At 34.5% G+C, this 276725-nt stretch overlaps 41 protein-coding genes, 5 long non-coding RNA genes and 2 pseudogenes across 91 annotated transcripts; 28 read left to right on the top strand and 20 right to left on the bottom strand.

The window, feature by feature from the left end:
* Nucleotides 1-6195: 6195 nt before the first annotated feature.
* On the bottom strand, nucleotides 6196-7086 carry LOC108851865 (RING-H2 finger protein ATL33). Its single transcript, XM_018625340.2, has one exon. The coding sequence runs from the start codon at nucleotides 7012-7014 to the stop codon at nucleotides 6304-6306; it is 711 nt and encodes a 236-aa protein (XP_018480842.2). The 5' UTR covers nucleotides 7015-7086; the 3' UTR covers nucleotides 6196-6303.
* A 2760-nt stretch (nucleotides 7087-9846) lies between these two features.
* LOC108849431 (histone H4) lies at nucleotides 9847-10377 on the top strand. The gene has a single exon (XM_018622984.2). It carries the CDS (start codon nucleotides 9904-9906, stop codon nucleotides 10213-10215), a length of 312 nt encoding a protein of 103 aa, XP_018478486.1. The 5' UTR covers nucleotides 9847-9903; the 3' UTR covers nucleotides 10216-10377.
* A 1683-nt stretch (nucleotides 10378-12060) lies between these two features.
* On the top strand, nucleotides 12061-15399 carry LOC108852015 (short-chain dehydrogenase TIC 32 B, chloroplastic). Its single transcript, XM_018625499.2, has 7 exons — nucleotides 12061-12291; nucleotides 13684-13915; nucleotides 14011-14090; nucleotides 14584-14737; nucleotides 14819-14897; nucleotides 14968-15052; nucleotides 15152-15399. Exons 1-7 carry the CDS (start codon nucleotides 12174-12176, stop codon nucleotides 15367-15369), a joined length of 966 nt encoding a protein of 321 aa, XP_018481001.1. The 5' UTR covers nucleotides 12061-12173; the 3' UTR covers nucleotides 15370-15399.
* A 1281-nt stretch (nucleotides 15400-16680) lies between these two features.
* On the top strand, nucleotides 16681-18992 carry LOC130511481 (uncharacterized). Of its 11 annotated transcripts, none has more exons than XR_008944954.1 (7): nucleotides 16681-17013; nucleotides 17129-17337; nucleotides 17409-17524; nucleotides 17607-17840; nucleotides 17933-18018; nucleotides 18086-18454; nucleotides 18551-18989. It is a non-coding gene; the product is annotated as an uncharacterized LOC130511481 (long non-coding RNA). The 11 variants fall into 11 exon arrangements; XR_008944953.1 differs by having other exon boundaries at nucleotides 17125-17337; XR_008944952.1 differs by having other exon boundaries at nucleotides 17082-17337.
* Nucleotides 18993-20618: 1626 nt separating this feature from the next.
* Nucleotides 20619-25988, top strand: LOC108854977 (uncharacterized). The gene is made up of 19 exons (XM_018628658.2): nucleotides 20619-21798; nucleotides 21875-21943; nucleotides 22012-22216; nucleotides 22334-22397; nucleotides 22579-22704; nucleotides 22828-22893; nucleotides 23003-23084; nucleotides 23169-23228; nucleotides 23329-23381; nucleotides 23457-23623; nucleotides 23843-24026; nucleotides 24151-24208; nucleotides 24305-24361; nucleotides 24437-24682; nucleotides 24846-24907; nucleotides 24994-25050; nucleotides 25144-25237; nucleotides 25323-25463; nucleotides 25624-25988. The coding sequence occupies exons 1-19, from the start codon at nucleotides 21142-21144 to the stop codon at nucleotides 25726-25728; spliced, it is 2553 nt and encodes an 850-aa protein (XP_018484160.1). The 5' UTR covers nucleotides 20619-21141; the 3' UTR covers nucleotides 25729-25988.
* A 506-nt stretch (nucleotides 25989-26494) lies between these two features.
* Nucleotides 26495-29110, top strand: LOC108855028 (arginine biosynthesis bifunctional protein ArgJ, chloroplastic). Its single transcript, XM_018628712.2, has 13 exons — nucleotides 26495-26654; nucleotides 26771-26878; nucleotides 26961-27158; nucleotides 27242-27286; nucleotides 27378-27428; nucleotides 27502-27570; nucleotides 27656-27714; nucleotides 27806-27956; nucleotides 28038-28124; nucleotides 28198-28383; nucleotides 28455-28532; nucleotides 28617-28762; nucleotides 28831-29110. Exons 1-13 carry the CDS (start codon nucleotides 26586-26588, stop codon nucleotides 28982-28984), a joined length of 1401 nt encoding a protein of 466 aa, XP_018484214.1. The 5' UTR covers nucleotides 26495-26585; the 3' UTR covers nucleotides 28985-29110.
* A 57-nt stretch (nucleotides 29111-29167) lies between these two features.
* On the top strand, nucleotides 29168-29623 carry LOC130511352 (eukaryotic translation initiation factor 3 subunit B-like). Its single transcript, XM_057008294.1, has one exon. The coding sequence runs from the start codon at nucleotides 29168-29170 to the stop codon at nucleotides 29621-29623; it is 456 nt and encodes a 151-aa protein (XP_056864274.1).
* Nucleotides 29624-30597: 974 nt separating this feature from the next.
* LOC108855029 (uncharacterized) lies at nucleotides 30598-32290 on the bottom strand. Its single transcript, XM_018628714.2, has 3 exons — nucleotides 31862-32290; nucleotides 31513-31786; nucleotides 30598-31140 (listed from the first exon to the last, which is right to left on the bottom strand). The coding sequence occupies exons 2-3, from the start codon at nucleotides 31765-31767 to the stop codon at nucleotides 30826-30828; spliced, it is 570 nt and encodes a 189-aa protein (XP_018484216.1). The 5' UTR covers nucleotides 31768-31786; nucleotides 31862-32290; the 3' UTR covers nucleotides 30598-30825.
* A 1367-nt stretch (nucleotides 32291-33657) lies between these two features.
* On the top strand, nucleotides 33658-35952 carry LOC108852031 (uncharacterized). Its single transcript, XM_018625518.2, has 6 exons — nucleotides 33658-33801; nucleotides 33890-34084; nucleotides 34739-35047; nucleotides 35179-35340; nucleotides 35439-35522; nucleotides 35628-35952. Exons 1-6 carry the CDS (start codon nucleotides 33763-33765, stop codon nucleotides 35733-35735), a joined length of 897 nt encoding a protein of 298 aa, XP_018481020.1. The 5' UTR covers nucleotides 33658-33762; the 3' UTR covers nucleotides 35736-35952.
* Nucleotides 35953-50368: 14416 nt separating this feature from the next.
* LOC108832749 (WAT1-related protein At2g37460) lies at nucleotides 50369-52874 on the top strand. 2 transcript variants are annotated; one of them, XM_018606200.2, is made up of 6 exons: nucleotides 50369-50702; nucleotides 51494-51556; nucleotides 51668-52019; nucleotides 52098-52259; nucleotides 52340-52491; nucleotides 52609-52781. In XM_018606200.2, the coding sequence occupies exons 1-6, from the start codon at nucleotides 50503-50505 to the stop codon at nucleotides 52631-52633; spliced, it is 954 nt and encodes a 317-aa protein (XP_018461702.1). In that variant the 5' UTR covers nucleotides 50369-50502; the 3' UTR covers nucleotides 52634-52781. The 2 variants fall into 2 exon arrangements, with proteins under 2 accessions (XP_018461702.1, XP_018461701.1); XM_018606199.2 differs by having other exon boundaries at nucleotides 50370-50702; nucleotides 52580-52874.
* Nucleotides 52875-63484: 10610 nt separating this feature from the next.
* LOC108853527 (WAT1-related protein At2g37460) lies at nucleotides 63485-66100 on the top strand. The gene is made up of 6 exons (XM_018626940.2): nucleotides 63485-63798; nucleotides 64524-64586; nucleotides 64684-65035; nucleotides 65105-65266; nucleotides 65363-65514; nucleotides 65640-66100. Exons 1-6 carry the CDS (start codon nucleotides 63599-63601, stop codon nucleotides 65851-65853), a joined length of 1143 nt encoding a protein of 380 aa, XP_018482442.1. The 5' UTR covers nucleotides 63485-63598; the 3' UTR covers nucleotides 65854-66100.
* An 829-nt stretch (nucleotides 66101-66929) lies between these two features.
* Nucleotides 66930-72070, bottom strand: LOC108850982 (type I inositol polyphosphate 5-phosphatase 8-like). 2 transcript variants are annotated; one of them, XM_057008593.1, is made up of 11 exons: nucleotides 71944-72070; nucleotides 71118-71210; nucleotides 70935-71019; nucleotides 70706-70786; nucleotides 70155-70242; nucleotides 69945-70049; nucleotides 68266-68656; nucleotides 67990-68177; nucleotides 67790-67895; nucleotides 67563-67711; nucleotides 66930-67486 (listed from the first exon to the last, which is right to left on the bottom strand). In XM_057008593.1, exons 2-11 carry the CDS (start codon nucleotides 71139-71141, stop codon nucleotides 67198-67200), a joined length of 1506 nt encoding a protein of 501 aa, XP_056864573.1. In that variant the 5' UTR covers nucleotides 71142-71210; nucleotides 71944-72070; the 3' UTR covers nucleotides 66930-67197. The 2 variants fall into 2 exon arrangements, with proteins under 2 accessions (XP_056864573.1, XP_056864574.1); XM_057008594.1 differs by lacking the exons at nucleotides 71118-71210; nucleotides 71944-72070 and adding an exon at nucleotides 70469-70643 and having other exon boundaries at nucleotides 70935-70975.
* Nucleotides 72071-82009: 9939 nt separating this feature from the next.
* On the bottom strand, nucleotides 82010-84662 carry LOC130510616 (uncharacterized). 2 transcript variants are annotated; one of them, XR_008944311.1, is made up of 5 exons: nucleotides 84341-84656; nucleotides 84178-84258; nucleotides 83896-83965; nucleotides 83679-83754; nucleotides 82010-82226 (listed from the first exon to the last, which is right to left on the bottom strand). It is a non-coding gene; the product is annotated as an uncharacterized LOC130510616 (long non-coding RNA). The 2 variants fall into 2 exon arrangements; XR_008944310.1 differs by lacking the exon at nucleotides 82010-82226 and having other exon boundaries at nucleotides 82258-83754; nucleotides 84341-84662.
* A 907-nt stretch (nucleotides 84663-85569) lies between these two features.
* LOC130511599 (uncharacterized) lies at nucleotides 85570-86466 on the bottom strand. Its single transcript, XR_008945093.1, has 3 exons — nucleotides 86380-86466; nucleotides 86195-86250; nucleotides 85570-85605 (listed from the first exon to the last, which is right to left on the bottom strand). It is a non-coding gene; the product is annotated as an uncharacterized LOC130511599 (long non-coding RNA).
* A 1269-nt stretch (nucleotides 86467-87735) lies between these two features.
* On the bottom strand, nucleotides 87736-88485 carry LOC108836462 (zinc finger protein ZAT11). Its single transcript, XM_018609618.2, has one exon. It carries the CDS (start codon nucleotides 88370-88372, stop codon nucleotides 87830-87832), a length of 543 nt encoding a protein of 180 aa, XP_018465120.1. The 5' UTR covers nucleotides 88373-88485; the 3' UTR covers nucleotides 87736-87829.
* Nucleotides 88486-92807: 4322 nt separating this feature from the next.
* Nucleotides 92808-95059, bottom strand: LOC108851389 (uncharacterized). Of its 12 annotated transcripts, none has more exons than XR_008945353.1 (7): nucleotides 94935-95059; nucleotides 94699-94803; nucleotides 94296-94385; nucleotides 93974-94129; nucleotides 93522-93817; nucleotides 93292-93421; nucleotides 92808-93184 (listed from the first exon to the last, which is right to left on the bottom strand). It is a non-coding gene; the product is annotated as an uncharacterized LOC108851389 (long non-coding RNA). The 12 variants fall into 12 exon arrangements; XR_008945354.1 differs by having other exon boundaries at nucleotides 94296-94342; nucleotides 94935-95057; XR_001949289.2 differs by having other exon boundaries at nucleotides 94296-94348; nucleotides 94935-95056.
* Nucleotides 95060-96778: 1719 nt separating this feature from the next.
* On the bottom strand, nucleotides 96779-101976 carry LOC108854395 (kinesin-like protein KIN-5B). Its single transcript, XM_018627941.2, has 21 exons — nucleotides 101822-101976; nucleotides 101433-101744; nucleotides 101001-101156; nucleotides 100318-100898; nucleotides 100071-100227; nucleotides 99933-100002; nucleotides 99775-99851; nucleotides 99647-99700; nucleotides 99475-99555; nucleotides 99290-99401; nucleotides 99137-99223; nucleotides 98887-99062; nucleotides 98643-98804; nucleotides 98455-98562; nucleotides 98210-98368; nucleotides 98043-98126; nucleotides 97763-97968; nucleotides 97582-97683; nucleotides 97395-97504; nucleotides 97174-97325; nucleotides 96779-97090 (listed from the first exon to the last, which is right to left on the bottom strand). The coding sequence occupies exons 2-21, from the start codon at nucleotides 101721-101723 to the stop codon at nucleotides 96896-96898; spliced, it is 3120 nt and encodes a 1039-aa protein (XP_018483443.2). The 5' UTR covers nucleotides 101724-101744; nucleotides 101822-101976; the 3' UTR covers nucleotides 96779-96895.
* A 214-nt stretch (nucleotides 101977-102190) lies between these two features.
* LOC108854398 (protein SLOW GREEN 1, chloroplastic) lies at nucleotides 102191-103470 on the top strand. The gene has a single exon (XM_018627944.2). The coding sequence runs from the start codon at nucleotides 102269-102271 to the stop codon at nucleotides 103271-103273; it is 1005 nt and encodes a 334-aa protein (XP_018483446.1). The 5' UTR covers nucleotides 102191-102268; the 3' UTR covers nucleotides 103274-103470.
* A 286-nt stretch (nucleotides 103471-103756) lies between these two features.
* LOC108852368 (protein SODIUM POTASSIUM ROOT DEFECTIVE 2) lies at nucleotides 103757-105350 on the bottom strand. The gene is made up of 3 exons (XM_018625864.2): nucleotides 104493-105350; nucleotides 104325-104400; nucleotides 103757-104150 (listed from the first exon to the last, which is right to left on the bottom strand). The coding sequence occupies exons 1-3, from the start codon at nucleotides 105042-105044 to the stop codon at nucleotides 103975-103977; spliced, it is 804 nt and encodes a 267-aa protein (XP_018481366.1). The 5' UTR covers nucleotides 105045-105350; the 3' UTR covers nucleotides 103757-103974.
* Nucleotides 105351-105593: 243 nt separating this feature from the next.
* On the bottom strand, nucleotides 105594-111601 carry LOC108851735 (uncharacterized). Of its 3 annotated transcripts, XR_008945110.1 has the most exons (20): nucleotides 111263-111601; nucleotides 110969-111160; nucleotides 110791-110886; nucleotides 110570-110622; nucleotides 110395-110491; nucleotides 110181-110254; nucleotides 109924-110044; nucleotides 109541-109651; nucleotides 109173-109249; nucleotides 108873-108939; nucleotides 108712-108777; nucleotides 108507-108614; nucleotides 108274-108404; nucleotides 108085-108151; nucleotides 107862-107926; nucleotides 107679-107772; nucleotides 107485-107555; nucleotides 106925-107298; nucleotides 106712-106808; nucleotides 105594-105785 (listed from the first exon to the last, which is right to left on the bottom strand). XR_008945110.1 is itself a non-coding variant. In XM_057008845.1 (19 exons), the coding sequence occupies exons 1-18, from the start codon at nucleotides 111416-111418 to the stop codon at nucleotides 106944-106946; spliced, it is 2001 nt and encodes a 666-aa protein (XP_056864825.1). In that variant the 5' UTR covers nucleotides 111419-111601; the 3' UTR covers nucleotides 105792-106808; nucleotides 106925-106943. The 3 variants fall into 3 exon arrangements, 2 of the variants coding, with proteins under 2 accessions (XP_056864825.1, XP_018480701.1); XM_057008845.1 differs by lacking the exon at nucleotides 105594-105785 and having other exon boundaries at nucleotides 105792-106808; XM_018625199.2 differs by lacking the exons at nucleotides 105594-105785; nucleotides 106712-106808 and having other exon boundaries at nucleotides 106845-107298.
* Nucleotides 111602-113030: 1429 nt separating this feature from the next.
* LOC108852356 (uncharacterized) lies at nucleotides 113031-114651 on the bottom strand. The gene is made up of 5 exons (XM_018625852.2): nucleotides 114315-114651; nucleotides 114057-114179; nucleotides 113666-113794; nucleotides 113389-113567; nucleotides 113031-113296 (listed from the first exon to the last, which is right to left on the bottom strand). Exons 1-4 carry the CDS (start codon nucleotides 114363-114365, stop codon nucleotides 113475-113477), a joined length of 396 nt encoding a protein of 131 aa, XP_018481354.1. The 5' UTR covers nucleotides 114366-114651; the 3' UTR covers nucleotides 113031-113296; nucleotides 113389-113474.
* A 2711-nt stretch (nucleotides 114652-117362) lies between these two features.
* LOC108849150 (ABC transporter G family member 2) lies at nucleotides 117363-119960 on the top strand. Its single transcript, XM_018622663.2, has one exon. It carries the CDS (start codon nucleotides 117568-117570, stop codon nucleotides 119800-119802), a length of 2235 nt encoding a protein of 744 aa, XP_018478165.1. The 5' UTR covers nucleotides 117363-117567; the 3' UTR covers nucleotides 119803-119960.
* Nucleotides 119961-120434: 474 nt separating this feature from the next.
* Nucleotides 120435-121722, bottom strand: LOC108849671 (protein ALUMINUM SENSITIVE 3). The gene is made up of 3 exons (XM_018623261.2): nucleotides 121346-121722; nucleotides 121018-121263; nucleotides 120435-120927 (listed from the first exon to the last, which is right to left on the bottom strand). The coding sequence occupies exons 1-3, from the start codon at nucleotides 121607-121609 to the stop codon at nucleotides 120616-120618; spliced, it is 822 nt and encodes a 273-aa protein (XP_018478763.1). The 5' UTR covers nucleotides 121610-121722; the 3' UTR covers nucleotides 120435-120615.
* A 659-nt stretch (nucleotides 121723-122381) lies between these two features.
* On the top strand, nucleotides 122382-124497 carry LOC108849157 (pentatricopeptide repeat-containing protein At2g37310). The gene has a single exon (XM_018622670.2). It carries the CDS (start codon nucleotides 122397-122399, stop codon nucleotides 124353-124355), a length of 1959 nt encoding a protein of 652 aa, XP_018478172.2. The 5' UTR covers nucleotides 122382-122396; the 3' UTR covers nucleotides 124356-124497.
* An 895-nt stretch (nucleotides 124498-125392) lies between these two features.
* On the top strand, nucleotides 125393-127041 carry LOC108855366 (uncharacterized). 2 transcript variants are annotated; one of them, XM_018629175.2, is made up of 4 exons: nucleotides 125393-125543; nucleotides 125652-125746; nucleotides 125849-125990; nucleotides 126226-127041. In XM_018629175.2, the coding sequence occupies exons 2-4, from the start codon at nucleotides 125709-125711 to the stop codon at nucleotides 126598-126600; spliced, it is 555 nt and encodes a 184-aa protein (XP_018484677.1). In that variant the 5' UTR covers nucleotides 125393-125543; nucleotides 125652-125708; the 3' UTR covers nucleotides 126601-127041. The 2 variants fall into 2 exon arrangements, with proteins under 2 accessions (XP_018484677.1, XP_018484678.1); XM_018629176.2 differs by having other exon boundaries at nucleotides 125444-125543; nucleotides 125668-125746.
* LOC108855406 (ABC transporter G family member 33-like) lies at nucleotides 126987-134111 on the bottom strand (annotated as a pseudogene).
* A 1549-nt stretch (nucleotides 134112-135660) lies between these two features.
* Nucleotides 135661-137078, top strand: LOC108849074 (40S ribosomal protein S5-1). Its single transcript, XM_018622577.2, has 4 exons — nucleotides 135661-135848; nucleotides 136163-136434; nucleotides 136527-136730; nucleotides 136818-137078. Exons 1-4 carry the CDS (start codon nucleotides 135756-135758, stop codon nucleotides 136870-136872), a joined length of 624 nt encoding a protein of 207 aa, XP_018478079.1. The 5' UTR covers nucleotides 135661-135755; the 3' UTR covers nucleotides 136873-137078.
* Nucleotides 137079-138383: 1305 nt separating this feature from the next.
* On the bottom strand, nucleotides 138384-140483 carry LOC108848675 (adenylate kinase 1, chloroplastic-like). Its single transcript, XM_018622097.2, has 4 exons — nucleotides 140107-140483; nucleotides 139706-139846; nucleotides 139359-139631; nucleotides 138384-139283 (listed from the first exon to the last, which is right to left on the bottom strand). Exons 1-4 carry the CDS (start codon nucleotides 140404-140406, stop codon nucleotides 139140-139142), a joined length of 858 nt encoding a protein of 285 aa, XP_018477599.2. The 5' UTR covers nucleotides 140407-140483; the 3' UTR covers nucleotides 138384-139139.
* A 1039-nt stretch (nucleotides 140484-141522) lies between these two features.
* On the top strand, nucleotides 141523-142999 carry LOC108848879 (RNA-binding protein CP29B, chloroplastic-like). The gene is made up of 5 exons (XM_018622331.2): nucleotides 141523-141911; nucleotides 141999-142100; nucleotides 142212-142532; nucleotides 142625-142732; nucleotides 142813-142999. Exons 1-4 carry the CDS (start codon nucleotides 141561-141563, stop codon nucleotides 142688-142690), a joined length of 840 nt encoding a protein of 279 aa, XP_018477833.2. The 5' UTR covers nucleotides 141523-141560; the 3' UTR covers nucleotides 142691-142732; nucleotides 142813-142999.
* Nucleotides 143000-155294: 12295 nt separating this feature from the next.
* Nucleotides 155295-159811, top strand: LOC108850979 (cytokinin riboside 5'-monophosphate phosphoribohydrolase LOG3). The gene is made up of 7 exons (XM_057008843.1): nucleotides 155295-155587; nucleotides 155803-155900; nucleotides 156067-156097; nucleotides 156548-156647; nucleotides 158926-158996; nucleotides 159079-159222; nucleotides 159492-159811. Exons 1-7 carry the CDS (start codon nucleotides 155465-155467, stop codon nucleotides 159558-159560), a joined length of 636 nt encoding a protein of 211 aa, XP_056864823.1. The 5' UTR covers nucleotides 155295-155464; the 3' UTR covers nucleotides 159561-159811.
* A 646-nt stretch (nucleotides 159812-160457) lies between these two features.
* On the top strand, nucleotides 160458-161251 carry LOC108853530 (CASP-like protein 5A1). The gene is made up of 3 exons (XM_018626942.2): nucleotides 160458-160702; nucleotides 160782-160914; nucleotides 161063-161251. The coding sequence occupies exons 1-3, from the start codon at nucleotides 160482-160484 to the stop codon at nucleotides 161249-161251; spliced, it is 543 nt and encodes a 180-aa protein (XP_018482444.2). The 5' UTR covers nucleotides 160458-160481.
* Nucleotides 161252-161587: 336 nt separating this feature from the next.
* LOC108848919 (60S ribosomal protein L12-2) lies at nucleotides 161588-162333 on the top strand. Its single transcript, XM_018622383.2, has one exon. It carries the CDS (start codon nucleotides 161674-161676, stop codon nucleotides 162172-162174), a length of 501 nt encoding a protein of 166 aa, XP_018477885.1. The 5' UTR covers nucleotides 161588-161673; the 3' UTR covers nucleotides 162175-162333.
* A 612-nt stretch (nucleotides 162334-162945) lies between these two features.
* Nucleotides 162946-167508, top strand: LOC108848372 (probable E3 ubiquitin-protein ligase RHG1A). 8 transcript variants are annotated; one of them, XM_057008841.1, is made up of 9 exons: nucleotides 162954-163064; nucleotides 163285-163368; nucleotides 163600-163671; nucleotides 165024-165159; nucleotides 165481-166188; nucleotides 166278-166678; nucleotides 166830-166928; nucleotides 167019-167147; nucleotides 167234-167508. In XM_057008841.1, exons 4-9 carry the CDS (start codon nucleotides 165060-165062, stop codon nucleotides 167366-167368), a joined length of 1572 nt encoding a protein of 523 aa, XP_056864821.1. In that variant the 5' UTR covers nucleotides 162954-163064; nucleotides 163285-163368; nucleotides 163600-163671; nucleotides 165024-165059; the 3' UTR covers nucleotides 167369-167508. The 8 variants fall into 8 exon arrangements, with proteins under 8 accessions (XP_018477226.1, XP_056864821.1, XP_018477223.1 ...); XM_018621721.2 differs by having other exon boundaries at nucleotides 163590-163671; XM_018621720.2 differs by having other exon boundaries at nucleotides 163509-163671.
* A 3431-nt stretch (nucleotides 167509-170939) lies between these two features.
* On the bottom strand, nucleotides 170940-172926 carry LOC130510971 (uncharacterized). Its single transcript, XR_008944752.1, has 5 exons — nucleotides 172541-172926; nucleotides 172183-172456; nucleotides 171816-171932; nucleotides 171558-171652; nucleotides 170940-171482 (listed from the first exon to the last, which is right to left on the bottom strand). It is a non-coding gene; the product is annotated as an uncharacterized LOC130510971 (long non-coding RNA).
* Nucleotides 172927-174258: 1332 nt separating this feature from the next.
* Nucleotides 174259-176209, top strand: LOC108849562 (peroxidase 21). Of its 3 annotated transcripts, none has more exons than XM_018623121.2 (5): nucleotides 174259-174390; nucleotides 174620-174768; nucleotides 174847-175035; nucleotides 175116-175284; nucleotides 175703-176209. In XM_018623121.2, the coding sequence occupies exons 1-5, from the start codon at nucleotides 174312-174314 to the stop codon at nucleotides 176101-176103; spliced, it is 987 nt and encodes a 328-aa protein (XP_018478623.2). In that variant the 5' UTR covers nucleotides 174259-174311; the 3' UTR covers nucleotides 176104-176209. The 3 variants fall into 3 exon arrangements, with proteins under 3 accessions (XP_018478623.2, XP_056863590.1, XP_056863591.1); XM_057007610.1 differs by lacking the exon at nucleotides 174259-174390 and adding an exon at nucleotides 174438-174518; XM_057007611.1 differs by lacking the exon at nucleotides 174259-174390 and adding an exon at nucleotides 174466-174487.
* Nucleotides 176210-178041: 1832 nt separating this feature from the next.
* On the bottom strand, nucleotides 178042-179656 carry LOC108848428 (cell number regulator 8). The gene is made up of 3 exons (XM_018621791.2): nucleotides 179305-179656; nucleotides 178583-178785; nucleotides 178042-178486 (listed from the first exon to the last, which is right to left on the bottom strand). Exons 1-3 carry the CDS (start codon nucleotides 179567-179569, stop codon nucleotides 178250-178252), a joined length of 705 nt encoding a protein of 234 aa, XP_018477293.1. The 5' UTR covers nucleotides 179570-179656; the 3' UTR covers nucleotides 178042-178249.
* A 914-nt stretch (nucleotides 179657-180570) lies between these two features.
* Nucleotides 180571-183036, bottom strand: LOC108829903 (uncharacterized). The gene is made up of 6 exons (XM_018603497.2): nucleotides 182825-183036; nucleotides 182552-182641; nucleotides 182212-182469; nucleotides 181998-182026; nucleotides 181850-181918; nucleotides 180571-181700 (listed from the first exon to the last, which is right to left on the bottom strand). Exons 1-6 carry the CDS (start codon nucleotides 182928-182930, stop codon nucleotides 180753-180755), a joined length of 1500 nt encoding a protein of 499 aa, XP_018458999.2. The 5' UTR covers nucleotides 182931-183036; the 3' UTR covers nucleotides 180571-180752.
* Nucleotides 183037-194853: 11817 nt separating this feature from the next.
* LOC108855076 (phenylalanine ammonia-lyase 1) lies at nucleotides 194854-198101 on the top strand. Its single transcript, XM_018628782.2, has 2 exons — nucleotides 194854-195746; nucleotides 196182-198101. The coding sequence occupies exons 1-2, from the start codon at nucleotides 195328-195330 to the stop codon at nucleotides 197929-197931; spliced, it is 2169 nt and encodes a 722-aa protein (XP_018484284.1). The 5' UTR covers nucleotides 194854-195327; the 3' UTR covers nucleotides 197932-198101.
* A 3398-nt stretch (nucleotides 198102-201499) lies between these two features.
* LOC108829905 (protein SMALL AUXIN UP-REGULATED RNA 12-like) lies at nucleotides 201500-202072 on the bottom strand. Its single transcript, XM_018603498.2, has one exon. The coding sequence runs from the start codon at nucleotides 202018-202020 to the stop codon at nucleotides 201658-201660; it is 363 nt and encodes a 120-aa protein (XP_018459000.2). The 5' UTR covers nucleotides 202021-202072; the 3' UTR covers nucleotides 201500-201657.
* Nucleotides 202073-206856: 4784 nt separating this feature from the next.
* LOC108850978 (dehydrodolichyl diphosphate synthase 5-like) lies at nucleotides 206857-208072 on the top strand (annotated as a pseudogene).
* A 483-nt stretch (nucleotides 208073-208555) lies between these two features.
* On the top strand, nucleotides 208556-211658 carry LOC108849017 (RNA polymerase sigma factor sigF, chloroplastic). Of its 2 annotated transcripts, none has more exons than XM_018622510.2 (9): nucleotides 208556-208801; nucleotides 209001-209176; nucleotides 209284-209381; nucleotides 209451-209582; nucleotides 209675-209936; nucleotides 210013-210243; nucleotides 210669-210809; nucleotides 210894-211094; nucleotides 211168-211658. In XM_018622510.2, the coding sequence occupies exons 1-9, from the start codon at nucleotides 208702-208704 to the stop codon at nucleotides 211453-211455; spliced, it is 1629 nt and encodes a 542-aa protein (XP_018478012.1). In that variant the 5' UTR covers nucleotides 208556-208701; the 3' UTR covers nucleotides 211456-211658. The 2 variants fall into 2 exon arrangements, with proteins under 2 accessions (XP_018478012.1, XP_018478011.1); XM_018622509.2 differs by having other exon boundaries at nucleotides 208568-208801; nucleotides 209445-209582.
* A 3499-nt stretch (nucleotides 211659-215157) lies between these two features.
* On the top strand, nucleotides 215158-215707 carry LOC108853261 (small polypeptide DEVIL 16-like). Its single transcript, XM_018626697.2, has one exon. The coding sequence runs from the start codon at nucleotides 215281-215283 to the stop codon at nucleotides 215455-215457; it is 177 nt and encodes a 58-aa protein (XP_018482199.1). The 5' UTR covers nucleotides 215158-215280; the 3' UTR covers nucleotides 215458-215707.
* Nucleotides 215708-223112: 7405 nt separating this feature from the next.
* LOC108849805 (uncharacterized) lies at nucleotides 223113-226674 on the top strand. Of its 7 annotated transcripts, none has more exons than XR_001949243.2 (11): nucleotides 223131-223290; nucleotides 223369-223599; nucleotides 223921-224062; nucleotides 224220-224402; nucleotides 224486-224568; nucleotides 224667-224791; nucleotides 224873-225487; nucleotides 225567-225630; nucleotides 225722-225796; nucleotides 225879-226055; nucleotides 226135-226309. XR_001949243.2 is itself a non-coding variant. In XM_057007567.1 (5 exons), the coding sequence occupies exons 1-5, from the start codon at nucleotides 225423-225425 to the stop codon at nucleotides 226261-226263; spliced, it is 510 nt and encodes a 169-aa protein (XP_056863547.1). In that variant the 5' UTR covers nucleotides 225290-225422; the 3' UTR covers nucleotides 226264-226674. The 7 variants fall into 7 exon arrangements, 1 of the variants encoding a protein (XP_056863547.1); XR_008944662.1 differs by having other exon boundaries at nucleotides 224272-224402; nucleotides 226135-226308; XR_001949240.2 differs by having other exon boundaries at nucleotides 223113-223263; nucleotides 223921-224402; nucleotides 226135-226325.
* Nucleotides 226675-233534: 6860 nt separating this feature from the next.
* LOC108849482 (heavy metal-associated isoprenylated plant protein 5) lies at nucleotides 233535-237532 on the bottom strand. 2 transcript variants are annotated; one of them, XM_057009759.1, is made up of 4 exons: nucleotides 236905-237532; nucleotides 236660-236738; nucleotides 235968-236537; nucleotides 233535-233811 (listed from the first exon to the last, which is right to left on the bottom strand). In XM_057009759.1, the coding sequence occupies exons 1-4, from the start codon at nucleotides 237358-237360 to the stop codon at nucleotides 233741-233743; spliced, it is 1176 nt and encodes a 391-aa protein (XP_056865739.1). In that variant the 5' UTR covers nucleotides 237361-237532; the 3' UTR covers nucleotides 233535-233740. The 2 variants fall into 2 exon arrangements, with proteins under 2 accessions (XP_056865739.1, XP_018478537.1); XM_018623035.2 differs by having other exon boundaries at nucleotides 233535-236537; nucleotides 236905-237530.
* A 6469-nt stretch (nucleotides 237533-244001) lies between these two features.
* On the bottom strand, nucleotides 244002-249717 carry LOC108854524 (ABC transporter B family member 1). The gene is made up of 10 exons (XM_018628114.2): nucleotides 249248-249717; nucleotides 249124-249178; nucleotides 248877-249052; nucleotides 248570-248770; nucleotides 248236-248495; nucleotides 247839-248155; nucleotides 247539-247762; nucleotides 246966-247339; nucleotides 245750-246467; nucleotides 244002-245473 (listed from the first exon to the last, which is right to left on the bottom strand). The coding sequence occupies exons 1-10, from the start codon at nucleotides 249647-249649 to the stop codon at nucleotides 244202-244204; spliced, it is 3999 nt and encodes a 1332-aa protein (XP_018483616.1). The 5' UTR covers nucleotides 249650-249717; the 3' UTR covers nucleotides 244002-244201.
* Nucleotides 249718-263604: 13887 nt separating this feature from the next.
* Nucleotides 263605-265060, top strand: LOC108849218 (uncharacterized). Of its 2 annotated transcripts, none has more exons than XM_018622750.2 (5): nucleotides 263605-263865; nucleotides 264029-264129; nucleotides 264327-264431; nucleotides 264514-264615; nucleotides 264695-265060. In XM_018622750.2, exons 1-5 carry the CDS (start codon nucleotides 263667-263669, stop codon nucleotides 264863-264865), a joined length of 678 nt encoding a protein of 225 aa, XP_018478252.1. In that variant the 5' UTR covers nucleotides 263605-263666; the 3' UTR covers nucleotides 264866-265060. The 2 variants fall into 2 exon arrangements, with proteins under 2 accessions (XP_018478252.1, XP_018478251.1); XM_018622749.2 differs by having other exon boundaries at nucleotides 263606-263865; nucleotides 264324-264431.
* A 783-nt stretch (nucleotides 265061-265843) lies between these two features.
* On the top strand, nucleotides 265844-268087 carry LOC108855363 (S-adenosylmethionine synthase 3). The gene is made up of 2 exons (XM_018629166.2): nucleotides 265844-266053; nucleotides 266626-268087. Exon 2 carries the CDS (start codon nucleotides 266628-266630, stop codon nucleotides 267798-267800), a length of 1173 nt encoding a protein of 390 aa, XP_018484668.1. The 5' UTR covers nucleotides 265844-266053; nucleotides 266626-266627; the 3' UTR covers nucleotides 267801-268087.
* Nucleotides 268088-272599: 4512 nt separating this feature from the next.
* Nucleotides 272600-274563, top strand: LOC108848669 (probable xyloglucan endotransglucosylase/hydrolase protein 32). Its single transcript, XM_018622091.2, has 4 exons — nucleotides 272600-272890; nucleotides 273004-273104; nucleotides 273191-273408; nucleotides 274075-274563. The coding sequence occupies exons 1-4, from the start codon at nucleotides 272677-272679 to the stop codon at nucleotides 274439-274441; spliced, it is 900 nt and encodes a 299-aa protein (XP_018477593.1). The 5' UTR covers nucleotides 272600-272676; the 3' UTR covers nucleotides 274442-274563.
* The last annotated feature ends 2162 nt before the right edge of the window (nucleotides 274564-276725 follow it).

Here is a 276725-nt window from a genome sequence, read left to right as displayed (position 1 = left end):
ATAATTTAATTGTATACATATAAATCATTCATATAAACTAACATGTTATTTTAATCAAATAAATGTGATGACATAAAATAATAATTAAATAAAATGTTGAAATTCTCAAAAGGAGATGAAATTATTGAATAGCATAAAAACAATTTGGATGGAATACTGACAAAAAAAAAGAAGCAAATGTAACCGCATAACATGCTAATATTATCGTGAATAGTGATAATTCATGTATATAATGTAACAGATTTCAATCATCTATACTATTAAAAGAGGATCATTGTGAAAAAATCTACTTATAAAAGGTTATTGCACCTTCATTAATGGCATAATAGTAATTTAGTTAATGGTCTTACATATAATTCTAATAAACCAATACTATATTAGTAATGCACTACCACTGAATTATATGAAACGTGCGGATCCACTAATCTCAATTTATTATACGTTAGTATTTGATCCATGTGCGGGCACTCTCAATTTCATACCCGGGTAATGTAATTAAGTAACACATAATGGTTTTATTATTATACATTAATTAATCCAATAAATTAATTTCTGCCTATATTATTTAATTCTGTGACTACTAATACCTCAAATCTAAGTTTGCGTCTATATTTACTCAACCCATCATAGTTAAAAAAAATATCAAATAATTTTTTTAACTTAATTTTTTTTTTTCACTTTATACTTTAAATCTATACTATTAAAAGAAAAATATTTTAAAAATTCTACTTATACAAGTTTTTTTTTTTTGAAACTTAGCTTACTTATACTTATACAAGTGTGTTACACTTCTATCTTATTAAAACAGAAGTACACATATAGAATACCCCTTAATTTTCAGTGTTATTTACAATTGCATGCCACTGAGAATTAAATTGAATTTTTTATTTTAATGATTGTCTTTTTCAGTTATATTAATGTGTTTCTTTTTCTTTCGTATTTTAATGCTTGTCTTTTTCAGTTAGATTAATGTGTTTTTTTTTTCTTTCCTATTTTAATGTTTGTCTTTTTAGTTAGATTAATGTATTTTGTTTTTATTCTTCAACAATTAATGATATTTTAAAGTTGTTTTTTTGTCAACTTAAAGTTGTCTAAACTATTTGAAAATATAAAAAATAGTCAAAGTAAACATATAAAGTAGATAAACAATAATCGCACGTCAAAAATATTTAAAATATATATTTATTCTCCATCCAAATATTGAAGTTCAACCTGTTTTTTAATTTTTAATTTAGGTATTTTGGCTTACATTACTCAAATTTATATGTTTTGAGAAATTTAAAGTATATATAAATTTTGAAAATTTTAAAATAATTCAAACGGGTTATCCGTATCCGAACCGAACCCGCAAATATCCGAATCAAACCGAAACCAAAATTTATAAATATTTGAATGTTGTTGAAATCTTTAAACTCGGGAATCTCAAACCCAAATATATTTAACCGAATCAGTGAGTATCCAAATACACATCTCTAACGTAGTCAATGTAAAATGATCAAATATTACAAATACATTATTTAGCATAAATAAAAAAAAACTAAAATAGAAAATTAATACCCGTGCGGTCTTACCTTTAATTGAGACTAACAATATATCCCCTATATATTTCTTTAAAAATAACTCAGTCAATATCTATCTTATTTAGTAACCAAATATTTCAGCTGATTTACCAAATAAGTGGATATTGGTTTATATACTGATTGGCGTAATTACTAATTGGGTTCCTGTACGATAATACCAAACATAATCCCATCCACGGTTAACCGTTAACCAGTGTAAATAACATTATTATTGATTGATTCCCTAAGGGGGAATTGTTCGGTAAACATTTTATACACAACAACTATATAATTAATATTTACTGATGCATGTACAATACTCCATATTTCAAACCAATAAACGGTTTATATATATTGAGACATGTACAGTACTCCTAATTTTTCTAGGTTTTTGCTGGGTCAATCGGTGTTATTTCAAAAGTTAATGACCAGTTTTTGAATTTTATTATATTTTGAATAAATAGGTTTTCACTAAATCCAATTTTTTTAGAAACACATCAGTTGGTAGAACCTCTGATAGAATATTATATGAAGAACATAAATCAATCTTAATTATATATGGTCATCGGCTCTACCGCTGCGACCAGGTCCGAATCGAATATAAAAATATTACTTATAACTTAATTCGTCTATAAACCACATATTTACTCGAATATAAAAATATTACTTATATCTTAATTCACCTATAAACCATATATTTACCCACTAAAGGAGTTAAATTAATAAGTCAAACTAGAAAGCTTTATTTGCACCATTTAAATGTAAATGCACTATTAGTTTTCAACATTCGATTTTGGTTTGAGTATTTTGGTTTTAGAAATTTAGGAACCGTTCATGTATTTACAAAATTTAATTTAGTTTCAGTTGGACTATTGCTTTTTATTCGGTTTAGTTAAAGTTGGGAATCAGCTAATTTTAAAAAAGACTTGGATCTAATTCAGTTATGGTGTGATTCTGATTTTGGGTAATTAATAGATTAAAATATTGAATAATTTGGATTTTTAGTTTAAATATCGGGTAATTTGGGTTCTTTGTATTAAAATATCGGATAATTCAAATAATTTTTGACATTTTAAATAAATTATATTCGGGTAATTCGGTTTTTAATGATTCGGTTTATAAATAGTATTTTAATAATATTTTATTATTTAGAAATTAAATGCAATTAAATAATTAAATATGATTAATATTTGTAGGTAGATAATTTGTATTTTAAAATTCAGATTCCCATTTGGTTCTCGATTCGGTTTCGACATTTTTGTTTCAGATATATATGATATTCTTGGTTGTTTAAGAAACTCAGTTTAATTTTTTAGCTTCGTTTTTTCAGCTTGGTATAATTCAGTTCGAGGTTCCAGATAAATGTGTTTAAAGCTATACACTATATTTATAAAAAAAATATTTAAAATCAATTTATTTAATTTCAAAAACAAACCCGCGTTTTTCAAGCGCGGATCAAAATCTAGTAATTTTAGTATAAAAGAATAAAATAGGTTAACAATTTGGATTTGATAAAACTCAAAAAAAGATTATTTATTATTATATATATAACTGTCGGTAATATTTGTATTAGAAAGAAAAGGTGGTGGTGGTACCAAGATTTTTGGGTTGGAAGTTACAAATGACCTGTTGATCAGTAAAAAGTAATTACAGTTATAGAATTAGATGTAAAAGTACGCTATTCAGTTCAGAAAATTTAGATGCAGTTTTATATCAAGTTGAAATAAATCTATATTAATTGGTCATGATGTTGTTTTAATAGAATAGAGATCCTTGGTGAATATGATTTGTCATATCAACCATGTAACACTCTTACTAGATACAGATCCATCTTCTAGCATCTGCATTTGTTTCAATCTCTTTTTTCATATAGCTAGGAAGAACATCAAGGAAACGGATGTTTTGGGAAAATCCACCCTCAGAAACTCAATATTGTAAAGGACCTATTCTGGGCTGGGCTTCTTCTAAGCCTTTTTCAATTTGAAGTTTTTATGTGACAAAAACAAAAGCCTAGAAGGAAACTAAGGGGGGTTATTGGAACATGAATTTTTGTGGACTTTGATGATTCTAATAGTTGAGAGGATTTTACAAGTTAACTAGATTTAATAAATTTTACACATAGATTTTCATAACTTGTGTATAGAATTCTATTGATTGTTAAACTTTTAAGGTAAGAAATTAATGGTGGTAGGATAAAGTGAAAAAAAATTATTTCAATCACTAAAGAGGCAAAATTGTTATTATATCCCCTTAATATATAAATAATAAAAAAATAAAAATAAATAAAATGTTTGCTTTTTATAATTTTGAAATATATTTTTTAAATTTTTATATAAAAGGTTTCAATTTTTTTTTCAAATTGTTTTTTTCAATTCTTTTTGAAATTAAAAACACGTTTAGTAAAACTATTTTAATTTTTTTTTACTTTTGTTAATTTTAAATATTTATTTTCTATTTTTTTAAGTTGTGATTTGTATTATGTTAAAATTGTAATTTGTATTATTTCATTCTTCAATTGTGTATATGTGAGTGTATTTTATTACATTGATTTCAAAAATCTTATAGGTATAGATGATATTCTCAAAGTTGAGTCTTATGAGTTAAAACAAAGAAAATTTACATCCAATAACAATAGATTTTAATAGAATTTCAAAATCAATGAAAACTAAACTTTTCCAATAACAAAGGATTTTGAGTGGAATTTAAAAGTCATTATCCCCATAACAATGAATTCTACTCAGATTTTAAAAATTCATAAACCAATAACAATGAAATCTCAAAATTTAATAACTTCTCTAGAATTCTTTTACCAATAACTCCCCATAAAGCTTTAGAAAAGATTACATTAGGTTTGATAACAATTATGTTTTACAAAAATAAATCTATAAGAGCAATTGTGTTTTACAAAAATAAATCTATAAGAGCAATTGTGTTTTTTTTCTTGAAAAGTATAAGAGCATTTATGTTTTTTCTTTATATGTATAAGAGCAGTTATGTCACTGTGAATTTTTGGGTTTTAAAGTTTATGAGAAATTTTTTTAGACATTCTTTTTTCTAAGTTTTTGTCATAAAATAGCATTTCAAGGAGAAAAATTACCAAATTTTTTTATTGAAAAGTAAATATGCATTTATAACCTTTGAATTAACTAATTTAATACTTAGGATTTAGAGTTAAGAGGTGAAGTTTTAGGAATGTGTTAAAATTTTTTAAATAAAAAATAATATTAAAATTTTCAAAACAAAAAGTGTTAGCTTGGTCATTTTATTTTTTGAGAGCTATTTTTGTGACAAAAACTTTAAAAAGACTATTTGAGAGAATTGCCCTATCTATAATCTTAATTATTTATCTTTTAACTTTTTAAGTTATTTAAAAACACATGTGTCGTAATTTGATTCTAATAATTAAATTATATATATGGTATCTTAATGTAATATATATTTGACTTATCTAAAAGTTAAAGAAAAATAAACTTTGGGCAATTCTCTCAAATAGCTCTTTTAAATTTTTTATCACAAAATAGCTTTCAAAAAATAAAATGACCAAACTAGCATTTTTTGTTTTGAAAATTTTAATATTTATTTTTTATTTTTAAAAATTTGAACACATTCCTAAAACTCAATTTCTTAACTCTAAACTATAAGTCTTAAATTAATTAATTCAATGGTTATAAATGCATATTTACTCTTCAATATAACTTCTTTTAGTCATTTTTCTCCTTGAAATGTTATTTTTATGACAAAAACTTAAAAAAACTATCTAAGCAAATTTCTCATATAGATAAAAGCTTTCTAATTAAAGAACACAGATAATAAGTTTCTTATCATTCCTTACAATTTACAAGATTATAGATAAAAGCTTTCTGAGAATTATATTTTCTTTACTACTGATGCTTAAGTAAAATATAAGACTGAGAAGAAATTTAATGCACTTTCTCTTATATAATAGAAGGATCTGCTAGATATCAATTAAGAAGGATACAAATTAGGTTGGAAATCAATATATGATTTTTAATTTAAAAAAAAAGTCACTTTATGATTTCGAAGAAGGTTTCTATAATTTAATAAATCCTCTTAAGTATGAGCACAAGGATCTGGAAGAAAGTTCCTATATTTCTCTTGTTTTAATAAGTCGAGATTATTTGGTAGGCCGAAACTCAACTTGCTAATCTCCAAAGAATTTGTTTATTAGTGTCAGAAAAATTTGATTGCTCTTAGTGGAATTAGAGACCAATGTCTCATGACCATACATGTTTAAGTCGTGAGTTGATTCTAACCAGAAGGTTCCTATAACTTTAAACAGAGATTTGTGCGAAACCTGAGGAAGCACCGGATGATGGTTTCCGGTTAGTTATTGTTAAAGTTAAACTCGGAAGAAACAAGAAGATAACGCCTAGCACTGAAATCGCCGCGAAGGTTTGATTATTTTATATTATTTTTTTAAAACGTGGTTAACGTTAGATGCTACCGTTTACAAGAAGACGTGTAGGAATGCGAACCGCACGATTATCATTGGATCTACATACGCCGTGGGATGATGAGCATGCTGTAGTGCGTTTCTGTGAGTTGTCGATAGTCAACGTCACATCTTACACACACTGTTGCTTAGGGAGTTGCGAAGCAACCAAAAATAATTAAATTAACGAACTCACATTTTTTTAGATTTAACGTAATTTGTTTACAGTAACAATAAATATCGCGAATATCATGAAAGTCGAAAAATAAATTACAAAATAAAATAAAAAAATCAAACTAAACTAGAAGCATCAGGTAGACCTTGACGCCAATCGTCATCTCTATTGGTCGCTGAAACTCGGCGGTTTCCGCCACCACTGCGATTCACGTTAACGTTAACGTTAGCGTCTGCTTCGGTCGGTTTAACGGGGACTTCTGCTCGGCAAGTCGGACAACTGGAATGAATTTTAAGCCACTCCTCAATACACGGCACGTGGAACTTGTGCTTACACGCGCTTAGTTGTCGGATCTCTTCGCCGTCGGCGAACACCGAAATACACACGGTGCATTCGTTCCCGATCTCATCTGAGTGAGTCTCCTTCTTGAATTTTACGCCGGAATCAGGCGCGGCGACGACGGTGGCGGCGTCTATCTCGGCCGGTGCGATATCCACGGTTGCATGAGGTGTGTCGTCGGAGGAAGAGCTGCTGCTGCGGCGGCGGGAGGATGAGGAGGAATTGCGTCGGCGGGAAGAACATGTTGTAGTGAAGAAAAGAGCGTAGACCAAGGCGGGGACGGCGACGATTGCTATGACGGCGAAGATAAGTTTGATAGGAGTGAAGTCGATGGTGCGAGGAGGTGCTGGGAACGGTGGAGGGGGGCCGATGATTATGAAGGTGGAGTTGGAAGTGATGGTTGTGCCGGGGAAGATGGTGGAGGGAACTGTGGCAGATGAGGTAGGCACGACGGCTCCTGCGGCGTCTGCGGTGTTATTATTGAACATTATTATTATTGTGAGGTAGGGGAAGAGAGATAATAATGGAAAGTGCTTCTCACCTACTTAAGTTTTGTTGTGTTTTCCAGTTTTTTTTTCTGACGCCATTTCCAATTTACATTTATACTTTCAAAATTAGAGAAATTTAAAATTGATGAAATGAAAAACATGTTTACATAGTATTCATATGTTAAGAAAAAATGTTATTTCATATAAATGCTATAGAAAATACCTTTTTCTTTTACGGCAAGAAAATACCTCTAAAATAGATGAATGTTATAGAAAAATGTTAGTTTTTCTCTAATTATATATGGAAGACATGTTTTAAAATCTCGATTGTAACAATCACTTTCGTAATTATTTTACTGAAAACGTACCTATCGTCATTACATAGCTCTTTTTTTTTTCCTGTGGAAAATATCTAAGTTTCTTTCATTAGCCACATGGTTTTATATAACTTTGATAGCATGACCATTTGATTCTTTTGACTCATTATAGCATCTCTATTTATCTTCTAATTGTTTTTTTTTCATACAATGAAAGAAAGAAGATCTTCTTTGGTGTTTTGTTATGATGGTTACATGGTAGTAGTGGTTGGACATTTGGTGGCTGTCGGTGCCACCAAGACTATTTATTCTTTCGGTAAATTATTCTATTTATATGACTTTTGGGTCTTCAGGTTTGGGTCGTCCGCTAATGGGCTAGTAATCTGAGCTTTGATTAGAGACTAAGCCCGACACATATGAATGTAAAACATTGTAGTATTGCAGCACAGGTTGCTTCGGCCATCACAAAACTTGCAACAAGTGTTAAAGTGAAATATTTGACACTGACACATAAAAAACAGAGCGAGAGAGAGAGCTAAAGAGTGTTCTGCAAAGAAAGATCGTTCAGCTTTCAAGAGCAATTTGTTTGAATCAAATTCAATGGCTGTGTGTGAGGTTCTACAAATGGGGTCGCCATCAAGGTGTTTAAAAATTATCATGTAAAACAAATTTTCAATTAGTCTCATGTGGTTTCTAAAATGGTTGGTTGTAGTTAGTAATAGAACGAATAAAAACATATAGACAAGCTTGACAAACAATAAATTTCAACGTCGCACAATTCAGAAATTATGGGCTTATATGAGGAACTTGTCAAGAATCTAGTATGCGTGACGCGTCGGTATAATTTACGAAAAATTATGAGAAGCTGTTATGAATGTTTTTTTAAGAATGTTTTAAAGTTCGATTTAAATCGATTTTCAGCAAATGTTAGGATAGAGAGTTTGATTATTTTGAGCATAGCTGCATAAGTGAGTAAGTTATTACTTACTAGGATAGCTCAAAGATGTGATAAGTTTTAGAATTGAACAGGGTCAAAACACCTTTGCCATCATATATATAAAAATTAAAGATACTATGCTTGAGAATGATGAACATAAAATGAATCACTAGATGGTTTTTGAAATTATATTTATCAGAACTGGTCTACGATGGGTTATCTTAATAACCAACCAATAGAAAATTTAACACGGATTTTTCTGTAGAGCTATTTCCAAGTAACATTTTACAAGAGATTCTCCAAAAATATAGTAGAGACATTAACGACATACATAGACATGAAGGGCATATTCTGAAGAGGTAGAACTATAATTTTTTAGAAAACATATCAAGTTCCCAAAAAGGATCGTGTGTAGTGCTGCTGCTCAGAGCCTCAGGTCATCAAAGTTCCACAAATGGAATGCAGAAGTAGGGTAGTACAAGTCAGTTGATTTTTGCCATTTGATGCAAAAAAAGGAAAAAGAAAGACTATCAAAATTTAGAAAAAGTATGAATTCTGAAAAGCCTGACAAAAGAACATTTTAAATTAATACACATGTATATATGGATTTTTTTTTTTTTGAACGACACATGTATATATGATAGATTTAGTATTTTATAAACAATCATTAATCGTCATCGTTAAGTAACGGCAAACACTTTCCACGGTTGCATCCAAGGCAGTCGTTTACTCCTGACCGTATCCCTCCCCCTCTCTCAGATTCATCAAGAGACATATGACAGAACGTTTAAGTTGACTGATCCAGCCTCTGAGCATTGTCCACCGGGAGAGTTTGTTAGAGAAGTCCCTTTACCAACTCGAATCCCCGAAGATGCAAACATTGAAACCGTACTACGATGGACCAGGCTCGGTTCTTGAGATACTTGTTCCGAAACTAAGAGTAGAAGAGTATGGGGGTGTGTGAAATTCCGGGCTTGTAATCGTTCAGAAGCACAAATATCTCTTTCTTGTTCTTTGTTTCAGTATTAACTAATGTTTCTCTAAGCTCCTGAAACACACATAATGTTTGTACATCAGCTTGTCAAAATGAAATAATATTCTCACAGCAATCCTTAATCACATGTTCATCAACGATATTAATATCAGCTTTTCTTCATCTTCTCGGTTAAAAACCCACGACGTCATTGTCCCGTCGCCCAATTCCACATAATATTTTCTAGCGAAAAAAAAATTCACATAATCTACGGTTCACAGGCTCTCCGGATAACAGAATATCCAACGGTGCAGATGTTAAGTCCAGAGACGCTAACCAATGACTTAAAACCACGCAGATCGAGCTTCACAATCTTCGATTAAATATAATCCACCGGTTCGTATGAAAGCCAAAGACGGTAAGCTAATAAATAAATAAAAAAGCGTATTACTAATTTAATCCAACGGTGTTCACGCCACGCCAAAAACGGCAGCCAATAGAATCAAAACCACGCGGATCGATATTACTTACCGTCCGATTAAAATACAATCCAACGGTTCACAAAGATGTGTGCTCCTATATAAACCTCCCACCATCAACTCTCAGATCTACACACATCGCAGTCCTTAAACACTTTCTCTAATTTCAAAAAAAGAAAAAAAATGTCAGGGCGCGGAAAGGGAGGGAAGGGATTGGGAAAGGGAGGAGCCAAGAGGCACAGGAAGGTCCTCCGAGACAACATCCAGGGGATCACCAAGCCGGCGATCCGTCGTCTAGCGAGGAGAGGCGGCGTGAAGCGTATCAGCGGTTTGATCTACGAGGAGACACGCGGCGTTCTCAAGATCTTCCTCGAGAATGTGATCCGTGACGCCGTTACTTACACCGAGCACGCTCGCAGGAAGACGGTGACGGCGATGGATGTTGTGTACGCGTTGAAGAGGCAGGGGAGGACTCTGTACGGTTTCGGCGGCTGAAGGGGAGGGGGGATGGAATCGGAGTTTGTAAATCGCGTTTGCGTTTTAGGGTTTGGTAGGTTAAGATGTCTCTTAAGCTGTCTTTTAGGATTGCGTTTGAATGTTTAAAAGAAAAATGCTAAGAATGTTTTTAATTGAATGAAAAAAGCTTTTATCTGTTTATCTCTGCTCGAAATTCATTGCCAATTTTGATTTCTGATAATTGTTTGAAGTCAAGTTGGTAGCTTTCATGTTTGGTATCTAATTGCCGCTGTGTTTTAATCTCCGACAATGTAGTGTAACACAAAAACTTGTCTTGTTTAGAAGCTTCTCAATCGTCTAGTTAGGTCAACTATAACTCTGATCACAGAGTATAGTTGAGATAAGAAGCCGTTGTTCACTGCAAGTGAAAGAAGGTGGCTTAGATAACACGGTGAGTAAGACTGTTAATGTTTGTTGCGAGTAAGACAACGGAGATAGGACAGAGGACGTGGGGGGGGGGTCATGAAAGGAGTAATCGCAATTGCCTCGCAAAAAGTTGGAAGAGTTCACTAAAGAAGAAGCATCAACCTGGAATCAACAGAACAAGAACGGTTTCTACCAGAACGAAGCAGCAACCAATTCATCATCAAGTTACCAAAAGCAATTACCGTAACTCTAAATCTTGGGATGACTGGGGAGAAGAGAAGAATAATACCAAGAAGGAAGCAGCACCAAAGGTGTCGAGTTCTAATGATGATGATGATGGTGGTTGGGCTGGTTGGGATAATGATAATGATAATGATGATAAAGATGATGATGGCTATTATCAGAGTGCTGCAGGGGATAAGAAATCTATAGGTCACAGTGGCAAACCAGCCACTGCTTGGACCGGTGGAGGTTTTCTCTAGCGGTAAGCACCAATCAAATATCAAACATTTTAGTATCTATACAATCAATGTAACAAAACTAATAATGATCGTCATTATTTCTTCTTATACAAAGTAGTTTTCTTTGTTGTCGTCATTGTACTTGTAGAAGCTCCTTTTTTTTTTTGAGATTCGAATATATTTCCTAAATTTTTTTCGGAAATGTTGGTACTCTCTTACTCTTTCTTTTGATTTACATGTCAATCTTTCATCAATCATAGCACCTACTCCTTTTCAGGTCATGATTTATGATACGTTAGATAACAGTATGTGTTTGCTTAGCCTATGCTAACATCATCAGTTCACCATATGATAGCATTTACGTTGCTAGAGACAATTGGTCAAGTTGATCATAAATCAGCATCTACACGACATTTTGATGAGCCAATGATGGAGCTGACAATGGATTGAAGGAATGCTCTTTTCTAAAATATAAGTAGTTTTATATAAAAGAATTAATATTAAAATGATATGGTAGACAAAATATCAGAATAAAATTAAATTGTTGATAATTAACTGTGAAATGAATTTAATTGGAACTTTTATAAAATTCTCATAAAACATTTTAAACTAGTTTTAATAGATTAATCATGTTTTTATTTATCTTAACAGGATACTTGTATATAATTACTTTCCAAAACGTAAAAACGAGGAAGTTAATGAATTATTATATATAACAAAGGTTCAAATTCAAGGTTTTTTTAGTGTATACCATCATTCCACGCATAACCTTAGTTTTAAATATTGGAAAGTAATGTGCCGAAAACTATATAAGGCATTTTGAGATTTATATCGATTTCGTACTATATTGGTTAATGTATATATGTACTTTGCTAATTATTCAACAAGATCTCAGCATTAACTCTGATTAGCTGTCGGCTAGAGACTTTGTGGACCTGTCAACAGCAACTCTTCTATCTACTCACGCGTGAAACTATTTATAGCCAAACAGGCATTCATTTGCTCCTTATCATCAACCTGTAAAACTCTCAATCTTCTTTGCTTCTCCATTTTATTGTTCCTCTTCTTCTTCACCCGCAATATTTTTAGGGTTTAACAGAGAGAAAAATCATGGGAATATATGGAATGGTGACCGGAAAAGCGGGAAAGAGTGGATTTGGATCAGCTTCAACAGCTGAAGATGTCACTCAGTCCATTGATGCCAATCATCTCACTGCCATCATTACAGGTTCTTTTTTCTTTCTAATCTCATCTTACGTTTTTTTTCTTTTGCAAATCGTGAAAGAGATGATGCTAAATAGAATGAATTATCTTGCGTTTTTTTGGTGTCGTGGAGAGTATGCCAAAAAGATAATAATACCAACAATAAAAGTTTGGTAACATTTACCACAAAATTCAAGGAACGTAATTAATATGAAATATTAATTTGGAAGAAAGTCAAACTTGATTTAGCTAAAATTAGAATTTCGAGAAAGTTGGGAATTGTGTTTTTGCTTGTTTCCACCATTCGAATTGTAACAGCTATATACAGATTAAATACCAAAGATGTGGTTTCCTTTTATCGTGAATATTCGTAATTTGAGGAGTACTAATTTATGAAATGATTTATATTAAAATGATAAAACATCTGTTACTTTAAGATGTTTTTCTAAGGCTTTAACTGGTGACCACTAAAAGAATAATGGGAACGATTAGGAATGTAATGCAGAGGAAAAAAATAATAGGAATATATATTCCCTATTGTTCCCCCTCGGATTTAATAAGGAATAGATTTGTTCTATAATTCCTTAAATTAAAGGGAATGCAAAGGAATATTGAAAAAAAAATATTCCTTATAAATGGTATCCAATTTAAGGAACAAAGAGGAACTAATTATTCATATTCCTTATGAATGGTGTCAAGTTTAAGGAATAAATAGGAATTAGCTATTCCCCTTTGTTCCTTTGGTCACCAGTTAGAGCCTAAGGGTCCGACTGGTGACCAAGGAACGATGAGGAATAATGTATTCCCTAACATTCCTAAGAAAAATTATCATTCATAAGGAATAGTTTTTCCTTCTCATTCCCCATCATTCCTTTTTTTGTAGAGAAAGAAAGAAGAAAGTTATTCCTTGTCAAATTTAAGATGGAACAACAATTCCTTTTTATTCCTGCGAATTTATTCCTCTACGTTCCTTTCCTATTTGTTCCTTTTGATTCCACAATGGTCACCAGTCGGACCCTAAAAGAAATTTTAGTATAAAATGCTATTGAATTTCTATATTTTAAAACATATTTTATTAAAATGCAATAGGGCCTACAAATAATTGAAGTGCACACAAAGTAACAATTAAAAGAGTTACTCTATTTTATTTATTTATTGTGAATTTAAATATGTAAAATTGTTTTGATAGAACTCGAATCTGTTAAGTTAAAATTGTAATAACTTATTTAATTCACAAACTCTATATTGGATCAAATCACTTTAAGTCTTTTTAAAAACTATACTCTTGAACTAGAAACCTAAATTAGATTAGTAAATACTAAATAGTAATCTAATTACGAGTGTCATTTGTAGAAATCCATTGTGTCTTCTTGTCTGCAATATCCCTAATTGGTACAAAAATATGAAAATGAAAAAGGTGGAACAAGTGGGATTGGATTGGAAGCAGCAAGAGTGTTAGGAATGAGAGGAGCTCATGTGATCATCGCCGCAAGAAACACAAAAGCTGCTAGTGAATCTAAAGAGATGATTCTTAAGATGAACCCTAATGCTCGTATTGATTATCTTCAACTCGATCTCTCTTCCACCAAATCTGTCAGATCCTTCGTCCAGCAGTTTCTCGCCCTTAATATCCCTCTCAACATACTCATGTATGGATATTAATTTAGTTTGTTTTTTTTTCTTTTACAGTAAATAAGATTTTGAGTTTGTTTTAATGTCTTTGTGTTTGTCTATGAAATGTTAGAAACAATGCAGGTGTTATGTTTTGTCCTTTCCAGCTCACTGAAGATGGGACTGAGTCACAATTTGCAACAAACCACATTGGTAAGATTTCATTTTCTATATTTATAATAGAAAAACTATGTTGAAATACAGAGTTTTTAAATCTGTTCCATAGAAGCAAACTATAATATGCTTCGAGGTAAATCATATGTATTTTTTTTTGTCGACTAGGTAAATCATATATATATAAACGCAATTTAGATAAATAGAATCTTAATCAAACAAACATATATAGAGTTACATGAATTTCTAAAAGGGTAATATATTTAGAAAAACATCATCATATGTTTACATGTACTTCAATTGTGTCACTATCTTAGTAAAATCATATATGTACTACCTTTGTCTCACCAATTGGTCCCCATGTGATCCATAGAAACAAGTTTCGAGAAACTATAAATGCGAAATATTAAAACAAACAATGCTATATGCTAGAACATCATGTTAGAACATGATGTTTAGTATAAAATAGGCTAGAGTACATCTAGGCGATAACCAAACCACTCTATATACTAAAAAAAAAATTGAATTCCAGGTCATTTTCTGTTGACGAATCTGTTGGTGGACAAGATGAAGAGTAGTGCCAAAGACAGTGGAATCGAAGGAAGGATTGTGAATCTGTCATCTGTTGCTCATACTTATACTTATCCCGAAGGCATCGCGTTCGACAGCATCAACGACCCTGATAAGTATGCTTTTACTTGAACTTTACTTTGAAATGAGATAATTAATTAATTTTTTTTTTTAATAAGCATGCTGTTGTTACTTAGATATTCAGAGAAAAAGGCTTATGGGCAGTCTAAACTGGCAAACTTATTGCACTCCAATGCACTCTCTCGTAAACTAGAGGTAACAATTTTTTCTCTACGATGTATTAACATCAAGTGATTAATCAAAAAATATGTTTTGGGGAGTGCAGGAAGAAGGTGTGAACATCACAGTGAACTCGGTACACCCTGGACTTGTCACCACTAATCTCTTTCGTCACTCCGGTTTAGGAATGTGTACGTACCTGACTAGTTTTCTATTCTTATATTCCAACATTTTTTGCTACTACATTTACATTTTGAAATTAACTCGAGAATATTTTTACGTTAATTCAGCGGTCTTCAAGGCTATGAGTTTCTTCTTGTGGAAGAACATACCTCAGGGAGCAGCAACAACATGTTACATAGCACTTCATCCTAATCTGAAAGGCGTCACGGGAAAGTACTTTGCCGACTGTAACATCACCACTCCGAGCAAATTCGCCACCGACAAATCTCTGGCCGATAAGCTTTGGGACTTCAGCATCAAGTTCATCGATTCTCTTCCTAATTAAATATCAAAGCTTATTTTGTTTAGACGAAAACATTTTTTTTTCTTGAAAACACAGACTAAAGCATAACAAAATCTATACTATTATTTTCGAAGTTATTTTTTGCAACGGAGCTCTCACGCTAAAAGTTAGACTAGTTAATATCGTTTATACCCTTAATGAATAAACATATAAATTATTCATAAAATAAAAACGAATTTTAATTTTATGATTAAGTAACTGATTAAAATTAATAATGATAAGAATTATCCAAAATTTAAAAATATATTTAAAAATAAAAAATAGAGTGATTAATATTGTTTATATCTTTAATGGATAAATATATTAATTACTTACAAAATAATAACGAATTTTTTATTACATAATTAAATAAAATTAATAATGATAAGAACTATACAAAATCTAAAACTATATTTTAAAATATAAAAATTAGAGTGGTCAATATCATTTATACCCTTAATGAATAAAACATAAATTAACAACAAAATAAAAAACCAATTTTTTTATTAGCTAAATTATTAAAACTAATATTAATAATAATTATCCAAAATCTAAAAATATAATAAAATAAAACGAACTTATATTAATCATATTATTTTTATTTCAATCTAACAATAAATGTATTGATCCAATTATTACTTTTTGTAAGTAAATTTTTTATTGTTTATGTTTAAATATTATAGATGAGCAAAATATATGTAATGAAAAATATAGATAATGGGAAAGAAATGGAAAATATGAGCAAACTATAAGTAAAAATAAGTGTACACAAAGTGGTAACAAAAGTATAAAATTTCAAAATAAAAATATTCTCAATATGTTAGTGTTTTAAAAAATTAATACAATAGTAAGCATATATATTTTAATAAATATGTAAATTAATAAATATTCATAAAAAATTGTGCCCGCATATGCGGGCAACAACACCTAGTAACAAAGATTCAATAATAATGTTTTGCTGCATATATCAGTTATTATACTCAGATGAAATTAAAGGCACTAAAGTTATTATAAAGATGGTTTTTGCTGGCAGTGTTTGTTAATAATAATCTATGGTGGGCCTAAATTAATGGGATTGTTCTTCCTCACAGAGGCCCATAAAACGACCGCGACAGATAATCTATATATATATATATATATATATATATATATATTAAAAGGGAAATACCCTCAAATTCTAAGCTGTCCACGTCAGATTATTAAATCGACCAATAGGAACTTTTATTGTTTCCACGTCACACAGGCTTCAATGGCTGGCTTTGTTCAAGTTAATCTGTTATCAGTAATGGGCTTACATTTGGACTTCCTTTGGCTTCGTCCAACCCAACTACGGAAGTAACGATGACTTCCTCTCTACCGCTCTGTCTTCTCTTCATCTTCTCCGCTTGAATAGCATTGAAACTGAGTTCTAATCGATCCACTTCTACATAATCAATACCTCACTTTGATCAATCAATATATTTTTTATGATTTCGTTTCATCTTCCTCTTTCCCTCCTTCTTTATATACTGATCTTATTTCCTGTGTACAAACCAAAACTTTAGGACCGTCCTATACCCAAGATTACTCAAGAGCCGACAGATTACTCAAATGTAAGCTTAATCATGTCTTCTTACTTGTGACTCTCATTCCTAACTAATCAAAAAGGTAATTACCCTGTTTGATGTGTGTTTTGCTTCTCTACTTTGGCTATGGTTTTGATGATGATGTTTTAGCTCACACATATATATCTCCTGGATTTCGCCTTTACCTCTCAAGTCAGTTTACCATTTCTTATTACCAACGGAGCAAGAGTCACAAGATCAAGACCCATGTGTAGCTGCTGAGAAGAAACGGCTTGGGTTGCTTGAAGCTGAGAAGAAGGCACGTGCTCGCGTCCAGAAAGTACGCCACGTTGATAACTCTGTTTCTAATCAGCGTGAGATGGAGAGAAGTAAAATGAGGGACAAACTTGAAGATAAATTGCACAGTGTAACAACTATATATATAGACAGAAGTTTTGATCTTTGGTTTCTCTTATTATGTTCTGTTTCTTGATCTAGGCAAAGAGACATAGATCAGAGTTTCTTCATCAGAGAAGAAGACAGCGTGATTCGATTAGTATCTACTGCGATATGATGCAGCAAGATGATGATCATCTATATAGAAAGCTGTCAAGGTAGTTGTTATAAATCACTACTCAGTTATCTGTTTCTTTAATTATCTCCTTAACAGCTTTTGTTCTTGTGTTGTTTATTAAGTGTTGGAGGTGCTTTGTGATTCAGAAGAAGACAACCTTGGACTTGGCTTAAGATTATGATGCCTTGAAGATTAACGAGTCACTTCCGTTTTGAGCAACTCGTGGTGCTAACAAAGTCGCCTGCTACTCTTAAAGCTGTTAACTCTTTGATTGACCGCCTTCAAGTTCGCTTATAAAATTATTGCCACTGCTCTCCTACTCTGCTCCCTTTGCAATATATCATCAATAATAAAAGGTATGTGTCATAAAAAAAGCTTTTCAGTATGTTTTGGTTGAAGTTTTGCAAAAAAAAAAAAACATAATCTCATGATGATGAAAATTCCATAGCCTCTGTCAACATGATGCACAACCTTCAGCAAGGAAATCTGGGCATCAATTTGCAAAGAACAGCACCGTGGCTAGGGGAATATCAGGTACTTTTTGTCCCAATAGATAAATAATTGGTCGAGAGATGTTGTTAAGATATTATAATTGGTGCAGCTGCTTGCATCAGCAACTCAACCCTCACTTACAGATGAGCTCTTTTGGAAGCTACGTTCTATGCGGCGTCAAAATCTCTACCCTTGATTCTTATCTCCATACCTCAAAAGTATTAGCAACATCAAAACTCAGCAAAGATGAGAGACCACATAAAGAGGGTATTCATGTAATACATTGTTATTATTCTCAAATTTACTTTACCTTACTTTGCCATTGTCTGTCCACAGCAAACATCTGAAATACACATTTTAGGGATATTTTGTGTTACATATGATCAAGTATTTTTATCAACGGAAGAAAGTATCACACACGAGTGATGGAGAGACTTGTGGTTTCACAAACATCCCATGCTAAGTTAGCACTCATGATGTATACATAGTTAATTTTGTCTCAGTCATTGGTATTTCTGCAGTTCATATGATCACCATTTTGATTTTCGACATAATTTAATTTTGGATGGTACAGGTTGCATCAGCCAATATAAAGGAACATTTTGAGAACGGACTAAAAACATGAATTTTGTGTGAAACTATAGAGGATATCTAAGTGGACCTCATATTAACTCGAGCTTTAGGACATTTTACATTTAGAAGTTCCCCAAGAATTTTTTTACCGTACTGTGAAAGAATCATGAGACTCTGGATCAGCCATCTTCAGCAATGGAAACGGAAACATGCAACGTATGCGATGATGTGTCAACATGTTCCCTGGTTTATTCAAGTAAGTGCGTTTAAGTAATAAAATATCTAAATGTTTTGTGACAACAAATAGGTTATATTTCATTACAAAACATTTGATTTGTTTCGGTAGGTTGTGTCCCTCTTTCTTTTGAATTTTTCAATTGTTTTATTTGTATTTCATTACAAAGTATTTGATGTATTTATTGGAAAATAATTAGATCTTCTTATCGTGATTATAAGGGTGAATGTGTTATAAAACTACCTTGATATATCCGGTATCCAACCTTATGTGTAACCAACCAATACCAACAAAAAACTGTATATTCATTACAAATGTGTACATTATAATAATAGTTAAAGATCATTTTATCAGTTCTGTATTTTAAATCCAAATTCCGTAATTAAATTTAGAACAACAGAACAAAAACCAAGTTTCATATACTTTCGTATAAAACTGTATTAAAATATTTGGAAATATTAAAATGGAACTCATCATGTAACTAAAAAGGTAAAGTAGGTTTTGAATAGGTTATCAAAGTAAATCAAATCTTCAAACATTCTTTAGTTGAATACACAATATGGTCATAATTAGAGAATTCTTTTAGTATAATCATAATTCATAATTCATGTTGAGGAAAGTATTCCAATTTTTTTTAAAGAAAAATATTTTCCTAATTCTTTTTTTTTGAAATTTTCGGTTTCACAATTAATTTTTCGCTTTTATTATTTTCCATTTTAATATTTATTGTTTTATATATTTTAAATATATAATTGTCATATTATTTTTTATTGAAACTCATTTTGGTAAATTTGACTTTTTGAGACTATTTAAAGAAAAAAAAACTAAAAATAAAAATATTTAACAGATTTTTGTAAAATTAAATAATTAGAAGACACAACTATATCTTAAAAGTGGTAAAACTCTAAAAAAATCACATCAGTATCACATATATATTTATTTATTATAAAGTTATAAGATACAAATTTATGATTAAAACATGATCAAAATATATTATCCGCGCGAAGCGCGGACAAAGAATCTAGTAAAAAATAAAAAAGTGCAGTGAAGTGAAAGTAGTTGTTCTCGTACCTTCCTCCAAGATGTCATCAGCAACTGCCACGATTTTCTTTCCTATTGCTGTCCCTTTTTCTTTTCATTTTGCATAAATTCACCTCAGAAGTTTCATTTTTTCTTAAAACAATCTCCATATTTCTAATTGCCCCGTAAGTTCCATCTGGATAACCACAATACAAATTACAAAAACAAAATCAATGTTATTCTAATTAATTCTGTATAACCGACATATTTTTTTGTCAACCATATAACCGACTTAAAACTAGTACTCCCTCCGTTCGGTTTTATTAGACGTTTTGGAACTATTGGTTTGTTCCACTATATATGACGTTTCTCTGAAAACTATGTAAAATATAATTGTAATGACTTAGATTACCCTTCGTATTATTCTTTTCAGCAAACAATTTCAATTCGTTTAGTCTTCATGTCAATTAATGAAAAGGGATAATAGAGGAATTGTGCAAGATGTCTTGTTTTGTGTGAGAATTGTAAAACGTCATATATAAAAAAACAGAGGGAGTATAAAACAGTATAAAAACAATTATTTTTTTTCAGAAAAAAGAAAAATTCAATACAAATGATTACTATTCGATATCAATTGGAGTAAGTAAGGTACAAGGGTGTAAATGTAATAACGAAAACTCTAAAGGACTGGTACGCTAGCTTTAACTATTTCTTTTATAAATTTCAATTTTGATTATTTTCTTCTTCTTTTGTCGTCTAACTAAAAAAGAAAAAAAAATAAGATTTACCTATCAAAAATATCCAGTAGTTTTTTTTTCTGTTCTCTCTCTCGCTCATCGCTTTGAAAAGTAATTTTTGTGGACCGCGAAGAAAGAAGGAAAGCTTTTTTAGTTTTTTTCTGGTTCGTTGCCGCCTTGCACGTTCCTTCTCCCTCCCAATCTTATCTCCTAGCCGTAACCCTAACCCTAGTTTTCTCCCCTTCTCCCTCTTCCCCTCCATCTATCGTCGACCGTCTTCTGCAGTTCTCCTAGATCCGCAAATCCTGTCCTTCGATTTCCAAAGTTAGCCTCCTCTCCCTCGTCTGATTCTCACGATTCATCGTTCCCTTTCCACAGTTCCATCGTTCGCGGAATGGATTAGATCATTTGATTTCATCTCGTCATGGTCGTATTCACCCGATAGCTTCCTTCCTTCTGAGATTTACGGATTTGAATACGTGCTCGGAGTCGAAACTGTTCATCATCGCTCATCGGAAGGTTCAGATCTAAGTTTTACTTAATCAATTCTCAGTGTTGCTGTTCTCTATTGGATGCAATCGAGCGGTGTTGAGTGAGAGCATGGGAGGAGAAGAAGAAGAAGGAGCCGTTTCTCTCGAGATCCCAACGGAAGAATCCGTGCCGGAGAGGCTCGAGCTTAAGAGGGAGCGTCTCCGTAACGAAGGAGAAGAGTCTCCCAGCAAGAAACAAGCCAAGGAGCCTTCCAACGACGACATCGTCTCCGAGATTTCGAACCCCGTCTCATCCTCCCCCGTGGAAAACACCTCCCGGTTCCGCGGCGTCGTCGTCGTCTCAACCCATCCGGTTAAATCCGGTTCGGGTGATTCTCCCGTCGTCGAGTGCAATGAGGAGTTCGGGTCGGAAGAGACTGTGAGCGACGAAGAAGAACGGAGCGGGAACGTGGTAGCCGGTAGTCCTCCTCCGACGACGACGACGAAGGCGGAGCAGTTTGTGTTGGAGATTCCGAAGCATCTTAGCTCCACGGGAGTCACGAGGATCACGTTTAAGCTGAGTAAACAGAAGGATGTGCCCGTGGTGGTTAAGGATCATCATGCATGGGATGATGATGATGAGAAGTTGTTGTTGTTGCCGAAGAAGAAGAAGAAGGTTGTTGCTTCTTCTTCTAGCGGCGGCGGCTTCCCATCTAATGTGAAGAAGCTTTTGGCGACGGGTATGCTCGACGGCGCTCCGGTGAAGTATATTTCACTCCCACGAGTGGTAAAGTCTCAAACTTTATTCTTACTTGTATATATTTTCGTAAGTGACTTATAACACTTTTGACTTGCTATATCAGAGAGAGCTTCAGGGGGTAATCCATTCCGGTGGGTATTTGTGTGGCTGTACCAATTGCAATTTCTCGAAAGTGAGTTTTTTTTCTTCTCTTACCGATTCTTGTTTCTATGATTAGTTTTAACATACTTTGTTATGCAGCAAAGGGTTCTAAGTGCGTACGAGTTTGAGCAGCACGCTGGTGCGAAAACTAAGCATCCTAATAATCATATATTTCTGGAGAATGGAAGGGCGGTGTATAGCATAGTTCAAGAACTGAAGACTGCTCCCCAAGGTGTTGTCGAGGAAGTGATAAGGAATGTAGCTGGTTCTGCTCTGTGTGAGGAGGGCTTTCAAGCTTGGAAAGGTGATGGCCAGGTGTCTAGATTGTTGGTGGATTTACCGTAGATTTTTCTTTTTGCAATCCTTTGAGTTTCTAAAAGTAGAGAAGTGCTGAGTCTGATCTGTTTTCTTTTTCTTGCAGCAAGTTTCCAACAGAGTAATAGTATTTCTGACAGGAACCGTATCATGGAACAGTCCCCTGTCAGGTATTATCACCTTTACTACGTGTTTGTGTTGGCCCATTGGGGAATTTTATTTAGAATTGATAGTCAGTGATACTTGGATCCTGTAGTTTTACTTGCGAATTCTGTTTTAATATATTTTGGTTAATGTAAACCTACCATTTTGTGTTTGATATCTAAACGTGATTCGTGTTAAAAACTGCAGTTATAATTGTCAATCTCATGATGAAAGTCAGAGCCTTACTCCTTGCTCTCTGGAAAGCCATTATTATCGAGAGAAAACATACGAAACAGACGCATTATACGAGCCGAAGCGGATAGCAAAGAAGAAGTATGTGTCTTAGCAAATTTTCATTTACAATTAGTTACTGTTAGTAATCTAGGTGCCAGTTATGGTCCTTATGAACAATTATCTAAGGTGGTGTAGTAATTGATTTGGTCGCTTATACTGTAGGCTTTCTTCTCATGTATCTGGTACGGGTTGCCATAAGAAAGTTACTGAAGGAAGCAATAAAAAAAGGTTTGTGTTGTTTTCTTATCATTCTCGTTTCTTGTGTTTTCTGTTAGCATTTTAAATCTACAAATACCATCCGACATTGATGAAAAAGATACAAATACTATGTTTCCAGGGACAATGATTTACATCGGTTGGTGTTTATGCCCAATGGGTTACCGGACGGAACTGAATTGGCCTACTATGTTAAAACGCAGGTTTGTTATTTCCGACAGATTAGTTGTTCTTCTTATTTTCACCGACTTTCAGTTCAGCTTAGTTAACAATTGCTTTCCCTACAGAAACTACTAGCGGGTTACAAGCAAGGAAATGGTATAGTATGTAGCTGCTGCAATAAAGAGGTAAGTGGTGGATCTAGTGGCTATGTTGGCTGTCCACCAGACTCAGTTTGAACTTCGGAGATAGTTTTTTACTAATTTGTTATGAATTTATGTACGACAGATTAGTCCTTCGCAATTCGAAGCACATGCTGGGATGGCTGGTAGACGACAACCGTGAGTTATCCAATAACTTTTTTATTTTCTCCTAATTGTTGGAATACGTATCTGAAGTGTTTGTATCATTTGCAGGTATCGTCATATCTTTATCTCTTCCGGATTGTCTTTGCATGACATAGCATTATCATTGGCAAATGGACAAGTCATCACAACCGGTGACAGTGATGACATGTGTTCTATATGTGGGGATGGTGGAGATTTGCTGCTTTGTGCTGGATGCCCTCAAGCATTCCATACAGGTAAGATATTGACGGATTATATTACTCTTTTATATTACTGAAAGTTGGTAAAGCACCGCTTTCAAAATGATTTCCTTAATCATGAAGCATATGGAAGTTTAAAGTAGCCCTCCTAAACCATTTTCTTTTGAGATTAGATTTTGGATCTTAGTTCAGTTCAGATATAGGTTCTCGTGTTATTCTCTGCTTCTGATCCTTCATTTCTCTTTTCCTGTGCAGCTTGTTTAAAATTCCAGTCTATGCCTGAAGGTACATGGTACTGTTCGAGCTGCAGTGATGGATCTGTATCTAGTAAGAAGGCTACTGCCACTGGTCCTTCTGGCAACTCTAAGTCTATCCTTATAAGACTGTCGAGAGTCGTTAAAGCTCCAGAAAGCGAAATTGGAGGCTGCGTGTTCTGCAGGTTTGTTGCATGTGGATTATTACCTTTTTTTTTTGTGAGGCAGAATAAGGTGTCGTTTTCTATTATATATATGCAGTGGTGCTTACTGCTTACCGAGTTTCACTCTCGTCTTATTTTTTGATAGATCCCATGATTTTAGCATCGGAGTATTTGATGAACGGACTGTTATTCTATGTGACCAGGTGCTCTCTTGATTCCTGATCTCTTTTATTCAAGCACTTCTCACTATCAGTTTAGCCTTTTCTGACAGCGCTCTTCGTCTATATTTTTTCTTGAAGTGTGAGAAAGAGTACCATGTTGGTTGTCTGAGAGAGAATGGGCTCTGTGATTTAAAAGTAAGTTGTGTAAGGCTGTTTCGTTGTTCACGAGGTGATGCAGCTTTTCTCAATTTCTTCCCTTAATTTCTGTAGGAAATCCCGCAAGAGAAATGGTTCTGCTGTAACGGCTGCAGCAGGATTCACACGGCAGTTCAGAGTTCTGTTTCATGCGGGCCACAATTGATTCCTGGACCTCTGTCAGACATGATACGCAGAAAAGACAGAGAAAAAGGAATAATTACGGAGGATGGGGATACAGTCGAATGGAGGATACTAAGTGGAAAAAGTCGATACCCAGAGCATCTGCCCTTGCTTTCACGAGCGGCTGTTATCTTCAGGGTATGTCTCGACTTCAGATGTGTTCCTACTATCTCTTGTGTTATTACTTGTTAGATATGTGCTTTCAAGCTTATATCTTTTGGCCAATTTCTTGCTTCCTTTTTGACCTTGATATACGTATAACAAACATGTTGCCCAATTCTTGTCTTTCTAATACTTGTAGGAATGTTTTGATCCCATTGTTGCAAAGTCTGGTCGTGATCTCATTCCTGTCATGGTGTATGGGTAAGTGATGATGTGATAAACTCTGATACAACAGCTATGTTTTACAGTAGCTAATTTGTCTTGTCATTCTTATGACCTACTTGCAGGAGAAATATATCAGGTCAGGAGTTCGGAGGAATGTACTGTTTGGTCCTGATTGTAAAGTATGTTTCCTTCAGTTTATTTCTTCTTTTTTTTCCTCTTACAACTTCTCTGTTTCCTGTGCTAATTGCTTTGTTTTCATGATGCGCATATAGTTCTCTTGTTGTTTCTGCTGCGCTGCTGAGAATATTTGGTCAGCAAGTTGCTGAACTTCCTATGGTAGCCACAAGCAGAGAGTACCAAGGAAGGGTAAAGCTTCTGCTCGTCCCATTTGTTTCCTTTATTTTGATATATGGATTTAAAAAAATCTTATTATTGTGAAAATGGTCTGTAGGGATACTTCCAAGGGCTGTTTGCTTGTGTGGAGAATCTTCTTTCTTCTCTAAATGTTGAGAACCTGGTCCTCCCAGCAGCTGAAGAAGCCGAGTCAATATGGACGAATAAGTTTGGGTTTACAAAGATGACTGAGCAGCAAGTAAGTGAAAATTTTCTTTTTTTCAGATCATTATTATTCGGTAAAGCTTTGCTATGGAGTGATGTGTTAACTAAGTTTATGAGAGTCATGCATATATATGTACATTTTGGTTTTGCAAGTAATAGCAAACAATCAAAATGGTGTTTTTTTTTAATTGCAGTTGCAGAATTACCAAAAGGAAGTACAGCTTACAGTCTTTAAAGGAACCTCAATGCTGGAGAAGAAAGTACCAAAGAGTTTATCAGAATCAACAACTCTGCAGTGATGGTTTTAAAAGATTCGTCTGGATTTTGTTGTTCGGATCTTTCCCTCTTCTTTTATTTTTTTGGATGCTCTGCTCTTCATGTGTGGGGGCTTTTGATTTCTTTCTGTAATGTTTTTGAAAATAGTTTGTAGGTTGACAAAAAGGAGTTCTCAGAACAGTTCCAGGATTGTAAAAAAAACCAAAGAAAACAAAAAAATAAATAGAACGGTGATAAGGATTTGTAAGACTTGTAGAAAATAAATCTTTTCAGTCTTATTAGAGTACCTTTTTTAAAATAAGTTGGGGAAATGTGATGCAAGATTTGGATGATGCTTTTAAGACCCATTTGGGAGTTTCCCGTTTCTGTGCTAAATGCTAATGAATTTGGAGAATTTTTATTGTTTACTATATAGAGACTTTAATCTTATTTTGCCTTTCAAGTTTCATTCCATATGATCTTTGTGCCTTGAATATCTTTAAGGCTCTCAACAAATGAAAAGTTTCAGGATGCATTTGGCCCCTTTTGGTGATGCTGCAGAGAGTGATCACAGACAGAGACACCAGAAGAATCAGATGAAAGGGTTTTCGGTTTTGCTGACATAGAACAACAGTTGAAGAAAATCAAAGAGAAAGCTGAGGAATGAATGAGAATGCAAAGTTCTTTGACGGTTGGGGTGATTTTTGTTTAAACCTATTACAACAGCAGATTTAAAAAAAAAAGAAAAAGAAAACATTAACAAAAACTAAACGAGGCAAACCGGCGTTTGGTCTCTCTAGGGTTTAAGGTTTAATTTTCAGACATACAAAGTACCAATTAAAAATCAAAAAATCTTGGAGCTTTCCTCCTTGGCGATAGTTCATTCTCAAGAAAGAAGAAGATGAATTCATGTTACCACACTCACTTCTCCTCCTCATCCCTCAAGCTTCCCCATTTCTTCTCCCCAAAGGTCTCTTCTTTCACTCTCCATCTCTCTCTTTCGACCAACCAACCCCCTTTTGATTAATCGCCGATTTAAGAACAAAAGTTTGACACTTTCGAGTTTTTTCCCTTTCAATGTGGCAGAGCTTTATGGCGTCTCCGCGGAGAGGAGAACTAAGAGTATTCGCAGTGGCAACCACCACTGACATATCAGCAGCTCCAATCTATTTACCCCAAGGCTCGTGGAAACAGGTACAGACACATCTTCTTCCAAAACTCTCTTTAAAAAATTTCGAAATGTTTAATCTTTTTTGGCTGTTTTGTTTGTTTATAGGTAGCTGGTGGAGTCACAGCTGCTAAAGGGTTCAAAGCTGCTGGTATGTACGCTGGGTTACGAGCTTCAGGGAAGAAGCCTGATCTCGCTCTTGTCACCTGTGATGTCGACGCTGTAGCTGCAGGAGTGTTCACAATGAATGTGGTCGCTGCTGCTCCTGTTGTTTACTGCAAGAAGGTTCTCGAGACTTCCAAAACGGTAAAACAATCATCTAGACCGTTAGTCCCAAATCATGTTTGTGCTTTTTGAAATCAGTAAGTTTTTCTGGAAAAATCATACAGGCGCGTGCAGTGTTGATTAATGCTGGTCAAGCCAATGCAGCTACGGTAAGATAGGTTTCAATAATAAGTAGAGGTCTCTATCTATGCATCACTTAATTGTTATATCATTCCGTTTCTTTCTTTTTTTTTTTTGCAGGGTGATGCTGGTTACCAAGATATGTTAGATTGTGTTGGTTCACTTGCCACGGTAATGTCTTTGTGTCTTTTTCATCCCGTGTGTGTCTACTTCAAACCTCTTATCTCTTTCAGCATTGTTGCAGCTACTTAAAGTGAATCCAGAGGAAGTACTTATTGAGTCAACTGGGGTTATTGGTCACAGGATTAAAAAGGTATCAACATATTGAGTGTTGTAGTTAACTTTGCATCACTTGTGTGTTTCTCCCCTCCCTAACTAACTAAATAATGTTTTTACAGAAAGAGCTTATCGAAGCACTTCCAACACTAGTCAACTCCATGTCAGACTCTGTTGAACAGTAATTATTTTTGTCTCTTTCAGCTCTTATTTAATATAAAGCCACTGGAACATTCTCTTAGACCAAATCAAAATTTGATATATATATACAGGGCAGATTCTGCTGCTATAGCAATCACGACAACAGATCTTGTAAGCAAGAGCGTCGCAGTTGAATCACAGGTTGGAGGAACCACAGTTCGAGTTGGAGGTATGGCTAAAGGCTCCGGGATGATCCATCCAAACATGGCAACTATGCTAGGTGTATGTTCTTTTAGCTTATTAGCCACAATCCCACATAGTCGTTGAGACGTACATACATACGTTGATGTTTGTCTTTCACAGGTCATCACAACGGACGCTCTTGTCGAGAGTGATATCTGGAGAAAAATGGTAAAGGTTGCAGTAAACCGAAGTTTCAACCAAATCACTGTAAGTTACACCTTTTATTTAGCTCTTCATTTCCAGGCTCTGGTTAATGACAAGTATGGTATTATTATTATAGGTAGATGGGGACACGAGTACTAACGACACGGTCATTGCTTTGGCGAGCGGACTATCTGGATCACCTTTTATATCTTCTTTGAACTGTAAGGAAGCTACACAGCTTCAAGCATGCCTTGATGCGGTGATGCAAGGACTTGCTAAATCAATAGCTTGGGATGGCGAAGGCGCAACATGTCTCATTGAGGTTAGTGAAAAAAGCGTTTTCTTCCAACTCTCTGATTCAAATTAACGTGTAAAAACAATATATCACACCAGGTAACGGTACGAGGAACAGAAACTGAAGCTGAAGCAGCGAAGATTGCACGCTCGGTGGCTTCCTCTTCACTTGTCAAAGTATGAGATTAGAAATAGACATTACATGAATGATAATAATGTTTCTAACTAATAGTAAATGTCTGCCGTTGATGGTTGTGACAGGCAGCTGTGTATGGGAGAGATCCGAACTGGGGACGCATAGCTGCAGCTGCTGGCTACGCCGGGGTTCCTTTCCAGATGGATAAGCTTAGGATCTCACTTGGAGAGTTCTCGCTCATGGAGAGTGGTCAACCTCTTCCTTTTGACAGGTTTGTTATCTTTACAACTGATTTTGTCTCTCAGTGGCAAAACGAAGTTTCTTACACAAATGTTACAGGGATGGAGCCAGTGACTACCTCAAGAAAGCTGGCGAGGTTCATGGAACTGTTACAATGGATTTAACAGTAGGTGAAGGTGCAGCCAACGGAAAGGCGTGGGGGTGTGATCTTAGCTATGACTATGTCAAGATCAATGCTGAGTATACCTCCTGAAGACCGACCGAGAGTCACGGTTTCATTTGTGTATTGATTTCAGTTTTACAAACTCATTTTTGCTTTATAAATAAAGACAATGTCACGTGAAGTCAATAACAAGGCTCTATTGAGTTATTATTCACATGCAACAAATTTCAACAAAATCTTTCACAATAGTGTTTTAGATCACAAGTTTACTCCATGGAGGCACATGGAAAGGTCACGGAGCTGTTTACTCTGCACAACAAGCAAGCCAATGCCCTCTTTTGGTCGCCGAGAGGCAAGCTCATAGTTCTCGCTGGACTGAAAGCTTGCTTCGGTGGAAAGCTTGAGTTTTTCGACGTAGAGCGCAAGCAAACTATTAGAGTGCAGCAACACTTGAAGGCTAACAATGTTGTTTGGGATCCGAGTGGAAGATACGTTGCAACGGCTTTTACCATACCACAGGAGGAGTTCGATGAAAGTTACGGTCAAGTGGGTGACCCTCTTGAGAGGTTTCATGTGTGGTCTTCCAGTGGTGATTTTCTTTATTATCACCAGTGTGACTATCCTTTAATACAGATGGATTGGCGCCCCTACAGAGGAGGAATCATAGATGATGACTTAGTGCAGAAAAGGAAGAAGTTCCTTGTGGAGACTGCGGAATCATGGTTCTGAAAACTCGTGATAACTAATATTTGCAAGTATTTAAACTTTGTGTTTTATTTGTCAACTTCTCTGCTATGTTGATTTTTGGCTCTGGATCACTTTTATCTGTTCCTTTAAAATGTATCGACAATGAATGGTTTGGTGGTAATGGTAAATTAGTTCCAAATGGAGTCTCTTTGAAGCTAATGAATTTATGTTTATTAGGGCTTCTTCTTTCTTTTCTGTACACTTGCTTAAAGCTTTTGTACTTCTGTTGTGTTTGTTGCATATGATAGTATCTTGTTATACAGATTTGTATGTTTCTTGCTTATTATACAGTGTCTCTTCATGTTTTTACAAGGTTCTTTTCCACAGGAGGGTATTATAAAGCTATGTTTATGAACCAGACAGCAAAAGCAAATCAAAGCTATACATGAAACAGCACTTGTAATGGTCTTAACCTAATAGATTATGATAATAATATAATAAAGTTGCAGGTGATTTGGCTTCCATCACTATGCTAGATTAACTTCCTCCGCATTGCCGCTGAGTTGTTCCTCTACACTGACCTTTGAATAAGTTTTGTTGGTAAGCCTTGAAGAAGACGCAGAAGCTGAGACAACCATCCTGGAACGGCTTTAAAGAAACTTAGGCTCAGACGGATCCCAGTTGAATAAGCTTACATTGATTATCATGTCATCCCAGTTTTCTTGGTAAGATGGATCAAGCTTCAGATCTTCCGTGTCAAAGACATACGCCTTCATGGGATGGAACCAGTGACTACCTCAAGAAAGCGGGCGAGGTTCATGGAACTGCTACAATGGATTTAACAGTAGGTGAAGGCGCAGCCACCGGAAAGGCGTGGGGGTGTGATCTTAGCTATGACTATGTCAAGATCAATGCTGAGTATACCTCCTGAGACCGAGACTCTTAGTTTAATGTTCCATTGTTGTGTTATGATCTCAAATTTATAAAACTCATATTGCTTCAAATAAAGATGTCAGTTCAATAACAAGGTTTCATTGAGTTATTCTTCACATGCAATAAATTTAAACAAAAGCTGCACAATAGTGTTTAGTAACAACCATTACCCATAAGAAAAGTTTTTTAAAAACTCAACAGGAAACAAACACACACATTAAGTTATTTTATTATTTATTAGACAAAGGAAAGAGGCAAGCTCATAGATGTGAGATGAAGATCTGCTTGACTATTAGAGAAGGCAGTGCCATTTAAGAAGATGCTGCAACTATAGGCATCTGAGTAACCCAATCAAATTTTTCGTAACTGAGTTTGCGAGAAGCTTGCTTCTTGTTCTTGCCACTACGAGAAGAAGAGCTGTCTTTGTTCTTCTGCCCTTTCTTCCCGGTCTTCTTGTGGCTGTCTTTGCTTTTGGATTTCTGCGGCTGCTTCTTGTGTCTTGTGTGCGAGGCTATGGAGGGAGGAGGATCATACACGTCGTCCGCCCATGAAACACTCGACTTCTTCAGTGACAAGCCATGCTTCTCCCGGCTGCCTTTTACGGCAGGGATGAGAACAACTGGTGTCTGCTGACAATTAAACAAACAGTTGAGAAAGAGTAGACAACCAGGGGAAGACTGGATATACAGCCTCTTGTAGATAATCTTTAATCAAATGTTTTTTTCCTTGTTTGAATAATATATGCACTCTTGTAGACATGATTTCATTTTTTTCAGGAACATACTACCAAACTGCTAAACTAGCAAACCACATAAGGGACATATCAATGTTCCACGAGCCTTAGGTAAAACAACTAAACTACTATAACCTTTCAAACCAAGAGATGATACACAACTTGTAACTTGGCAATAAGAACATTATAAATACCAGCTGATACAGATAAAAATAGAAACATGAATTCATGTTTAGTTATTGAGCTGACATAGGCTGTGACTTACAGTAGTAGTAAGGTTCTCATCCTTGTCTTCATCATCTGAAGACTTGAGAGGTAAAGACTCCAAGGCTGATTCATCACCCCCGGTTTGGTTTATATAACCAGTTTCATCTCCATCAGACTCCTGAGAATCATCAGATCCAGCATGATGCGAGGAATGCTTCGAGCCATCAGAGGAGCATCGCGTGGGAGGACTCGAAGCCGAGATCTCAAAGTCAGCATCTTTAAAATCCAACTCACCACCACAAACAGAGCTCATATCCAACTAACTATAGTAACTGCACACAAACCAAGTTCAAAAGTTATTATTACCACGAGTAACAGGAGATTCACAGAGACGAGAAAGCTCATACCTTTTGTGGGTTGTAAACTTGCAAATCGATCAACGCCGAAAAAAAAGGGAGGAACTTTTTTTTTGCTTGTTGAAGGTTTTAAAAAGGAGGTAGAATCGAGCAACGTTAACTAAGATTACCACGCCAACGATTGGAGGACAAACCAGAGTGATAAGGAGTCAAAGAAGGAATCAAAAGGAGGAGGAGGAGAAGCTTAGAGGGCACCGAAGGCATTCTTTATCTTATGCTCTTCGAAACCCAACGGAAAAAAGCCCTAATTCTCTAATTTCGATTCCAATTAAAAAAACGCAGAGATCTCAGAAGAAACTTCGATGCGGGATGAAAGAGAGGATATGACACGAAAAACCTAAGATCGGATCGTGGAAACCAGATTAAAAGTTCAAAGGAAGAAGATGAAGCTAATTTGAGAAGACGACAACGAAGAAGATGAAGAAGAAATGATTGATGATTGAGGTGGCGGGCTATGTTTGATGAAATCAGGACTGTACACGTGTCCCATGGGTAAGACTTTTCTTTATGGGCCTTGAGTCGAGACATGTTATACTCTAATGGTTATAAGACGTTTCTTTATGATGATGATTGAGGTGGCACCGAGCTATTTGTTCTCGGCCCATTAGAGCATTACGTGTCTCAAAGACCCCCCAAGATAAAATAATAACGAGGCCCATTAGAAAATATCCGTATAGTAAGGTTGATACCAGCTACATGAAGTAAACTGATTACAGATTCAAATCTTAAATTCTCAACCATAGCTGACTTAGCTGTCTCCGAATTAATAGCTCCATATCTGCTGCAAATTATATTCCAGAGTTTGTCTTTGCTGTCAAAGATGTCAAAAAGAGTAATATTCCAGGGTATATTCTTCTTTTAACATTACAAAATATTTATACACGTTTATAAAGTGATGACATAAAAAAAAGGGGGAGGGGGATTGCACAATCAAATGGATATCCATAATTAATGTGATTTTGATTTTCTGACAGCTAAATTGATTGATCACTTCATTGCTTTTACTCATTACCTGTACACTATTAAGATCTTGTCTGATCTGCTGACATGTTTGTTGTATGTTTTATTTTCCACGTGTATTTCGTGGCATGAGAAAGGCTCTTTTTTCTTTTTGCTAATAAAAAGAGAATATATTTTTTTTTTGTAAACCATAAAAAGAGAATATTAACTCCTAATTCCTAAATTGCTTTTTTTTTTTCCGAAGATTGGTGAAGAGCATGAAAATATTGACTATTACATAAAATTGTACACCAAATGGTCCACGCCATATCAGTTTTCAACTTTGCTAAATTTTATGTTTGAAATCCATATTCAAGAAAAATATTGTTTTCTATTTCCAAAAAAAAAAAGGTACGAAGCATGATTTGAAATAATGCGTGAATCTGTCTGTCCAGATATTCTAAATTAAAATTAAGAAAATGTTAATTCTTATACTATACTGTTTACATATATCAATTTTGGTTAGCTTTTTGCTTAACTTTTAATATAATTTCAGAGTTATATTTCATAAATTCTTATAATCAGTATAAAGAATATCTCAGTAACTAAAAGAGAACAATACTTGCATCCAACTGCAGTTTGAGGTAGTAAAACTAAGATTGGAAAAACTTAGATTTTGTTTCAAGATATGTAATGATTTTAAGTTCAAAAAAAAAAAAAAGATATGTAATGATTTTTAAATAAATTCAAGTGGTAGAAGAGTAGAATTTGAGTTCAAGTTGAATGAGTACTCTCGTATGGGTTTTAAACGAGTAATATTTTGCGGCTGGTTGTCTCCCAAGTTATCCTTTATTATTTTAATTAACAGATAATTATTCCACGGCTGCGTTTTTTTGCGTATATAAGTCAACACTGAGAGGTGTATAGAAAACCAAAAGAGTAAAAGAAAAGATATGGCTATGATCATGAATAAGCCTGTGAACTACTTTATGGTATCTTGTTTTTAATAATGTAGTTTTGTACCTTTATTTCCTTCTTCTTTTTAGTTTATTAAGATTGATAAAATGTTACTAAAAACAGGTTGATGCATTCACTGAGTCAGTTTTCAGAGGGAACCCAGCAGCAGTCTGCATTCTTGAAGAGGACCATGAGAGAGACGACGCATGGCTTCAGTCTCTTGCCGCAGAGTTTAACGTTTCTGAAACTTGTTTTGTGTCTCCCATTACTGGTCACGATGGTCGCTTCCGTCTCCGGTGGTTTACCCCTTCTCTCGAGGTTTGGCAAATTTTGACTTCATTTTTTTTGAGGTTGACTGAATTGGACCGTTGAATGTTTTGACAGAAAAATGATCTCGAATTCGCGAGTACGACTCTAGAGTTAGACTTACTCTTAAGAACCAACACTAAATGGCTTTTTCAAAAAAAGAAAATAAAATAACCAAAACTAATTAACAAAAATACAATATTTTAGAAGTGTTCATATTCATTGAAAATAAGCCATATATTTTCATAGGAGTCATGTTGATATGTATCATTTGTTTGTCCGTTTTTTTTTTTTTCTTGAAAAAGGGCTTTCAATTGTCCGTTTATTTTGGTTAGGTATAATAAGTGTAACCATTTCTAGACTTTATTCAAGAAAACTATTAACAATATATTTAAAAAGTAATGATATAAAATTTTAAATTAATAGTTTCAGCTATATATTTTCAGCTTTAAAAATGGTAGGCAAAAAATTTAGAAATATAATTAAAATATAAAGTTTAGGTCCTAAATTATTCATTTATTCAAAAACAATAATTTAAGTATTATGGTCTGATTCGAGTGCTCTAATTGCACATACTAAAAGACAGTTTGTCCTTAATTGTTGGATTAATTCGTAATTATTATAAACATACTAGGGATTAATTAAAACTCGTTCATTAATGTGTAGATGGATCTCTGTGGTCATGGAACTTTGGCATCTGCTTATAGCCTCTTCTCAAACGGTTTGGTCGATTCAGACAAGGTCGAGTTTGTAACACAATCAGGTATTCTTACAGCCAAGCGAGTTCCAGATACATCAGTAAAAGGAGGATCGTTCTTGGTCGAAATGAACTTCCCTGTGATTCCAACTTGTGAGTTATACAACGCAAGTGACATCAAGTCCATGTTTTCCAAAGCCTTGAACGGAGCTACCATTGTTGATGTCCGAGGAACCACGAAGTCCACAACTGATAAATTTATCTCCGAAAAGATCGTTGTATGCGTTATTAAGAAAAGACATTTTCCATATATTTTTGAGAAATGCCTTAAAATTAAATAGCACTAAAATAAGTGTATTTTTGCTCTAATATCCAAAACCAATGATTATCTTTATTCATCTGGTTACAGGTTGAGCTTCCATCTTGGGAAGCTGTCACTGAACTAAAGCCAAACATGGATGAAATTTCAAAATGTCCAGGAAAATTGATCATTGTTACAGCTGCTGCTCCTGAAGGATCTGTGTATGATTTTTGCAGTCGTTTCTTTTCCCCCAGATTAGGAGTGGATGAGGTTAAAATCCTCATCATCTTACTTCTGTACGCACAAACAAAACACAAAGTCTTTATAACTTAACATCTTTTTGTTTGGCTCTCTCTTTGTTCCATCAGGACCCTGTATGTGGAAGTGCACATTGTCCATTAGCACATTACTGGAGCCTCAAGATGAACAAGTGTGATTTCGTCGCTTACTCGGTGATTTATTTCTCTCTCACTCTCTTACTCTCTCAAACTTATTAATGTTTTGAAAGCTAAGAAGGAACAAAGAGTTTAACACAGTCAGATAAATTTTGTTCGCAGGCTTCACGTAGGAGTGGATCACTGAAGGTTCGTTACGATAAGGAGAAGCAGAGAGTTTTTCTCACTGGAAAAGCTGTGACCGTGATGAAAGGCTCTATTCAAGCGTAATCTTGATTTTGGAAGTCAAGATTTGGAGATATGGAATCACAAGTTAATCAAGTTGTCCTAATAAATGATGAAATAATATCCATGATCATCTTCTTTATCCATAATAAACAAATAGGTTCACATGAAATGTATTCATATGTTTTATGTGTTCATGTAGGATAAATGAACTTACATGTAATGTTCATTAGTCAATAATCAAAAATAAGTTTGTGTTTCATTCATAGTTTCTGGATACTTGTAAAGCTCGTGAATATTAAATATGGGCATAGCTGAAAGTCAGATATGGTAGAACTAAACTGCGCCATGTATACGATATTACAACGACCAGATCTAGCTTCCCTCTCCCCGTTCTCTCATTTCAGTGATTTTTTTTTCTTTTCCAAATGCCTTGTAGTTGCAGATAATGTATCAGTGATCTCCTTTGCTTTAGTCTTTACTTCCATAGTCTTGTCATGTTGTAGTGGGGATGTAGAGCAACCAACTTGTATTGGACGTTAAGTTTTATATTCAATCCCAGCTCATTTACCTAAATGCATTATGGCTTTCTACAACAATTTGGTGTGGCCTATGATAAATTATCACTCAGAATTTTCTGTCCTACTCTTGCAGTCACAAACAATCAAGATCAACCAAGCTGGCCAATATGCTGGAACACTACGCAAAAACCAGCGTGTTGCTGTTTTTAAAAGAGCTGAAGGTAACCAGGGCCGGCTCAAAGAATCTATGGGCTCTTGGGTAAAATATTTTTTGATATTACTTTTACATATATCTATAGGTAACTTAAAATTTTTGGGCCCTGATACATAATTTTTTTAAAAATATGGACCCCATTTTAACACTATTTTAGAAAAAAAACATTTGGGCCCCGGGGCCTACACCCCTTATCCCATGCTATAAGCCGGCCCTGAAGGTAACCTGCGCAGAAGTGAAGAAAATAAACAAAATCAAAACAAATGTTTAGGGTTTAGGTGTTAGTTTCTTATCTATGACAACATATTTTTTTTCCCTTCTGCATTTCTTTTAGTTTAGTTCTTATCTTACTCTTGTTGAATGTGTCTGACGCATATTTCCATTTTCTTTCTTTTTCTTTGTCAAAATGTAATTCAAATATAACAAAACGTCATGGTCATCATCGCCATCATCCAAATCAGGCCGTCTGGCGGTGTCACTGGATACGAATTACTTTTGAACTATCAAACAAAAACGTGCAATTGGAGTATTCGGTCATTATTTTAAGTAGCTGGGTGAGAGCCGGGTCCATTTTGTACTTTCTTTTTCTTTTGAATTTATTGATTTTTAATCTATTGGAAAAGGGAAAAAGGAGCCAAATGGGAGGGGCCGGGTCAAGTTTTGTAGCCAAATGGGAGAGCTCGGGTCAGCTATTGTAGCCATATGGGAGGGACCGGGTCAACTATTGTAGCTCAAGTGTCATTTGCTTACACACTGTATATTGTCTACTAAATTTTTAGTTTATAAATTAGTATAGATATAAATTGAAAAATGGAGAAGCTTTTGCCGACTCTGTTACTGTCGATTTGTAATAATAGTAAAAACCTACACGAAGTATTTTTTAAAACTCAAAAACTTTTCTGTTAAGAATAGGAAAAAAATTATGGATAAAATACATTTTGAAGATCCGAGGTCAAGCACCATCAAAGAAAGGAACTAGTTAACCTAACTTCAAATAGTTGGTTTGAGAAGATCATGGATCTATGTACATAATTTGTTGATTAAAAGAAAATATAAATTAAATCTATTTCAAAAAGAAAATCTTACATTATTAAAATAGAACTACAAATATAAAATAACTCTAAAATTTCCTACTTATTTACAAGTCTATACCACTAAAGTATCTAATAATCTACATTTAAGCAATTCATATCTTTTCCTAATTTATTAAATCATTTCCTAAATTAGATTTAGCTAAATTTTTGTATTAAATATATTTCCTAAAATAAATAAGCTATTTTTAGGGAATATTCAAATTTAAAATTGATTTTAATAATACTAAACTTGGATAATGTCACCATTAATTATTTTGAACAAAATTCAAGTTTAAATTCGATATTAAAAATATTATGAATATTCCTAAAGTATATGTTTAACTTAACATTAATTATTTTGATGAATAAGATATATATATGCTAAGATTTAAATACCTTTGAATTACTTATAGAGCAATAGGAAATATTTGTAACTGAATATTATTTTTTAATATAATTAAATATCGCCTAAGATTATATATTTTAAAATTTTCTAAAATATATATTTAACCATTTAGATCACTATTAATTATTTTCGATAAGAAAATTTAATATTGAATTTTAATATCATTGAATTATTTGTAAAACAACGTTTAATATTTATAACCAAATATTTTTTTACTAACATATCTACATCTCATCATATGGTCCATATATGATCAAAATATTTAAATTCTTATTACATTTGAAAAAAAAAATCATGTTAAAAAATATTATTCAAACATCAATAGGTCAATATTAATTTGTCAAAAATTTAATAGCATACACGGATCACTATTTTTTACAATACATAAATTATTTGACTGTTGTGTTTGAAAATTTAAAAATATGATAAAAATTTAAATAATATTCATTTATATAAAAAGTAAAATACGGGTAAATTAAAGCTGACACTGTATAATATGGGACCACTATAACACATACATTGTCGATTTAATCACATGGTCGATAGAACGTAACATAATATCTGCAGATTTTGATTCATTAATTCATTATTTGTTTGACTTGAACAAAATATTTAGATATTCATAGCTTTACAAAACAAACAACAATAATATCTAATATCTATAAGATTTGAAACAAATCACAAATATATTGTGTGATTTGCAGTTGTTGTACATGTTGTCCACATCTTCATTTATTTCTATAGCTCTAAACTCAAAACAATTAAGGGTTGGTTGGTAAGAACTATAGATGATGTATAAAGATAATTTTATTTCTAAAGCCATTTTTGTAATATAATCATGATTTAGATTATAGCAAAAAACTTTTAAAATGAAATATATTAGCTTTAGAAATCAATTTTTCTACAACTTTTATTTAGTGCTTTCAATTATTTTTGAAAATAAATCTACAACAGAAAAAAATAGCCGCAACCCAAAAAAACTTACAGATAAATTTTTAAAGCAAAAAACATAAAGTTATACCCCTTACCAATCGACCCCTTAAACTTTAATAATTTTCTTAAAATCACAGCTATTGAATAACCTACATTTGTACAAGTGTTTTATAGAGCCAAAACAAACAACAATAATATCCAATATCTATAAGATTTCAAACAAATCACAAATATATGGTATGATTTGTAGTTGTTGTAGGTGTTGTCCACATCTTTATTTATTTCTATAACTTTAAACTCAAAACAATTAAACTTTAATATTTTTTTTAAAATCCCAGCTATTGAATAACTTATATTTGTGCAAGTGTTTTGTAGAACCAAATATCCACAATAATTTTAGAGTTTTCTATAAAATTATAGAGTAATAAAATCTAAAACTATAACAAAAATCTACAAATTTTTTTTCTTTAACAAATTGTTTAAGACCACAGTCATCAACAACCGGGCCCATAAATTTTTTATAAAAATATTCCAATCTAGTCATTTATATGCATATAAATACATATATTTTATTATACATATAAAACATGCAATTATTAGATTTTATGTTTTTACTTATTAAACTTATAATATTAGTTACTATAAGTTTTAAAGATAAACAGATTTTTATTTTGTAATAAAATATTATTATTTTATATTATTTTAAATTTATTGAATTTTAATTTTATTTGTATAGATCAGACCAAATATCAAAATAAAAGAATTACAAAATATTCTGAATATCCAGGTAATTATGAACTAAATTGGATAACTAATTATTCGAACAAACATATTGGATCATGAATACTTTTAAAAATCTGAATATTTAATCCGTACCCATCCTGAAATAATTAGTTAGCCATCAAAATAGAACTTTGTTTTAAGACCATAAGTTCATCGACATTGTAGTAGTTGAAAACAAAATTGGGTAATATTCATTTTAATTAGGCACTCTTTAAAAACTTTTTACGACACAAAGTCATCATCAGCACACTATAAATTACTACTTTCAAACAATATAAATCTTTATCCTGTTTCAGCAAAATGTAATACTCCCTCTGTTTCGATTTATTGTGTTGTAGAAAAAAAATTTCATTTTTAAAAAAGTGTCGTTTTAGGATTTCAATGCAAATTTATTAAAAAAATTCTTCATTTTATTTTTTATTGGTTAAAATGTGGTTAGATATATAGGTAATTGTGCTTATATTTTGAAAATATACAAAATCATATGTTTTCTTAATCTGTGTGCATAAATCTAAAACTACAATTAAAATAAAACGGAATGAGTATATACTTAACACGAAGTTTTATGAAATCTGAATAAGCTCTTCTCATAATCTTTGACGAATCGTGCTATGACTGAATACTATTATTTATTAAAAAGACTATGGGTGGTGACTGGTGTTAATAGATAAGGCATATAAGTAAGAGGGTTATGACTGATGAAGAACGCACCTAAGAAATAAAGCAACATGGAGCAGCGATAAGACTGATGATGTCTGAGTCGTGTTATACCAATATTGTTTTTCTGGACTAAGATGTTATACCAATATTATTTAAAACCAGCCAACTACTTCTACCGTTCTACGTCATCTGGATCGGTTCTCCACATCGCACACCCGCACGCCCGCACGCCGTACATGAAATTAATTAATTCTCAATGAGCAATATTTTGGTCTCTCATGTATTTTCCAGTAAATAGATATCTAAGACAATCTTTCTGTTTGTCTGTGTATACTGTACGAAGATCATACATGACTCATGAGTTCGAGTACTAACAGCAGGAGAAAAAACAAATTCAAAAGGTCCTGATTTCTTTGGAAGAAAAGTATGTGTTAAGAGTCATAACTTTGTGGATGTTTCTTTGGAACAAAAGGTTGCATACCTTTTGTGCTTTCACATGGACTCTACTAGAATTGTGCTACCGCACTGGTGGATTTTTTTTGCGATTATCTTTGGTAAACGATAGCAAGGTATCATATAATTTGGTAAGGCTATAACACTGATTTAATTATAACTTTTTTTTTATTTAGTGAAAAATTTAAAAGTTCAACCATTAATTCTATTATTTAAACGATCATGCACAAAACTAAAAACTTATATCTTAAAGCCTCCAAAATTTTCTAGCAGTCCCAGGTAAGATCTCAGTCTCCTTAAATTATATATGCCCAAAATGTCCTTCAATTCATGCCGGTTGGATTTTTCAATCTTATGTCCAAATTGAATTGAAGATTTTTAAAAATTTATGAATTTACTCGATACAGCCTCATATTCCTTTAAAATCCTGAGAATAGTTCGACATTCTTCTTTTTGTGCCTTACAAAAAAAACTATCATGTGCAAAGAGCAGATGAGATATCGATGGACACGCTTTGGCTACCATCATTCCCGTTTATTGTTTTTCTCTCTCAGCTTTTTTGATGTTTGCAATTAAGGCCTCAGTACACATAATGAATAAATAAGGAGATAAATGATCCATTTGACGTAAATCCCTATGTGAAATTATGAGACCACACAGTTGACCATTTAGTAAAACCTGTTATTGAACCGACGATATACACTCCATCATTAGTTTAATCCAATGAAGATCAAACCCCATTTTATGCAGAAGAGCATGGATAAAGTCTCATTCCACCCTATCATAAGTTTTACTCATGTCCGTTTTGATTACCATATACTTTTCTTAGCATGCTTTATTGGTTTTCAAGCTATGAAACATTTTCTGGGCTATAAGAATATTATCAAATATCAACTTTTTTTCCAAGAATGCCGATTGAGTTTCCAATGTGAGGGAGGGGAGACAAGTTTTCAAACGCTGACACAAAACCTTCGAGATGATCTTGTGCCCCACATTACATAGGTTTATTGGCCTTAGTTCTGTCATCCTTGCAAGCCTCTCTGTCTTTGGAATCATACATATATTAGTAATGTTTAACCTTGAATCCATTTCTCTTGAAACCATAAAATTAGTTACCATCTCAACAAATTCTTTCTTAATTATATGTTAGAAATGTTGAAAAAAAGCTGTCATTTTATCTGGTCCTGGAGCTTTCTCTAGATGCATCATAAACAAAGCATGTCGGACGTCTTCCTCCATCGCTATCCTTAGTAGGCTTTGATTCATCTGAAAAGTAATATACGGTGTTATCTCCGCCAGGAAACAATCTAAATCTGATGAGAAAGTGGTACTAAATAAATTTTCGAAATAGTCTACTACCACTTTTTGACACCTTTATTCTTTGTGATCCAATTTCTAGTATCATCATGTAGCCCCCACAATCCTATTACGAACACGATGTTGCTTTGTTAAAGTGTGATAAAATTTGTATTAAGATCTCCTAATGAAGATCACATATTCCGATTTTTCTGATGTCACTGGTTCTCTTCATCTTTATATGCGTCATGTAATTTTTGGAATACCTCTAAAATTTCTTTCTGAGACCTGTTATTATCTGTTTGTACATATTCAAGAGTTTTTGAAGATTTTTTTAATATGATGGATTGTTTTTCCGTCATTTAGCAATTTCGTGACTGTAATTACTAAATTTTGCCGTAGTATCCACCATTTATCTTTCATTATACTCTGACCATCCATTACAGTTATTTCCATAAGACCATCCAATATCATTTGGAACAAGATTATATAACATGGTCTGGTTACAGAAACGTATGGATTTCGATCCAAAATATATTAGTAAAAAGCACATTTAATAAATTTTTAATTATGTATGAAGATACAAAATAAAATAGGGATTTTTGCAAGTGCATGAATTCCACACAAATTTTATCTGTCCTTATGCGAGTGTGAAAGACAGACACTATTGTTGACAACTGTCTATCGTCACCCTCGAAATGTGAAAGACATTATTCTTGACTTGTTTAGAAATTAGGAAGTCATCCACTGGACTCGATTGTTGACAATTTTTTCTTTTTCTTTTTCTTTTTCCTTTTCGATGCTGTTAACATCAAATGTGGCCATATATCTGAGAGCATGTAGCATGCCAAAAGGAAAAAAACATCATTAAACTAAAAATATAATGGGTTTTAAGAGCCTTTTACGACAACAATGCATTTTAAGCGAAATTAAATGAATTGTTAATTGATATTACTAGCATAGAAACACCTATCTTTTACTTTCTTAACTACGTTTGTTAATATCAAGAAAATGAATCAAAAGAGAGAATATTGATACAACATAACGTGCGTTGAATAAATATGTGAGTCCACAGCACCGGAACTATTTACAGATTTAGTTCTAAACTTCTACTTGATACATGGGGATCTGGCAACTTGCATGCTACACTAAGATATACTCCCTCTGTTTCAATATATTTGATGTTTTGGTTGTATGCACAATAATTAAGGTATACACTCTTTCCTAAAAAGTAACATTAAAAATATAAATCAACCAATCCTTTAAAATAAATACTAAACATTATTGGTTACACAGTTTTCTATAAACAAAGAATAATATAAAATTATCAAAACATCAAGTGGCGGCTCTGAGAGAAAGGGTGAAAAAATTGAGTAAGCTAAGGTTCATTATTTTAAAAATTTGTTATAATAAATAAACTAGATTAAGATCCTCGTATTGCGTGGAATTGAACTTTGTATGTACAAATTATTTTTATATATATTTATTTTGCATTTTGTATTTTTACAAATTATGAAAAACATATTGAATAATTGCTAAGTAAGTAACTATTACATATATTATATATATTTATTTTGCATTTTGTACTTTTTACATATTATGAAAAACATATTGAATAATTTCTAAGTAAGTAATTATTACATATATAATTCAGTTGGCACGTCTACATAAATTAAAACAAACATTCTTATTTATTTTACAATTAACTTATGATAAATAAATCCAAACATTTTTATTTATTTTATATGGTATGCAATTATGTTTAAATGATATTAACATAGATATCTAATATATATATTTTAATATGTATATCTATTAAATGAGATTTTCTATTCATATAATTTTGTACTTATTTGTATCTTTTTATAAATAATTTTTAATTATTTATGAAAATTAAAATGTTGGACGTTTAATAATTTTTAGTAGTAAATTAAACCGGTTTCAAAAATTCATTGCAAATTTTAAAAATTAAAATACTAAGTTCTAAATAATTGTTTATACAAATTTCAAAACTAAAATATTAATGTATTTTTATATGGTATGTAGTTTAATTTAAACAACATTAATATATATATGTATGTATGTATGTATTAATTTTAATAAGTATTAAATGAATTTTTCATAAACATATAGTTTTATAATAATTTTATATTTTGTTATACCAAAAATTTAAACTATTGATCACAAAATTTTCAGTGTGAAATTTTTTAACAGTTTTAAAAATTCAAAATATGACATATATGAAAAAATATAAATTTTATCATATGATTCATCTAATTATATAATTTATTTTAAAAATATAATGTTTTTAAAAATAACAGATGATACATAAACTGTTACTATATCTTTATTAATTTATATTAATAATTGTCATAATGTATATTTTAATTACATTGTGTAGTTATCTAATTTTTATTCAAGAAAAGAAGAAGAATATTAATAATTTATTTTATGGTTAGTTTAATAAGAAATATAATATATATTTATATGGACCAATCTTAAAAAAAAAAATTCTACATGAATATCTCAAATATTGCAATTCTTCTCAAATAATATATAAGAGATATGATATACATGTTTCTAACACTTAAACAACAATAAATAAAAGACACGTTGACAAAAAAAAAAAAAAAAGACATGAAAATTTTATTAATTTATTGGATACTAATGTATTGACAAGAAATCATATACAAATTGTTTCAATCGGTTATTATACAAGTCATTAAGTTTTTTTTTCTTTTGATAATTCAGAGGTATTTTGCGGATTTAAACCCACCTTATTAGTTTTTTGGGGGTCAGACTATCAGCAGCTGCCAGACACGATTGCTCGTAAGAAAAATATTTCTGTCATTTGACCACTTGGATGAGTAAATCTGAATTGATGTAGATTCGAATCCATGTCCCTTATAAACATATTTGGGATACCATGTGCCACCCGACCAAACACACGTGGTTAGTGATGCAGCGTGGATATCTTCCTACTTTACATTGTCTTTGGTTTTTATTTCCTTTTCTGTTATTGCTTAGTGTTGACGTTATTATTTTCTAGTTAGGAATATGACTTAAGATAAGGATGGACATTAGATTGGAAACCTCTTAGACTTAGGTCTTTTTCTTGTTATATATACGCAACCTCTTGATCTGTGAGAGGTACGTTTTGATTTGCATTTATAATATAGAAGAGCTTTGTGTTCTTTACCCTTGCATTCGGCTAGAACTTGGTGTTCTCAACGATTACAAGAAGATTTTGACCTAGGAATTCTAAGACTAAATAGGCTCATTGTGTTATCCGTAGCGCGAGCTACATCAGTTGGTATCAGAGACTACTGGTTTGGATTTCTTAATCTGAAACCGCGATCATGGCACCACGAAAACCCGACGAACAACTGGATGAAATACGCCAGATGCTCGAGACTTTTACCACAGGTTTACAAGCAGCGTTACAGACTTCGGTGGAAAACGCTATGACAACCATCCTTCAGGCGCAACACGACCGTCGTGCAGCCCCGCAAGATCAACAACAACATCGAGAGCAACCTCATAACATTCAACAAGATGATTCAGAAGACGACGAGTTAGCAGAAAATCTTTTTGCTGCTCGTAATTTCAACCAACGTAATCCACGACAGGATAACCGCCGCGATGCTCGTCATGATGAACTAGACCAGCGTCAAAACACTCCACGTTGGGAGTCTAGTTTTAAATCGGAAATTCCAGAGTTTTTGGGCACACTAAACCCAGAAGATTTTATTGATTGGCTTCATATGGTGGAAGAGATCCTAGAATTTCGGCAGGTACCTCCAGATAAGCGTGTCTCTTTGGTCGTAACCCGCTTCAAGGGTCGCGCTATGGCATGGTGGCAACAACTTAAGGAATCACGTCGTCTGGCCGGCAAACCCCGCATTGATTCTTGGGAACGACTTGTTAAACACATGCGCCGCAACTTTCTTCCGTTTAACTATGAACGAACTCTGTATAACAAATTGCAAAATCTACGACAGAGCAACCGTTCATTTGAAGATTATGCAAGTGATTTTTTTCACTTTGCATCTCGAGTGCCAACTCCGGAATTGGAATCTCAGTTGATCGCAAGGTTTATTGGGGGATTACGTCTTCAACTACAAAACGCATTACAACAGTTCAACCCGTTGTCCGTTTCAGAAGCTTATCAACGCGCCTTAGCGATGGAAGTCCAGCTTCGTCCTTCCTGGTCGTCTAGTTCCTCCCGACCTCGAGGTCAACAAGTTACTTCTTCTGACACACCTGCAGGTACAGATGGACAGATCACCAATACTACTGAGAACAAGGCAACAGATTCAATTGCAGCATCACGACCTGCTCGGACGAACGCCTTACGCTGTTATTCAAACTGCTTGCACAAAACAACAACGCCGCGGGCTGGTCATTCACGACACCGATGACACAGATCCTAAGTTTGACGAATATCCATCCGATCAAGAGGAGTTAGAGGACCTTATCACTGGTGATAAAGGGGTCAATTTGGTCTTACGACGTAGCTGCCTCCTACCACGAGCTTCTCAGGAATCTTGGCTTCGGTCTAACCTGTTTCGCTCTACTTGTACTATTCGGGGGAAGATATGCAAGTTAATTATTGATTCAGGAAGTTGCTCTAATGTCATCTCTCGTGATGCAGTTCAGAAACTTGGGCTCAAAACAGAATCACATCCTTCACCATACAAGTTGGCATGGTTAAACAATGACACCGATTTGTTTGTTTCTAAACAAGCGATGGTGGCATTTTCTATTGGCTCTTACAAAGACGAGGTTCTCTGTGATGCTGTTCCCATGGACGCGTGTCATCTCCTGCTGGGTCGTCCGTGGCAATTCGATCGCAACAGCACACACCATGGACGTACAAACACACATAGCTTCACCTTTGAAGACAGAACAGTCACACTTCTTCCATCCAAATCACAGTGCGAGTCAGACACGGCTACACAGACTCCCACATCGTCACCTCATACCCTCATTACTCTTCCTCGGACAGAATTTGAAGCTGAGCTTACTGCTGATACGACAATTTTTGCTCTGCTTTCGGTCCCAGTGTTGTCTTGCGAGAAGGCGACCGAACAAACCCCTTATACAGATTTACTTGCCAAGTTCGATGATGTTTTTCCAGAGGAGTTACCATTGGGGTTACCACCGTTGCGAGATATTCAACATCGCATTGATTTAGTACCTAATGCGGTTTTGCCGAATCGACCTCATTATCGAATGAGTCCTCAGGAACATGATGAGTTGAGACGACAAGTTGAAGAGCTACTAGCTAAGGGACACATTCGTGAAAGTTTGAGTCCTACTGCGGTACCGGCGCTTCTTATACCAAAAAAAGATGGGACTTGGAGAATGTGTGTTGATAGCCGCGCTATCAACAAGATCACGGTACGATACCGCTTTCCCATTCCTCGATTGGATGACTTGCTAGATCAAATTGGGAGGGCAGCTGTTTTCTCCAAACTGGATCTTAAGAGTGGCTACCATCAAATTCGTATACAACCAGGGGATGAGTGGAAAACGGCTTTTAAGACTCGAGAAGGTGTCTTTGAGTGGTTAGTCATGCCTTTTGGCCTTTCTAATGCTCCTAGTACATTCATGAGAGTCATGAATCAAGCCTTGCGTCCGTTTATTGGCAAATTCGTCGTGGTCTACTTTGATGATATTCTAGTATTTAGTTCCTCTCTGCATAGCCACCTCGAGCATTTAACGGATGTTCTGGCCGTTTTGAGACGGGAAAAATTGTTTGCCGCACGCCATAAGTGTGTCTTCGGAGCCAAGGAAGCTTTGTTCTTGGGTTATATTGTCTCTACACGTGGGTTGGAGGTTGATCCTGGCAAGGTCGAATCCATTAAAACTTGGCCAACTCCGACAACTATCACTGCCGTGCGCAGCTTTCATGGCCTCGCTTCTTTTTACAGACGCTTCGTTCATCACTTCAGTAGCATTACGGCCCCTCTGACGGACTGTATGCGGGGAACAAGCTTTGTCTGGACACCTGAGGCAGATAAGGCCTTTCGAACAATCAAGGACAAACTCACGACTGCCCCCATTCTGGTGTTGCCAGATTTTTCAACAGTCTTCGAGTTACATTGTGACGCCTGCAAATTGGGCATTGGAGCCGTGTTAAGTCAACAGGGCAAACCAGTCGCATTTTTCAGTGAAAAAATAGCAGGTTCACGAGCAAGATACATTACTTATGATGTTGAGTTCTACGCAATCGTTCAAGCAATCAAACATTGGAGGCATTATCTTTTTCATCAGGAATTTATTTTGTATACAGACCATGATGCTCTTAAACATCTGGGTAGTCAAGATAAAATTTCAGCTCGCCATGCCTCATGGATTGCATATATGCAGCAATTTACCTTCATCATTAAGCACCAGTCCGGGCGCACTAACAAGGTAGCTGATGCGCTTAGCAGACGCCATTCTCTCCTTGCTACACTTCAGCTCGATGTTCCTGGATTTGCTTCTTTTACAGATTTATATCCATCAGATGCTTTCTTCGGTTCTATTTGGCGTGACATCCAGGAACGACGCGATTCGGATTATGTGCTTCATGAGGGCTTTCTATTTCGCGACAATCGCCTGTGTGTTCCTTCGTGCAGCCTCCGTCTGCAACTGATCAAAGAACTCCATGAAGAAGGGCATGTTGGCCGCGACCGCACTCTTCAGTTAGTAGCTACATCCTACTTCTGGCCTACTCTCCGCAGGGATGTTTTGCGGTACGTAGAACGATGCGTTGTGTGTCAAAGATCAAAGGGTCATGCGTCCAACAGTGGGTTGTACATGCCTTTGCCTATTCCCACTCAGCCATGGACAGACATTAGTATGGACTTTGTTCTTGGCCTACCTCGTGCTCAACGCGGTAATGATTCTATATTTGTTGTTGTGGATCGTTTCTCTAAGATGTCTCACTTTGTGGCCTGCAAGAAGACGACCGACGCGGTGCAAGTTGCTCAGCTGTTCTTTCGAGAAATCTATAGACTACATGGTCTTCCTTTGTCTATTGTGTCTGATCGGGATTCACGTTTTCTGAGTCACTTTTGGCGTTCATTGTGGAAACTGCTCCGTACTAGCCTTGACATGAGCTCTGCGTATCATCCGCAATCCGATGGTCAGACAGAAGTGACTAATCGTACTTTGGGGGATATGTTACGCTGTCTGGTTGGTGATAATATAAAGTCTTGGGATACAATTCTCTGTAAGGCTGAATTTGCTCACAATCATGCTGTCAATCGTAGCACTGGGTTCTGTCCTTTTCGTGTGGTTTATGGTCTTGTACCAAGAGGACCTCTGGATCTAGGCGTTGCTCCAGACTTGTCTCGTGATAATGCTCATGCGGTGGAACTTGTTGGGTCGCTTGCTCAGCTTCATGGTCAGGTGCATGATAATTTACAGGTTTCTTCTGCTAAATATAAAGCTTCTGCAGATCGTCATAGGCGTGATGTCCAGTTCAAGGTGGGGGATCAGGTCTGGGCCGTTTTAACTAAGGAACGCTTTAAACCCGGCGCTTACAACAAGCTCAAAGCCAGGAAGATTGGGCCGCTTGAAGTTTTGGAGAAGATGAATGCAAATGCATACAAGGTTTCTCTTCCGTCCGATGTTCGGTGTTCTGATGTGTTTAACGTAAAACACTTATTTCCTTACATTGCGAGTGATGAGCCTGAAGATTCGGGTCGAATCTTTTCCAACCCCGGGTGACCTGATGCAGCGTGGATATCTTCCTACTTTACATTGTCTTTGGTTTTTATTTCCTTTTCTGTTATTGCTTAGTGTTGACGTTATTATTTTCTAGTTAGGAATATGACTTAAGATAAGGATGGACATTAGATTGGAAACCTCTTAGACTTAGGTCTTTTTCTTGTTATATATACGCAACCTCTTGATCTGTGAGAGGTACGTTTTGATTTGCATTTATAATATAGAAGAGCTTTGTGTTCTTTACCCTTGCATTCGGCTAGAACTTGGTGTTCTCAACGATTACAAGAAGACTTTGACCTAGGAATTCTAAGACTAAATAGGCTCATTGTGTTATCCGTAGCGCGAGCTACATCAGTTAGCAAGTCATTTAGTTAACAATTTAAAATGTTTGGATCATCAGTTACGTGTTTGAAAAGAAATTCTCGTGGTAAATAAAATATTATAGTCAAGAAATTTATGTTTTATGCATTATAAATTTTAAAAATACTAAAACAAAATAACTTTAGTTTATTTTATTTAGGGCTTCGTATATTTCAGAACCCGATATCCTCATACATGTATACGATTTTTCACATCACATCTTTTCCCGGCCTATATAAGAAAGATGATAACCAAGGAGATCATAAACCACTTGTTCAAAATATATCTATTGCTCCTACTTTTAGCTCCCCAAATCTTCCTCCTACTATTAAGATATAATTAGACCAAAGAGATTGCTGTTTTTCTTTTGTTAAGAAAGATTGTTATTAGGATGGAGGAAGTGAAGAAGATGAGTTGTATGAAGAAGGCAATGCCATTCATTTTAGTTGTATTATTACAAGTAGGGCTAGCAGGCATGGACATTCTCACAAAAGCTGTCCTAAACGAAGGCATGAGCAATTATGTCCTTGTGGTTTACCGTCATGGTGTTGCTGCCATCGTTATGGCCCCGTTCGCTTTCTACTTCGACAAGTACTTTCTATATCCCTTTCTTTCTCAAAACACAGTTCAATGTTTGGTTTAGTTTGAAGATCATGATCAATTGTTCATTCATATTTGCGTTTGTAATATGTAAACGCAGACGCAAAAGTAATCGTCATGTAAACCAACCTTGGCTGTAGTTTGATTCATATTCTAATCGAGTTTGCATTAATATATCTATTCTTCAGCAAAAAGATTTCTTTTCGAGGAAAATAAAATAAAAAATAATAAAAAAGTAAATCTTTTTGCTGAAGAATAGATATAGCGATGCAGGCTCGATTTATTAAATACATAAAATTCATAATATATATTGATATTTAGTTTTTTATTGGGTGGTGCTCGGAGGTCTAGTATCTTGAAAGGATGAAAGTATCAAAAAGATAGAGTAAGACTTTCCACTTAAATATCACAACAAGGGTTCTCGTATGTATAATAGTCCAAAATATTTGTAAGGGTTCGATAAATTGATTTTCCGTGGCGTCTGTCAGTCTCATGCATTGTACTTTACATACTTTTACACAGTGTTTTTCTTTACGAACTCAACATTTAGTACTTAGTCAAAAAGCGGTCAATGTTTTACCAATTTTGGATTTTTTTTGTTGAATATATTTTTCTATCAACTAATGGAATATATTTAATTAGATGACTCTCAAATGTTTTTCTTTACTTTGTTGACAACGGTTCTGATATGAGCAAAAGTTCATAATATAGACAAGAAATGGTAAAAGTGTAGTATATGGTGATGTATTTTATCTTAATGGTTAAATTGGTAAATACAACAGGATGGCGAGACCTAAGATGACACGGATGATATTTTTCAAGATAACACTCCTTGGCCTATTCGAGTAATAAATTATATTTTTCTCATTTTTTATAATCTCTCTCTCTCTCTATCAATTTTTCTTTAATTCTGATTTATTTTTCAATATGCTTTTGTAATTTTGTGAATATAATAGACCAGTAATAGACCAGAACTTATTTTGTCTGGGGATGAAATACACAACAGCTACTTTTGCAACCGCCTTGTACAACACGCTACCAGCAGTCACTTTCATCCTCGCCTTAATAGTTAGGCTGGAAAAAGTTAAGCTTCGAAGTATCAGGAGCGCCAGCAAGGTACTTGGGACAATGGTTTCAGTGGGAGGAACCATGATTATGACACTTGTCAAAGGTCCAGCTCTCGACCTCTTTTGGACCAAAGGACCCTCTAAACAGAACACAATCGGGACCGATATTCACAGTTCTATCAAAGGCGCAGTTTTGGTCACAATTGGTTGTTTCAGCTATGCATGTTTCTTTATTCTCTATGTAAGGTGTTTATTTATATACATAATTTAGAAAATATATTTGTTGATCGATTTTGGTTATGAATCAAATGATTTTCAGGCGATCACGTTGAAGACTTACCCCACCGAGCTCTCACTTACAGCATGGATATGCCTAATGGGGACAATAGAAGGAGCAGCTGTAGCATTAGTCATGGAGAGAGGAAATCCTGGTGCATGGGCCATTGGTTGGGATAACAAACTTCTTACCGTCACATATAGTGTAGGATTCAGCCATATACACTAGTAGGCTATTTCTCATAGTAATTTAAACTAACTAGTTGGGATGTAAAATGTATGCAGGGGATAGTGTGCTCAGCGCTTGGTTACTACATTGGAGGACTGGTGATGAAAACTAGAGGTCCTGTGTTTGTAACAGCTTTTAGTCCTCTTTGTATGATCGTAGTAGCGTTTATGTCGAGCATCATCTTTGCTGAACAGATGTATCTTGGAAGGTAAGTAAAAATACACCAAACTTAGCCATGAGTTAAATAAATAATCAAGATTGAAATGCGTGTAATGAAACAATCTTGTTTTTAATAGGGCTCTTGGTGCGGCGGTTATATGTGCAGGACTGTACCTTGTGATATGGGGTAAAGGAAGAGATTACAAATATGTTTCCACGAACCCATCACAAACAAAACTAGAACTAAACGGTAATGGGAAAAAGAATGTTGGTCATGAAATCATCACTATCAGCAAGGAAGGAGAACAAAGAACAGTTGTAGAAACAGTCTAAAATGTATGGAAAATTAAATGAATGAAGAAATCCTTGGATTTATGTAACTCAGAATGACGATTATCATTATAGTGTATTGATAACAACAACAAATTTTCATAAGTTAAGATTCTTTTGAAAATTAATAGTTTTAGTTTTCTTGTTTTTTGCTCAAAAAATATAAAATTTTCCTTTTTTATTTTTTTTTATTTACAAAACATGCTTGGTTATTCACGTATTCAAATATATAACATATTAATAATGATAAAACTGGATGAATTCCCGCGATATCATGAAATACTATAATTTAAGTATTACTTGTGGTAAATAAGTTTTATATATATTTAAAATTTATAATTTTTTAATAAATTAAATTTAATGATAAAATAGACAGGGAGATTTTAGTTTGTTAATAATGTAGAAATAACATTAATTTTTATTATGTTATATTAATTATATTAATACATGCATCTCATAATTATAAAAATGTAAAAAGAAAAAAGGAAAAACTACCATATATGAGTTGTCATATATCTCTAGTATTTGCTTACTTTTCATGTTTTTCTTAATTTTCGGTAAATTTTCTTATTTGTCATATATTTTCAAAAAAATTAGATATTATATTCTATAAATATCCTGACTAAACTAGTATTTTAAATTAATATTTTATGTAATTTTTGAACTTATATTTTAATATATATATATATATATTAGTTTATTTTAAATAAATAATTTAGATTTTGTTATGATAAAATAATATTATACTTCCTCTGTTGCAAAATAATTGATGTTTTGGGTGTGTGCACAAGAATTAAGGTATACATTCTTTCGTAAAAAGTAACATTAAAATATAAATTCAAATTAATTCAACCAATCCTTCAAAAAAGTATAAAACATCATTGGTCACACAATTTTTAATATAACTAGAATTAATATAAATAAAAAATCATCAATTTGATTACAGTTTATATGATTTTTTTTCATTTTATCAGAATATGTATATGTAGCTCTAATACAAATGAAGTTATCTATATCATGAAGTTTCTTTAAATTATGAATTTTATAGATATATTTTATTATTATTTTACATAATCTATATTGTCTTGAAATTAATCTTATATTGTTGATTATTTTTGTACACAACTAACTATACCTAATAATTAATATTTTAAAAATCCCAAAATAAATTTATATTATATATCCAAATAATGTAATCGAATCTTTTTAAACTTAGTCTTTTCTGAATTTGACATTAATTTTTACATTTTTATATTTGTTGAGATGCATGTGTTAAGATAATTAATATAACATAAAAATTGAAAGTACTTCTTTCATTATTAGTCAATTAAAAGTTATATATCAATTTTTATCAAACAAATTTAATTTATCAAAATATTATAAATTTCAACTATACATAATTAATGTTTGTTAAAATCCCAAATAAATTATATTATATATCCAAGAAAATATAATAGAATCATGTAAACTGGAATCAAATATAATATTATAGTATTATAAAAATATAAATTAGGTATTTAAAGAAAGCTAATACATATTAAAATATTAAGCCGCATATTTATAAATATTAATTTAAAAGACTACTCAAACAGTTGTTTAATATAGTATAATACGTAAATAATTTTGAATATATATATATATGAAAAATAAGTAAAATTATCTAAAATCATGAAAACATAATGCACTTCTCAATTAATAGATCACTAGATCTTGACCCGCCCGACCGGGCGGGTATTTATTTTATGTTTTTAGTTTTTCTTTTAATATTAAATGATGTATCTGTAATATTTAAATATAAATTTAGATTAAAAATTAATTTTTACAGTTATAATAAAAACTAAAATTAAGATTTTAATAAAATATTCTGATATAAATTTTAAATTTTTTAATTAAAATAAAATAGAGGTGGGTCATAATTGTTTTCAATTCAAAAATCTTATCATCCCTCAAAAACAAAGAAAATAAATTTACAAATACATAAAATATATAAACATATTTGGAATTATAATTTCTATTAAAATAATTTTTTTTAAATAATGTTGCGCTGTTTTTGTTTATTTCTAGAGCTTGATCTGTGATCGTATAAATATTTTTTTCACTTTAATTTTTTCTCTGTATTAATGGTATACTATAGATACACACATATATATATATATATATATATTTGTAAATTAAAATGTATTACATAAATGTTAATATAACATTTTAAAACATAACAATTTTGTTTATTTCTGTAAAATAATTATATTTTGTGATTTAATCCTCTATTATATCATAGTATATCATATAAACAAATTTTATATTTGTAACTAATTGGACTTATATTATGGAAGCATTATGCTAATAATATATGAATAAATTATTTTATATTTTATTTATATGTTAAATTGATTATGATGTGTGATTTTTTATTTTATTATTTATTACTAATAATATTTAAATTATTTAATATGTTAATACGAAATATATTAGGAAATGTATTTTGGTTAAGATTTTATTAAGGACATCTAGTATTTAAATTAGGAAAAATATTAAATGCTTAAATCTATTATTTAAATAAGGAAAAAACAATCATACTTAAATATAGCTTCATTTAATACTTCAGTGGTGTGACAATGTAAATATAGTGGAAAACTAAGGATTAATCTAGTTTTGTACTTCTGTTTTAAACTTTTAATAGATTAGATTAGGTGTCCATTATATCTATCTTATTAAAACAGAAACATTTTGTTGGACCTAACATTTATTTTGTAAGTTTTTAAATTAAATACACGTTTATACTTTATAGTTAAACCTACATTAAATCACTAATATTCATTTCTTTATACTACTATTCATGTTTCCAAACAATATACTTATTTTTTATACTACTATCAATGTTTCCAAACAATATATTTTTATACTACTATCAATGTTTCCAAACAATACAATAATTAATCTTAATATTTTATATCTATCATTTTCTCTTTAAAATTTTGTAGAAACATCATAATTTCATAAATTGCAAAAAATGAACTTTAAAATTTGGATTATAAGATTACAAATTATGAAACTATTACAATTTAAATTTAATTAGATTACATATTGGTCATCCATCAGTTCAATCGGTTAGTCTTGGATTTTAGTGATTTTTGTTAATATAAATATTTAAAAAACCTAAATTGAATTGTCAGATCTCCGGATTAACCGGTATAATCACAATCGGGTTGAATTTAGAAACACTGATTTAAATGAAAAAAAATTTTAAATACACTCTTTAAAAGTTACCAAAATATTTGTTAAGTTATTAGTGAAAATTTTTATCGTAAAATATTCCGCGCTTCCAAAGCGCGGATCATAATCTAGTTCATTATTAATAAACAAATCTTAAAAATTACTCAATATTCTCTTCTTAATTATATAAATTTAAAATTTTTACTTTATTAATATTAGTTATGTGTTTTTTGTTTTTGATTTTTTTTCTTATCAAAACATATATTTTTGGATAACAATAAAATATATAAGAATTATATTTTCATTTTAAAATCTATGTTTCTAGATTTGGATAATAATAATAATTATTGATTTTAATCATTTATCTTATCAAATAGATCTTAATTTCATTTATATTTTGACTATTTTATATAATTTATTCATTAAAAGTATAAATTTTATTAAACACTCTAGAGCTCGCTGCGAAAATCACTTCGGAGATAGCATAGATACTATTACAATGGGGCACAATTATATTGTTGCCACTATCTATGTCCAAGATTTTTCGTCAGAGCTCAAATATAAATTTAACATTAAACACGGCCTATTCACCTCCTAAATCAGGCCAAGGCCCATAGATATTAACGGTCCGTTTACACTACAACTTTTGTTTCGACGTGTTTCCATCAGTTTGTATTTTGTAGGATCTATTAAACTTTGTAATGATTTTTTTGATGCTTGTAGTTTTTATAATAATTTGAGTTGGAGGTCCAACATGATAAAATTTTCATGGTCTGGTAGTAGGCGCGGTTGATTACTGCGATGTAAAACATACATCTAATTCCTAAAAGAGTTTGAACCTATAGCACAATAGAATCAATAGTTTGCACTAACGACTAGGCCACCACACTTAATCGGCTGATCCGGTCGGCCCCGGTAGGAACGCACCGAAGTGCTACATTGTGGACTAACTCCCGGTTCAACGGACACTATGAGCTCCGAGCGGACTCGGGTCGAACGGGCCATGAGATCCATGAGATCCAAGTTGGGCCACCACACTGCCTGTCCCGTGTTTGGAATGTCTTTCGACTAATGCCAGGGGATAGACATGCCGCCTGCATTTCTGCCTACCAGATAAATCAATTGGGCCAAAGCCCAATTGACAGACTTCCTAACAAAGTGTTGTTAACAGCAAGGAAGGAAAATCGAACCCATGACGTGGGAGTTGCACCCTTAGCCAAGAGACGTCCTACCACTAGCCCACCACTTTGCGGGCGGCCACCACACTTTTAGCATGCTTGTAGTCTTGCAGTTGATATGTATTGATTTCCATCGAAGATTTGGTCTTGATGGATGTTTTATTGAATACTTGCGTCTCTGGTGGTTATTTTAGAGGATTTTGAGTTTTTGAGCCATTATGCAACAAAAGGAAACCTTCGCAACGAATTATGAATTTTTCTTAGTTCCATTATGATTCTTTCTTTTCTCTATGTTTTTGTTTTACCATGTTTTTCTTACTTCTATTTTGATTAGTTTGCAATTCTTATCAACTAACTAGGATTCCTTCCTTTTTTTTATATATATTTTCGTTTTACTATGAATGGACATCAGGAATTAGATCCGTAACATTGGCCAGGATGCGATCGAATAATCTCAATAAGATTCTAATGGGGGACAAAGGTTGATATGGAAGAAACGAAAGAGTATTTATACTTCCCCCTCCATGTTTGGTATCTTCCTACTTAATTTTCCACGTGATTTTTTCTAAAGATGCCACTGTCTTCCTTACTCCTAGGCTGTGCCAAATTCCAAGGGCCAAACTCTTGCAGATGAATATGGAAGCATTCTCTTGTCTTATCATGCGGTACTTGCAACCAACTTCTAGAAGACTTAAGTTTTACTTATGATAATTCTTGGAATATCAACTATTACTGTGTCTTAATTAAAAGTAAATTATTAAACTAACTTCTAGAGCTAAGTCTTACTCAGGATAAGTCTAGAAATAAAATATTAACTATATATTCTTACTGTCTTGAAAAATAAATTATTACGGTGATTAAAAAGATATATCTCTTGATATTATTTACGTGTAGTATTGTTCTACAACACTATACGGGTCCTTATAATCCTTGTTGTCTGTTGATGCCCAAAAGTATAAGAAGATATAGTTTATAGGAACAGAAACATGTTTTCTAAGATTTTTTTTTTGTCAATTTATTTAAGCTAGATGCCTTGTTGATGGTGATAACAACTAATGATTGACACTATTATTGTGGTCGTCCCTCTTGCAGCCACAAACAATCAAGAGCAGCCAACATGATCTCTCTGCTGGAACGTCCCAAGCTACGCCAAAAAATCAATAAATCAGTGTGTTGCTAATGTAACCTACGAAGGAGAAGAAAAATGGAACATTTTCTAGTCTCTAGTTTCGTCCATAACTCTTACTATCAAATGTGACTGACGCATATCTCCATATCTAAGTTTTTTGGAAGCATACTACAGGTTAGGATTGTCGATACTTCTTTTGGTATGTTATTGGAAATGAATTGCACATCTCCGGATATTTGTAATGGGTTCCCCCGTTACTTTTTGTCACAATGCATATATAAGCGATGCCTGCTCTCTGCTTTATCGTTCCCAGAACAAGACGTACTTGCATCTCCTAATCCTCCTTTATTTTTTCCTGATTCTATATATTTTAAATCACTAGCATAATTTACTTTCAAACAGTATTCATTTCCTTTTTATTCTGTTTTATGAAAAAGTATATAAATTCGATAATCAATGCGAATAAACCAATAAGAATCTATATATATTCTTTTAAAAAGGTTCGAGGAAAATATGAATGAGCTTTTCTTATGATTAGTGCTACAATATATGAAGATTGAAGAATATCTCGTGCCATGATTAGAACTCTTCATTATTGATAAAATTGCGATAATGCGTGGTGATTATAGATAGGGCAAAGAAGCACGGATGTTATTTAAATCTGATGAAAAACGCACTGAAGAAATAAAGCTGCAAGTGGTGATAGGACTGATGTCTGAGTCGACTTACACAGTTTTTATATCGAGAGACACACTCCAATGTAATGTTCCCACCAGTCACCACCAACTACTTCACTTAGATCTGTTCTCCATATCTCACACATCTTCGTCTTCGCTCATCTTTTTAATTAGTAAAATTTTGCATTTTTCTACATACATATTTAAATGACTAACCATATCTATACTACTCCCTCGTCTTTTGGATTATAATATTAAGTAACTTCATTTTAAATTTAGGAAATTAGTTTCTTTAGCGTTTTATCAGTCAAGAATCCTTTGAACATTATTTATTTGTGAAATGATTTTGACATATATCTTCTCTACAATCACTTTCACAAAATAATTGTGATGTCATACTATAAATGATGACATGGCATATGATTAAATGTAACATGTATAATGGGATGTATAATTACATTTAATACTTATTAATTTTTTTAGTAAACTTTTTAAAATATAGTAGTAAATTATATACCATCATTAAAATAAATATATTCAAATATGATATTAAATAATATAATAGTATTAATATAATAATATTTTATAAATTTTAAAATATTATTTATTTCTATTTTTATAATGATAGAATTTTATTACTAAAAATATTTTCAACTTTTTACATTTCAAAAAATATAATTTTAATCATAATATTATTAGCTTCTGTTATATATCTACAAATTTTAGAATATTGTTTAGTTGTACTTTTTTGATAATTGTACAACTTGTATTTCAATTTTTAGTTAATTTTATACAAGTTGATTAATATATTTTATACAAATAAAAATATAAAAAAATCTATTTAAAACTATAATTTTAAATATCTATATCTATCCTAAAATATATTTTGAATTAAACAATTGTTTTTATTTTATCTTAATTTCTGTTCAACTAAATTAATTTTAATACTAAAATACTGATAAGAAAATAATAAAACTTAAAATAATAATATTTTCTTTTAAATATAATTTAAATTTTAAAATTTTAGGAAAACATCTAGTATTATAATATATAAATAACAATGAAAATATAGCATATCAATATTCTCGAGGCTTCTCAAGATATTATAAAGAGTAGTTATGAGTAAACTCACACTCAATCTCATAAACTTTTCTGTTTTCAAACTGATGTTAAGATTTTTGTATTCCGATTAAAGAATCACAAATTTTTATTCGATTTATCTAGTTTCATAAAAATTAATAACTATAGATGATACAACTAATAAAAATTATAATGAAGACTACAAATGGTCAAATGCATAAAAACATTTATCTTTTTATAAAACTTGAGAACATCACTTAAACCATAAAAACACACACAAAATTAAAACATTCTGTTTTTGTGTTTTTTTTGAAAAAAAAATTGTGCTCTTTCAAGAAATAAATTTATGAACATCTATTTAGGGGAGCTGTATTATTTCTTTTCTTGAATATCATTAGAGATGAAATGGATTTGCTCATAGATCTCCAAATTTTTGTTAAGGTCCCAATATAGTCCCTATATGCGTGACTACGTTAAAAACAGTGTCTTTTTTTTTTTTTAACCAAACATTATGGATATCTACGTGGAAGGTCTTGTGGTGAAGTGAAGTAGTAGGATTTAATCTCTAGTGTTTTTAAAAGAAAAAAAAATCAAATGCACCACAAGGAATCTTACTTTTTGTTATCCCGAAAGGGAAAGAAATGTCAGTTTAACTCGCAGTCAAAAACTAATTCAAAAGTAGATAAAAAGATATTTATAATTTCGCTACTAAAAATCCCTTAAAAATATTTCCATTTTTCACTATCTTTGACTAATAAAAAAATATTTACGAGTGACTTTGGAATAAGCTTATTTTTATGTTGAGTTATTTACTTTATTTTTTGCTAAAATTGTATATTTAGAGATTTTATCATTTAGGATATTAGGGATATTTAATAATTTACAAAATTGTATATTTAGAGATTTTATCGTTTGGGATGATCTTTTTATAAGAGAGTTATCAGCTACATAGGGGCGCGTGGCGAATCGAACCGACATAGTGAACTCTAGGACGGGGAGAAGCTATTCGGAAGGGGAAGGCCACCACAATTTTTTTCACCCGAAGAATATTTCCCAACGTATACAGCTCACATGATCGATGCTTTGTCCTAGACACTTATAGTTCTACGTTGTTTTATATTATATGCAACTGCGAAAATACCTTTAAACTGCAATCATGTGTGAACTTGTTGAGCTTGCATCTCATTAATCAGGAGGTACGAACCTAACACTATCATATATTCATATTCATGTTCTGTGCCGGACTAACTTTTGATAGTGCCCCAATCAAAATTTAAAACTATGTTCTCGTACATATTTTATCAATATCACAAAATAGTGGAAAATAACGTAAATATCCATTAAAAATCAAAATCTACAATCTATTTATAAAAACAGTGATATTATATACAATTATCGTTAGAATTTATTTACATTTTTTTTCTACAAAATCATCTATTAGAATCATATAGTCAAATCTTTAAACCATAATTATTTCAACTGATAATATAACTAACCCATTTACTTTTTCTGGTTATATGGAAGACCGTAAATAAATCTTTATTAACATCAATTTCGAAAAACTTCTCTCAGCTGTGGTGACTACACCGAAATGATCAACAATATACGATAAACAATTTATATGAATTCAAATTTTTTCGGACATTAATTATCGAAAAATCTTTAATTTCTTAAATAAATCATCACCAATTATATATGAAATCATAACATTTCTTAAAAAAACTTCTAGATTCAAACATGATGCCTGAAAATATTTTCGCTTACATCTATTAACTTTTTAAAAATTAAATAAAAATCCAAAAATAAATTCATAGTTTTGGAATTGTTCAAATCTGAATTCAATAGAAATTAGAACTAGAGTTTTAACAAATTTTATTTTAACTAAAAATACATAGTAAACTATATTTTAATAAGAAAACTTACAAAAATTATTTACTTATAGATACAACTATTTTTTTTAAATATGCTCCACTAATTTGGATGCTCTAATCCATTGTTTGAATGATTTGCTCTCTGGACCGGCCCTGTTCATGCCCTCGACCAGAGTTTACAAATTGTAAAAAAAAACAGTCCATTGCGATCCTTAGATCATTCTATACGCAGATTCATCTGCCAAGTGTAGAATGATGAACTCAAAAACATTTTAGTGATAAATAACTGGTCTTTCGTCCCTTTTTTAATTTATATGCCCTTCCCTTTTAGAAAACAAAACTATATGCAAAGAAAATAATGAGAGTGATTCCACCAGAAACTAATTAAGTGACAAAGTGGGAACAGTGCAAAGGACCCAAAATATTGGCAATTATACGCACTTACGTAAATAAATATTCCATGAACTAAAATTAAATAAAATAACTTGATAGAAAGCAAAAATGTAAACCAGTAGTCATTCTACCTTACAGTGTCGGTATATCGTGACTCATTAATCATTCGACGCGTCAACCGCTCTCCTGGAGTTAGGCGACCTTACATAAACTATCCAAACTCCGCAAAAATCTATAATATGGAAAATAAATTTCAACCATAATTAGAAAAGTAAATATCATGTACTGTAACCAATTAAATTTCTATTTTTTTATTATTTCTGAATAAACAAAAATATTGATTAAAGCATTATTGCCTTTACATCAACAATCGCTTTATTTTTATTTTATTATTTTAAACACAACTTATTTTCATTATGAATTAAACATTGTCGGGTTACATCACAGAGAGGAGTTGAAATTAACTCTACAAACATTATGAGTTTATGACTAGGTTGTAAGACAGCATGCATAAGGATGGCTTAGCTGATAAAATTAGCTGTGCATTTTTATGAGGAAAACATGTATGGTAATTGACATGACTATGGGTATATAGTGAAGAACCAAATGTCTACTTCCAAACCAAGTGGTCTTAATCTAGTGGGTAAGAGGTTCCAACTAAAACTTCTATTCTTGGATTTCTCTTGGTCATCCGTAAACATCGTAAATGGAAAAAGTCCAAATTTCTATAAACCTCTTGATTAGTATTTGAGCCTATAATTTTATTGGAATCACACCATAGTTATAAAAAAAAGTCTACTTCCATATTATACATTTTAAGATTCAGGATAATGGATCGAATTAGAGAATATTGATATACCGTGCGTTCGAGTTCGATTAAATATGGGAATCCACAGCACACAGCAATTTTGTTTATTTAGTTACGCTATGTGAAAATCAAACACGTATTCCCCAAATGTGCAGATTAACTGTTTTGTGCATCCTTTTTGGTTCTAGTTGATAAGATCTATAGGCCCCATAAATTCAGGGTAGGGTATGCCAACTTTATGCACATACTTCTATAATAAGTATTTACACTAACATATACGTCTAAGTTTCGTAGGAAGAAGAATAATCACATCACATCACATCACATTATTTATCTTTGGCCCTTATATTAAGAGATAACCATGACAATCATAACAAGTCATTCAACTGAACAAACCTCACCATATCTTGCTACTACTCTCAAATATAATCAAATCAGAGAAAGAGGGAGATTGTTAATCTTAAGTTAGTAGCTAGGATGGAGGAAGTAAAGAAGAGGGATTGTATGGAGAAGGCAAGGCCATTCATTTCAATGGTATTGTTGCAAGTAGGGCTAGCAGGAATGGACATTCTCTCAAAAGCTGTCTTAAACAAGGGCATGAGCAATTACGTCCTTGTTGTTTACCGTCATGCCGTTGCTACCGTAGTTATGGCCCCGTTTGCCTTATATTTCGACAAGTACTCTCTACTCTCTCTTCTTTAGAATAGTTTATTAGACAAACATAGTTCAACGTTTGGTTTGAAGTTTCAAGACCATGATAGTAGAATATCATTTTTATCTATTCTGAAAATCGAATTTGCATTGCCAAAGTATTTATCGTTTTTGTTTCCATGTTTTAAAAAAAAACACTGTTTCATTCATGTTTCTTCTTCTCAAAGTACCTTTAATTTTGTTTACATATATGTTTCGATACCTATTAATCATTACGTGGAAAACGCACACATAAATGTGGAGAAGCAAACAATTGTGACCTTGATCAACAAAACGGATTCCATAGTAAATTATGAAACAATTGTTATCCGTTTTTAAAAATGAGTTTTTATTTGTGGGTTACGCATAGACGTTTAGTGTATTGAAAAGAAGAAAGTAGCAAAAAGTAAGATGGAGGTGTGACGTAGTTATACGATAAGAAGGGGTCAGTGATATGTTAAAGGACAAATCACTTCACTTGTAACGATTCTATCTTTGGTTTTCTGTGGCTTCTGTCACTGTCATTCATTGAAGAGTATTTCTTCACATTTTTAATGTGCAAATTTATGGTTGAATAATAAGTGTGCAACTTTCTAATATACCTTGTTGGCTTGTTGCTTATGATGTCTATGTTGAGAATATTGTCTTTTCGGTTGAAAAATTAACTGTCCTTTCTAATGTATTTTGGTTATGGTGTGAAAACAAAAAACAGGAAGGCTAGACCTAAGATGACGTTAATGATATTCTTCAAGATCACACTTCTTGGTTTACTTGAGTAATATTTCATTTATTTATCTTCATTCCTCCAGCACGTCTCTTCTATTACTTGGGACTGATTTTTTTTTCTATCATGTGTCTTCGAAATATAATAGGCCAGTGATCGATCAAAACTTATACTATTTGGGGATGAAATATACAACGGCTACATTTGCAACTGCCATGTACAATGTCCTACCTGCAATCACGTTCGTCCTTGCCTATATATTCGGGCTTGAGAGAGTGAAACTACGGTGCATCAGGAGCGCGGGTAAAGTGATTGGGACATTTGCTACAGTTGGAGGAGCCATGATCATGACTCTTGTAAAAGGTCCAGTTCTCGACCTCTTCTGGACCAAAGGAGCCTCCGCACAAAACACAGATGGGACTGATATTCACAGTGCTATCAAAGGCGCAGTTCTAGTCACAATTGGGTGTTTCAGCTATGCATGTTTCATGATTCTCCAGGTAAACGATTTTTTATTATAAAATAAGATATTTATTGATATATTTTGACGATAAATTATCTTTTTCCAGGCTGTTACGTTGAGGACTTATCCAGCTGAACTCTCACTCACAGCATGGATATGTTTGATGGGAACTATAGAAGGCACTGCCGTGGCACTAGTGATGGAGAAAGGTAACCCTGGCGCTTGGGCCATTGGTTGGGACACTAAACTTCTAACATCTACCTACAGTGTAAGATTTAGACATGTCTCAGCAAATTAGTGGTTAATGATTGTGTTGTAAGTAATTATGTTAACAAGTTACAGCTTCAATTTAAAATACATGCAGGGGATAGTGTGCTCGGCGATTGCTTACTATGTTGGAGGAATGGTGATGAAAACAAGAGGTCCTGTGTTTGTAACCGCTTTTAGTCCTCTTTGCATGATCATAGTAGCAATTATGTCGACTGTCATCTTTGCTGAACAGATGTACCTGGGAAGGTAACCAAGATTCCAAACAACAACATCGTGCATGATATTAATAATCAAAACTAAATTAAAGTTAGTTCAAAAAAAAAAAAAAAAAACTAAATTAAAGTTATTAAAAATATCTTTTTCTTTGGCAGGGTTCTTGGTGCAGTGGTTATATGTGCAGGACTATACCTTGTGATATGGGGTAAAGGAAAAGATTACGAATTTTCTTCAACGCCTCAAACAACTGATGAATCAACACAACCAAAGTTGGAACTAAGCAGAAACAGGAAGGATAATATTAATCATGAAGTCATTACTATCAATAATCAAGGAGAACAAAGAAGAACGCTCGTAGAAACGGTCTAATTGTACATGTGGGCACAATTCACAAATGTTTTGCATGGAGAACTCGGAACGTATACCAATCTTACAGGATGTTCACTGTTTCAGAGCTACTGTAGGATAGAATTGCTAACTATCATGGGAGGAAAATAATTGTGGGATAGAAACAGAAATACAAAAAAATAAAAATAAATGATGAAACGGTTGGATTCATGCAATAGATAACGAATATATAAACGATTATTCCAGTGTATTTGCTAAAAAAAAAGATTGTTTCCGTACCATACCACATAAAAATGTATCGATAATGAAGTTACTATCCTGTTAAAAAGAACTCAGTGCTTCACCAATAGTAATTCACTAAAGAGATTAGTAATGGCAAAACTCTACCACATCGTGGTACAATCATACTGTTTTTTTTTTAAATGAAATCATACTGTTTACCCGTAACTGGTAAAAAAAATGATTGCCTTGGAGCAGAGTGGATGGCCTACAATGCCACCTAATTCATATGCATTCACTACCTGGAGAAACATTTTCTGTCAGGGCAGGATCCATTTGTAATATGCTTAGTTAGATAATTTTAGCTCACCTTAAGAGGAATTACATGAGTAGCACCCACATTGATATCCAGAGCAATTGATAACACCAAGAAGCTCCTTCTGAAAGCCGCAAAGAAAAATATAAACACTGTTATAAACCAATGCCCTTGATTGCAGTCTTTGAAGCGCAAGTCAATAAACCACCTCACATGACAAGCAACATATTTAACTGGAACTCCATCGAGCATACTGGTAGACAGCCAACTCCTAACATTAGAAGTAAAACTATTGCTCTGTTCTTTTATATTTCTGTTTCTTCTTTCTTCGCAAGTTCGCATATACATCAATACTAGCAAGAAAATATAGCATCACTACCAAACACATTAGTTCTAGATCCAACAATTTTTTGCTGGTTGGAGAGACAGAAGTAAAGCTTATCTGATTTGGGCTTTCATATTTAGGCCCATTATAAACTTTTTTCGTTTTTGATCAAACAGCCTTTATAAACTTATCTACTTAACAACAGAAGTATAAAAAGTGAACAAAAGCGAATTTTTAAATTTACCTTTTATAAACAACAAGCTTTTTCTTTACATTATAAACAAAACCAACAACTCAAACTACACAATTGTAAAAACAAAAAAACTATTATTTCTTCCAAAATTTAGCTAATATAGGGAACCAAGAAAACAAAGTTAACCCAATATTAAAAATTATTAAACAATCCTGCTTTTGCCACAATATGAAAGCTCCATTGTCCAATCCTAGGAATCCATGTGTCATCTCTTCTTTGCCAACATGAAAACATCCAAAAGTACCTAATAAATCAGGAAGTCGACGATATAAGTCTAGGTTGTGTGTCTATACAACTTTGTGCTCGTGTGAGCAACAAGATCTCTTCAGCCTGGACTTTCCCGTGGCATGTGTAAGGCAACACCGGGTTGGGACGAAGGTTTTGGTTGATCGGTTTAGTTTTCCGGTTGGATTGATTCTTAATTGAATCAATATGAACCGAAAATAGAGATTGAACTGGTCTATGGTCAGAGAATCTCGACTCTCCCCTCGTATACCATATTTGTTTGATCCCGTCACCTTTCCACAATATTCGATCACACCTGAAATCAGAAAACCAATGTTAATATCACAAGCTTATCAATTTTCATGTATTTTATTTCAATGATAAAAGCTTACCAAGCTGGTGTTCTGCGCTTTTCTTTTGATTTTTCGGTTTGGGCGACATAATTATCTGAGTTTATATGATATTTATATGTTGGTGCGAAATAAATCTTTCCTTCTTCCCATCCCTGAAAAACTCTGCCAGCTCTTTGTTCTATCTTTAGCTGCAAAAGGAAAAAAAAAAACTTTAGTTAAATAACACTTAAACATGCAATTACATAATCAATAAAAAAAGTAGTAACCTGATCTTTCTCTAGAAGTGCCTCCCAATCACGATTCCTAAGGTGGTCATATACGTCGCTGCTGGCCCTTAACCGATAATTCAAATCTCCAAGCCATATTACTTTACTGTAACACAAAGACGCAATAAACTAATTAAAATTTAATATATGGAGCTTCATATTAAGGAATACGATGATAATTGATTTCTAACTTTACTTACTCATGGTCCATTATTGTTTCGGGTTGATGAGAATCTTTAGAAGAACGCGAAAATCTTGTCCTCTTTAATATCTCGGTCACATCTAAATTTCTTTTGACCTCGTCGCCTTCGCTTTCTCCAGACGTAAGATGCGTGCAAACAAAGCATAGACTCGTCTCATGCAACGACATGCTAATCGATATCGAGCCCTATACAAGGTTAAATCGCTAGAGGTTAGCCATCAAGCATACACAACACAGCGATTTTACTTTCCTACATGCATATTTTTAGACTGACCTTGTTTCCAAGATATCCCATGATGCCACGACCAACGCTTGACACCTTGAGGTTTGTAATACGTTTCTGGAGATCATCTCTTACCCACACACACAAAAAGATCCCCACCATCTGTTTACTGGCTGCAAGGGAGTAACCACGATCAAGGGTCGAATTACATGCAACTGGGTTTTCATCGGGGAAATTGGAGATGCTGCGACGGGAAGGTTGTGATGATTTTGTAAGTTCGAAGGAGGTTCTGTAATTCTTAGAAATTTCGAGATCATTTTGTGATAAGTCTTCGTTGTTGTTGTTCAAGGCTTCTCGAATCAGAGACAGCCACTTGGTCGCTGGGCCGTTATCCTCTGCTCCAAGTACGTTACCGGCATTTAGCGGCACGATTTCTTGAAACCTATACAAAACCAATCAATGATGAGGTAATTATAGACTATAGTACAAACAATATATTAAACACAGAGATGATTTAAGTAGTACTAGATTTTGATCCGCGCTTTTGAAGCGCTGGATATTTTACTATGAAAAATTTTACTAATAATTTAACAAATATTTTGGTAATTTTAAAGAATATGTATTTAAAATATTTTTGTATTTAAATCAGTATTTTTAAATTCAACCCGATTGTGATTATACCGGTTAATCCGGAGATCTTACAATTCAATTTATGTTTTTAAAATATTCATATTAAAAAATCACTAAAACCCGAGACTAACCGATTGAACTGATGGATGACCGATATGTGATCTAATTGGATTTAAATTGTAAAAGTTTCATAATTTGTAATCTTATAATCGAAATTTTAAAGTTCACTAATTTGCAATTTATGAAATTATGACGTTTCTACAAAATTTTAAAGAGAAAATGATAGATATAAAATAATTAAGATTAATTATTGTATTATTTGGAAACATTGATAGTAGTATAAAAAATATATTGTTTGGAAACATTGATAGTAGTATAAAGAAATAAGTATATTGTTTGGAAACATTGATAGTATTATAAAGAAATAACTATATTGTTTGGAAACATGGATAGTAGTATAAAGAAAGGAACATTAGTGATTTAATGTATGTTTAACTATAAAGTATAAAGGTGTATTTAATTTAAGAACTTACAAAATAAATGTTAGGTCCAACAGAATGTTTCTGTTTTAATAAGATAGACCCGATTGTGATTATACTGGTTAATCCGGAGATCTGACAATTCAATTTATGTTTTTAAAATATTCATATTAAAAAATCACTAAAACCCGAGACTAACCGATTGAACTGATGGATGACCGATATGTAATCTAATTGGATTTAAATTGTAAAAGTTTCATAATTTGTAATCTTATAATCGAAATTTTAATGTTCACTATTTTGCAATTTATGAAATTATGACCTTTCTACAAAATTTTAAAGAGAAAATGATAGATATAAAATATTAAGATTAATTATTGTATTGTTTGGAAACATTGATAGTGGTATAAAAATATATTGTTTGGAAACATTGATAGTAGTATAAAGAAATAAGTATATTGTTTGGAAACATGGATAGTAGTATAAAGAAATGAACATTAGTGATTTAATGTAGATTTAACTATAAAGTATAAAGGTGTATTTAATTTAAAAACTTACAAAATAAATGTTAGGTCCAACAGAATGTTTCTGTTTTAATAAGATAGATGATTATGTGCTTACCCTAGCACGTATATATCTGCATCGGTTGAACTTTTAAGCCAATCTTTCAACTCTAATCCATCATGTGGCGACTTCCCTCCCACGTTCCATGTCCCCACGAACATTCTAATGATCAACAATATAAAAATATATAACAAAAGTTAATAATCATAGCTAATTATAAAACATAAATTAAAATAGATAGACTAATCATGAATATCGTGTATTTACTTGAGGTCAAGTTTCTCATCAGCACGTGTCACATGTTCAATCAACCCTGGTTGTTGTTTTAAACCCTCATTTTCTTGGCCCAAACAACCTATTTCAACCATAAAACATAAGCAAAATCAATTAATTACGTTATATATTTAGTCTTAAGCAAATTATAATCAAACAAAGATAGGTATGTTATAAAGCAGAAACCGGTGGACTGAGATTAGCAAGTGCACCTAAACCTGTAGACTTTTTAACCTTGCAACCTTAACCTAACCTTTCACCTTACACGTGGAGAACGATGTTATAACTAATCTCATTTAATTACTTACTTTAAAATATGATTTTCATGGGAAAATCTCGGTTCCTTTTTTCAACTTTTATTTGCCGTCGTGTTAACATAGATGTCTAATCCTACAGCTAGCAGCAATGGACCCTTCGTACGGACGACTGTCCCAGGTCAAGTACGGTTTACGGACCCTACTACCCGTTTTCGATGCACCAAAACTATATAGTAAAAATAAGGTTACATTCATAAGCTGGTTATTATTTTTAAGAATTATTTTTACCTGGAAACTTTTCAGGCACGATCTTGTAGTAATCACCGTCGGAGCAGCTTTTCCTCCTCGGCTGAGACGGCTCCATCTTCCCTAGAAACAAAAAAAAAAATTGGAAAATATAAACCCCCCATTAAGTCAACGATAAATTAAGAAAACAGCACGAAGTCAAGAAATATATATCCAAAACGGCATGGAGTTCAGAAAGAAATATCGAAACGGCACGAGCCAAATCTCTCACCTTTGACTGGGTAATCGGAGTGAAATTCGTAAGCGTTGCTACGTAAGTTTAGCCACTTCCTAACGACGGTTCCCGGCCAAGAAGCCTGTAAAACGCAGACGTTTTAGCAAAAGAGATAACAACAAACGAGATGCAAAAAGAAAAACAAAGGAGACGAGAACGACGGGTAGTTTAGGAGCGTACCCTAGATTTCAAGATCTTCCCCATAATTCTGTATTTTACTCGCCACCGTTTTTGTACAAAGTCAAGACCACAATCTGAATATAGGATGAGGATCTGGTGATTAAAAAGGCAAGCAAGGTATTAGTACGCGTAAGATAATTAAATCTAAAAATAATAACAATAATATTTATGAGCAATTTGGGTCCAATCAAAGAGCAAGAAAGACAGAAACTAAAACGTAAAATAAGAAAACGCATACCAAATTTGAACTAAAAAATACTAGCACAGAAATTCAACGGGATATAGAAAAGAACTAGTTGCAGGAGAATCTGAGACAGATAGTTTAAATACTACTACTAGAAAAAAATAATCAATTATGAAGGCTTAATTAAGGATAATTTTATTAAAGCATGTTGTAATTATAATTAGCACATGCATGTAGTGGAAGTAGCCATGTTCTCCGTTAAAAAAGAGAGAGAGAACAGAGTGTACGGTACCTATGTATAGTTTGAAGAGCCCATCTTTGCAATAACCAGATGGATTTGATAGTTTTGAATGAACTTAATGAAAAATACTTGTTAAAAACTAAATATTTAGTTTACAAAAAAAAAACTAAATAATTTATGTGGTATGGTGTTGAAGGAGAAAATAAGGAAACAGAGGTTTCATGGAGAAGGAAAAACAAAGTAAACAAGACGAAAGCTCGCTGAAAATACAAGGGACGACATTGGTGAGTTCAGACAATAAACAGTTTTGTCTTCGTCAACGAACAAGATCTCAAACTACATGAGTTGCAACTTGCAAGCACTAGTAATAATTGTAAGCTCGAAGAAAAAGGTATACTTACATGATAACTAATAAGCTATATGGACAAGGGCCACTTTAGAGACTTGAGTGTTTTTATCTTTGTCAGAGATTTGAGGGAGCTAAAATGTTGTGAAGGGTGAAAGAGAGACGTCTTTGCACTTAAGACGACGTTGTATAACGAATGCTCATGGCCGTCCTGTAAATGGAATTTATAAAAGTTGTGTTATGTGTGAGATTGAGATGGACTGATTGGACCAATATAGTCAATATTTAATGTGTGATATTTTATTATTTAATGATACTTTACATTACCTAAGCAAGGTTATAAAATTACGAGGATGGAAGATTAGAAAGAAAGTTATGGTAATCGTGTTAATTAGCAGGTTCGTAGAAAAGGAAATTATGCATTTTTATTTTATTTCTAATATTGAAATTCTCTTGTATGATTTAGAAAGCTAATACCATTGAACTGATTTTTCAAATGTGGATTATATTAGATGAGCTAGCTAGGCAATTTTGTGTCAAAAAGCAACTTTTTTTTGGGTACCTCCCACGATGGCACGATCTAAGGTTTAGAAAGAAACGATTAAAAGAAGAAACAATAAAGTTTTCGTGAAAATGGAAAGAAAAAAATTTAGTATTCGTGCTTCTTATATAAAAGGGATAAACTAAAAGAGTGTATTGAACAGAGAGTTTAAGGTAATTTATATTAAAATAACAAATTTACTATTTTCAAGTATAGGTTTTAAATAATTATTTAAAATGTATATGCTATTGAACTTTTTTTTTATAATCTTTTTTGAAGTTTACTGTTTGAAGATATTTAAATTGTAAGTTTTAGATTTTTAGTGATTTTAAAGTGTTTGAGTAAAGTTTTCTGGTTTAGAAAACATTTGTGAAAGAAAATAAACATAAAATCTAAAATAAGATATATAAATGAAATTCTGTAGCGGTATGATAACAACTCATCAGAATTGGATGATTTCAAATTCTAAATCAAATATACCACTTTATGTCAATACAAAATTATTATTATATTTTCTCTCAAAAAGTAGTAATTTTATTACAGTAATTCACAATTAATTTTGAGAAATAATTATCATATATTTAGGTGACATTAGTGGTTTGATAAAAACTCAGTAGAGTTTTAATGATTTCAAATTCCAGATATACGACTTTATAAAAGTATTATTTTATATTGTCTCTCAAAATAGGAATTTTATTATTTTCACATTTACTTTTGAAGAATAATAAAACGTGTGCTATAGATGGTTTAAATTATATTTTACTATATTATTATTTTATACAAAACTATTAGTAATCTTGACATAATATTAGAGAAATTGCTTGAAATATGTTTTATGGAACACGATTTTAAAAAGTTGAGTGAAACGTCAATAGTAAGTTCCAAGCCTACAGTAATCTAAATGAATAATCTGTGATTAGGATTCATTAATTAAAATTGCTTAAACTAGGAGTTATATATGGAGTATACATAAATGTTACATTTCTAACTATTTATAAATTTTGGTCAACTCCTACTTATCTATTACCAAAAAGAAAACTCCTTTGCGTCTCTTTGCATGAATATCCTTGTCTAAACACTGAAATGAAAGAATATACTTCCTCCGTTTCAAAAAATACATATTCTTGAGGAAAATTTTGTTTCAAAAAAAATATTTTTATATTTTTAATGCAGTTTTTGTCAACTAATAATGAAAAATTATGAAGTTCAAAAACATTAATTATATTTTGTAAAGTTTTATTGGTTTAAAAATATAGAAAAATTAAAATTACAGAAAACTACGTATTTATTCGTAAGTTTTAATAATCTCTATGTTTCATACTAAATATCATTCTAACCATTTCTTTTTGTTACACAAAAAATGTCAGTTTACCATTTTAATGCAAATTATACTTACTTTCAGTTGAAAATTAATTACAAACTGCATTATTTTTATAAATAATTTTATTTATCTCATATATTATTGGCCAGAGAGGTGTAACTAATAACAACTTACATATATTTCCGTCACTTTTTTAATCTGTGTGAAAAATGTCAAAGTGACACATATTCAGAAATAGAAAGAGTATGTTTATTTAAAAATATGAAAATTCTAAAACATATATCATTTTGAAACGGATGAAATAATAAAAAAAAGGGCATTTATTTACAATAATAAAAATAACTAATCTTACAACAAATCATGAGCTCAGCTATTCAGTCGACATATTATTCCTTCCAAAAATGGAGAGCAGTGAAATGAAAATAGAGATCAAAATTGATTTTTCAGCAAATCTTTATTTAGGAAACTGAATTTTTTAATTTGTGAAAATATATCTTACACCACTTTTTGGGCTTTTCCTCAAAAACAAACTAAAAGTTTAGTTCTCAAAGAAAAAGAACAAACAAAAAGCTTTTCTTTACGTGGTAGAAATTAGTTCAAATTAAACAGCAATTGGCAGAGTTGAGTGTTGACCCACACAGTACAAATGTCTTGGTCAAATCAGTAAGTTATTCTGAAAACGTGTACCATTCTGCTTTCAGCTTAACACATGCTGTTGCACCCCCAAAAAATGCTTCAAAGTACTTGCCATTTTCCCAAAAAAATAAAGCAAAAATAAATATAGAACCACTTTTGCTTTACAACTTTTCTTTTACCTTACCAGTCATAGATTTTCACATATTTACAGACATAAATTACTAAATGTTAAGAGGTACTGTAGTAAAGTATTCATTTAGAACTTTAATATGTATATGTAAATGAGAATAATTAAGATATCAGAGGAAATGGTTTCAGTGTTTATAACAAAAAAAGTCATCACAGATATCAATACTTCAAACATGTAAGAGCAGCGACTGTTTATCTCTGCACCCCTGCTAAGTCCTAACATACATCGCAATTTGACTGTCTTTCATGATATTAAAGTTAATATGTATACTTGTGCACTATTAAGAACAAAAGAATCATATAAATTGCTTGAACGTTTAAAACATTTGATTGTTAGTTTTTTATTAGAGCGACCATATGTGATATATATATATATATATATATATATATATATATATATATGTGTGGGTGTGTATGTGGTAATAAAAAAACTTCATAAATTTTTAAAACTTTTTGATTGCCTCTTTTTGACTAACCCACAATAAAACCTACGAATCGTCATCGTGCTTCATACTCGGACATGTGTTCCAATTCCTTGATTATTAAAGTCTCGAGTACAAATCAGAATCCCACAAACCATCATTTAAATATAACTATGATCAACTAATCACATAATCTCAGACGACACGTCCTGATTTATCTACGGTCCGAATATTAACGCAAGATTTATAGATCAGGTAGGTTAAATTCTCTCATCTATTGATCTCATGTCCCTTTCACCATCGATACGATTTTATCGATCCATTTAAAAGGAGAGATGAAGATTCATGTCTCCCAATGTATTAACAACTATTAACCTCTCTCCTCTAATGCTAATTAACTTATTAATAATTTTGTTCTTTCGGAGCTTTAGATGTTTGACTAACTGCAGAAGCTTCCAATGTGTATAATTTTATGCTTATATATTTCTCCCTTTTCTTAAATTACCTTTAAGATTTAACCTTTTGCAACTCTGGCTTATTTCTATGGGTCTACGTAATTTGGTGAAAAAATGCGGGCGACCTAACATGCACGTCGGATTTTAGACTCACAAACGACACGTAAGGTTTAATCATCTTAGCCTCTTGAAATTCTATACGTCACATAATCCAAATTTCGATTCTTAGAATATGGTTTTTGTTATATCTGTCTCTACTTAGGATCTACATTTCATTTTCATACGAGGGCTGATCAATATCCAATGCCCCCATGCGTAAGACTAAAATAAGGAAAATATATATGACAAGGAGACCCGTTACCTTAAAAAGTGTATTAGTTTACTTATCACTATACATCTTCGAGGTAAAGATTAAGACATATATGTATATATTGATAAAAAGTTTCTTTCTTAAAATGCAAATGTATGTATGCTATATGTTGGCTTAAAAGTGGGTTGCTGAATTTAAAGTAAATGACATCACAAGTTATAGCAGGTAACTAAGATCTGATTTTAAAATTTTTTCAGCAAATGTTAGGCTAAGGGATTATCGTAAACTTACTAATGACGTTTCAATTAGATTACATTGATAGTCTATTAACTACCCTAACATTGACCTATGATTTATTAGAAAAAATATATTTGTAAATCAGTAAATGTTAAGCGAAGGATTATCTCTGTTAACTGATTAAATACGTTATTTATGTGTATATGTATATAATCAACTTTATATTAATTTAGAAATTAAATTGTTTAGAACAAAAGAAGTTAGCTTTTCGTACCAACAGTGTATTGAACTAATAGTTTAGCGTTTGAAGTTGGTTTATTGTGCTCATAGTCCAGCTTAGGAGATTAGTTGGGTCAAAGATCCAGATTATCTTCAGGTTAGTAAAAAAAGTTAACTTTATTAAAAAATATATTAATGAATTTTTCACTTACAACTTTAGAATTGCAACAAATTGATTCACATTTTCTGATAATCCAAAAGCTTCGGTCTTGATCTTCTGTACATATAATCGTAGATTTCTGTCATTAATTGATAAAAAAATGTCTCGAATACTAGTAAGAAAATGTTAAATTCGCTGTTACATGTGTGACGTGTCAATATTTGACTAACTATGGGGTGCGGAGAAATAGAAAAGTGATTAAAACAAGTAAAGTTCATAAAAAGACAAATATTACATGCTTAGTTGGCGATTACTTAAGTTTACAACTTAAGGAAGATAATGAGTCGTCGTGATCACAAACTTTTACTAGGTGTAATGTATTCCTCAATTTTAAACATAGAGTAATGTATAAATCAAACACAAACACAAACACAGTGTAAATAAACATCGATTGTGCGCTTCTGCTTAACTCCATGCTTATAATGTAATCACACATACTCCAATCGCATTGATGTATTTTTCCTACAAAAAATTTAGAAGCGGTAAATAAATAAGAGCTATATGATTAATCATCTTAGAATAATATTCGCTATGAAAGAGGACTATATGAAATGTTAACAGATACGCTCGGTGTTATTTCCCTTTTCAGTGTGTACCCTACTGTGTAGGCTATAAAAGCATTTCCAAAAAAAATTATAATTTCAAATATAGATTTTTTTGCTTTTTAAAACTTTAAATTTGAAATTTTAAAATTAATATTTTTATTTGCATTTTGATCTTTACAATACATATTCTATTCAAGATTTTTAAATATTTTCTCATTTCTCATTCTAATCTTTATAAAATTTATCTCATAAATCATATATTAATTTCTATAAATTTAAGTTTTACACATAAAATTAAAAAAAAAAATTAAACAAGCTTTATATTATTTTATAAGTAAACTTAGACAATAAGAATATTACAAAACAAATTTAATAAAAAAACTTTTAAAAAGGTATAGGAAGACACTAATAATTATTAGACAACAAGAACACTACAAAAAAGTTTGATATAATGATGGCATGTATTATAATTGAGGATGAACGTAATATCGATGTGTCGATAAAAGATACAAGATCAGTGGCAAAAATAACGGTTGAAATTTTGGAAAATGAAGATATTTGTTTTCAACAATTTTTATCTTTTAATCTACAAATTAAAATAAAGAGAGTCATTTTTTACTTCGAAATGTCCTAACTGATCACATAGGAGCTTTACGGAAATAATTTTGTGGAATAGTGTGGTATTTTGCTTATAGTTTAATAATTAATTATGTTTTTATTTCTAGTTTTATATTTTAATGTAAGCTTTTACTAATAATATTTCTGTAATATTTTTATATATATGTTAGTTATTCATAAAAGTTTTATGAATTTATATTAGTTGTGACAAATATAAGGACCATAATATAAAATACAAATAATTTTGAAGTTAGTTTTGAAATTTTATTTGTGGAGAAGAACATTTTAAAACTTCAAATATGGAATTTTAGAAATTTCAAAATAAAAAGTACTTTTGGAGATGTTTTAAGAGGACTGGAACCCCGAAAATCAAAGCTTATATTGTTTTGACATCGATTAATACTTCATTAGAAGTGGAATCAATTTAAAATGATACATACATTCGTATTTATAAATATAATTCTGCAATTAAGGTCACTCACTTCTGAAAGGATTCCTAGACTTGAAGCAATTCTTAGTCTAAAATTTCTGTTTAGTACGTTTTCATTGAACTAGTGTTATTAGTTATGAAAAAAATACTATTATATCAATTATTAAGAAAAACAATTCGGTGAGACTCAATTGGTTACTAAGACGATTCCTGCTCTCAACTTCTAAATTATGAGCATTCTCAAGATTTCTTAAGACATTACCAGATCTATATTTTCATTTTTATATCAACCAAATCTCGAGACTATGAAAATATGATTGCAATAACATGTTACATTAATTTAACATCGAAAAGCCAATAAGCGTTTGAGATGGAGTGGAAGAATGAAAAGTGGGGTAGGTTAGTTAATCTACAAACGGCGAATACAAAACAGAAAAGCCTAAACAACTCAAGTGTTATCCAATTATTTGAGTTGTAATGATATGATTAGTGATTAGTGCGTACAATGTTCTAACTAAGCTCACTTTCTAAAAGCTAAGTTCCCAAAAAGATGCACATGCTCGATCTATATTTTACAAAATAGAGAATGTATCAATAGTAATGATGATCTTGGAAAAAAAAGAAAAAAAATGATGATCTTGGAAGAATGTAAAAATGTCATGAATGAGTATTTGCGATTTGCTTCTTATTTAACGGATATTAAATTTTAGTATTTGTTTCGATTAGTTGGATTACGAATATCCTGATTTTTCAGATTGAATTGAAACGAATGACGGATCGAATCAAATGTTTCAGATAGTTTGCCCACTCCTAATGATACTATACTGCAGAAGCAAATTAGATTTCTAATGGTATCATGCCAATATATACAAAAGAACTTGAAGTAAAATAATGATAATCGAATATTTAAATATAAATACTTGTGTCTATATTTAGTTTTATGCCCAATTTATCTAATGAATCAATTTCAACCAAAATAGTAGAACTATATATATATCTACATACGCACGCTTGATTGAGGGATTTAATACTACGACATTTGATTAGGGTTTCGCGGATCCTGTCTTATTGTGTATATATATATATATATATATATATATATATATATATATATATATATATATATATAAATGAAGAAATATTGTCTTAGAACATCTCTATCTTCACTCTATTTTTATTTTATTTATAAAATAAATGAAATAGAAAATGAAATAGTGAAAAAATAAAAGCATTATTCTATAACTGGAATAGTGCTTTTTTTTGTTTACTAATCCATTTTCACTTTTTTATTTTATAAATGAAGTAAAATATGAAATAAAAATGAATATATTCTTATCGTTCACAAATATGATTAGTACTCCAACCTATGATTCCTTCATTTAACATTTCAAAGAATGATTTATCATTTCTAAAACAAAATATGACAAAGCATCAAAATCTCGTCGACACATGCGATCAATTTTGGAGTAAAAAACTTGGGTTCATTGTGGTATCCAGGAACTCACCTCTACTCGAAACTTTTCAAAATTAAATGGTTCCGATCTTGAGGACACTGATGTTTTTATAACTTTCTACAAGTTTTCTTATTATGATCAGTTTAAGAAAAATTTAATTGTTAATAATTCTTTTTGTTGATCAATAAATTTCTAGATTATTCTTACGTAATTAAATGAATAGTAGTTCTTGTTAGAAAATCAATTAGCAAATGGTTGCCAAACTGATTAATCATTCCAAAGACATGCATACTCGAAATACTCTCTCTTTTAGTACTATTTTCCAACGCTTTTAAATTTTCTTAAGAAAAATGTATTCTTCTATTTAGTTTGCTTTTTTGCTGTTTTTGAAAACTCATTCAAAATCTCAAATTCTTAGTCTTTCTAAAGAAAATTAATTTATGAATGTTTATTTTGATGATAGAGTTGAGAGATCAATGATTTGGATCGTATTATTGTATTAAGATTCCTTTTTTAAAAATAAAAAACAAAATATTGTACGAAGATGGGAAGTTGGTACCTCTAATTACTCTCCTAGAAAGTGCTCTCATATATGGCCAGCTTTAGCAGGCATTTAGTGACACAATCTAATTGTTTATACCCTTTTTAGTCTGTGTACATTGTCCTCTCCGACGATATTTTCTGATTATTACGATATTGTCTATTTTAAATCTATGAATATACAATATAACATCTATAAGTTAATAATCTATAAATTAATATCTCTATAAATTAATATAATTTCATAATCCTAAATTAATTTTTGGTTCAATTAGTATCTTGATAAATTAATATTTTTTACAAATTAATAAAAAATTATAGTTTCGCTGTAATCCCAACATTATTAATTTATAGAGGTTTCACTGTAGTCCACATAGATTTATTTTTGATTTCTTTTTCAAAATATTTCGAACTGATTAGAGTTTGACATCTAACACTCTAGTTATAATTAATTATGATATAATTCTTAATCCAACTTATTCTCAGAAGCTTCTACCTGAAAACCATTTGGCCGTGTTTTTCGTTTTTGTAATTAATTAAGAGATCTTTGGTTGACCACAAATAATTTAAGAGTCTAGCTAGCTAGTTCACTTTGTTCTCGGAAATTTCTAGCATAGAAAAGCATTTAGCCTTACACACCACACAGACTATTTAATATATACACACTAGACATATCACAAGCATAAATGTAGAAGTAGATAATTATTTATGCGGTAACTTTATACAACGAAAAAATCTGAATTTCTACTCACGGATATATAGAATACTTTTAGTCACTCAAACAAATGAAAACACTATTTTTGTGAAAGCCTATAAGGTATTTGCTATATAGTGTAACTTGATACATTCACCCTTTTTAATTTCATTTTTAGTGAATGCATTTAATTATTTTAGATTATTTTGTAAAACTTGCATGACACGAAATTAAAAAAAATAGACAAACTTAATAAACAGATGATGCTATTATAAAAGTGGATTAACTGAAGTTTCCATTAAAGTAATATGTATTTCGTAAAACCTTCTCAGACGGTACGTCAACAGCCTTTTCATTTATATATTTTTAATATGTAAGTGATACTAATGAATTAGTGTGAATGAAGTAGGACCTCGATCTCGATGGTTATGAGTGTGGTTATGGTTGAAAGCAGTTTCTATTCTCTAATAGAGCGGTTGAGATTTGGGTTAATTGGCCAGCTGGAGCTAGTTTCATAAATCTATTTCAGTTCAGATAATATTATGTGTTATGAGACATTCCAAGTATATATATACACCAGGAATTGAAGATCATATAACATTTAATATTTGCTTAACTATAATTAGCTAAGCAATGACGTGAATAGTATACTGTTAGGTTTCTCATTCACGAGAATCACATGCAATGCTGCACTTCACGCCGTAGCAGATTGTGTTTAAAAACTCTTATTATTAACATAGTTAAGCACCATATATTGATACTAATCATATTATATATTGGTAATATAAGAACATGACATTGATCTCACTAGTTTACTCTTTTGATGACTCAACATCGCACTTATACCAATAAATTTAACAATAATTTTCACGATTGTTCATGAAGAGAATCGAACTTGGACCATCGGATTCGTTGGGACTAATTTCCGTCTACGCTTTTTTTTTTTTTGAACAACTGAATTTATAATAGAAAAGGAAAATAGAGGTTCAAACCCAAACAACATGCTAGCCCACTAAAAACAGTGAAGAAACAGAAACAGAAGATAGATGGACCTTAAGGACCCTTTTTGCTAGAAGATCAGTCTCCCTGTTCTGAGAACGAGGGACAAACTGGAAATCAACGGAGACAAAGAGAGATGAGAGCTTGAAGATATCATGAAGGATTCCAAAGATTTCTTTGATCTGCCGTTTGTTGATGATAGTTCTAATGAACGTTTTGCAATCGGAGAAGAGCGTGATCGAGGGGAGGCCGAGATCGATTGCTCTTCGAACCCCGTGCAGAGAGCTAGGGCTTCTCCCACAAGGGGTGAATCGACGTTTTCGATGACTTGAGCTCCGGATGTGGGCTGGAAGGATCCTTCCCAGGCGAGGCTCCATGCGACTCCAGCTTGCTTTGTAGCGGCATTCCAAGCAGCATCAACGAAGCACGACGGTTTTGCCGGATCTCTGGTGGCTCTTCGTTGTCCTCTACAGCAAAACCTCTATAAATTTCCGTCTACACTAGTGTCCTAAAATGTTGGAAAGCACCACCACCGACCCAAATTACAAAGAAATACAATAAAAACATATCAATTGTTTTTTTGTGAACCAATTAATTAAATAACTATCTAACCAACGAAAAAACTAACCAATAATTTGCTCAAACAAAAGAGGTATTGTACTAGTTTATACTAATACGTGTTGGTATACACAACGTTGAATGTGTTTTCCAATATACATATTCAATGTAAATGTAGTTATCATGCATCATATATTTCTTCTAACTAGTTTATGAATTGTTTTAAAAATTGCAATTTTAGTGGTCACACGCAAAACTGCCCCCATTAACATCCAATACAGATGAGCAATAACGAGCGCAAGATTAGATTAGCGTGGAGAATATGCTCTTCCCAATAATGCATGATGCTGGCGATACTTAGAAAAAAGTCTATTATCTCATAAATAATGCTGCATGGACGATGAATCCATGTTTGGCTATTTATACGTGGTTATATCTTATAAGATTGTAAATATTTCAAATAGCATTATGAATCTTATCCGCGATTAAATAGTTTTCGAACTATATGTTCCCAGTAACTTTTTAGATTAAAACCTAGAATTGAGTTATCTTAAGATGAATGATCAAACTTTAAATTAAAAGAAAAATTCTATATACATTTGAGGTCTTCTTAATTAACCACACCAACGCATGTTGTGATGAGTGACAATCGGCCGCTGACGCCGGTCTAATTTTGTTTGATATCATCTTTATGTTTGGTGATGTTACAATTAGTTGAAATCAACAGATTTTTGCTGATAATTAAATATTTAACGTGAGTATAGTTTAAAAAAAAATTAACGTGAGTCCAATCCTAATCATTTTCTTATGGGTAGCTAGCCTCCAGTTTATAGTTATAAATTCTGAATAAATATATTTAATTATATTGTTATAAACAAAGAACCTTTTTATCCCTGTTGTTTTAAATCTTATAGTTAAGATATAATTTATTAATTTATCTTAACTTGTCACAACGATTCCTAAGAGCATGATTAACCCTAAGAGTTAAAATGTGACTCTTAACAATTTTTTAGTAATTAATGATGATTAAGAGGTTGTAGTTAAGAGACACTTAATTTTCCAGCTCCAATGCAAGATTCTTAATTTATAGTTCTTAACATTAAAAAAAAAAATTAAATGATTTTTTCAAAAAGAAAATATTTATTAATTAGAACATATTAAAGAAAAATATTTTAAACATAGATAAACCACATTAAAACAAAGATTAGTAAATTAAAGGTGGGAAATTTGAAAGAAACATATGAGCTCAGTTGTTGGGATACTCATGTCCCCATTTATCCCATACATGTTCGACCAAATCAGCTTTTAGTTGTTCATGCATTTGACTATCACGAATGCTAGTTTCAGCATCCATTATATTTCCGATATCTGTTTCTCGTTCTGTAGAGAGAGTAACACCAACCTAATTTGTGCAGTGTGTTTAAGTTGATCCTCTGAACAATTGAACCTTTACTCGATCTTCAGCTTGATCCTCCACCCTGACAAGAGAATCAATTTATTAAACCTAGTTATTACACTTCAACCATTAAACCTAGTTATTACTAACACAACCATAACCTACAACTAAGCAAAACATTAACTACAACCTAGTTATCACTTCAAAAGAAGAAGACTTTTACCTGTTTTGCTCCACCAAATGTACTCCTCTTGCTTCTCGGCCTACCACCAAATGTACTCCTCTTCGTACTCCTCAAAGAACAGAAACAAAACAAGGTTAGAAACAAAGCAGATAAACATTGATCCATCAGTCTTAATTGAAACAAACTTACAAACATATCATATTTGATCTATCCATTTTATTAATTAACATCTTAATTAACAAACCAAATCAATCGAACATATCAACATCAAAACTGTTTTATTTTTAAACAGAGAATGAAACAAGAGAAGTTCCGGTTTACCTTTCGATTTGAGGTGAGCCACCGAGAGAAAGCTTCAACGAGAAGTCCCACCGAGATACCGGTTCGAAGAGTACCTACAAACTACATAGAAAACCACTGATCAGACCAAGAATATGCATGATTAAGACATGCATAATCAAGAAAAAAACAAACCACCGCTTACCTTTCAATTAAGACGTCACCGATTAGAGCCTCAGAAGGAGAGCTCCGTCGCCGATAAGAGACACCGAAGGAGACGTCTCCGATCTGAGCCACCGAAGGAGAGCTTCGTCGCCTCGAGGACACCCACCGAGAGAGAGAGAAGCCGAGAACCACCGAGAGAGAGAGATAGAGAGAGCGAGAACTACCGAGACAGAGAACCACCGAGAGAGAGCGAGACAGAGAAAGAGGCGTCGCCGATAAGGTACACCGACGGAGACGACAAGATCAAGGAGACGGCAAATCGCCTTTCGTCGAGAGAGATCTTTCGAGAAAGAGAGAGAGAGAGAGAGAATGAGAAACATAGTTGATCGCGTTTTACGCGTAACCGATCAACTGGCCACTGATATTTCGACGCGTGGCACTAAGAGACAAGCCTTCGCGGTCATTACGCAAGAGGCGTGTCTACGCTTTCCTTCCTTTTTTTTAATTTTTTTATTTGGTTTAATGTTAAGAGATGTCTTTAAAGACAGCGTTAATTGTGCTCTAAGCTCATTCAAATTTGTTTATTTTGGGAGTACCCAATCCCACGTTAATGCATGGATTCTCATAGATGTACATGAACATTTTGCTGAGCCGGTGGGTCCCATGCAACATATAGAGTAATAGAGTATATAGATATTCAGATACAGTTTTTTTTTTTTTGATAAGTAAGATACAGTTTCCTTCTCCAATTTTTCAGAATAAAAACTCGATACATCGAACTATATTCTTCATGTTGTAAAAATAATGTTCGTGGATAAAGACGCGCATGCATATATTACATGTTTGTCTTTTATATATTTGTACTCGTTCGCATGAATATATTTTGTGAACTGATGTGGACCATGTGATGATAGTGGTCGATAAGAAGTGGTGGCTGTCACATGTTATAATAACTTTTCATATATAATTGTTCACTATAATAGGCAATTAATTGTGTGCGCTAAAATAGAAGACCTTTTACTTCCTTTAACACGCAAACTTGCTTGGACTCAGAGTCGAATATATTACCGTGCTATTTATTGTTTTCTTTGTTATTAGAGTACTACTTATTGTAATGTTTTGCGTACTACTATAATACTTAGGAATGTCAAACAGGTCGTCCCGTCCCGGACCGCAACGGACTCGTCGATTTGCGGTTCGTTGCGGTCCAGTCCTGTGCGAGCTGCGGTACTCCAAAGCCCCGGCCCAATCCCGTCCCGCCTAAAGTCCAGTTACAAACGGGTCAGCCCGCGGGATAACTTCAATCTGCATCTTGTTTAGCGATGATCCAGCTTGGTGACGATCAAAGCTAAACATATCCTGTTAATTTGGAAAAAACATGTTATTAGTTCAGCTTGGCGATGATATAGTGATATGTATGTCGTGTCCACTTTAGAATCATTGGTTAATTTGTTATGTCCTGTTATACATGATCAAGAGTGAAGAGTTTAAGACACAATTATTTTTTCTGAATCAAAACATAACTCATAATTTCATAAAAAACTAAATGCTATTATTTTCTGAATTTATAAAATTAAACCCAAACACCAATTCAAAGTTGGTAGTACTAAAAACAATGTCATTAAAAAAATAGCAACTGAAAACACCAAATCAAAAGAAACAGCAACTCAAATAAACATCAACTCAAATCACACTTTTGCAGCTCAAGAAGCTTAAAGTTTCAGATTGGTAACACCTTACAATCTTTGCAGCTCGGTGTAACGGTGTTGATTTCTTCTTCACTAAACAAGGAGCCAGGTGGTGGCGACGGTTCAAGCTGGTGTACGACCAAAACTTACATCAACTGAACACCTTCTATATCGTTTTGAGCCTACATCAGCTTTACCGTCACCACCATTCGCCTACTTGTTCGCTTTGTAGTTTCAACTCTGTCTTGTCTATTCTTTTCACCTATAAAAACAAAACACTAATCATAAACTGAACACAAAACAAGCATAAGTTGAATCCTAAATCTAACCGAAATAGAGACTTAACGAATACACATTAGGACACTGGTTTTAAGTTAATATTTTAACTAACCTAACCGACACATAGACAAACAAGGTGTAGTCATTAGGTGGTGGATCTTACAACATATAAAGCTCAGGCGTTGGATCTATAAGAAGCAATGAAGCACCAGTGGTGGATCGAAGCTTCAGAGAACACACCTGAAAAGTTAAACCAAGTCAAACTGTTAGACTACAAAAAGAAAAAAAAATCAGTAACTACATAGATCAATAATAATTAAAAAAAAATATAAGTACATAGAGAGGAGAAATGGAGAAGAAAACGAACATGCATGCAGTGAAGGAGAAGCTCCGGTGTATGATCGAAGCAAGAGAGCCCAGGACCACCGTCTATGAAGAAACCATGGCCGGAAATGGATCTTCTTGCTATGGCTCCAAGAAACTTCACCGAAGGAGATAGAAGGCGAATGGTAGATCGGAGGCATCATGCATGAAGAAACCATGGCCGGAGCTCCGTTTCTTGTGGCACCGAGTGGCCTTCCTCTCGCTCTCTCTCTCTCTCTCTCTCTCTCTCTCTTTTGTTTTTCAGGTGGCGGAAGAAATGAGAAGCGAAGAAGATGCGGGACTTTTGGGTATCCCGCGGTCTATCTGGGCCCGTATTGCAAAAGGCCCATCCCACACAAGCCCTTTCCCGCGAAGCCCGCAACGTTGCGGGATAACAGTCTTTAGGCCCAAACCCACCCCGCCACAGGTTTAAACGGGCCTGTCCCGCGGTCCACAGGTCCATTTGACATTCCTAATAATACTTAGGGGCGAGTTGATATTTGTTATTCAACAACAGCCAATCAAATATAAGAAAAGAAGAAGTCAAAACCAAAATTCTTCATTTTAAAATTCTTCATTTTGATGGTAAGCCAAGTCAGGTCCAATCCAAAATACCTACTTCCTTTTCACTCGTATATCTAAATCAAACCAGTTTTTATGTACATTTCATTTACTTAAATATATATGTTGTATATTTTTATTTTAAATTTTGAGGATTTTAAAATATATTTAGATTTTTGAAAATTTTACGTAATTAAATGAATAATAAACTCGAACCGAATCCATAATGATTTTAACTTATAACTAAAATTTTATAAACATTCGATTTAATCTTAAAATTTTAACCTTAAAAAATTAAAACTTGAATAGAATCGAATCAAATCCGAATAAATATCCAAACGACCACCTAAAAATATTCATCCATAAAAACTTCATCGTAACTTTTAGCAAAAAAACTTCGTTGTAAGCAAATTTGTGTAACAAATCAATATTATATCATTGCGGTTTTGGTGGTCATAGTTGAGCCCAATTTTTGGCCCAGTAACACGTTATATTCGTTGCAGGAATGGAAATAATTCAGATAAGTTCTTCTCATAATGAACAAAACGTTTGAAATAATTAATTAAAAGAATGGGAGGATAACAGTACAAAAGAATTTCAATAACCTAAATGATTGATGAACAGAACAAAACAAAAAACTAAACAACAAACTTCATATCTATGTTGGGGAAAAACGTCTTCCCAAAAAGAATTTCAAGATCATTCTCTAAGGGAGTCAGATTCAAATCCAAAGACAAAACCCTCTTGCTACTACTGCATCGTTTCAGAACCGGCACGTTAGAAATCACAGGAGAGATGAGCTGCGATGGCTCCACCGTCATGCTTGACCTATGCCGTCTCATGTGACCGCCTAAAGCCTGTCCGGTCCCAAAACTCTGACCGCATATCGAACATTCGTGCGCATGAGTTCCTTTATAACTGTTGGTAAGATGTTTCACCTCTTTCTGGTCAACGGCTAGCTTTGGCTTCTTATGGCTGGCCCGGTGGCCACCAAGGGCTTGAAACGAAGAGAATCTCTTGTTACACGTTTTGCATTCGAACCGGTTACTTGAACTGCTCTCGGTATATTGATTCACACCAAGTTGTTTGACCATGGAGGAGGTTTGTGATAGTATCATTAGACACTTAGCAATGTCTAGATTCTTGATGGATTCTTCGAACTCAGATCGTTCTCTCTTCATATTATCTTTCCTTTTTTGGTAAGATTTTGAGAAACAAGAAAGCAAAGTAAATTAAGGATATAGTTTTCTTTGTTTACACAATGAATTGAGAGAGTTTGTAATGAAAGTTGAGAACATAGGAGTAATGCATATTTATAAGAGCAATTCCTAAAGGTTTGAATTTCTTGTAGTTTGAACAAAACAAGTCGTCTAAACTAATATTCTAACAACAAGTAGCACTGATTGTTTGACTTGGGACAAAAATTGACATTTTCAATCTCACCCTTCCACCACCGAACGCAATGGATACCACGTGGGTTGAATAAAATGAGTAGTTTCGTCATGTATTGCACCACACCACTAAGTTTCTTGCATCTTCGAAACTTCTATTGCTAAACAAAAAATGTTAATCAAACGAAAAAGAAGCATAGTCAACAAATGTATACAACACACAGTATAGATCCAGCAGCTTGGTTTCTCATTGGCTTGCTTGCCACCGTCATTTAATTTAATATTACCTAACCATCGATCGATATACACTATAAATTATAGCCTAATTTCTGTGATCGTTGGAAAGTAACAGCCGTCACGTATAAGTATAACTAGGAAAGAACACATACAACGGTTAAAGAAAAAGAACAGTCATCCAATGGGAAACAAGTTTGATCATATCCAAATACAGACGTCAAAAACAATAAATCTTAAAAGTTCTTTTTTATCCAGAATCAAAGTCAAATACAATCATCACTCTGTTTGAAGAGAAAATTCATTTTATTTAATTGACTTTGTTCAAATCAAACACATGCACTGGAGACCAATTTAAAGCCATAGAATACAAATACAAAAGGGCTTTTAGAGATAGTCAAGAACTTTGACCAAATAGAAAAAAAGAGATAGTCAAGAACCTCTTCCCTCAGTCTAAAAAAAACCCTCACTGTATTTTAAACTAGTGGTTTTCCGGCGCTACGCGCCGGGTCTGTATATTTTATTTTTATATAAATTTATAATTTATTATATGATCTTAGTAAAGAGAATATGTTAAAAGTATGAAAATGAAAATATGTTAAAAGAAAATGATATTTTTCTAATATTTTTGATAGTGATTAACGAACGTAGTATATTACTTTGTTTGAAATTGTTTAGTTCAAAGAGAAATAACATAAGTGGTTGTTACTAATTGATTTAATAAAAATAGAATAAAAAACTGATAGTCGTAACAAAGTTAATTTAGTTAGAAATAAAGCAAAGTTGATATTTTATTTAGAGAACATATTTATATTATTAATTATTAGAATACTTATGAACTATTAAACTTGTACTAATATATGTAGTTCAAAGAATAGAAAGATAGAATAAGTTTCATATTTTATAAATTTTATAAAAAAAATAAAGGTGAAATATCAATTTTTGGTAAACTAATTGATGAGTATTAATATATATTTTTCAGATTACCACGTTTATTTTTTAAATATGGAGGTGCGAGTTGTATGTGTTAGTTTAGTTTGAAGGCCTCTAAAAAATATGTAATTTAAAATAAGAAACATAAATTTTATTTCTATATTAGTTTTGTTATAATGGAAGATTATGTCCGTCTGTTAACGAAATTCTTGTTTGTCTACCCTTATTTGCAAATATCAACGAATCTTGATAAATTTAAATATATCTTTTTAGCTAAAAAATATAAATGTTTGGTAAATTCTTCTATTTAATGGACAAATTCTATTTTAACCGGAGTGGAATATTTCACCAAATCTTCCTACCTTCCCATCAATCAACAACATATCAACCCCAACAGTTTGCCTCTTTCTTAACATTTCAGGTTTGCCAAAATTGTTGTATCCTAGTCTTAACAACATCTCTATACCGGCTTGTCTTTAACTCTGAGCAATGAAACTGGGATTTCGACATGATCTGAAATGGGAAAAGTAAAGGGATTCCCACCCGTGCTCTCACACCGTATATACATACGCAATGAAGATGAGGACTCATGAATTAAATAAGTATTCAATATGAGAGAGTGGGATGAGTGGATTTCTGGATTCATGAACGGTTACGTCGATTGTGTTAAAGAAGGAGAATCGTAGAGGTCATATTCTCCATCGTCAACATCAAATTCTAAGAAATCCTGTGAAGCAATGTTTTGAAATTTGATTCGGATACTGAACCAGACGATTTACCGGGTCGTTGGGTCAAATGATCAACCGCTGATTAATATGAATTAAATTTATTATATAATAATATATTAGCAATGGAAATAAATATATAAAAACTAAAGTTAATATTTTAAAATGTTTTTAAACATCAAATAATAGTTTTATAAAATACTACAATTCCATCAAATATTTTTTTCTTTGGTTCTTAAATTTTGGTTTTTTTACAAAACATAAATCCGATTAATATGAATTAAATTTTGCTGTCAACAAAAGAATCCGATTTACATTGGGTCACCAAATCTACCGGTTCAACCGCGGATCCGGATCGGATTCAAAATACTGTTATAAACTCTTGGACATTTATGAAAGAAAGTTTAAAAATTCAATGCCTTTCACAATTAACACCAATTAAAACCCATTAAATATAAATTGAGAAAATATTTTAATGGTTAAAAAGAGAATGCCACATGGCATTTTTCTCCTCAAGGAGATAAAAACTCAACTTTATTAGTATAGACTAGTGGTTGGCCCGCCCTACGGGCGGGGTAGTTTACATTAAACTATTTTATATTATAATATATTTTAATTTTATTAAAAGTTTAGAAATTTACTTTAAATGAAATTATAGATATAATATGCTTTTATTTTAAAATTAAATTGTAAATTTTTTAAGATTTTTTTTGGTTTGAATTGAAAGGATCACTACCACTTTTTTTGTTAGAGAACACGAAACTATGAAATTGAAAAGTTAAGAAAAATGTAGTGACTTCTTTTTTATTTCTATTTCACTTTAAAATAGTAGAAGAAAATCTTAAAGTAAGAAAAACTTATCTAATGTAATGTGATAAAATTATAAAAATAATATTTTAAAGTAATATATAAATAGTTTCAATAATGTGACAAATAATAATTTCGGTGCTCGGCGTTTCCCATTAATGGAGCAGTACACGTGTTGATATTCGTAAACTTTGTTATTCAACTACATAAAGGCAGATTATGTGTAGAGGTTTTGAAGGAACTTTTATTTATAAACATACAGTAAAACCTCTATAAATTAATAATGTTGAGATTTTAAAATTTTATTAATTTATAGAGATATTAATTTATAAAAGTTTCCTTATTTAGATTTTTTCTATTTTTCTATTTCTATTTATATAAAAAATATATTTTATTTTACCGTATGTACATTATTTAAATTTTAGAAATTTGACTTCAATATTGTTTTATTATCTTATTTTATGTATAATTTTATGTTTCATAGAATTGTTAAGTGGTTTTCGGTATAATTTTACTAAATGTTATCAAAATATATTGAAATGTTAAGAAAAATAAAAAAATTTAATTGTAAATATAAAACCAATAATATAATATTTAACTTATATAAAAATTATATATAGATAAATTATTAATTTATGATTTTAAAGGAACTATATATTTACATAAAAATTTTAAAAATATTATTATCTTATTATTTTATCGATTTGTGTTATATTTAACACCGGCCCAACTTAGGACCGAAAAAATTTATTAATTTATAGATATTATTAATTTATAAATTATTAATTTATAGAGGTTCTACTGTATAACGAAACGAAGACCTTTCCTAGGCCTGGGCATTTTACCCGGACCCGAGGACCCGACCCGGAACCGACCCGAAAATACCCGACCCGGAATCGACCCGAAAAATTATAAGTACTCATATGGGTCTTTTTATTTTGGATCTGCGGGTCTCGGGTAAGACCCGGACCCGAACCGAGATCCGATCGGGTACTCGAAATACCCGAGATTTATTTTATATATTAGGTATATTTGGGTGATTGGGTATATTTTTGGTATTTCTAATCTTTTTTTAAGTTTTAGGTTCGTATTTTTGGGTATAATTTCAAATTTCGAGTGTAATTTTAGATTTTCAGAAAATATAATTTGGGTATTCAGATATTTTTTGAGTTTTCAGGTCTGATTTTAGGTAAATATTCAGGTACTTTTACGGTTTTTCGGGTACTTTTCGAGTTTTCGGGTCCAGTTTGGGTATTTCGAGTTTTTTGGGGTTTTATATACCCGAACCGACCCGGATCCGAACAATACCCGAATATTATAGGTGTTTTACGGGTACTGAAATTCTAGACCCGAACCGATCCGGAGCCGACAAGACCCGACCCGGAACCGACCCGAAAATTATAAATACCCATATGGGTCTAAATTTCGAGGACCCGAAAGACCCGGACCCGACAAAACCCGACCCGAACCCGACCCGAAGACCCGGATGCCCAGGCCTCTTATAACCACGACAACAAAAAAAGAAAGATTTAAAACACAACCAGCAGCTGGTTTAATTTCAGGAAACGGTAGACAAAATCAAAGTGGAAACATTTAGAAACAGAAAAGCGAAAGAGTAGAAGTTGTCCATTCTGAGCTTTGGCTCTCCTTAGCCTGTGAAGTTAAGCTTTAAGCCACGTGTGGGTTCTTCCCTTCACGCTTCTCCATAAGTGGTTCATTCTTATCTGTTGATTTATCGAGACATAACAGTTGGAAGAGCAGGGCCGACAGCACTTTCGTCAAGCATTCCAGCGTTGTCACTATCAGATATTTTCTCAGGCGATGCACTGTTAAACCTATCAGTAGGATTGGTTTTAACCGCTCCAGCTCCAAGCATGTGATCAGCAGGCTTGTTATCCCTTCCCTAAAGAAGGTTAGTTGAGATCAGTCTATGCCAATAGTTGCACTTACATGACCTCCAAAGTCTGCAAGTGGTGGTCGGTGGTGGCTAAGTTGTTTAAAAGTACATACGTTACAAAGGAGGATGCTGTGTGTAGAAAGCGAACTAACAATCGTTAATCATACCAGTAGCTTGCGATCTACTAAAGGAACCATATAAGTTGGCGAATCCATCCAAAACACTGACATCGACATTTGGCCTCTGTAATATGATGAAGGTGAGTTATTAGAAAGTTAAGAGAACTAACAGAAGAATTATTGATGAGAGACAAAGTCTTAAAGAGATCGAGGCTTTAACCTACCATTCAATCCGTATGTTGACCATAATCCTCTGAATTGTCTTGTATGTGCTTTTCATGACGAAAACTTCCCCAACAATATCTTGCATCAAAGAGCGATGAGTTAGGAATTATTAATTGTTTAGTAAATGTATTCAATTAAACCACTATTGAGTTTAAGTTTAGAGACAGGCCTGGTAAGTGGATGTTCGTGTTTAGCAATTAAAATCATTTGCTCATAGTTGCGGAACATGAAGACCTCTGATGGTATAGAGTTGACGGTCTATGTAACCTCGAGAAAGGTGGTTTGATCTGAAAACCTAATAGAGACGGGTAATGTGGTTAGTTTGAAGTACTGATTACTCCTCGTAATATCGAATGAATTTAGCTCATAAATCATAATCAAACATAAGCAACGAAACTTTCTCTAATTAACTAAAAAATAAGAGATTCAACTAAAAATGGTGAAGAAATACCTTCTCATCTACCAGAGCCACCCATAAAACTTTTCACCATTTTCACATTCCTTGCTTCCCAAAGACAGAGGATCCGTGTAAGAACAGTCTTCTTACACCAATCAAATCTTCAACTCATACAAAAGAAGTTGAGGATTCGCCATGGCTTTCGACCCTCTGAAATATAGAATGATATGGAAGAAGATGTTCAAAGTTTCATTCTCTCACTGTGCCTAACCTAAATACCTTTAGTGCCCATAGAAGAATAAAAGAGTTACAAAAGAAACAAAATGTGGTGGGTCTATCAAACATTGAAAGAAATACAACAGCTTTTATTGCTTACAACTATATTTGGAGGTGTGATTCTTGAGAAGCTTAACAATAGAGAAGCTGTACCTTTTGCACACATAAAGAAATGATAAATGACAGAGAACTGAATCGGTTAGAAAGTAATCACCATGAGGGTAGCAAAGAGGAAAAAAAACACAAATCAATAAAGATCATCGTCTGTTTTCATATTTGTTTTGGGGTCATCAAACTCATGCTCATGTAGGCATAGAATCAAATAAGGTCGCTACTGAAAGCCAAAATCACAGATCAAACTATCAGAAAACTTAAAAAAAACGGATATAGAAGAGAAATCATCTTATAGCTAACATATATATATTTTTCTATCAAGCTAGCCATAGAGTCGACAATCTAAAAACAGGAGTCTTTAGATACTCCATTAGCTTCTAGTCGTCTACCTTCAATCTCTTGAGTCTCATGATCACACAACGAAACAGAAACACTGGAAATGGTATTAGATTTAAGAAGGACACCCGATATAGTGCTCGATTGCTGGTTAGGGCCTGAAGAAAATCAATCTCCAGCGTGATACAGTGGAAACGAAGAGGTAAAACGAAATCTTCAAGTGGGAAGAGTGGATTATTCAATGAAAAATTGAAATAAAGAACGGACTAAAGAATTAGGGGGACGTTACGGAGATCAAAGGTCGCGTTAATTTTCTGTGGGATTTCGTCGGGGGAGATCGCAGCCACAAGAGGAAAAAGGAAGAAGAACCAAAGCGACGCGCGAAACAAAAAAAAGTGCGTGACATACACAGCCGACCCAGCGTGCCGACACGTGTCGCGAAATGCCCCTATTCTTTTGGGCGACGTGGACGCAGGAAAAGGCAGATATGCCTACTTTATTGTTATAGATATGTATTACTTTTTTTTGGCTAAAAATTTTAAATATATTTTAAAGGCTTCTGTATTTTAAATATTGAGTACGTCACTGATGATGGATTTTTTTTTTTTTTAACTTCATGACGGAATTGTTGATTAATTTATCATTTGGGTCTCATTTTTTTTCACACAATCTCGATCCTCAAAAGATAAAAGAATCAATGTCAGACTAGATATGCATAAGGCTCCCTAACTGCAAAGTGAATAGGGAAATCATAAACAAGTTTATGGACAGCGAATGTTGTGCGGCAACTCTGTTTTGTGCATCCTTTAACGGACAAGTGCACAACAACTAGCACGAAGAGTCGAAGATGATATATGGTCAGCATGTAATACATGCACAGATGATTCTTCAATAAACAGCTAACAACTTCTACAAAGTTCAGATGCTTTTTAATTATCTATGATGAATCCAAATATGTGGTGCAAAGACCTCTCCAGTTGTGGTCCTAACGTCTGAGTTTAGTAAAAAGAGAAAATAAGATTAATCCAATTTTTTTTTATTAATCCAAATTCCTTTCTCTACTACTCGAAACCAATTTTTTTTCTATAGAAACATTAATAAATCATTAGTCAAAAATCACTGAACCAAAGGTTCTCTGCATATGTTTTATTTCATGGCTGTTAATAATAAGAGAACTATTGTTACTACGCTAGGCTATCTAAGTTATATTGTTACTGATATTTTTATTTTTTTTTCGAATGAAAATTGTTACTGATATTTAGGGGTGGGCAAAATATTCGTAAATTTTGATTCGATTCGTTATTCGTTTCGATTCGATCCGAAAAATCCGAATATCCGTAACTTAACGAATCGAAGCAAATACTAAAATCCAATATCCGTCAAAGACGAAGCAAATCACAAATACTAATATTTTTAGAAACGAATATCCGATCCGATCCGTTATATACATATATATGTATACATATTTATAAAATTATATAATATATATACTTTTATATCTTTATATAAGTTTTATAATGTTTTTATTCACTAAATTAATTATTTAGTTATTAAAAATTTTGAAAGTATGTAATTTTAAAAAAATAATTAATGAAATATTATTATTTTATTTCAAATTTTCTTCTTTTTCTTTTATTTTCATTTATTTTTTTTAATTTTTTATTATTTTGTACGGATCGAATCGGATATCCGGCAAAAATTCGGATATTCGCGGATATCCGGTATTCCGGATATCTGAAGAGTTACGGATCGGATCGGATCAAAAAATCGAATATTCGTAAGGCACGGATCGGATCACGGATATCCTTAAAATTCCGGATATCCGGTCCCTGCCCACCCCAGTGATATTAGGTCAAGATATTATCAGTAAGACTGTTTCCGTGGAGTCAATGGCTAGGATGTAATGAATAACGATTATTGAAAAGTGAAGTATACTGTATACACCAAGTTGTTTATTGTTTAGTTATATTTAAGTTATCCCATTCCATACATTCGTTTCATTCCTGTATCTTTTTATCATGAATAGTTTTTAACGTGAGTCACATTTTTTTCCATTCATCCCACAGGAATGGGTGGAATCAATTTTTTTAATTTTTCCGGTTAACTGGTAACTTTTTTTTTGGAATGCTCGTGAATGACTAATTCCACATGATTCCATTCATAAAAATGCAATCCAGTTACAGCCTTACTCTACTCATCCAGTTGATGAACTCAACTGCCAAAACGGGCAACTCTTTTTGTCTAATCCGTTCATATGTTTACTTCCAAGAATGGAGTTCTGTTGTTAGCTTCGTCTTGTCCCGGCTTAGTTGATCGCTTCTCCATACTTGTGTCATCTTCACTGAGAATATTCTTCGAAAACGAAGTCCTCATCTCCTCAATGGACGCCAAGCTCGGCACAATTATAGGTAGTTTCTTTGGCGTCTCGTTCTTGCGCTGATCGACCTGGCCATTGTATGACAAAACTTAACTGTTATTTATTCTAGTCATAGATATCATGACACTATACGATTCTTAGTGTTCTGTACCTGATAGTCTTTTATGAGAGACTGTTCCGCTTTGTCTCTAATGTTTGATACAGCTTGTCCATGCTTCTCTTGCAATAACGTGACCTGCTTCATGGAAGTCTCCACTATAGCATCCGTTGCTTCTTTGTTCTCGCGGTCTTGCATCAACGAGTCTGTAAAACCAGGGATTAGTACGCTGTTTTCCTGAAGTGCGAAAGCAGTTTTTGAGTTACTGTGGTTACCATTAACAGCTGCGTGAAGTTCATTAGTCCTAGTGACAAAGTTAGCATCCAATGTGGAGAATGTAGATGCAAACTCATCGTGCATCTTGTCGTTTTCTTTCGCCATGTCCCTATATACATTAGGAAGTTTTCTTTTTCAGCGAAGTGATGTGGAAAGAAGTTGCAGACACAGAACAAAACATGTTACCCCATTGTGACTTTGAGTTCTTGTTGGTACTTCGTGTTAAGGTTCTTTACGCCTTTTTCAGTGGTTTCCCACAGTTTTCTAGACTCATTGGCCCTTCCCAAGCTGAGATTGAGACAATGTTAGTACGAGGGAACGAGATTGTGGATTTGAAAGAAGTAGAGTAGGGAGATGGAATATGTACCAATCTTCAAGGTAATGGTCCATGACTGTGATAGACTCTGCTGAAGCTACTGTGTTTTCCGTGAACTCGGTTTTAGCTTTCTTTAGATAGTCACACAGTTCCTTCTTTCCGCCAATGAAGACTTGCTGCATACAAGACATTTGTTCCTGCAACCTCTTCTCTTCATGTACGTCGTGTTCCCGGATATTGCGTGACGCATCAGAGACCTAGAAACATGTCAATGATCAGAGTTTAAATGTGATTCAACTGATATAGAATGGAGTAATTAATAAAGACTCACCATGACACTTTTCTTTGAAGTTAACTTCGACAATATCAGACTAATGTCATGTAATGCTTGTTTCTCCTCTCTTTCAGCCTCTTCCTGTTTTTAGTAACAACGAGTTTCGAGTTTAACCTCTCAAAACATGCTTATTAAAGTTTTTAAAGAGTTTTGTCCAAACTCACCTTAAACTTCATTTCAAAGGCAGCAAGCTGTCTTGATTTCTCTGCTTGGCTTTCTCTAACGGCTTCCATCATGCTGTGAGCTTGGTTGTAGATGCTACTGAAAATTGTTGAAGTCGTGTTGGAAATCTCTTGCGCAGATCTCATGCTTCTGACCAAGCCCTGAATTAAGAAGAAGCAGAAATTAAATTCCTCAGAAGAAGTAATTGAACTAACAAGACACCAGCATATATGACTTTACACAACACCTGCTCTTGTTGTCTTGCAGCAAGAGCTAAGAGCTCCTTCTGATCATTAAGTGAATCCCGGATGTCCTCAGCGACTTTAGCAGCCTCTGTTGCTGATGCAGTGAGCAACTGAGAAGAGAAAGACACTTAAATTATCATCTGCGAATTAGAAAAACACGTAAATTTCATCACGCTATCTTTGCTTATACTTGTTCAACAGCCTCTATTTGTGACCCTATGGAGGAGTTCATGTTCTCCAAATCAAAGGAAGCTTTCTTCTGAACCATTGTAGAGAGTTCCTTCAATGCTGCTACTCCTGAAGTATAAGTATCTGCTGTTTTGCCAATTCTTGATTCCAGATCACGTGTTGCCTATGTGAGTTTCAGACCACTTAGTGTCATAAAATGTATAAAACAAAAAAGGGAAGTGACATGGTATATAGTCTTTTCTTACATCATATTTGTGAGCGAGAAATGAATGACTATGTTCTTCCATAGTTCTTAATTGCTGCTGTTGCTGAGACACTGATCCAAGTACTGTTCTGTGCAATTCTTTAAGGTTTTGATCAAGCTGTGAGCCAAATTTCAGAAGCATGCTCTGGTTTTCGGATTCCAGCTTGTCCTTTTGATCTGCAGAAACAAGTGAAAGTCAGCACTTGACAGAGACCATGTTTTCAGCTCTAGACATAGGAAACAACAAGTACCTAATCTCGTGAACAGCGAACTTATATCATTTGACGCATGCTGCAAATCAGAACGTAGCCCCTTTGCACGGTCGATCAAAGTAGACTCTGTCCAAGAAAATATCAGTAACACAAATCAAACAACAAATGAAGCCTTTGGGCTAGAATTGTTACCCGAGGCTTTCATTTTGGAGATGATGGCTTCCCTTTCCTTTAGCTTTGAGATAACTTGGATATAATTCTCTTTAAGGTCATGCAACTCCTTGTTAGTATTATCTAGGTTTCTCTGGACCATAAACGTTTGAAAATTTAAGAAAAACTCTCACTGAAAGCATGAGTAAATCTAGAAAGTAAATCACCTTGCAGTCCTTAAGGTCACTTTCTACATCCAGTAACTTTTCTCTCTCAGTCACGTAGAGCTCACGGAACTTGGAAGCTTCCTGCATAAGAGAAGAAGCCACTTAAGTTCCATCAGAGAAATTTGTTTTTTTTCTCTAACATATGGAAGAGTAAAGGTGGGGGGATGCATACAGTTTCACTGAGATTTAAAGCATTCTCCAACTGTTCTATCCTCTCAGTTCTCGCCTGAAACATACATAATGATTATTCAGAGCATGAAGTGAATGTAGTTTTAGCTAAGGCTCTTCCTTTGAACGTACCTTCTTTTCAGCCTCTTCTTGTGCATATCTTTCCTGTGCGATGTAAATACCATTTCTATCCCTTGCAGCTCTTACATCTGCATTGGTTGTACAACAGTTATAAACAAATCTACTAGCTCATTTGATAATAAACATAAGATGATGTTATGTGTGGGAACCTTCTTTCATTCTCTCTAGCTCCAAGTAAAGGTCTTTGAGCAACACAGCTTTGGATAACTTCTGGTTTGCCTGCAGAGAAACAAGTTAAGTTAGAAGGATGGGTATAAAGGGTATACTAATAAAGCTAGCCAACAAACCTCGGGTTTGTTCTTAATGTTCTTAGCACGATAGGCATAATCCAAAGTGCTTAAAGTTTCTTCCAAAGAATGAGCAGATGGTGAGATTGTAGCAATGATACAAGTCTTTGTCTTCCCTCCTAGGGAGTCTCGTAATAGCCTTGTCAGCTTACTATCCCTGATCATATCAATACTCACAATTACACTCAAACACACATGAATATCATCACAAATAGATTCATATAGTTGTAAAGACAAGGGCAAATACCTGTATGGTATATGTGAAGAATGTTCCACAAGCGCATTAATCACACGCCCCAGTGTAAGCAAGCTCTTATTAATCTCCCCAGCTTCTCTCGCCCTACCATCCCTTGACCCTGACCTTAAAATATTCTCGGAACCCGCTAGATCCACAAGGTTAAGCTTCCCACATTTGATCAACTCCTCATCTCCCATAGACTCCTCCTTAATATGGACCGTGATACTAAAAACCGAATGAGAACGACTGCTTCGTTTATTCAGCAACGTATCCGCCGTGCGCCTCTTGGACGAGCCTCGTTCAAGAAGAGCGTATATATCGTTAGCACTGTACACAACTTCCTCCTCGAGCCCACGTAACACCACACAGCCCTTCCCGTCCTCCATCAGAGAAACAGGCTTCTTCTGCTTATCCTCTGAAGAAGAAGATCTCGAGGAGTCTTCTTGAGCTAACAAGTCTGTGACTTCTTCGTTGTACAGCTCCAAAAACGTTACTTTCATGCTGTAATCAGCCTTTTGAGCCTCGAGGGTTTCGAATATGTGCCGAACAGCTCTTGGAATCACCCCAGCCTCCGCAGGTAAATCTCCTCCCTTAGACAACAACAACAACAACATCAACCAACCAACTCACAGCCACAAAAAATGAAACTGAAAATGAGATTACAGAGAAGAAGATGAGTCTCGTTATTATACCTTTTTACGCATGCCGCCTTCCATAGTGTAAGTCTTGCCGGTTCCAGTCTGTCCATAGGCAAAAACAGTGCAGCTAAAACCTTCCAACACTTCATGAACAATAGGTGCAATGGCCTGGTCATATATAGATCTTTGTTGCGCCTTAGGCCCAAACACCTAGAAGCAAAAAAAAAAGCAAACAAACATTTAATCACACCATCAGACCAACAAAGAACAAGGTTTGAGTGCCTAAACCAATTTTTGGAAAATTAAATTTGGAAATAGAACTCAATTTGCCGCCTAGACAGCTGACTATACCGATTTTTAGAACACTGATTATCCCCTAAACGGTCCAAAACATATACATGTATTATGGATTTATAATCAGTAGTTTGTATTAAGAGCCAATCTTGACTACAAATCATAACCAAACCAAATGAGAGAAAAATGGACCTTGTCGAAAGTGAAAAGACGGTCAACTTGCTTACTAGCAACAGTGACTTCTTTTCTGAGCTCGTTACAGGAAATGACTCTAGGGACGTTTGATCTCTGCTCCTCTTCGCTTAGAGGTCTGCAACGTAGAAGGACTTGAACGTTGACCTCTTTATCTCTTTCGAGACGGGAAGAGAAGGAGGAAGAAGAGTCAGGTCGTTGTCTTCTCTCGGGACGAGGAGTGAAGAACGGAGCTGGTGATGGGATCACTCCCACTCCGCTTTTCCTTGTGACGTCCGGTGTGAAAGACATAATAACTCTGATGTTCGATGTCTGAGAAATCAAAAAATTGATCAGATCATTATTCGAATCAAATTGAGAAAAAAAGGTAGGTTCTCAGATTCACTTACAGAAAGCACAAGGCGGATCTTGAAGTGGAGCCGGATCTCGAACACGGAAAAGGTTTTAGGGTTCTTTGAGATTCGCAAAGAGGGAACTTTTAGCTTTTTTTCCTCTCGTTTGAAATTTGAAAAGTAACCGTTTGTGAAACTCGGAGTGGTAGTGTTATTTGCATACACTACCGAAGAAGAGAAGAAACGTGGGCCCCGCTGGTTCTAAAATTCAAAAGTAAAAGCTAAAAAGGCAAAACCAATATGGTTCTAAATCATGTAACCGAATAAAATTTCGTTTGGACTACTATCCGCTCTAGCTCTCCAGCCCACTAAGGGCCCAAATTCGCGACATCTTTCTCTCCGAAAACGTCGTCGTATCTCGCAAGCACACTCTTCTTCCTCGATCTCGCTGTAGGGGTTTCTAGGGTTTATCTCTCTCTCTCTCTCTCTGCACATTCCGTAACCATGGAGTCTCTAGGGAAGCTACACCTCAATCAACACCCAATCCACCTCTCCCTCACTCAATCCCCTTCATCATTTCCCCAAAAATCATCATCACTCTCCTTCAAATCCTCTCGCCGATCAACTCCCTCCGTCAGAGCATCGTCCTCATCGAAACCCCAACCCTTGCAATCACTACCTTCCCGTCTCCTCAAATCCACATGCATCACCTTCACCGCCGCCTCCGCCCTGTTCTTCGCGAATCTCCACCTCAAATCTCCACCAGCGATCGCAGCTCCCCTGACACCCTCAGTAGAATCCCTAAAACAGAGCAGCGTCGACGTTTCCTTGGAAGAAGAAGAGAGATCTCTAGAAGAGCATCTATCTTCTCACCCCGACGACGTAACCGCTCTCCGCTCCCTAATGGAGGTAAGAATCAAATCCCGCAAGCTCCCAGAAGCGATAGAGCTAATCGATCGTTTGATCGAGCTAGAACCGGAGGAGAAAGAATGGCCGATCTTGAGAGCCAACATCTTCAGCCACAGCGGAGACTCGGAATCCGCCAAAACCGCCTTCGAGGAGATCATATCCAAGGACCCGCTCCGCGTCGAGGCCTACCACGGCCTAGCCATGGCCTACTCCGACTCAGGCGACGGCCTAAAGGCCGTGGAGGAGAGGATCCAAGAGGCGATGGCTAAGTGCAAGAAGGAGAGGAAGAATGGGAAGGACCTCAGGGATTTCAAGCTGCTGGTGGCGCAGATTCGGGTGCTGGAAGGGAGGCACGAGGAAGCGCTGAAGCTGTATCAGGAGCTAGTGAAGGAGGAGCCGAGGGATTTCAGGCCGTATCTCTGTCAGGGGATTATATACACGCTTCTTAAGAAGGGAGGCGAGGCGGAGAAGCAGTTTGAGAAGTTCAGGAGGCTTGTTCCCAGGAATCATCCTTATAGAGAGTATTTTATGGATAATATGGTTGCGACGAAGCTCTTTGCGGAGAAGGCACAGAGAGAGATGGCTGGAACTAAGGGTTGAGAGTCATGAGTTGTGGGGGGTAATGATGGTTGTCTCACGAAGTGCTTGGTAGGGGTTTTCTTGATGGTGGTTGTAGTAGGTGTGTGAACTTGAATTTGATATGATGTGAGTGTGTTGAATCTTAATCCATGGGAGTTTAAAAATCTTTTTGCAGTGTATTTTTGAATGTGATAAAATGTTGAAATGATTTGGTACCCCTTTTTTGATCTTTAGGTCTAAGAAAGTGTTGAAATCATGGCGACCTGATCCATTGCTTGATTGTTGTCTGAATGTTGTTAGCAAGTTACCTCTTCTCTTCTTAGTTTTAGGGGCAAACATCAATCTTGTATCTTGGCTTTGTGGTATCTAAATTACACGCAGCGATTGCTTATACTATAACCTTTGATTTCTCAATTTTGCTCTTCTTCTTCTTCAATTTTTGGAAGATGAAGTCAGAGCAGAGCTTAGTGATAATAAGATAACCCCTGCTTTTGATCACTCTTGGAAGTTGCATAGTATCTATCAATTATATAAAAGAAAAAAACATTTGTGAAAAATGCAAACATGTAATGATATGTTTAAGCATCACTGCATAAAGAGGAGGTGTAGCCTCATGATGAAACCTGCGAAGCTGGTTCTAACGAAAAGTAGGTGCAGTAAAGTTTGAAACTTTACTGTTGACTTTACAACAAGTGAGAGAGATAAGACAGTGAAAAAGTAAACTAGGGATTTGGAGTTTCCAGATTTGGCACTGGGAGGTTTGGAGTTGGGAGTGTTGGGGCTGTCCAGAATTGAGCATTTTTAACCTTTGAGATGCTATCCAATATTCCCAAGGGAGTGATGTCTCCAGTCACAGTCACTTTCTTTGCAGCAAAATCTATGTTGAACGATGTCACACCTACAAGTAGTACTCAAATTCGTTAGTGACCGAAACCGGTTGAAAATGATAGACCAGACGGTTCAAATATTTTGTAAACCAGAACATTTTGAAAGTAAACCGATATCTAACCAAAAAAAAAAGAAAAAGAAACAAGGAGGTGCATTCCCGTGAATGAATGAAGGAATAATCTACCTTGCATTCTGGACAGTTGTTTCCTAACTTTTGCTTCACAGCCTCTACAGTGGAGAGACACTTTGAGAACAACGACCTGCTCCAAGAAAATGCAACTCTACTCATTTACCCTATTACCACCATTTATTTACATCTATGCCACTTATCATATCAAATAAACAAACTTACCTTGTCTGAACCACCACCTCCTCCACCACTAGTCTTCTCCTCCATTGACGGTTTTATCTCTTCAGCATCAGGAGATTTAGGAGCTACCGTCTTAATCGTATCCTGACCCAAAGACCCGGTAAGAGAATCCGGATCGGAGCCCAAAAGATACCTTGTAGAACCAGCAGGGGTTTTGGTGAACTCACTTGCGGGTCTCGCTACACAGCTGAAACTCTTCCTCGCCAAGCTGAGGTCATTTGTGATGAGCTTCAACAACGCCGCGGCTCCACCGCCACTGCCGGTGCTTTTTCGGGCAGTGACGCTCCTCCTGCTGCCCTTGTAGATCTCTATTGTTTTGTTACTGATCTCTCCGTCTGCTGGAGAAGCGGGTATTCTGATATAATCGTCGACGGAGGATCTCTTGCCATCTTCAATGATCGGATTGTGGCGGTCGATTTCTCTGCCGCTGAGTTTTTCATCGTCCATGACGGTGGTGGTTGGTTTGTGAATGTGGTCCATGCTTGAACATATGGCTGTTGATACTTGAGAAGCGCAAAACATACGTCCCTTCATTTTATTTTGCTTTCGACGGTTATGAATTATGAAAGAAACCAAAGAAATTAAAAGGTAACAAAATGTTGTCAGAACTTGAACGAAACGTTGATGAGGACGTTAGTATGTGAATGATATGATGATATAACTTTACTCTCATATAGAGAGAGAACTGGATTGGAATAGAGACAAAAGAGAGTTAATAGTGTATGCTTACATGATATGAGTTATTTGTCCATATATGTATAATCTATAGTTGTTGAGACGTTATAACGTCTACTTTTCATTAAACTCGAAGGCTTTCATTTCATGTAATGATGACATATGATCGTAGTTTGAACCTCGACTTGGGTTGGGATAATAAATTGCTTTTCGCGTGTGTTTTAGAGAGTGCACGTTTGTTTTCTGGTTGGCCTTCAGAGTTCAGACTATTTGCATTAATTAGGTGTTATTTCCAGGAAAGATAAATCGTCGCATAAATCTCTAGTAAGATTAAGATACCCATCAACTAAAACATATGTAAGACAAAAATATAAAATCAATATTAGTAGAATAGTACATCTAGAAACCTCATAGTATATATTTAACACCATCATAAAAAGCATTTTTATCAGAAAGCAAACAATTAAGTATTGTTTTTATTTGTTAATACCTTCCATGCTCACTGTCACTGGAATCATATGGCAGGCGTGGACCGTGGGACGTCCTTCACGAGGCTTTTTTCTAAATCCCACTTTGCTCTTATTATTTTCCTTTGTTTGTCTGTTTTTATTTATTTAACATGATAAATGAAACACTGAATCTGTGTCAGAGAGAGACGAGACATATGACAACGGTCTAAAACCAGATAAAATACAATAAATCTTGAGAAATGAGTATTAATGGAGCTTTCCTTATAAATGGACAGCGTGATACTTGAATGTTAGAGCCGGGACAGAGCTTTTGTAGGATTACCATAATCTATCTATCTTCTTCCCAGCTTTTCACTAATTAACTAATATGGATCTTTTATTGAGATCTGTAGCAATTAGGGACACTGGGAATATTCTACCTTCGGATGTACAAAACAGAGGAGAGTGTATCCGGTTTTAACTCCCTTTGACCCTTTGTTATAAAAATCGTTTCATTTTGCTCCTAGTCCTTACTCCTTAGCCGAAAATAAGGTCAAATTCTTCTATACCTAATTAAATAATATACTTTATTTACTGTTCTAATATTATCTTAAAATATAAATATAACCACATGTTAGTGGTCAGATAGTAGCATGACGTTTCAGCATTGTTAAGGAAACTGAGTTCAAATCCGACTACTCATATATCGTTAACACATGGCTACCGATAATTTAACATTCTCTCACCAGGGAACAGTTTTTGTTTTTTTAAAATATAAATATTAGGATAATACCGTTCTAATATTATCCTAATTCTCTACATTTATTTAGTTTGAGATTTGAGTTTTAAAGAAAAACTTTTGTCCCCATACCAGGAAAAAAAAATGAAATGAAGAACATAATATAAGGAAAATATATAGAAGGAGAAAATCTTATCTCCGACGAAGAGAAAACAAAAACATACCGGGAGAGGTAAGAGTCATTTTAAACTTATTGGGAGGCTAGTAAATAGTAATATATATATCTACATTTGATCATATTTCAAATTAGAATTTCACAAAACAAGGAAATAACTTACAGTTTCCTTTAAATGTTTTATATAGCTCTGGAAAGTCATAACCTTTGAGTTAGTTAAGTAGTGATAGATATACTCCCCCTCTTCCTCCATCATCTGGCTACAGAACACAACACCAAAACAAAATGGAATAACATTAGTTTGACATACACCCTCTAATTATACTTTCACTACTCTTGTAGCTAATTAAAGTATGAGTTCAAGTGGATTTTTAACTTTGCAAAATTTGAGTTAGCTATTGGTTTTTGATGGGAGTGTCATCAAGTGCGTCAAATTCCCAGTCATTGATTTCATCAGCCAAGGACTCTTCTCCATCGTCTAGTTCCAACTCCAGCTGCTTCTTCGCCGGGTCTTCCTTCTCTGAAGACCCTTTTTTACTACTGTCTGGAGTTTCCACACCATCAAATTCTTTCTGGACTGTGAAAGAAAGTGGAACCTCGGGTATCATTTTCAGTGACGGGGAGCGTGAAGAAGATGAAGAGGTTCTCGAAGGAGACTCAATATCTAGAAGCGGGCGTTCGATAGACTCAAACTCTTCTTTTGTTTTGTCCAATGCCTCAAATAGTTCTTTCACTCTTTTATCGTCTTTCCTGGATCAGATAACACCCAAAGCCATGAGAGAGTTATGTTTTTCTAACTCGAGTACTTTTGTATTCTCCAACGGTGGAAATGTACATACACAAAGTTGCGGTTTGATTCTCAATCAATAGCTGGATATCAATATTATAACGTCTAAAAACGAATGGTCATGTTACTCATGTAATTTGTAACTTTACCTGGAGATACCTTCAGTTTGTGAATAGAATGGCTTTTTCATAGCATCCACCACGCTTAATGTTGTTACAAACTGGTATAAGTTAATAAAGAAGAATCAGAAGATAGGTTAACAAACTTGTTACGACACTTTCTTATCTCTGCAGTTGGAAATTGAGATAAGTGGTCTACATGTCTATATCATAAACCAAAGTACCTTGGCTTCGAGGTCCAGATACTCCTTCTCAAGTTTTTTTCTTGAATCGACTGGCTTTATATCCTTATCGTCTGTCTTTTTATCTGCTTCTAACCTGAAATTTCCCCATAAACAGGTCAAATAAAGCTACCAGCCTATCTTTGGTAAAATAAAGTGTACAGGAATAGAGAAGTTGTATGTTACCATTTACTTGGTTCCAAAAGTTCGACGACTCCTCTGATCTTGGGTATAGAAGGATCCAACTGTTCCTGAGTTGATGTTAAAAATATGAATGTGAGCTTAACCTTTAGCTTACAGTCAGTAACCAAGTGAAATTCATTCGGCATAAGGTCCAACATGATACAACATGTTATCAACTATATCATGATGAAACTGGCACTAATTTTGAGGTAACATTAAGAGTTACCTTGTAGAAAGAGAGGAGTTGAACAATCAAGTCGATGAAATGGTCACCATATCTCTCTATCTCCCCACTAAAAGGAGTTGAACAATCAGGTCGATGAAATTGAAGGAATGACAAAATGTGGATCATATGCAAAGTAATTAAGGAAGCTGCATAATTGCTGAGTTCCTGCGTAGTGGAGATAAGACATACCTCACTTGTATTTCCTTTTGTTGAGCAAATTTAGACTGGATAATCCAGGTATCTTCCAAAAACTTGATCCACTTATTTACAACATCTGCCTCTACTCGGCATGAACATATCGAGCGAGTTAGCTCGTCTTCCTACACCGTAAGCCAGCCAAACATCACAAACTATTCTTATGAGATAAATTTATATAGTATGATACGGCTTATGTTTCATCTCATGTATTAGTAGTTAGCTACCTTTGACTTCAGGTGCATAAGTATTTCATTACTTGCATTATCAAACTGCTCTCTTTCTTCTCTAGCATTGTGAAGGCGAGCCCGGGCAGATGTTATTGAAGTGTTGACCTTCAAAACAAATGTGAACTCTGTAATATGAACCTACAAATATGAATCTCTACCAGTTCAGTACATTGGTCTGGAATAAGTTCTTATCGAATTTTACCCTTTTCAGCTCAGCTTCAAGATCTTCCTTCATAATCTCAAGGTTTTTTAATTCTGCAGCTACATCCTGAAAGTCACATTTGTGTATAATAAGAATATGTAATACAAAGCGACTGAGCCAATCTTTCATTGACGAGTTCAAAGAGATGAGGGGCTGCAAACCTTCTCCCGCTGGCTGACTTCATCGGTTTTGGAAAGTCGGTAGCTAAGAGCTTCTTCTTTCTGGCTTCTGCTTTTAGATACGGAAACAAAGATGCATGTGAACTACGATATGATCCACAATTTCTCTTACCTATTATCCACAATTCGTTTTTCAATTGTGGATCATTTCTCTTACCTATGATCCACAATTCGTTTTTCAACATTTTCTCTTATCTTTGTATTCCAACATTTTGCCAAATAAAACTTTAAGTTCATAAAGTAGATATATTTTAAAATGACCAGGTTTGCATTTTCTCTTACCTATGATCCACAATTCGTTTTTCTTCTTTAGAGGTAGAATTGAGTAAAGATTCTGACAGAACTTTAAGTTTATCAACCTGCAAAATACAGAATGAACTTGGTTAAATATTGACCCGAATATAACAATCGAAACCAACATTTAGATGAAGATTTAGGTATATGAGGTCCTACACTAGTGACATCAAGGCAATAACAGAGTTCAAATTTTGCCAAATAAATCTTTGTATTCCAACATTTTGGAAAACAAGCTTTTTTTTGTCACATGGAAAACAAGCTAATAATCAGTCTTTATGGTAAGAAAATTATGCATGAGACAGTAACAAACAAACCAATAAAAGCGGCAAAAGTTCTGAGTATGCAGTTTTTACCTTCTCACTGTGGTATTGAAGGGAATCACCATTTCTTAATGATTTCTTCTTCAGTAAGAGTGCTTCTAGCTTCGAAAAAGTACGAACTTGCTCAAGTATTTCCCGGAGAGCCTGCAGCAACCCAAGTTTTTGGTACAACTCACAGGGATTGATTGATAAATCAGAAATGTATACAAAAATCATGAAGATACTTGGGGAACAAAGCAATGCAATAAAGATTTCTTAGAAGCCTTAGTACTTTCTTTCACTTGGCTTATATGTGAAAAACAAAATCTAGATATTAAGACTTAAGCACGGTTCTATACAAATAAATAAAGTCAACAATAGCTGGAAACCCAGACCATATCTAACGAGACAGTGAAAAGTATAAGAGACAATCTCACCTCGGTTGATGCAGCATTGGTTCCTGTGGCTTTTGAACTATCTTCGTTTGAAGTCTTCTCGAGAACCTTGACCTTTGTCTTATCAAGTTTCTCCATCAGCGCTTGGGCTTCAGTATCTATTCTGAGACATGCACAAATGAGAATTGAAAGGAGAGAAAGTAAAACATTTAAGACATGGACATTGCTAAAACTCCACCCAAAGCTTCAGCCAGGAAAATTCAGAGAGTGTATAAAAGTGTTCTGATCTCCAGTAATACCTTGCAAGATCAGCACTGATTTTAAGCCCTCCGATTGCACCTTGGACATAATGCAAAAGTTCCTCGCGCTTTGCCTAGAAGAGAAAAAAAAAGAGATAAAAGAGGCATTACGAAGTGCCAAGATCTCTTAACGGTTTGTTAAAGGACATTTTAATCCAGTGGGCCTTATTCATCTTGTCAGCAGCAACACATGTACTATGAGACATAGTTTTACCAGAACTTCATCCTTGTATTTGGAAAACACCGCTGCCAAGTCCTGCACATTTCGAATCACTGCTTCGTGAACTTCCTTCTCTCCTGACAAAGAGAGCCTGTATGTATCAACCAATGACCATATAAATAGAATAACTAAAAATTAACAAATATAAATGAAAGAGAGAAATGATCACCCAAACAGTTCCAGAAGCAGCTGGACTTCCTCCTCATTTGGTGCTTCCAAAATCTGATTCACACCGGAAAAAAAACTTAAAAACTCAATCCATGAACAATAAAAAAGGCCAGCCTAAATAAATATTGCAAAGATGATGATCATGTGGAAAACACGTGATAAGTAGTAACTAATGAATGCTTCCAGGGTCAGAGATCAGATTCAAGGCATATCAAAACTCACCATGGACAATACCATCCCTTCAAGGGCCTCACTGTGAAGAAACACATCTCGGAAAGTCATCGGCTCACCTGGAAGACCAGGATCAACGTAATAAACCTGTTAACAAAACCAGATCATAAGCCACAAAAAAAAAAAAAAACTGCTGAGCCAGGACAATGTGCGATTTTGAATCACTCACGACGGTGCTGAGATTCTTGGCTTCTTCGGAACTAGGCTGATTCTGATCACAAGACATTGTTATCCTCTCGACCTCTCTAAGAGAGACGAGCCATCTCCTCAGCAACTGCACTCTCTCGCCGCCTCGCGACGAAACCGAGACTTCTTCTAATATCTTCACCGCGAGGCTGAAGCTCTTCACGTTCCTCGATCCCTGCATTCATCATCAAACACACACACGCTCACATCGGAGATTTTGAAGGAAGATTATTAATCAGATTTTTGCGAGATGAAAATTTTAAGAGGAATTACGTACGATGCGATCCTGGAAGAGTTTGGCGCCTTCGGAAACGGCATTGCCGGCGGTGAGGACGACGGAATCGGCGTAGTTTCGAACGGTGCGGGTGAGGTTGTTCTTCCCGGACCCGCCGACTTCGACGGCTCTGTGCACCGCCGATCTCAACCACGACATTACTGTAGATTCTCCTTCGCGAAATCGCAAATCTCGATTGTTCGATTTCTCTTTTGTGTGAATATTATTTGGAGGATTGTAGAAAGAATAAAACGGAGGGAGTGCGATGGGAGAGGGGAACAAGTCAGACGCAGGAAGGCTCTTTCTTCTCTCTTCAATATAGATTTTCCCGGGCGATTCGATTCGGTGCTTTCTTTTATTTTATTTTATTTTTGCTTGTTTTATTTTTGAGTGAATTGGGTCAAAATCCCTTAAAAAGTAACAAATTAGGCAAATGCCTATGACATAAAAATTGTGGGGCTTCCAAGTGATCCAAGCTAGATGAAATGTCAATACTGTCCTTATGCCAATAAAAAAGAAAGTGACGGTATAACCGGTGACAATGGGTCATCAGGTAAATGGAATTAAAAAATAAAAAAATAGAGAAAATATGTAATGATTAACCTAATATTTTATCCCCTGGTTATTTAGGTGAGGGCGGCTAAAACGAAGACCAATGCGATACTTTGTTGCACTGTTACAACGTATCCATGTTGAGGAAGATAAGAGTATTTAAATTTTATAATTTCTCAAAAAAAAAGTATTTAAATTTTATAAAAATGTTTAACTAAAGAAAGAATGAAAATGATGCAGGTTTTGTTTTTGGTGATCGTGGAACCCAAACTAAGAAGGTTATGAATGTAATATTTCCCGAGAAAAGAATGCTCCTTTTTCACCGAGTTCAATTAGAAATGGCATTCGCTGATAATTTTCTGGAAAATAAGAATCTTGGAACCCAACCAGTTAGGGAGATAATAGAGCTGGATGACGATGATGAGATGGCTGATGGAACTCAAACAAATGTGCCAACATGTAAGCTTTTTTCCTTGAGTGTATTAATTATATAAATATCAAAGTACATAATCGAAAATTGTTGGCATGTGCATTTTAAGCTAGTATGATATGTTAATTTGTTTTAACAAGCTAATAGTAAACTGTGGAGATCGTGGTTAAAAGTGAAAATTTCAAGTAATAATGTTTGTCGACATATATGATGATACGTTAGCGCGATAAATAAATGTTTAACAAGTAATTAAATTTAGTAACCAGTCCATAATTATTCGTTGCAGTCCAACATTTCACCCTAAATTAAATTTAGTCACCGCTCCATGATAAAAGTGTTATTAGTCAGGTAAATGAAACTTTGAACAGTGAAAGTGCTGAACTAAATAACTAATTATTTTTTTCTTCTGTCTAAATTTAGTAACTTATGTTAGCCTGCTAACCAGAAACAATGGAAGCTAAGATTTGTTTGAATTGGGTAACAATAGAAATAGGGAAACAGAACGACACCGTATGGACAAAAAGACACATCTTCCATAGTTTTAGCCCAAAAAAAACTGAAGCCCAATAAAAATTGAACCTTGCGATTTTTTTCTTTTATTTCTGAATGTTGCTAAAGTTGTAATGTTAGCAAGCTAATATGCATGATAGATATACATGCCTTGTGATAGGCGGTTAAAACTAGTCGTAGAAAATTACAAAATCAATGTTGGAAAGAATTACGAGAAAATCGATTTCAGTTAACATTTTGTTTTGTGCTACGTTTGTTGCCTTCTAAACATATGAAATGTATTTACAATGGCAGATTAAAAAGGACAAATGAGATCATGCTTTGCTATCAGAGAACAGAGTATCATTATGATACCAAACTGAACTTTTCTGAATGTCAACAGATAAAACCAACAAACATTCAATACATGATCTATAAGGTATTTGTAACCGGCTAAAACGTTTTACAGGGATAATTTATATCAAAGTAATCGGATAAAGCAGATTATAGCTCGCTAAATATCTGACTAGCAACGACCGAGTGTGATGGATAAGAACATCTACCACCTGCAATAAAATAGCAGAGTACAATAGATAATGAGTTGACATAAAACCGAGTAGTCTAAATTCACAGAGATGCTATGATACTATAATGATACCTTTGCAGTTGAGTGGGAAGATCTAGCAAGAAATGCAGACAAGTCACTGCTACCTCTTCAAAGGATTTATCAACATTGTCAACAATCTATGAATCTGTTTTGCTGAGCTGTCGTTCTTCTTGTGTTAGTCCAAGCAAAAATGTAGGCTTTGGGAAAGCTAGATTTGTCTGTACATCATCCTTTGAATATGACAAACACATGGGGAAAACGTTGAAAAATTGAATAACATAAGCTATATAACAAATTAATTTAGGAAACTTTAGGATGGTGTACAAACCAAATTGGAATTCGCTTCAGGGACAAGCACGGGTGGTGGTGAATTATTGTCGACACAAGGAGATGGGGTGCCTTGGACACCGTCAGCCGGACATGATCCCGTTTGTGCAGCGCTGTTGTTAACATTGCCCTACACAAGAAAGTAAAAATTAAGTAGACAACCTTCTGTGAATCAGACAAACTACTACAGTCAGATCAAAGTTCAAACAAATGCTAAAGTAATATAACAAATAATTTATTAGCAGTTAATTAGGGAAAAGTGTTTGCTAAACATATTATTACAAAATGTAGGATAATTATTGTTAGGGTAAAGACAACAATGTATTGCTAACGAGAAGAATCAATTAACAAAATCCCAAGGAAAATGACAGAGATAAATATGGATTATTAACCACGTCGTCCGCATGTGCACGTTGACTCAGAGGTGGACTGCTAACCATGTCGCCAGCACGTTCTAGTTCATTCACCGCGTCTGTATTGGCTTCTACATCAACGGGAGCATCAGAGAAGGGGAGCTACGGCGGTGATGCATGTTAGAAATAAAGTAAAAAACGAGCAAGATTGTGTTTAAAGGTAAGCAGACAATCTACAAAAAAGTATATATATATATATATATATATAAGCTCCACTATGCTACTTGGAATGCTAACCGGGTCATCTCCACCTCCAGGATCGCTGAACTTCATCTGGGTTGAGGGCATCTGTGATACGGTGTAACCCTAACGTCGATAGATTCTTCGCCTATAGCAAACATTCGAGGAGGACATGGCAGGGGAGGGGAAAATTCATCGCTATGATCCATCGGAAATTTATCAAAGCTACTAGGAGATTGAAATCTATTTTATAATTGGTTGAATTGAAGTTTGAAGTAGAAAATGGATCTACAGAAGTTAATATAATAAGGAGGATCTGAGAGAATTTTGATCTTCGATATTAACAAGCAAATAGGGAAGTTTCAAAAACTGAAAAGAAACAACTTGCCTGAAACATGAGATTACACGTGGGTTTGGATTATCAAAAAAAAAATAGAATTACAAGAGAACAGGTGACCGGTTGCGGAAAATACGAGGTGAGCAAGGTTATTTTTTTTTTGTCAACTAGGTGAATAAGGTTAAGAAGGTAAATCTCACACGTTCCCTTTGCCTCGAAAATGTAAATAGTGTATAAGCCTAAATATCCTATAAGTCTTGTGTGTACACTGCAAATTCTCTTTATTTTTTTGGTCAACATTTTATTTTTGCTTGGTTAATTACCAGATTATTCAAGTCCAATGTTTTTTTTCCCTTAAAACGTATTCAGATTTGATCTAATTTATGATATCATGAAAATCTCCCAATCAAAATATTTTTAGTCTTTAGTTAGTTATATACTAACTTTCTATTTGGGGCCTTTTCAATATAATTTTCTTAAGAATTGCTCTTTTTATTTTATTTTATTTAAAAAAAAAAAAAAAAACAGAATAGACAATTTTTATATGATTCTTTTAGCAAATGAGTTGGATCCCTGGACCTCAGCACTTGGCACTCTACTTAAGGCCGGGGCCTGTCACAGGGTCCATGTTGAACTTTACTCGACGAAGAAGACTAGTAGTTTCAGCCACCTGATAATGTCATTTGATTATATGATTTGTAAATGCGACTGTAAATTGTAAAATTCTGCCGAGAAAAGACCACTGGAAAAAAAAAATTCGTCTGCTTTTTAGTCGTTTTGATGTGAGAGTTGATAGTTCTATTATGTCTATTGTGTATGAAAATATGACGATATCTAATTCAGTTTGAAAGACTACTCAATGTGCGTAAGTTATAAAATGTTTGCTACATGTTTTGCTTTTTGCGGTAACTGTGATTTCATCTTCTGAGTATTTGACATTATATACATCCTATTCAAGCAATCTTTGCTCACAATATCGTCTGAACGTCAGAGAGCATAACATCTTTTGTTTTGTCAACGAGCATCTTATAAAACTCAAATTTTTCTTTTCTTTCTAATATTACATCAAGTTGAACTTTTCTAACATCAACAGTTTTGAACTTAGTTAGTTTGTGTTCGTATTCACCTAGTTATTAGTAAATTTTATTTACGAGCAAACATCCTAAACCAATATTAGTTAAAGTTACATAACTAATAACGGATAATCAAGACAATAACTACAAACATAATTTTGTATGTTCTTTGTTTTGTTGTATGCGAAAGTTTATATCATATTAACCATTGAACTGGAACATCCTTAGTCTTTGTAATTAAGAACATTCTTGTTCGGTCAAGTTAGCTACCAGAAACCTTTTGATTCTAGTTTGAAACATTTGACTATAAGAGCTTTAGTCAACCTTTTTTATTGGAAAAAAATGAAAGGAACAGGCGTCATAAACACAAATATAGGGTATTACAACTTTTTGTATGTGCGAGTCATGAGATTTCTTGTGAGAATGGGTAAATGGAATGAACTGATTTAGGTCAATATATGAAGCGTATAGTATAAAGTCTTGAAAAACAGATATAACAGCCATACCAAACGTTTATATGCCTACCTCTCCACGTTATGCTTATCTTATGCAATTTAATTTGGTATTATATGCCTACCTCTTCACGTTAAGCTTGTATTATCTAATTTGTAATGAGAATTTGGGGTTTTCGTGTAGCTTGCTCTTACTATTGAAGCCGTGTCCACATTTTATTCCAGTGACTTTTCTTATTCATTCCTTTAGTCATAACAACTTCTCAAAAATATCTACCGCTCACATGTGCCAAATGTGCTGCATTACCTATGTTATGTTAGACATATAAGCTTTTTTTTTTGACATATAAGCTTAATTATTGAGAAACTTCTTATAGTTCAAGTTTTTTTTTCTTGTTATATAGTTCAAGTTTCATGCACTTATTCTCATATAGTACGTACTTAATCATTTTATGAACTTTATAAAATCCATTGTAATTACTAATTAGAGGAGTGATCCATATTAAATTTATATAATCTTTAATCGTTATATTTATTTCTTGATTCATTTTGTTACAAACTAATAATTTTCTTAAAAGCTTTAAGGAAAATTCTAGTGTGTACTTTTTTTTGTGAAAAGAAAAAGAATCTTTTAAATTGGTGGAGTTGAAGTATGTATCTTTTTATTGATAAACATTTTGCCAATGGTTGATTCTGAACATGTAAGACAATGCTTAGGAACATAACAAATGTTCTTTTATTCCAACATAACAAATGTTTTTATTACAACTTAACTGAAGATATATTTCAGTAAAGAAATACAAGTATCAGCCGAAATTCAAATAAAATAATAAAATATCAACCATCCTTATTCTTCAAACTATACGATAGTTTTCTAAAAGTTATGATGATACATTAATAGAATAAAATAGGAATATCATTTTAAATCGTTATTATCGTAAGATAGGTACGAGTTTGCCCGTTTAGCACGATTTGGACAGCTACTCGCTAACTCAGTTAAATGTAATCCTCGATGGGACAATATTTCTCAACAGATTGCCATCAACAGTGTTTTTATGCCTAAAATCATTTGTATATACATTTGTCCAATCCATAAAACCCGTATAGCTAAACCCAAGTTATTAACCATACCTTTTTTTTTCTAAAACACTATTTAACCATACCTTAAGCCCCAAGAAATAGACATAAAACATAAGGGTTTTTTTTTGCACAACTCCTCTCACCTAACCATTTACTTTTAGGTTAACACACATTACATCAACATATACAAAACCAGAAAAAAGCCAGCGTTAGATACATAGAGATCACCCACCCAAATTGACCATTTCATATCTCTTTCTTTCCAATATAAAAAATCCTCCTTATATTAGCCTCTTCCCATCCCTATTCATATCTTCTTTGTGGATATGAGCTTAAACCCAACAACCTGTTAAAATTAGAAAAAAAACATGTCTGGCTTTCTTGGAAAACTATCTCCAGCCAAAAGGGTAGTAGCTGGCAACAATGATCTTCCTCTGTTTTATCCAAACCAGACTTCCATGGAGAGATGTCCAAGAGACACGCCTAGAGTTTCCGCCACACTCGCAGAGCTTCTCATGAACGTGGAGGACGCAAGGAACGATCACCGGGTTTTGGAAATGGCCTCACCTCTCACTTCTTCAGCATCTTCTTTCAATTCATGGACCTCAGCTCCAGCTTCTTCCATAGCATCTTCCCCGTTTGTTCTTTCCTTCACAGACCTGACCTATAGCGTGAAGATCAAGAAAAAGTTTCCTCCCTTTTGTGGAAACTCCTCATCAAATGATTCTGCCTTGAACACTAAGATACTACTGAACGGTATCTCAGGCGAAGCCCACGAAGGGGAGATGATGGCTGTTCTTGGAGCAAGCGGGTCAGGTAAATCAACCCTCATCGATGCGTTAGCCAACCGTATAGCCAAAGACAGCCTCAGAGGCTCCATCACCTTAAACGGAGAGGTTCTTGAATCCAGCCTCCAGAAAGTCATATCGGCATACGTGATGCAAGACGACCTTCTCTTCCCGATGCTCACCGTCGAGGAAACTCTAATGTTCTCAGCAGAGTTCAGGCTCCCTCGCTCCCTCTCCAAGAAGAAGAAGAAAGCGAGAGTACAATCTTTGATCGACCAACTAGGTCTAAGAAGCGCGGCGAGAACCATGATCGGCGATGAAGGACATAGAGGCGTGTCCGGAGGAGAAAGAAGACGTGTTTCGATTGGGATAGACATCATCCACGACCCGATTATACTCTTCCTCGACGAGCCGACCTCGGGGCTGGACTCTACAAGTGCCTACATGGTAATCAAAGTGCTTCAAAGAATCGCGCAGAGCGGGAGCATAGTCATCATGTCAATCCACCAACCTAGCTACAGAATCATGGGTTTGCTAGATCGACTAATCTTCCTTTCTAGAGGAAACACAGTCTTCAGCGGCTCCCCGACATATCTCCCGCAATTCTTCTCGGAATTCGACCACCCGATCCCCGAGAACGAGAACAAAACAGAGTTTGCTCTCGATCTCATCCGGGAGCTGGAGAATGCTCCCGGAGGGACCAAGCAACTGGTCGAGTACCACAAGGAGTGGCGAGCGAAGCAGCAACAAGCAGCGCGGTACTACAACAACGGCATCACTCTCAAAGAAGCGATCACCGCGAGCATCTCCAGAGGGAAACTCGTCTCCGGAGCAGCAACAACGAGCACAAACTCTCCGTCATCATTCCAAACTTACGCGAATCCGTTCTGGATCGAAATGATCGTTATTGGCAAACGCTCTATACTAAACTCCATGAGGCAGCCCGAGCTCATCGGGATGCGCATAGGAGCCGTGATGGTCACGGGGATCATCTTAGCCACCATGTTCACGAACCTAGACAACTCTCCCAAAGGAGTCCAAGAGCGTCTAGGGTTCTTCGCGTTCGCCATGTCAACCACGTTCTACACGTGCGCGGAAGCCATCCCAGTCTTCTTACAAGAGCGTTACATCTTCATGAGAGAAACCGCTTACAACGCGTACCGCAGATCCTCCTACGTCCTCTCTCAGTCCATAATCTCGATCCCTTCCCTCATCTTCCTCGCCGCATGCTTCGCAGCCACCACTTTCTTCGCGGTGGGACTCGCTGGAGGGGCTAGTGGCTTCCTCTTCTTCTTCTTCACGATCTTGGCCTCCTTCTGGGCCGGAAGCTCCTTCGTGACGTTCCTATCCGGCGTCGTATCGAACGTGATGCTCGGGTTCACCGTGGTGGTTGCGATCCTCGCTTACTTCCTCCTCTTCTCAGGATTCTTCATCTCGCGCGATCGGATCCCTCTCTACTGGATCTGGTTCCATTACCTCTCGCTGGTGAAGTACCCTTACGAAGGGGTGTTGCAGAACGAGTTCGAGGATACGACCAAGTGTTTCGTCCGAGGGGTTCAGATATTCGATAACTCGCCGTTGGGGCAGTTTCCGAGCGATGTGAAGATGAGTTTGTTGAAGAGCATGAGCGGTGTCTTGGGGATTAATGTGACGGCGGAGACGTGTGTGACGACGGGGATCGATATTCTGAAGCAGCAGGGGGTCACGGAGATTAGCAAATGGAATTGCTTGTGGATCACGGTTGCTTGGGGGTTCTTCTTTAGGATTTTGTTTTACTTCACGTTGATGATTGGAAGTAAGAACAAACGGAGGTGATGAAACGGTTTGTTTGTGTTTTTTTCTTGATTTGTCTTACTGTCTGAAAATCATAAAAACATTGTCGTGTTTTATTTTATTTTTTCAAAGCTAAATATATGTATTTCTTCGTTATATTTATAACTTATCAATTAATTAAAAGGTGTATTTAATATCCACTAAGCTATGTTTTTTTGGGTAATATTATATGGTTTACGAAATTAAATTATCGTTTATATGTTAATTATCAAATTTTCTGTAGTCGATAAAAATTTTGTTAATTTTCTAAGGTTTTCCGGTACGCTTGAAGACAAAATCATGTTCTATAATTGGTCCTGAAAATCAGTTTATTTATTATAAACTATTTTTTCATATCCAATCTATTGGGCTTGATACAATTTTAGGCCCACCAGTTATCTAAAATTGCATTATCTTATATGTGTGCCGTGTGCGCTTTGTGGATCTTTTTAAGTTCATGTTGTCAATGTCATGAGAACTTTTATGGCTAAACAATACTTTTTATGTTTCACAGAAGAGTTTTATTTTAAAATTTTCACATATATAAAGAAAATGATTGACATGCATTTATATTTTTACTAACTACACATATTTGATCAGTAATATTTTATCTATAAAGTTAATCCAGTTTACAATTAATATTAAAATACAAATAATATAAGTTTTAGGAATTATAAAGTGACATTGTACAATAATAAACAATGTTGAAAAACACTATTTATGAAACACAGATAATATGATCTAAAGACTTGATTGTTGGTTTTTCAATTTAAGAATTTTTCCAAAGGTTGGGAAAGTATATGGAAAATTAAAACTTCAACTTGAGAAGACCTGAGTTTGTAACTGGTAAGCTTTAGTGAAGAAAGATGGCCAACAAAGATATGTACACATGATGCTACTAACGGTTGCTGCTCCAACCAGCATGTTCATCACAACTATCTGTAGCTGAATAGCTTCAAGAGGCGACGCACCGCCCATTATCATACCGGTCATGGCTCCTGGCAAAGAAATCAATCCAACCGTTTTGCAGCTATCCAAAACCGGAGATAGAGATATCACCAGAGCTCTCTTCACTTGTTGCAACGTCGCTTGTCTTGGCGTCGCTCCTAGTGCCAATGCCGTCTCAACCTATGATTTTTTTTCACAAAAATCAATTAAACCGGAAACTTGGTTCGGTTAGGTTCGGTCAAATATCATTGTTGTATAAAGAAGTTTAACCAGGCTTAGTTGCATCTTGATGTCATCTCGTAGCTGTTTCATGGTGACTCCGGTGACCGTCATGGCGTTTCCGACCATCATCCCGGCCACGGGGATGATATACCTAGGAGTGAAAGGAAAGACGTTGAGGACGATGAGGAGGAACATTGTGATAGAAGTTCCGGAGAGGATAGATACTCCGGCCACGTACTTTCCACGCGGCACGTGCTTGGCACGTTGACCGGCGGTGTAACCGGCGACAGAGACCTGACCACCATCATTAAAAAAATAAAATAAAATAAGATAATAATTTTTTATCATTTGTTGGAGTTTTAAAAGTGTAACTGACCATGAAGAGGTAAGCGAGGATGATCCAGCCGGCGTTTTCTTGGTTAAAGATGAACTGAAGAATGAATCCGATAACAGAGAGCTGAAGAAACGATCTGAAAACAGAGTATATCATTTCACCTTCCAGAGAGAGGTTCTGAGAGTAGGAGAGCGCTACGGCTAGAAGCACCACCGCGAGGGCCGCCGCGGGCTTCAACATGCCTTTGAGATACACGATCAGCCATTCGTTGTTCTTGAAAAAAGCTGATACCCAATCAAGATCCATGTCTCTCTCGCTCGCTCTCTCTCTCTCCCTCTCTTTCGGTCTCGCTTTATTTTTTTTTCTTTTGCTTTTGTCGTGTTTGTAGGAAGGTGGTAGTGGTGGAGGAGGGAATAATATAGTGGACAACAAGTTAGATAGAGTAGACACTTTCCTATCACCTTTATTCCATCAGCTCATGTTTAGGATCCTTTATTTATTTATTTTTGATTTTTTTATTCGATTCGCTTATTTTAGATTTTAGTATTATTAAATAACTTTTGATTGCAGAGGAATATGACTTAAAAAAAAGATTAATATCAATCGTGCAAACCCGTGATTTATAAGAGATTAATTACTAACCAGGGAAATGTTTGCAAGAGTGTCTTCACTTGTCATTGTTTTTTGTTCACTTCAATTATTATAATTCGGAGGAAATCAAGAAAAAGACATCATGTAGAACAAAGCAAAAGAGTTGAGAAAACATCGATCAGCTCAAGATTGTCCTGACGACACGAAGGTTCGCTAGATTTTGAAGAGGTAATGTCTAGAACTCTCAGCGCACGAGCTCGTCTCTCGAGTTCAGTTACGTCTTTATCGCGATTCAGTGATCGACTGTTGTTGGATATATAACTGAAAGCTCGACAATAATACCTTCTCAGACAAGACATGGACACTAAATATGTCCCAAGATTAATAATACTCATAAATACTTTTAGAAAAAAATTCTATGGGCTTTCGGCCCAATAATGGCCCACTAATTTTCCTCAATGTTGTTATTTTCTCCGGTTTTAGCTTTTGGCTTTAGATATGAATGAAGGTGGGATTCCAAATTCAACGAGCCTTGCAAGGCTTGCTCAACAAGTCGGCGGTCGACGGCGGCGCGTACGGCCACCTCATCCACCACTTCACCCGTCACCGTCTCCCTCTCCACGCGCTACAGCTCCACGCGCGAATCGTCCTCTTCTCCGTCGCGCCAGACAACTTCCTCGCTTCCAAGCTCATCAACTTCTACACGAGGGAGAACCGTTTCCGCCAAGCCCTCCACGTGTTCGACGAAATCACCGTCAGAAATGCCTTCGCTTACAACGCGCTCCTCATCGCCTACGCCTCGCGCGAGATGTACTCCGACGCTTTTAACCTGTTCTCGTCGTGGATTAGATCCTCCTCCTCGGGTACTACCGCCAGGCCCGATTCTGTTACCATCTCTTGTGTCTTGAAGTCCCTGTCGGGTTATGATGACTTCTTGTTGGGTTCCATGGCTGAACAAGTTCACGGGCTTGTTTTACGAGGTGGGTTTGATTCGGATGTCTTCGTAAGCAATGGGCTGATCACTTACTATACAAAATGCGACGAGGTCGCGTCTGCGAGGAAAGTGTTCGATGAAATGTCTGAGAGAGATGTGGTATCGTGGAACTCTATGATCTCTGGGTATTCTCAAAGTGGGTCTTACGAGGAGTGTAAAGAGTTGTATAAAGCGATGCTAAGTTGTCCTGAGATGAAACCTAACGGAGTCACTGTGATAAGCGTGTTGCAGGCGTGTGGACAATCAGGCGATCTTGTTTTGGGGATGGAAGTTCACAAGAAGATGCTTGAGAATCATATCCAGATGGATTTGTCATTGTGTAATGCTGTGATTGGTGTTTATGCTAAATGCGGTAGCTTGGATTACGCGAGAGCGTTGTTTGATGAGATGAGTGAGAGAGATTCTGTGACCTACGGGGCGATAATATCAGGGTATATGACTCATGGTCTTGTCAAGGAAGCAATGGGTTTGTTCAGTGAGATGGAGAGTGTTGGTCTGAGTACGTGGAATGCTGTGGTTTCGGGTCTTATGCAGAATAACCATCACGAGGAGGTTATAGATTCGTTTAGGGAGATGATAAGATGTGGCAACAGGCCAAACACGGTGACTCTCTCGAGCCTTCTTCCTTCGTTGACTTATAGTTCAAATCTGAAAGGGGGTAAGGAAGTCCACGCTCTCGCCATCCGTAATGGTTCTGACAACAATATATATGTGGCTACCTCCATTATAGATAACTATGCCAAATTAGGATTTCTCCAAGGAGCTCAAAGGATTTTTGATAACTGTAGAGAGAGGAGCTTGATTGTCTGGACGGCGATTATAACAGCCTACTCTATTCACGGGGACTCTGAATCTGCGTGTAGTCTTTTTAACCAAATGCTATGTCTTGGGACTAAGCCAGACAACGTCACTCTAACAGCTCTTCTTTCAGCTTGTGCACACTCTGGTGAATCAGATAAGGCGCAGAGCATATTTGATTCTATGGTAACGAAGTATAGCATCGAGCCTGGAGTTGAGCACTATGCTTGTATGGTAAGTGTTCTTAGCCGAGCTGGCAAACTCTCAGATGCGATGGAGTTCATTTCCAAGATGCCAGATGAACCAATTGCTAAAGTTTGGGGTGCGTTGTTGAATGGGGCTTCTGTTCTTGGCGATGTGGAGATTGCAAAGTTCGCTTGTGATCACTTGTTTGAGATGGAACCGGAGAATACAGGGAATTACACTATCATGGCGAATTTATACACTCAAGCAGGGAGATATGAAGAAGCTGAAATGGTAAGGGATAAGATGAGAAGAATAGGACTGAAGAAAATCCCTGGAACTAGCTGGATCGATACTGGTAAAGGATTACGAAGTTTCATTGCGAAAGATTGTTCGTGTGAGAGAAGCAAAGAGATGTATGAGGTAATAGAGTGTTTAGTTGAATCAATGAGTGACAAAGAGTATTATCATGAAACAAAAGATTGATGAAACTTATTGATTTTCCTGACAAAGAGTTCAAAGTTTCTTTTGTGTGCTTCTCAAAGAGTTACTTTGCAATGATTTTGTTTTTCATGTAATGTACTCCTTCCGTTCCTGAAAGTAAGATTTTCTAGAGTTTTCACGTTTATTAAGACTACAATAAATATTTGTCAACTTTAGTTTACTATTTATGTTTTATACAATTTCCAATAACTATCAACCAATAAAATTTAATCAATTCAAATATTCATAATTAATAATCCTCAAAAGTATACAAAAGTACCTCAAAAGTATACTAAAGTACCTTAAAAATATAGAAAATCTTTCTTTGTGGAACAAAAATAAAATCCAGAAAATCATATTTTTAGGAACGGAGGAGTAGTCTTTGCTGTTGTGATTGAGCATAACGTTGAATGGTCGGTAAAATCATACCAAAGCTATAAACTTGAGAGTTATTAAGTGATTTTGATTGAAAGTAGTGGGGGTTCCTAAAGAGAAAAATAATACTAAGTTCATTAGGTTGCTTCACAAATTAAGCATTGTTTTGATTAAAAGTGTTATGGTAATTACTTTGATCTTTGAGTGAAGTACAAGTGAGCTATTAATCACTCGAATGTTTTCTTTGCGTGTTGCTAACTAATGTATCTAATTTGAAAAGAAAGTTAACACAAACTACAGTTCAAAAAAAAAATGTTAACACAAACTATGAAGTAAATTTATAGTGAGAGGTGGGGTCCCCGCCGTGGGGAGCATTAATGTTCTGCGTGACACTAATGGTATTGTGATAGTGTTGACAAAGAGGTTTGCGACACTTGGTAAAACTAAAATCGTATTAACACTATGGTTTAGTATTAACATGGATGTCATATAATATATAAATAACCTTGTAGTAAGAAGTATAATTTATTTACCTTGGAAAAAGGTCTTGAAGTGGGACATTTACCAACTCACGAGAATCCTGTCTCGTAACAAAGTTAACAAAAGTCCAATCCCACACTGTCGTTTTGCTAACAACATGTCCCTACGCCACAGATTCTGTTTTTCTTTTCAGATAGAAATTCAAAACTTTTGGGTTTTAAGTTCATTTCACTCTTCTCTCCCAAGTGAGGGGATTTGAATTTTAATCTGGATCTGTTTTTTTTCTATTTGAACTTGAGAATATTTTTGTTAAGGAAGAGTGTCGACTGTTTCTTGGTAAGTTGGTTTTTAAGATATGATGTTGATATATTCCTTACTGAATGAACAATAAATGTAAGTTATAATGACATGAATCTAACAACACATTGATCTTGTTATTGTTAGTTTACCTTTTCTGCAGTTAGGTGTGAAGTGGAGTTTTGTAAGCTTTATAAAAACAATATGACAATTGATCACTTCAATTACAACACAAAATGCAGGTGTAATTTCTCTTTCCCTATCTATTATATATATGTGTGATATAAAGTATTGTGAGTCTGTTGAGGAATTGATTTTATATATCTTTTTTTCTTTTGTTGCAGAACAAATTCTGAAAGTAAGAAGATGGAAAAAGAAGAAGAGAAGGAAGATCTGAGAACTGTGGAGTGTCTAAGAGGGAGACTACTTGCAGAGAGGCAAATTTCAAGGTCTGTAAAAGATGAAGCAGAGCTCATTGCCAGAAAGGTAACTTCATAAATATAACCCTAAGTATCATCATTCTTGTTTTTTTTAAATGCCTTTTTTTCTCTATTTTCAAGATTTGGTTTTGATCAAGAACCAAGAAAATAGTCATTTCTTGTTACTTCTGTACCAAGAGAGATAGAAGCATTTGCTATGTTATCTTTTTTTTTTTTTAAATCTTTGTTTGGTAATAAGCTGATTTTAGTTTCAAAGACAACTTTTAATCTCTTGGAAACAGATGGAGGAGCTGGAGAAAAATCTGAAAGAAGAGATCAGATTAAGGGAAAAAGCAGAGAAGAGACTGAAGTTTCTGATGAAAAAGCTTGAATTCATAAAAGAGTCACGCAGTTCTGAGGGATCAGAGCAACTGAGTTCATCAGAAGTTTCTTGTTTGTCATCGGTTTCCACTTCAGCATCCAAGCAAGAAGAACAAACTCATGAAAATGGATTTGTGGAGGAAGAAAAAGTTGATCAAGCAACTGAACATGTTGCCTCCATAGAAGAAGAAGAGTCAAGTTCAAAGCTCAAAGATGTTTCTTCTGGTGAAGAAAGTGTTGTTGCTTCAACCTCAAGTCATGAAGCAGAATCACAGGCTAGTAGTGACTTTTCGTAAGAGTTCAAGAATCAAGAATATCCATTACTCATCTCCTTAATAACCTTGACTTAGAACCGTTACTCTCAGGGTGAGCTACTAATACCATATTATAATACTTTTGTGGAAGTTATTGATGGGTACAAAAGAGAATAGAGGGAGATGGGAAGGAGAAGGGCATGTGATCATAAAGGGATTGATTCGGCTTTACGACACCTTTGAGTTTGACAGTATTAAATTCAAAGTGTTAGGGGAGGACGACAGGACACATACCTGTCTCTTTCTTCTTTTGTTATCAGTGAAAGAAAGTGACGTTTCTTGAAAATTATGAATGTGATTGAACAAAGGAAGCAGTATATACTTATTCTAACTGTATTATAAACTTAAATGACTTTAATGCATTAGTATATGTAACCTTCTTATGATTTTTGAATAAAGTTTGCATTTGTTTAGTGTTACAAATAGTGTGACAACGGATACGTGGATGTCCGTACATGTATTTTAATTTTGCAAACTACCCTTTGGTGTTTGTGGACCTCTTGGTTGGTGTATGATCAGTCGATCAACGTTTCTGAAAGTTGAGTTTGGCAACGAAGAAAGCAAACATAGAGGCCAATGCAACTGGAAACGCGATGAGAATAATGGCTGAGGTCATCAGACGATTATGATGGAATCCAAAGTAATCCTCTAAGAATTTTGAAATGGTCGTGGTTTCTCCAAATGCATTGATCTCTTGATGAATATCACCGTACTGAGACGAGAAAAACACATTGAGACTCCAAGAGGGAGGTGTTAGATAGTAAAGCCAGACCCACCACTTTGGTATTTGCTGCATTGTTTCAACATCAAGAAAACACTATTAACTACATGTAAAGATCAAATATGATAACGATGATGACTTGTTACAAAAGATCTCTTACTGGTAATGGAATCAAGAATCCAGCAAAAAGCTATGAAGCACGGGGACGTCATTTAGGTCGACGTTTCCGTACCGGAACCGTTTCCGGGACGGGGACTGCTTGGGAACGGCATGGGGACGGTGAGAGCAACCGAACATCTAATTATTAATATATTGAGTGTTTATGAACATATTTACGTCAACATTATCTTATATTAAGATAATTCATTACTTCTTTTCTTTAAAAAGTACTAAAAGGAAAAGAAGTTTTGTTTCTAATTCTTTCACTTTATGAACTTTAAACTAGATGAATGATATTTTAATAATCAATGACTAAACAAATCATTTTTTCCTATTATTATTATTTAAAATACTACATTACATTGTTTTCTTTAAGATTATAGTGTAATTTATTTTATTTTCAATTTATAAGTATATGTATATATGTTTTTATATTTAATATATATGCCGTACCCCCGTTTCTTTAAATTTTTAGTTTTGCCGTTTCCCGTCCCCGCTCCCGTACCCGTATCTGTTCCCGTATCCGTCCCGGTGCAACATAGGCAAAAAGGTTGAAAGCAACGAAGAAAAGGGACTGGAGAATAGCTGCGAGCATGAAGTTTGGAGTGACGGAGATGAGGAACAATGCCAAGTAGTTGAAGCATAGTAAGTTGCAGAACATTGAGTAGAGACTCCAAAAGACTTTATAGGGAGATCCGTATAAACCCATCATTGGATATATTATGATCACAAACTCTGCGCTTTGGATGAAAATGTAAGGAATCTCAGTCACAACCTGAGCCAATGCAAAGGCAAACGCAGAGTACATTCCAGCGAATCTTTCGCGGTACATAACATTACGCTCTGTCTCGAAATACTGTAAAGCTGAAATGCAGTTGTTTACCCCCAAGAAGATCACAAGGCCATAGATGGCTCCTAGAACTGTGAACAAGTTCTGTTGAGTATCTCTGCCAAAATAACATACCATAAGAAGTGAATACTAAAAACAGAAAATTCCTTGGATAGCACAAAAAAATTATGACAAAATAGCACATTAGAAGCAAAATTCTCAAATTATCATTAGTTAAAAATGACTAAATTTCCCTTCATCCTAAACTCTTATCCTAATCCTAACTTAACACTCTAAATACTAAAACCCTAATCACTAAAGCCACACAAATACTTTTAGTTAAAATTTTCTTGTGTGCTATTTTTGGAATAAAATAGTATTCTACTGCTATGTGAGACATATTTTTTTTTACTAAAAATGTTAATGATGATTTGAATGTATTTTATGCAACTAACTTACATCTTTTGGCCTTGCTTCCAGAAGAGTAAACCAAAGATCAAAGAAGAGATTAGTGTGTGAAAGATTCGCATCAAGTTGTAAGCAGGGCTTCTCCAGTAAGACAAGCTCATCTTCCACAGACAAGATTTGAACTGTTCCCACCAGCTCTGAGCAAAAGTTCTCTCGAAATGCAAATCGCTTGACTCGGTATCCGGCTTGCTCAGCTCTTTAGCAAGTTCAGAGTTGCTCCTGCAACAGAAAAAAAAAAACACATGAGCCCCACCAGCCACAGAAACAAACACATGTTCTGACATCTTTAGCTCACTTGTAAAGAGCAGATTCTTTGTAGATTTTTGCAAAATCCTTGTTGAGTTGAATCTCTACAGATTGTGAAGTGACCTCTAGCATCCATGTTGCTGGATTGTAGTTGTCTTTAATCTTTGCAACTCCAGGGATACTCTGTTATTTAGCCCCCAACAAGAACACAGTTGTTTATTTCGTTAAACACCTTAAAGTTATAGAACCTAAATGGACTGTTTGTTTCTTGTGAAACACGCTAACCTCAAAATACTGAATGACATTACAAGAATGTTGTCCAAGTGGTCCAGTGTAAATCATGCGACCTCCTCTCTTCAGAAGTACCAACTGTACAAGTACAATGATAAAAAAAATTTATATAATATGTTTCTTGTTAATTAGCCAAAAAAAATGAATTCACCTCGTCGAAGGCTTCAAAAATATCAATGCTAGGCTGATGAATAGTGCACACAATGGTTCGTCCAGTCTCCGCAACGTTCTTCACAGCTCTCATTACAATGGCAGCTGCTCTTGCGTCCAGCCCCGTAGTTGGCTCGTCCATGAATATGATGGAAGGATTCGCCACCAACTCCACCGCCACCGTCAACCGCTTCCTCTGCTCCGTCGATAGCCCGCTCTGGCCGGGAACTCCCACCATCGTGTCCTTGATCTCCTCCAGCTCTATCGTCTCAAGAACTTCCTTCACGAATCTCTGCAATCGAGTTTCTTCTCAGTCAAGTTACTATCTAGGTCATTGTTGATTGTTTTAGAATCGTTAGGGCTTACTATTTTTGTTTTCTGATCTATTTCTGGAACTAGACGGAGCCAAGCTGAGTAGATTAGAGACTCCTCGACGGTGATGTTTGGCAAGTGTATATCTGTTTGCTCACAGTAGCCTGAGACTCTTGCAAAGGTTTCTTGCACTTTACTGTATCCGTTGATTCTGATCTCTCCTTCTATGTATCCACTTGTTTTCCTTCCGGCGAGAACGTCGAGTAGAGTTGTTTTTCCAGCTCCACTGATCCCCATCAACGCCGTTAAAACGCCTGGTCTGAAAGCTCCGGTGATATCTGAGAGAAGCTGTAGTTTCTTCCCTTGAACTCTCATCTCCTGAGATTAAGTCAAAACATTCTTTAATGATCATTTGCATATGAAGATGGTTTAAGATCCAAGAACGGGGAGGAGAAGCTTTTACCGCAGGAACGTCGACGTAATAGTTCAAGTCTTGGAATGTTATGGTGAGAGGCTTAAAAGGTAAGACCATCTTCCCTGTTGAATGAATTAGGTTAATGAAGGAAAACAGAGAAGAAAAGAGTTTTACTTGCGCTAGAAGAAAGACAAAATATGTTTCACCTGAATCCTCCTCGTTTGTCTCTTCTGGCTTGTTCTTCTTGACTGATGAATCTTTTGTTCCTTGCAGCTCGGAGAGCTTGTGTTTGGAGATCATAGCGCGAGATGTAGTGGGAGCTGTTAAAAGGAAACTCTTCAGCTATAGTGAAAATGATGTTGAAGATATTTGTAAACTTACATTTCAAGAAACTCAAAGCTAGAGTGAAAATGGTGTTGAAGATAAGGGTTTGGCCAAGTAAGGCACATAATGAGACCCAATACATGTAATCGTCATAGTTCAGTCCTCTGCTTTCAAGTATGGTTCTCCCCAAGGTAACATTGGTGGGTTGCATCTACAAAACATAGCAAGAAAAAACAGATTTAGTCTTGGAACAATGATGAAGAGAAAGTGAGTAGGAGATGAGAGACTTACTTGCTGCCATCTTGGAGCTAGAAACTCGTTTACAGAGAGTCCAATCTCTGCATAACCTATAGGATTCACCCAGAAACCCCATTTCAACCACTCCGGCATGTCGGCTGCAACAAACAAAAGATGTTTTTGATGTGAAAGTTTGGAACAAGACTGAACTGAAAGAAAGGATAAAAAGTCTTACTGTAAGGGATGGCGAAACCAGCGAACACAAAAGTGATTAATATGGCGAAACTACCAGCTGCCATTGAAGCAACTCCTGTCTGAAATATTGCAGCTATACATCGGAACATGGATATGGATGTGAAGTGAACAGCAAAGAGCATCATAAACTGACGAATGAACCTAAAAAAAAAACACCAAGTAACCATTACTTTCCAAAACCTTTTGAGTAAGGAGCAAGCAAGAGATGGTCTCACTCACCTGGAGACTTCAGGGGTGTATCCGATGACGTAGTAAGTAAGGCAAGTCCAAACTAGAGATTCGAAGAAAGAGAGAGGGATCTTTAACACTGTTGCAGGGATTGCATAAGCCCAAGCTGGATAGAAACAAAGTTGCTTTTGCTTGTAAAACACGGAAAGTCGTTGAACAGTCATAGACAGCTCTGGAACACCGTCCACCAAAAGCACAACGGTTGCGAAAAAGAGACAACTCATGTAAGAGTTCCCATGGATGATATCTACACCCATCCGTGTTCTAATAAACACAGTCATAGTGAGGATCGCTGAAAGAACAAGCTGCAAAACATAAAAGGCAAGAACGGTTTTTTTAGACCTAACCCTAGAACCTTGAAAGAAGACACAAAGAAGCAAAGAATGTAACCTGAAACGTCTTGAAGAGGTAGACGAAAGAGTTTCTCTTCATTAGAAGAAACTCTCTTGAGATGCATGCTCTGAAGAGCTCCCACTTTGGAAGAGAGTAGGCACTGAAAGAGAGAGAGCATCCTTGTGGGTTTTTGATTTATCACATGGCTTAGAGAGAGCATCCTCAAGCTTCCTCCCAATCTCTAACTCCTTGGACCTCTTTGAGAAATTGTCTACTGAGACAAAGCTATGAGGTATGTCCTGGTGAATCCAGTACTGTCCTTGGTCTTTTCTAGATATAACCTACAAAACAAACAACTCAGGACTATTGGATCAAAACGTCAGTGTCAAGGAACATAATCTTGGCTTCTTACCTCTTGAAGAAAGTCTGCAACACCTTTCCGCTCTGGGCATCTAAACCCACACTCCTCAAAGAATCTCAAGACCTCGTCGCGCGGACCATGATACACGATTTTTCCTTCAGCCATGAGCACAATATCGTCAAAGAGATCATATGATTCTGGCGCAGGTTGGAGAAGGGAAACAAACACAGTTGCGTTGGTGATGTGAGCCAGCTGCTGAAGTGACTTGACAATCTGAAACGCTGTGGAGCTGTCTAAGCCGTTTGTGATCTCATCCATAAAAAGAGCTTTTTCTGGACCAACGATCATCTCTCCTGTGGTAAGACGCTTCTTTTGACCTCCAGATATGCCTCTTTTCATCGCATTCCCAACCAATGTTTCTGCACATATGTCAAGCCCTAGGATCTGAAAAAAAAAATGCAATAACAAGACATAATTAAGAAGCTAATCAACAAGTCTGAGTTGTGTAAGAGAAACTACCTTCAAGATGTAATCTGTTTGCAGACTTCTCTTAAGTCCTTTAACTGATATAGCCTGCACACAATGGGATTTAACAAAATGTTTTTATAATAAACCCTCTTAGTCAAAGATCAGGTTCAGCATTAGCTTCAGGAGTGTACCTTCATGTAAGCATCTACTTCAGGGTCAGGAATGATTCCACCATATCCTTTTCTCTTTTACTAACCTCCATCATAATATCTGTTTTAAAAAAAGTAGTTTAGAGAATGCTTCTTCAGTGAGATCATTGCTTTTATGATGACATCTTACCTGTTCGACTACCAACACCTTGACAACGAGCTGAGAAATCTATTGTCTCCCTAACTGTCATCTCTGCAATGTGCAGATCGTGTTGGCTTATGTACACTGATGTCTTCTGAGGAACAAACTCTTTCAGACCGTATCCATTGTAGGATATTTCACCAGAAAGCTGTGGAAAACAAAGTAGACATGGTTTTAACACATCTGCATCATAAGGAATCAGATTGAGACAAAGTCTGAAAACCGTTAGATTCTTGTCCAAGTTTCCGGACAAAGCCTTGAGCAGAGTGGTTTTTCCACATCCAGGAGGACCAAGCAGCAGTGTTAACCTTGAGCAACAAGAAGAGGCATTAGTTGCGTGCATTACACACAACTCAAAGCTTGGATCAAAAGCTACCTTCCCGGGTTAATGATGCCGCTAACATCGTTAAGTATGCTTATATTGGCTTCATGTGTTCTTACACCACTCAGCTTTACCAATTCCTAAAGATATAAATAGAGAATATAGTTCAATACTAGTTATGTTAACATGAGTCTAAGGAGTTGTAAGTTTAATTATTGACATAATCAATATACAAATTTTAAACGTGTATTTGTTTCTCTTATATTTTTTTTTGCTTTCTTCAGAGTTGTTTACTGATATAATTTGCATTACATTCTCGAGTATACTCACTAAGAAAAATGTGCTTCAAGGAGTTCCACAAAGTTGGAAGCGCCTTCCCTTCAACGACTTCACATTCTGCATCAACACTTAAATGCTCATACCTCACCTCTATGCTCGGAAGCTCCAGACCAACGCTGCAAGTATACAATTCAGTTTCAAACGATCAAGTTTCAAGTTTTGTTTCTTAATTAGTTCAATCATAATATTTACCTGTCTGTTCTTCTTCTGATTTTCTTGAGCAGCTTGAGATTATCATTCTCAATGTGTTTGATCAGCTTCTCTATCATCAGATGACGTTCTGTGGTTCCAAGCTTGGTGACATCAACGACTCTTTTCTCTTTCTCCACATCCTCGCCTTCTTCATCGACCAGAGATGATCTCAGACGTTTGAAAGAAGGTAATCTTTGGATCTCAGCCCATTGAAGAGCATGTTCTGCTTCATCCACAGGCTCATTTCTTGAAGAGCTGTTCCTGAAACTTGACCCCATGCTTCTTCCAAACTCTGCAAGTTCCATTCTCAATTCTTCTCCACTCATACCTCAATGAGTCTCTTGGTTCCCTATCTCATGAGATCCTCAGAAGTCAATGATGAGATATGCATTTGTCTTCTGTGTGTAATATATATTTAATATGCTTAGACCGTCTTTCCAATACTACAACTATTAGAGCATGATTAACGTGCAGTATGTGATTGAGGGTTTCTTCTCAATTTTATATTCTTTTTGGGTAATTTACCATCAAATGATTGGAACATGGTCGGAAACAAACAGTTCGAATTGACTAGAGGCAGTACATTCACCTTAAAATAACCAGACTTATTTTAATAAATTAAAAAGCGATAATAATTCAAAAGAAAAAAGGCTATATTCCTCTAATAATATCTACAAATTTAATAATAATAAAAAGTAGACTACAATGATACAATGGGGAGGTTTATTGGGTCACTAAAGTGGGGAAATTAAAGTATCATTACCTAACTACATTGAAAAAAAAACATAATTAATTGAATGATCCCTATAAAAAAAAACTAGTGCTTATAGTGTACCATTACGCATGCTTAAACTACATCAATGGTCCATATTCTATATATCCAGTGTTGCTACTTGCTAGGCAAAAAAATCCATCCCCCCTAAAAGAAAAAGTAAATGACAATGAAGATTCTATCGACAATGCTTTGTTAAAGCATTTATGTGGTATTATATTCCATCGACAATGCTTTGCTAGACCGTTGATGTGGTACATATTCTATCAGTGACATTAAAATAAACGCGCAAACAACATTAAATAAGGATGAGTCGTCACAGAAAAAAAAACATAAAAGATGTAAGTGGTTAATGTTCCTTCGCTGCCTTTCATTAGCGCAATATCCTAGCTTAGCTTTAGTCAAAAAAAAAAAAAAATCCTAGCTTAGCAGTTTTTTTGTCAACAAAAAATGTTTTTATCCTCATGTTCATTTCTTGAGGAGATGCTCCTGAAACTCGAACCCATACTTGTTCCAATCTCTGCAAGCTCCTCTGTCCACTCTTCTCTACCCATGCAGCAACGAGTCCAAATTAATGCTTTTGTTGTCGTTAGTGTTGAGAGTATCTTATCGTCATATCTCAAGCGATATTCACATTCATTGTCTATCACTTTCACATTAATTGTCGATTCTTCAAGATCAGCTTGTGTTATTTGTCTTTTGAAAAGTATATTAAGCTTGTTTATTATTTTATAAAGTTAGCAAAAAATTACACTATAAACTTTAAACAGACACTTACACTCACTTTTAACCTGAACGTTTTTATTAACATTTCTAACCTTCAAAATAACAATTGTAACATACTCCCTCTGTTTCTAAATATAAGATGTTTAGAATAATAAATTTGTTCCAATATATAAGATGTTTTCATATTTCTAGGTAACTTTAACTTTATCAAAAACTGTGTAACCAATCAAATTTAATAGTTCTATTTTGTAGTTGGTCAGATAGTTTTTAATTTATAATTTTAATAATACTTTTTAGATAAAAAATAATTTTTTTAATAAACGTGTTTTATCCAAAACATCTTATATTTAGGAACGGAGAGAGTATATTAAAGTTTTGAACGAGCAATGAAGTTCCAAATTTGATATGTTGAAATTATTCGTAAAGGTTATAATGACTTTGACTGGGCCAAGTGGACCTTTGACCCGTTCTCACTTTAGCCCAATGGGCCCAATAAAATCCATCTTAAAACCCAAATACTCCAGTAAAATAGGGTTTTTGTTTCTTCATTTGAGCTACTGCCACCACCTTTTCTCCGAGCAGCAAGCCGCGTTAACCTAGTTGTTCTCTTCTTCTCCAAACGACACTTACTACGAGCCATGGCCGCCGCCGCAGAGATTGACGCTGAGATTCAGCAACAGCTTACCAACGAGGTCAAGCTCTTCAACCGTTGGAGCTTTGACGACGTTTCGGTAAATCTCTGATCTATCTTTTGAACTCTTGGTTGTAGAGTATATGAGTCCGTAGAGTATGAGCTCATTTGCAGGATCTAAATCTACAGTGAAATGATTAGTCTACAATACGACAGTTGCATTGTCTGATTTTAGATTATAACTCACTGAGTTCTGTCCGAAAATATGTTATGTTTTTATAATTGTCAATTCATCTCTATTGTCTTAGTACTCTTGGTTGATCCTGATACTTCTTTTTCTTAAAGTCAAACACTTTATATGTTTGGGGATGTTGTTTTTATTTAACCTTTGTGTGTGTGTTTTTGTGAATGTAGGTCACAGACATTAGTCTTGTTGACTACATTGGTGTGCAGCCTGCTAAGCACGCAACCTTTGTCCCCCACACTGCTGGAAGATACTCTGTGAAGAGGTTCAGGAAGGCTCAATGCCCAATCGTCGAGAGGCTCACAAACTCTCTCATGATGCACGGGAGGAACAACGGTAAGAAGCTGATGGCTGTGAGGATCATCAAGCACGCCATGGAGATCATCCATCTCTTGACTGACTTGAACCCAATTCAGGTCATCATTGATGCCATTGTCAACAGGTAAGTCAACATGTGATAGTGCTTACTTTCTTGCGTGTCACTAGAAACGTTTTTTTCTTTTTCTGATGATGTGTGTTTTATTGGTGTGGCAGTGGTCCACGTGAAGATGCTACCAGGATTGGATCTGCTGGTGTGGTTAGGAGGCAGGCTGTTGATATCTCTCCTCTGAGACGTGTGAACCAAGCCATCTTCTTACTCACTACTGGCGCACGTGAAGCTGCCTTTAGAAACATCAAGACAATCGCTGAGTGCCTTGCTGATGAGCTCATCAATGCTGCCAAGGGATCTTCCAACAGGTAATACTCTCTCTACTTTGTCTTGTCTCTTAATGGCTTCACGTTTTTGTTGCTTAGTACTCGTTAATAAGCGTCTTGTCTTTGCAGCTATGCTATCAAGAAGAAGGATGAGATTGAGAGAGTTGCAAAGGCCAACCGTTAAGGAAGATCGTCCTATGCCTTGAGTTTGCACTACATCTCAAAGACCTTATTTTACTGTTTCTCATTAGAGCTTTGGACGTGTTTCAGAAGATGTCCGTATCTTTTAATGAAGTTTTTTGACACTTTGGCATCTTGATCAAAACCGTTTCATGTTTAAGAATATTTTCATCTTTATATTTCTAATTTAAAAGTTGTTATTTAATCAAACCTGTATACTAACAATACTAAGCTTCAAAATGATTATAATCATCAAATGCTGTTGAGGTTGTAACCACCAAAATGATTTTAATCATCGAATAGAATGTTGTGGGGGAGGTAAAGGGAAGAGTAGACGAAGTTGGAGGGTCACAAGAGCAAAAATAAGTGTGTTTGCCTTCGTAGGTTGTAGTAAAAGCTATGCTCAAGTGAAACTGTAGTAACTTCTTGGATACTCATTGCCTCCACTTGAATCCTTCAAGTTCAAGGCTATCTGATTCCACTGATACTCCTGCTTATCGTTCTTCCAGTTATTATCAGCTAACTTACATATGTAACTGTAGATTCAGAAAGTGTTTAAAAACAAGCCAAAGAAAGCCTAACAACGGTCTCACCTTCTCTTTGCATCTGCTTGGATCATCAGGCTCTCCTTCATCACACTGGCTCCTTCTACAGCCGGAGTCCGAAGTTCCATCAGTTGAATTTTCCGACCTTGGAACAGCGAGCTGGTTGGTTTATAACACAAGCCTCATGCATCTTCTCTATTTTGTTTTTAGGTGATGCATTGCTTTGACTGATCCAAAGAGGATGCTAATATATTAGGCACCTTGCAAGCTCTTGAAGATGACTTGACTATTATTGTCTTCAAAGAAAATTAAAAACATTCTCTCTCTTGAAACTGAAGATCATCTTTGGAAATTTAATATCACCCAACACATACTCGAGATAAACAGTAGGTAAATTATGCTATCAATTATCTCTAGCTGGATACTGTTAACTACTACCTTAATGTTGGACCACATGATTGGTGTTTCTTCCCCATCGACTGCATTTGCTGATTAAATTTGATGTAAATACATTTTTTTTTCTTTTTGAACAAAAGTTGATTTGACTGGCTGATTTTTTTCTCTAATTTCAAGCAAGGATGCAAGTTCAATAGAAGGTACAAATACTCTTCATAACTTCTCAGCTTGTCGTGAGACAGAAGCATATGGCTGACTTGATTAGATGTGGAAAGATGAATGGAGATGTGAGCTTTCTTGCTTACTATAGAAACTTAACGTTTAACAGAAGCATTTATCAAAGTTAACAATTGTTAGTTTGTAACTTCTAGCAACTAAGATTTGGGAATATGAACAGTTGAACAAACAGATTGTTAGGTCAGATAAGAGTTGTTGAGAAGTTGGTTAAGCTCAATTAATTGTACACACAGTTCTTAAACTTTAATCAAAAACTTTCCATCGATTTGGTCCGATTCTCTTTTAGCTTTGCATCTTGTACACACTTTCTTAACTCCGAATGATGTACATATAGAAGAAGAAAAAACCTTACTTTCCATCGATTTGAAATGTTTGATATACAAGCCGAGACAACACCATAAGTCACTACAAAGAGATACTAGTGACTGAGTTTCAGTATGTAAGTGAGATCTCTGTAAAGTACATGTTCGCTATTGTGATTTCACCATCCACAATAAGAATCTAAAGGTCAAGTCAGAAAAATCAAAGGGCTCCAACAGTATGTAAGGAACAGTTCTATCCCGAAACCGCCAATTCTAGGACAGAGAGGAGCTGGTTATACGTTCCACAGAATCTTTAATGTATGCGACTGTTTTACTTTACTGTCTGGTTGAGTTCTTTAACCAGCCAGCTCGGCCAGCCGCAATATTATCACACACAATCAGCAACCAACCAAACTAACAAATCACAAGATCATAACAATCAAAACCTGATGTGAGCCATAACAGTCTCGAAGTATTGATACATTCCTGTGACTAGCAAACTGATAAACAATCATGATCACATTCAAACAAAAAAATAATCAAAACCTGATGTGTACCAAAGCAGTGTAAAAGTGTTTATACATTCCTGTAACTAGGAAACTCATAAAACAATCATGATACATCATTATAGTTTGCAAAAGTGTATATGATGATGATTATTCTGAACTGAGGCAATAAAAAAAACAATCTAAGGTTTTTCTTTTATTTCCAACACACAAAACTGATTAGGCATATGTCTTCCACATGCAAAGAATTATATAAATAAATACCGGAGTAAAGTGAAGTGAGAACTATGCCGCGGCAGATTGTTTCTCCTCGTAATCATCAAGCCTCAAGGCTTCTAATAGCCTTGGCCATGACTCAGGGATGCCTCCAGGTAAGTCAAACTCCATCAGCTTTCCCTTGCTACGGTAGTACTCTTCAAGAGGCTGGCTCTGCACATAGAAAAGCATCAAGTATTGTTTCATAGGTAAAATAGGAAGGACAATAGAGAGAGAAGGGGATCTTACGGTTTCATTGTAAATACGAAGCCTAGCTTTAACAACCTCTTCGGTATCATCAGCACGAGTGATGAGCTTTGACATGCACTGAGGTGGAGGTAGAAGCGGATCCATGCTGATCCCTGGTTTCCCATTCTCACCTTTTAAGTTGATGTGAGCTATGTTGAAACCTTTACCGCACTGATCGCATGTTCTCCTGCCTAGACACTTGTCAACCAAAACCTCCTCAGGTAGCTTCAGATTCACCACCAGATCGATGTCAGTGACATCTCCTAGTATTTCCTGATTAACACAAAAAAAAAATTAAATAATTCAAATATATGGGTTATAAGATGAATGAATATTTATTTACTTACAGCTTGTCTCATGGTCCGAGGAAAGCCGTCGAGAATGAAACCTGATTCACCTTTGGCTTCACCAGCCTCAAGTCTCTTTGATAATAGGTTCACTATGATCTCATCCGAAACCAGTTTCCCCTGGTTTACAATCTCTTTTAGCTGTAACAAAGATAACAACAGTAACCATTACAAGAGATTCGAACCGTTGACTCTTAACTAAAAACGACTAGATCCGTTAGGAAACTGATCAAAATTTAGACAAAGAAAAAAACATTTCATGATTGGTTTGGTTTCATTAGATCTGTTGGTAAGAAACAAGAACTTGCAACAGATCCAATAGATGGTAATAAAATAAAAACTCGATTTTTAAGATTTCATTAGACAGAAAAATGAAAAAAAGAAGATGATGAAAGAACAACCTGTTGGGAGAGAGGACCGGAAGAAGCAAGCTCCTCGCGGACGAGATCTCCGGTGGCGATGTGAGGAACACCGAGAAGACTCGAGAGTCTGCTAGCGTAAGTGCCTTTTCCTACACCGGGACAGCCGAGAAACACCCACTGCACGTTTCTCTCCTTGGTAACGTCCCTGCGAGCTCCACCGCCGCGAAGAAACGTTGGAGGAGGAGAAGGAGAGGACGCGTGGCTAGCTTCGGCTGAGTAGGATCTGCTCCCGAAGCTAAAGAGGGAGGAGGATCTCGCCACACGCAACACTCTCGCCATTTCAGATATTAGAGAAATGTAGAGAGAGAGAGATGGAGAGAAGCGGCTTGGGCTTATTAAAGGTAAAGACTTTTAACCTAGCAAGAACGGAACATTCGCTTGTAAAAAGGATCGTCCTTTTCCTAACGTGGCGTTTGACTTTTCTGTTTCGGACAATGCTTACGTCATCTCTGCCAAACGTGTGTTAACTAACGGTCTGAGTTAAACTTTTTTTTTTTTTTTTGCTAAAAGAGTTAAACTTTTTTTTTTTTTTTTGGTACGGATCAACAACGAACAATGGCGGTTTATGTCTCCTCGTCTGTCGGCGATCGATCACTACCATAACGCTGCCGCGGAAGGTGAAAACGATTCATGGCTTAGGTGAAAACGAGCAGCTTATCTTGCGGAAAATCTTGATGATGGTTTTGGTCATTGAGTGATACATTGTTAAGACAGACAAGAAACAGAACACTGACGTGATTCTTTCTTTCTTGGCTTTGTTTTTGTTTTTACTTTCATTATTAGTTCATGAACTTTAATCTTCTCTTGTTATCCAAATAAGTCCTTTTTTCTTTTCTCAAAACTTGTTTTGAAAAAGTCAAACGTTTGTATGATTCAATGATTTGTAACTTGTATGGAGCAAGTTGAAGATCTGTGCTAGAACAAGAAGAGCTGGAACTCAATGGCTTTTAGTTTAAAATATCCCAATAATCCTATCCTATAGATTTTTTTTTTTTTTGCCTTAGCATGAGACGTGCCATCTCCATTGTCCATTCAAAAACTCCACGGCTTAGATCTCATCTCATCTGTCATCTCACTTCAGCTTATGACAAGTAGTAAGTAGAGACTGTTCCAATAAAACCATAACCAAACACCACTAATTCAAGTCAAAATTCTACCCAAAAAAATTCTGCAAATTTATATGCAAACATATAATTATTTAAATACATACATGTGTTTAGTTGATACTGTTAAGAGAAATTCATTAAAATCTGACAAAATTTAATTAGAAGCGGAATATTTAGCAATAAATAAAAAATTCGAGGCAAAATGTGTAAATAAAAATCAGGAAGAGATATTTTGTGCAAAGATATTTATTATCATTTTTGGCCCATAAATATCAGCATCTTATCTCCACACTCAAACCTTATCTCTTCTCTTCACTTCCCTTCACCATGGCTGCTTCAGCTACTTCTCTGACTCTCTCCACCTTCACCCCAAAGTCCCTTCCTTTCTCCATCTCCAGACCCGCCTCCGCTTCCCTCTCCTTCAAACTCCACTTCGAATCCCCCGCTTCCCTCTCCGCCGTCGCGTCTCGCTTCGTCCGCACCGTCGCGGTTACCGACGACTTCTCGGTCGAGGAAGACGGCATCTTCGCTGATGACGACGCTCCTCCTCCTCCCCCGCGGAGGGAGCAATCCTTCTCTTCTGACCTCAAGCTCTTCGTCGGCAACCTCCCCTTCAACGTCGACAGCGCTCAGCTCGCTCAGCTCTTCGAGAGCGCCGGGAACGTCGAGATGGTTGAGGTAATGACTCGAATTGTGAGTTAATGGGTTCTCGAGAAAATGAGATAAAGATTGGATCTTTTACTGATTGTGTTCGTCTTTGTTTAGGTAATCTACGACAAGGTGACAGGAAGAAGCAGAGGTTTTGGGTTTGTGACTATGTCTTCAGCTTCTGAAGTTGAGACAGCTGAACAGCAGTTCAATGGTTATGTAAGAAGACAAGATACTTGTGTTTATTTCATAACTTGTGGTTGCTAAAGACAAAAAAGTTGGAACCTTTGTGTTGTTGGTTTGTAGTTCTTATTGGTTGTTGTTTTGCAGGAGTTGGATGGTAGACAGTTGAGAGTTAATGCGGGTCCTCCTCCACCGAAGAGGGAAGACTCCTTCTCCAGAGGACCTAGAAGCAGCTTTGGAGGTGGAGGTGGAGGTTCTGGTGCTGGTTCGGGAAACCGTGTTTATGTGGGTAATCTCTCGTGGGGTGTCGATGACATGGCTCTCGAGAGTTTGTTTGGGGAGCAGGGGAAGGTTGTTGAGGCTAGAGTCATCTACGACAGGGACAGTGGTCGTTCCAAGGGGTTTGGGTTTGTGACGTACAACTCTGCTCAAGAGGTTCAGAATGCTATCAGAACCTTGGATGGTGCTGTAAGTATCTTGTTTCCTGACACACTTGTACAATGCGATCAATTAAAACAGCTCTTTGATATGCTTTTGGCTGTGTTGACTGACCTGTGTAGGATTTGGATGGGAGACAGATTAGAGTCTCTGAAGCTGAGGCTAGGCCTCCAAGGCGCCAGTTTTGAGCACCTCTTCGTTATTCTCAAAAACGCATGTTGTGGTGGAGGGTATGACTTAACAACACTGCGCTTATTATTGCATTAGTGACTTCATAGACTGATTTATCTGAGTAATTGAAATGTGTCAGGCGCTTTGAAGCAGTTTTGTGTGAGAGGATGGTGGCAGTTTCGGACCTTACTTATGTGTTGTTGTGCCTTGGATACACGGATGGTCTTATGTTTGAGAAATCTTATATATTAAAATAGTAATCATGATTTATTTCATGTGTTGACATTTTATTTTGGATCATCTATTAAAAAATCTATCACTTCTAATTATTGTATCATTTAATTTTACAATAAATATAATCAAAAATATATCTTATTAATATCTTAACAAAATCAACAATATACTATTTAAGGAGAATCTCAAAAGTAAACACTCAAATTTGTTTACTGTTAATATAAAATATGTATTCAAGACCAATAAATTAAATATACCAACTGATTCATAAAAAAATTTAACTTATTAATCTAATAAGGGAAAATTCTATAAAAATATTCGAACTAAATTTTGTTAAGCTTTTTAATACTCAAATTTTTTCACTACCCAGTTTAATACCCAACTAATTATTTTGCTCATTTTAATACCTAAACTTTTAACATTGTACCCACTTTAATACCCAAACTTTATTTATTTAAATAAAAATACTAAAAAGTTTCAAACAAAACTTAATAAATCTCAAAAAATCTAAGAAAAATATTAAAAATTCTAATTTTATTTTAAGATTTAGAAAAGAAGGTAGATAAACCATGGAAAATTTATTTTTTTCAAAAAATAAATGAATCTGAATGATAAAAATAAATTTCGTTTTTTATTTTAGAAAACAAACTAAATTAAATATTTAAAACTTAGAAATTTTATTACAAAATTTAATATTTTACACTATTTAGTTATTTTTATTTCTCAAACACCAAAAAAAATTAGAATTTTCTGAGTTTATTTGTAAATTTTAGAGATTTTTTAAACTTTTATTTGAAATTTATTAGTATTTTATTAAAATAAATAAAGTTTGGGTATTAAAGTGGGCACAGTTTTAAAAGTTTAGATATTAAATTGAGTAAAATAATTAGTTGGGGTATTAAACTGGGTAGTGAAAAAGTTTGGGTATTAAAAAGCTTAACAAAATTTAGTTCGGGTATTTTATGGAATTTTCCCATCTAATAACTATTAACAACATATATAAATATTTTGTAAGCCATTCACTTTTTTGTAGGTCACTTCATTACCCAAAAAAATTCATATGTTATGCAGTCATAATATATGATTATATTATATATATATATATATATATATACTATCATGTATTTTTTTTTAATATTATATCATGCAACCATTACACATGATTGATGTCAAAAAGTATCACAAAATGTGATTATTCTTTAATATATATTTAACAATTTTATTAAATTAATACCATTCTAAAACATTTAATAGAATTCATTTATAATCATATATCCAAATTGTTAAAGCATAAACTCGTACCCATTGAAACTGGTTCTTTTTTTATCCAGAGTAGCAGCTTGAAAAGAACTCAGCTTAAACGGAAAGAGAAGAACAACCTGCCATCGAAATGTCGCAAGAGACTGAGCAACCGACAAAAACCGTAGCTCCACAAGGATCCAAAAATTAAGCTCCACCAGGAGCCAACAACTCTCAGGACAAAAGAGAGTAGAACACAAACCATGTAACATCAATAGACGAAAATAGAAACCTGAAGAGACTTAGAAATCTTGCCTCCCATGAGCATTCCCGAACAATCCGAAAACAATCACCACTTCATCCACGATGAATAAACAACCTTGAGACACCGAACCCCGACGCAGATGAGCCTGGAACCGCGAGGTTGGAACCACAAGATTAGAGATGACGCTGGAAAGAGAAACCAACATCATCCACCTCAACAACCAGATCTAAAACCCAAACAAAAACCTCGATCTTTGGAACTCAGACAAACATACACGAAATAGCAGAAGAGAAAGGTATATAGAGTCGCTCAACGCCAACCGCCAGCGTAGCCAAAAAAAATTATAAGATCATTTCAGATGGTTTACTCTAGTTTTCACTTTAAATTGAGTAACAATTATAATAGAGTTGATTATTTTTCTAATAATACTCTATTTTATAGTAAAAAATAGAGTGATAACAAAAAAATATAAATTACTCTATATATAGTTTAAACATATTTTTACTCTATTGTACAGTAAAAAATAGAATATCCCTGAAATATTTTTATTCTAAATTCCATTTTAAAATAGAAAATATAGTGAGATTGCAGATGTTCTAAGAGTAGTTTTGTTGTGGATGATCTCAAATTGACTTTCTCAGCCGCAACATATTATTATTTTAATATGTTTGATTAATTAGTTAAAAATATATATTTTAAAAAATCATTCCTAGCTTACATATTAATGGAGGTTTTGCAGTTATTTCAAATGAGAACTTGTATGAAAACTAAGTGAAAACTCTCTGTTAGAGTTGCTTTAACAACTTGTTATATATACAGTGGAAGAAAACATCTTGATTTATTAACATGTAGACATATACCTCATATTTGTCTCATACGATCTCTCTTGTCATTCATTTGATAGAAAAATATTGAGGACTAAACAAATGAACGGAACTACTATTTCAAGCAAGAGTTTTCTTCTACAAAAAAAATCTAAGTCATTAGTATTGTATAAGCAAACCCCCATGAGTTATTGTCGTAGTTTTGTATGTGGTCAGCGCAAGAAAGCCGGAAAAAAAAAAGAAAGCCGGATCTAAATTTATTGAGCATAAACATTATTAGGTTAATCTTAACAAAAAGGGTATGGGTAATCTATGGACTATGAGCTTATGTATAATATTATTTTTTTAAAATTAAGATTAAGATGGATTTTACATCCGTTTGTGTCTAGAACCGGTTCTGCAGCACAGCTAGACCTACTTTGACTTATGAACCTCATTCATTGGACATGAACATATTCCATGTTAGCTCCTCTGATAATCCTATTAAACCCATTACACTTTAGAAAACATTTTTAACCTTTTTATGTAGCATATACGAATGTCGATGCAGTACTTTTTTACCAATTTTTTTTTTGTATTTCTTATCAATCCAATTTCATGTACTTAAAATTCGACATCCATATATCTATCTATTCACAATCTCAGAACAGAATATTATTGTACATGAAATATAGGTGTCAATATTTCACTATCTTTGATATATATTGTACGCGTATATCAGAAAACAATATGAAATTATTTATAACTTTATCCTATGTGATTCACTTGGGGTAAACTGGTCAAACAAAATCTTTTGAAATGTAGGCGCCAATATGAACTTCATCAGTTTTAAAAGAAAGTAAAAAAAAGTTGTACGCATATGGGGTATAGTCGTATAGAGATGGCCGAAAGGTTGAAAGAGTTGAAATGAATGTAGGTAGTGTCCCAAAAATAAACGACATAAAATTTAATTTCTATAAAGTACTACAAAAACAAATGAATGAATGTATTTGTTACTGTTCACTCTCCATCATACTTTCACCACTCTTTTTTTTTTTTTTTTTTTTTTTTTTTTTTTTTTTTCCTTAAACCTTCCATTGATAATTATATCCGATTTTATACAAAGCTAATAGATAATGAAGAGGATTTTACTTTAAACATAATAGCAGTGAAGCAAGCAATCTAGCATGTGACTGAGGTCAATGTTGAACCCTATCAAACCAGATAGAAAGATAGGTCCGATGTTGTTCCGCAGTGGAGGCTGTGGTGAGCATCTTCCCTTTTTGTTTGAAGTCAATGGCAAGGAGCTTTGCGCGAAGTTGGAGGAAGATATCTCTGGCAAGTTGAGCAGCTGGTTTTGAAACATTTGTGTGGTGTCTTGAGTTCCTTTCTTTCCAAATATGATAAATGGCAGCTTGGAATAGAAGCTTTGCAATAAGCTTGAACTTTCCGCGAGTTGGACCTGAAATAAGCCACGGGATGATTTGGATCAATGAAGTAGGCTGTTGTAGTCCACTCCTTTGAAACAATCTGTCCCAAACATCCAGCGAGTAATCACATTCGAAAAACAAGTGAGGAGTGGTTTCCTCACTATGACCACAAAGCAAACAGGCCGGTGGAATATTGATACCCCAGGAGATCAGTTTGTCCCTCGTTTTCATTCTGTCCTTCATCACTAACCAAGCCATAAAAGCGTGCTTAGGAATGTGGTCCTTGAACCAAGCAGCTTGATGCCAATTGACAGTCTCAGGGTCCGGGTATAGTGATTGCCACAACTTAGAGGAGGAAAATTGCTCTGGTGGTCCGTTAAGCGAATTTGTCCAGATTAAATCATCATCCTCTCCCGTTAAACTCATATCAGGCGGTTGAGGTGGAAGAGAACCACGTAAAGCTAGAAGAGTTGGGTTCCTGCTCCTTGAGTGAGACCATCCTCTTCCATTGACAGCTCCGATGACTGAGGCGTCATAAGGAATCCCCGAGATAATCGGACCAGAGGGGCCCGTAATGTCTATTAAAGGTCCTGCCATGGTCCAATTGTCATGCCAAAAAGAAGCTGTCCTGCCCGAGTTAATATGACAAGTGATAAACGGTCTTGCAGTCTCCCGAAGGTTCATCAAACTGCGCCAAATCCAACTTCCAACATTTGAAAAATCAGAGACCCAAATAATCCTGTCTTCTAAGTAATGGCGCTTGACCCAAGCGACCCAGAGGGAGTCAGAGCCACCGAGGACTTTCCAAAGAAGTTTGATTCCGTAGATAACATTCAATCCTCGCAAAGGTTTTAAACCCAACCCTCCGCAATCCTTTGGAACACAGACTCCTTCCCACGATACCTTTGCTCCTCTAGCAGAATCTGGTGCTCCCGTCCATAGAAAAGCATTTAATATGCGTTCAAGGCTGTCAAGGCAACCTTTCGGTATAGGGAATACAGAAGCCCAGAATCGGATCATGCTATAAAGAACTGACTGAATCAAGACAAGCCTGCCAGCGAAGGAGAGGTGGCGTGCTGTCCAAGATGTGACTCTCGCTTTGATTTTGTCAATCAGAGGCTGGTAATCATCGCACCTTAGTCTCTTAGGCGATAGAGGCAGACCTAAATATTTCACCGGAAGCGAGCCCTGCTTGATGCCAAACTCGGTTGCCAATTCAGAAGATGAAATGCGATCGTTTCCATCAATGAACACACAGGTCTTTCGAAGATTCAGCGCAAGGCCTGAGCATCTTTGGAAATCTCTGAGGACCTGAAGAATAGCCCGAAGAGATGAAGAGTTGCCATCAAAGAAAATGAGTAGGTCATCCGCAAAACTCAGATGAGAAACGAGAGGATCAATGCAAGCGGGATGAGAGCCAAACTTCCCTTCTAAAACAGCTTTATCAATTTCTTTAGACAAGATATCCATGGCGATCACAAACAAAGAGGAGGAGATAGGATCTCCCTGGCGCAACCCTTTTTTCCCCGGAAAAAACCCAGCCAACTCTCCATTAATGGCCACAGAGAAGTGAGGAGTAGAGATGCAAGCCTTTATCCAACTGATGAATCTCGGTGGTAAGCCAAAAGCGGAGAGAATATTAATGATGAATTCCCATTCAATGCTGTCAAATGCCTTCGTTATATCTACTTGCAAACACCCTCGAGTAACCCTGCCTCTTTTGTTGAAGTCCGCGACTAGCTCAGCTGCGAGGAGGACATTGTCAGCTAGAACCCGACCCTTTACAAATCCTGCTTGATTATTCTGTACCGCCTCCTGAGTGATCGTCTTTAACCGTGCCCCTATAATCTTGGAAATAACTTTGTAGACCGTGTTACAAAGAGAGACCGGCCGAAAATCAGTGAGAGATGATGCTCCTGAGATCTTAGGAATTAAGGATATCACAGTTGCGTTTGCTTGGCGAGGCAGCATTGATGAGGTGAAGAAACTCCTCACAGCGTCTAAAAAGTCCTTGCCAACCAACTCCCAAGATGTGGTGAAGAACTCACTAGAAAAACCATCTGCGCCAGGAGCCTTACATTTTGGGAGGGAGAATAGTGTGTTTTTGATAACCTCATCGGAAGGAATGGCCAGGAGAGCCTCTGCCTTGCCGGGATCAAACCGATAAGGGTGAATCGCTTGAATGTACTCCCGAGAGAGGGGGGATACCGCTGAATTGGAGCGTCCTTGAAGCAGAGAGTAGAACCGCACTGCCATATTTTTTATCTCTTGAGGATCAAAAACTCTATTCCCCTCCGCATCTGTAAGGAAATGAATCAAGTTCCGGGAGAGATTAGATTTGACAGTCTTGTGATAGAAACCTGTATTCAGATCACCCTTTGAAGCCCATCTAACCCGAGATTTGAGTTGAAAGAAATTCCTCTCTGCCGCAGAAAAAATAAGCCAAGCTTCGCGAGCCTGAACTTCCTGTTGAAAGAGTGCCTGAGAAGGGGAGTTAAGCATCTGAGTTTGAACATTTTGCAGATTCTCGAAAGCCTCTTGTGTTCTCTTTTCGATGCCACTGAACTTCGACTTATTAATACCTTTACAGCAACTCTTAGCGGCTCTCAATCTCTGGTACAGAGATATCATAGGCGATCTTGAAGTTACCGGAGCAGACCAAGCAGATTCCATAAGTTGACCATAATCAGGATGGGAGGCAAAAAATGGAAAGAAGGTGAATCTTGTTTTTCTGCGGGGTGCGTCATCTGAAATAGTTACCAGACAAGGAGAGTGATCTGAAGTGCCTGGCGCATCAAAAACCGCTAGAGAATTGGGGTATCTGTCAATCCAAGCTTCATTTACTAGGGCTCTGTCCAATTTCCTTGACTTCGGGTTGGAAGGACTTTTGTTAGACCAAGTAAACTGACATCCACGAAAGGAAAGGTCAAAGAGCTCACTGGTTAGCAAACAATCCTGGAAATCAGACATTCCTCCAATGGAGAAGGAGGAGGGATAAAGGGAGTACACTTCAGAGACAGCCAAGAATTGATTAAAGTCTCCTAGGACCAGCCACGGGGAGTTCGTTATCAAGGAGGAGGTGGAGATCTGACAGATTGATTCCCACAAAGAAGCCCGATCACTAGGCTCGTTGTAAGCGTAAACAACACCCACTGTAAGAGATTCATTTGTCGCTGGATTGAGAACCCCACAAACCATAATCTGAGGTGTCTTCAAGTAGGTGACCACTGATAGCGAAGGATCCCACATGAACACAATCCTGCCGTTCTCTGCCGCATCACTATGATTGGAGTCGTACCTCCATCCCGGGAAAATTGACCTCATGATAGTATCAAGATTTTCTTGCTTCACATGCGTTTCCAAAAGACCACCGAATATAGGATGGTTTGAACTAATCCACTTCTTTACATCCGATTTTCTTGCGTTGCCATTAAGGCCTCTTATATTCCAACAAAAACACTTCATTTATGAAGGACAAAAGGGTGGAACCGAAGCACTAAGCTTCAAAAATTTGTGGATGCACAGAGGGTGCCTCCACAGAGCCCACAAGCGGAATATGATTTGTTACTGAGACCGAGATTCCGTCGGAGGAGCCTGGGTCAGGATCGTCTTCACAGAGCTGCAGTACAGTTTGTCGCTGAAGCTTCCTGAAGGCTTTTCGGTCCGTCACTGAAGTGAAAGGAGGCCATTCAGAACCAGCGACATCCTTGCGGTCCGTCTTCACCACTCTTCTTGCTATATAGATTACATTATTTCCTCCTTTTGTCTTCAGAAACTCCTTACATACATGTTGTATACGTATAGTTGTCTTTTTAACCGTTTAAAAAGTTTTCATTTCTTTAAATCTTTGTAAAATTATTTGATTATCTGCGTAAGTATATGTAAGTTTTAATAAATTTATAGTTCAAGTAAATACTAAAAAAACATATTTTTTTGTTGTATTGTTTTGTCAAAATGTTCCAATTGTAACATGTTTCACTCAAAAATATCAATGTGAATTTAGTCTACTGAAAGAGTTTTATTTAAGATGTATGGTATACATAACATGGTACTATTAAAGAGAACATAAAGAGGAGTGCGTATCAATAGTTGACAACAACAAAAAATAGCGTCAATAGTGCATGGCTTTTTCACAATGCAGAAATGCTCCTAATATACATTGATGGGAGGGTAATTTAAGTAAGTTAACACTAATTAATTGATAGAGACATCTGACTCTTAAGCAACGGTATTAACTGTCCGACACTTTATGATAACTGGAGGAGTACTAAACAAATGATTTGTCCCTTTCTGACGTTTGACTGTCCCTCTTTTGACCATTTACAAATCCATGTTCTTCTCTTTTCCTTTCTTGTTTTGTTGTCTCCTCTTTTCTTCATTTCCTTAATTCGTGGATTTAGCATCGGTCCGTTGAGGAAAAAATAGGTTTGGGGGTTCTATTTTCGGTTCAAAGCGATAAATGTTTGTTCCTTTCGGGTTTGGAGAGTCATAAATCTACAATATTGTCGGAATCATATCGAACTTTTTTGGTTTAAAGAATCATATCGACCTTTATTGATAGTTTTGCATTAAGTTTCACGTCTTGTACATTCAAGAATTCACGCCTTGGCCACAACGGATTTAACATCTCTTCCGTTGGGGCGCTGGACCCCCTTCGGGGGATAGTTGGGAATGTAGCTGCCCAGATACCAGAGTTATAAAAAAAAAAGAAAAAAAAAAGAATTTACCCATGCAATCATAACATAGTCCATACGTGGACTGTCCTTTCATAAGATGTCAAAATTCTAAGAATAAAATTACATTTTAAAACTAGAGGTATCATTTCTGCACCAAAAAGTTTTGTCTCTCGATAACATCTTGCATAACAATAGGTCATAGTTAACTCCAAGAAAAAAAATCATTAAAATAAGAATAAAAATTGATGGACATATTAACATATTCAAACATATTTAATTAAAAATGGATGGACATTCGACAGTAAGAATTGTATCCTGCCTCCCAATTAGCATTTTCTTAATTTAACATATGCCGTTACCAACAAAAAAAACCAAGAAAAAATCATTAAAATAGTTCATAACAGCTAAAAATACCCTGAATACTACATTTATAAGTTTTATTCCGAATAAACTATTCCTATTCTTTTTCAACACTACTACAACAAATTGTGAGAAGATATTATAACATTTTAAGCAAATTATAGACAATAGTGAGATATTATGCTTGGGTTAAGTTTTTCATATAAGGTTTAGAATTTATTTATTAACAAAGGGTTTTGAGCCATTTTTTAATCATGAATGATGGTACTACTGAAAAATTGGTGGTGATACGCTTGGAACAAAAAACCTATAACAGTGAAGAATTGCACATTAAAATATTCCAACATTAGCTTAAATTTCTTGTCTTCTCTTTTAATGCTTCGGAAAAATTAATATTGTAAAAAGTTGTTCAGCTTTTTAACAGCCGGAGATTAAATGAAAAATGATGCTCCTATATATGTCTTAATAAAATTTTCATCACCTTAATCTTAAATTAAATAAAATCAAGCATTTCTTTGGCAGGCATGAATAAATAACCCATATATATATTCAGTAGAAAGCGTGGAGCCTTTCCTTCATGTCTGCATAGAAATTGATAAGCTTGTATTATTCTAACACCTTTGCACCCCTTTGTCGGCAAAATAACTTACAAATTTGTATTGGACAAGTTCAATATCTTTTTTTTTTTTTTTTTTTTGACTTAAGTTCAATATCTTAATACTTTTTCTTTAAAAACTTCTTTAATTATGTGATTTACGATTCCGTTAGATGTTCGTTAATGCTATGTCAGGCATGAATAAGTCTTTGAAATCATGTTTTGTTTTCGGTAAAACTTTGAAACCATGTTAAAATCAATTGGGGACAAATATTAACCTTTTGTGAAAAAGGATAATATGTTCTTCAAACGTCCACCTTTAAAATTGTCTTTTTCGTTTCTTTTTCTGTACAGGCTTACAAAAAAAGATTCGAGTATAAAACCTCTTGTGCTCATTTTCAAATATGTAACATTTTCAATTTGGACACAAAACTATCATCTAATTAAATTGTGATATCACTACCATCATCATGGTTATTATAATAAAATAAAAATTGGGTCGGAAGTGACAACCCCAAGAAGAAGGTGGAGTGAAAGTAGAGATGAAAAGGAAAAAAAAGAGAAAAATGCGCATGCAAGCATGCAGATATACTAATACACACTATTTTACAAATTTATTAACTCATATTTTTTTTGGTAAAACATCAACTCAACTCATATCTTGGGATTTGTATTTATTTTATTTTCTTATTTAAATACTCATGCGCTATATACACATATTATATGCAAATGCATATGATCTTAAGTACACTGCAAGTGTTTGCTTACAGTTAAGTACGAGAGTATGTGTGTGTAGGGGGGGCGGGGAGGGGGGCTACTGGCATTCCAAGCCAACATTTCAATAGGGTTATGATAGAGGCTTGACGAAACTAGTGTTTTTTCTCATTATTTTACCTCTCAGCTTGCGGTTTTATAATTTTGATTTTGTAAATAAATAAAAACTATAAAAAGGTTCTCTTGAAATGGAAAGTGTAACAAAAATTGTATTTTTCATTCTTTTATTAAAGCAATAATTTGTATATATTTCTGAATTCATAACTTTAAATATTTCAACGATGATTTAATGAGTACTTTATTCTGAGAGAAAAAGACAAAAATAATAGTCTAAAAAGTAAAACAATTTTATATCACAACTCCATACTATAGCTTAGGATAATGAAATATTATCTTATAAAAGGTGAAAAATGAATATAGGGAATAAAAATAGTAGAAACGTATTTTTCTTTTTTTCGAATGAAATAGTAGAAACGTTTCCTACGCAAAGAACAAGAAGGTTGTCTACATAGGGAGGGTGAATTAGGCTACACTGGCAATAGATGAATAGAAGCCATCACTTTGTTTTCTTATTCCAATCATCAATGGCACATTATCATCCCGTTAACTTATTCATTCTATATCTCTTTAAGCAAAAGAGGGTTATATGTCTCATTGGTGTATCCATAACATCTACATGGTTGCATTAGAATATTAGTGTGGCCTTTTTGCTTTGGTTGCTTTTTTTTCCCCCTTTCTCTATTTGTTTTGCATGAGTATCAGTAACCAACGTTTGTACCCATCTCACATTGTCCAGATATGCTGTCCATTTTTTCTTATTTTTATATAGAAAATGAAATATTTGTCCTAAAAACGAAAGTGAGGAAGCTATATCATTAAACCAGTTTTTAATAATAAAAAAAATCATTGAGAGCTTTCTTTCAGAAATATCATAAGAGGGGTTTATAAAGTCTAAACACGATATTATGATATTTAACAACAAAATAAACAAGCTTTAATGGTTTTACGAAAGCCTTCTATTTTTTCTTAATTTTATTAGATATTTTACTTAAATTTGAACACTTAAGTGTTGTGCTAGCTTTAGTAAAAAAATTCTGGGTCCTGGATGCAAACAGAGGAGGTAGCTGGATTTGGAAATCCCTTTGCGAGCTTCGATCATTGGCTCGTCCCTTTGTCTTCTGCAAAATAGGCTCAGGATTTACTGGTAGCTTTTGGTTCGACAATTGGATATCTCTAGGTCCATTAATCGAGCTGGTGGGTGTGAATGCTCCAAGAACCACGGGCTTAGCTGAGAATGCGACAGTTCATGATGCTCTTTTGGGTAATCGATGGTGGCTGACCTCGTCGAGATCAAGAAACCCAACTATCGTGTTCTTTAAAGACTCATTACCGGACCCGACAGATATGTCTCTTTCTGAGGTGGACGATCGGTATCTTTGGCAGATTGGTGGGAACGCTCCCAAAGATAGTTTCTCCTCTTCAGACATGTGGAATCACTTGTTTAATCATTCTCCGGCAGTACCTTGGTATAGATCAGTGTGGTTTACAGGTATGATTCCGAAGCATGCTTTTCTCTCGTGGCTTGTAGCACTGGATAGACTGTCAACTAGAGACATAATGAGGCGTTGGGGGATTACTGTCTCTCCTATGTGCCTCCTCTGTGGCAGTAGTGATGAGTGCAGACAACACCTATTCTTCGATTGTTCTTACAGTCAGGAGGTTTGGGAATTTTTCTACTCTAGACTCCATCTTTCTCCTCCTCATTTGTTCGAAGATGGACTCAGGTGGATCAGTAGCCCCACTCAGGATAATAATATCAACCTCATACTTCATCTCTCATTTCAAGCTTCTGTCTACTTGCTATGGAAGGAGAGGAACTCAAGGATTCACTCCCAGGTCTCTCGACCTCCTGCTGTTCTTATTGCTGAGATTCAGCGTTTGATTTGCGCAAAATTGGACTCATTATCGAGGGCTCAGCGACATCGACCATCGACTGTCTCCTTCCTTTCTACCTGGTTCTCGTTCTTTTAGGCTCCAGCGTCTGTGCTGTTTTGTTCTTTAGTTTTGTTTTGTAATGTTGACAATAAATAAATAAAGGAAATTTTAAGTGAAAAAAAAAAACTATTAATTTTAAAAAAAAAAAAAAAAGAATGTACAGTAATTTAAAAATAAAAAGGCTTTAATGGTTGACGCACTATATATAACAGCAACCCTTGAGCCAGGAAACATTAGTGGTGAGGATAAAAACAACTCCGCAAAAAAAAAAAGATTTTTGAGATTTTAGTTAGGTTTCTTTGTCACACATAACTGTCTTACGAAATTAGATTCTTGTGCTGAAAGAAACCTTAGATCTGTTCATCTTTTCTCGTTCCGGAGAAGTTTTATATTTTTCATAAAGTTTAAGATCATATACAAATGGAGATCAGAGCTGAAACGATGCAAAAGTCAAAGTTCAAAAGAATATGTGTCTTCTGTGGAAGCAGCCAAGGCAAGAAGAGTAGTTACCAAGATGCTGCTGTAGATCTCGGCAACGAACTGGTAACACATACATAAGTTTCAACGTATTTATGTCTTTGATTATGCTGGTTGGTTTCGAGATAATATGATGTGCATCTTTGCTTCATTTATTCCTTTTCCGAAACGTGCCAAATGGTATAACTTCAGAATATTCTGGTTCTGGTTTGTTACACGATTTTTATTCTACTTATCAATGTTTAGGCTAATGTGTAACTCTGTATTTTTTTGTTCTGCAGGTTTCAAGGGATATTGATCTAGTCTATGGAGGAGGGAGCATAGGATTGATGGGTTTGGTTTCACAAGCTGTCCATGATGGTGGTCGTCATGTTATTGGGTAACTTTTTCTTAGTCAAATCACTTAAAACTATCTGACAACTTTGTGATCTTAAGATCATACAAAAGAAAACTGTCTTTTGAGATTCTGATGGAACACAAGTGTTGGATTATATTGTTGAATATTTCTAATAAAACCTCTTTTTGTCCTTTTGTTGTCACTGCAGAATAATTCCAAAGACCCTCATGCCTAGAGAGGTATGAACTTTTCAAAGAAGAAAATTTCAAAAAAAGAAAAACAGTGTTGTTTGTTTATTAGTTTCTCTTGATGTTCTCCAAATCCCATTAAAAACCATTCTATCTTTGATTCGGTTTTACTCTTCTCCATATGTGTTACCTTTTCTTAAGTATCATGATTACGAGGAGTTTAGTTTTCTCTTTTCTGCCTCCTCTTCTTTAGGTATCCTTAAATATAAATTTCCTCATTGGTAACTTCAGTTTAATATAAGATATATGAAGAGTATGATTAGAAAGGGGTTAACTATATGTTAGGGTTCTGTAGGAGATTTCAAAAAACATACAAACATTACGATTAGTTGCATTGCATCATTGCTTTTGCCTGTAGAAGAGTCCAAAGTTGCTTTTGCCCTTTAGCTACTTTTAGTTATTGCTTTCTTTTATGGGTGGATAATCATTGTTTTTTGACAGTTGACTGGTGAAACAGTAGGAGAAGTTAGAGCAGTTGCAGATATGCACCAAAGGAAAGCTGAGATGGCTAAGCACTCTGATGCTTTTATTGCCTTACCAGGTGTTGTTTAAAACCCATCCATCATCCAAATTATCAAACGTACCTTTTCTTTCATTACAAAGATATATGAACCTCAAATTTTTCCTTTTGTTTGAAACAAAAGTAATGATGATACATGAGAAATGGTCAAACTCTAGTGACACAAGGAACTTCAAGAAAACCACTTTATCCTCTTTAAAACAATTGAATGGGAAATCAAAGTTTGGAAAAAAGAAATGTTTGTTCATGAAAAGAAAATTATTTTCTGGACTAGTTTTGTAAAAGAGAGAAGAAAAGAGTTTGGTAAAAACATGATTTCTTTTAGTTACAGAAACAAAACATGATTTCTTAGTTACAAAAAAAACATGATTTCTTGGTCAATCTGCAGTGTGAAAGCTGCTGTGGAAAGTTCTTTATTTTTAAATGTTTTTGAATGAAAAAAATGTAACTATTTAAAGTCACCAGTCTAAGAAAAAGGCTTTGACCATCAACATACGGCACTTACCAGAAAAAAAAACATCTGCACTTTATCTCCTTTTCCTTCTCTTTGCTCTGTTTATTGCTCTGTTTTTTTTTTCCAACTTAGGGGGTACTCTAATCTATAGCTTGTGTAGTCTTACCGTGACCAAACTTTTTGTGACAACCTGTCCTGCGGAACCACCCGTCCGTAGACCCAAGCTCACAGCGCTGCAGCGCACCGACCCCAACCCCTCCATTATGAGTTCTCACTAACTCCATAATTAGGTTGTTGGTGAGGTTCGAACCCCCGACCTCACCCTTTAACAACTCTCCCACAGGACAAGCTGTCACCAATTGACCTGCAGATCAATTGGTGACAGCTTGTCCTGTGGGAGAGTTGTTAAAGGGTGAGGTCGGGGGTTCGAACCTCACCAACAACCTAATTATGGAGTTAGTGAGAACTCATAATGGAGGGGTTGGGGTCGGTGCGCTGCAGCGCTGTGAGCTTGGGTCTACGGACGGGTGGTTCCGCAGGACAGGTTGTCACAAAAAAAGTCGACTTTTCTTGTGACAACCCGTCCCGTGGAACACCTGCCCATGGACCCCAGGTTCACAGCGCTGCAGCGCACCGACCCCAACCCCTCCATTATGAGATCTCATTATCTCCATAATTAGGTTGTTGGTGAGACTCGAACCCAGGTCCTCACCCTTTAACAGCATTCCCACAGGACAAGCTGTCACCAATTGATCTTGTAACGCCCCGACCCGTCCACGGCTAATAGGCCACCCACGCCCGCTCTCTCGGCCCGTGGGCCCCATCCCATCCGACGGTCGGTCGTTAATTTTCCAAGGCTCGAAATCATTGTTTACTGACCCTGTAATCACCACCCGACCTTTCCCCGTGTTTTGGCCTCACTTACACGGTATCGCGAATCACTTCCCGATAGGTCACCCATCCTTTCACTATTCCAGCTCAAGCACGCTTAACTCTGGAGTTCTAAACGGAGGTGTGACGGAAAAGGTAAGTCAACTTTGGTGACATAGGTAGCCAAATCAATTTTCTTAAGCCTTTTCACATACCACAAACCCGGGATGTTACAATTCACCCCCTCTCAAAGAACGCAACGTCCTCGTTGCGCCCCACGACAGGTCTCAAGACGCCTCTCAGGTCAGAACTGAGACGGCTAACCAGCTCTGATACCACTTGTAACGCCCCGACCCGTCCACGGCTAATAGGCCACCCACGCCCGCTCTCTCGGCCCGTGGGCCCCATCCCATCCGACGGTCGGTCGTTAATTTTCCAAGGCTCGAAATCATTGTTTACTGACCCTGTAATCACCACCCGACCTTTCCCCGTGTTTTGGCCTCACTTACACGGTATCGCGAATCACTTCCCGATAGGTCACCCATCCTTTCACTACTCCAGCTCAAGCACGCTTAACTCTGGAGTTCTAAACGGAGGTGTGACGGAAAAGGTAAGTCAACTTTGGTGACATAGGTAGCCAAATCAATTTTCTTAAGCCTTTTCACATACCACAAACCCGGGATGTTACACTTTTCTTCTTGCCCTTTTCAAGTTAAGAGACAAAACTTGAAACAGTCCCCACAAATGACATTTTTTTGGCCCACACTTAATATGATCACTAATGGAAAGTCAAGGTCCTGCTTTTGTAGTCATACCAAATGTACAAAATTGTAACAGAGAGGAGATCGACTCTATTACTTGGTTTTGCATTGTACAATGTACATGACACACTTATTGATTTAACCATATCATAATAACAGATTAACCTGCTCTCTTTTAACAAATCAAATCTAAAGTCTTGTGTGATATTTGTAGGTGGCTATGGAACACTTGAAGAATTGCTTGAGGTCATAACTTGGGCTCAGCTTGGAATTCATGACAAGCCGGTAAAAAACAACCCATCCCTAAGATTCACACTTTAAACGGAAAATTCAAGAACCCAAAACCATCAAAACAAACTTTCTGCAGGTGGGTTTGCTCAATGTTGATGGATACTACAACTCTCTGCTCTCATTCATTGATAAAGCCGTCGAAGAAGGATTCATCAGCCCAACTGCTCGTGAGATCATAGTCTCTGAACCTACTGCTAAAGAGCTTGTGAAGAAGCTAGAGGTAAACTGAATAAATAAAATGAAGATGAAATGTTTCTGAATCTCTAGATAACCTTATACATTGTTTTTTTTTTTTTTTTTGATATCTCTGGTGTCTGGGCAGCCACTTTCCCAAATATCCCCCGAAGGGGTCCAGCGCCCCAGCAGTAAGGATGTTAAATCGCTGTGGCCTGGTTTCGAAGCTGGGTGGCGGGCACCTCAGCCGAGGTTCCATTACCACCAGGCTACGAAGCCCGGTTAACCTTATACATTGTTGTTGTTACTTTGCAGGAATATGCACCTTGCCATGAAAGTGTTGCGTCTAAGCTTTGCTGGGAGATGGAACGGATTGGAGAATGATTATGATCAAGATATAATATGTCTAGATAATTATTTAAATATTTTATATACTATAAGATACGAAAATGTCAGAGATTTTCACGGTTTTCGAATCTTACTAAAAATGGAAGGAATAGATTCCGATTAGTTGGTGTAAAGTAAAAACAAGTTCCAATTCGGTGGGAGTTTTTTTCTTGCAAGTTATTAGAACTGTCTTTCTAACTCCAATGTCTTTTAATTATCTGTAAGATCTCATCTACTCTGTTCTGTAATCAAAAAAAGTTTCACATTTTCTTGTTCGTATTTTGTTTTGTTTTGTCAATTATCAATATTACAACAGAAATAAACACAGGAAAAAGAACAAGAAACCAAAAATTTAGTTTTATTGCAAGTGTTCAAATAAATTTCGAGTGTTTTTTTTCTAGCTTAATACTACTACTTTCAATATAAACTTTCTCAAAAGTAATAACATAAACTGTCGAAAATAGTACTAGTAAATTTTGATATTATGTCTAACATATTTGAAATAAATGTTAATAAAACATAAATATTTTAGAATAGCACCCACAAAACAAAAATCAAGTATGCCACATTAATATTCTGTTTTTGGATATAAAATTTCTTCAATAGCTTTAAGGTCGGTTACAAGTCAATGGATATTAATTTTTACATATTGAACTTTAAAATATCTAAAGTTAGGAACATTAAATACTATGTTTTGGGTGGATTCTATCAAAACACATCACATTAACTAATTAACTCGTTGACAAAAAAAAGTCCACACTTATTCCATTTTCAGACCACCAAAGTAGCAGTTTCGTGTCTCACAAGGTGGGTCTGTTCAAACTTTTGCGGTAAACATATGATGTGTTTAGAGCAAACTCAGTCGAGTTAATTAGTTCCTCATTTGTGTCTCTGTAATCAAAAGTGACTCACCTTCACATGATGAACGTCAGCCGACCGGCGGTTCGTCCGGTAATTGCAGTCCCGGTGGGTCCGACTGGCGGAGCCAACGATAGACCGCCAGTGAGAATGAAGGATATTCAGGGCATGCCAGGAACCACAGGCGGCCTCATCCTCCGCCTCTCCCAGTTCGTCCCCGCTCTCATCTCCCTCTCCGTCATGCTCACCACCCCCGACTTCCACTCCTCCACCGCATTCCGGTAATATCCAACTCTTAGACCTAATAAGATTTTTTGACAAATATGAATCTGACAAAAACATATCTCTCGATTGTGACAGGGGTTTGGTTTTCGCGGTTGGCCTGCAAAGCCTGTGGAGCTTGTCTCTTCTTATCATCGACGCTTATGCTCTTCTGGTGGGAAGAAGCCTCAGGAATCACTTAGTCGTTAAATGTTTCACAATTGGAGATGGAGTAAGAAAAAAACCCAACCTTAGTCTTATCACTCTAACACACACACACACACACACACACACCACTTTTTATTTTTAAGTTAATTAGTTTCTAAGAAGGCAACAAAAGTGACCGTTTGTCTAATTTTCATCTCAAAACATTGTTGCAGATCACATGCATACTTACGTTTGCAGCTGCATCTGCTTCTGCTGGCATAACCGTACTATTCAGCGATCTGGACAAATGTGACGTCAAACACTGCACAAGGTTCGAGACCGCCACGGCAATGGCCTTCATCAGCTGGTTTGCTGTGTCTCCTTCCTTCTTTCTCGACTTCTGGTCCTTAGCCACCCACTAAATAAAGCGCACACAAAATAAGACACAGTTCCAAAAAAAAAAAATTCCTAGTACATTTTGTAAATAAAAGGGTGAGAGTATAATTGTGCATTTATGCCTCAATTTAGCGCCTTTTAAAAAAAAAAAAAAACATGCAGTATTCACTTTTCCACAAGTCATTCAGTTTAAATCAACTAAACCGTTAAAAAAAAAAAAAAAAACTTAACTGTAAAAGAGACCCGATAGTCTAAATAAAGCCCATATATCATTCTCTTAGGCCCAGATATGTAAACAAGGGTAAATTCGTCATTTCGTAAACCCTAGCGTGTCTTCCTCAATCTCCTTCAAAAGCCTTTCGAGCTCCCTCTCCAAGCGCCTCCTCGTCTCCGGACTCCAAAAAAAAAACCTAGAAAAACTCTCCGTTTCAACCCCCACGAGTCAACCATGCCGCCGAAGATGGACCCGAGCCAGATCGTGGACGTCTACGTCCGCGTGACCGGAGGAGAGGTCGGAGCGGCGAGTTCCCTAGCTCCCAAGATCGGTCCCCTCGGTCTCGCGCCCAAGAAGATCGGAGAAGACATCGCGAAGGAAACCGCCAAGGAGTGGAAAGGGCTCCGCGTCACGGTGAAGCTGACGGTGCAGAACCGTCAGGCGAAGGTGACGGTGGTTCCGTCAGCGGCGGCGCTGGTGATCAAGGCGCTCAAGGAGCCGGAGAGGGACAGGAAGAAGGTGAAGAACATTAAGCACAACGGTAACATTTCGTTTGATGACGTCATCGAGATCGCGAGGATCATGAGGCCGAGGTCTATCGCCAAGGAGCTGAGCGGGACCGTGAGGGAGATTCTCGGTACTTGCGTGTCTGTCGGGTGTACGGTTGATGGGAAAGATCCGAAGGATATTCAGCAGGAGATTCAAGAGGGTGAGGTTGAGATTCCTGAGAATTAATTTAAAAAAAAGAAGTTGACAAGTGCTGTGTTCGGTTATTATTTCACTTTTTTTTTTTTTTTGAGGTTTTAGTTTCGATCTTTCGGTTAAGAACAAGAACAAGTCAGTTTTGGTTTGTTATTTTACCGCTTTTATTTAATCTTATGCTATGCTTTGGTAGTTTTTGATGAGCACTTTGAAATGATTCGAGAAATTTGCTATTCATTAGTCTCCACTTATTGATTCGATTTCTAACAGAGGAAAAACATCCACTCTTGGGCAACTTAAATTCTTATTTGAAATGGTTGAACTTGAAGTAGGAACCTCAACCTGTTTTGGTTCAATTTGGTGTTGCTTCTCCTTCTGTGTTCATGAAATGGTACAATCACCACTACATAGTCTCTTTATTCAAGATAATCATGGTCATAGAAATGGTACAATCATCACAAGACTTGTGTCTTCAAATTAAGAATGTCAAAAATGTGAAAATAACCATTTAGGGGCTTTTTAGTATCATCTTTGATGAGGATTGTGGAGTCATGTATCACACTGTTGACTATGGCCTAAAACTCGAGTCAAAATTTTATGCGCCAATAAATGTAAGTAATTCACACAAAATTTCACAGGATGTGCCAAGGACGATGAAAAAAGTTATAGAAATTTCTGACAAATTTAGTTGGTGATCCAGTAGAGGCCCATATAAAGTCAAAATATAGGCCCATAATTATGGCGAAAGACTTGAAACGGGGTTTACCGGTAGCCGGTGAATGTAGTTGTCTAAATTTTCCAGCAACCCAACCCAACCCAAACGTTTTAAATATCAACCGATCACATTTTCTCTCTTCTTCTAAAAAGCTGCGTCGTCGTCATCATCCGATCGTTCTCCTTTCTCCATCGCCGCACGCTGCGTGGTACGCTTTCTCCTCTCTTCTCTTCTCTTCTCTTCTCCGATCCTTGTGTTGAGCTCTCTAAGGTTTCGTGTTCGTGTAGTCGTGGTGTATGCGGATAGATATAATAGAGAGCTCCAATGAATTGCAGTATTTTCACCATTAATATTTTGGTTTACTGATCATCATCTGTTTTCCTTGTGATGATTGTTCGGGTGCTTGCTACGGTGGATGACTTTAGCAGAAATATCTTCGGTGGTTATATGATTGTTTGAATGTCTATGGGGGATATCGGTGGTTTTTGAACTAGTACGGCTAATAGATTCAGGTCAGAATATATATATATATATATATATATATATTTATATATTTATATCTTCCTTTTTGATGAATTCTAAAATATCTTAGAAAGATTGAAACTATGATCTTCAAAAGAACTGCATTATTCTAACATTATTATATCAGCAGATGTTAGTCCCCTTACGCTAGCCTTTCGTAACACATAGGATCGGTGGCTACCTTTTCTCTTGATGTTTTCATATTTGGCAGATTGTTGCAGACCTTCTTGGTTGATTGAGAAACCAAAGTGAACTTTAAAATTCAGATAAGTGAAGCGAAATTTATTAGCGTGGTTAGTTTTACTCCTACTTATATGTTTTATGGCTAATAACTAAGTTTATGGTAGAAAAAAGGCTTTTGTGAAGTTTATCCGATCCACTTCTTCCACCACCCACCCTTCTTCTGTTCCCACTGAGTTACATACCACATGCATTATTTGAATGTGTTAATTTAGTCAAGGATGCTTCAAGTGTGTGATTAGCCATGGGGAGAAAACTTCTATTATCTTTCTTACGAAAAGACAACCATCCTTTGAAGCATAACACGAATTGATTAGAAGCATCCTTTCGGAATGTTGTTTACTTTATGATTCTGAACCTGGAGAGAAGAAATTAAATTTGGTACTCTTATTTTACTAGTAAATTCAAGGGATAATTGCTCCCTGCTGCTTTACTTTCGTGGTTGGTGTGTGGAAATGGTGAATCAGTTTCAGCTGTGTAGTTTGGTGTATTCTTCTTGGTTGGGAGTTTTAAACCTAGTTCCCATAGCTAGATTATTTGCCTGCACTGCAGGAGCATTAATGGCGGGTATTGGTTTGTTTCAGAAAGTAACTCATCTCCTTCTATTGAATCATCCATGTATTGGTCTTTGTCCTGTCGACAGTGTTTGTAAGTATAGTGAAAGACACTTACAAGGTCTTGTACATACCCCAGAGCTGTCATCAATATTTAGTGACATAAACCTCACTAGAGTTACTATTGTTTCAGTGGAGAAGTTATCGTTAATGTATATGAACTGAGAGACTCTGTATATGTGTTGATAGAAGCTGAAATGATCATATCAATGTTATCTATTCTGGATGGACTTGCTTTTGATGCTCTTCAATACGTGTACACTCTTATGATTATTTTCCATCATGCCTTATTCTCGACAAATGTTTCTGTGATGTTTTTGAACCTGTGTAAAATGTCTTGTTTACTTGTGATAATGTACTAGAGAACACTTGTTTGTTTTCTGTCTCATTTTTTTGGCTAAACAAAGAGAAATGTAAATTATGTTTTATTTACAAACTCTTACCTCTAATATTATCCTTATGAGCTGATATCTCTGTATTAGTTAAGTTTTTTTCCATCAAAAGGCATCATCAACTTTCGAGCAGCATAGACTTTGTTTTAAACTCAGCGACAGTGAGGTTCCTCAATATGCAAAATTTCTAGTTTGGTCTTGAAATGTTACTTCAAGATTGTAAACAAATAGGTGACACATTTTCAACCACCGTTTGGTACTTAGAGAAAACAAATGTCACTTTAAGAATTACCATTCTTGAACGAGAACTGAGTTTGCTTGGTAGCTAAAGCAATATTTTCTGAACTTGTAATTGTTATTCTGGATGAATTTTCATTGTTGAGAGAATTTTCGGTGCAGGGTTAGCTGGACTGCACGTTGAAGCTTTGTGTAATTATGGGTCACAGACACTTTCCGGGTTCATCCCAACTTTTCGATGATGAACATGATCAAGGCTGGAACCATATACACCCAGAACATCCATATACCAGTCTAGGTAATTAGTCCTCCATCCCTATAGATCCTTGTGATATGGTGGAAAACCAATATTTTAAACACGTTCTCCATTGATAGATGTTGTTACTCAGCCTGTGTAAGAGCTATTGCGTTGATGATGCATGCGTATTTTTAGGTTGAGAAGTTCCGTGTGGTTCTCCTCGTGGGTAGATTGGGTTTCGGTAGGGTGAATCTTGATAGGTGATACACTCAGGTAGTGAAAAATTAGGAAGCAACATTTATAATCACTATTTTGTTTTTCCCTGTGAAGTCGTGTCTGGAATGTCTGATTCATATTATCATCCGTCTCATGTTTTCTCAGAAAGAACTGGGGCCAGTGAGAACAGATCGCATTTTCATCCATCAGAAAACATGTTGAGTGAAGGAATGCCTGTTTCTTCGCACTGGAACTCTTCTACGGGACCAAATGCCTATACCGCTTCAGGTCATGGTGTGGAGAGGCCACACTACAATCCAGGAACTTCTTGCCCATCCCATGTCCCTTTCATGAGTTCAGCAGCTGCAACTTTCTCTGCTCCGCATGAACATTATGTGACATCTGCATCTTCTTCGTACTGGAACAGCCAGACATGGTCATTTGATAGCTATGTTGGTCTACCTATGGAAAATGCGAGAGGAGCACAGAAGCGGAAAAAAAACCCATGCGATTCTTCCGTCTATGAAATGGGAAGTTCAAGCCATTACAACAGCGAAAGAACTTCCTCAGACTCCTCCTTCCCCTGGGAGTTGCACATGGGAAAATCAACAGCTCGTGATCATGATCCTCATTACATGCCACGGCTCATGAACCCAGGTTACAGAAGTAATAATCTCTCCAACAGGGGAGAGAGTTCCTCAAGGAATGTCCGTAGTCGTCCTACACTAGATTTAGAGACCAGCGTAAGCTTGGGCCTTGATTCTCGTTCTAAACACCAGAATGGTGACCATTGTAGCTCAGGTCATTTTCCTGTTCAGGCATCTCACGTAGATAAAGACTGGAACTTTCCTAGACACTTCCCAGTTCCTAGAGGTATGTTAAACTTCACCTTTGGTCCCTCTTTTAGATTCAAATTTTCTGCTGTTTACATTCTTTAAACCACATTAATTCTCACCCTGCAGATATAATTGGCTTTAGTCCTGAAACAAATAATTTTCTTCCTCTGAGAAATGTTGTCAACAGCACATCTGTTGATACTTCTGGCTATCACCAGGGGACAATCGGAAACAGAAACTATGCAGTTTCCCACGGTTTTCCCAGAACTTCATCTGCAAGCACCTCCCGCTTCTCTCATAGGTCAACAACACCCACCTATAGATCTGGTTTGCGATTGGGACATGTGGCATCTTCCTATGGAGACAGGTCTCATTTTGTCACTGAGACATATCCTTCTAGGCCTCTGTGGCCACCACCACCCATTTCATTGAGTAGCAGTGATGGACCAGGGAGACGCAGGAGTTCCTATGAGAGGTTTCAGTCTCCTTTCGATGAAGTTGCTCTCAATGAACGCTTTTCATCTCAGGTATTGTAATTTTTTTTTTCTTTAGAACTTACCAATAAAAGCCTTAAGCCAATGTGATTGTGCGTATCTAGTATTAACTGATGTGACCAATGTTCTGATTCTGCTGCAAACTGAACTGTTTTCTATTTAATTTTATTTAAAAAAAAAACAGAGATTTATGGGTGTAGATCACCAACCACACTACGGATCCAGAAACATGCAAGATCACCACAGAGACATGAGGCTCGATATCGATGACATGACATACGAGGTTAATATCAAAACTCTTGGGTCTTTCTAATCCCCAGATAGCCAAATGTCTTGCAACTGATGTATTTTTGGAATGGTTGACACTATCAAGGACCTTCTTGATCTTGGTGAAAGGATCGGGAGTGTCAACACTGGTCTATCCAACGGCGCGATCACCAGTTGCTTGTTAGAGACAATATTGTATCCAACGGATGATCAAAGAAAATGTGCAATCTGCCTGGTAAGATTCGCAGGTCTCAAATATTTAAATGTGCTAAAGGTCAGAGAGAGTCTAATGGTTGTGATGTGGTAACGGTAACCATTTAGGAGGAATACAAGGAAGGAGAAGAGTTGGGGGAACTGAAAGGGTGTGGTCATGACTACCACGGAGGGTGCATAAAGAAATGGCTGTCTTTGAAGAACTCTTGCCCTATCTGCAAATCACCTGCTTTTTTTATCTGATGCCTTCTAAAAACCCGTATGATAAACTATACATATATAATTCATTTTGTTTTAAAGGGAAAATATGCGATTGACTACAAACATCTTTAGTTGTACCGGTTAGTACTAGTTGTAAACAGAAGGAAGTTGATATCCGTTTATTGGTGGGGATCAAAAAGAGAATGCTTCTTGCTGAGAAGGTCAAGTATACCAAATGACTATGAAGATATAGACGGTTTTCAGAAGAAAATTTGCAGTGAAATAAACACAGCGCAGTTTTTACATGATGCAAAAACACCCTCATGCTACAAACGGATCAAAAAGTGAAGCTGGATATTCTGAACCAGAGAACTTATGGTAGTGATAGAACTATTTGATGAACATTCCTACAACTAAGAGATGCTAATACAAATTCAACTTCATATATTCAAAACAAAGAGAAGAAAAAAAACAAATTCAATTAAGCGTACAAGATGGCCTTGGAAACTGGTGATAAAAACATACAAAAATCAAGTTACTTTCAAAGTTACATCTATGCAAGTATTCAGGTTCAAAGGCAGTTATCATCATAGCTCACAATGTTCATATAGCTTAGGTTACTCGCTAATTTAGGTAGCGGACAATCGTAACTTAGGATACTAGCTGATATTGTAGCCATGGAGATAATCAAAGTAAATACAAATAATAAGGGTATAATGATTTTTAATCTAATGGATAAGGCTTAGACAATATTCATAAGGTCAACTCATATACGAGTCACGTTCATTTTCCGAATGAATGCAGTCTTGACTTAGAAATAAATAAATAAATAAATAACTATGAATGAATCAATAAGTCAATAATACACTAACATTTTTTTCATAAAATGATAATACGCTAACATATTAACACACAATGTTTTGAAAAGGGATTTTAAGAATTCAGAATTATTACAAAAAATATAATCCATTCTAAACAAAATTTCGTGTTTAAACAGAAACTTAAGCTGATTAGTTTTATTACATATTTTCAAACTGAAGCTGAACAAACACTTGGTCATTTAAAAGGCAAATTATTATTATTGTTTTAGGTGGAAGAGGATCGTTTTGCATAACTCATAAGCATCTAGAAAAAAAAAACCACAAAGACTTTTAGTTGTAAAGGAAAGAAAAATGGAGGGAAATCATTTACATGATGAGTTTATGAAAATAAGTGAATCGGCTACAAAGCATTATGTGCGTGTTCAAGTGAATGGACGGTAAAGAGCAGAGTATTACGACCGTCATCAGTCACAATAATATTAAGAAAGTGGGATTGGTTCTAGTATTATGGACCATAATTTATGGTGGTTTGCAAATGCGCGTGCGATTACGCAACTGCGCAAAAGGTCAAACTTAATGGCTTCTTCAATTATTCGTCCACCAAGCAATCTTAGAACACTCTTTTTTTTTTTTAATTTGCTTCCAACTATGAGTATAATTTATTTTAAAATATATAACCAAATTAATTTTAAAGTGTTATTATTGCAAAACGAATTAAGATATCAACCCGAAACATAAATATTATCGACGTAAATATATATTAAAAACTTTAAATCTTGTATTTTTTACATTTTTACATAACACATATTAATAAAATAATTAATGATCCATTATAGATATTTTCAACAATTTTGTATAGCTTTAAACTAATAAAATTCAAGATTTAATTATTATTAATATGTAAAACAAAAGTGGGGATTTATCATTGTGAAAGAGAGGAAATATATATGATCATTTTTTTGTAGTGCACTCTTTTTATGATGAGATAAAATTGCAGTTTTTAGTAATTGCATTATAATTTAAAATTAAGTTAATGTTCTGAATTATGACGATCTTAAGCAGTATTCAAGAGCATTAATGATTTATTACACCAAATAAAATGAAACATCTTTCGTTTTCCACTAGAATAGATACATCAAATTTTGAAGATTGATACGTTGAAATAGCGGCAACCAATTTTAACCTGCTTAGCTATGAATGGGTCTTAATTAACTCTCAACAACGCCCATCAAAAAGGAACTCTCGGTGCCACATTAAATGCATATAATACGAATTCACCCAATGTGTTGTGTTAAAAAATATCACAAGTGACTAATAAGTGGTCGAAGGATAAGTGGCTGAAGGTGATAATTAAACATTTAGTCAAGTCAATATATCCCATTTTAACATCCAAAAACATTGTGTTAAAGAAAAAACATCCACTTTGACCAAGAAAAAAAGAAAAAACATCCACAATCGTTTTAATTTTGCATCAAGCGCATGTCCGAAATGACGTAAACTCGCTATACACGGTAATCATGTTACAGATAATTTAAATCCAAAACTTGTAGCTAACATCAGATGATTTTATATAATATACTAGGGCCGGGCCGCGCTTCGCGCGGCAAGTAGATTCATTTTTGACATAATTTTTTAAATTCTAAAATGCAATTATATATTTTATAAGAAATTATTATATAAAATCACTTTATATATAATTTCAGTAAATTGATCCTCAAAATTGTTGCAGTTAAGTAAACTACATGATAGATGATTTGACTTTTATTTTTTTATAAAATACGTATAATTTATTCTCTCATTATAAGGTCACTACAAAAACAATAAAAAAAATTGTTAGACAAAATATATAACATTCCGATCAGATAAAAGGTTTGATCTAAAATATTTATTAAAAACACAAAATACTACACTATATCATTGTACTATTTACTTAATGTTTAAAATAATTTTGATGTGAAATTTATTTGGAAAATACTTACAATGGATCACATTTGTTTATGTTCCATGATATATAATTAACTATTAGATTAACATTTATTAATTATATTATTTATTAATACATATATGTTCAGAAATATTTTACTATTTCCTTATCTTCCACAAATGATTTTTTATTTAGTAGAAATGCATTTTTTCGCCATCGTTTTTTATTGACATTTTTTTATTATAATTAAGTTATTTGAGATGACTTTAAGATAAATAAACTGTTGGTGTGTTTTCACCGCTTTCGAAAATCTTGTTTTTCCTAATATTTTTTTCTCGAAGCTTGACTCATTTTTAATTTCTTTATCTCACTTATGATTTTTTAGAGTTTTGTTTTATTATATTCAACCTATTAGCGAGACAATTTTTGCATTTTTGGGTTTTTGTATCTCATTTTTGGATTTTTATTTTGTTATGCTTATTTCTAGATTTGGAAGGTCAATGATCAATATTGTTAATTACAGGTTCTTTTACTCCATCCTCTGATTATATCACTTATTTAAAATGATTATATTTGTTTTCTCAACAAATTATATTTGTTTGTTGATTTTTTTATTTGCTTAGTTGAACTCTATTTTGGTTGGCTCTATAGAGAGTATTAAGTTTTATTGTTGGTTGTAATGGTAAGGCCGATCCTGCTATTTTAAGAATTTTGTGAATCTTACTATCTTCTTCCATATCCGACAAAAGATAGGATGTTTTGGTTGGCTCCATACGAAATGCTGTTTTTTATTTTCATTGTTTCTGAGTCTCCGATTTCGTACGTGTTTTTGTGGCGCAGTTTAATATAGCCTCTAATGTTGCGTCTGTATATTTTTTTGTCAACGGTATAAGTATTGTTTTTCAACTGCATATGCATATCTTTTTAAGTACGACTGATTTTTGTGATTATGGGCTGCATCACTTTCCTCCAACTGAGATAGATAAAGAGAAAAAGACAACAATATTGTGAAATATCTCAAATGATACAATTTCTTGGGCTATAAGATTTTGATGGCACAACCTTTCTTTCAAGATCTATGGTGGTTTCCAATAACATTTTTTCCTGTAAATTAATCAATATGAGAGTGTTGTATTGAGATAATTGAACACTGTGAAAGTTTATGTACTTTTGTTTTGAGTTCAGAATGTTGATCAAGCATTGACCGGGACTGGCACTTAGACAACAATTCCAAGATTTGGTACTGTTCTAAATTCTCTTTAGACTAAAAGAATCAAATATAAGCTTATGGTTTCTTGAGATTCTGTATACCTTTGTGGATCTTATCTGTCTAAGTGATGTTTCTACTTGATGTTGTAGCTGCTCAAGCTCATCCACTGCCATCCCGGCTATCTCTTCACCTAGCAAATGCCTAAAGTCAGAAGAGTTATAAGTGTACAGAGACATGGAGTAAGCATTCACATGTGTAATGAATAACGCTATGTACCGTTGTGAATGTTGTAAGATCTCTACTCTTGATTTGAGCTTCAAGTAGTCCTCGTACTTCTCCATTCACATAAGAATCGTGAACGATGCTAATATCTGGAGATCAAATAACACCAATCTAAGACCACTTCGTCTGAAATAAAAAAAAATAGCATAAACAATATCAAACTTATGTGTATTGTTTCCTTGTTTTGATCATAGGAAACTTATTTAAGCAGATCCGACCAGAAGATATATAAAAATGCTCCATCTTACTCACTTGTTTCGTGTCTCTATATCTATCTCGACTTCTCCGTTGCTCTTCATCTCAATATCTCTGTCACTTACTCTGTTGCTCTCCATCTCGTTCTCTCGGTTTCTTACTCCAGCGCTATCCCTGTCGATTTCTCAGATGTGAGAGACGATTGGTTCAGAAATAATAAGCCAACAAAAACAATCAAACCAGAAGGCTCTGTAAATCAGAATTATAAGGGGGAGGAAGGTTCACTTGATGTTTATAAAATGAATAAAGAAGAAGACTGGAAAGAGTGTGACGTTCAAACTGTTTGATTGATGCAATTAAAAAAAAAGAAGAAGAACAACTTGGAATTTGCTGAGATGGAGACGAAGGAGACAAAAGAACAAACCTATTTGCACGAAGAAATCAACTTAAACCAATCCTTCATTCCATTTATCGTACAAAAAAAAAAATTCCAGCTCTTATAAACTCACATCCGAGAGCCTATCACCTCCCATGTGAGAGCTTAAACTGCAGCAATCGACTTTGTTATCTCTCTCTTCACACTCTCCGTAACTTGTTCCATGGCTATCCATCTTGATATGCCCATCGCCTGGTCCATAAGCCCTCCTCCCGCTTGCTCCGCCGCTTGCTATGAACCCTCCCACTCGGAGAAAAAAACCCTGGAATTAGCCATAACACAGATCTATTAGTATGAAATAAAAAAGATACTAAGATAAGATGAGATTAAGGAGAGAAGCATTTACACATATTTATAATAAGAATTCACCGCCTTTCAGATCGAAGAAACATTGAAGACGACGCAGTGGGGTAGTGAATCAATGAGATTAATCACTAAGCCTTTACTCAGACCGTTTCGACTGGTGTGAAGAAGGGGAAACGGCATCAGATCACCGCCCGGGGAAGAGGACCTTGGTTTCTTCTCCGTCGTATTAGGGTTGGCGACAACATCACTCAATCGGGCCGACAAAACACCGAACTCCACAGCCCAACGCTCAACTCACAAAACAAAGCCCACAAAGGTAACGTTTAATGAAACGCGGCGTTAGCAACTCATGGACACGTGTCGGCGTCACAGAGACCCTATTTGTGACATGACGTCTGACATGTCAACAGGAGAGAAAGAACCATATTTTATAGTAATAGATGTTCAATAATTTTCCCAAAATGGATTACAATGGGGCATGCATATACATACATACTTATGACTAGTCAAGTTCTCGTTCAAAAGAAAAAAAGACTAGTCCAGTTTTATATCCTTCTACACTTGTTACACAATTGAAGCAAAAGTTTTTTCTTAAAGTCAGCCAACGAATCCAGACTGGTAACGATATTTCAAATGGAATATAAAATGTCAGTAAGTCTGTTAGAATCTTTAAACTAAATCGGTGATATGAACTTTATGCAGCAGTAGGGTAATAATAATTTATTCTTTTTATATTAATGAATAAACGTATACATCTCTTTGTTTCATAACAAATATTATTTTATTTTTATTTTCTTATTACAAAAAATATTATTATACAATTTAATACAAATTATATTTATTTTCAATTAAAAATTAATTCAATCTACATTCATTTTATAAATAGTTTTATTTATCTTAAATATTATTGGTTATAAAATATGTATAATTAATAACAATTTACATATATTTTAACTATTTTTAAATATATGTGAAAAATGTTAAAATGACAATTATTTACAAACGCATGAAATATAAGTGAACCCGTATTTAATATTATATGCTGTATATATAGAATACCTATAGATTAGCATGATTGTGAGTTAATAGAGTCGGTCATCTTGAATTTGATGCGTAAAATATATTCCTCGCAAGCATTTACATTTTAATTATATTTTTCGTATCCGATCCAATCAACTAGTTAGAACGTAATTCATTTTTGGGGATAAATTACTTAATTCATACTAGATCCCCTTATTTTTCTATCTTGTGGAACATGAAACATGTAAGAGGATGGCTAATTAAAAGTGAAAAGAAGTGACAAGCCGAACTAATTAGTTTTTTATTATCATCCGATAGAATAGGAAAAACTAGTCTCACTGAATTCACATGTTATAAGAAATAATTTCAGAAATGAATAATTAACATGGGGAACCACTATGACTATAAGAAATAAAAATACTTAATTATATACTCTCTCTGTTTCTTAAAGAGTGTCGTTGTGACATTTTTCACACAGATTAAGAAAATTGTTGAAATATATGTAAATTGTAATTAATTATACTTTTTTGACCAATAGTATTTTAGATAAATAAAATTATTTATAAAATTAATGCAGTTTGCAATTAATTTTCAGCTGAAAGTTAGTATAATTTACATTGGAATTGTAAAGTGACATTTTTTGTGTAACAAAAAAAATGAAATTAGAGTGACAATTATTATGAAATAGAGGGAGTTTTTTTCCAAGTCTCTTGAAATCTCTATATAACCCTACATTGGAACACATAAAGAGACACACCAATCAACAAGACACAAAAAGATAGGAGAGAAAGATGGCCATCGTGAAGATGCCCTTCAGCTTTTTGGCTTTCTTTTGCCTGTTATTGCAGTTATTTTCCATCTTTAATATCGGTAATATATATTCCCTTTTCTCCAATCACATTTTGCTACGTGTATCCATGTCTTGAGAATATATTTCTAATTTTTGCTAGCTGAAACCAAAATACCTGTAGTTTTCTTTTAGTAAACTAATTTCCACCGTAAAAATTCAACAAATATAATATTATAAAATCGCTAGTGTTCACTGATCATATGTAAATAATAAACGAATAATCTAAAGACTAATTACTGTATATTGTAGGAAATGCGGAACTGGAGATGAATTATTACAGAGAGAGTTGCCCGAGAGCGGAAGAGATTATCAGACAACAAGTGGAGACGCTTTACTACAAACACGGCAATACAGCCGTGTCTTGGCTCCGTAATCTCTTCCATGACTGCGTCGTCAAGGTAACTCTTTTATCTATACTCACATGGCGTCGTCATCATCATCATCGTGAATATTTATGTTCATGTGTTTTCGTATAGTCGTGTGATGCGTCACTGCTACTAGAGACAGCAAGAGGAGTTGAATCTGAGCAAAAGTCAACGAGAAGTTTTGGTATGAGAAACTTTAAGTACGTTAAGACTATCAAAGACGCACTCGAGAAAGAATGTCCTGGAACAGTCTCTTGCGCTGATATTGTTGCTCTCTCTGCTAGAGATGGTATTGTCATGGTAAGTACATGCATTTTAAGGTTACTTTAATTAGTTTGGAATTCTATTTTAATTATGATGTTTTTTGGTGAAATGAATAGTTGAAAGGGCCAAAGATAGATATGATAAAGACAGGAAGGAGAGACAGTAGGGGGAGCTACTTGAGAGATGTTGAGGCTCTAGTTCCTAACCACAATGACTCTCTCTCATCTGTTCTCTCAAACTTTAACTCCATCGGCATCGATGTTGAAGCCACCGTTGCTCTCTTAGGTACCGAGTTATAATTACTTATATACCTAGCAAATCTGAGTAGAAACTATCTTTTAACTGCATAGAGCAGTAGATTTGAGCCGGGGCACTGAATAACCAGGATGGACATTTTAGTTTTTGGATTTGTCCAATATTTTACAATAGATATAAGTTATACACCCTTAAGTACGCAAAATTTATCCGGTTCAATGGTTCAATTCAATATAATTTTGGTTATTTTGGATTCATTTTCTAAGAAAATAAAATTAGTTTTATTAATCATATCGTACTTAAATAGTATATGTACTAAATTTTTGTTTGGAAAGTTTATTTACTAGTCAAATTAGACTGAAGTTTTGATAAAAAGTAGTTGTTAAATTACACTGAAGTATAAAAATAAATTCTACTGCTATTGATCAGTCAATTTTTATGACCATAGGTGCTCACTCAGTGGGTAGAGTCCACTGCGTTAACCTAGTGCACCGACTATACCCAACGATTGACCCGACTCTCGACCCAAACTACGCACTTTACTTGAAAAAACGTTGCCCTACTCCAAATCCGAACCCGAAGGAGGTCTTATACTCCCGCAACGACCCTGAGACTCCAATGGTTGTGGACAACATGTATTACAAGAACATCATAGCTCATAAAGGGCTCCTTGTCATCGATGATGAGCTAGCCACCGATCCGAGGACCGCACCTTTTGTGGCGAAGATGGCTGCGGACAATGGTTACTTCCATGAGCAATTCTCACGCGCTATCAGGCTCTTGTCTGAGACCAATCCTCTCACCGGTGACCAAGGGGAGATCAGGAAGGATTGTCGCTATGTGAACTAACTGATTATATTGTTTTTTCTTTATGAAAGATAATAACCATATATATCATATATGTGTGTATGTGTGCTAATGGTTTGGAGTCAATAAGAAGATATATTTTGTCACATTTTTTGGTATATTCGTCAGTGATTTTAGTACTAATAGTACCAGAAACTCTTAGATTAAATTCATCTAAAGCTTTTTAAAAAAAGAATCATCTAAAGCTAAAATTCTTACAAATTCAAAATCGTAAATGTGACGGAGTAATAGGTAAGTAATACAGAGACATAAGTTAAGTTATACATTAAAGTTTTTAGAACTTATTACACATGATATCATAATCGGAATAGTGATGGTAAAATTAGCAATGAGATTCGAATTAGAGAGTAAACAGAAACCTAAGAACGGTCGACTACAATAAAATATTAGAAACCGCATATCATAAATATATAAGATGAGATCTATAATAGTATATAAAGATATGAATCAATTGTGTTTAAAGATAGAAGTCAAGTTGGGGGAAATTGACTAGCTAATGTCATAAGCTCGTTGACTCTACAAGCCAAATCGTTGTTTAGTTGTGAGATGTCATGCCAGACGAGTTGGGAACTTCTCCATGTGTCTCCTTTTGACTCTTTGTACAAGCATTTCAGTATTAGAAGAGCTTCTGATAATTCGTTTGGTTACTTTTGAATTATCAGCAATCAATTTGGCCAGTCTTATTTGGCGTCTAATCAATAGACCTATTTAATCATTTGTATAAGAAAATGTCAAATGTACTAATTATTGTATTAAGCTATAGATCTTGACCTTTTATCACAAAATGTATAAAAAAACAAATCTGAAGAAATCATATCACATGCAAACTAATAAACTCAAGGAGTCAAATTAACCGCAATTATTACAATGGATCTAGTGCAACAATTAAAGACTTGCAAAGTTGTGGTATAAAAAGGCGGTTTAGGTAGGCCCAGTATAGTTAATTGTAAACGGGCCTAATCTCAAATTAACGTTCCTACGGAAATTTAGACAAAATTAACGGTTTTTACGTCATTCCAAACTTAACTATGAGTTTCTCACAAAAACATCTCTAACTCAACACTATATGTTATACTATACTATTTTAGTACAAGTGTACAACACTATAAATTACATCAAGTAACTTCATTGTATTGGAAATCTTTTGTATAAAATCACACTAAAACAAAATTAATTTATTAATGGATTTAGCATACAAAAAAATTAATGATGAATCACGATAAAATTATATTTTCTCTGTTTCATATTAAATGTCGCTGTAGAAATTTTTTTTTGTTGTAAAATAAGTGTCGTTTTAACATTTCAATGCATAATTTATTAATTTTATTATCTACTTTATTTTTCTATTGGTTAAAATATAAATAGGTGAATGATTAATGATGTTTTATATAGAAAATATGTAAAATTAAATAATTTTTTAATCTATGTGCACAAGTGTAAAACGATAACGAAAAGAGTTTTAACCTAACATAATGTTATGGATTAGAGAGGGTACAAACCAAAATAGTTTACAAAACGGACATTTTGGCAGTTAATCTAAATCTAAATTGACTCCACACAAAATAACAGTTACTTCAGTGATGACTTCAATATTGCTAAATTACCTGCCAAAGTGGGCCATACCTTTTGTCTTAATCTCTCCGGTCCAAAAACAAATCTCTTCATGAATTCATTAGAATCTCCGAACCGTTCCTTACCACAGCTGATCTCACAGACTTTGGATCGGAGCTAGAGCAGTTAAGGTTCCGCCGGAAAGGTACGCCTCCACGTTTATAACCTACTCATCGAGTTGAGATTTTACTACCACGCTAGTCTCGTCTTCCTCTGAATCATAAATGGTTATATCAGGTTCAGGTCCAATATTTACCTATTTCACTCTTGTTTCTTGTGGTATCATCATCATCATCTTGAAATTGGAGATTAGTTTTAAAACTTTATTGAATATTACATTACCATATCAAAACAAAGTGCGTAACAATAAAGATATACATATGTGTTGCATGCGTTGAAGAAAAAGAACATAAAAGAAAAGAACATGCGACAAAAGCAAGCAAGAGACAAACATTAGTTCACACTTCACTGTGCGTATACAAGTGTTATTTAGGACACGTGACTCAACGCAAGCTTTTCACTTGCGTCCCATGGTTTGTTCACTTGGTGGAAGCACGACCACAGTGGACTGAGCATTGAAACCAGGGTGAAGAACCTTCCTGCGGATCTCACGGCCTTCTTGGCAAAGTGCACATGTATGGCAAAGAACATGTGTCACAAAGTCACAAGTCGTCTCCATATGCTCCCTTTGCATCTCGTCTTCTATGCAGCTACCGCAGCAACCACATGACCTGTTCATCGCCTCAAAGCTTCCCTGTTTTGTACCCAAAAGACAGTTTCGGATAATTCAGATAAAAAAAACAGATTTTTTTTTCAGTTTTTTTTTCAGATAATTCGAACATTTATTTACCTCAAGGTTAAACCTTCGGCGAATGGCAGAGCGGCTGGAATAAGAGAACCAAGGAGCAAGACAGTTCCAACCAAACAAAGAGTTGCCGACAAAGTACAAACCTAAATACGTCAAGCAGTGATTGGAAAAGGTTCCAGGAGCAGACCCAAGCCTCTCTGCATTGCTTCCATACAACACACATGGAGCCACACTTCCAAGGAGACCTAACAAAGAAAGAAAGAAGCCATTCAGATGTAATCTTTCACCAACCATATGAAACACACATCAAAAATAAATTAAAAAAAAAAAAAACAAACTTCCCGATTCAATCTCGACCAAATCAAGAAACCCATTTCTAAAAAAAAAAAACAAATTTTCAGACAGCAATCATTCAGACAGAAGACATCAAAATTGAGTCTTTCACCAAAATGTAAAGATTGAGTCTTTCACCAACCGTAGAAACACATCAAAATCAGAACTTTCCGATTCAATCTCGACCAAAGCAAGAAACCCAATTAGAAAAAGCCCCCAAATTTTCAGACAGCAATCATTCAGACAGAACACATCAAAATTGCGTCTTTTCACCAAAATGTAAAGATTGAGTCTTTCACCAACCAAACCATGAAACATATCAAAATCAAAGACTTTCCGATCCAATCTCCACCAAATCAAGAAACCCATCTAGAAAAATCCCAAATTTTTCAGACAGCAATCGTCGAGACAGAACATATAATAAGACTCACAAACTTCGAGATCGCTGCTGCAGAACTCATCGTTTCGGCCGAGACAGGAAAAAAGACCGGAACTCCACTGGTTTCTCCCGATCGGCTCGCCGATCACGCTCCCGTGGCTCACCGGCAATCCATCCGCCGTCCATCCGTGTTCCTCCGCCGCTTTCGTCGTCTTGGTGTTGTCGTCTCCTTTGGAGCAGATCTTGCTTTCGTTCACTTGCAAGAGAGGACTCGATTCCTCGCATCGTTGAGCTTCGCGGCTGTCTTCTCCCGCCATGTTTTATGTTCTTAGATCTTCTCAACAAACCAACGTTCGTCGCTTCTTTTGATCTAGAAGAGGAAAAAGATGAGAGAGAGAGAGAGAGAGAGAGAGAGAGAGAGAAGTGACTTAAAATAGAATTAAAATAATTATTTTTATTTTGGGCCGCGTTCCGTACGCGTTAAGGAATTGAATTAAAAATAGACAAAAGTATTTTCTTGGAAATGAACTTGTTAATAAAATATTTTAAGCTCACTTAAGAAGTTAAAGATCATCGGCCTCTGTAGGCCGGCCCATGAGGACTTGGGACAATCAATGGAGATTAGAAAAACTCAATTGTCTTTTTTTTTTCGTGGAAACGTTAACAGCCTATTTAAAAACTCAACTGTCTATGTGTTTCATTTTGACACTCTTTTATTACACAAATAATATCATTTTAGAAATTTTGTGTAAGTCAGACGAATGTTAAATTTAATATTAGTTACAGACTGTAATGATTTTGTAACACTCAAAGCTTAATAGGTTTAATTAGTAAACACATTTAAAATATCTTCCAATCATTTTTTAAATGTGTAAAAATACAAAATTGTATTCTTTGATTAACAGAGAGAATAAGTGACTAGAGTTGTGGAGGTGACTGATAATTGAGTAAAAAATACTGCTGTTGGAAGGCATGGTTCTGAAAATCTTTCCGTTTCCATTTTATGGCATCTCCGATCTCTCTTTGCCTGTTCTTAAAGCATTTTTAGACACCAAAAGAGGAATCGACTAAAGCCACAGTTATGCTTGCAGGTGAAGAACATCGATCAAACACCACTAAAATTGCAGAAAATTATTATATGAGAATGCAAATGTACTTTCTTTTGCTTGTAATTCAGTTTAATGTATTGGTTTAGTTCGTTAGGGCTGTGTTTTTCTTTCCTGTATACGCAAAAGAGAAGTGAAGAAAACCAAAGCTGAAATGAGAACGAGCTAACTGAAGCAAGACCAAACTCTGCTTTTGCTACATTTCAGTAGACTAATCTGAAACTCTGATCAACATTAAATGAAGCTGAGCTTTGTTGTTTCCGCCGGTACAAAAACATACTTAGAAGAACACAACAAGAGAATAATAATAATTATTATAATAAAGAACCAGACACAGAGCAAGTGCAAATCAAAGCTATACATGAGGTGATTTGGCTTCCATCACTGTGATACATTATCTTCCACCTGCATCGCCGTTGAGTTGTTCCTCTGCACTGACCTTTGAGTAAGTCTTCTTGTTGGTGGTAATCTTTGGAGAAGACGCAGAAGAAGCTGAGACAATCAGCCTGGAACTCCTTGAAACGGGCCTGCTGCCCTTTGCGGATTCTTGTATAAGACGAGACTTGGTCCTACTAGAAGTTGTTGATTCATTCAGACTGCGACCTCCATGTTTTGCTGAGCCACTTACCGGACCTGTACATGATCCTGTGGGTGTTCTTGCTACGCTGCTCCTCGCTCCTCCATCAAAGTAGCCTAGTTTTGGTGATGGCACACGGAGTCCTGTTGGTTTCGTCACGGAATCTGAACTCAGAGTAGTAGCTCCATTGACAACAGAACTATGTTTAGTTCCCTGTTGATCAATTGCAGGGCTGCTTCCACCAGATACAGTTTTCTTCTTACCTTTACCCATTTTATTAGGTGTAGAAGCTCTCATCGGTGAATTAAAAGACCAGTCAACAGAAGCACTTAGAAAAGCAGATGCATTAGAGGAGGGGAGCCTGGGCTTGTATGTGCTACTGGCTGAGAGAGGTGAAACTCTAGACTGGCCTATGAGTCTAGATGCAGTTCTGGATGTGGTGACCAAAGAATTCGAAGCTTTCTTCTGCTTTAGTACTGACTTTTTAGAAGCGCTTGAGGAAGAAGCACTGATACAGCTCTCAAGTGAAGAGCAGGAAGATGTTAATAACTCGTTCTTGGAGGCTACTGAAGAAGAAGAAAAAGACCTTAAAGCAGATTTGGATGGCGGTCCAGGTTTTGATACAATGGATCTAACCCTCCTTGAGATTGTAAGCGATTCACCTTGTTTGGTTTTGTTAACATCTACCGAAGCTCTTACACTTTTGCTGATCAGTCCAGTGGATGGCCTGGACATTGATGTATTGTGTTCTTTTGCAGCAACAGGCTGTAGTAGAATATGATGTAATCATAAACAAACAAGAGACCAAAAACAAAAAAAGGTTCTTAATAACTCAGTTTTTATTTATTTTATGATTCACAATGAGGTGAGACGTTAAGTGATCAAAGAAACAAGAACATAGTCGTGAGTATTACCTTGTTTGTCACCTTCCCTAACCCTTGTGCCCTAATACTTGGCCTTTTATGAATAGCATTGGGTTTCACCTGAGAAAACAAACATTTATTTTCATGAGGGAGAGAGTGAAAGATCAAACCACAGCCTTAAGTTGTTATTGAGACTTACCTTTGCGTGAGAGTCAAGTGTACTTGGAGCTGCAAATTTCAAATGATAAATGTATTAGTTGGTCAGCAAAAACTTAATGGTCAAGAAAAAAAATAAAGCAAAAGAAAAGACTAGAAATAAGATCTTATGTTACAATAAAAATAACAAAAGACAGATACCAATGCAAAGCTAGTTCATACTAACTTTACCAAATTAAAAAAAAAAAAGAACTTACTTGGGCTATGTGTTGACGCTCTTATATGAGTAGACACAGCAGGAGGAGACCTTTGGCTTGACGCTGTTACTACATCCTCAAACAAAACACGATCCTGATGACTCGTCTCCACAGTGCTGCAGCAGTCACTCTTCAATGTAGAAGAAATAGACTCCGTTGATCTCTTCACATCCTCTTGAATAGTCGCCAAAACTCTCTTCTCACCCAACACATGATTGCTTTCAATCATATGACACAGTTCATCAGGCTCCAGAACACCTAAAAATTTCACACAACAACAACATCTCTCATCACAAATCAAAACACATTAAAAAAAAGAAAAAAAAAAAAGAAGACTTGCCTGCATTGGTGAAAAAGGCTTTGTCCCAAGCAAGACTCTTTCTCAGATCATCCCCAAACCAATCAAGACCTCTGTCTTCCTTATCACTACCTAAACACATCATCATCATCATCATATAGACAGAGAGTTTAAGCAAAAAAAAAAAGAAAAAAAAAACAAAACACAATCTCTATAATTCTACAAAACCCACATCGAGCAATCACGACCCAAATCAAAAAGTTTCAATCTTTCAATCAATCAATCAATCAATCAAACAATCAATCAAACAATCACCTGAGGTGTGATCAGGGAAGAGGAGGAGGCTATCGTCCTCGTCCATCAGACTAAGTCCAGAGATATCGAGGTCGTTTCTCCAGTCATCATCGTTGATCTCTCCCATAACCCACCAAAAAAGAAGGTTATATCGCTCGAGGTCGAGGGAGAGATTCTCAAAAGAAAGGAGACGAAATTTGAAACGAAGCAAACCGGCGGTTTCTTTATTACTTAATTGATTAATTAACTTTTCTGTGATTAAGTTTAAAAACGGAAAGTAATAGTGGCGCGTTTGGTTTGAGCACGTTTGGTTTAAGTTCTTAACCGAAGTGAGTGTGATGAATGAAACCGTAGTCCGTTGGTTTGTGGCCGTTAGATACGAAGACAACTGTAACTGAAAATAACAATAATCATCTTTTTTTTTCTTTCTTTAGGATATTTACTAATTAACAAAACAATTTTTTTTTTAGAAAATTACGGTTTTTACTACTTTAAGCTTCAACAGATTTATGGAATTTTTCTACTTTCATCATTGATTGTTCTTTGGAATTGTTTCAGTTTTTATTTAAATAAATAATTGTATGTGTCTTGTAAAATATTTACAGTATTAATATATTTGCTTTCTCTTGCAGCTTGCTTTTACAAATTAGTATTCACCACATTTGAGTTACAAATAAAAAGAATTCATTCAAGTTCAAAAAAAAAAATTCATTATGAATTTTGAGTAGAAGATCATTACCAACTTTAAGAACAAAATTTATAGTTAATTCACATGGAAATTTATAATAGAAGCATTATGATGTTTACAGTCTTTTTTTAATATAATTATGGCGTCAAACAGAAACTATAAGTTGCATCAATATTAGGCTTGCATCAGATAATACACAAAACCAATAAACCAAATATGTTTTGACATGAATCGGACCGATGGTCGAACATATGATTGAACCATGAACCGAATAACAGTTCAGATTGTGTTAGTGTCAAAACCAACCAAAACCGGTTAAAATCCTATATTGAACCGCCAAAAAAACGAAAACCAATGATTTAATAACCGACCAAACCCTGATTTGTATATAAACTAAAATTTTGTTCATATGTAATCGAAAAAGGGCGGTAGTGAAGATTGATCGGAGGATGAAGAAGGAGGATGAAGAAAGAGATCGAGAGGTGTGAGAAGATTTGATTGAACGTCGGAGAAAAAAAATAGAGGCGAACATCTACGATTTAAGAGATTAGGTTTTGCTCTGATATTTTATCACTACCATTCTTTTTCTTCTTCTTTATATTCAATTTTCTCTCTATCTTTTTAGTTATTCTTTATTTTCTCTCCGGTTAATATTCGCACATACACGTCACGCCATGTGTGTTTCTTATCTTTTTCATTGGGACAATAAAGATTTTTGTATTATTTACTTTTGAGTGATTTTGTTATGTTAAAAGATATTATGTTATTATGTATTAATGTATTAATAAAAATTAAGAAATTGTTTTGCTGAAAATAGCATTGGATATTGTTAACCTATTAGGGTTTAGGACTAATAAAAATTAATAGTATTATTTGGTTAGTGGTTAGTGGTTACAAACCCACGAAAAAAGGAATAGCCCATGAATGAAAAACGAGCCCTTACTGAACCAAAGTCCAATAGACCAATAAACTATACAAAATGAGCTATCCTTTTGCACACAAAAAAAAAAGCAATCCTAGATTTTGTAGATTCAGAAGTGTGACAGTTCGTGAAGAGGAGTAACATACCAAACCGGAGTAGATCTATGAATTAGATTATGTTCTTTTTACTCCATATACAGTATTCGAAGTAGTCGTGTTTTATTTGTTTAAATCCTAGAGTAATTAGGAAATAAGTTGTCCGATCATATATCCTGATATTTGTATACATGCGTTGCGGATGTATGTTTTGGAGATCAAACGAAAAGCTATATCACTTGTCAAATTGCTTTCTCAATGAGATAATTTCTTCTCGTGTATGGGCCTGATTGTCGTAATTTTTTGTGCTGTTTTTGATAATTAAACTCCTCTGTAATTTGAGGCTTATGACAGACCCAATATGTTGTAATGCTGTCGAATGATTGAATCCATCTTCTTTATAAACTTCCTTAGAGTGAATGTATTATTGAGTTTATGTATATATTTAATATAATGACCTAATTCGAGTACGTGCATTAATTAGGGTTGTGTGTTTGATGTTTTATTTCTTTTGGTGTGTGTGTTTGATGTTGTGTCTGATTTGGACAGCAAGAGCAAAGGGTTTGGTGAAAATGTAAAGTAGGACCCATAAGAGGGTTTGGTGAGACGAGTGGTGTACGATGGATCCTCGCTATTGTGGTTGTTGCCTCCTTTTCTCCATTTCTCATTGTTTGTTTGGTGGCCTAATCTTTTATTCACCCCCTTTATATCATTTCTCAAGTTTTTTTTTTTTTTGTAAACAATCATTTCTCAAGTTAAATGATGACACATCCATTACATCTAAAAGAAATCAGTAAAATAATAATATAATTCGCCAAATAATTAGCTTAGCAACTTTTTAATTATATATATGTTTTCACTAAAGATTTCGTTCCTCGATAATAATCTTTCAAATATTCTTTTTTGTTGTTTTCCATAGTTCCATCCTTAGATATCAATCAAAACGTTCCTTCATTGAATGTTTTAAGATTCTTGCAAAGAATGATAACAACCCATTTTCATGCCAACCCCCATTAAAATAGCAAATACCATTCGAAGGGCGATCAAATAAATCAGGAATGAGATAAATAATTAATGTAATGCACTGATTACGTGGTTGGTGTCTCGATGAAATCCATCTGATTTGAGGCTGCTTATAAACAGAAAAAGTATTTAAGTATATAGGCCCGTCATGCTCTATAATAAATGTTTTTTTCTTATACACTTGCCACATTCTTAAATGTTTATAATGAAACCTATATAGCAAGCAATCTGATCATTTAAAGACTCCAGCTAATTAGTTTATTCAAGGTTTCAAACTTAGCATAAGATAAAAAAACAAATGAATATGGAAAGCCTATGATAAAAGAACTAAAATGTATATGTGGTGAAAATTGTAAGTTTGTGATATTTCAGTGTTAGGTTGATTAAACTAGGATTTTTTTTCTTTTTAGCTAAATCTCAACAATATTGAAATAGTATGCAAAAGTTGTAGGAACTGTGAGTCAGTGACTAAAGTTTGGGAATCAATGTTAAATAAACAAACAAAAATGGTTTCAGAATCCAAATTAATCGAATGATATTGGGAATAGATCCAACTTCTAAAAGAACAGTCTCAGTAGGTAAAGCCAAAGAGTACAAGCAGTTAATCATATTAAGTAAATTGTCTTTCTGTTAAATTTTCTCAAAATGTCTAAAAACAATCCGTGAGTAGTGATGGCAACAGCTCTCATCAATTGCATCCACACTTTGTTATCCCTCCTACCCATCACTTTTGTTTTTACGCTGAAAGGACGAGAGAACAAAGTAACACGACTTTCATGCATCGAATTGCAAAGCAAACAGTAGTAATTAGATTGTCTTGGGAAATTGGGATTTCCAGTTCTAGCTGAGTGATTTTTGAATGTACATGCGATTCTCCAATCAAATTATGGCAATACGCGAGTAAATGTATACATATTGGGAGTGGTAAATCAACTACCAGAGGAAGAAATTTAACTCTTGTAATTATGCATTTTCTCACGTAGTGAAAAATAACAAATTAAGGGTATGGTAGTATTTACACTAAATACACAACTATACTGATCGTGTAGTAAAGGGACGTGCTTGGGCTGGGAAGTTGGAACGTTAACACATTCGATGTTTGATTTATTTGCCTCGCAAAATTAAGTTACATTGTTCTAAACACTTATATAAATAAGTGTCTTTGTTTTGGCTCATTTGAATATCCATAAAGAAAATATATTCATGGACATTTTCTTCAAAAATTAATCTAGACCCTTTCATAAATCTGAGATACTCCAACATTAATAGAAAAAATTATACCGATTTATCAATGTTAAAGAAACTATACCTTTTTATCTACGGATTTTAGAAATCCCCTATATATTAAAGGAGAAGCATTTTTAAGGATTTCCTTAAACGATTTTTGTGAGAATGCATGAGAAGGCTCGGATCCACGTGTCACTCTATGAGCGAGTTTAAGAAAAACGGAGCATTTAATTCTTTGCTTTGTTTCCTTATTTGCTTCCATTACAAGAAACGAATCCAGTTTTTTTTTTCATTCATGCGCGAACTGCGTTGACGTTAAACGTGTAGAAACAACTACATTTCCAAGTTATGGTTTGAATCCCCATCTCAGCATGTTGATAAAGAGCGTACGAAACTCACCACCACGAAGCAGAAACACTTTGAAACATCACGTCATCGTTCTCTCCCTTCGAGTCTTGCCGTCTTCTGTCGCGGGTTCTTGACCCCGAGATCGATGAGCCAGCCCTTAGCGTAGACGAGGAGGACAAAAGTTAGGAAGAACTAAGGGACGAAGGCCAAAGCGGATGAGTTTGAACTTCAGTTGCGAAGGCCAAATCGGATGAGTTTGCCGTTTGCAAACAGGGAGAGCTAAGAGACGAGCAAACACGGAGAGCTAAGGGCGAGCTAAGGGACGAGCAAACTTCAGTCCCGAGTAACTATGGAAGATTGAGAGAGAGAAGGAAAAGATTTGATACGTTTACGAAGAATAAACTTTATGTTTTTCATAGTCTCTACACTAAATTTTTGTTGTTTTATAGGTCGACCATAGTTATCTACAATTTTCATGTTTTTGTAGAACCGAGCTGCTCGTGGAGCTGATGTTTATTTCCCTGTTTCTCGCAAGCATTACGTTAGTAAGTCGTGTATTTTGGCAAGGCAAGTGGGTGAAACAATTGCTTCTATGGTGATTTGCTGCTATTCAAAGGAAGTCTTGCATTCAAAGGAAGTCTTGCATTGTGATCAAACATTTGCTGCTATGGTATAACCATAGTTTTTATTTAAGTAATATTCGGAGTCATTTGCTTCTCTGCATAGCTAAAATTGGATTGAACGAACCAGTAACATTATAGTCAAGTTTGATAGACTGTCATGTATTTTTTTGTATGCTATAGTTTGGTTATTTGTGCACACTGATGTTTCATGTATGTAAGTTATATGTTGTATGAATTCTTTGAAGCAAAAAAAAAAAGAACTATGTGTGTCTTCTTCGCGGAAGTTTAATAACCAAAACAACAGCTTCAACTAATAAAAGGGTTATCTTCTCTTTTTTGTCAAGTAAGGTTATAGAAAGAAGCTAAATAGACGTACAGTGCAAGAAAACACATTTGTTTAACTACTTCATTGGCTTAGATAACATTGCATGATAATAATATCGATCAGATTCTGTAAACACACATATGTTTTGTTTAATACATACGAGGACGTTGTGCATATTAAGTTTTTTGCATTTAATTGAATCAGTTAAAAATTATAAAATTTTTTCTTGCTTACCATATTTACCTACTAAATATTTTTCTTGCTTACCAAGTCTCAAATCAGTAAAAACAATGTTAAATATCTAAACTTCGAACTTATAAGATATCTATTTAACATAATCTAATTTTTCATTTACTTTCGTATTGCCTTTCTTATTAGCAATAATATTGCAACTATATAAACTAAAACACTATAATTACTTTATTAAAAACACAAATAAAAATTATAGAGAGAGAGAGAGAAAGAGAGAGAGAGAGAGAGAGAGAGAGAGAGAGAGAGAGAGAGAGAGAGAGAGAGAGAGAGAGAGAGAGAGAGAGAGAGAGAGAGAGAGAGAGAGAGAGAGAGAGTTTAGGGTATCCAAGAATTTTGGATTTTTACCCATGGGTTTAAACTTTGTCCATGGATTTAGGGTATAGTGTTTAGTGTTTATGATTTAATTTTTTGTGACGGTTTTAAAATTGTTAAACAAAATTCATCTTTTTGCAGCTAATAATATTTTTCTTGTATTTTAAAAACTTAACACAAATTATTATTATTTTATTTATTATATTTAAAAAAATTGTACATTAATTGGCAAACTATGATTAGTTGGTAATCACCCAAGAAAAATTCATGATAAAATATTAAACTAGGAAATATTTCCACATAAATAAAAATTGTGGTAGTTAAAAGATAATCGATGAATTAAAAAAATGTTTACATTTTTATATTTTTCAAAAAAAAAGGTTTACGATTAAGGGGATATCAAGAGAGAGAGAGAGAGAGAGAGAGGAGAAGAGAGAGAGAGAGAGAGAGAGAGAGAGGAGAGAGAGAGAGAGAAGAGAGAGAGAGAGAGAGGAGAGAGAGAGAGGATATCCAAGAATTTAGGGTTTAGTGTTTGGATTTTCCCATGGGTTTAAACTTTGTCATGGATTTAGGGTATAGTGTTTAGTGTTTATGATTTAATTTTTTGTGACGGTTTTAAAAAAAATCATCTTTTGCAGCTAATAATATTTTCTTGTATTTTAAAAACTTAACACAAATTATTATTATTTTATTTATTATATTTAAAAAAATTGTACATTAATTGGCAAACTATGATTAGTTGGTAATTCACCCAAGAAAAATTCATGATAAAATATTAAACTAGGAAATATTCCATATTAATAAAAATTGTGGTAGTTAAAAAGATAATCGATGAATTAAAAGAATGTTTACATTTTTTATATTTTCAAAAAAAAAGGTTACGATTAAGGGGGATATCAAGAGAGAGAGAGAGAGAGAGAGAGAGAGAGAGAGAGAGAGAGAGAGAGAGAGATTTGGTGTTTAGGGTATACCCAAAGGTTTGCAGTTTAGTGTTAGGATTTCCCCAAGGGTTTTAGGGTATATCCAAGAATTTAGGGTTTAGTGTTTGGATTTTTACCCAAGGGTTTAAGTTTTGTCGAAAGGTTTAGGGTATAGTGTTTAGTGTTTATGATTTAATTTTTCTCACGGTTTTAAAATTGTTAAAAAAATTTCATCTTTGGCAGCTACTAATATTTTTCATTTATTTTAAAAACTTCACAAATTATTATTATTTTTTATTATATTTTATAAAACTGTACATTAATTGGCAAACTATGATTAGTTGGTAATTCACCCAAGAAAAATTCATGATAAATATTAACTAGGAAACATTCTCAATATAAAACAAAATTGTGGTAGTTAAAAGATAATAGATGAATTTAAACGAATGTTTACATTTTTATATTTCTCAAAAAAAGGTTTTACGATGAGGGAATACCGAGAGAGAGAGAGAGAGAGAGAGAGAGAGAGAGAGAGAGAGAGAGAGAGAGAGAGAGAGAGAGAGAGAGAGAGAGAGAGAGAGAGAGAGAGAGAGAGAGAGAGAAAGATAACTACGATCCACTTATGCACTTATAATAATAACATAACATGTAGTATATGAATTATACATAATGATACATAGAGATTGAGAAAGAATTACAATCTACTTATATTTATACTAATAGCTAGACGGGTAATATATAAATCATATGAATGTCCGCACGCATGATATGATCGTAATTACCTTTTTATCCTTTTCAAAAAACTAAAATGTTTATGATGAGAGAGAGAGAGAGAGAAAGACTTATATGTGGATAAACTAAATCAGTAAGATACAAAGATACAACGAGAGTGAAATATAATTACGATCCACTTATGCACTAAAAATAATAGCTATACATGCAATATATAAATCATATCGATGCCCGCACATGCATGATTTATTATTTCATATTTCAAAGTATATGATAATAATTTAAACCTCAAAGTATATTGAATTAAGTAATGTCTAAAATGCTTTAGTTTTGAACCATAAAGACTGAATGGAGAACAAATTTAGTTTTAGTAATACATAAAACATATGAATCGTATTTGAATAATACATATTTAATATTAATAATACATAAAACATCTGAAGAACAAATTTAGTTTAATAATACATAAAACATCTGACTAGATATTAATAATATTTATACATAAAACATAAGATTTGTATGTTTAAAATAAAAATATGTTAAAATTTTAATCTTATTTTTTTTAAAACACTCATCAATACTGATAAAATCTGAGAGAGAGAGAGAGAGAAGAGAGAGAGAGAGAAGAGAGAGAGAGAGAGAGAGAGAGAGAGAGAGAGAGAGAAGAGAGAGAGAGAGAGAGAGAGAGAGAGAGAGAGAGAGAGTAACATAAACACACAAAACCCAAATTCCAAACTATATATATATATACTTTCTAATATTTTCGAAAAATTGCTGATCTAATCATCTCATCCCGTGCAAGGCGCGGGTTACTACCTAGTAGATTTTATTATAACGTACGTAAGAGTCTTACGTGCAAATAATATAATTTTCTACAAATCTGAACAATGTCGACCAAACTAAACCTATCGACCCAAACAAGATGCAATGCAGCTAAGTCTTTTGAAACGATACTGCTGTTACAATGTATATTTACAGCATATTTATAATAATTTATTCAACAACAAATTAAAAGAAAAAGAAAGTGTTTTTATAAAGAGTAGAAGATACTTAAATCTAAAGAAGATAAACTGATTTTCGGGATTATGGAAATAAAATCAATGGTGGTAGTCCAGTAGCGTTTGAAGGAAATAATTTCAACACGGTAAATCCTGATTCGAAATCCGTTTACCACACATATATAAGTTATTGTTTTCAACTCATTTGAATGCCCAAAAATAGTCTATTTGTAGATTATATCTCTATCTAAGGTTTAAGTCTGTGTTTTTGATAAATTCAGATTTAATTATTTTTATCAGTAAAAAGGATTATGGAAATAATAAAGCGTAAAAACGATAAATTGACTAAACCAAAATCGGATATTTGACCTAAGTTTGCTTTCACATTGACGGAAATCGACATGAATTTCACATACTTAAATTTACATAATACAATAATTTATTCTGTTCGTTTGCCCTGTCATCGTTTGGACCTTATCCTAATTAGTCAAAAGGTGAGAAATAGGGAAATTAGGGCATATAGCCATGAAAAAAATAGTAATTTGCAGAGTAGCAGTTTTACCTAACGGACAGCTACACGGCGTTATATATATATATAATAATACGGTAGTGTCCTTGAAAATTAACCGGCTTACCTGCTAAAAGAAATTAATTTCAAAAATATAATTCTGAACTGTCCAAAGTAAATCGTGTCTTCACCCTATTCACATCTTTTTCTGCTCACTTTCTTATGTAATTTTTGGAAATCGGAAGCCCTCTTCCGCCGATCTGCTCCAACGCCTCGCCACTGCATACAGTCCAATTTTCATCTTCGTCGTCCTCCCTTTTAATCGTCTTCGGCTTTAGGTTTTGGTGGTTGTGGTTTGCGTTACCGTTTCGGCCGAGGGGAGTAACACAGCCGGCCTCTCCAACTTCACCAACTCAGTTTTTCTCAGATTTTTGACAACGCCGTAAGTTCTTGGTGTTACGTCTATGACCGTATCAGTATATTCTGTTGCTATATGTCATCTCAAATGGAATAGTATGCGGCTCACATTATTCCATTTTACATGGAATCGTATTTTCACATCATATACTATTCCATTCGTTTGCCGGTTCTTATTCTGTTTAACTCATAATTCATTTATATATTGCATATTATAGTGTGAACCATCCTCACTCTTTGTCTCTCTTACTTTTCATTTTTCAGGTTTGGTATGGATGAGTTATACCTTCCGAGTAGATTGTTTGAGATAGAGTTTAGTTTTGTATATGGGTTAAGGATATTTCACCATTATATACTATGTTATTTATTTTGGTCCATTCTATTTGAGTTTAAAGTTTATATTTGGGTTTATAGTTTATATTTAGGTTTAGGGTTTATTGATTATGGTTTAGGGTTTAGTATTTAAGAGTTAGGATGGAATTAAAATAAAGTTTAGTATTTAAATGAGGTTTAGACAAAATTGGTGTCCTATACTATTTTGGTGATATGAAATAGAATTTCTATGTGGATTTAGAGTTCACCGATTAAAGTTTAGGGTTTAGTATAGGAGTTGGGTGGGATAGGATTGAGGTTTAGTATCTAGGGATCGGGTTTGGATATGTTTTGTATTTAGGGATTGTATGTAAAGTTGTAATTTTATACTATTTTGCCGGTATAGAATAGAACATTGGGTACATGTGTATGTGGTTAATAAAGGCAGACGTGGATAACTTTTTCTTATGTTGGCCACGTTGTTCTCTTTCGCTTTTTACCTGATACCTGCAAAGACAAAAGATAAAACCGGATAATTTTGAACACAAATGTTAGAAAATAAATTATGTCAAAATCAATGCTATTTAATTAATTTACACGTAAAATATGGCTAGTTGGCAAATAAGCCCGAAAATATATACTACCAACATTAGTATTATTATTTTTGAAAATAAAAGATAAAATATTCCAAATTGTTGGATAAACCTATATTTTAAACAATGTCAAATTTAAATTCCACTCCCCAGATATTTCTGGATGGTAAAACTACAAAGTAAAATATATAAACAAAATTAATCGTTGACAAAACATAAGAAACTTAGTCAATTAATTTGTAAAAAAAACTAAAGTCGATTAACCGAAAAGTTAGAGATAATCGAGGATTAATTAAATGAAGACTTTCGCATGCCACAGTCCAATAAAAAAAATGCATGCACATGCAGATATCTCAATGAAGGCGCCCTGCCTCACCAAACCATCGGTACCACTAGACCATTTATTTTTATTCTTTTGTAAACTAACTAGATCATTTATTTGATTCATCGTTTTTAATATGTTTTCTCTTTTCTATATACATTGTTCATTACCATTGCATTTTAGCTTTCGCCAGATAATGCGTAATCCCGAAACAAATGAAAAAATGAGGTAGATAATGAGTTCAGGAACATATTTATACCAACGAATAGTTGATCCATTAATGCTACATAAATCTTAGATAGAGCCATAGAGGTCTAAAGGATCATGAATTCGATTTCAGAGTTCTATTCTTCTAAAGAAAATTAACATAACATAGATTGGGCTTGTCTTGCCCTAATTAAATATACGAACTTTCAGGCCTGGAAATTACTAGTCATTTAAAATTACTAGATATGCTTTATCTACATGTATTAGTCGCACAGTATTTTTAGATTTTGCGTGACTACAATATAACAATATAACCACGTTTACTCACGTGGATTGATAAGGGCATAAGTATAAAATGATATCTAAACTCAAGATCATAAGAAAATTTCTCATAATGATGTTACCACTTTTTTTTTTTCTAAACTAACATTTTTAACAGTTTTTAAGGATGTACAATAAGGGAGGTTGTATTTACATAATGCCATTGCCTTTGTCATACAAACGACGTGTTGCGGTGTTGCCGGCTCTTTTAGGAAATCTTATTCTCGCGTGAAGATTGTAGGTTGCAATATGTCCACGTATTATCTTTTACACAAATTTAATACCTAATTATAAAACCAATAAAAGTATACATTTGTATCAATTCTTTTTTTTTTTGGTAAAATGTTAAATTTTGTATCAATTCTTATTTGTGATTTTCATGCGACAGATTTCTGTGACATGTATTTCTGTGTTCAAATATATTTTTTTTACTTTTCATATTTCAAACAAATATTCGAAAGTTACATTTGTTTTGGTAAAAAAAAACATTTGTTTTGGTATGAAAATTTTGAAGTTGTAGGTTTCATTCTCTCGAGTTTTCTCAATATTTTACTGTAGATGCATATGAACTGTTATTCAAAATAAACAAAACTAAGTCGGAAAGTCACAAAACATTTTGGTGATTAGTTAGTTGAAATTTTAGTTATGATCGATGAAACAAATACCCATCTTTATAGTAAAAAAAATTAAAAGACACAACAAGATAATTGAAATGAAAACAAAACTCTTTGAAATGTCTGACAAGACTGAACTGATATCCAAAATGACAAAAACAACATTATAGAAAATACAAACGGAAATGAAAGAGTGTTGTGGTGGGGACGTTAATTGACTCAATTACGTTCATACATTACACACACCTACTCCCATCACAATGAAACACTTTACTCCAAAAACAAAAATCACTCTTCAAACCAAAAATTTCAAAGTCTCACCAACCGCGAAATGCCAACTATCGTCAGCCACCAGCCACGACTACTTTTACCACCGTGACGCTGACGAGAACATAGATAAAAAATCACCAACGCGTTAAAAAACAACTCCTTTTGCGACTAGAACTAATCCACGAATTATAATCTCCACCACTAAAATCACTCACATTCGATCCAACGGTCATAAGTAGGTCTCAACCAACTCCTTTCTCCTCACTAATATCAGTTTTTCTCCTTTTAAATTATATAATTATAGAAAATAGAAAGAAAAAAACTAGCTCTCTTATGCTTACCAACCATCAAAATCTACACCTTATTTAAACCACCCTTCATTCATCTCTTCTCCCTCAGGAACAACTCAAATTCCTTAAACCAACAAAAATAATACAAAAGATCTCTCTAGCTATAATCTTATCCTATTGATTCATAATCTCGATCGATATTGCAATGGAGGTTAACGGATCATCACACGTAGGAGATGTAGACGCTATGTTATGCGGTGGAGAGATCAAGAAGAATGTCACAGTGGTTGGAACGGATCCTCTCAACTGGGGAGCAGCTGCGGAGCAAATGAAAGGGAGCCATTTGGATGAAGTGAAGAGAATGGTGAAGGAGTTTAGGAGGCCTGTGGTGAATCTCGGAGGAGAGACTCTCACGATCGGACAAGTGGCAGCAATCTCGACCCTTGGAAACGGTGTGAAGGTGGAGCTGTCGGAGACGGCGAGAGCCGGTGTGAAAGCTAGTAGTGATTGGGTGATGGAGAGTATGGGCAAAGGCACTGACAGTTATGGTGTTACTACTGGCTTTGGTGCTACTTCTCACCGGAGAACCAAGAACGGTGTCGCTCTTCAAAAGGAGCTTATTAGGTAATTAACTGAATATATTTCTTAAATTACAAATATACGTGGCCGGCTTACATTTGGATGCGGTTTTAAATCTATATATTAAATATATGAAAACAATTTTTAAAGGAATTGGTCTATTTGGAAATTATCCTGCCTTGTTGTAAACTTGATATATAATTCTTCAATAAACTGGAAAATTTATATAAGAATATTTGTATGCTTAAGTAGAATAACATAAAGTTTATTAAGGAATTTTTAAATTACGGGAAACAACTTCTATAAAGCCTTAAGGTTATGACGTTGCATGGGAAATAAGCTGGTCGGATCGGTTTAGGTTCTGTCTTTATGCATTTTAATTTTGAAGATTTAAAATATATTTTGTTTGGGTAATTAATTTTTAATTAAATTTTAAAGAAGTTAATTAATAACTAAATCAACACACAATTCGTTTTGCAGATTCCTGAACGCCGGAATATTCGGCAGCACGAAGGAAACATGCCACACATTACCACACTCCGCCACAAGAGCCGCCATGCTCGTACGCATCAACACCCTCCTCCAAGGCTACTCCGGCATACGTTTCGAGATCCTCGAGGCCATAACCAGTTTCCTCAACACCAACATCACTCCTTCCCTCCCTCTCCGCGGCACCATCACCGCCTCCGGAGACCTCGTCCCCCTCTCCTACATCGCCGGACTCTTAACCGGACGTCCCAACTCCAAAGCCACCGGTCCCAACGGCGAAGCCCTGAACGCGGAAGAAGCCTTCGAGAAGGCAGGGATCACCTCCGGCTTCTTCGACCTCCAGCCTAAAGAAGGCCTCGCTCTCGTCAACGGCACGGCCGTCGGCTCCGGCATGGCCTCTATGGTTTTATTCGAAGCCAACGTTCTCTCTGTCCTCGCCGAGGTTTTATCAGCAGTCTTCGCTGAGGTGATGAGCGGGAAGCCAGAGTTCACCGATCATTTAACTCACCGGTTGAAACACCACCCCGGACAGATCGAAGCCGCGGCCATAATGGAACATATCCTCGACGGTAGCTCGTACATGAAGCTAGCTAAGAAGCTTCACGAGATGGATCCGTTACAGAAACCCAAACAAGACCGTTACGCGCTACGCACGTCACCTCAGTGGCTAGGTCCTCAGATAGAAGTGATCCGTTACGCGACCAAGTCCATCGAGCGTGAGATAAACTCCGTCAACGACAACCCTCTGATCGACGTTTCGAGAAACAAGGCCATCCACGGAGGCAACTTCCAGGGGACACCCATCGGTGTCTCCATGGACAACACTCGTTTGGCTGTCGCGGCGATAGGGAAGCTCATGTTCGCTCAGTTCTCCGAGCTGGTCAACGATTATTACAACAACGGTCTTCCTTCGAACCTAACTGCTTCGAATAACCCTAGTTTGGACTATGGTTTCAAAGGAGCGGAGATCGCGATGGCTTCGTACTGTTCTGAGCTTCAGTACTTGGCCAATCCAGTGACTAGCCATGTTCAATCAGCAGAGCAACATAATCAAGACGTGAACTCTTTAGGACTGATCTCATCTCGCAAGACAGCTGAAGCTGTCGACATACTCAAACTCATGTCAACCACGTTCCTTGTCGGAATCTGCCAAGCTGTCGATCTAAGACACTTGGAGGAGAATCTAAAACAAACGGTCAAGAACACAGTCTCACAAGTGGCTAAGAAAGTTCTAACCACTGGAGTCAACGGTGAGCTTCACCCATCTCGCTTCTGCGAGAAAGATTTACTCAAAGTGGTGGACCGTGAGCAAGTCTTCACGTACGCGGACGATCCATGCAGCGCAACGTACCCGTTGATCCAGAAGCTGAGGCAAGTCATCGTTGACCATGCTTTGGTCAACGGTGAGAGCGAGAAGAATGCAATGACTTCGATCTTCCATAAAATTGGAGCTTTTGAGGAGGAGCTCAAAGCGGTGCTTCCTAAAGAAGTGGATGCAGCTAGAGCGGCGTATGATAACGGTACGGCTGCTATACCGAACAGGATCAAGGAGTGTAGGTCGTATCCTTTGTATAGGTTCGTGAGGGAGGAGCTTGGAACAGAGCTTTTGACCGGAGAGAAAGTCACGTCGCCGGGAGAAGAGTTTGATAAGGTTTTCACGGCGATTTGTGAAGGGAAGATCATTGATCCGTTGATGGAGTGTCTCGATGAGTGGAACGGAGCTCCCATTCCTATATGTTAAGAGTGATTAAAGGTTCTCTGTTTTTTTTTTACTATAAAGTTTTTTCTTTAAATGTCTGAATAATTTTACCAAATGATTGCCTGTGAAGTGGTCTCTATTTGTCTAGTTTACAACTTGTCTTTAAAACTCATTGTAAGTTCTCAAATGAACATTTTTTTTTCTTGTTACAAGTGTGAAATGATACATTTTTCTCAATTTTCGGTGTATGAAAGTCTCTCATAACAAAGTCGTCAAAATATTAAAATAAAAATTATCAAGTAGAAAATGTTTAACAACTTTACTTCTAGTAGAATCATCTTCAGCAGTCTAATATTTAATGGAAATTAGCCCCGCATTTTCTATTGTTATATAACTATTTTAATTGACAGAAAACATATGTTCACCGATAAAACTTCAATTTGTGAAAGTATCAATAATATGGCCAATTTGTGAAACCTTTGAGCACACTTTCATTGCGGGAACAGTCACAGATAGCTTTAAAGAAACGAGTCTGGAAAATACCCACCCTCCCGAAGATTAGGATGTTCTTGTGGAGAGCTATATCTGGTGCTTTGGCGGTTGCTGAACGGCTTACATCTAGAGGCTTGCAAGTTGACACTTCTTGTAAACTCTGCAACAATGGCATTGAATCAATTAATCACGTATTGTTTCAATGCTCCACAGCTTCTCTTTTATGGACGGAGGCAAGAATAGAACCGCATCCAGACAGGTTAAGTGTTTCACTTGAAGAAAATTTGTTGTTCATCTTCAACGTGATGGAAGACAAGACAAAGTCTCTGACGACAAGACGCTCTGTTCCTTGGGTATTATGGACGATTTGGAAGAATAGGAATTCTATCCTCTACGCAGAAACACAAGATTCCACCGGGAGACTTATACGATTGATGATGGAGGAAGTGGAGCTCTGGTTTGCGCTGAACAGTCCTCAAACTGAAAACTCTTTCGCTAACCCACGAGTGGATGTATGTGATAAGTGGTCTGCTCCTGAGGAGGGTTTTCTTAAGTGTAACATCCATGCAAATTGGAGAAACTCATACTTACATAGTGGAGTTGCATGGCTCACGAGAGATCATCAAGGGAACGTAGTTCATCATGCCCGTGATGCGATCACGTTTGCTCCTGACCGTCTGGTGGCAGAACTCAGATGCGTGATATGGGCTCTACTAAGCTTACGAGACTTAGGAATAACAAGGGTGATATTGGCGCTGGATTATCAAGAGGTGATCGCTGCTATTAAGGCTCCGCACCTTTGGCCAAAATTCAGAGGTTTGCTGGATCGAGTCAGAGAGCTAACGGAATCTTTTGAGAGTTTAACTTTTGAAGGAGAAAAGATCTCAGCTAATGGTATTGCGAGAGATATAGCAAAGAGTGTTCTGCGGGATGGAAGATTCCAATCATACTTGGCCTTGGGTGGTCCCTCTTGGCTTCATGATCGGATAATGAGAGAAAAGAATGGAAATGGCTTTTGATTCTTATTTAGAATGTTGCCATTATTCCTGTTATTGGTTTGCCTTGGTTGTCAAGGTTGGTTTTTGTAAACCGGTTTTTCACTCCTGTTTTTGATTAATAATAACTCCAGACGTTCAAAAAAAAAAAAAGTACCAATCAAATAACATAAGACTGGATCACTGAGCATATTCCATTTGATTACAATTACAGACAAAGTAATACGAAAAAACTAACACAAAGTCAAAATCAAAAGAATACCCATACCATATTTATAAGAAGGAGATATCTGGTTTTTTGTGTGCCGTCTCAAATTCTATAGAGACCCTGTTCAAAAAAAAATGTCTTTTCAATAACTTAAAATAATTTATGTTTTCTGATAAAATATAGTTATACATTCTAATATTTTTAATCTAAATAAGACCATTTTAGTTTTTTTTTACGAAATTTTGTGGATTGAGTGGAAGAGACATCTTTGTTTTTTTTTTAATTAAAATTTTACAAAAAAACCTCTTTAATATGAATTTTTCAGTTTTTTGATGTTTTTATATTCATAATCAGAAGTTATAATCTATACAATCTATAAAATAATAATAATATAACAATAGAATCTGTATAGTGGTTAGACAAAAAATTTGTAGAATCTTGATTTCATTAGATAAGAAGTTGGAGACTCTTCTTTTTTTTTTCCTAGACAAAAGCTTAGACTAGTTTTTTTCTGTGTTTACTATTTTTTTTTGGAAATATTATTGGAAATATTATTGGAAAAATTATATATTTCTCTCCCTATTTATCATCGCTAATTAATAATAGTTTCCTAAACATGATAAGATTAGAATATTAATTTTATAAACTTACATTGAATATTAAAACAAACACCAATGGCTATTTTTTTTACTTTCCAAAATATATAATCGATATAAATGCTAATTACTTCCTAAATTATTGCATTTTTTTGTTGATTATGTGAACAAAATTAAATTTATAATTTATATTTATTGGTTAGTAAATACAAAAATTAAATTTAAATAATAGTATCTTTTTTTAAAAGATATATATAATTATAGCTATTATACTAAAACAAAAGAAAAGTATGCACTTTCTAAAATTTTGGACCTTATTCGACCGCTCCAATTGCACGTGTAAAAAGATGGCACTTCTTGTTAGCTTGGGTTTTTTCTTGATACGCTTACTGGTTTTGTTGCTATTGTGGAGCCCAAGGAGAAGGAGAAGGGAGATTAAGAAGGAAGGTTTTGTATTTGGTATATCTTTTGTTGCATCAAGGCTGTGCATCTCAAGTGTAGAAGCGATTCTCTGTGGGTCTGTGATTCAATCTGCTTTAAGCTTACTTCATGGCGCGGCTTGTTTAGTGTTTTACTTAGCAGCTAGGTATAAATATGCGCACTCAGAAGGTAGGAGGTCTAGGAGAAGAGAGTTAAGAGAATTTGGTGAATGGGCTGACCCGATGAATTTTTACAAAAGGAGCAACCCTTGGCTTTTGAGAGTTACAGTTGATTGATATGAATGCCAACTGTTTTGATGTATGTAAAGCACCTATGATTGATTACTTGTGTGCTGTGAAAGAGAGGTACCACGATACGATTACTGTTTATAGACTTATAAAACAAAACAAAACAAACATATTATTATGTATAATCAAGTGTTATTTGGATGTAACGCTTGCCTTTTTAAGTGTACCTATCATGTAGTGGCCATTTTGATCTTCTTTTTGTCAATACAACATGTTTTTTAATACATTCTTTGGATTGGTGCAATGGGGACTATTGGTTGTTCAACCCTTATGATTTAGATTTCACGGCCAATGCTAGAGCCCTTTTTCTATAAAAGACATATTCAGTAGTCTTGCTCACACTATCATATTTTTGACTGAACTACACAGAGGTTTTGTAAGTAGTTTTGCCTCGGTCCTGAGATGTGTGAGAGGCAAACTATTATGTTATCTCTTTCTCTGCCCTGTCCCCACCAGAAATAAAATTTGTTAGAGTTGTATGTTTCACTTACTTGGTTTATATGTTTCTCGATTTATTTTCATGGATTAATTCCTTATGTTTAGTAACAAGCTCTTGCGTTAGTTGCATCATGTATATCTATGGAGCTACAGAAGTGATGATACATAATCTAAATAGCGTTTACAGCTTCCCTAGCTGATAACATTCAATACAAAAGGTTTTACATTATTAGTATACTGAAATAGCTTAGCATTAACAACACTCTGTGGAAATAAAAGAATGCCTTGAGTTCCATCTACAAGATCCTTCCTTAGAGACACATGCAACTGTTCTGATATTGTGGAGAACCAGCGCAACGAACAACATCGAGGAAAGTGCTCACATCGCATGGAAGCCATAGTCTGGAGTCGGCACTGAAACCATAAGCATCCTGTGCTTGATCCAGCAGCGCCTTGAAGAGTGGATGTGCGAGCAAGCTGATCTTTATCACAAACCTCATGGACTCCTCACCCACATAGACAGCTAAGTGTCCCTTGGGGACATCTTTTGGTATCACCTCAGCTTCACTCTTGAACCCCCAGCAAATTCTTTCGCAAAACTTACAAGGTGTTGTAACTTTTCCTGTCATCTTCTTCAGTTTCTTTTCGCAGGACTTGATGAACTTGGTCTTCATTTTAGTATGAGGAGATGATTGATTAACAAGTTATGAATAAGATGGATGTAATGTTGTGATGAGAGAATGTGTATTTGGATGAGAGTACGATGTGAAGAACAGGTTAATATATACATGCCGAAGTAGAAGTATCAAAGCTCCTCATTAAATGTTTGAACATGACAGTCAACTTTTGAATGGTACAGTACTTTATTTTCAATCGTGCGGTTCTGTTTATTTTGGTCATAAATGTTGCATCTTATGCGAAACTGTACGAACACGCTCTATGGTTAGATTCAGAAATGGTGTCAGAGTTCTTGATGGGTGTAATTCATCTTAGAGAAAGTGTGACCTTGTTTATGATTCATGTAGTTTCAATTTTATCTGCAGAAATGCATGTCTCCGGAATCAGATACCTTGACTTTTCCTAGAGCTGTGTTGGATCTAAAGAAGATCAAGGCTGTACTAGCTTAAGTGACTTCTTGACTTCTCAACATTGCTGTGTACGTGGGACGTTTATGGTTCACAAGATAGAGCAGAGAGTAGGGATCGTGAAAGGGTTATTGTCTCTTGAGAGGTTACATGGATGGAGAAATGTCAATGTTTGAGGGGTCCATAATAAGAGAGAAATAGAGTAACGTTGTTTAGAGCTCAACTCCCTAATTACTCACAAACATTGTTTCCTTTCTATCGAGTAAGAGATCCTAATTGTTACACCATTTCTCTTGCAAAACGTCTCTCTCTCAGATCTATATCTATCTTCTTTATTTTGGTAGGACTATATCTATCTATTTGTAATGTTCGTGTTGTGTGCGCGTTTTGTGAAGTTAGTTATGAGTCTGTCAAATTTAGTAACAACGACTTCGTTAACATGTGCATGGAAACTTGTCTTTTTTTTGTCAACTAATGTATGTGTTGTGTGCGTGTTTTAGAATTTAGATTTATTATTTAACAAAAATCATATCCTTTTAAAAACATTTAGTTTATTCTATTTGTATTCTCCAGTCATTTTATTAGGATGGGATTATATAAAACATTTTAATCCCGGTCAGATAGAGGGGCTCCACAAAGTCTCGGTTCGTCGGACCACCACTTGATCTAATTCAGATGGGCAGCTGACAAAAAAATAAAAAATAAAACATTTTAATAGATATATAATTTAGTTTTTTAAATATCAGTTTATATTTAAGGATATCAAATTTGATTAAATGATGGGTTAGTAATGCTGAACTCAAACCATGAAAAATGTCACGTGTTAAGATACGTTAAGTGTGTTTCAGAAAAAAGAGGTAAGCTACGTTAAGTTGATTATTTTTTCTTTTTTTTTTCTTTTTTTTTTCATTTGAAGAAAAAGTTATTGTATTTGGATTTATAATGTTCTTACAGCTGTTAAAATGTTTTGGTTTGCGAAAATTTGAAAATAGTAGAGACGAGAATGTAAATAAAAAATATGATAGTTTACATTTATTAGTTTTATTTGTACATTCAAATAAAAATGAACAAGAAGTTACATTCATATGAACAAAAACATTTTAACAACTATAAAATGAAACTCATAATAATAACATTATACTTGTTAAAATGTTTGGATAGCCCATCAAACTGAATGTAAATTACAGTAGAACCTCTATAAATTAATACTTTATAAATTAATAATCTCTATAAATTAATAAATTTTGTCGGTTCCAACTTGGGCCGGTGTAAAATAGGATGCAAATTGATAAAATAATAAGATAATAATATTTTTAAAATTCTCATATAAATATATAGTCCCATTAAAATCATAAATTAATAATCTATCAATATAAATATTTTATATAAGTACAAACTAAACATTATATTGTTGATTTTATATTTACAATGAAAATACAACTATTTCTCTTAATATTTCAATATATTTTGATAATATTTAGTAAAATTATATCGAAAATCACATAACAATTATAAGAAATATAAAAATATACACCAAACAAGATAATAAACAATATGAAAATCAAATTTATAAAATTTAAATAATGTATATATGGTAAAATCAAATATTTTCTTATTTTATAAACAAAAATAGAAAAAAATCTAAAAAGGAAACTTTTGTAAATTAATATCTCTATAAATTAATAAAATTTTAAAGTCTCAACATTATTAATTTATAGAGGTTCTACTGTATATTGAACTGCTACGTTTTTCGAATGGCTACTTTGTCTATGTATCTACATGTTTATGGACTATGGTTGAACCCAAAACTATTCTTTTATTGAAAATGATCACAAGTTTCCGAACTCTTCATGTTTTTGAGCACATGTGCATTGCCGGTGGTCTTTGGTTTGAACATGCAACTGTTATTTACTCGATAGCGACTGGACTTCACAAATGGACCAGCATGTCCCATCAAAATGGGGATGAACAAGGTGTTAAAAGCGCGTTTGATTTATGAATGGTATGTCAATATGTTCATGTAAAGCTGTGTTTAATAAGTTAGTTTTATGTATCTACCATCTTTATCACCTAAGGTTTTGCTTTTGCGCTTTTTATCATCAATTTAAGAACAATTAGTTAGTAAAATTCTTCATATTAATTGAGAAATTTTGAATTTTCATTATTAAAGGGATCCGTCTAAAAATTGTAAATTTCACTTAATTAAAAAAAAAGATAATTCAAAAAATGAAATCTACACTTTTTGGATAAAATTAAAAAAAGAGGTAAAACGTGACGGATCCAGTAGTTTCCAGTAGTTCATTACGAAAATGTTCTGTATTTAGGTTCCTGAATCTGCAGTATGCAAATAGTACTTTACGTTAAGGATGCATCATTCAATTAATGATATACAGTATTCTTCTGGCAAACAATGTTATTCGTTTTGTAGCTTAACATTCTAGCTTTACATTGTAGCTTATCATTCTTTTTGTAGGGCGGGGACAACAAATACCAAAACACAAATAAAAATTTGAAACCAAATGGAGCCAAACATTTAATTTATAATATATATATATATATATATAGGTTTTCGTTTAATAATTTTATCTCTCCTGTTGAAATTTAAGAACATTTTCATTATTTTCATTAGTAGCATTATACGTCAGTGGATATTTCAACAAGAAAGAAAAAGAAATAAGAATATAAGAGAGGTGCCATATGATACCGGAGATCAAGTAGACTTTGTCACTGATGGCCTCGCGGAAGATTACAAGAGCGTCGCTGATCAGACTGAGAGCTAAGATATTCTAAATAAATATGTAATAATCCGTTCCGTGGGAACTATCTGCTACGGTAGACCCCAGACTGGTCCTGCAGCAGCATGACACCGACCCTAACTATTTACATGTGAGTTTTTATTGATTCTTTCATGTAGGTTATTGATACATTTGATATTTCTCGAACCTAAAACCTCATCTTTTAACAATTTCATCACAATTGGTGACAACTTGTCCTGTGGAAAAGTTGTTAAAGAGCGAAGTTTTAGCTTCCTTATATGTCTATGAAAGAAGCATGAGATCCTCTGTAAAAACAGAAAAAAAAACCGACTAACAAGATAACCAAACCGTTGCAACGATGAACGATTCAAGGATGAGTCTTCCTCTTGAATCCGACTTCTTCACTATCAGAGGTGACAATAATACTTGCCAGAACCAGAGAGGATCATCTTGGAAAAAATGGAGGCGCATACCAAGAAACCCGAGAGCTCAGATCCAATGACCTAAAACCAAAGATAATCAACAATAACAAGGAACCGAGGCTTCATAATGGACATGCAACTAAACCACAAACCCAAAAAAAAACACTTTCAAAAATGGATTCAGATCTAGCATTGAAAATTTAAGAAGCAAATTTTGATCAAAAGGTCAAAGTTTATATATATTTTTGTTTTAGTTTAATCCAAAAAAGTTTGATATATTATGTCTATGACTTAAAAAGATACCAAAAGTTTAAAAGTGGAGTTTTAGAGTGTCTCTTTAATATTGTAACTTTAACATTTTCATTTTTTATCATTTTATTTAAATAAATGTATAAGCTAATTGTTCAAATTGATTTGTTTGTGTTGATGCGAAAGCAAAACCCTCACATAGAGATTGTAGATAAATAAAACTAACCACTTTAACATAGCTTTACATGTACGTAACAGATGAACAAGCTTATCGTGAGTTGATTCATTGAAACCATTCATAAATCAAACGCCCTCTTAACTAACCAGGGCCGGATTTTGGGGGACATAACCAATTTAATAAAGATTTACATATACGTAACAATTGGTCATTCAAAGTAGGGTTTTGTGTTATAGTATGAATTTCGGGTATGAAATTTAAATATTTATACAGCTCAATGATGAAATCGCACTTATTTTTCTTAGGTATGGAAATGCACAAACAAAATTGTAGGGGTTGAAATATTTTTTTTTTTTTTTTTTTTTGTAACAGGGGTTGAAATATTTCATTTTCCATTTGCCATTAATGTTAATATCAGATTTCTAAATTGTTACTATTAACCACAGTTTGGGTCTTTTAGATACCAAAATTTTAATAATTTATGACTTTTTTTACTTTTAATTTACAGGACTTCATCAGTTCAATAAATGTAAGTATTTGATTAATCTAAGAAATCAAAATCTGAACTCATAAAGATTAAGAAATCACGTGACAAAACAATCGAGCGACTTTCTAGTGACGTAACATCTGATCAAAATCTTGATATTTATGATCTGTCTTTGCGTAGCATTAGGGAAAGACGGAGAGGATGAGAGAGGAAAGATTCCATCGATCATGTGCGTCTTTGAACCCAAACCCCTTCAAGTCTATACATATAGATGAGAAAAGTTGATGAATTCCAATAAATATTGAAAACAAAAGATAATGGCGTCTACACTCTATAGTCTTTACTTTTCTGGCTCTTACTCTCGTCCCCTGTCTCTTCAGTCTAGGCGTTTGAGTGTTCCCCTTTCCTTTAAAAGTCCAAGTTGTCCCCTTTCCTTCAAAAATACCCACAGATTTATCAAAAACGCAATTTCTGATCAGTACCATGAAAAAGATGAGAGGAACGAGATAAGGTAATGTGCTTCTCTATTACTTATAGTTTTTACGTGAAATTTCTTAATCTTTCTACTAGATCCTGTTACATGAAAGCTTCAAGCTTGTTAATTTGTACTTACTGATTTGTAGTGGTGCACCTGGAGAGAAAGAGAACCAAGGGACAATGCCAAAACATGTGGCAATCATATTGGATGGAAATAGACGTTGGGCGACGAAAAAGGGACTCACGATAACGGAAGGTCATGAAGCTGGAGGCAGAAGAGCTTTGGAGATGACTATGGACTTTTTCAGTGTGGGCATAAACACTGTTTCACTCTTTGCTTTCTCTACTGAAAATTGGAGAAGACCCGAGGTGATTACAAAAAGATAGAAAGACTCATCATTTGTAGAAAATTTCTCGATATATTTCTATCCTTTTTGATTCCGTCATTTTTCTTTCTTTTATCAGGATGAAGTTAACTACTTGATGGACATTTTTAAAACTTTTTTCAAGACGGAGATACCTCACGCCCCAAGGTATCCCCACCATGTTGTTTTGATCCTTTTCTGAATCTATTTATATATATGTTTAACTTTTCCTTTCTTCTTTAGACACAAATGCAAAGTTTCGTTTATCGGGAACCGGGAAAAAATCCCCACGTCGCTTCGAGATGTGATACTAGAGGTAGAAGAAGCTACAAAGAAGTACGAAGGTAAGCACCTCATCATGGCGATAGACTATAGCGGAAGGTTTGACATCTTACAAGCGTGTAAAAGTCTTGCTGAAAAGGCGAAAAACGGGTTGATCCAAACGGACGACATTGACGAAACGTTATTGGAAAACGAACTGATGACAAAGTGTAGCGAGTTCCCAAACCCTGACCTATTGATCAGAACGAGTGGGGAACAAAGGATCAGTAATTTTTTCCTGTGGCAATCAGCTTACACTGAGCTCTACTTTCCTACCGTTCAGTGGCCTGAGTTCGGCAAGGCTGAGTACCTCGAGGCGTTGACTTGGTATCAGCAGAGGCAGAGGCGATTCGGTCGAAGAGTTTAAACTTTGAATTTCATATATATCTCACGAATAAATTGTAACAATAAACATGTGCGTTTGTTTTTACGTTTACTAGTTTTAAAATGTTGCTTTTTTCACAAGTTTAAAATGTTTTTTTTTTGCTTAAATTTGGACACAAGTTTAAAATGTTACTTTTAGATTCTATTGTTTTCCACTAAACATCATCTAGAAAAACACCATCTCAGAATTCATCGAGTTTTGTTCTACTGTCACAGTAACGGAAGCAAACAAAGCTTTTTATACAATCCACGGAGAGATTCAGACAGAGAATCTAGGGATAAAGTGATCACCCCTCTTACTTTCTGACACGTGAACCACTACTTCCCTCGGCAAAATTAATGGAAATTAATCTTTTTTTTTATTATTAGGCCTTACGTGGCTTTTTCATTCTCATGGGCCTATATTAAGCCCAGTAAGTGACCCAATAAGATTTTTTGAGAAAGAGAAGGAGAAAAATCTGGCCCTTGGGGTGGGTGGGTCTGAGACCACATTTCATTTCCATGGCAGCGCTGAGGATATCGAGAGAGAGCTGATTTGCCTTATCTCCTCGTCATGACTGAGTAGAGCCTTCGTCGTCCCTTAGCCATTCACAAAAGCAAAGGAGGACCTTGTGATTTTTTTTTTCTTGCAATGGAAGCTACGACTACGACGAGGAACTTGGTTTCTTCATCTCCTTCGTTTCCCACCAACAAGACACATCTCAAGAACGGCTTCTCTTCTCCTTCCTCTGGTCATTTCTCTCTCTCTCTCTCTCTCTCTCTCTCTCTCTTACCACTATTTGAAATGACTATGCCTTTGCTTCTTCTTCTTTACAATTCTGATATTATTCAGACAAAGACATAAACTGTTCACAATGTTTCTGTGTTTTTCTTCCGACAAAGAGTTTTGTTTGTTTTTATTTACTTTTTCTCTCCTTTCATTTTTTGCAGTGGTGATGCTTCATGAGCAAACAGCAACACCTGTTATAAACTCACGTCATCTCGCCTCTCTCTCTCGACATTTCCCTGCCTCTGTTCTCTCACAGGAGCCACGGGAAGAGTCTTCTAGACTTCCTCCTCCTCCTCTGTCTCACTCCTTAAGAGAAGACAGAACATCATCTCAGCAGGTTAACTTTCACACCTTGAATATCACACAAAGTTTTCAACTTTATTGTGTCTCTAGTGATGATGACACTGGTCTTTGGTTCCTTTTGTGTTTTTTTTTTTTTTAAAGTTGACTCTGGAGAGGAGGCAGTTTGATGGGTTAGTTTCATCTCGAGAAAATGAGAAATTCGAACAGCAACTGCTTCAATCTGCTGGTTTATGGAACTTGTAATGTCTCTTCCTTCCCTTTTCTAAACTCCAGCTTCTTTTGAGTTTCCTTACCTTTCCTAGTTGCAGGTTGCTATCTCCTCCTCCAACAACAGTCGTACCTCCCTTAGCAGACGCCGTCGCGCTAGCTCACAAGGCTTTATCAGCTTCTAAACAAGCTGCATTGTTGTTAGCTGAAGACTCTGAACCACCACCCACTAGGTTTTTTTACTTCTTAAATCTCATCATTCCAAATCATGTCAAGACAAGACACATTAAATGTTTTCTTGATATTTTTTTTTTTGTTTTGTTAGCTCTTCCGTGTCCTCTTTACCAGAAGAAGGAACAATCGTTAGATCCAAGAAGCTACTAGAGAGACGAGCCAGGAACAGAAGAGCTCCGAAACCAAACGGTTTAGACAACGAGAGTAGTTACCTTCCTCAGAAAAGCAACCCCAAGAAGAAGATGAGACAAGGGTTTGACAACGAAGACGCGCTACAGCTCTTCTTGTGGGGACCCGAGACCAAACAGCTTCTCACTGCTAAAGAGGAAGCTGAGCTTATAGCACATATACAGGTTTGTGTGTGTTTTGATGCTAACTAACTTTTTTTCTCTGATGCTGACTAACTTCTTGATGGTAATAATATATCAGAATTTGATAAAGTTGGAGAAGGTGAAGACTAAGCTTGAGTCTCAGAATGGATGTGAACCAACGATAGCTGAGTGGGCTGAAGCTTTGGGGATGAGTGGGCATGTCTTGAAATCTGAGATCCACCGTGGTAGAAGCAGCAGGGAGAAGCTGATTACTGCAAACTTGCGTCTGGTAGTTCATATTGCTAAACAGTATCAGAACCGTGGACTCAACTTTCAGGACTTATTGCAGGTTAGTTCTCAAACGAACACATTGCTTTTAACCTCTAAGTATGTCTGATCAGTATGATGTACACATTTTAGAAATGATTTGGTTTTTAATTAGTTTTTAGATGATTTTAGATAGATTTAAAGAATTTAATACGACTTTTGTTAAACTATTTTAGAATCACCCAAATATTCTGAAATCACTAGAAAAACTATAAAACCCACAACTAATAATATTTTCAATAACAGCGGATTGAATAGATTTACGAAATGTCTAATTTCATAAGACTGAATTTTTAAATGAGTTTTTAAAAAATTATACTTAAATAATAGTAGATTTATTATTTTAACACAAATCACCTCAAGCTCGTTGAATACAACACCTTCTTTAGTCCTTCTATGTGATAGAGTGATGTAACATGAAGTCTATGTTCTTGTGGTGGTTCTTAGGAAGGAAGCATGGGGCTAATGAAGAGTGTAGAGAAGTTCAAACCCCAGTCCGGTTGCAGATTCGCTACCTACGCATACTGGTGGATTCGTCAATCCATAAGAAAGTCTATATTTCAAAACTCCAGGACTATACGTTTGCCGGTAACGTACTATCAAAACTTGTTAAGTGAGATGATAATATAACATTTATCTACTAGGAGGAAACTTACCTCATGTTGAAAACAGGAGAACGTGTACATGCTACTGGGCAAAGTATCCGAAGCAAGAAAGACGTGCGTGCAAGAAGGGAACTATCGTCCAAGCAAAGAGGAACTCGCAAGCCACGTCGGTGTTTCGACAGAGAAGCTTGATAAGCTTCTTTACAACACAAGAACACCTCTTTCAATGCAACAGCCCATTTGGTCTGATCAAGACATCACCTTTCAGGTAAACACCTCTGTGACTTTGGAAACGTTTAATTTGAGATAATATGGTGATAACGTTTTGAATCCAACCACAGGAAGTAACACCGGACAGTGGGATTGAGACACCGGACACGAGCGTAGGGAAGCAGATGATGAGGAACCATGTAAGGAATCTACTCAATGTGCTGAGCCCCAAGGAGAGAAAGATCATCAAGCTGAGGTTTGGGATTGATGGTGGGAAGCAGAGATCGTTGTCTGAGATAGGGGAGATTTATGGACTGTCCAAGGAGAGGGTAAGGCAGCTAGAGAGCAGGGCATTGTATAGGCTTAAGCAGAACATGAACAGTCATGGACTCAATGCTTACGCTGATTTGCTTGTCTAGCTCATGTGGAGATACATCTATTGTGTATACAAAAATATACTTTTGTTATAAATGGTTTTGTTGATATCATGAGGAATAGTGTTTTCAGTTTTGTTTCTGGTGTCTTCGTAAAAGAATTTCAACTGTCCCATAACATCAGATCGATGGTTACATTCTGATAATGTTTATGAATGTTAAATAAACTGGAGTTTCCTTTATTATTAGACTATGTTGATTTTGTGAAATGTACTATATTAATATCGAACTAGATTTTGACCCGCGCTTTTGAAGCGCGGGATATTTTACGATGAAAAATTTCACTAATAATTTAACAAATATTTTGGTTATTTTTAAAGAGTGTGCATTTAAAATATTTTTGCATTTAAATCAGTATTTTTAAATTCAACCCGATTGTGATTATACCGGTTAATCCGGAGATCTGACAATTCAATTTATGTTTTTAAAATATTCATATTAAAAAATCACTAAAACCCGAGACTAACCGATTGAACTGATGGATGACCGATATGTAATCTAATTGGATTTAAATTGTAATAGTTTCATAATTTGTAATCTTATAATCGAAATTTTAAAGTTTACTATTTTGCAATTTATGAAATTATGACGTTTCTACAAAATTTTAAAGAGAAAATGATAGATATAAATAACTAAGATTAATTATTGTATTATTGAGAAACATTAATAGTAGTATAAAAAATATATTGTTTGGAAACATTGATAGTAGTATAAAGAAATAAGTATATTGTTTGGAAACATATAAAGAAAGGAACATTAGTGACTTAATGTATGTTTAACTATAAAGTATAAATGTGTATTTAATTTAAAAACTTACAAAATAAATGTTAGGTCCAACAGAATGTTTCTGTTTTAATAAGATAGACTAGATTATGACCCGCGCTTTAGAAGCGCGGAATATTTTACGATGAAAATTTTCACTAATAACTTAACAAATATTTTGGTAACTTTTAAAGAGTGTATTTAAAATATTTTTGCATTTAAATCAGTGTTTTTAAATTCAACCCGATTGTGATTATACCGGTTAATTCGGAGATCTGACAATTCAATTTAAGTTTTTAAAATATTCATATTAACAAAAATCACTAAAATCTGAGACTAACCGATTGAACTGGTGGATGACCAATATGTAATCTAATTTGATTTAAATTGTAATAGTTTCATAATTTGTAATCTTATAATCCAAATTTTAAAGTTCATTATTTTGCAATTTATGAAATTATGATGTTTGTACAAAATTTTAAAGAGAAAATGATAGATATAAAATATTAAGATTAATTATTTTATTGTTTGGAAACGTTGATAGTAGTATAAAAATATATTGTTTGGAAATATTAATAGTAGTATAAAGAAATAAGTATATTGTTTGGAAACATGGATAGTAGTATAAAGAAAAGAACATTAGTGATTTAATGTATGTTTAACTATAAAGTATAAATGTGTATTTAATTTAAAAACTTATAAAATAAATGTTAGGTCCAACAGAATGTTTCTGTTTTAATAAGATAGATGTATAAATGAAACAGAGCGATTATATTTTCTTTGTAGACCGTTATAAACCATCATTATAGAAGGTGTATCGTATTTTTGGATGCTCATCAAATTGTGTTCATGTATTATATGACTATATAGGCATTATCGCAGTTCTATTGATTAGTAGTTTAATTCATATTTTTAATAATGTTTCTTAATTAGATGGTGGCTCATGACTACCACAACTTTAGATAGTGATGAATTATCATATAGTTTCATTTTTATAGTAGCTTGATTCTCTTGTTAGTAAACTCTTTAACGGTACCAGTAATGGTAGAGTGATTAAATATGACGATAGATTCACATATAAACATAACACATGCATTTTAATGGTCTCGACTGCATTCGATTTAATAATATTAACGCACCTATAGATCATGATTTGATGTAAAAGTTAGGCTATCAAATACAATCAACATTATAATATCTTCAAGTATAAACATTTTCCACCAAAAAAATGTATAAACATCTGGGTTTAGTTCATTCTGATGGTAGAGATATCAGATATGAACGTATATGTAAATTCAACCATTTTGAGATGGGTATGCTCATTCTTGTTTATATTCTGTAGCAAGTTCTTTGAGTGATTTATAAAAGAACAGTTTTTTTTTGAGTAAAAGAACATTTGAGTTGTTTAGACTAGCACGTTTTAACATGTTCATCCTATAGTAGTATATAGATACCGTTGGCGCTGGTTCCATAGCAACTGTTCAACATAATATCCCCCGCTTCCATTCTAATACAAACAAATAGAGATGAGTGGATTTAAATTTGATACGTAGTTTTTTCAGATAAGCGTGTAAACTAAAGGTAATCATAGTACAAAACCAATAAATTGCAAAGAATACGACAGTTCCTTACGTACAGGGTTGGTAGGGCGCGGCTTACACGGACGACCACTCAGGTTCAGATGCATGCCAAGGTGGCACTGCTTCAACCACTACGTAGCTCATTTATTGATCTTACATTAGAATTCGACCAAAATAGAAAATAAAATTTTAATTTTGATTTCACTGTCCAACACTCTGTTTTGTTTCTTTCCTTACGACATAACATAACAGTGTAACTCTTTTTCTTCAACAATGTGAGTATTTGTTCTATTTTTCTTCATATACATGGTTTACTTTGCATAGTAAATCTATTTCATGAGATTTTAAAGAGACTAGATTATGATCCGCGCTTTGGAAGCGCGGAATATTTTACGATGAAAATTTTCACTAATAACTTAACAAATATTTTGGTAACTTTTAAAGAGTGTATTTAAAATATTTTTGCATTTAAATCAGTGTTTCTAAATTCAACCCGATTGTGATTATACCGGTTAATCCGGAGATCTGACAATTCAATTTAGGTTTTTAGAATATTCATATTAACAAAAATCACTAAAATCCGAGACTAACCGATTGAACTGATAGATGACCAATATATAATCTAATTTGATTTAAATTGTAATAGTTTCATAATTTGTAATCTTATAATCCAAATTTTAAAGTTCATTATTTTGCAATTTATGAAATTATGATGTTTCTACAAAATTTTAAAGAGAAAATGATAGATATAAAATATTAAGATTAATTATTGTATTGTTTGGAAACATTGATAGTAGTATAAAAATATATTGTTTGGAAACATTGATAGTAGTATAAAGAAATAAGTATATTGTTTGGAAACATGGATAGTAGTATAAATAAATGAACATTAGTGATTTAATGTAGGTTTAACTATAAAATATAAATGTGTATTTAATTTAAAAACTTACAAAATAAATGTTAGGTGCAACGGAATGTTTCTGTTTTAATAAGATAGATATTTAATGGGTTATTATGGTAAAAATTAAAATATTTTTTTTTCTGTAGGAAAAAAAAATAAAATGTTGCTTTTAAAGTTGACGCTCTTTTTTTTGGTCACATCACAGTTTATGTTCAAAACTTAAAATCCTCCAATATTTTGGAGTCAAAGAGGCTTTTTCAGAGTCAAAGAGGCTTTTGTTTCAAAAATATATAAATTCAATCTATTATTATGCAAACACAAACAAAGTAAATATTCACGCCGTATGGGGTCGGCTTGGACAATTACTTGGATATTTTTGAATCTTTTATAATGCTTGTCCCCCTCCATTTGAGGACTATATATAAGTAAATCCTCCATCTTTGCCTCTCTCCAACAACATCAAAGTTCATAAGCAAAAACCTTCAAACTCTTCCATTTCTTGCACTTTTTCTTGGTTCTTTAAAGTTTGCACACTCTATCGGACTCACTAAGAGAGGAAACCAATCAATGGAACCAGAGGAGAATAGCACGTGCGAATCTTGCAAAACTTTTGGGCAAAAGTGCAGTCATGTCGTGAAGAAACAAAGAACCAAGTTTTATATTATTCGCCGTTGTATCGCTATGTTAGTCTGCTGGCGCGACAACAACAGCGACCGCAACAACCGCGACCGCAACACCTCTTGATTGCTCTAGACGAGTAGTTATTATGTTACTATTTTAATTCCAAGTCGCATAGTGCATGGTAAACTGTTTTTTTTTTGTTATCTTGGGTTCTCATCTTTATATTTTAAAAATAATATTTATGCATATCAATGTAATACGTAATATATTAATATGTAAAGGGTTAAATGAAATCGTGTGTTTGTTTTGTTACTTTCAGTGTGTAGCTTTTGAATACTGGTGTCACATTAAAATGATTAATAAAAATTCTCTTCTAGTAGTTTACATTGTTACCACCACCACTGCAGCTGTCACCAACAAGGCAACAACCATTGTCATAGCCATTGTATAGTCACGATGATTGTGGCAATCATAACATGAAGTGGTTGCGACTGCCAAAATTACCATGATCATACAATGCCTAATATTGATGTGGTTGCAGTCTTTTTCTATATAATATTTCGGCTAAAATTATATTGTATTGCAATATATGTTAATAAAGTGAGGGTTGTTTTGCATTACTATGGCAAATCAAGAGTCTTTTAACTATGGTGGTGTAGCGGCAGCTGACGAAAATTGAGTTGTTAAACAACATGGGTCTAAAGACTTTTTAATAGTATCGTGCGATCATGCGGATATACGCTCATTGCTTACGAAAATTTGAATATCCGAAGAAATGATCCATTGATGAGCTGCATCTTTTTGAAAATTGGTTTAAGTTTTTTTTTAAACCCGGAAAACCCCTATATTAATAAAAAAGTCATCTTGAAAATTGAATAATTGGTCGAAGAAACCCAAGGGAAACCAATGATATTTTTCCTCTAAAATAACATACCAGTCCGAAGTCCTAAAATAACGGAAACAGATGAAACATGGAAATAGTTTGGCCTTTTGTTTTTTTATAACTGTGGGGATCCGGCGATCGAGGTTAACCGACTAGTCCCACTAAATCCATGACATTCTATGTATTCTTGCCATTTAAAGCTGTTTGGGTGGCCAACGAGATTCGAAACCGATACCGTATTAAACTCGAAGATCTCTCAAGTACCATTGGCTCGTCCTCGCTCGTTGGCCTTTTGTATAAAAAAAAAACTAATGTCGTTGTTTTAAAGTTGAGGACTATATAAATGTTTCTCTGTGTTAGTTGAATCACTGAATGAGAACAAAAATGGACACTGTCTTGTATTCTAAAGATAGATAATTCTCTGGTTCATAATGTAACACATCATCAAATTTGGAGTCGCAGAATGAGTCTCTTCTGCGGGGTGATATTCTTGTCCTATTCTTTATGAAAACTTGTCCAGAACTTCCTTTACCCTGTAGCTAGATATTAATTTTCCTTATAGTTTTTTTTTTTGACAATGTATAGACTCGTATATGTTCTTTTGCTTAAATTTCTTTTTTTTTTTGTAACTTGCTTAAATTTCTTCTTACTGATTTAGTACACCGTTGTTGTCGCTTGTCGATAAATACTTGTCAGTAATACATTAAAATCGGGTTGATACTGACTACCCATTTTCTGCTGATATTAATTAAGGGGGCTGTAAAAGTAAGACATGTGAAAAGTATCAAATGTTACCTTAGAGTTTTAGTTATAATCAGAATATCAAACATGAAGGTTTGAATTTGGATCATGATACAACAATAACCCAGTAGACTATTAATCTTGAAGTTAAAGGATATATAGTAAAAATACATGAAAGAAATCCAAAAGTCATATGAACATGCACTTTATAAGAGCAGACCCATTGCTGAGAAACGCATTTACAGTTTCTAGTGTATTGTATTATTATTTTATTTTACTTCTATGAAATAATTAAATTTTGAAAGTTGAAAAAATCACCCAAAATGAGTCATGTGGCTAAAGGAAGTTCTGGACAAGTTTTCACAGTTTCTCATTGAGATACTCATTTATCTCTTTCTTTCATCTACTTTCTTTTTTTCCTTTGTTGGATGCTGGGTAAAACCCTCTAATGAGCATGTTCCAAGGGTTGAAAATATGCAATTTTGTTCATATATCTGCATCGAAAGCATCCATGCATATACATATTAATGACTTCAATAACAATATGATATACCTTGAATCTGAACTGATAGCATCAACTATTTTTATTTGGTCTAAGTCCTCAAGTCCATTAATGATATGGTTTTATAACGTATAATACTCTTATATATATTGTGATTTTTTAATCATCTGATATCACTTACGATATATTTTTGGTCCGTGGATATATATATATCCAATTCAGTGAACCATATTAAATTTCTAAATCGTTTTTATCACATTGATTCTATCTGTTTTCGCATTTAGAAAATAAAAGAACAAGCAAACTTGGTGATGCTGACACAAAAAAGCAAACTAAGCGATCATCACATTATTCGATTAATTGAGATTAATAAATTATTCCCAATTTACACTCTTTAAAGCCAGTGTAAGTGATGTCGACCAAAAAAAAGCAAACTAAGTGATAACATCACTTTATTAATCGAGGTTAATATTAAGGAAATCACACTCAATTAATGACTGTTTTTTAAGACAACCGAAGTGATGCTGACAAGAATAAAAGCAGCTAATGGACGTTAAGAAAATACTCTTGCATGACTGTTTTTATCACACGCTTACAAATCATAAAGTGCGGCTGCAAGTTCAGAGTACACTGAGATTTCCCTACCATAGAAAAGAAAAGATAATGGAGTAACATTGACTGACGTAGCGTAGGAAGTTCAGTACGACCTATAAAAGCCCTGCCCACGTGATCTTACTCATATTCAGTCTAAGATTTTGACTAGTAGGTGAAAGAGAGATGCAGACATTCGTTCTTCTGATTGCATTACGGTGCCTATTTGAAAAACAAATTATTTTCAAATATACTTTCGATTTAGGGGTAATCATTGCATTGTTATATTAAATCTCTATGAGATTATTTACTTTTGTAGATATGTTGCTTTTCTTTGCCAAATCTCGTGGACCTTTAGCACTAAGGAAGATTTTTATTTTTTCGCTTAAAATCTATAATCACTAATGATCTTATCTTATGAAGCAAGTTCTCCAGGATTCAGAGAGTCAACATGACTCGATTTCTGATTACAAGAACAGATGAAAATTTGACCTAAGAAAATGAACTAGTGTCCTAGTAGAAACTAAAAGATTTTAAGCATGAAGTAACACAAGAACTCATTTGCTTATTACTAATACAAAAGTGGATGTGTGTGTGAACGATTTTTGTTTCCGGTTCACTTTTTTATCATTATCAATAATAACACTAAACCATCAAGGTCCAAACGTTTTTGGGTTTCTCTTTTCATGTTAGCTTGCTCTCCCATTAATTCGATTTATAAGGAAACATAAGAAAGGAAAACGGCATGATAACCAACTAATCATGTGAATAACACATAGAATCATGTATCAACACAGAAGAATGTGTGGAAAAAAAGAGAGTTTAACTTACATCAGATTTTTGTACAGTGAAGCTATTAGTATGATTAAATTTCTTCTCTTTAAAGGCAAGAGTCATTTCTTTCTCAACTATCAACATTTTGACCCCAGGCTTTTCTGCTTTGGTTCCATTTCAGACCATGTTAGACTTATCCTTCTTGCTGTCGAACCCAAAAAGCGAACAGTTTTGAAACCCATCAAGGCTGGTCGCTATCAGACGGCTAAAACCCTCGCATCTTCTATTAAGGCTACAGCCCAAGTCAATCAAGTTTAGCTCAAAGCCCATGTAACTAGGGTTCTCAACATGTTGGTTTCATATAAATAGAGTTGTATTAGCTTTGTGTAATCACAACTTTGGCTGCCCTTCTAGCAGCCTCTCTTTCTATTATATGAATCAATCTAAACTCTTTTATCTTTTGGTGACAACTCTTTAATCTTCTCCTCTTTAGTTTCTTTGCACTCAATAAAGCTTTAACAAATTATTTCATTTCTAGTTTAATAATGTCTTTAAGACACAAATCTATCTAGTTTCATAAATGTTTTCATGGTATCAGAGCTTCAGTCGGTTCATGGGTGTTCTTCCATCTTCTAGAGCTTCCGTTCAACTTATCAAGTCAGCTTCGGTGTCTTCTCGTTAGCAATGGAACAAGCGTGAAGAAAAGTGGGTTAATGGCTTTTACCTTTCTTTCATCTTTGTGACTCAACTCAAAGTCACGAGCAAACCCAGACAAAAAAAAAAGGTTTCTTCATCAACTTGCTCGTGAACTTCTACTACTGTCAAAGGTCGAAGCTTTAATCAGCTGGAGCATCTCATCGCAGCTTAGGATCTTCAAACAACTGGTTCTCTTCAACCTCCCCCTCACGCAAGACCTTATATCCCTCCTCAAGAGGTGTCTTGGCTATCTTTCCTCCAAGCACATCAGTCTCCTTCAGCATATCCATAGTATACTTCCTTTGAGACATAAATAAGCCCTCTCTGGATCTGCATCACAATATCCAACCACTTCTGTACTGCCATTGCAACCCATCCAAACTCCTTGTCCAGAAGTGCCACTCAAATACCTCAGTATCCTATCAACCATCTTCCAGTGATGTACCTTAGGCGCCTGCATGTGCTGACTCACTTGATTCACAGCAAAACATATATTTGGTCTTGTGATGGTTAAGTAGATCAGCTTTCCAATCATCCTTCTAAGACTTGGGGGACCAGTCTCAAGCTTCACCAGGAAGGGCAAACACTCTGAAGATTTTGATGGAGAAGCTTGGGATAAACATGTCTCAAGATCAGGTACCAAGGAGGATAGTACATATTGATCAAGCTGAAGAAGCTGGCAGAGAAATCCCTCTTGATCATGAGAGGGGGAATGGAACTGAATCTGGAGTGCAAGAGCTGCACCAAAGGGATTCAGGTCATCATGATCAAGATGTGACACAAGGAGCTGAGAATTCGGTTCAGTCTAGTGGTGGAGATGAACAAGAAAAGTCTCCTAGTGGTGGAGATGAACAAGAAGAGTCTCCTAGTTCAAAGAAACCTCTGAGTGAAGCCATGTGATACTCTCCAAGTATAGGCCTAAATAGATCTCACACTTAGTTTGTTTTCCATGAAGAAGAAGAGCCATTGCCTACATCAAAAGCCTCCTACTTCAACTACCCTTGCTCATCTTAAGTCATCCTCATCTATGCTTTCAAACTCAGCATCGCTGCTCCATCCATGCTAAGTTTGCGGGAGAGTATTAAGGCTACAGCCCAAGTCAATCAAGTTTAGCTCAAAGCTATGTACCAAGGTCCTATGAAGAAGCTATGGAGATACAAGAATGGAGAGATTCTGTAGATGATGAAACTAATGCCATGATCAGGAATGATACATGGTATGAGAGTGAGCTACCAAAAGGAAAGAGAGCTGTGTCAAGTAGATGGATCTTCACTATCAAGTACTTACCTAATGGGAAGATAGACATGCGCAAGACAAGGTTGGTTGCAAGGGGATTCACTCAAACATATGGAGAAGATTAAAGAGTTGTCACCAAAAGATAAAAGAGTTTAGATTGATTCATATAATAGAAAGAGAGGCTGCTAGAAGGGCAGCCAAAGTTGTGATTACACAAAGCTAATACAACTCTATTTATATGAAACCAACATGTTGAGAACCCTAGTTACATGGGCTTTGAGCTAAACTTGATTGACTTGGGCTGTAGCCTTAATACTCCCCCGCAAACTTAGCATGGATGGAGCAGCGATGCTGAGTTTGAAAGCATAGATGAGGATGACTTAAGATGAGCAAGGGTAGTTGAAGTAGGAGGCTTTTGATGTAGGCAAATGGCTCTTCTTCTTCATGGAAAACAAACTAAGTGTGAGATCTATTTAGGCCTATACTTGGAGAGTATCACATGGCTTCACTCAGAGGTTTCTTTGAACTTGGAGAGCTTAGTTGATCTCACTCAGAGGTATAACTGTGACCTTTTTGCCTCACTATGAATCTAGGCTTACTTCACCTATTTCTTACTATGTCTTATGAAGAAGCAAAACTTTCTTTCCACGCTTACTAAACCTCCTAATACTCTCTGATTCCCATCCACTAGCCAAGCCAACTATGACTTTAGTTCCACATCTGCACTTTCTCTTAGACATTTTACCAAACAGTTGGTGTGCATAAAAAATTACCACTTGCTGCCACATATACTGAACCCAAAGACACTCCTATTGCATCATTACTTCACGTGTTCAATCCTATAGTCTAAACCAGCAGCAGACAGCATCAAACGAACCATACAACCATCAAGTTCTTCTCAATCTACCAAACGGCCATTCACTTGTTCTGCCTAGGATAGAAGGACAGAAACATACCGTTGATAAACAGACTTCGTGTGATGATGTTCAGGAACTGGTTGTTCAAGTTTTGAAAAGCTGCGATGAGATGCTCCAGCTGATTAAAGCTTCGACCTTTAACAGTAGTAGAAGTTCACGAGCAAGTTGATGAAGAAACCTTTTTTTTTTTTTTTTTAGCTCAAAGCCCATGTAACTAGGGTTCTCAACATGTTGGTTTCATATAAATAGAGTTGTATTAGCTTTGTGTAATCACAACTTTGGCTGCCCTTCTAGCAGCCTCTCTTTCTATTATATGAATCAATCTAAACTCTTTTATCTTTTGGTGACAACTCTTTAATCTTCTCCTCTTTAGTTTCTTTGCACTCAATAAAGCTTTAACAAGCTATTTTATTTCTAGTTTAATAATGTCTTTAAGACACAAATCTATCTAGTTTCATAAATGTTTTCATCTTCGGTATACTTTGAAGATTTAATGTCTAGATCCAGTGATCCTAACGAGTCCGGCTGAAAAGAGGAGTACAAGATGAGATATTGATATTTACCCAATACACATCTGCAAACCCCATAAAGGGTCTTCCCTGGAGAATTAATAGCAGTAGGGTCTGTTGGATATCTCTGCTGATCAGGAAGGATACAAAGCCCCTCATCGCCACGTGCAGCCTAAGAGAAAGTTACAAAAGTATTGAATCAGCTGGTTTAGTTCGGTAAACCATGTGAAAGTACTTTGTGATTGATATAGTTTACCTCCACTAATTGAGAAGGCTCTCTCATTTACTCTTCCAGCACACCTCCGGGAGAAGCAACATTAGCCAACTTAGAAGAATTTGCATGACGGTTTCTTTTGGAAGGAGAAAGCATCGCGTGTATCTTCATCATCCCATAGAGGAGGTTGGTTATATTCGGGTTGCTGTTGTTCTGGTTTTTATCATTAAGCAATAGTACTCTAGAACCTTGAGTGAGTGTTCAACAACACCTCCTTTGCATTGCCACAACAATGCGATGTAGGTTACAAGCATCTGTTGCAGGAGCATATTGGAGAATACGAAGAAAATAGTCAACACGAGAGTGATTCCTCCGACGACTCTGTCTCAAACGATCAAGATTGTGACAGGAGGCTATTTGCGATGAGAAGAAAGTCTCAAGAACTTTTATTAAATCAAAAACCAAGTATATAAGAACACATACGTTCTCTATATATAATGCTCTAAATCGATAACACCAAATGTTAGAAGAATTATTTAATTAGATACGACTTGGAATAGGAACAAACTCCCATTCTTATCTTTAATAATTGAAAACAGAAAATCTATACTATAATGAGAGAGTTGGAGCTCTCCCTTGCCGCCACATCAGCATATTTGTGGGTCCCACCCGCTTTTTAAAAAAAAAATTTAACGAATGGGCTAAACGAATGGGCTAAGACTAAAGGCGTGGGCTTATTGATTTATGGTGTCCTGTGTTTCGTTGAGACGAGATGTAGCTCTTCCATTTCCAAGCGTTTTTGTACTTCTTCTTCTTCACTCCCTGAACCCACTTCATCATCTCCACGTCCTACCAGGCGATCTAAGGTCAAGATCGATGCAGTTATTGAATCTGTACGTTAGTTCTTATCCGAATCTGAGTTTTTTTTTGGTTTCGAATCTGATTTTTGATTTTTTTTTTTTAAAACATAGGCGGCGACGGCGGAACCGGTGGGGTCTTCGTCGGTGAGCGAGATTCCGGTTTAGAATCAAGGACCGGTTTCGGATCCTGGATCGGAATCTGGAGAGCCGGAGCTTGGATTCTCTGTCCGCAAGCTATGGATGCGGAGAAGCCTGTTTCAACTGATGTGCCTGTGATGGAGATCTCTCCTGAAGCCGACACAAACCCTGAAGGCGAAATCTTGGTGACACCTACAATAGCAGGTTTGGTGGCATTAAATTTTATTGTGAGTGTTGATAATATTAGTAGCAGAGACTTTTTACAGTTTGACTTCAATGTTTTGTTACTTCTGTGTAACGATTACCTTTTGGACAATATATTTTATATTGTGCTGAGATGATAAGCAACGAATTCACATTGCTTATCAGTGAAGATTAAATGTTCATTAGTCTTTTTGCTTTCCCCTATGAAGCCTTTGTTGTTCAGTAACTTACTCTCTAATTCTGCATATTTGATGAAAGCATCATCACTAAAAAAAAACAGACGCCAGATAACTGACATGGCTCTGTTTTTAAATTTGACAGGTTAATTTTCATGTTTTGAGTTAACTTTTGATGTTGAGGATATGCAAGAGTTGAACGTGAAGCATGCAAGACAACAGATGAGTTATTGCAATAAGCTGGCAAAACTTGATGGAGTACTATACCGTGCTTTGACTGGATATAGGTCAGGTTTTTTTCGGAAAGTAAAAAAAAAAATTAGTTTGCATCTTGCTAAGGAGTTAACTGATAATCTTTAGCATCTTGGTTAGCTATTATATGTCTTGCGCTGTGTACTGTTAGTAGGAGAGAAACTGACTATTCTCTACGGGTTTGAATGTAAGGATAATGTTTGAGACCAACACACATTTATCTTGGATCACATCTGATTTCTAGGAGGATGCTCATTCTGGTGCTACGTCTCAGTCTATCCTTTCTCACGGATCTCCTGGGTCAGATTTCATATGGAAACCAGTTTCTTATCAACTCATGGCCCTAGAAAATACAAATAAAAAGGGATCTGTCAGGTATATCTCTTCACTCCAGCATTTCCTAAATTAATTAATTCCTCTCCAAAAGGTTCTTAAGTTATCAGTGTCATACATATTAGAGTAAATGACTCTCATCAAGACAACTTGCAGTGATCGTGCCCATACACTTAACACACAATGGTTAACATCCAAAATTTGACAGGTACCTAACATATTTATCAGCCACTTAGGTTTTTAATAGCCTTGTGTGTAGGTTAATATCTTCCTAAGGTCCTAATCTGAATCCACACTTAAACGCAGGTCTACAACTGTCTGCGTCATTGTTTTTTACGGCCAAACTAGCCTACTTCACCAAAAATAAGAGTGGACAGGTGTCGAGCCTAAGATTATTCTTGCAATAATCATTAGTTCCAAATTCGTTGGAGGTCAACCCTTCTATTGCCCCTTCTCTTTTTTATACGCCTGGAACTACAAACCTTATGATCCTAACTATTACGTACTTGCAGGTCATCTGAATGCAACCTCTTGAACTCATATTTACATTGACAAAGAAACGCAGTCGAGCCAAAGCTTATTTGTTGGCGAATTACGTCTTCAGGGTTTAACAATGGGCAGTTCGTGTAATATTTTTAGTAAAGGTTTGGTATGCTCCAAAAGATAGCATCACCATTAGAATTACCAGAACCTCGACAACACTTAGCAATAATATTTTTAAATTATCACAACATATCTAATTGTCAACAAGCGCGGGGTTTCGTCTCCTAGTAGAAATAAAACCAAACACTTAACTTAAACTGCAAGTAAGGATGTGATACATCAGCATCCCACCATGATTATGATATCGATCCATCAAGTTTCAACTTCCCACAAAATCAGAGCTTTAAATACTAATTAACTTTTTTTTACTTTATTAAAAGATAATTTTTCCCAGTTTTAACTTTTCTTTTCCATATTTCGGCTAATATTTTTCGGCCTTGTGGAAAAGAAAACCTAGCCACGCTTTTGGCCGCGCTCAGCATTCCCTGTATCTCTCCTTGCGATTCAAGTTTCAAAATCATGGCGAATCTAGGCGCAGATCACTATTTTCTTCATAATCGTCAGAAATCTAGGAAGAGTGAGAGGTGATATTCTTTTTTTTTTAGTGGCTCTCTTTTGATTTTCTCGTCTGATGCAATTTCAACGTATATGTATTGATAGCAGAACTGGACCTGGTCGGTCCAGTGACGAGGAATCTCACTTACGTTTTATCCCTTTAGTAATCAAAGTAGGCACAGAGATCTTTGTTTCTCAGTTCAATTGTGAAGTAAGAAATAAATATCTTTTTTGACATATATATCTTTGTTGTTTCTGTGCAGAGAGTTCCCAATAGTATTCCAGAATCTTCTTCATTGACCAGGAAGTATCATCACATTCCTTTCAAAATGGAGGAGGTAATAAGTCACTCTCTTTTTCATCTGGATCATGGCTATAGTACTTCGTAGTATCCTAACCAATATATATTTTTCTCTGCAGTGTTGTGATGAATTCGCCCAACCTTTTTTCACTGTTCCTGTTGATAAGTATGGGCATTCGGGTTGGTCTCCGCTAGGATCCTACTTCCTCACATCTCACGACCACAGGGTTTTAATTTGGGGCTCAAAAGATTATCTGAATCACTTTGGCAGCCTCATGTGTTTTAATCACCAAAAGGTATTTATTTTGAAATATATCATTCATGCTTTTTTTTATAAATAAAAATAATAAGTTTTTGACTCTCTTTCTCTCTCAGGTAGAACACTTTGATGTATCTCCTGGGGAGAAATACTTGGTAACCTACAACAGACCAAAGCCAACAGACCAAACATTCGGCCCAGCATATGTCAGAACTAAAATGTTACAAGCACTAGACATTATCTGAAACACATGCAACCTAGTTCTATAAGCATGGATAGGCTGGGGCATTTTTTCCAGATCCGAAAAACAGAATCGAAACTGACCCAAAACCGAACTGAATCAAAAATTTATAAATATCTATTTGGTTCCAGAATGAATATATTCGAAAGAATCACAATCGAAAATAACTGATCCGAATAGACCTAAACCCAAAAAATCGATCCGGATAGATCTGATCCTATAAAATCCGTTTGATAGTCGATCTAACCGAATACGAACTAAAAAAGGTATCTAGTTGGATCCAAATATTTAGTACTAGAAAGATCTGAACTCGAAAGGAACCAAACAGTGCCTAAACTTTGGATATGCGGCTTTACTAGAGTTTATCAAGCACATATAGCAATTAGTTAATATTTTCATTTTTCTCGTGTTATACGTATATACTAGTGGTGGATCTAGAAATATCTTTTATTGGGAGCATTAAAATAACTAAAAATAATTAATAATAGTAATAATTTATATATAATAATTTACTAGGTGTTTTTTCGCACCATGTGCAGTAAAAGAATTTTAAAATATTTTTTAATAGATAAATATAAATTATATTTTTTATTAATATTATAAATTTTCTTTTTTCTTATCAATATTTTAATATAAATTTGATTTAACTGAACATTAAAATTAAGATAAAAATAATTTTGTTTATTTTGAATTATATTTAAGAATGTGCATGTATATATTTAAAATTATAATCTTAGGTATATTTTCTATCTATTTATTTTAATTAAATATATTAAATAAATATGTAAAATTGCATAAATGTCAAAAAATTAAAATTAAACAATATTTATAAAATCTGTAGATATATATAAAAAACTAATGATTTTACGATTTAATGTGATTTTATGATCTAATTTTTATAGTTTTATAAAAATATGTATATATTTTTGAAATATTTTTAATTTCAATGATATTTCAAAATTTGAAATGCATAATTGAATATATTTATTTTAATGATGATTCATGAGTTATTACCATATTTTTAAAAAGTCCAAAAATATAAATCAACAGTAAATGTAATATATGAGTTATTACCATATTTTAAAAAATTTACCAAAAATATAAATTAACATTAAATATAATTGTTCATGTCATATTAATCTATAAGACATGTTATCAATTTTAGTAGCCATGTCACAATTATTTTAGTAGCCATGTCACAATTATTAGAGACATTGCCATTTGGTATATGTATTTAAATTATATTTAAGAATATATATGTATATATAAAAAGTTAAAATCTTAGATGAAAAAATTATTTATTTCATTTGGTTAAATGTATTAAATCAACTTGTACAAAATTACTAAAAATCATATAAAATTTTATAGTTATCAAAAATTAAAACTATATAATATTTATATAATTTGTAGATATCTAAAAGAAGCTAATGATATTACGATTTAATTTTTTTTTTTTAATTCAGAAAATTTAGAGAATTTTACATAATAATTTTTTATAATTATATAATATTTCGAAATTCAAAATGTTTTATTTAAATATATTTATTTTAGTGATGATTTATGAGTTATTACCATATTCTACAAAGTTTACCAAAAATATAAATCAATATTAAATGTAATATATGAGTTATTGCCATATTCTAAAAAGATTTCCAAAATATATATCATCATTTAATGTAATTGTCCATGTCATATTTAATCATATGACATGTCATCAATCTTAATCGCCACGTCACAATTATTTTTGTGAGAACGATTGTAGAGAAGACATGTGGCAAATCACTTCGCAAATAATGTCTAGGGGATATTTTTAAAAATATTTTTAAAAGAGAATTTAAGCATATAAATTAATATATTGTTTTAAACACACACGAAATTATTTAAAATTTTATGTGATTTAACATCAATCTTTAATTTTTTCTACAACTATATTTAATTTTTGTAGCTAAATAAGCTAACACATATATACAGCCGAGAATAAAATAGGCTAAACTCTAATACTCTAAAAAAATTGTTAACAACAGAAAAATATATAAAAATCTAATAAACCAATATTTTAAATGAAAGATAGAAAAAATATTATATATAGTTAATATTCTGCATAGATAATAGATATAAATGGATCAAGTAAATATTGAAATGAATACAGTTTAATTGTTGAAATGAATTTGGAAAGAAAGAACTGATGCAATATTTTATCATACATATATAAGTGTAAGTGGAGGAAAGTAAATACGGAGTAAATCACTAGTTGATATTAATTGAAAATAACAACTTCAGAAAAACTCTGAAATAGTATGAATTGTGAATCGAACCACCACTGATTGGAGCAGAGAAAAGTTTTAATAGGGGCAAACACCAACTGAACCAGCAAATATTTTGTTATTTAGCTACAAAATTCATAAATATCTCAAATGACTGGGGGCAGCTGCCCCCTTTCTCCACCAACATAGATCTGCCCATGGTATATAGATAGTTTCTGATATGTTGTTTTTATCTCATGATTCAACTTACTTTTATATATATATGGTACCCCCATGTTACCAGTTTTATATACGCACATAGTTTCTATAAAAACAGCATTAATGGATTGACTTGTAGGCGTGTTGCTCTTTTTGGTTGAAACTTTTTTTCTTGGTAAAAAGGAAACAAAAGGCTTGGTTGAAACTTGACATGTCGTTTTGAAACAAAAGCTGAGTTCAACGAGGGAGAGAGTCAGAAGGCTTGAGTTATTATGCGATAATGCACATGAATTTGGGCTTTTCTTGCTCAAATTGTTTGACAAATTCAATATGTTAGGCCTAGCGTAGATTTTTGACCCATAAAACATTGCATGATATACATTATAATACGAGCATGTTTTTTCAAAAAAAAAAAAAAATAATACGTGCATGTAGAGATATGTTCTTTATTAGTTTTGTACTTTTGTATAACGACTCACGGATATGAAAACCCTAAATATAAAATTTTGAACTTTACATAAAACCTGAAAATTTGTATGAAATTTGAAGTTTTGTATAATGGTTACCCACGGCTACAAAAACCTAAATTGAAGTTTTGTATTTTACATGACCATGTTTTTGTGACCATGTTTTTTCCTTTAAGAATAACAGAATATGCAAGTAAATAATTATGTTGGATCCGAGTCAAGTACGGTTATAAACGAACGCTTGTATCTCTCCCTCCCTAGTGGCCATGTTGGCCAGAAATTATGATTAATCTATTTTCTGTTTACCACTGCTTTAGACTTTCAAAACGTCAGGATCGGCTTGTCCCCAACAACGATGGTTGATGAAGATGCATCATCTCTCACGCAGACGTATAAGTCAAAACCGAGAGATTCCAAATCAAAACCCTTTTCAAATTCGGGACATAACCCCAACTTTTCCGCGGACACCATTTAACATTAATTATCACATGCCTAACAAAATATCAGATCATACGTGTTACCGTACGTACATAATGTCTAATATTATTGTAGCTTATTGTAAAAACTTGAATAGTTGTATAACCAAGAAAAAAGATGCAACAAACTTATAAGAATTTATCTTTGCTGATATTTGTATGACTTACAATCGTTATACATTTTATCTTTTTATCAGCAACCAGTTTTGGCAAAATATGTATACTGACTGATCTTTTTAATGTATTACAGTCTATCGATTGTAGCTATTTCAAATAACTTTACTAAATAACAAATAACAAAAAATGTCTTCCGTCATAATTTTTGAACCATTGTAATAATTTAAAGTCATATGAATTAAGAATTAATATATGCCACTACTATTTCGTTTTATTTATGTTATGCTTGTTATAATTTTTCTATACTAACCACACTTATTTCTATGAATTATTGTTTCATTTCATACATGCCTTCCCTTTTTTACAAGTGAGAATTATAGACTCGTGGTACAGCGTCTACGTGGCAATATGGTAATGAGACCACGATAAAACAGAGGGATAGATATATCCACTAGTTTACAACCACAAAATAGATATCCACTAAATATTTCCACTTATTTAATTGCTGAGTTTCTTGTATTTTCTGCTGCCAGATCCACTTCCATGAAGGAGACATGGGTGGCCTTTGATTGGATTTTGCAATGCAACCTATCACCTAATTCATATTATCACCATAATTATTAGTTATTAATCTAATATTTGTCGATTTATATTCGTAGTGAGCAATGACATACCATCTTAGGTGGATTCCCATTTTGATTAAGTAAACTAATTGATCATTCAAATGCATGACACCCCTTTACATTGATATATATATATATATATATATATATAATACCGTTCTCTAATATTAACTAGACTCAGAAAATTCCAAATACATTTCTAGGTAAAGAAAAACCTTTTTGAAAATTGAGGCTAAAACAAAGTTTTATAATCCAAATAGCCAAGGAAAAACGTTGTATAATCCGAGATTACGAAGATATTTGAATGATTGGTCACCAATGGCCAGCCTTTGGCCCTTTGGTAGACTTAACTCGTAAAACTTTGGATTGGTTTTCAAATGACGTTTTCCTCTGTACGACTACTACTCAGTTTGTTATGGGAAAACAATTCTTGCGTGGTCTAATAGAGCTTTTATTATTTATTTGACTATAGTATTATTGAGCTTGGTGATATAGGTTCTAGTAAAAGTCAGTTAAGCAAAATTTATGATCTTATCTGAGTAAATAAATGCTGGTTATCAAACCATGAATGATTTACGTATATAACTATATAAGAGGTATATTTTCCTTGGAAGCTATGTAAATCAATAAATCAATAAAAAATCAATAAATATACAATTTTGTGACTTTATTTTTACAGTTTTATGACATTATATGGTAAATACTGGTTATCGAAACCATGCATGATAGATCTTTTAATTTTTCAACTAGAGAATTGACACGATATACGTATTATATCCATGGTGGTACGATTTTAAATCTTAACATCCTCTTCGAAAGTCAAAACAAACGATGAGAGATAGAAGACATTTGGCTCATTCCATTTTCTGAAACCCCAAATGATAAAACTTCTTTATTTTATTTGTATTGTCACTTTCTCATTATATCTCCACTAGCTTACAACGTTACGTTAGACCAAATATTTGGGTCATATGGAAAAAAAAGTTGACGGGAGCTTTTTTATAAATCATTTCTATTGCGACAAGAAGTGATCAATTTGGCAACACGTACATCTACACATGCAATTATTTGCCTTGGAGGAGAGTTCCACGCTATCCGCAACGTATAATATCTTTGTGATTAAAGTATTTATGTACATATTAAAATTCGATATGTTTCCAGAGATAAAAGTTTGTCATAAGTGGATTATGGGGTATAGAGGATATGTATTATATATTTCCATAAATAAACCTCAAAATAGGGTGTGCCTGTTTGATTTATTCACAGCACCCAATGATTGGTTTATTGCATGGTTTTGAGAGGATAAAATATCGTTCACATAAAATACTCTTACAGATTTTGATATAAGTGTGCATACAATTACATAGGTACAATACAAAGACGAGAATATTAGAGAGACAAAAATACAAACAAGAGAATATTAGAGAGACAGAATTGAAAGTGACGGAATCATTATCAACATGACTTTGTTTAATCGGTTTGTCTTCGTGCAGCACTCTAGAAGAAATATACGTAAAGATTAAGTCACTATTTGTTTTCCTTGTCAAGATTAAGTCACCATTAATCATATGCTAAATCATGTACTTTTTATACAAATAATGTCAATACATAACACTGATGCACAATATACACGTAGAGAATGGAAACAATTGCTATATGTTAAAAGAGACTGATTAGATCATGTACTTATTATATAAATAATGTCTAAACATAACAATAATGCACAATATACACGTAGAGAACGGAAACAAATGCTATATGTTAAAAAAACTTGCGTGACTGGTCAACTAAACAAATTCGCATATGTCTTTATATATGTAGATACAATTACAGTGCAAGAAGAATCAAAGATGGCCATGTACTCTGTTGTTTTTTTGTGTGTGGTAAACTCATGTACTCTCTGTTTGAAGCTAATAAAGATGTTAATATAAATAATTCCTTCTTATATGTTAATTTAACTAAAGAGGATTTTGATACACAACAGTACGAAACAAGGGTTGAAGTCTTGGTATATCGTGATTCGTGGGTGTTGTCCGGCTCTACGTATTCAGTTGTTTTATAGAGTACGTCTAGCTCAAGAACATGTAAAGTCTTGAGAACTGCTTACAGTCTAAAAATTACTTGAACTGAACACGACCAACTATGAATACGAGAACAGACAATCCTATATAGACAGACCCTATAAATTGTGGATGCGATGCGTTTCTCCAATTATTTACTCTTTTCAGTGAACTCAGTCAATCCATACTTAATTTTGTGCTAATTACTATATATATATTCCAACAATATGGTTCAAATAATGAAATCATTCGGTCTCACCAGAAAAGGTGCTTTCACGATATCTATTAATGGATTTCTCAAGTCAAAATATTCGAATTACATCACTTCAATTATCTTTTTCAACTATAGATAAATAGTTATCTTACAATTAGAAAATCTAGATGCATACAAGTACAACGACATCTACGATTAGTTTCAAAAAGAAAATCTACCATTATTTTTTTACCAAAGGTTTAAAGAGGGATCATTTTGAGTTTGCACCTCGAGCATAGAGATGATAAGATGACGAAAGTGATGCAGATATATACTAGAAATATGTACTATTATCTAGATTTTAATCCGGTTTGCTAAATACGATAACTGATGTTATCATACTTGTATTTTTTAAAAGATTGTTATCATACTTGTAATATATACAGGCTTGTTCAGTTATACAATTCTGTAGTTCTTTATAATGAATTATTGCAGGAAGACTAATGATTCATTCAATGCCATAAAGATAACACTTTTACTTATATAAATAAAGGATAACCATAATTACCACGGAGATAATAATATCATGGTTGATCGAGAAAATGGCTTTAATTAGCTTTCCAGCAAAATATCATCCATTGTTGTTCACTTTTCTCAAGATTTCGTACAAATATAATCATTTGAATTTGAACCATCTTTCTACATAAGTCAATCGACCAAAATGATTTCCTAATGGAAAACAAAAGGATTCGTAATTAAACGTCAAGAACAATGATAAAAATCTACCTAGCTAAATAATCCATTCTTGAAAATTTATTTATTAGTATTATTTTTTCATCACTTTACATTTTTTGCTAATTGTCTGCTGGCATTATAATTAAAGTAAAACAACTAATTATTTATTTTAAAAAACTAATTATTTAAATATTTGAAAGAACTAACTAACAAAGGAACAAAGTTACACATTACACGTCAGAACCTGCTGGTTCCATCTCAGTTTCTAAGTTTTATCTAAAGTTACCACTTGCGAATGTTTCACATTTTACGTCCCGACTTTTCATATATTTACAATTCGGTCCATGGTTACATGACGGAGCAACCGTTCGGGTTCTCATCGCTGAACATTCCAGGAGCCGCGTTCATGTTTGGTTGAGGGTAAGTGATGCAGATAAGTATTTGGAAAATTTCCAAATATCTTATTATTTATTTTGTTAAATATATTGAATTAGATAATTACCTTTTATTTGTATTTTCTATATTTTAATGGTTTTCCTATTTTAGTTAAGATTATGATTTTCTAGATTTAAGGATTTATTATAAATAGGCATTCAAGCCTAAAATTGTATTGAGACTTTGATAATTAATAAACGAGCTTTTGCTTTATACCTTGAAAGAGATTTGATTAAATTCATCTTCTTTGAGTTGCCTTGTTATTGATTCGATTAAATTCATCAATACAGGAAGTTGGTCTCAAGACGCTATCGAAAGAAACTCTTGATTGATCCAAGAACAGGTCTCTGGAACCCTAAAAGTTCTTTGATCGACTGTTCACTCTATCGTCCGCTGCATCAGTTGGTATCAGAGCCTCGTCTCTTTGATTTCTTAATCGAAGACGATTCTGGATGTCATGGTGATTGCGAACATCTATCCTATCCAGGACGAAAGTCCCTTTGTCGAGAGAGAAGAAGGCCATGAGATCAACAAAGAGATTTCAGGTGATCCAATCTACGACGTTTATGAAGATGATGAGATCTACAAAGAGATTTGTGGAGATCCAATCTATGATGTTTATGAAGAATATGATAATTTCGTCCGTGCAAAAATAGGGCGAAATCTCGTCTATTCAGAAGACTTCAAGAATAATCAATTCCGTGCAAAATTCGTACAGGACGAGTTTCGTGCGAATTTCATGCAAAGTCAAAAGATCAGGCTTTGTGCAAATTTCGGATTTGAAGATACATATTTGAAGATTTCAACCACAAAAAACCGATTTAAGATTCGAGGACGAATCTTTTCCAACCCGGAGAGAATGATGCAGATAAGTATTTGGAAAATTTCCAAATATCTTATTATTTATTTTGTTAAATATATTGAATTAGATAATTACCTTTTATTTGTATTTTCTATATTTTAATGGTTTTCCTATTTTAGTTAAGATTATGATTTTCTAGATTTAAGGATTTATTATAAATAGGCATTCAAGCCTAAAATTGTATTGAGACTTTGATAATTAATAAACGAGCTTTTGCTTTATACCTTGAAAGAGATTTGATTAAATTCATCTTCTTTGAGTTGCCTTGTTATTGATTCGATTAAATTCATCAATACAGGAAGTTGGTCTCAAGACGCTATCGAAAGAAACTCTTGATTGATCCAAGAACAGGTCTCTGGAACCCTAAAAGTTCTTTGATCGACTGTTCACTCTATCGTCCGCTGCATCAGTTGGTATCAGAGCCTCGTCTCTTTGATTTCTTAATCGAAGACGATTCTGGATGTCATGGTGATTGCGAACATCTATCCTATCCAGGACGAAAGTCCCTTTGTCGAGAGAGAAGAAGGCCATGAGATCAACAAAGAGATTTCAGGTGATCCAATCTACGACGTTTATGAAGATGATGAGATCTACAAAGAGATTTGTGGAGATCCAATCTATGATGTTTATGAAGAATATGATAATTTCGTCCGTGCAAAAATAGGGCGAAATCTCGTCTATTCAGAAGACTTCAAGAATAATCAATTCCGTGCAAAATTCGTACAGGACGAGTTTCGTGCGAATTTCATGCAAAGTCAAAAGATCAGGCTTTGTGCAAATTTCGGATTTGAAGATACATATTTGAAGATTTCAACCACAAAAAACCGATTTAAGATTCGAGGACGAATCTTTTCCAACCCGGAGAGAATGATGCAGATAAGTATTTGGAAAATTTCCAAATATCTTATTATTTATTTTGTTAAATATATTGAATTAGATAATTACCTTTTATTTGTATTTTCTATATTTTAATGGTTTTCCTATTTTAGTTAAGATTATGATTTTCTAGATTTAAGGATTTATTATAAATAGGCATTCAAGCCTAAAATTGTATTGAGACTTTGATAATTAATAAACGAGCTTTTGCTTTATACCTTGAAAGAGATTTGATTAAATTCATCTTCTTTGAGTTGCCTTGTTATTGATTCGATTAAATTCATCAATACAGGAAGTTGGTCTCAAGACGCTATCGAAAGAAACTCTTGATTGATCCAAGAACAGGTCTCTGGAACCCTAAAAGTTCTTTGATCGACTGTTCACTCTATCGTCCGCTGCATCAGTAAGGCACGTAGCTTTGGCTTGCGTAATTATATCCTGAACCTGGATAACTCTGACCCCCTATTGGATAAGTCTGACCCTCTGTTGAATAAGTATGACCGTACACGTGTCCTTCTTGCCAATACATTGGAACCGTCGGATGCGAGTATCCATAGTAATCCATCTTATTCACCGTAGCCACCGCCGGCGCGCCACCTTCCTTCTTCTCACCGTCTCCGACCTCTTTCTTTTTATCTCCGACGGTTTCAGCTTCTTTTTTCTTCTCTCCGGCGTCTGCACCCTCTTTCTTCTTATCTCCTCCGTCTCCACCTTCTTTCTTCTTCTCTCCGGCTTCACTTCCTTCCTTCTTTGCTTCGGTAACACCACCAGCCGGTTCTTCTTTCTTTGCGGCGGGAGGAGCGGGTTCTGACTTATTTTTATCGGCGGCTCCGTCATCTTTCTTGGCCGGAAGAACAGGCTCGACGTTTCGTTTGAGCTTTTTAGTGAGGAGAGGTACAAGTTCTTTAACATCCATTGTTCCTTTGACTGTTACCATGTCTTTGGCTGCGTCAAATGCCACTGTCTCGACCCCTAGTTCATATTAATAAATATTAACTAATCAGCATAACTAAATAGCTTTTGAGGTTTAACCTTAGGGTAAGAAAAGAAAAAAGAAAATTTCTAACTTGGTTTGTATATTAATCTCTCCTTACCTTTGATTTTCAATATTATTTTCTTGATTTTCTGAATACATCCCTCACAATGTAGTCTGATCTTTAAAGCCACCGAGCTCTGAAAAAATAATTTAAAGCCAAATAAGTTATCCATGCTCCTACTTTGTTAAATAATTAAATCTGTTTTTAGCTGCTTAATTTTTTAGTAGCAACTGTAATAAAAACATTTAAAGTTGCCAGCAAAAGCATAGTTGTATCTTGTCCTTATTCAATTAAGTCTATACCTCTTTGGGAGCGGCCGGAGGAGGAGGAGTAGGAGCCGCCTTATCTACACCGTCGGATTTCTTCTCTCCAGCGGCGGTGGCGGCAGGTAAGCCTACTTTGGACGGTGGTGGTGGTGGTGGGTTGGTGAGTACCACCTTTCTCTTCATTCTTTCCTCCAACTTCTCCCGGAGTTTCACCGGATCAATCTTCCCGACCACCGTGAGCTTGTTCCCACCCATATCCGCCGCCACATCTTTGACTCCCTCTATGTGTTTTACCATTCTCTTGATCTTCTTGGCGCAGCCTTCACAGTGCATATCCACTTTGTAAACAAAGGCGGAGGGAGCCGCGGCAGCAGGGGCTGCAGTTGAATCTCCTCCGCCGCTTTTTGGCTTGTTGTCGGTCGGCTCAGTAGAGACTACGGTGGCTGCCTTATTCTCTTGTTGAACTATGGCACCTTCTTGTTTCTCTCCCATTCTTGGTTGAAGATAAGGATATATAATTTTTATTTTAATATTGTAATACAACGCTGAAGAAATGTTTGAACGAGAAGAAGTAGAAGCAAATGTGTGTATTTATAGAGAAGAGAGGAGGCGGTTTGGGCGTGGAGGTTATTGTTATTATATTTGATACAGAATTTTATTGAATATTATACGGTTTGATGTTGCATGATGATTCATGTGTTACGCATAAATATATATATATGATATACTGTGGTGTATTTGTTAGGGGCTGAGGTCAGCGACAGTGGGCGTTTGACGCCGGCTTGACACAAGTGATGGTACGAGACACGAAGGCACCTGGTTTCTGAATAAACATATTTTTACAGAAACATTTAATTAATTCATCTTGTACTATATTGCTTTTGAAAACAAAAGGATGTCATTTCTCAGCCTTGACTACTTGATGACTAGTCTAGATTAGCCGAATCTTATTCAAGTTTAAGGTAAAAAAGAGCAATGAACTGCTGATGCGATAATGATTTGAGAGATTCGAAATTAACCATATGGCTAGACAAGAAACCACGTTAGTGAAGAGAAATTATTTAACCAAATATAATACAAAACGATACATTAGATCGTTACACAATTCACAAACTAACCTGTAATAACTAAAATAATAGACGTTTGATGCAGCAACTTGAATTTGTTTTCTTTCTTCGTCATTAGCATACCTATAAAAATGGTATGGAAGTATGCACTAACTAATTTGCGTACAAAAAACTGATATGTTTAAAACAATAAATAGAAGTAAAATTGAGCTAACCAAGCGTAAGTTGGCCTAGTGGTCTTGAGAAGCCAAAAGCTTCAATACAGACTCGGATTTGATACGCGCTGGCCACGGAATTAGGCCTCTTGAGGGTACAGACGCAGGCTGGTTCCGGACGCAGGAAGATTAGTCTGTTGATCACAGCAGCCGGATCACCTCTTGACTATTAAAAAAAAGAGTAAAATTGAGTTACAACTCTTTTTTTTTAAAAATAAATGTGAATTTTATGTTTATGACATTTTTCACACGAAAAAAACAAAGGTTGGAGACAATAATTTTCAAACTCTTTCTATGTACTAAAACCTTCAAAAAATATTTCATGAAGCCCACAACTAATTCACCATAATTATGTTTATATAAGAACAAAAGTCGAATTTGTTGAATTAAAATATTTTGAGCCATGATAATACTGTTATATATCTAACCAACAATGTTGGGATATAGGTACTTCAAAGAAAAACCCAATACGATAAATTTGCGGTTCGATTCCTATTGATAACCAAAAGATTAAAAGATACTGGCATTGTAGAAATCTACAGAATAGTCGTTTGGTTTCGGTCGCCGAATATTATGATTAATTCAAAAAAAAAAAGGATAATAATGTCACGTATGATCTCTATGCTTATTGATTGAACCAAACTTTTTGATCACATCATTTTTGAGTATTCTATTTTCTAAAGAAGTTCTAAAGAAAATAAAGAGAAAGATAGTCTGCTATATTATGATAAATGGTACTGGATAAAGTTATTGATTCTTCAAATTGCATTGTCTTGTCTTATTCTACCTGATGCACTACTGAAGCTGATGGATCAACCTCTGCTCTTCTCTTTTATGTTTTCTATTATTTAGACATTTTCAGCAGCCTTTAATTATTTTTTAGATATTTTAATATATTCTCAAACGAACCAAACTATTATGGTTGTTTCAGAACAAACTATTATGGTTTTAGGGATATTTTTTTTGTCAGGTTTTAGGGGTATATATCTCGAAATCCATATTAGTTTCTTTTTTTAGCAACTCCATAATAGTTTCTAAATTCTATAAAAATCAAATAGTTTTATAAAAAAGGTATGGGATATATTATGTGTAAATTCGTTCTCTATCTTTAATATTCAGACTCTGTGGCTGATATTTTGGATACTAAAATTTCGAATGGTAACAACAGTTTAAACGGTGTAAATCAAGTAGATTAAGCAAATCAAGCAAACGGATCAGATGTATCAAGCAGATCATGTGGAAGAAAATCAGATCAAACAGGTTACTACGGTCGTTATAGCTGGACCAATGTTTAAATTTATCCAATCGGATTTTAAATGTTAATTTAATTTTAAATTAAATAACTATATATAAATATAACTATAAAATTATTTTGATACAATTTTATATCATTGTTAGAATCTAAAATGATAAAAATAAAAAATAAACATTTAAATGATATAAAATAAGACAAAAACTAATTTATTTAGACAGATATTAGAAAGATATGATTTTTTTATGATTTTAAAAACTTACAATTTTTAACATGAATTTGAAAAAATGGATTTTAATACCGAACCAGGTCACGATTTTAGCGTCTGATTACAATTTATAATAGAAAAACGAATTTAAAAATATATTATATGTAAATAATAAAAATTACAATAAAATACATAATATATAAATAAAATGCATAAATAACGATAAATATTGCATTAAAGTAATGTTCCTGTACTTTTAAAATCAAATATGAAAATATTAGCAATTAACCAAATATGACTCTTTTCATATATACTATATATATACATATATTTAAGCACAATATCATACATTTACATAACTAAAAACACACACATCATATAAATATTTTAGATAAATGTTAAACTATATAACAAAAAAGAGAGATAACTAGACAATGAGATTTTTTTGTATTATAAAAGTTAAAAGTAAAATAGAATGAAAATGTGCTATTTATACAAGAATATTAGATATATTATTAATTTGTAATAAATAATTTATTGGTGAATGGAGGTTTAAATGCAGTTTTTCTGCAACACCATATGATATTTTCCGTCTACCCCCTTCATAACCCAAGTTCATTTTACTAACAATGCGATCAGATTATGAAAGCCAGTTACAAAAAAAAAAAAAAAAAAACAATGCGATCAGATCTATAAATAAAAGTACAAGAAGAAACAATCGCACATGGTTGTAAGCCTGTAATTTGTCAAGTAGTTCGATTAGATCTATACATTTATATATTTGGTACTGCTACTATAGCGCATAAAATAATTCTAGATGTGTGTGTAACGCGTGGTGCATATATTGGTAAACTACCCTCAAAAAATGTGCATAATTTATTTATATGCAAATTTCAAAGAAAAATGTAGATATTTCCCTTAAGAATGTAATCTCCACGTTCTATTTTAATATGCTATTCGTTTCACCTAACAAATGTCCATACATTACTTTACTGAATTCGTACAGCACTAATATAACATATTTAGTTCATGTTTTCATTTCTAAGTATTATTTGGGAAAACAAAATAAGTTTGATCCTTCGTAGAGCAATCATTGATTTAGATTAAATCATTTTGGATTTGTACCTCACACCTCATGGAATGATGAAGCAGCGAAGTAACTGCCTATCTAATAGAAAAAAACATGGCCTGCGTGATAGAGGCAGAGACATAAGGAACTGCCACATTATTGAGTTCCGTGAGTCAAAAGTTAGTTTTTTTTTGGGGGTCAAATTCAAAAGTTAGTTAATATATTAATTTCAACTGAATCAACAGTTAAAAAGATTGTTTTCCTTCAACTGAATCAATAGTAAAAAGATAAGAAAGTGAAAACTGTCCAAAGAGTTGCGTAATTGCGTTCATTTCCTCCTTTACAGGTCCATTTTGTCAACACCATGTTTTACTGTTGAGTTGATTTTTTTTCATGTGATCCTATAATGACGTAATGTCTGAGGTGGACATATATTATTTTAACATTAGATATAAATTTTGATTAGTAACATTCTTCTCAAGCATCTGAACTTTTCTACTTCATAGCCTTTTTGCATAAAAACCATAAAGTTAACTATTAACAATACATCAGCCGCATGTTGAGTTTGTGTTTGTTCTTTTTGAAATTCGATGCTTGTGGTTTTGAAATTTGGAGTTCAAGGTTTAAAATATATAATGTGATGATATACTTTTCGTAGTTTTAAAGGATATTTATACAGCTAGATACGATTCTAACAATTTTGATTTGGTCACTAATAGATTAGTAGTAATTTATTTTTCTTGCATAATATTTTTTCTGTAGTACAGGAATGTTACAGTTTATTGGGGCTAAGGGCGAGACGTTAAGAAGAAAGAAATTCAACGAGGCTAAGGGTGATAGAGTAGCCTCGCTTCAAGTTTATTTGAGCTAAGGGCTAATGGCTAAGGCCATGTATTAGAGATATGTTGGGCCGGAAGATATGTATCTTAAGGACCAAGTCTGTGAAGCCCGTGAAACCCATGAAGATCCTCAAGACTAAAAGAAAAGACTTGAAGATCAAGTTAATCTCAAAATATTCTTAGCATATTTACATAAGTGTTTAGGAAAGTTAGCATTATCTATTGTTAACATTATGTTAATGTTAGCCATATATATATGCATCATGTATTCTCATATTAATCACAACACAATAATATATTCATTCTATTATACTTTACATGGTATCAGAGCAGACGATTCTCTGGGATCGAAATTAAAAATTCCGCTTTAAAGCTTTGATGGTGTTCATCGGTGGTGTTGACGATGAAGACGGTGAAGATGATCCAGATGACGATGTTGATTCACGTGAAGTTGGTTTTTAAGTCCACGTGATTTGCTACTTCTTAATAATATTATTAGGGTTTGTTTAGTGTGTTACATGGCTTCAAGTCAAAAGGGTTTTTTCTGTTTTTTTTTTTATTCGTTTTGGTTTGATGAGTGCAAGAACTATCAAAATTCTCAATGGGTTCATGGGTTTGTGATTTCACATGGGTTATTTTTGTTAGAGATTTTCTATAGTTTAGAATTTCTCAGAATTTATGTGGTGTTATTTTTCCATAGTTTGGGATTTATGGTTATAGTTTAATCATTACGGGAGAGTTTTAGTTATGCTCATGTTTTTAGGTCTAGTTGTTTAATCCGAGTTATGGACTGTCCGAGATAAGGACTATTGCTTTTTGGAGCTGCAGTTGCGCCCGCGGGATGTATTCCCATTGTCAAGACCAAAGAAGAGTTGAAGTTTTCATCCCCTTTGTCTAAAGTTGAAGTCTATTCCCGGAGAAACCTACTGATTTGTTTTCCTCGACATAGTGTCCACGACATACGTAGTCTGCTTTGTAATTGCAGATTTGCGTGTTGCATCCCACGTTTGTCGTGCGGGGGAGTATTAGAGATATGTTGGGCCGGAAGATATGTATCTTACGGACCAAGTCTGTGAAGCCCGTGAAACCCATGAAGATCCTCAAGACTAAAAGAAAAGACTTGAAGATCAAGTTAATCTCAAAATATTCTTAGCATATTTACATAAGTGTTTAGGAAAGTTAGCATTATCTATTGTTAACATTATGTTAATGTTAGCCATATATATATGCATCATGTATTCTCATATTAATCACAACACAATAATATATTCATTCTATTATACTTTACACCATGTAAGCCCTTTCTATTAATGGACCTCGCTTCAAGTTCTCACTGAAACCGCCAAATTAGGTTAGTTTATACTGAAAGTGACTTTTCTTTAGCTCTTTCTCCTCGTCGGCTCGAAGATACATTTGTATGCGTCTCTTCAAAGCCATGTGACCATGTCCATTGGGTTTTGTTCTTGCAATCTCTTGGGAAGGAATCAAAGTGTTGATATGAAGGCCATAGAGATAATAGTGTTTAATTAAATTCCAGTTGAGCTGATCTTGAATATTTGGCGAAGACAATGAGTCTAAAAGTTCGCAACGATCATACAAACTTTCTATTCTCAAAAAGATGACTGAATTTGAATTTTATCCGTTATTATATCCAAGATTCACTGCACATAATATATACTAAGTTATGTTGAACAAGATTGTAGTACATCCATTCGTGTAGCATGTCTAAGATCATCATGGCCTTCTTTGAATTTCTCAATGAATGAACGACATGTGCCCAAAAGAGCTACGTGCTGCTTCTTATCCTCCACCACTATAACTGCCAAGTTATAGTGGTAAACAAAACTTATGGCATTGAACAACCAAAACAAACTACTCGTCATCATCATCATCACGGCGTCTGTTCCATATGCATTTAAATGTATGTATGGTCGTACGCAACGCATGTGCTCCACAAAGAAACGAAATTGAAAATTGTTTCATAAGAAGTCATATAAACACAAAAGAAAATGTTGTATTTACTTTTCTTTTTGTTCTTTTGCTTTGTGTCTCTCATCATCTCATCTAATGTCCTTTTTGGACCCATCTCCCTTTTTTTCCACTTCATGATTTTGTTCCCCCACGTATGTTCGTGTGTTTATACGTTTACGTTGCTATTCATGATCAACTTTTAAAAAAAAATCCCATGATTTACATGGGGGTTTTAGATAGTGTCCTAGACCTACAACATTCAAGACACATCTAGCCAATTAAAAATCTTAAAAGGTCACATTTCATCATCATTTAACATAACATCCTTTTTCTTTAGAACATATCTCACTATTTTAAAGTTAGGGCTATCCTGAAATCTAGAACAAACCAAATGAATATGTATTAGTCTCTAGTAACGATGACAATCAAGTTTTATGATCTAGATAAAACAATTAATCATACACATGTATTAAAGCAACAATTAAATATAACCTTTTCGTTAGAGCAATGCATCAGCGACATAATTTAGATTAATTAATAATAATACTATACCATCAAATCTGAAACGTTGTTCCAAAAATAAGTAACCTCAAAATTACAACATTAAGAAAAAAAAAAGAAAAGAGCACGTGGAGTTTTGCTCATAACATGTTATGGTGTTTGCTGTCTTTTTTTTTACTCTGTTTCTTTCTTCTTCTATACGACCAAAGTACTAAGCATCATCTTCCTTAACCCTAGAACTCGACCCTGACGTCATACCAATAACCTGACCATGCGTAAACCTCTGCAACTGAATCATCCTCGCGTAGATTCCATCAGGATAATTCTTGAGAAGCTGCGAATGCGACCCTTGCTCCGCAACATTCCCATCATCAATCACAGCTATCGTATGAGCATTCCTGATCGTAGACAACCTATGAGCCACAACGATCGATGTTCTACCAGAACAAGCCTGGTCCAACGCTTCTTGCACCGACCTCTCTGACTCTGCATCAAGAGCGCTTGTAGCCTCATCTAGCAGCATGATCTCTGCCTTCCTCACCAAGGCACGCGCGATAGCAATCCTCTGTTTCTGTCCTCCGGAGAGCTGAACACCTCTCTCTCCGACATACGTCTTGTAACCATCAGGCAATGCGGATATGAACTTGTGCGCGCTGGCTAGCGTAGCTGCTTGTATTATCTCTGCCTCGGTGGCACATTCGTGTCCGTACGCAATGTTTTCGTGAATGGTTGTTCCAAATAGGCACGGCTCTTGAGGGACAATGGCTATGTGTTTCCTTAGGGCTTTGAGATTGTACTTTCTTATGTCTTTCCCGTCGATCATGACACGCCCTGAGGACGGCTCGTAGAATCTTTGTATAAGGGAGATGACTGAGCTTTTGCCGCACCCGCTTGGACCGACGAGAGCTAGAGTCTTGCCGGCTCTTGCACGAAGGGTTAGGTCACGGAAAACTTGTATGTCTGGTCTCGAAGGGTAAGAGAAATCAATGTGTTTCAGCTCAACCTCGCCGCGTAACCGGTCCGGAACCGGGGTGGTATCAGGATCATCCGGTTCGATTTCGGTTTTTCGGTCAAGGAGCTCGAAAACCGACCGCATAGCCTGACCACCTTTGATGAAATCAGGAGCTAAAGTAAGCGTCTCTGCTGCACCGTTAGCTGAGACCATCAGAACCATGAAGACTCTTATGGTTTTGGAGAAGTCAGAGATGCCGTGTTTCACAAGCCACGAGGCGTACCATAGCCCTAGAGCGTAAGATGCGTAAAGACAGAACTGTGCTACACCGTAGCCACTTCCAGCGATCTGTCCTTTCCAGAAGCAGCGTTTCAAAGGTGGCTCGAGGTTTGCTGTGTAGAGACGAACAATCTTTGCCTCTGAGTTGAAAGCAGCGACTGTCCTGACATTAGCTATGGCCTCACCAGCGAGTTGTGTCCCCTTGGCATGCGCCCCTTCTAGGTCTCCAGAGAAGCCAGTCATGAACATTTTCTATACAAAAGACAAAACAAAAGTTTAACATCTCTAAAAAAGAACAATATATCGATAATGGATCGGGTTGCACTGTATCGATCAAACTACTGATAACATGTAACATGTTAAATTAGATAGACTTCCGACGTAAAACTAATCGGTGTTTATTGAACTAATCCATCTCCCTTATATACTAGTTAATATCCTTTCGAACTTAGGACGTCTGAAACTATGTCAAGAGTTGCAAGAACACAAACCTGATTTAACATTTTACCAAAAAAAAAGAACACAAACCTGTAAGACAGTTGCAGCAACAACAACAGGGAAGACAGCGACCAAGACAAGTGCCAGTCTCCATTGCAGAACAAAGCCAGCAGTACAAGCAACAAGCATCAAAGCAGTGTTCTGCACAATGACCGAGATTCTATCTCCTATAGCGGACCTCACGTTGTTAGCATCAAGAGCCAACCTCGCCGAGATTCTTGCGCTCTCGTTCTCCTCTTGATCAAACCAAGCCATCTCGTTCTTAAGCACCGCCGTGAACATCTTCTCACGGACCCTCTTGGTCAGATTCTCACCGACGATGTCCCAGAAAGAATGCTGGAGCGTGTTGAAGATAAGCGCCGTTGAGGATAGACCGATCAAGAGGTAACAGTACTTGCCGATCTGCTTGATCATGTACTCGTGGTTGGGGTTGTAGTAGACGCTTAGGACCGCGCTTAGGACGTATGCGAAAAAGGCGCTGAGCGAGCCGCAGACGACAGAGCCTATAGAGCCGAGGAGAGCGTATTTCCACTCTGGTGAGTTCATTTTAGCTAGCCGCAAGAAGGAGTTGGCTTGGTCCTTGAAGGGTAGCTTCTCGTGACGATAGTTCGGGTAAGAAGAAGCTTCAATGGAGAAGGTAAAGTCGGTAGTTGAGAAGTCTGAGAGTCTACGTGAGTACGGTGATCTTCCATATGAAGAGTTCCGTGTCATTATTGGTGAGCTCACGGAGTTTCTAGCACTCGACTGTCTGAAACATGTAGAATAATAACATTAGTAACCCCACTAGGCCTGTAATTTAATACCTGACCGTACCAAAAATTATATTTTCAGTTCAGATTCGGTTATAAATTTGGTTCAGTTCGGCAAGCTTTTTAAAAAGTTTGAGCTATTGGGTTGGTAGTCAGTTAAATCGGGTTTTAAAAAAATTAACCAAATTTCAAACCAAACTAACCGGATTAACCAAAAACACAAACCGACCTAACAAATATAAACGAAAATAACTGAAATTATCCAAGTTTTTTAAAACAAGTTTAAACTGAAATCTAACCAAAACAATAAATATTTTTTAAATATTGGCAGAATTTTCAAAACCGAAATAACCGAGAACCAAAACAGTAAGATTCTGGACAAACCAAACTAACCAGAAACCAAATTAGTGAAATTACCAAACCGATATAACCAAATCAACCCAAACGGCATGCCTAACCACAAACAAAGAAAGAATCATAAATCAAAGCCAACATACCTTGCGCTACTCTTTCTTGCATTGTTCATGGCGGTCTCGTGAGCTGCCTCTTGCATTTTGATAAGCTTAGAATATACACCATTATCTCCCTTGGCGAAAAGCTCGTCGTGAGTTCCAATCTCAGAGACGCTTCCTTGCTGAAGCACAGCAACGAGGTCGGCTTTGCGTATGGTGGAAAGACGATGAGCAATGATGAGAGTCGTCCTTCCGATCATGAAACGATCCAAGGCTTCTTGCACTAGCTTCTCTGACTCAGAATCCAACGCACTCGTCGCCTCATCTAAAAGAAGTATCGCCGGGTTCTTTAACATGGCTCTTGCGATCGCTATTCTTTGTTTCTGCCCACCTGAAAGCTGTAGTCCTCTCTCCCCTACCTAACATTATGTTACATTACCAAACAAAATGTTAGTAAAAACGAACAATATCGTACTAATCGACGTCCGGGACAGAAAGTAGTAAAAACGGACAAAATGTTAGTAAAAACGGACAATATCGTACTAATAAAGTAGTCGGCCATCTAGTTTATGACGGACATCTAGTTCTAGTAGAGTGTTTGGGCCAACACATACAGACCTGTGTGTCGAAGCCATCAGGTAGTTTAATGATAAAGGAATGAGCGTTTGCGACGCGAGCAGCCTCCTCTATCTCGACTTGATCCGCGTCGGGACGGCCCAAGAGTATGTTCTCTCTGATAGAAGTGGCGAACAGTGCTGGTTCTTGGCTCACAAGCCCTATCTGTTGCCTTAACCATTTAAGTTTCAGCGTCTTCAGGTCATGTCCATCTAGTAAAACTTGTCCTGCAAGGAAGATCAAAACGTGTTAACTTCAAACACAAGCAAAAGTGTTGGACGTTCTGTTTTTTTTCTTTTTCACCTGAAGTCGGGTCGTAAAACCTCTCGATAAGCGAAACGACCGTGCTTTTGCCCGAACCGCTGCTTCCAACCAACGCTATGGTCTTCCCCGCAGGGACAGAGAGTGTGAAGTCGTTAAGGATCTTAACATCAGGTCTCGACGGGTACGAAAAGTCAACGTTTCTAAGCTCGACGAGGCCCGTGACAGAGTCTAGCTCCACACCGGACTCGCTGTTACGCTCTATGGTAGGCCTATGATCAATGATTCTAAAGATCTTCGCAGCAGCGACTTTAGCTTTCGCAAATGCAGCCATGCTCGGTACTGATTGCCCCAATGCCCTTTGAAACAAGAACTCAATAAACAAACCGAACTTCGAAACAAATGATGAATGAACAAACAGAGAGAAGACTGTGCTTACAAGCCACCGATCATGACGGCGAACATGGTGGATATAGCGAGACCACCGTTGGTCAAACGATGACGGACTAGGTAGCCACCGTACCAAAGCAAGAGAGCGTAGCAACAGAAGACGACGAAGTAAGTAGCACCGAGTCCCATTCCTTTAGCTAAACCTGTTTTGTAACCAAGTCTCTGAGCTGTTTTCAATGCTGATGAATAAGCTTGAGAGGCTCTCGTCTCTCCGACAAACGCCATAACTACCCTGATTTGCACCACTGTCTGCCATTTATATCCAAAATCGAATCAGACAAAAGATAACACAGTGTGTAAGAAATGATTTTTTTTTTATTTACCTGTTCGACGATGTTACCAGCTTGAGAAAGAGACTCTTGACTCTTGTTAGAGAGCTTAGAGAGAGTTGTGGTGTGGATTCCTCCGATCACAGCTATCAACGGAACCACCGCGAGTGTCACTAACGCTAGTTGCCACACTGCCGTGAAACCCACGATGAATCCGGACACAAAAGTCGCCATGTAATGGATGAAGTTCCCTAACTGAGATCAAATAACAGATCAGAAGAGTAACAAAAACAGAGTAAAAACAGATTAAAAACAGAGTAAAGAAACAGAGTAATAGACTAAACTCTGTTTTTTGCTTTACCTTCTCGCTAATGGCGTCTTGGACCATAACAGCGTCGGTGTTAATGGCGGAGACAACATCGGAAGTTCGAACCTCAGTGTCGAAGAACTGAATGTCTTGGTTTAAAGCTGCTTCTAAATACTTTATCCTCATCTTCGTCGTCTGTCTCTCTCCCGTCCACATCCAACACGATATCTCTGTAACAAAAAAAAACAGAGGATTAAAAAAAAAACATAAATCAAGAAACATAAAAGCTTAGTTCTTTCACCTGCCCAGGAGGAAGCCCAGATTGCAGCACCAACGACGAGGAAGTAAAGAGCATACTGTAGTAGAAGAAGAAAGCAAAGTTTTCAGAGATTGAAGAAACAGAGGAGATTTTTAAAAGCTTGTACCTTGAGGACTTCTTGCATCATCTTGTCGACGTTGTTAGCGTTAGAGCCGAAGGAGTTAACGAGATCGGCGAAGAATCTGAGGAACAGAGGTAAAGAGCAGCCGTGGACGAAAGCGCCAACGGAGCCAATTCCCATCAGGGCGTAATCTAATCCGTCTGCGAATCTGAATAGCTCTTTGAATGCAACTCCACGAATCTCTGCTTTTTTGGGCTCCGGAGGAGGAGCACCGCCGTGGTTTTCCATTTCCGGTGGTTGTTCCCGGAGCTCTGTTTCTGGGTTTCTCGAGTTGTTGGCGTTGGAGGAAGGTTCAGGGTGAGGCTCAAGTTCTTGCATTTCGGACCAACGCCATTGTTCCTGCACTGACTTTATTTCTTCTTCTGTCTGAACAGATTCTTGGGACATTTTGAGTAGATGTTTTCTTACTTTACTTTATAGAGAACCTCAAAAACCACACCAACTCTGAGAAAAGAATTAAAAAAAACAAAAATATTTTTATTTTGTTAAAATATAAGAATATATTAAAACTCCATAGCTTCTTCTTCAGAAGACTTAATTTTATAGTAATCCCACTTCCGTTTTCTTATTTACTACCCCTTTTACCGTTTAATATTTTTTCGAAAGTACTATCTGACTGGTCAGTCAATACGTGTATTCTTTCTTACCTTGTAGTGTTTTAATACTATTTGATTGGTCAATAAGTAGGGATGGCAATCAAGGACCTGGACCGCGGGCTTGGCTAAAGACTTGCTGCGGGGCGGGATTGGGCCTATATTTGATAAACCCGCAAAATTGCGGGCCTCGCGGGACGGGCTCAAAGCGGGACGGGTTCAAAGCGGGATGGGCTCAAAGCGGGACGGGCCGAAAGCGGGATGGGTTAAACCGCGGGATTTTGAAGCTTTCTGAGAGAGAGAGAGAGAGAGAATTAGAAATTATGGAGCTCCGTTGATGGTGGTTTCAGGGTCGATGATGCTTCCGATCTCCCAAATATCTCTGATCTGCACTGGTGGAGCTTCTTCAAGCCATCATAAATGATAATAAAAACATTTGTTTTGTATAAGCTTAATGTATTGATCTTGTAAGATTATGCTCGATCATGTGTAAGCTCAAACTCAATTATTGTCTATGTTTGTTTGTGCATGTAGAAACAAGCAATGTAATATTCAATGTCCCGCGGGACGGCCCGCGAAGACCTACATATTTTGCGGTACGGGCTTGGGCAGCTAGTTTGAGGACTGCATCCCGCGCGGGACAGGCCCGCCGTGTACCGCCAGAAACCGAACCCGCAGCGGTTCGGGACGGGATGGGATGGGAGAGCCCAATTGCCATCTCTATCAATAAGTTTGCGTATCGATGCTCTTTTCACGGTTTGAGTTTCTTAAAATACGTTATACATATGCATAAAACTATATGATTGGTCAGTCAGTTTGTGTATTTATGATCTGTTAGACCAATTTTGTAAAGTAAATGTTTTAGATTCCATAATTAGGTTCTCGTGTAGTGATTTTCAACCCACGCATGATGTTTTTATTTCTTTTTTCACATTTGTTTCCATGTTCTTGGATCCATTTACTTAGTGGGTTTTTTTTTTTATTTTGTCGCAAAAGGAAAATTTAATTGGGTCTTAGCAAATTGTCTTTTTGGAATTTTTGTTGCGTAGAAAACATGGAAAGTGACAGATGATGGAAGAGAGATGGAGAGTGATGGAATCCGACATAGTGCACTGTTCTGAATATGGGAAAGTTTTGATTAACTCCAGTTTCCGCTCATAATTTTTAAAGAAATTTTTACAGTTAGATGCAATGAAGAAAACTATAAACTGAAATTCTGAAAGAAAATATTAATTTTTTTTTATAGTGACCAAATATGGTAGGTGCAATTATTATCGATCATGCTTGTTGGTTTAGATCTTGAAAATATTGATGTGCGAGGTAGTAGTCATAATCCATATCACCAACTAATATTAAACTACCAGATGAAATATTTCCCTACAAAAGATGTGATTATTTAGTACTGTCACTGTGAATGTTATTCACGAATATATTTCTTATACATTCAAAAAGTTTTTTTATTAAACAGCTAACATGTAACAAAGCTGTGAATGGATTTTTACAATACCTACATCAGTTTTTGTTAGATTAGTTCATGCATCGACAAGGGGACAACACTGATACAAATCTGTAAGTTATTTTAAAATTTTATGGTGTTCTTTTGTTCTAATTAGTAGATAAATGCTATAATGCATACATTAATGTGACAACGATAATCTTAGAGCTATGAAACTAATTTCATAAGAATATTTTCTTAAAAATTGAAATATATTTCATTATTTTAAACCGGTCCTTTCTTAACGATAATCTTAGAGCTATGAAACTAATTTCATAAGAATATTTTCTTAGAATTGAAATATATCTCATTATTTTAAACCGGTCCTTTCTTTAGGATGATAAGCAAGTTTTTGTGGTTGAGTTTTATTGGACATTGAATTATGATAGGGTACACAATTCACAATTGCATGCTACCGAATATTATTTTGTTCGAAAAAAGATTGGGAGTGCGTAAGAAAATGTATATGTTGACACATCCTCCATTCCTTTATCCTTTTTTTCCTTTAATAACGGCCTTCGATTATATAATATTCGTTATAATCTCATTGCTAATTCACAACTATTAGCATTAAACAAATTAGATAATGGTGGAATGCCAAGGAATACTATGTTCGAACCCACCCATTACATTTCTATAAAAAGATAATGGGGTTCACATTAACAGACACCTGGTAATAAGAATTAGAAGAAGAAAAAAAAACAGAGTCAGAGTAAGACACTGTGTGGTGACGAAAAAACAAATTATGTAATGAAAGCCATATTTTATGGCAAAGAAGTTCAGCTGCTTTAATCACGCCTCTACAGGATCCTACTTTTAAATGTCTTCCCATTTTTCTTTAAGCACATAAAAGCTTTTGACACTAGAAAGTTTGAGATCAACAGTTTTCACTGTCGAGATCAATTATTTTAACTAATAATAGAGGGCATATATTATCTATTTGATTAATTAGAACGGCTAACAATGTGACATCTTTAATTTTAATGGCATAAATGTTTTAATGCGTGTGTATATTAGTGTATACCTAAGTAAACTTATATACAGACTATATTTTTTTGGATGTCAAAAGAAAAGATTATAGTTTTTTGGATGTCAAAAAAAGATCATAGATTTTTTGAATAAACACAAGGCCAAATCCCATGGATATCACAGAAGTGTGACAAAAGTAGTATATAAAAATTCATAAAATATTATTAACTAAAAACTAAATCACTTCAAATATTTATTTTGTGCACCGTTTAGGAGACTCTTTGAATAATATAGTTCAGATACTTTAAATAAGCAAAGAAAAAAAAACTCAATTGTCAGTGTTTGTTTTCTTTTTTACCGGTGCTTTAAGTTTGTAAATGTTTTTGATAAAATTTTACATTTTAAAAGGTGATAGCATGATTTAAACTATTTTAAGAATATACTAGGTGTTTTCCTGCACCATGTGCAGTAAAAGAATTTTAAAATATTTTTTAAAAGATAAATATAAATTATATTTATTTTTTATTAATATTATAAATTTTCTTTTTTTCTTATCAATATTTTAATATAAATTTGATTTACCTGAACATTAAAATTAAGATAAAACCAATTTTGTTTATTTTAAATTATTTTTTAGAATGTGCATGTATATACTTAAAATTATAATCTTAGGTAGATTTTTCTATCTATTTATTTTAATTAAATATATTAAATAAATATGTAAAATTTCAGAATTGTCAAAAATTAAAATTAAACAATATTTATAAAATCTGTAAATATATATAGAAACTAATGATTTTAAGATTTAATTTGATTTTATGATTTAATTTTATAATTTTATAAAAATATGTATATATTTTGAAATATTTTTAATTTAAATGATATTTCAAAATTTGAAATATCATAATGAATATTATATTAATGATGATTTATGCGTTATTGCCATATTTTTAAAAAGTTCAAAAATATAGATCGATAATAAATATAATATATGAGTTATTACCATATTTTAATTTTTTTATCAAAAATATAAATTAACATTAAATATAATTGTCCATGTCATATTAATCTATAAGACATGTCATCAATTTTAGTAGCTATGTCACAATTATTAATCTAGGTGTTTTCATGCACCATGTGTAGTGATGAATTTTTTAAAAGTTAAATTTTATATTTTTAAAATGTGATTTATTAATATTATATATTTTATTATTTTGACTAATAATTAATATAAATATCATTAATTAAGCATAAAATTAAGAGAATTTTTTTTTTAAATTATATTTAAGAATATATATGTATATATATTAAAGTTAAAATCTTAGATAAAAAAAATTATTTATTTCATTTGGTTAAATTATTAAATCAACTTGTACAAAATTACTAAAAATCATATAAAATTGTATAGTTATCAAAATTTAAAACTAAATAATATTTATATAATTTGTAGATATCTAAAAGAAACTAATGATATTACGATTTATTTTTTTATTAATTCAGAAATTTAGAAAATTTTAGATAATAAAAATTTTATTATTATAAAAGTAAAATTATATAATATTCGAAATTCAAAATATCATATTTGAGTATATTTATTTCAGTGATGATTTATGAGTTATTACCATATTCTACAAAGTTTACCAAAAATATAAATCAATATTAAATGTAATATATGAGTTATTGCCATATTCTAAAAAGATTTCCAAAAATATATATTAGCATTAAATGTAATTGTCCATGTCATATTTAACCATATGACATGTCATCAATCTTAATAGCCACGTCACAATTTTTTTTGTGAAAACGATTGTATAGAAGACATGTGGCAAATCACTTCTCAAATATAGACTAGGGGATTGGTAAAAGGTTTAGTACCTTCTGTCGAACCCTATTTTATCATTTGCACTGTCACACAAAATATACATTTACAGTTTAAAAGCTTATTTTTGGCAAAAAAAGGTCTTCAGTTTATACGTCTTTACGTAATTCGAAAATCAAAAGGAAACATGTTGCCATTAAACTTCAAATCCTATACAGTAACAATGAAGGTGGACTTAGACCATTATTATTGGGAAGCTCTTAAGGCAGCCCTTAAAGGTGAAGGGGAGAGGACCGAGGAGAAAAAGCAGGGAAAAGCCCTTAAATAAGGACTACCCTTAAAGCTGTCCTTAAACTTTCATGACCAAAAAAAAAAAAAAATTAAAGCTAAGGGCTTTTGTATAGTGCCCTCCAATAATGATGCGGCTAACAATGTGACATCTTTAATTTTAATGGCATAAATGTTTTAATGCATGTGTATATTAGTGTATACCTAAGTAAACTTATATACAGACTATATTTTTTTGGATGTCAAAAGAAAAGATTATAGTTTTTTGGATGTCAAAAAAAGATCATAGATTTTTTGAATAAACACAAGGTCAAATCCCATGGATATCACAGAAGTGTGACAAAAGTAGTATATAAAAATTCATAAAATATTATTAACTAAAAACTAAATCACTTCAAATATTTATTTTGTGCACCGTTTAGGAGACTCTTTGAATAATTAGTTCAGACACTTTAAATAAGCAAAGAAAAAAAACTCAATTGTCAGTGTTTGTTTTTCTTTTTTACCGGTGCTTTAAGTTTGTAAATGTTTTTGATAAAATTTTACATTTTAAAAGGTGATAGCATGATTTAAACTATTTTAAGAATATATTGGTAAAAGGTTTAGTACCTTTTATCATTTGCACTGTCACACAAAATATACATTTACAGTTTAAAAGCTTATTTTTGGCAAAAAAAAGGTCTTCAATTTATACGTCTTTACGTAATTCGAAAATCAAAAGGAAACATGTTGCCATTAAACTTCAAATCCTATACAGTAACAATGAAGGTGGACTTTAACAGCCCCCCCCCCTCGTTTTCCTCACTCTGACATGTTTCATGGTCTTTTCTTTCATAACCTGTTAAATTATACTCTGAATTCCAGCTAGCTAGTCCTTTCATCGAATCTGTTTTTAACTAAAAGTCGCGTCGGTGATTACTCATTAGTTGAAAGTTAAAACAAAACCTACCATACTGTTCTCCTACATAATGATTTTATAAAAAAATCTTTACTGAACCTAAATTACCTAATTAATCGTATATGCACAAATAACCGGTGTGGATTTGTTTGTATTAGTGAAAGTACTCTGTTTAAAAAACTTACTACAGTCCCATTTGTGTTTCTTTTCCTTAACCGTGAGTGGAGACAACATCTACAGACTGCAGTGAAGTTACTGTAATCCTGACACCTGACATTTGGTTAGCTTGTAAAAACTTTGTCCGCTTCAAAAGAGAAATATTTGACTTTGAAAATGGAGTAGAAAATATTTGTGTGCTGTATGTAATAAATGACACTCTGATTTGAAAGAAATAGTTCTACTTCAGTGGATTGATCCACGATATCAAAACATGCCTTCTGAATCTGATGCATTGTTTTGTCTTAGCTTATACACCAAAAAACCTCATGGAGACTCAAATTGATACATAAGACACTCTTACGCGTAAATAGTTTATTAAAAAAATATAGTATAGAAAGTAATCCCACGGCTCCTGGAGACATCTCGTTGTCTGCCGGCTTATGTCTTTAGTTTGTATATCACCCATGTATTTCATCAATGAATCTAAAAGTTTCAGTGTTAAAAAAAAAGTTATCCCACGGCTCTTTCTTTCTCCACTCAGATTCGGTCATTTAACATCAGAAACTCATAAATCGAGATCGCGTTCTTGTGTATGTGAACGAATATATTTATTTCTAGTATAACACATTGGCATGCAAGCATTGACTTATCTTACTTGTTCAGATTGATTTCACCACATGTACTTGATCATTGTTTAATGCGACAACCACTCATTTCAAAACCCTAAATCTTCAAAAGACCTATATGGAGACACGGCACTTTTTATGTCGATTCTCATGCAAATGAAAAGATTGTATGCTGAAATTTTTCCAAAGGCTATCTCTAATATATGTCAAATGGATCAGTTGATACATACTAACTAATTATATACTTTTTTTGCCATCTTAATTTTTATTAACTAATTATATACTATAACTTTTAATGCATGTTCTTTATATTTTACGAAGATAAAAGTTTTGACATTTTTATTCGTTTCATTAAATAAAAATTTAATATTCTCAATTTAAATTTTAACTTGTTTATTATGTTCATCTATAATTATTATTATTGAAATAAATTGATATTTTGAAAATATAGCATTTAAAAATTATTTTATTATTATTAATTTATTTTTAAAATGTGTGAAAAGTTAAACTTTTTTTTAACTTTGTATAATAGATGGAGTATGAGTTTCCACTAAGTGAAAAAGGAAGAATTTGTATATCGATAAAATTATTAAAAACTTGATTGAACAAAAGAATATAATTGAAAATATAAAAAGAATATAAAAAGTGTGAGTGGATAGTATTTTTAAGTAAATATTTACTCTAAATGTTAATTTACTCTATATTTCACTATAAACTTAATAATTATGCATATCACAACCTCTTATAATTTACTTTAATACTCTTTAAATAAAGAAAATATACATTCAGCTTTATTATCTATTTTGCTAGAATAATAATATTTTTGTTAATTTGTTTTATTCTTGTTTTCGGCATTTCATTTTCCATCATTTTTGCTTTTTTATCCTAATGAAATCAATTAGAACCAAAAGAATTGATAGGTCGAGGTTGACATACTACTAAAATAGGGGATGTGAAGTATCCCTAGAAGCATTTAATATCAAATAGTTAAGTGGAACTTTAAACGGTACCCATTCTCGAAAAATGATTTTCTAAAATATTCATGTATTAAAAATATAATGAAATTTTATATAATTTTCTAATAATTATCAACCAATAAAACTTAACTATTTTAATTATTTATTAATAATTTTAAATTACAAATTATCAATATTAATGATTAAAAGTACTTTAGAATTTTAAACATCTTTTACTATAGAACATAAGATAATTCTAAGAAATCTTGTTTCGGGAATGGATAGAATAGTAGTTTAATGGTAGCCATATACGGAGAAAAACGAGGCGATGATCGAATATGAAAAGGTCAAAGAACATAGAATATGAATTCATATGAAAATTTGACACCTATGCTATATTGTAAGCAAAAATAGTCTGTTTATCTTTTACTACTATATGGAAGATCCATTTTCTCGAAATAATAAGATGTTTTAGAAAACATAAAGATTGATGAATTTATTCTTATCTAAAAATGTAAATTTAAAATAGCTCGACTAACTGTAATAATTTATAAATTTTGATTGACTACACAGCTTTAAAAATTAAAATATATCTAAAATGTAACATTAAAGTTATTTAAAACATTTTTATATTTTAAACGGAGAAAGTGCTATTTTATTTTGAGAATATATCATATTAGTCAAAGACTAAAAGGTCATCCGCCATTTTTTAAATACTGCATAATTAACTGAAATCATATGCTCCTGCTTAGTTAGTAAAACAATTGTTTTTTTTTGTTTCTTTGTAACACTAGTAAAACAATTGTTAATGTAAAAATCAATAGCTATATATGATAATATAAAGTTGTGTGGTCCAGTACCCTCCCCAAACAAAGGGATTATAAAATTATAGTTTCGTATCTTTGTTGTATTTTGTAAAGAAAACGCACAGCGTGACTAAAAGAAAATAGTCGCACATCATCACCCACTCTTGAATATATTACCAAACGCATTCATTGCATATGGTATTTATATAGTAGAATTGAATAAGACTATAAGAGACAAACGAAAATACTCGAATGCCGCTCGAGTACATTCACTGAAAAGTGGTTGACGTGGTGACACTCATTGTGATTCTGGTTGACAGTGGTGACATTCTTGCGCTAAACTTTCGAGTTAGTCCACTTTTTAGTATTAAGTGTGTTATTTTCAGAACCAGACCGGATCAGTTGATAAATTTATACAAGAAAAAAAAGTTGAACAATTAACAATCGATAAAATAAAAAGAGTGATTTTTAGAAAGTCATGTGTAAATATATGGTCTCATTAAAATAATAAATTAACAATCTATTTATATATAGTTTTATATAAGTATATACTAAATATTATATTGTTGTTTTATATTCACGATGAAATTATCTCTATTTTTTTAACAATTCAATATATTTTGAAAAACAAACGAGTAGGTAAATTTTCTTATTTACAAATTGCTAAATCTAAAATAGCGAGATGAGAGATCTCACATTGCATTGTCGAACTAATAACGAAGAGAGTGTGCGGAAAAGTAATGATTCGCTAAGACATCTTTCATTTTTAGTAATTAGTTCAGTTTCATCTGTGTTTAAGAAGGTCATACTCATTTTGTACTAATAAGGCCAGTTTCATCTATGTTTCCACATGTGTTGTTGCTTCATTATCAACATGCAGGTATCATGTAAAACAAAATAAGGTAAATATTTTGTAAAATGTGTCTTTAAATATGTAATAAGATAATCTTTTATAAAAATCTAATGTCACCACTTTTTTAACTGTATTTTCCTAACAAACGGAGAACTACTTTTTGCATGTAGTTAAATGATCATGTATTTCGTACTGCAGTGAAACATCTATGTATATAACTGAATCATATAAAAATTGTGGGATTACTATGTTCTAAGCAAATAAAATTCGTATAATATTTTTAAATGTAGCTAAATAGTTAGTATTAGTAACTTAACTATGAAATTCTTCCCTAGATTGCATTATTGACTTTGTAGATGGTACAGTTGAGACATTGCATTATTTGCTTTCGAGATGGTACAATCGAGACAGCTTCGCCGTAGCATCTACCTACAAGACTACAGGGTGTAAAAGATATTCACAAGTGGCGAATCCTTCTAGTGAGATTTTGATTTAGTGGATTAATCCCCATATAATAACACTAAATTAGTTATGATGGGAATATAAAGCAATATGACGACAAACGAAAATATAAATTCGGCAGCATTCTCGTGAAAGCAAAAGTGGAAAGTCCATATAATGTATAATCTATCTTTAAGTAAAAATGAATAAATAGTATATGAAATTAACTAAGAAAATTTTCATAAATTATAGGTAACCCTATCAAATATTTTTCTTTACAAACCTACCAAAAATAACAAATATAATTGAGCAAGAAGAAGACGTTTTTCAGTTTCAAAAAAGAAGATGTTTTTTTGTTTATTTTGTGGTTTCCACCAAAATCGAAAGCCCAGATCACTTCGCAACTTCGCACGTGCTCTTTATATCCCAATATGTTTTTTACTTAAATTCAACAATATGCTTTTCCCCTTAATAATTGGCTCATTATTTTAAAGTTTAATTTGCTTTTACCCTTAATTCCTTATCTGCTAAGTGGGCTGGAAATTTCGTAAGTGCCTGCACGATTGTTTCGATTATTGTAAAGGTTAAGGAATCTTGGTTTTGCGAATCTCCAACTTAATTGTCAGGTTCGTACTTGTTTTAAAAAACTTATGATGTTCTTTTTCTAGCTGTATTACGATCGTGTTTGTAAGTAAAGTTTCGGTATAAAAAATATACTCTGTTTCAAAATAAATGAAGTTTTAGTATAATGCATAACTATTATTTGTTTCTAAAGAAAATTTCAGTAAAATATAAATTAAAAATTATTTAACCAATTACAAATAAACTACAAAACATCATTGGTTGTACGGTTTTTATTAAAGTTAAAAACTATATTGATTTATGAAAATATTATCTATTTTGAAATATCAAAATTTTCTTTAAACATCGTTTATTTTAAAATAGTCATAATAATAACTTGGTGACAAGAAAAAAAAAACTTAATACCAGTTTTAAAAATTAAACCCGGAAAGGCAGAAACAACGTTTTACCCATTCTCTTAAGTTAGCTTCACGGTTAGTTCTAAAAAATGGATTATTTGGCACAACTTTTGAAACTTATTTGGCACATTTTCATCCAATAAAAGACTAACTAATAAATTAAAAACACCGTGTATATACTAAAGCGTTAAACTTGTGTTATTAGTTAAATATTTTAAATTTATTTTACAAATTATTTGAAGAAAAATATTATAATTCATTTCCATTGAAACTAATAATATAATGCTTTTTCTTAAATATATAGAACTTACATACTCGGGTGGGGATGCATGTGACCATGTTACTTCTAATTCATTAGTGTTTTGTTTGATCAAAATGTGTCACCCACTTGCGTTTATGGTCAATACCTTTTCTTTTCATTTGTTTCTATTTCTATCCTAGGTTCAGATTAGTTTAGTATGTGATATCCTCTAAAAATATGGTATTATATTTTTAAACCACAGATAAACAAGGGTGTGGTAAAAATGTAACTGTTGCATATATCATCTGCTATGATATTTTATTAATTATTACAATCAGCTACTGTTTCAATTATATGAGCTGTTAATTACCATATATCATGATAACATATATACAAACAACCTGGAATAAAAAAAAATTCGTTAAAAAACCTAGAACTTTTTTTTCTTATGAAAAATGTATGGGATGTGTATATAGTGTAAATGATACAGAAATTATCATCCAAATGTCTATAATATGAAACTTATCAAGCAATGATATAGAAAAAATCATCTAATGCGGTTCAATAGAAAAATCATCTAATCAACATTACACATATAATTTATTTTAGGGTTAATTCCTTTTGTTAGTCGTTTTTTTCTACGGTTAACTTGCTTGATGAATTTTATCATTTCCTCTATATGCATGACTGATACTTTGGTTGAGTGAATTGTGTTTCCAGTCAATGATTATATCTTTTTCCTCTTTCGTGGAAGTTTCAATTTGCATGATAAATTCCTAATTGTGTGTATGATTGTACGGTTATGAGATGTCATTTTTTGTTTGCTTGCTGCTTTATTGTTTTATCAGTTTATTAGACCACTCAACTAATTTACGCAAAAGTATCTATTAATTACAGCCAACACTAAATATATTTCATATTTGCAACATTTTTTTTTTGAAGAAAAATATTTGCAACATTTGATATGAGATTTACTTAATCCATTAGTTATCCTCATGATGACTCATTCCCACGTTTTTAATTTTCTTAATGTTACGGGTAGTTCTGATTTGTTGGATTCATCCTCCCATACTAGTGACAAGTTAATAATGCCCCCACTGGAGAGACTTGAGCTTAGTGCTAATAAACCAACATAAAATAAAAACAGATGAAATATCTGATTTGGTAGATATGACATTTATAAATTATACATTATACGATTGATATACGAAATCACTACTCGAGTATTACTATCATTTATTCCAAAGTCGAGGGTTTAGCAAATTAGATTAGATGTATGAGACCGTGCAACCAGACTTAGACTATATATATATGTTTGATTAATTAGTAGGAAAAAATATTTTAAAACAGGAGTTATTCCCTTCGATTGGTATACTCACTAAAACAAACATCTTGTAGGCATCTGATTAGCAAGTAGCTCCTTCTTAAACATCGATATAATATAATCATATATATGGGAAATAAAATCCAAGAAAATGGATATGTCAATCTAGAAGCAATGAAAACGAACAGGCTGAGATAGAAAACGAAGGTTGCCCGCTGGCATGGACAGCATGTGCACTTCACGTGTGCCCTAGTCCTCCTTCATTATCATTTTATATAAATCCTTTTCCACCTTTTTTGTCATCTGTTAAATTATTTTTGTACCTTTTAAAATCCTTTTCCACCTTCTCTTCTGTTATATTATTTTTGTACCTTTTATCTATTATCGTACTTTTACTCTATCTTATTATTTCACCACTATATGAAAATGGTTGTAGGTAGCTAGAACTCAGGGTCCATATGATTCACGTCCTCTAGCGAATGACTAGAACGTATATGAGACGACCCTTCTTGAGAGATTATTTCGTTTTCTCTCCTTTATTTTTAATTATTTCCGTTCGATAGTGAAATATTTAACTTACGTGTCCTTTAGAAAGTGTTCTGATATGTCTACAAATAATGTATGTACGCGATATGAATTTCACTTGTACGTGGTTGAAAGTGCCGTGAACTATATGAGATTAATATATATATATATATAAACAAACGTAACTAGTTTTGAGCTCAACTGATTTTGAAGAACATATTTTCTACATACGCACCTGGAAATGTGAGAAAAGAAAGCCTGATGTTTAACAAAACAGTGTGAAGAACTTTGTGATTGGCTGTATGTGGGATATTCCACACATGCATGTGAACATGACTTTTGTGATTGTGAAATGTGGTAGGGCTAGGTGTTTTGTTATATAAGTCAAAGGAAAGCTAACAATGAACAAAAATCAAAGACAGCCTAAGTTTTCAATTTAAGTATACAGCCTATAAAAGAAATTTTCGCTTTCATTTATTTTGAAGCTGTTGAAATCGTGTGGAAAGTACTTTGAAAACTTCTTTTGCGATAATTTCATTACTTCATTTTAAAATAAGAACAAAGTAACGGGCAAATAATTATTTTAAGGGAAAAGTCCACTCGATAACATGAAACACAATCGGACCACTAAATTTCCATCTTACTATTCTTGTGAAACAACTTTGTACCTAACTAGCAAATATTAATTGAGCTTCCTTGATCACACAAACAGAATCATTGAAACATCAAAAGTTTGTTATTTCTCTTTCATGTAAACAAGCGTACATGAATATCACTGAAATATTAAAAAGATGCATTCAGTCAAATACTTTTGAATAATTTGAGTTGAGATAATTTTTGGTAAAATTGTTAGTCTATCCAAAAAATGATTCTTGAGCAGCTTATAGAATAGTTCTTCTACTTTGTCCGCTTGTTGGTACACATTTTAATAGGATTCTTCGGCTTCCACTGCAACAAAAATGAAAACATATATCTAGATTATAGAACGAAAAGTTAAGTAAAAGACAATAGAAACTTGGTGTGGATTCCACTTCCAAATTAGTTACATCATCATCACTTAAATATCATAGCCACTTATCTTTTAATAGATAAGATGTTTTTGTTTTAAAATGAACTATACACAATTTTCGTTATCATATTCATGGGCTTGTTTTAGTCCTACAGGCCCATAAAACATAAGATGGGCCTAACAAAGCATCCAAAATTGTTTTTGATTTGTTTAATATTTACCAATTTGGTTTCTATGGAACTTTTCCTAAGAAAATTCGGACATTGTGAAGGTAAAAAAAAAAAAATCGGACATTGACACGTGACAGTATTGTCGTAAAAAAAAAAAAACATGTGGCGTAGACTTGTTCGGTCTTCCTCTCCATATTTTCTATTCCTACCGCTTCACGCATCTGCTCTGTTTTCTGTGATTAGAATCTGGTTATGGCGGAGACATCTGCGCTTCTCTTCTCTCACCTCACCATCTCTCGCGTCTTGGCCACGACCGCTTCTTCTTCTCGATTCTCTCTTCTTTCTCGCGCTCGGCCTTCTCGTTCGGCTCGATTTGCAGCTAAGTCATCGCCGCATTACGGTAGCTTCTCCGATGACGATGCCTTCTTCCCATGGTCCGATGGAGATAAAGGTAATTAATCAATCATCTCACTTCCGATCCATTGTTCTTTCCTCCGAATAGTCTGATTCAAAATTTAGATACATGATATTTTGATCAAATTAGGATGTGTTTAATTTGATCATTCTTGAGCTTATATGATCACCTTGTTTTTGCTGATTCAAACGATTTGCAGGCATTGAATGGGTTCATGAAGAAAGAATCACACTTTTCACCTCTGATGGGCTGATTCAGATTGGTGGCAACATGGTTCCTCGTCGCATCAACTCATCTAATGTATGCATTTTCATTTCCTTTAACTTTTGGCTTCTTCGATAGTCAAAAAGGTAGAGACTTTGGTTAACCACTGTTTGAGATTCTCACTGTGTCTCATAGATGAAGTAGTTACAGTACTGCCCTTTTACTTCAGTTTGCTTTTTCCTACTAATATTTTCTTTATGGTGGGAATTGATTCATATGCTTTGTGACAGAAGAAACATGGGAGGTCCAAGAAACATCCAAAGTTTCAGGAAAGTTCTTACATGGATCCTGCCCAAGGACTATGCCTTGGAGCTCTTTTCGACATCGCTGCTACAAACGTATGAAACATTTTCACTTTCTTGGTTAGTTAAACGCTATAGACACAACAGGTATTTATCTCATTCTGTTAAAAAATGTCAGGGACTTGATATGGGAAGAAGACTCTGTATCTATGGATTCTGTCGCTCCGTTGAGATGCTCAGTGATGTTGTTGAAGACACTGTCTTAGAATACGGTGGAGAGGTACAACACTCTCTTATCTCCCAACATTCTTTCTCGCTCGAGTCTTAAAGTAACTCCTACTTTTACTTTTGTGTTGAAGGTTGTTGCTGCAGAGAAAGAGAGCAAAGGGGGTTTACAAGAGAAGTTAAAAATGTCAGTGGCCGTTCCATATCTCTGGGGAGTTCCTCCCACTGCAGAGAGGCTTCACCTTGCGGTTCGAACTGGTGGAGGCATTGTTGACAAAGTTTATTGGCAATGGGATTTCTTGTGAATCATCATGAAACTTCTATAATAATGGTGCTCTAACCTCACAAGTCACAAGTGTTTTATAAATCATTCATTGTACAGAACTTTACACTTGGTATAAATTCCCTAATTGTATTCAACTACAGATTCGGTGGGGATGATCTGTTCTTTTAAGTCTTTATTTTTCATCAATTGAATAAATGGTAGCTTATACTGTAAATGATTTCAACATCTATTATACATAGACGCCAACTAGATACTAGATAATGTTTTTAAAACAGGTTTAGTGTTTTTCCAAATATGATTTTGAACTTTGTAACTCACAAATGTATCCATTAGTCTAATGCGTATCCGACAATTTGCCCAAACCTTTGAACATATTGACCAAGATTAAAATGTCAAATCATCATTTTCCCTGAACTGTCTTATTCAGTTACTGGACTATTGTTTACTAATTTTTTCTCATATCTTTGTATTCTCGTCTTCAGCTGCTACCAACCACAAACATTTTTCTTGTTTTATTTTTACTCCATTCATATATATATACGTAACGTCTTAACATTTAAATATATTAAGAGGAAAAAAACTTGTAAAGAACGTGAAACATGCATACTAGTTTACAGTAAGCTTTTTTTTTTTTTTGAATAGCACCATCACTAAACTAACACAGCTATGGAAAAACAAACTAAAACATGTGGTCGTTAAAAAAAAAATTAAAACATGTCAATTTATTTTTTGAAAAGAAAAAACTCTTAAGGAACTGGTTCGGAGTTACACTGTATATACACTATGATCGATCCAATTGCGATGTCGAAATCGGGTTGGCTCATCTCACCAACCACACCCATACCACCAACGACGGACGGGGTTGGTGAGAGATTATAATCAGCTACATCTCACCGTCCAATTCCTCCCAATGCAAGATCGACGTCCCTAAATCATTTCACTACTGTACACCCCAAAAACACTTGATCATAACTTCGCCAACGATATAAACCGAAGGGGAAGGTAGCACGATAAGAGCGGGCAAAACACATAAATACAGAGCGAGTAGTCGAACTCCCGAGTCACGCGGCGAGTTTATCTCCTCCTCTCACACTCACTCTTTATTATCTCAATAAATAAATCTCTGCTCTTTCTCTCATTACTCTCTCTCTCTCTCGTTTCTCTTTGCTCTTCTACAGATCTCGGATCCATCTCTACTTCTTAACAGGTTCGTTTTCTTCGATTCAGTTATATAATGAAGTGTTGCTCTTTCTTCGTTTATATTCGTTGTTTTGGTTGGTTGTTTGTTCTGTAGTAATCACTCGTTCGCGATTTGGAATCATTGAGTTTGTGTCGAATAGGAAATGGATTTTTGGATTTTCTAGTTTTTTTTGGACGGAATTCAGTTTTGTTCTTTTCCAATTTGGATCCATATATATTTAATATCCAGAAACACCCAAAAATCTACTAAATTAATAAAAAATAATCTTCAAATTGTACCGTTATTTAAAATTTTGATTAAAAATTAACCAAACCACATAAAATATTCACAACAACCAAAAGATATTTAGAAAACACATCAGAATCTCTTTAAATTACTTTAATTGGGTATTATCAATTCAGATCAGATAATACCCGTAATCTAAACTATCTAATCTTTAATCTTCATTCGGATGATTTAAAAAATAAATTATCATCAAATTCAATTTTTGAAATCAAAATCAACAACCAGAAATATCAAATATTTTTTAAAAAAATTATTTAGATTCAGAATAATAATTTCATTCTTAACATCTACAGAAATGGAAACTTTTCTATTCACATCTGAATCAGTCAACGAGGGCCATCCCGACAAGCTCTGCGACCAAGTCTCCGACGCCATCCTCGACGCATGCCTCGAACAAGACCCCGAAAGCAAAGTAGCATGCGAGACATGCACCAAGACCAACATGGTCATGGTCTTCGGCGAGATCACGACCTCCGCTAAAGTAGACTACGAAAAAATCGTCAGAGCCACCTGCAGAGAGATCGGTTTCATCTCCGCCGACGTCGGCCTCGACGCCGATAAATGCAACGTCCTCGTCAACATCGAGCAGCAGAGCCCCGACATCGCTCAGGGAGTCCACGGTCATCTCACCAAGAAGCCTGAAGACATCGGAGCCGGTGACCAGGGACATATGTTCGGTTACGCTACGGACGAGACTCCCGAGCTTATGCCGTTGACTCACGTTCTCGCGACCAAGCTCGGTGCTAAGCTTACCGAGGTGAGGAAGAACAAGACTTGCCCCTGGCTGAGACCTGATGGTAAGACGCAGGTCACCGTCGAGTACAAGAACGATGGTGGTGCCATGATTCCTATTCGTGTCCACACGGTTCTCATCTCGACTCAGCACGATGAGACCGTGACCAACGACGAGATCGCTAAGGACTTGAAGCAGCACGTGATCAAGCCGGTGATTCCCGCTAAGTATCTTGATGACAAGACCATCTTCCACCTTAACCCGTCTGGTCGGTTTGTCATCGGAGGGCCTCACGGTGATGCTGGACTCACCGGGAGGAAGATCATCATCGACACTTACGGTGGTTGGGGTGCTCACGGTGGAGGTGCTTTCTCGGGGAAAGATCCGACCAAGGTTGATAGAAGCGGTGCTTACATTGTTAGGCAGGCTGCGAAGAGTGTGGTTGCAGCGGGGCTCGCGCGCCGCTGCATTGTTCAGGTGTCTTACGCTATTGGTGTGCCTGAGCCGCTCTCGGTGTTTGTTGACACGTACAAGACTGGGACTATCCCGGATAAGGATATCCTTGTGTTGATCAAGGAGGCTTTTGACTTCAGGCCCGGGATGATGGCTATTAACCTTGACTTGAAGAGAGGAGGTAACTTCAGGTTCCAGAAAACGGCGGCGTATGGTCATTTTGGGCGTGAAGACCCTGATTTCACTTGGGAGGTGATTAAGCCACTCAAGCCAAAGGCCTAGACAAGACAAAAAGGTGGCAATAGCAAGAACTGAGGAGTTGAGACACTCTCTCTCTCCCACTACTACTACTGGGAACTTATCATTAGACTATTATTATTGCAAAAGATTTGAATAATCCCATACTTTCACATTTTGTTTTTTTTTTGCTGTCACTGGAGTTCGAACACAAGGCCTCATTGGTGTTGAACTTTGACTTCAATGTTCTTATTTCCTGTTTTTTTTCTTCTTAACCTCTTGTATTGTAATTTTGATTGTCAAGAAATGCATCGTTGTGGTGTTAAATATTACCGTTATGTGCAGAGTGACCAATCTTTAAACTTGAAAAAAAAAACAGAGAAGCCAAAATGAACAGAAGTATCAAAACCTCTCTTCTTCAGCTTCATACATGTCATCTAAACTACCTAACCTAGTAAAGGTCACTTTGACAAAAATATATATCTCCGTGAATCTATATCTTCACCGGTATGCATTTTGCCATTGTTTTAAAGAAGTTTTCAGATGACAACAAAAGAAATAGGAACGAAAATAAGAAATGAATCCCATTCGAAAGCCGTATCGATCACTCAACTCATTGATTTTGTCGTGTGGCATGTAGTGTGGTGCAATCATCCAAACTATGATCAATTAGTATGATAACGAACTTGACATAACGCTCTTCAATTATGTGCATATCCAAATGATTCTTCTATGTATACGTTATTATATATGCAAACAAGTATGTGGAAATCAAGATACTCTCAGAGTCCCACATATGCTACATAAACAGTATATGTTTGTCAAAATTCCGAACAATGGTAATACTTATACAATCACATGTCCACATAACATTAGTGATTTTTTTCGTCGGTGACACGTGTCCTCCAACGGTAGATTATCAAGACTGATATTACCGTTACCGACAAAATAGTGAAAGCTTATTTATATTTTTCTTTGGGGTGGGGGGGACAATTTACATATTTTCATAATACTCATGTCGATTTAAACTAAAAGAATATTGACTATTATTAAATTTCAGCATTGTCCTTGGGAGACATCTGCCAATTTATTTTGTTATTAAAAAATACAAAATTCAATTCTCTACCACCTAAGAGTAGGACAAAAGAGGTTCGGATGTATTCCATAATTATATGTAATAAAAATTAATACATTGTACAATATATTAAGTTTGAGTAATAGAATATTTGTTTGCTGCCAAAACAAATTTCTCAAATGCGAATAATAATGTATTATTGTCTATGTAATCAATAGTTGTTTAAAGCTTATAATCTGAATATTAACGTATTATCCCTTTGTACATGAGTTTATATACGATATTTATTTTAATCAAATCATATTGTCTACATAAACAAACTTCTTGATCTCAAAGAAAAAAAATGAAATTCCTTAGACCATCCTCAACGACGGATTTTACCTAAAAAAGTATTAATATATTTATATGTATATATATATTTATTTATATTAATATTTAATTATGGATCTCATGTCGATTTAAACCAAAAGAATATTGACTATTATTCTTTTATATATAAATAGAAAAGAATCTTTAACCTCCCATAAGGGATGCTCTTGGCAGTAGAATCAGCAAAAATGCTGTTTTTATTATAAAATCTGTTTTTATAGAAAAATTAATACAGTTAATAGTTGATTGACTGTATTCTTTAAATAAAAATAGTAATATATATTCTTTAGAAGTAGTACCACTTCACCTTAACAGCATAGACTATTCAATATTTGCATAACAACTAACAACAACCAGTCCGTCGGATACAATATTCTTTAGACCTAAATACATATTTAAGGTTTGCATCATATCTTTTTCTGAATTACAAGAGAAGTTCGGATCTTGGATCTTATTCTCCCGTGATTCGGAATCAATCTTTGGTGTAAAGCATCAAAGTCTGCGCTTAAACCAACGAGACTTCCGTAACCGTGAATTTGTATCATACCTAGCAATGTTTGCATCACTGTAAAAAAATATCATTATCAACTGGGCTGATAATCATTGTTGCATCATTACCAAGTGGGCTAGTAATCATTGTTTGCATCATATCTTACAATGATTATCAGATTAAAAAGAGAAAAGGTAGGACTACAATGATTATCAGAATGAAAACTAATCACGATAAATAAATATTTAAATCATTTAGTGGTAAGCGAATTCTAGCTTACTAAATGATATGGCATGCATATGGGTTTAAGCAATCCACAACACTAAATCTGTGTGACTATACAAATATGAAGTTATGTTTTTTTGTCTCATTTGAATATTCAGAAAAAAAAAAGGATTTAAGCCAAGGCCACATTTGTTTTTGAAAAACTAGTTTAGATAATTTCCATAAATTTAAAACAGTCTATACTGGTTAATAAAAAAATTAATTTAATTGTTTAATTCCTTATACTATTTTGGGTAAATTTACCTCGTTCCGAATTTGGATCACAGCTGTTCGAAAAAGCTCTTCAACAAAATAGAATAGATTGATGTGATTAACTAATAATTATATCAATAGAGGTTTACTGTATATACATTTATTATTACGATTAGGCGTACATACATTATCTGAAGCTAGTCATTCAGATTTTTTTACTGTACATATGGGTACTCATAATCACAAGGTTACGGATGGCGGTGAGTAAAGCAGTTTGTGTAAACAAATGAAAAACAAACGTAATTTGCGTAATAAATCGTGTGAAACAAACAGAATAAAAGAGAACTAAACTTTGATCCGCGAATCTGCGCTACTATACTTTTTAGTTGCTATTTATTTTTCATTTCATTATTATATATTATATATGTGTCATTCATATAATTAATAATATTTTATATGTATCATCATAAAAATAATTATATATATTTTATTTTTAAAACTTAGTGTGTAATATAAAAACCATAATTTAAGTTGGTGTTTGAAATTGACCTTTCTATTTTATTTGTCTTATATATATATATTAAATACATAACGGTTTTTAGTAAAAATCAAATTTTGAATGTATGTATATTTTAAATAAATTTTTTTATAAATCAATTTTAAATTATTATTTTGATTTGAAATATGTATAAAATTTAAGTTTTGTTTTATTATTATTTTAAACAAAATATATTTTTAGGTAATAGATTGGCAATTTTTCGTATATTTTTAAATTGGCCCAAAATTTTCAATTTTTTTAATAACATAAATTCATTACTCTTTTTTAATATACTGTATTTACCTTTCCAAACAAAACTATAACTTTTTATATTGTTCTCCTTGTTTTCAAATAATTATAAAAGGTAATTCACTTTTTTAATTGTATAGATGATGAGTATAAATATTACAGAGCAGTTATGATGAGTTAATTATCGTCGTAAATTGACACATATTAAAAAAGTTATAAATAAAAATATAAGCTGTTCTTTAATAGATTTACTTATTATTAATTCATAGTCTATAAACAAATCAATGTCGTATGTGTGACTTCATGTCAAATGTTTTCGAATATTTTCATTTAAAAAAAAAGTTTTCGAATATTTTATGATATTCGTGGACAAACCGAAAAGAGACATAAATAAATATATTTTTTAACAAATTCCCAAAAACTCAAAAGTTACACGGAATTCAGAAACAAAATACTACCGACAATTGTTTTGATCTCATAGAGTTAAAACATTGAGGTAAAGCTAGTGAAAAGAATAGGAAGGATACTGACACTCCAGACTGTAAATTTAACTCCCTTTTTTTTTTTAACAAATAGTTGGCTTTGTGCTCACCACATGGCTGCGTCAAAGTCGTATAGTTCAATACGATATTACAAAGACAAGGATCATAAAAAATCTAGAAACAATCGAATCATCATTTCATTTGATTTTAGTAGTAAAAGAAGAATACAATTTGCCGCTTCCACTTTTGTTTTCACATCCGCGATCCTTTGAATCGCTAATGCATCTAAGCCACTGCTAACGGTTGAGCTGGATTTTCTCAAATGGTTCCTTTATTAGAAAATGTCACAAGACCGTCGAATTTATCTTTATAGAACTCGTTCGATCTTCTTTTTCTTTTTTTTCAGACTGTAACGTGTTTTTTTTTTCTCTTTCGTACTGCTGTTTTGTTTTTTTTGAAACTGTACTGCTGTTTTTCTTTGTATATCCATCTTTTATAATGACTTTGTACCATTAACAAATGTGTACTGTTTTTATTACTCGTATGATACTTATTTATATTTTTGGCAAGTACAATAATGAAACTTTGATATCCTTGGTTCTATCTTAACAATAGTTTCATTACTATTGCACTATGCCCACAACTTGTGTCACAAATCCTTTATATTTACGAATATAGGGAATTCAATCAAGTTTTCTGCTCCTTGGGCATTAACCGCAAATCCTAATAGCTTTCCACACATCACTTTCGTCTTCTTTAACCAAGAAAAAAAGAAAAAAGAAGCATCACTTCATCTTGTAATATGTTAAGCTGGTGGTGGATTTTGAAGATTATGAGACGGAGAGATATCTACGTATTGTAGTAGTATGCCATCTCACTGGTACTGTTGAAGCCACTTGTCGTTGCATCGGTCAATATGTGTGAATGTGATCTTAACCTACGATTTTCCATAAATTTACAACGTAAGTATATCTCACGAGAGCAACGTAATAATGGTAGCGATGTGATATATTTTTAGACCGTTTATGAGTCTTAGGTGAGTGGACCACCTATATTCATTATGTATTTCGTGAGTGGGTCCAAATAGTTAGGACCCATTTCAATTCCAGTTTCCATCATAAACGCTTATAATATATCAGCATACATCTTCCCCCACATCATCTCTCTCTCTCTTGCTCACTCTGCATTTATATACTCCACTCTTCTTCTCTCCACTTCACACAAAGGAAGAAAATAAAAAAATGGGAAACTCTCTGGTCTTTCTTTTCCCAATCTTCCACTTGTTGGTGTTATTAGGATCCTCAGTAAATGCTTATTGGCCACCATCACCTGGTTACTGGCCAAGCTCCAAGGTTGGCTCCTTGAGCTTCTACAAAGGTTATAAGAATCTTTGGGGTCCTCAGCATCAGAGAATGGACCAAGATGGCCTCACCATTTGGCTCGATAGAACCTCAGGTATTGGTTCAACTTTGCTTCTCATTTTATCAAGTGGGCATCTCAAATTTGATTTGAAGCTTATGTATGTTTTTATATATTAATAATGTATTTGTTTTTTTTTATTATTATAGGAAGTGGATTCAAGTCAGTGAAGCCATTCAGATCAGGCTACTTTGGAGCTTCCATCAAGCTTCAGCCTGGCTACACTGCCGGAGTCATCACATCTCTCTATGTGAGAGCTAGAAACTCTCCTAGTTAACTACTTTTTTATTACATTTAGTGATCCTAATCAAAAATTAATTAAACTGAAATTTGCAGCTATCAAATAGTGAGGCACATCCAGGATTCCATGATGAAGTGGACATAGAATTTTTGGGGACGACATTTGGAAAACCATACACACTTCAGACAAATGTGTACATTAGAGGAAGTGGTGATGGCAAAATCATTGGTCGTGAGATGAAGTTTCGCTTGTGGTTTGATCCAACTTCGGGGTTTCACCACTATGCTATTCTTTGGAACCCTAGAGAAATCATGTAAGCCTTCTTCTACTTAATTGTCTTATACACAAATAATTTAAGATTATTTTGTTGAATCTAACACCTTAATAAAATAGTTTCGTTATATAATTAAGTTTTGTGGTCTAAAGAGTGAAAAGGATAAAATTATTTTCTGGCCGCAGATCTAGGTGGATATATCTAGAGCCACATAGTAAACAGAAATAGTCAAACTTTAATTTTATAAACGGAAAAGATATTCCGTAGGGTTGCATTATTCGTGCAATGAGAGATATAATTAGAGAAACAAGAAAAGACAACGAGACTTAAACGGTGGACAATTAAACATGATTTTTTTTTTTATAAATATTAAATAGTTAATGACTTTCACATATTATTCGTTTCTAGGCATAACCAAAGTGCCAGCTTTACGAAATTTTAGTTCCCTTAACCAAGTATGAGTCCTTTACGCGGTTTTGCCTATGAGGTGCGAACACATCAATGGGACATATCAATGGGACATACATAATCTATCAAACAATTTACATATTTCTCAAATATTTTATAATTAAATAGATCTCACATTTTCTTATCCAATGTTACTAAATATGCATATGGCTTATATCTGGGGCATAAAGCTTCCTATTTAGTACACTATATCAATATTTAAACTAAGGTTGTAATTATCTTTCTTTGTATTTTCAGTTTTTTGGTGGATGACATTCCCATAAGAAGTTACCCAAAAAAGAGTGCAGCTACATTTCCTTTAAGACCAATGTGGCTTTATGGTTCCATATGGGACGCTTCTTCTTGGGCAACTGAAGATGGTAAATACAAAGCCGACTATAAATATCAGCCTTTTACTGCCAAATACACTAATTTCAAAGCCATTGGTTGCACCGCCTACTCACCAGCACGATGTCATCCAGTGTCCGCTTCCCCGTACCGTTCTGGTGGGCTAACCCGAAAACAATACCAAGCAATGAGATGGGTACAAACACATAATATGGTATACAATTACTGCAGAGATTATAAGCGTGATCATTCTCTAACGCCTGAATGTTGGCGTTAAATGTCTTGAACTTGAATATTTTTTGATACCATAAAATGTTCGGGGAATTATTGGAGAGTTTTTAGTAATGTATTACGATGTGGTCTTTTTCCAGTAAAAATAAATTTTTATTTTTTGGCTTATCAACTTGTCTAATACTCCCTCCGTTTCAAAAATATATATTCTAGAAAAATAAATTGTTTCAAATATTACATTTTTATATTACCAATGTAATTTTTGTCAATTAATAATGAAAAATTGTGAAATTGAAAAACATTAATTACATTTTGTAAAGTTTTATTAGTTTAAAAATAAGAAACAAATAAAGTCAATTGTGAAATTCAAAAAAAAAAATTGTTTTTTGTCAACTAAGTCACCATCAAAACACTATAAATTAATTAAAAATAATAAAATACACCTTAAAATATATTGAATGAAAGTGGATTTAAATAGTTTATCAAATAATAAAGTCGATAATACTAGATTTTAAATAAAAATTATATTCATATTTTAAATGACAGTGGGATTGTTAATTTAATATAAATCAATTCAAACTCTAAACTTAAGTTGATATACCCGTTATCAATCGGATTTTTCTTTTTTGACATTTTAGTTTATATATTTTATTTGGTAACTATATTGGGCATTTGTCGGCCTTGTAAATCCTGGACCAATAACCCAATATATAGCCCTTTCTAAGAGAGAGATCTCAAATGTTAAAAGACTTATTTTTACGCTACTGGCTTCGTGTGCTTATTCTCCTCTTAGAAAGTATTGGCATGGGCTCACAGAGAGAAAATGACAGCGTCTTGGTTGTTAAGCTTGTGATGTAATTTCTTCATTTGCGCCAATGGGTTCTTCTACTTGGTCTGAACGGTACTTAAGATTCATTGCCTAAAGATTATGTAATCTACCATTAACCAACACTAGTAATATTATAATTATCTAGGTATACAGTCTAGCTGATATTTTTCACCGGGAAAGATCCAATTCCTTATAAGACGTCACAAAATGACAGATAAACATCATTGTCTCATTAAAATTATAATTTCATGTAGAATCCATTAGTGTGTGGATTGGTAAAGTATTTTTTACCTGTGGTGGTGGCATTAAGACTTAAATAAATTATGCATACATGTCTTGCAATTAGACTTCTGGGTTGTTGGTGTTGGTTTAGGTTATAATATTTTGAGGTATCTGAAAATTGAGAATACCTGTATCTCTTAAAAGATAATAAATATGAGAAAATAGAAAAAAACAAGAAACGTCTCTTTATGAAAAATAACTTCATAAGAATTGAGAGATCACAGCGAGGTATGGCAATACATTAGTAGTACGCATTTATAGGCTTAAATTTTAATTACGCAAATTTTATTATTTTCAAATATTAATAAATAATCTTTTTTTTCGACAACATTAATAAATAATCTTAAATGGCTCAAATATCAAATGGCTCAAATTTAATTACGCATTAACCAAAATTTATACTCTTTACTCTGGTTTGATTATTTTGGACTACGAAGACCTCGGTCGTGCTTCTAGTTTCCATTCCCATTAGAATATTGATGATAAATCTCCTCGTGCCTCTGAACCTTCTTCTCAGAAAAAGAATGAGACCAAAGAGCCCATTCTTAGTTGTTTTGTTTTCTAAGTTCCGTTTCCTTTTATTAGTCTGAGTTCATTTTGGCTCAAATGGCTCAAATATCCCACTAATACTAAATAGTTGAACAAAGAAAATTCAAAAGAAAACATTATAAAAAGCAAGTTTAAGAACGAGTTATTTGTAAAAGTAACATGCTAGTAGCAATAGCATAATGCTACTATGGAAAATTAAGAGTTTAATATTGCAAGTTTTACCTTTACCAGTTGCATTTTGGACGATTTGGATAGGCAGGCAAGACTTTTCACTCCTCCTAGTCCTACTTGCTCATTTCAATAAATATCTTCCTATTATTTCATATTAACTTGTAGAAATCCAAGAAAGAAATGAAATGTAATATTAAGCTGTTCACTAAAAATTCCACATGAATGTAACTATGTAATATTGATAGTTGTTAAATAAAGTTTGATATGACAAATCACATGCATAAAGTTGGTGTTGTTTTTTAGTGAACAGCTTAATATTACGTTTCATTTCTTTCTTGAATTTCTACAAGTTAATATGAAATAATAGGAAGATATTTATTGAAATGAGCAAGTAGGACTACGAGGAGTGAAAAGTCTTGCCTGCCTATCCAAATCGTCCAAAATGCAACTGGTAAAGGTAAAACTTGCAATATTAAACTCTTAATTTTCCATAGTAGCA

Source organism: Raphanus sativus, chromosome 4 (assembly GCF_000801105.2).
Source record: "Raphanus sativus cultivar WK10039 chromosome 4, ASM80110v3, whole genome shotgun sequence".
Classification (NCBI taxonomy): Eukaryota; Viridiplantae; Streptophyta; class Magnoliopsida; order Brassicales; family Brassicaceae; genus Raphanus; species Raphanus sativus.
Note: the sequence above shows the minus strand (reverse complement) of the source record. Positions and strands in the feature narration are given on the sequence as shown.

Excerpts from the sequence above, each read along its gene's own strand:
- LOC108849805 (XM_057007567.1), top strand. The coding sequence starts at position 225,423 with ATGGCGAATCTAGGCGCAGATCACTATTTTCTTCATAATCGTCAGAAA. Across the intron at positions 225,488-225,566 it reads AAATCTAGGAAGAGTGAGAG|AACTGGACCTGGTCGGTCCA; the intron begins GTGATATTCTTT and ends TATTGATAGCAG. Across the intron at positions 225,797-225,878 it reads TTCCTTTCAAAATGGAGGAG|TGTTGTGATGAATTCGCCCA; the intron begins GTAATAAGTCAC and ends TTTTCTCTGCAG.
- LOC108848919 (XM_018622383.2), top strand. The coding sequence starts at position 161,674 with ATGCCGCCGAAGATGGACCCGAGCCAGATCGTGGACGTCTACGTCCGC.
- LOC108854977 (XM_018628658.2), top strand. The coding sequence starts at position 21,142 with ATGGGAGGAGAAGAAGAAGAAGGAGCCGTTTCTCTCGAGATCCCAACG. Across the intron at positions 24,027-24,150 it reads GGAGGCTGCGTGTTCTGCAG|ATCCCATGATTTTAGCATCG; the intron begins GTTTGTTGCATG and ends ATTTTTTGATAG. Across the intron at positions 24,209-24,304 it reads CTGTTATTCTATGTGACCAG|TGTGAGAAAGAGTACCATGT; the intron begins GTGCTCTCTTGA and ends TTTTTCTTGAAG.
- LOC108849017 (XM_018622509.2), top strand. The coding sequence starts at position 208,702 with ATGGAAGCTACGACTACGACGAGGAACTTGGTTTCTTCATCTCCTTCG. Across the intron at positions 209,177-209,283 it reads ACAGAACATCATCTCAGCAG|TTGACTCTGGAGAGGAGGCA; the intron begins GTTAACTTTCAC and ends TTTTTTTTAAAG. Across the intron at positions 210,810-210,893 it reads CCAGGACTATACGTTTGCCG|GAGAACGTGTACATGCTACT; the intron begins GTAACGTACTAT and ends TGTTGAAAACAG.
- LOC108848879 (XM_018622331.2), top strand. The coding sequence starts at position 141,561 with ATGGCTGCTTCAGCTACTTCTCTGACTCTCTCCACCTTCACCCCAAAG. Across the intron at positions 142,101-142,211 it reads AACAGCAGTTCAATGGTTAT|GAGTTGGATGGTAGACAGTT; the intron begins GTAAGAAGACAA and ends GTTGTTTTGCAG. Across the intron at positions 142,533-142,624 it reads TCAGAACCTTGGATGGTGCT|GATTTGGATGGGAGACAGAT; the intron begins GTAAGTATCTTG and ends TGACCTGTGTAG.
- LOC108829905 (XM_018603498.2), bottom strand. The coding sequence starts at position 202,020 with ATGAAGACCAAGTTCATCAAGTCCTGCGAAAAGAAACTGAAGAAGATG.
- LOC108849671 (XM_018623261.2), bottom strand. The coding sequence starts at position 121,609 with ATGGATCTTGATTGGGTATCAGCTTTTTTCAAGAACAACGAATGGCTG. Across the intron at positions 121,264-121,345 it reads TCCTCGCTTACCTCTTCATG|GTCTCTGTCGCCGGTTACAC; the intron begins GTCAGTTACACT and ends GATGGTGGTCAG. Across the intron at positions 120,928-121,017 it reads TCAAGATGCAACTAAGCCTG|GTTGAGACGGCATTGGCACT; the intron begins GTTAAACTTCTT and ends AAAAAATCATAG.
- LOC108849074 (XM_018622577.2), top strand. The coding sequence starts at position 135,756 with ATGGCCGCCGCCGCAGAGATTGACGCTGAGATTCAGCAACAGCTTACC. Across the intron at positions 135,849-136,162 it reads GGAGCTTTGACGACGTTTCG|GTCACAGACATTAGTCTTGT; the intron begins GTAAATCTCTGA and ends TTGTGAATGTAG. Across the intron at positions 136,435-136,526 it reads ATTGATGCCATTGTCAACAG|TGGTCCACGTGAAGATGCTA; the intron begins GTAAGTCAACAT and ends TTGGTGTGGCAG.
- LOC108848669 (XM_018622091.2), top strand. The coding sequence starts at position 272,677 with ATGGGAAACTCTCTGGTCTTTCTTTTCCCAATCTTCCACTTGTTGGTG. Across the intron at positions 272,891-273,003 it reads TTGGCTCGATAGAACCTCAG|GAAGTGGATTCAAGTCAGTG; the intron begins GTATTGGTTCAA and ends TTATTATTATAG. Across the intron at positions 273,409-274,074 it reads TGGAACCCTAGAGAAATCAT|TTTTTTGGTGGATGACATTC; the intron begins GTAAGCCTTCTT and ends TTGTATTTTCAG.
- LOC108836462 (XM_018609618.2), bottom strand. The coding sequence starts at position 88,372 with ATGAAGAGAGAACGATCTGAGTTCGAAGAATCCATCAAGAATCTAGAC.
- LOC108849431 (XM_018622984.2), top strand. The coding sequence starts at position 9,904 with ATGTCAGGGCGCGGAAAGGGAGGGAAGGGATTGGGAAAGGGAGGAGCC.
- LOC108849150 (XM_018622663.2), top strand. The coding sequence starts at position 117,568 with ATGTCTGGCTTTCTTGGAAAACTATCTCCAGCCAAAAGGGTAGTAGCT.
- LOC108832749 (XM_018606199.2), top strand. The coding sequence starts at position 50,503 with ATGGAGGAAGTGAAGAAGATGAGTTGTATGAAGAAGGCAATGCCATTC. Across the intron at positions 50,703-51,493 it reads TTCGCTTTCTACTTCGACAA|GATGGCGAGACCTAAGATGA; the intron begins GTACTTTCTATA and ends TAAATACAACAG. Across the intron at positions 52,260-52,339 it reads TTCTTACCGTCACATATAGT|GGGATAGTGTGCTCAGCGCT; the intron begins GTAGGATTCAGC and ends AAATGTATGCAG.
- LOC108852368 (XM_018625864.2), bottom strand. The coding sequence starts at position 105,044 with ATGAAGGGACGTATGTTTTGCGCTTCTCAAGTATCAACAGCCATATGT. Across the intron at positions 104,401-104,492 it reads GAGGTGGTGGTTCAGACAAG|GTCGTTGTTCTCAAAGTGTC; the intron begins GTAAGTTTGTTT and ends TTCTTGGAGCAG. Across the intron at positions 104,151-104,324 it reads ACAACTGTCCAGAATGCAAG|GTGTGACATCGTTCAACATA; the intron begins GTAGATTATTCC and ends TACTACTTGTAG.
- LOC108850979 (XM_057008843.1), top strand. The coding sequence starts at position 155,465 with ATGGAGATCAGAGCTGAAACGATGCAAAAGTCAAAGTTCAAAAGAATA. Across the intron at positions 155,588-155,802 it reads TAGATCTCGGCAACGAACTG|GTTTCAAGGGATATTGATCT; the intron begins GTAACACATACA and ends TTTGTTCTGCAG. Across the intron at positions 156,098-156,547 it reads AGACCCTCATGCCTAGAGAG|TTGACTGGTGAAACAGTAGG; the intron begins GTATGAACTTTT and ends GTTTTTTGACAG.
- LOC108851735 (XM_057008845.1), bottom strand. The coding sequence starts at position 111,418 with ATGTCGTGGTTGAGATCGGCGGTGCACAGAGCCGTCGAAGTCGGCGGG. Across the intron at positions 110,492-110,569 it reads CTGCTTCTGGAACTGTTTGG|GCTCTCTTTGTCAGGAGAGA; the intron begins GTGATCATTTCT and ends TGATACATACAG. Across the intron at positions 108,940-109,172 it reads AAACGAATTGTGGATCATAG|AAGCCAGAAAGAAGAAGCTC; the intron begins GTAAGAGAAAAT and ends ATCTAAAAGCAG.
- LOC108849218 (XM_018622749.2), top strand. The coding sequence starts at position 263,667 with ATGGCGGAGACATCTGCGCTTCTCTTCTCTCACCTCACCATCTCTCGC. Across the intron at positions 264,130-264,323 it reads GTCGCATCAACTCATCTAAT|AAGAAACATGGGAGGTCCAA; the intron begins GTATGCATTTTC and ends GCTTTGTGACAG. Across the intron at positions 264,616-264,694 it reads TCTTAGAATACGGTGGAGAG|GTTGTTGCTGCAGAGAAAGA; the intron begins GTACAACACTCT and ends TTTGTGTTGAAG.
- LOC108851865 (XM_018625340.2), bottom strand. The coding sequence starts at position 7,014 with ATGTTCAATAATAACACCGCAGACGCCGCAGGAGCCGTCGTGCCTACC.
- LOC108849482 (XM_057009759.1), bottom strand. The coding sequence starts at position 237,360 with ATGGGAGAGAAACAAGAAGGTGCCATAGTTCAACAAGAGAATAAGGCA. Across the intron at positions 236,538-236,659 it reads AATAATATTGAAAATCAAAG|GGGTCGAGACAGTGGCATTT; the intron begins GTAAGGAGAGAT and ends AATATGAACTAG. Across the intron at positions 233,812-235,967 it reads CCAAAGCTACGTGCCTTACT|CTCAACCAAACATGAACGCG; the intron begins GATGCAGCGGAC and ends GCATCACTTACC.
- LOC108853261 (XM_018626697.2), top strand. The coding sequence starts at position 215,281 with ATGGAACCAGAGGAGAATAGCACGTGCGAATCTTGCAAAACTTTTGGG.
- LOC130511352 (XM_057008294.1), top strand. The coding sequence starts at position 29,168 with ATGGAGGCACATGGAAAGGTCACGGAGCTGTTTACTCTGCACAACAAG.
- LOC108855028 (XM_018628712.2), top strand. The coding sequence starts at position 26,586 with ATGAATTCATGTTACCACACTCACTTCTCCTCCTCATCCCTCAAGCTT. Across the intron at positions 26,655-26,770 it reads CCCATTTCTTCTCCCCAAAG|AGCTTTATGGCGTCTCCGCG; the intron begins GTCTCTTCTTTC and ends TCAATGTGGCAG. Across the intron at positions 27,957-28,037 it reads ACATGGCAACTATGCTAGGT|GTCATCACAACGGACGCTCT; the intron begins GTATGTTCTTTT and ends TGTCTTTCACAG.
- LOC108849157 (XM_018622670.2), top strand. The coding sequence starts at position 122,397 with ATGAAGGTGGGATTCCAAATTCAACGAGCCTTGCAAGGCTTGCTCAAC.
- LOC108848372 (XM_018621724.2), top strand. The coding sequence starts at position 165,060 with ATGGGTCACAGACACTTTCCGGGTTCATCCCAACTTTTCGATGATGAA. Across the intron at positions 166,679-166,829 it reads ATGAACGCTTTTCATCTCAG|AGATTTATGGGTGTAGATCA; the intron begins GTATTGTAATTT and ends AAAAAAAAACAG. Across the intron at positions 167,148-167,233 it reads GAAAATGTGCAATCTGCCTG|GAGGAATACAAGGAAGGAGA; the intron begins GTAAGATTCGCA and ends GTAACCATTTAG.
- LOC108855366 (XM_018629175.2), top strand. The coding sequence starts at position 125,709 with ATGACAATTGATCACTTCAATTACAACACAAAATGCAG. Across the intron at positions 125,747-125,848 it reads AATTACAACACAAAATGCAG|AACAAATTCTGAAAGTAAGA; the intron begins GTGTAATTTCTC and ends CTTTTGTTGCAG. Across the intron at positions 125,991-126,225 it reads CAGAGCTCATTGCCAGAAAG|ATGGAGGAGCTGGAGAAAAA; the intron begins GTAACTTCATAA and ends TCTTGGAAACAG.
- LOC108850982 (XM_057008593.1), bottom strand. The coding sequence starts at position 71,141 with ATGGGGAAGATCTTGAAATCTAGG. Across the intron at positions 68,657-69,944 it reads GCAGATATATACGTGCTAGG|GTTTCAAGAAATCGTGCCGC; the intron begins GTAAGCACATAA and ends GGTTTTGTATAG. Across the intron at positions 67,896-67,989 it reads GAAACAATAATGGACCATGA|TAAAGTAATATGGCTTGGAG; the intron begins GTAAGTAAAGTT and ends TTTGTGTTACAG.
- LOC108852015 (XM_018625499.2), top strand. The coding sequence starts at position 12,174 with ATGGGAATATATGGAATGGTGACCGGAAAAGCGGGAAAGAGTGGATTT. Across the intron at positions 14,738-14,818 it reads AGCATCAACGACCCTGATAA|ATATTCAGAGAAAAAGGCTT; the intron begins GTATGCTTTTAC and ends GTTGTTACTTAG. Across the intron at positions 14,898-14,967 it reads CACTCTCTCGTAAACTAGAG|GAAGAAGGTGTGAACATCAC; the intron begins GTAACAATTTTT and ends TGGGGAGTGCAG.
- LOC108829903 (XM_018603497.2), bottom strand. The coding sequence starts at position 182,930 with ATGGGAGAGATCAACGATGATGACTGGAGAAACGACCTCGATATCTCT. Across the intron at positions 182,027-182,211 it reads AGCGTCAACACATAGCCCAA|CTCCAAGTACACTTGACTCT; the intron begins GTAAGTTCTTTT and ends TGAAATTTGCAG. Across the intron at positions 181,701-181,849 it reads TAGGGAAGGTGACAAACAAG|CCTGTTGCTGCAAAAGAACA; the intron begins GTAATACTCACG and ends ATTCTACTACAG.
- LOC108852356 (XM_018625852.2), bottom strand. The coding sequence starts at position 114,365 with ATGCCCTCAACCCAGATGAAGTTCAGCGATCCTGGAGGTGGAGATGAC. Across the intron at positions 114,180-114,314 it reads CTGGAGGTGGAGATGACCCG|CTCCCCTTCTCTGATGCTCC; the intron begins GTTAGCATTCCA and ends TCACCGCCGTAG. Across the intron at positions 113,568-113,665 it reads CTGAAGCGAATTCCAATTTG|GATGATGTACAGACAAATCT; the intron begins GTTTGTACACCA and ends TCATATTCAAAG.
- LOC108855029 (XM_018628714.2), bottom strand. The coding sequence starts at position 31,767 with ATGAGCTCTGTTTGTGGTGGTGAGTTGGATTTTAAAGATGCTGACTTT. Across the intron at positions 31,141-31,512 it reads ATGAGAACCTTACTACTACT|ACACCAGTTGTTCTCATCCC; the intron begins GTAAGTCACAGC and ends AATTGTCAGCAG.
- LOC108848675 (XM_018622097.2), bottom strand. The coding sequence starts at position 140,406 with ATGGCGAGAGTGTTGCGTGTGGCGAGATCCTCCTCCCTCTTTAGCTTC. Across the intron at positions 139,847-140,106 it reads CCGGTCCTCTCTCCCAACAG|CTAAAAGAGATTGTAAACCA; the intron begins GTTGTTCTTTCA and ends TCTTTGTTACAG. Across the intron at positions 139,284-139,358 it reads TTCGTATTTACAATGAAACC|AGCCAGCCTCTTGAAGAGTA; the intron begins GTAAGATCCCCT and ends TTCTATGTGCAG.
- LOC108849562 (XM_018623121.2), top strand. The coding sequence starts at position 174,312 with ATGGCCATCGTGAAGATGCCCTTCAGCTTTTTGGCTTTCTTTTGCCTG. Across the intron at positions 174,391-174,619 it reads ATTTTCCATCTTTAATATCG|GAAATGCGGAACTGGAGATG; the intron begins GTAATATATATT and ends TGTATATTGTAG. Across the intron at positions 175,285-175,702 it reads AGCCACCGTTGCTCTCTTAG|GTGCTCACTCAGTGGGTAGA; the intron begins GTACCGAGTTAT and ends TTATGACCATAG.
- LOC108852031 (XM_018625518.2), top strand. The coding sequence starts at position 33,763 with ATGGCTATGATCATGAATAAGCCTGTGAACTACTTTATG. Across the intron at positions 35,048-35,178 it reads TTATCTCCGAAAAGATCGTT|GTTGAGCTTCCATCTTGGGA; the intron begins GTATGCGTTATT and ends ATCTGGTTACAG. Across the intron at positions 35,523-35,627 it reads GTGATTTCGTCGCTTACTCG|GCTTCACGTAGGAGTGGATC; the intron begins GTGATTTATTTC and ends TTTTGTTCGCAG.
- LOC108855076 (XM_018628782.2), top strand. The coding sequence starts at position 195,328 with ATGGAGGTTAACGGATCATCACACGTAGGAGATGTAGACGCTATGTTA. Across the intron at positions 195,747-196,181 it reads CTTCAAAAGGAGCTTATTAG|ATTCCTGAACGCCGGAATAT; the intron begins GTAATTAACTGA and ends TTCGTTTTGCAG.
- LOC108854524 (XM_018628114.2), bottom strand. The coding sequence starts at position 249,649 with ATGTCCCAAGAATCTGTTCAGACAGAAGAAGAAATAAAGTCAGTGCAG. Across the intron at positions 247,340-247,538 it reads CTGATGGCTTCGACACACAG|GTAGGGGAGAGAGGACTACA; the intron begins GTCTGTATGTGT and ends ACATAATGTTAG. Across the intron at positions 246,468-246,965 it reads GCAAGAAAGAGTAGCGCAAG|ACAGTCGAGTGCTAGAAACT; the intron begins GTATGTTGGCTT and ends TACATGTTTCAG.
- LOC108853527 (XM_018626940.2), top strand. The coding sequence starts at position 63,599 with ATGGAGGAAGTAAAGAAGAGGGATTGTATGGAGAAGGCAAGGCCATTC. Across the intron at positions 64,587-64,683 it reads ACACTTCTTGGTTTACTTGA|GCCAGTGATCGATCAAAACT; the intron begins GTAATATTTCAT and ends GAAATATAATAG. Across the intron at positions 65,036-65,104 it reads CATGTTTCATGATTCTCCAG|GCTGTTACGTTGAGGACTTA; the intron begins GTAAACGATTTT and ends ATCTTTTTCCAG.
- LOC108848428 (XM_018621791.2), bottom strand. The coding sequence starts at position 179,569 with ATGGCGGGAGAAGACAGCCGCGAAGCTCAACGATGCGAGGAATCGAGT. Across the intron at positions 178,786-179,304 it reads CAGCAGCGATCTCGAAGTTT|GTCTCCTTGGAAGTGTGGCT; the intron begins GTGAGTCTTATT and ends TTTCTTTGTTAG. Across the intron at positions 178,487-178,582 it reads GCCGAAGGTTTAACCTTGAG|GGAAGCTTTGAGGCGATGAA; the intron begins GTAAATAAATGT and ends GGTACAAAACAG.
- LOC108853530 (XM_018626942.2), top strand. The coding sequence starts at position 160,482 with ATGATGAACGTCAGCCGACCGGCGGTTCGTCCGGTAATTGCAGTCCCG. Across the intron at positions 160,703-160,781 it reads CACTCCTCCACCGCATTCCG|GGGTTTGGTTTTCGCGGTTG; the intron begins GTAATATCCAAC and ends CGATTGTGACAG. Across the intron at positions 160,915-161,062 it reads GTTTCACAATTGGAGATGGA|ATCACATGCATACTTACGTT; the intron begins GTAAGAAAAAAA and ends ACATTGTTGCAG.
- LOC108854395 (XM_018627941.2), bottom strand. The coding sequence starts at position 101,723 with ATGTCTTTCACACCGGACGTCACAAGGAAAAGCGGAGTGGGAGTGATC. Across the intron at positions 99,556-99,646 it reads CTTTAAATCTCAGTGAAACT|GAAGCTTCCAAGTTCCGTGA; the intron begins GTATGCATCCCC and ends TCTCTTATGCAG. Across the intron at positions 99,063-99,136 it reads TTCGCTGTTCACGAGATTAG|ATCAAAAGGACAAGCTGGAA; the intron begins GTACTTGTTGTT and ends TTGTTTCTGCAG.
- LOC108855363 (XM_018629166.2), top strand. The coding sequence starts at position 266,628 with ATGGAAACTTTTCTATTCACATCTGAATCAGTCAACGAGGGCCATCCC.
- LOC108854398 (XM_018627944.2), top strand. The coding sequence starts at position 102,269 with ATGGAGTCTCTAGGGAAGCTACACCTCAATCAACACCCAATCCACCTC.